Raw genomic sequence first — 246,625 nt, 5'->3', positions numbered from 1 at the left:
GCTGCCGGTTCGATTCCCACATGGGCCAGTGGGCTCTGAACCACAAGGTTGCCAGTTCAATTCCTCGAGTCTCGCAAGGGATGGTGGGCTCCGCCCCCTGCAACTAAGATTGAACACGGCACCTTGAGCTGAGCTGCCTCCCGGATGGCTCAGTTGGTTGGAGCACATCCTCTCAACCACAAGGTTGCCAGTTCGACTCCCGCAAGGGATGATGGGCTGCGCCCCCTGCAACTAGCAACAGCAACTGGACCTGGAGCTGAGCTGCGCCCTCCACAACTAAGACTGAAAGGACAACAACTTGAAGCTGAACAGCACCCTCCACAACTAAGATTGAAAGGACAACAACTTGACTTGGACATCGAGGGGTTGTTCCCCAATAAAGTCCTGTTCCCCTTCATATATATATATACACACACACACACACACACACACATATATATGAATTATTAAAAAAAAAGAAAGAAAGCCCAGCCCAGCCTCGGATAGCCCCTCCCCCTTCCCCATGCCAGTCAAGAGTGTGAGTTAATTAAACTGACTCCCTGCTGCATCCATTCAGTAAGGACAGACAAAGGGTGAGTGAACAACAAGAATTGCTTGCAACAAGCTTTAGGGCAGTGCACAAAGGCGCTCAATTGATGTCAGCTGTGGCCCCTGTAAAGACTGACCTCCGAGAGCTCCCTTCCTTAGAACAGAACAGCTGTCGGCAGACAGCTCCATCCAGGCCCGGGCGGGCTCCATCCAGGCCTGCCTCCCTGCCTGTCCCACACCAGGAGGATTGTGGGGCCAGGCTACCCAGAGCCCACCTGGCTCCCAGGCATGCCCACTGAGATGGCCTCTGGGGAGGTGGGCGCCCTGCTGAAGCACCACTTCCTGGGTAACGAGGAGGGAAGCAGCCCTCAGCAGCTCTGAGAGAAGCATGGGTGTGGGGAGTTAGTGTGCAACGGGTGCAGCGTTTCTGTTGGGGAGGATGAAAAACTTCTAGAGATGATGGTGGTGATGGCTGTACAATAATGTGAATGTGCTTAATGTCACTTTATGTTATGTAGATTTTACCACACATACACACACACAAAAACACACCAAAAAACAAGAAGGAAAAGTCACCTTGGGAGAAAAAATTTAAAAAGAATAGTGTTCGGAGCACTTCCAAGGTCATACTTAGATTTTTGCTTTCTAAGCCAGGAAACATGTAACTCTGCGTTTGATTTATTCTGTTCCCATCTTATCAGCACTTCCAAAGACGTGAACACCGGGAACTGGAGCTCTCACAGTCACTTAGGACAGATTAAAGCGCCCAGCACCCACCCCAGCCTGCCAGCCCACTTCCTGTCAGGCCTGCCCCCGCCTGGTCCACGGACCAGGACACAGCCAGCCCTTCCGGTCACTGATCAGAGCACAAGGGGTTGCAGCCTTCACCCAGGCGTCCCATGGCCTCTCGCCAACTCACGTCAGTTCAGAAGGCAGCCCCCTTGCAAGAGTCTCTCTGCACAGTGCTCCCGAGGCAGATGCCACACGCACTTGCTGAGCCTGCACATCGAGGGGTGGTTGGCAGTGCTGACCCTCGACTGTGATGCTGGCTCCTTCTCCGGGGCATCCAGCCGAGGGGCATGATGTGCATGTGCCCTGCACCCCAGGTGCTGACTAGTGTCCAGCTGGCCTGAGTGACTGCCACCCCCAGGCTCTCACACATGCTTTCTTCCCCACGTGTCCTTCAGGTCCTACAGTGCAGCAGGGGAGAAGGGCTTCTCCTGTGTCCAATGTGGCCGTGCAGTGGTCATATGCTACAGACCTTTCTCTGTTCTGGGATGCCGGAATCTGGCATGCCATGCCAACCAGCAGGAGAATGTACAGGCGGTGTTGTGGCCCAGGGGAGACATGGCGGCGGAGGCTGGATGGGGAGGCTGAGAGGCCCAGCAGAACCCAGAGAACTGTTCAGGAATCAGGATGGTCACATCTTTGCCATGACAATCCACGTCACAGGGATCTGCCCTGTGCAGCCTTCAGAACACTGGATTCTGAAGCCCCCACACTCACAGCCCCAGAGATGCGGTTCTGGGGAAGAGGCCTGCCTGAAACAAGTTGCTAATCTAGGTGGAGTTTCCTAAACCCAGTGCTCCTGCAAGAAAACCAAGCACTAAATAAGTATTTAATTTTCTTTCCGCGGCCCTTTGCAACATCCTGCCATTTGTGACAAACATTTCAGAGAACAAGCAGCTCTAGAGAAAACAGGAAAAATTAACTCTGAGTCTTTACATAAAGACGTATTCTACCAAAATCTAAATTTAATCTATTAACTAGCACAAGACAAATCAAAGGTCACTCTGCCACTACGCACACCAAAAAAACAGTATCTCAGTGCTGTACCAGTGGCTCCTATACAATGCAGAGCTTTGAACTCTTTATAACATAATACAACAGACGTACAATCACTCAGGAACACAGTTATTCTGCCCTTTGAAGCCTCCTGCAGTTCAAGTATTACACAGCAGGAAGTAGAAATCAGTGCTTTGATTTGTTTAAAATAAATTAAACACAACTAGCAACCATATTTCCTCCTGTTCAGAGGAAGGCACAGAAGACCAAAATTACCAGGTGACTCTGAGATGAAGATCCAGTCTCTTTATAAGCAAACCCCCCCAAATACTGGTCCTTCACATACATTTGAAGACCTTGCACTCACAAATTACCGCAGTTCAAAATAACTTGGAAATAACTCTGTGTTTCTTTCAGGTCGAAGAGAATTCAAATAAATTTTAGAATCATTTTAGAACATTTTAGAATTCAGCCTTTTTTTTCCCTTTCAAATTCAAATCTATACTTAGTCTGGTTGAACCATTCCTTTGTCCACTAGAACTTGCTGTTTCAAAACCTGCCCAAGGAGGAAACAAACTGTGTGTGCCTGTGGGTGAGGTTGGGGGGACACCTGTTTCTGATCAGCGGAGAGGCAAGTAGTACGGAATGAGGGCAGGAGGCCCCTCCTGAACCTGGTCTATAAGGCAAAGACGTATTGGTCCATGCTAGCTGCTGGTAGCATGGCAGGGAGGGCTTGAGGCCTGGCCTTGGACCTACCTGTACCAGGTTTGTGGCCTCACCAGATGTATTGAGAAGCAGGCACAACCTGCAAACCCTCCGGGGCTTCCTGAGTCATTACTCTCATCATCCAGAGCCAGAGCAGCACAGTGTGGTGGGGAAGAGGGTGGGCTCGAAACCCAGCATCTGGCTAGCAGTAAGAACTTGGCCTCAGTTCCCTCATCTGTAAAATGGGGATAATATACTTCAGAGAGTTGTAAGGGCCAAGCAATTTCCTATGTATGAAGCATGTAGAATAGATGCTGTCTATATTGCACATGCTCACGTTGTTTCCACAGTTCAGTCCATGCTCACCCACTTCTTTAGCTCTGCGTCACCTACTTCTGCCCTCAGAACTCTAACAGAACTGCTGGCTCCCAGGACACAATGGACTCAACTGATCCTTTTTTCAACCTGGTCCTACTCGTGCTTTTGGGCAGCTCCTTCTCATTACGTAAACGTCTGTGTCTCTCTTGCCTTTGGTTGCTCTGGCGGTCCTGCCACTCTCCAGACTCAAAATGCCATCCCTACATTCTCCTCCATCTTCCCACCAACCTGGGGCAGCTCATGCCTCCCCAGGACTTCCACCTCCATCTCTAACTCAATTGACTCCCCACACTCTCTCTGGGGCCCAGGAGCCCTGAGTTTCAGATCGTCTATCCTTCTAACTTCCCTTTAGATATCCAGCAAGGACTCAAAAAATATTTTTTTTATTAGTTTCAGGTGTACAAAGCAACATAATAGTTAGATATTTACACCCCTCACCAAGTGTCCGGCAAGGACTTTCAATGCAAAACAATCCACTGTGCACTAAACAGGCTTTACATTTTGACAAAAATCAATTGACCACATTTGTGTGGGGCTATTTCTGAATTCTGTTCTGCTCTAGATCTGTCTATCCACCCCTTCTCCAATACTTAATTACTGTAGCTTTGTAGTACGTTTTGAAATCAGACGGTGTGTGTCCTTCAACCACATTCTTCTCCTCTGAAGTTGTCTTGAGTATTCCAGCTCCTTTGCCTTCCCATGCAAGTTTTTGGAATCAGCTTGCCATTTCTACCCAAGACAACAACAAAAAGCCTACTGGGATTTTGATTGGGATTGAGTTTAATTTCTACATCAATTTGGGGGAAACTACATTTTAACAATATTGACTACTCCAATCCATGAGCACAATATAGGTCTCCATTTATTTAGAAATTCTTTGATTTCGTTCATCAGTGTTTTGTAGTTCTCAATAAACAATCCCTGCACATATTTTGTAGGATTTATGCCTATTTCATGGGTTTCGGTGCTATTGTAAATGGAAATGTTTTCAAATTCAATATCCAATGGCTCTTTGCTAATATACAGCTAAATTCACTTGTTAGTCATAACTTTTGTGTCCATGTTATTGGATTTTCCACACAGAAAATCACATCATCTACAAAAGAATCTGTATGCCTTTTATTTCTTTTTCTTGCCTTTTGCACTTGTTAGAACCTCCAGTACAATGGTGAATAGAAGTGGTGAGGTTGTACATCCTGGCCTTTTCCTGATTTTAGCGGAAAAGCATTCCGTTCTTCACCCTTAAACATGAGGCTAGCTAGCTGAAAGAGCTTCGTAGATGTTTTTGTCAGGTTAAGGAAAATCTCTTTAAATCCTGGCTTGCTTAGGTTTTTAGTTTTGGGTTTTTTTATCACAAATGGGTGTTAAATTTTGTTAAATGCTGTTTCTGGATCTATTGAGATGATCACAATATTTTCCTCCTTGAGTCTGTTCATGTGAAGAGTTATGTTGACTGACTTTCAAATGTGAACCACCCTTTTATACCCAGGATAAACTCTATTGACCATGATATACTATCCTTTTTCTACGTGGTTGAATTAGATTTGGTAACATCGTGTTGAGGATTTTCACATCTGTGTTCACGAAGGACATTGGTCTATATATAGTCTATTTAGGCAGGCATTTACATTACTTACAGATTAGTTTATCCTTTCAAGGATTTTTTTTTTAAAGCTGTGTTGGGGAGGGTCTAATGTACCCATTCTAGGGCTCGTTTACCCCACTACTACTAAGGTGGGATACTTTGGGGATCTCTACAACATGCCCAGGGGTCAGCAAGAGCTGCCCATCATCGCTGAGCTCTTGGGATTGGCACCTTTGCAGCTCCCTGGCAGTTGTTCTTGGCCTGTCTCCACAGCGTTGCACATTGCACATGCACAGCTCAGTAACCCACAAACGCTCAGGGCACACCTGTGGATTTCTGGAGCTCCATCTCTGCAGAGATCCCTTCCTTCCAGGATTTTGCCCTACAAATTCCATCTCCACTCCTCAATGCAGCAAAGCCACTAGACTCTACTTGGGTCCTGTTCCCCAAGAGAAGTGCCCCGCCCCCGCCAGAAATCTAGGGCAGCTGTAGCACTTACCTTTCTTGTTTCCCTTTTCTCAGGGACCACAGCTCTGTGCTGCCTATTGTTCAATGTCTAAAAATAGTTAATGCATATATTTTGTCAAGTCTCCAGTTGCTTAGGGCAGCAGGGTACGTGCAATACACTTATCCTATCCTGTTCACTTGACCTTGGTATGATCCACACCAGAATAGTCCAGCCAAGCAATGGTGTTTGACCAGGCTCATGGCAAACACCACTGCAGAGAGACATGTGTCCAGGTTTGAGAGTGGCCCTCACTAAGGGGCTTATTCCAAAATGCCACAGCCAGGGTACTTCTTGCTGGTGGCCCTAAAAGGTTGATACAAGAGGGTTGAAGGAGGATTGCAACACCCAGTCTAAAATTCTGACTTGGAAAAGTTGCGAAGGATAAATTCTGAAAAATTATTTTCATTATACAAAATAGATCTCAGAAAAATAGATCTCAGTAGAATCATTTCAGAATCATTTCACGATTGAATCTGGGGCTCATGTTAATTATAGTTTTAACAATTTAAACCCAAACCTATATTTTTTTTACAAACTGCATAAAACCAAAAATAGCTAAAATAAAATAAAATGTACAATGGTGAAAAATTGGGGAAAATTAAATGCCAATTACAGAGGAATGTCTAAATAAATTATGCTATATTAACCTGACAGTTTATCATGTGGCTATTAAAAATAAATAACGCGACGTGTAAAAGATGCTTATGAGCTAAGCTGAGCAGAAAGAACCTAAACTGCCCATATACGATGATTAAAACAATGTAAAATATGCATCAGCATTATTAAAGACCAGCAGAAAGCCTGGGGAATGAAAGCAGCTATTATGCTAGGATGGTGGGAATATGAGTAAAATGTTCTCCTCATTCTTTCCAATGTTTGTGTAATAAACCTTTAATAATTAAAAAGGTTGTAGAAAAACTGCCTAACGCCCAGTCATCAGCACTATTCAAACTTAACAAACAATAATAATAGGAAAGAACCAGGAAGTGACCCACCAACTCCCATGAGGGCCAGAGCAGAGCCCTTCTTAGCAGCCTTCCTGTGCACCCAGCAGGGCAAAGCCTGTGTGGTTCATGGCCTCAGGGCAGCTGGAAAGGGCAGTAGACACACTGGGATTGAAGAACTGCAAAAACGCCCAGCAGACCTCCCACACACACCGCAACCCACACATTTTCTCTTTATGACTATCAATTTTTTAAAAAGTAAAAATCTATACTGCTATAGACTTGGAAGTTGACCATTTGAGGGCTTCCTACATCATATGAACAGGCCACAAATCGTCGCTTTGGACAACCCTATAGGGACAGCAATGGTGATCAGGAGACGGCTCCTGACAACCATGGAGCATTCACATTGGTTCAGACTCTGTTCCAAGGGATTTGAGAGACTCTGCACACCCTGTGACTACAGGAACCAAATGGCTGAAAACAATCCTGAAGAACGCCAGGTGTCCGAACCCCAGGCTCAGGTCACTGTCAGGGACACTGAAGCACCATCACAGGCCTGCTCTCACCGGTAAGGCGATTCCACCAGTCTGCCCTCTCCAGACACACAGAGAGAAGCAATGAGCCCTGCTGCCTGCTGTGCTTCCTAAAGCACATGTGAAAAGAGAAGGGCAGGAGCGAGGACTACTCCCAAACCCTGGCAACGCCATCACAGGATGTATGAGCTAGAGGACTCACGCGGCCTCTGTGAACCTCCCCTTCCTGTTCCTTAAGATAACGGGATGAGCTGTCAATCCCCTGCGTCGTTACGTGGCCCCTTCCACGACACTCACACCTCCCATCTGTTCCCTGTGCACATAGGTCTGTGCACATCTCCAGGGGCTCATATGACTCAGCACTGGCTTTGGGCCACTGGCCCACTGTGCTGCTTGTCTACTACAAGCCCAGGAGAGCCAGCTGAGGGGTGTGGACTGCCATGTTCGCAGACTTCAGACGTAATGATCTCCAGTAACGGTGACAACAATGATGACACCAGGTAGCACTTAGTACAGCATTCACATTTGCCAGGCCCTTGCCAAGTCATTTATATACATTACCTCATTTAAACTTCACAACCACCCTAAGAATAATATCATTACCTGCATTTTAGAGATGAGGAAACTGAGGCACAGAGAGCTTACGTTGCCCAAAATTGTTGTCCACTACATCAGAGATTTTGGAGAAATCGAAACCTTCATGCACTGTTAGTAGGAATCTAAAATAATTCAGCTACTGTGGAAAACAGTTAGGTGGTTCCTCAGGAAGTGAAACAGAATTACCATATGACCCAACAATTCCACTCATAGGTGTATACTCAAAAGAACTGAAAGGACTGGTACAGACTCTCATACGCCAATGTTCACAGTGACATTATTCACAGTGGCCAAAAAACGGAAATAACCAGTGTCCATACAAAATGTGGTCTATTATTCAGCCATAAAAAGGAAAAAAATTCTGACACATTATATAACATGGAAGTGAAACTTGCTAAGCCAAGTAAGCCAGTCACAAAAGGACAAATGCTATATGATTCCACTTATATGAGGTACCTAAAATAGGCAAATTCACAGAGGCAGAAAGTAGAATACAGGTTACCTGGAGCTTGGGAGAAGGGGAATTGGAGACTAACTGCTTAATGGGTACAGAGTTTCAGCTGGGATGATGGAAAAGTTCTGGGATATATATATACATATACAAACACACACATACACATACTCACAGGAGTTCTGACAATTAAGTTTGTAAGTTTGTTGCAACAATGTTGCTAAATTTTTGATATCAGAGGGATTATTCATTATGAATTTGTACCAACTGGACAGTTAACCAAGTTTACTATTTGGAAGTGCTGAAAAAGTTGTGTGAAAAAGTTAGATGACCTGAACTTTTCACCAACAATTCATGGCTCTTGCATCATGACAACGCACCAGCGCACACGGCACTGTCTGTGGGGGAGATTTTAGCCAGTAAACAAATAACTGTATTGGAACACCCTCCCTACTCACCTGATCTGGCCCCCAGTGACTTCTTTCTTTACCCAAAGATAAAGGAAATATTGAAAGGAAGACATTTTGATGACATTCAGGATATCAAGGGTAATATGACAACAGTTCTGATGGCCATTCCAGAAAAAGTTCCAAAATTGCTTTGAAGGGTGGACTAGACTTTGGCATCGGTGCATAGCTTCCCAAGGGGAGGACTTCAAAGGTGACTGTAGTGATATTTAGCAATGAGGTATGTAGCACTTTTTCTAGGATGAGTTTGCGAACTTAATTGTCCGATCTCCTCTCTCTCTCTCTCTCTCTTTCTGTGTGTACACACACACACACACACACACACACACACACACACACACACACACCTACATAACGGGGGGTGCCAAAAAAATGTATACACATGATTTGTATTTATCTTTTGTTACCAGTGTATATTGAGTATTACAATTTTAATACAGTTTTTTCCTTTCTTAAAACGTATATACATTTTTTGACACCCTCTGTATATATATGTATGTATATGTACATGCATATGTATATGTATATTCTGCTTCAGTAATTCTCATTTTAGTAAGATCATATCAGTAAGATCCTTTGAGTGAGATCATTCCGGTTTGAAGATGAGAATGGATTGGTGGGAGGCAAAACTAAAGAAAAATTAGTTTCTGCAGTAATGGAGGTGAGAAGTGATGAAAAGGTGCTTAAAATAGTCGCTGAAGAGATCGATTTGAGATACATTAGGAGATTAAAATGGACAAGACTTGGTGGTTATTGGATTTGGAAAGAGGTAGAAGGAGGAACCAAAAGTAATCCTCAGGTTTCTGGCTTGGTCCACTGGATAGTTGGCTGCTCTGCTCAGTAAGGTTTAATCATTCAGGAGCTTAGAAGCGCTCATTCATCACTTTTCTGGGAATTAACAGATAATGAGGAATAACACTACAGCAATCAAAAGGAATAAATGTCTGCTTTATGCAACAACATTGATAAATCTGAAAAATATTGTATTGAGCAAAATCTATCAGACAAGAAATAATATATATTGAATGACACCATTTATGTGAAACTCTAGAAAATAAATCAAATCCCTGGTGACAGAAATATGATCAGTGTTGGCCTTGGTGGCACTGAGGAAACTGAGGGAAATTGGGGCACAGGGAAATTTCCTGGGGTGAGGGAAATGTTCTCTGTTTTGAGGGAGATGGTGGTTACATTGACTAGCTCACTTTAAATGAATGTACTTTATTGTATGTAAATTTTACTTCAATAAATCTGATTTTAAAAAGCCAAAAAAATCAGAACTTTAGATAAATTTATTCTCTTCTTCTGAAGGAGGGATTATCCTAGAGAAGTTTGTGGGATTGAACTACGGTAATAACAAATCTTTGCAGTCACATGGATTTCTACTTTATTTCTACTTTATAACTTAAAATAATGAGTTCAAGGTTTAAAAAATACATGTATCTAGTTCTGAATCTATGAACTTTTCTTTACAACTCATTCACTAAAATAAGTTCAATTTTATTTTTGAAGTCATCAGCATTTCATTTCTTGGAAAATTTTTTTTTTTAGATCATACCAGTTGCCTGTACACCAGAATTACTGCATTACAGTCTTGACATAAGGGGACAAATGCAGCATCTGGCTTTGGGAGGTACATAGTCTCTGCTTATGTAAACATCCTTATGTTTAACCCTCATCTTCAAATGAATTGGATTTTGCTGTGACATGGATGTGTTTAGGAAAGTATATATAATTATTGCTGATATTCAATATTATTCAACTTCAGCCTCAGGTGTATAGCGTAGTGGTCATTGCCTAATTCTTAATGAAGTGCTGTCTTCTGATTTTTGAATTACCACTTCTTTATATAGTCTGCATAAAAGTCCTTTGTCACATATAGTTTTTGGCTTATTTTTCCTCTTCTTCAGGGTGCTTTTAAAAGAAGTTTCGAATTTTGATAAAGTTCAATTACTCAATTTTTCTCTTTTATGCTTTATGTTTGTGTCTTAAGAAAACTTTGCTAAATTGGCAAATATTTTCTTCTTCAGGTTGTATGGTTTTAGCTTTTATGTTTAGTTTTATGATCCATTTCAAGTTAATTTTTGTATATTGTATCAGGTAAGGCTTGAGATTCATTTCTTCCCTTGAGGATATCCAGTAGTCCAAGCAACACATGAGTATGTTGAAAAGACTATCCTTACACCATTGAACTCCTTTGTCACCTTTATCAAAATTAATTGATTACATATCTTTGGGTTTATTTCAGGGCTCTCTATTCTGTTCCATTGATCTGTATGTTTACCTTTATGCCGGTACCACGCTGACTTGATTACTATAGCTTTGTAATAAGTTTTGAAATCAGGTAAAGTCTTCCAACTTTTTCATTTTCACGATTGTTTTGACTTTTTTTTAACTTTGCTTCAGTCCTTTGTGTTTCCACATACATTTTAGAATCAACTTGCCATTTTTTATATAAAGGCTGCAATTTGGGACGGCACTGAATCTACAAATCAATTTGGGGGGAATTGAAATTTTGACAATATTGAGTTTTCTGACTCATGAACTCGGTATATCTTTCAATTTATTTAGGTCTTCCTTAATTTCTCTCAGGAATGTTTTATAGTTTTTAGTGTACCTCTCTTGCATATATTTTGTTATATTTGTACCTAAGTATTTTGTGTTTTTTGATGGTATTGTATATGGCATTTTTAAAAATTTCAATTTCCAATTGCTTATTACCAGTATTTGAAAACGCGTTTGAGTCTTGAATATTAACTCTGAATCCCATGGCCTTGCTAAATTCACTAAGTTTCAATAGCTGTTTTTTAAGAGTCCTTGCAGTTTTCATTATACATGATCATGTCCTATCTATAATGGATATGTCATCTGTGAATGAAGACAGTTTCTTTCCAGTTTGTATGACTTACTTTTTCTTGCCTTATTCCTCTAGCTAGGATTGCTATTAAGATATTGAATAAAAATGGTAAGAGCAGACATCCTTGCCTTGTTATTGACCTCGGGTGGGAAGTGTTCATTTAGTCTTTCATCTTTAAGTATGATATTAGTTCTAGGTTTTTAGTATTTGCCCTATATGAGGTCATGGAAATTCTCTTCCCTTCTAGGTTTGCTGAGAGTTTTTTGCTTTTTGTTTTTCAAATCAAGAATAGGTGTTAAATTTTTCAGTGTTGTTCGTTTTTGGGTTTTTTTTTGCATCTATTGATATGACCATGTTTTTTCTTTTTTATTCTGTTAATATGGTGAATTACATTGATTTTTGAATGTTAAATCAATTACTGGGATAAATTCCACTTATTCATGGTTTATCATCCTTTTTCATATATTGCTGGATTCAATTGAGTAATATTTTGAAAGAATTTTTACATCTATCTTCATCAGAGATACTGGCTTGAAGGTTTCTTTTCTTATAATATTTTTGTCAGGTTTTGGTGTTGGGGTAGTGCTGGCTCATAGAATGAGTTGAGAAGTATTCCCTCCTTCTCTGTTTTCTGAAAGATGTTGTGCACAACTGGCATCATTTCTTTCATAAATGTTGGGTAGAACTCAACACTGAAGCCACATGGGCTTGGAGTTTTCTTTGTGGGAAGGTTTCTAAATACAAATTCAATTTCTTTAGTACATATAGGGCTACTCAGATTTTTCTCTTTCTTCTTGAGTCCATTTTGGTAATTTGACTATTTCAGATTATTTCATCCAAGTTGTGGGACTTATTGGCATAAAGTTGTTCATAATGTTCCCCTATTTTCCTTTTAATGTTTGTGGAGTCGGTTCTGTTGTTTCTTACACTAATGCCCTTGTTGGTAATTTGAGAGATCTTTTTCTTAATCAGTTTAACTTGAGGTTTATCAAGTATATTAATATTTTCGAAGAATTGGCTGTTGGTTTAATTGATTTTTACTTATTGTTTGTTTCCTATTTTATTGATTTCAGTTCTTAATTATTTTCTTGCATCATTCATGTAATAATCCACATTTTGTAATGTGGCATAAAACAATTTGTATATAACTGCAAAACAAAAATCTGTGTCTTCCTACCCTACTGGAACATTAGCATTCCTCAAATTATGGATATTCGTGATTTTGACCATACTTTCTTAAAAATACGTGGCAACAACTCTACAGTAAGTGAATAGTTAACAGATCAAGGTACCTCTCCTTCTGTTTCAAAACAGTGACAGGAAATGGGAAAAGGGAAAACACCTCAGCGCTTGCAAGCTGGTGATGGTCCCCTGACCAGAACAGGAAGGAAATGACCATGGGGACACCTGTGCAGTGGCCAGAGCCAGGCTCGCCTCTTTTGGATGTCATGCAAACAGTACACTACTCACTTGGGGTGGGTAACTGACAGCACGCCAGGCACCATCCTGCCTGGGTTGGCAGAACATGCGCTCTGGCATTTCATCTCTCCCACAGCCTTTCTTTCCAGAAACCTCATTTTGGATATAAACTAAAATACTTACAGATGACATGATATGATATCTGGGGTTTGTTTCTAATTAATCCAGGGGTAGGAACGGGGCGAGGGCTAGATGAAACAGGATAGGCATAAATTGGGACCTGCTGGGACTGGGTCATGGGCCAAGTCATTATACTATTCTATATTTGTATTTTTCTTCAGTAAAATTACTTTTAAAAAAGAACGTTGCTTCCTCCTCTTTTCCTCTTTGGTATTTTCTAAACATCCAGATGGTGATAGTGCTCTCTAAACAAAAACATGAGAGATCGTCTCAGCAGAACTGACTCAACCCTACTCTAGCTGAACTAAGCCAGAGAAAGTCTTACACATGAACTCTATACTTTTGCTCACTCAACATCTTTTTATTGGGAAACTACGCTACACCAGGTCCTCTTCTGTAACCACGGAGCAGTCTAGAGCAGGTGTCCTATAGGGTGAGACAAGAGCACAAAGTGTGGGCAGAGCAGGAACATAGCCAAGCGAGGGCGGGTGTCAGGGGCTGAGGGCTCTATGAGACCGCAGTGTGGCTAGGCAAGGCTGGGCTGGGCAGGAGGCCTGGAAGGTCCTGGACAGACTGCGGCTTGCCTCCAGGAGACGTGGATACCTGCCTTCACACAGGCCTGAGAAACTAATAACCACATCCTAACCACACTTTGCTATTTATTTTGCCAAGGGATTAAGAGGGACCCCACCCAAATGGGGTTACGGGACTCCAACTGGAGGACGGGAAGAACTCAATTCAGGCCCTCTCCATAGCCTGGCAGGCAATAGGCACCAAGTGACCAGCCCAAGGAAGGCAGCAGCATGGGCTGTCCTTGGGGTGCAGAGCTGAGCTCCGAGGAGGCGGAGAGAAAGGAACTAAGCCTCCAGTCCCTTGCACAGGGCTTATCCCCTCCAAAAGGCTCCAGCAGGCAGAGGCCAACTCCCAGGGCCTCTGTTCTCCCAAACTCCAGCAGTATTAGAACTCTCAGGTACGTGAAGGAGCCAAACAGTCCTCTTGGTGACAGAAACCTGAGGCCCAATGAGACCAGCAACTCTTCACTGGAGCCCTGACTTTTCACACTCACACTAGAGACGTTCACTTCTTCCAGCAGATACTTCCTGGGGTGCCTACCACCACCAGGCCTTGTGCCCCAAGCTTAGAAAGCAGCATGTGAGTAAACCTGAGGGAACTGAGTCGGGGATGAGGCCCATTCTAGATAATAGGAAGAGCCCAAGCAAAGGCCCCGAGGCAGGAGCGCGCCTGGTCTGCTGGGGATAAAGGCAGCTAGAGGGAGTGAGAGAGCAGCAGGTCACACAGGCCATGGCAACCATGGGGCCTTTGTCACTGAGTGAATGGGACCAGAGCAGAGCATGGTCCCTATGGTCATGTCTTATCTTGCAAACAATTGAAGAGAAGGTCTTTGGGAGACTTTGCTCATATTTCCCACAAGGCTTCCCTAGCACAGCACCTGACATGACAACTGAAGGAATCAGGGTTTTCAGTACATTCTGGGGCCGATGGCCAAAACTAAGGTGATTAGGGACTTCCAGGCACATTCAACTAATTTCTTCAAAGTATTAAGAAGAAAGTGCCTGGATTAAAATAGTTCACCCTAAGAAGTGAATGAATGGAAACAAATGTCAAAACCTCCAGAAAAGCGTAAGAAGATGCTTCTGCATCCCGCGCTGGTGAAATTTCCAGCAGGATAAATGTAAAGCTATGTGTCACATCACAGAAGGAGGGTGTCTAGGGTCCAGCACAAACACGGAAAGAAGAGCCCAAGGTCCAGGTTTCTCCGGATTACAGGATCCAGAGATGCCACGAGCTCCCATCCTTGACCACTGCTGTCCCCTGCCCGGTTCCCATCTGATCCAGACCGGTGCCCTGGGGTGGTGGTGACTCATCGGGTCTTGCCTGCTCGGTGTCTTCCCCCAGAGACCTGGCCCTTGGACTCAGCCCTGGGATCGCAGCTCACGGGCCCACCAGGCAGGACTAAGTCAGCTATTACCAGCCCAGAACTCACAGTTTGGGTGTTCAGCATCCTGGCCTCCACTCACAACTTTAAACACAAGTGGACACAAATAGTTTGATTCCACTGATACAAAATGGCCAGGCAAATTGATAGAGACCGAAAGTAGATCAGTGGTTGCAGGGGCTGGGGGGAGTAGGGAGAAATGAGAGTAATTGCTTAATGGATACAGGGCTTCTCTTTGGAGCGATGAACGTGTTCTAAATTTGATTGTAGTGACGGTTGCACAACTGTGTGAATATACTAAAAACCATCTAATTGTGTGCTTTAGATAAGTGAAAGGTATGATATGTGAATTATATCTTGATAAAGCTGCTACACAAACGAAACAAATTGTGAAAGAAGAGGGAGATAGGCTGTCACCCCCAAGATCCAAGGCCAGACCCATCTGTGCACATCCTGGGAACCAGCTACGGAGGACAGAGGCAGGCAGGCCACAGCAAGACTGAGGGGCAACTGGGTACACGCAAAGGCAGCCTGGACACTGCCTAGGGCCAGGGCCCTGTCGGGCTTACAGCCTGGACTGTGGGGTGTTTGGCAGGATCATGGGGTCAGAAACCAGTTCGCCAAGATTCTGGTGATGTCCTGGGCCCCAGACACCCCCTTCCTAACAAAACCCAAAGGGAAGTCACAGTCAGGAAAACCACTCCCATTCCTGGTCTCCTCACTATAAAACCAACAAGCACAGCACATCATACTAAGAACCTTCTAGGAATGACTCACTCCTCCCTGAAACCGTCATGCTTCACAAACTGCATCTGATATGAATAAATCCCCAGGGACCCATAACATCGAGAACTGGAAGAGCCCACACATTCCCGAGAACTGTAGTTTCCATTTTCAAAGCGTCACTCTTTTCCCCCACTGGTTGCCTGGAAAACTGAACTATTAATGGGGGCAGGGGCGAGGCTCACAACAGCAATTTAAAGGGGTTCTAAGATGTTCTCCAGTGACAGCCCAGTGAAGTCTGACCCAGGAGGCCTTCTGGGCCTGACACCCATCGTTGCCTTGTCCAAAACTATTGCAGAAGCAGAGACCAGAGCTCTATCTTCAGCATGAAGCCCTGGGCAGGTTGCTCACCCGGTGGGAACACTGCAAGGGATGCTTTGTAGCATGGCCCCAATCTTAAGGGGACAAGAGCAGAGTTGTCAAGATGTTTTAGAGGAAAACAAGCAGAGTCTGGAGATGACTGACATGAGGCAGTTGGCATGACACAGAAGAAGGAGAATGTTTCAGACCGCTGTCTAAAGTTGCGAGCAACATTAGACTTAAGAAGCTACTAACAATTAATATCCATATCATATAAAAAAAACTGTTATAACCCCATAAAGAAAAAAGGAAAGCAACCCAAAGAAAAATGAGTAAAAGATACAACTTTCTCATGAAAGCTGACAATAGCCATTTTAAAAGACGCTTAAATTTGCAAGTAATTGATGGACTGTAAATTAAAGTGTCAATAAGACAAGACTTTTTCACCCAACCGATTAGGAAAAAACTAAGAACATGCTGGTGGAAGTGAGGGGAAATAGGCCTTCTTGGGGCAATCAGCCAATACCTGTTAAAACTCTGAGATGTGCACACTTTTTGACCCAGTGATTCCACTTGGAGGATTCCAGCCTACAAAAAGTATTCACAAATGAAGACACGCACTCAAGCACATGCCCTGCAGCTCTCTTTATAATAGCAGGAAATCTACAGACAACCTAATGTCCTCCAACAGAGGAAAATTAAATAACTAATGATGGATCCATGTAAGATACTATACAGGTTTAGGAGAAACAGTCCAAGGAATATGTTAATGGTGATGCCATCTGCAGGATGGGCTTTTGGGAGGAGACTTTCATTATAACTTTGTGTTGTTATAATATAGAAAAACCAGGAAAAAAACTTCCAAGGACACAAGTTGCTGAGGTGATGGTATGGACCCATTAAGGTAAAACATAAAGCCATGTAGATATACACATATGTATACACGTATAACTACAGAAAAGGGTCTGAAAGGGTATGTATCCGTATGTACTTGCTGTGATTTAACATTTTTACAACGAGCATGTTTAAGCAAAACTTATTTAATTTTAAAAAGGAAAAAACCCAAGCTGGGCTGGAGTGCATGCCAGAGTGAGCCATTGTTGCCCTGTCCCAGTTTCCCCCTGGCTGGGACCTCTCTCAGAGCAGCTCTTCCAGCTCTCACCATCACCTTACCTGTGAGGAGTCCCCCAGCTCCTTTCTGCACCCAGATCCCTGCTCTGAGCTCCCACTCCATGCAACCAAACACCTTGGCCACATCTCCCTCTAACTCCACCTAATCAAACACAGGATTTGTCCGCCACGCCACACCCTCCCTTTTGGTGTTCCATCTTAGCACATGGACCCCCACCACTGCACGCTGACCCTGCCTCTCCCGGACCCATATCCAGACCATCACCAAGTCCTAAATCTCTCTCAGACACACCTTGTTCCCACCTCCACCTACCCCCTGGGCCCATTCATCTTCTACCTTGCAAAAATGGCCGCCTGAGAAGGGGAAGTCGATTCACAATCACTTCCCGCTTCAGCACTTCACTGGCTGTTCAGCAATCCCAGGATCAAGGGCAATTCCTTCAGGACTGGACACCCCCAGACCACCCCTCAGGCACCCATCCCTCCCTCTGGGCTCCATCACCCTGACCTGCCGTAGGTCCCAGGCACTAAATGGGCGAGTCCCACCTTCTGGAACTCTCTTTTGCCTCTCTCCCCTGCCCCACGGCACCCAGTTAATTCCTAGACATGCTTCAGCCCTCAGCTCAGTCCTCTATCTTTCCGTGAAACTCATACTGACCCTCCCCTAACAGCTTCCGCTGTTCAAGGTTTTCCTTTCTGTTTGAAATTCAGTATTTGAGTAATAGTAGATTAATGTTTGTCCCACCCCAGCACTGAGTGCCATGAAAGTAGAGAATGGTCACTGCTCCCAAACGCCCAGCACAGCCGGGGTGCAGGGAGTGTTGCTTGGATCAAACATTTAACAAATGTTTCAATACTATACATATTTTTAAACTTTTTATTTTGCAATTTTCAAATATATACTAAAGCAGAGAGAAGGGTATAAGGAACCCCCATGTGGCCATCAGCCAGCTTTGATAACTATCAACATGATGCCATTTTTCTATCCACCCCCATACCTTTTTTCTTGTTTTTTTTTTTGTTCTACTCACAAAAACTTCAGTATGTGCATAGATACACTTTTACCCACATAAGCGCATCACCTTACGTGTATCACCTCAGAGGAACACGTACAATGAGTGATCACCACGCAGGGCACTGTGAGCACCATCAGAGCCGTGTGCTTCCTACATGCTTGGGTTCTCAGGCAGCAGCCCCTCGGAATGGCCGCTTCGAACCTCAGGTGGTAAAGTTATTTGGCTGTGCGCCGAGTCTCTCCCAGAGTGCTGTCACACCCTTCCCGACACAAACAAACACAAAGAGATGTGTCCCACCGAGTCACCTACTTGGCTGAACTGTGCACCTGGTCACCCTCTGGGAAGCTTCCTTCACGGGTATTTTTCTCCCCTACACAAAGCATGCCTATGAAATAAATCAAGAATGACAAAAACAGGAAAGCCCAATCTTGCAGAGAGTGAGAAGCCAAAGCCTGCCCAAAAATGGGGCCCAAACTCATAACCCAGATCCCAAAGAAAACAAACGATGCCATGGTTTCTATGTCCACCTCTAAACTAAGAAATACAGTAGGGAGAGTAAATCACAGCTACAAAGGGGCACTGCGAGCACTTGCTGATCATACAATGAAAAGGAGCAAATATGTTTATCCTTAAGAGTCACAAATAATTTCACAGCTGTTGGTTTTGGCAAGCCACTACTTTGGAGGCGGGAGGACTCATGGCACATGTCTTCATCGTCAATCACCTCAGACAAAAATCCCACATGCCAAAGGCACATCTTTGTCTGAAGGAAGATAGGTTTACGTAATAAGATTTTTTAATAGTCAACATTTAAAAGCACATGAAAGGTTTTTTTAAAACTCAGTAATAAATTAAGAGACTTATTAGTGCCAATGCCTTATCCACTGACCCATCCAAATCACATGACCTCTTCCACACAACTCAGGCAGATATAGTGAGCAGGACTGCATAGAACACTGCTGCGGAGAAACCCGATTGGTCAGTCTGTCCCTCTCCTGTTGCCCACACCGAACCAGTTACCCCAGCCCTCCCTCTCCCCCAGCTCCCTCCTCCCACTGATGCTCCAAATCCCTAATCACTGCCCCAGCTCCATCTCTACTGACATTACACCTGAGAGTATCGAAGGCTAACCCTGGGAAGATGTAGGCGCTCAGTAAGAGCAGGTAACAGAAGACAGGTGGACCTCAGACTTCCCAGATTAAGCCAGTATCTGAAAGACTCAGAGGTGTTCCAGTCACTGTATCTCATTTTTCAGAAAAAAAACTGAATTTAGGAAAGTTACCTTCTGTGTACGCACCAAGTCACTCTCTGCCAAGTGGTGAGTTTTCACTCCAACACCATTCCCTGAACTGAGCAGCCCTGCTGCCTACCTGGGGATGCCATCTCAGTTCCCCTCCCCAGAGCAGAGGCCAATGCTATATACGGCCTCGGTGTAGGCAGGCCAAGGCTATACAATGTGCATGGGCTCTCAACTGCTCCAGCAAATTCCCATTTCAGCTATATCGAGGAGAAAAGCTGCCTCTTATTTAGCTTAAACAAGAAGGGTAAGAGAAGGCTCGCAACCCTTTAAGGGTGTCAACCCTTAAAAGTTAATTTTGGCTATTACCACTATTCCTAGTAAAATCTCAAAGACAAATAAAATAAGGGGCGATGTCCCTCGTGGTCAAGAGCTGAGGTTCTGGGCCTAATATACTGAATTCAAAATCAGGTTCTACCTCTTCTACCTCTCACTAACCAAATGACCTCAGACCAGTTACTTCACCTCACTCCAATCTCACCCCAACCTCACCCCAATCTCACTCCACCTCACCCCAACCTTACTCCACCTCCCTCCAACCTTACTCTACCCCACTTCCAGATACTGTGGAGCCTCTGGCAAGGCACCTAATATGATCATACCTTAATCTTTTCAACTATAAAATGAGATCACAATTAGCCTACTCTGAAGAATGATGAGAAATTATAAGTTTCTGTTCCACTCTTACGCACCTAACAAGTACATGACACTTTGAAAACATACATAGTGTGTGGAAAGAAGGCAGGCTCCGGGCAGAGCTCCACAGGCCTAGGGTCTTCCCAAGGGACCCCTAGGATCTTGGATCCCTGTAGCTAAACTCAGAGTCAGCTATCTGTACACACAGAAATGGAAGTATACAGGTGATCACCAGAAGTTCTAACACCAGAGAAGAGCTTAGAGATTGTCCAGTCCCAAACCATAATGTTAAACCTGGCCTTGCCAAGGCCATTCAGACACACAACAGTGCTTGGTTCCCTGATGGCCAGCACCCTATTACCAGGCAGCTTACTCTCCAACTAGGGGATTCTCATTCACTTAGTGCTCATCTGCCTCTTTTCTGAGGCTTTAATGTGGATGATAGCCAAATCTGCATCTCTAATTGGGCCCTCTATTTTTAGCTTAATATGTATTTCCTGTGTATTTTACATAGCTGTAGTCCAGCTGAATTCCTGGCACCTAGAACACTGGAAGGTGCTAAGTAAATATTTGTGGAGTGAATCACTCCAACTTTATGAGGTAGGTACTGCCCCCCCCCCATCCCATTTTGCACAGGAGGAGACAAAGCTCACCAAGGTTAAGAGAACTTAGGTATCTCCACTGGGAGGTCCCCAGGGCCCCATGCACCTCATCCTCCACTTCCCCCCAACTTTCTCCACACCACTCTTCTTCCCACACTCCGCATGCCCATGCCAGCCCTGCTCCTGCCATCACTGTCAAGGTTCAGCTCTGCCCCCCATTCTCTCTCATGAGCACTCCCTGCTACTGCCTCTCTCTACAACTTCTCCCCTTTACAACTGCTCTCCATGTTGCACCCAGGATAAGCAGTCCCAAGTCAAATCTGAACAAGCATTCCTCTGAGTAATGTCCTGCGATGGCTCCCCATCCCCTAGAGAACAAAACTCAAGTTCCAGCTCCATTTCACACTAGAACATCTAGTTCTACTAGTTTATCTACTCTCCAGCATCTGCTTCTAGTGCGTTAAGCAGATCACGAATGGGCTGGCCTTCCTGCTCAAACACCTCGGATGCCCACATTGCCTAGAAACTCCCATTTCCCTGAAGCTCAGGCGTCCCTCCCCTAGGAAGCCCTCTGTGCCCTCACCCCCATCTCAGGCTTAGGTAGGGACACCTGTAATGCTCTAGAGCACATGGATAAAGGTATAATCATCTAGGTATGTGTCCATCTCCTCCATTCAACTACAAACACCTTGAGGGCAGAGACGAGGTCTTTTTTTATCTTCAGATGCTGAGTGCCTGGCACAAGGTCTGTCTGTACTTGATAGAAAATCAAATGTCTTAATGACTCATTCCCCCCGGAGTTTTCCAGACCCAAGAGTCATCCTAGACTCAGCTGTGATGGGGAGCCAATGAAGCCTGTTAATTATTATCTCTAAAATCTCTCTGAAATCCTGCTTCCATCCCCATGTCCACTGTACTCCCAGGCTCCAGCCCTCCTTACTCCTGGGACTATGAGATTAACTTCCTTCCTCCAACATCCCCTTTGCACAATTACATTTCCTGTCTAGTTCCTGCCAGAGTTACTTCACTGCAACACACATCTGATGTAGTTCCATGCCTAAAGACCCTCTGCAGCTTTTCACTGCCTGTAGGGACTTTCAAGATTCTCCACATGCCCCCCGACAACTCACACCCCCAGCCCCGACCAAGCCTATCTATTGCCTCCCCACATTAGTCTGACCAGCCATTCCCAGAACTCTCCAGACACATCAATGGCCCGGGCAGGCTTTCAGGCATCATCACTGCCAGGAGCACTCCACTTCCATCTCCTTCCAGGTCTAGTTGAGAGGTCATCTCTTGGGTGACAATTGGACTGACTTCCCCTCTTCCCATGCAGATCAGGTCTGGCCTCCATTCTGTCCTCTACTGCACTATCAACACTACTCATTTCACCCAGAGGTCCGAGGGCAGCGGCCTGGCTACCAGTCCCTCGCTGGATTCCTGCAAGGGAGCCAGCCTCAGGCTCGGCGGGCTGCCACACCCAATGCAAGCGCGTGCAAGACTTAGTCAAGCGGCTACCCCGTTTCCTTCAATTTAATCATTTGTAGCGTTGAAGACTTATGCACCCTCCTCATTTTAACAATGGGAATAAAGAGCTCCAGGAATCTGACGTGCCTGGCCCAAAGCCATGGACGAGTGTAGGGCACAGCTGGGACTTAGACCATCCATCCGATTAGAAATCTTATTCGCCAACGTTAAACACCTCCACTGCCCCATTCGGAAGGTGCAGGTGGGCGGTAAGAAAGGCAGAGGGCTTAAGACTGGGCACAGCTGTCCTGCACCTGGGCCCCTGAGCGCTCGCGGACTCAAGTCCGTCCATTTGCAGCTCCCAGTCCGCGGAGCCGCGTTCGGTTCCTTCCACACTCGACTGACCCACGGAAACTCTTCTTTCCTTTTCGCGGCCCATAGGAGAACTTGGAGGGGTGGGGGGAGAAGGTGCCGCTTAGCCCGCCGCCACCCCCGCCCCCGGGACCTCCCGCCCCGCCCGCGCCACGCAGTCCACGCGCAGGCGCAGCGCTCGCTCTGGCACGCGCCCCGGGCGGGCAGTGGCGGCGGCCCCGCGGGGCGGGGGGCGGTGTGGGTGGGCGCGAGTGCCGGGCTGATGGCGGCCGGTGAGAGGGCTGCACAGGGGAGGTCGCCCGGTGCCTTGAGGATCGGACGTGCCGGGCTCCCCTTGCACCTCGCGGTCAAACGGTGTGTGGGGCGCTCAGGCCAGAGATGGCCAGGGGACATTTGTACCTTCTCCTTGCTCCGGACCACTGACTTCCTTATTCGTTCTTGTAAGTTGCAACCAGACAGGCGGCGGAAACAAAGACTTCGTGGGTAGTTTTCGCCTGGCAGTGTCCACTCGATGGAGCCAGACCCCTTAGTGCGGGTTGCACCTCTGTGGCTCACTAGGCCTGAGCACTCTGGCGGTGTACCTCAGGCCCTGTGCCTCAGTTTCCTCAGCTGGGAGAAGGGATTCGTGGTGCACTTCACAGGGAGTGTTGTGAAGATGAAATGAGTTAATATTAATAGAGAATGAGATTGGCCTGGCAAGCGCTATATGAGCATTTTGGTGTTATTATTACTGTTTTTATGAGAGCTGTGTGTAACAGGATGTTTAATGGGCCTTTTCCTGTTACCCTGGAATTTATGAGTCAGGGCACAAAGATGACCCAGAGGCATTTAGTGACCCACCCAGTAAAGAGAATCCCTGACATAAGTACCCAGAGCTTATTAAAGGGCTGAAGAACCAGACCTGCCAGAAGAGAGTATGGGGGAATTTGGGGAGGGTGATGGGAATATTCCCTATTTTGATTATAATGGTAGAACTCTACACCTAAAAAGTGTGAATGTTGTTTATGTAAATTATACCTCAGTAAACCTGAAGAAAATTAATTTTTAAAGAGACCCCATGAAGAAAACGAGGGGTTGGCCGGTTAGCTCAGTTGGTTAGAACATGGGGCTAATAACACAAAGGTCGCCAGTTCGATCCCCTCACGGGCCACTGTGAGCTGCACCCTCCTTGAAAAAAAAAAAAAGAAAAGAAAATGAAAGGCAAGCCACAAACTGGGAGGAAATCAAAACACATATCTGATAAAAGACTTCTATCCGGAATACATAAAGAACTCACTCAACCCTGTAATAAAACTACAAACAGAGAGCAGATACTTCACCAAAGAAGATGTACAGATGACAAATAAGTACATGCAGGGTGCTCAACTGTCATCTGTCAATAGAGAAACACAACGCCACAGTGAAACGCCAGTAAACCAGGACACATCTCAAATAACCAAAAGTAAAAAGACTGACAATAGCAAGAGTTGATGAGGACGCAGAACTACTGAAACCGTCATAATCTGCGGGTAAGAGTGCAGAACGATACAAGCAATTTGGAAGCATTTTGTAGTTTCTTAGAAAGTTCTCATACACTCACCATCCAAACCAGCAGTCTCACCCCTAGTTACTTACCCAACAGAAATGAAAACATGTCCTCACTAGACTTGTACTAAAATGTTCATAGAAGCGTTATTCATAAGAGTCAAAAAACTAGAAACAACCTCAACATCAATCAGTTAGTAAATAGGTAAACAAATCGTGCTAGATCCATACAATGGAATACTACTGAAAAATAGGAACAAACTACTGATGCATGCAACAACATAGATGAATCTGTAATTGGTTAAACTAGGTGGAAGAAGTCAGAAACAAAAGGCTATATACTGTAAAATTCCAATGGTAATAAAATTCTAAAAAGGCAGAACTATTGTGACAGAAAGCAGATCCTTTGCTAGGAGGTGGGAGTCAGGGGAGATGACGGACTGCAAGGGAGCACGAAGCGAACTCGGTGGTGGGAATGTTCTGTGTCATAATTGTGTTTACAGGGCTGCACATTTGTCAAAACTCATCGAACTGTACACTTAAAATTGGTGAGCTTTGTTGTAAATAAAAGCATACCTCACTTTTTAAAAAAGCCAGTTAGTGTTGGCCTGAGAGGAAACTACAAGCAGTGGCCTTTTAGGCAGAGACGTTTTTGCTCTTCCCTAATTCATCCTCCATGACCCAAGATCAGAGAGGTGAGATCCTAACAAGAGGATGGGAGATTATAGATTCAGAGGCAGCCACATCCCACCTTTTCTCTTAAGTGTCCTATACTGTAAACCCAGCTGGTGACAGGAGTGGGCAAAGTTTTACTTTGCATTTGAGTTTGAACTGGCTGGACTTTGAATAACTGCTAGGCATTGGAAAGTTATGAGATCTGCCCAAAATATGCTTAAGGGGAAGTGTGGGAAATTTGACAGAGAATGATAGAAGGCAGCAATTAGAGAAAGCAGTTTATACCTCTTGGGATGGGATAGTTCAATCATTTGAATGCATTTGTCATTAAATTGGTATAATAAATCACCTGCATCACTCATATATAATACTGTATTTTTCAAATGTGTATAGGTGCTGTTGCAGTTAATAAAATACAGAATCACTTAAAATATTACTGATTTCATAATATACCTTTGTCATTATGTATTTTCTTTTTAAAAAAAAAAAAGATTTTATTGGGGAAGGGGAACAGGACTTTATTGGGGAACAGTGTGTACTTCCAGGACTTTTTTCCAAGTCAAGTTGTTGTCCTTTCAGTCTTAGTTGTGGAGGGCGCAGCTCAGCTCCAGGTCCAGTTGCCATTGCTAGTTGCAGGGGGCACAGCCCACCATCCCTTGCGGGACTCGAGGAATTGAACTGACAACCTTGTGGTTGAGAGCCCACTGGCCCATGTGGGAATCGAACCGGCAGCCTTCGGAGTTAGAAGCATGGAGCTCTAACCGCCTGAGCCACCGGGCCGGCCCATTATGTATTTTCTTGATCAGAAGACACTGAAAGTATAACTGCTATGTTTGTGGGTCCCCAGTTTTTTGTCTGAAAAAAGGAGCCCTTGATGTTCAAGGGAGCATTCCTGCAGGAGAGCCATCATAGTCCTTTGGGAATGAGAATGAAAGTGGATCCTGCTGGGAGCTGAGACACCAAGTAGGAAAGAAGATGGAGGATAGTGCCATGTGGTGGACAAAGGAGCTTTTCAAGAAATAGGGAATTTGAGAGCCTGGCACTAATTCTGAGCAGAGCCAGACCTGCTGGCCTACCTATGGGTCCCAGATGGGCTGACCAGTCATTGAGGCAATTCAGCTGTATCCCCTGCACCTAGAGCACTGGAAGGTGTTCAGTAAATATTTGCAGGGTGAATTACTCCAGTGTCATGATGTGGGTACTACCATCCCCACTTTGCATATAAGGAGACAAGCTCACCAAGGTAAAGAGAATTGCGCTTAGCTAGATGGAATGAAAGTTATAATCTTAAATGAGACCTCACCCTGGATGACCTGGGAAGGCACAATGGAATCACATGAGCCCGTAGAAGTAGCAACAGGACGAAGAGTCAGAGATGAATTGGGAGGGAAGAGACAGAGTGGCAAAGAGAGCCCAAGCATGAGAACTCAACCTGCCATTGCAGGCGTTGAGGGGTCCATGAGCCAGGGAATATAGCCGCCTCTGGAGACTGAAAGTGACCTCTAGTTGACAGCCAGCAAGGACACAGGAACCTCAGTCCTGCAACTGTGTGGAACTGAATTTTGCCAACAAACTGAAGGAGTGTACAAGTGATTCATCCTTAGAGCTTCCAGAAAAGAATGTGGCCCTGCCAACACCCTGATTTCTGCCTTGTGAAATCCAAAGCCCAAAACAAGCTGTGCCTTTTTAAGTGTCCATGCTTTTTCCAAATGTCTCGTGTCTTCCTTTGGACCCCCAATTATTATGATATGAAGATTATAGTTGGTCATACTGATGCAAGTACTTGTCACCATTTGTTTTATTGTGGCTCCTGAGGACATGTTGATATCTTTTTATTAATTTCACTCGTATCACTGCAGTTATAATAACAGTCTGTTTTATGTGCTGGAGGTTTATGGGCACTGTTTTTCATTCTTTGGTCCAGCAAACCCTGGGATGAAATGTCTGATGCTTTGCGGGACCCTGCAGCTATAGTGATGACCAGTCCCATTCTCCTAGACTAACGGAGGGGCAGGATGGCAATTGGCCAAGAGTGAAGGACTGGTTAGATCCTGACTCTGCCACTCCCTAGCCCCAAAATGTGCCACCGTGTCCTCTGCCCTGTAGATGTACTGATGGCTGAGACTGAGGGTTACAATCTGTGATCTTGTGTTTTATAATAAGAAATACATATTTGATTTTCCTGCCTGTTCCTGGCTCCTATAACCCTTGGAATTTCCTAAGTAAGGAGAGCACTGAAAATGTCTTTTGTTATGTTAATGAGATGACTTTTGCAATGCACCTAAGGATGAGGGATGGTTACCAGAATCACCAACAGCCAATGATCATGGCCAGTCAATGGCCAATCAATCATGCCTATGTAATGAGGCCTCCATAAAAATCCGAAAGAATGGGTTTGGAGAGCTTCTGGGTTTGTAAATACATAGAGATTCAGGGAGAGTGGTGTATTCAGAGAGCATGGAAGCTCTGCACATTTTCCCTGTAGCTTCCCCTATGTATTTCTTCTATCGGGCTGTTCTTGAGTTATATCCTTTTATAATAAACTGATAATCTAGTACGAAACGTGTTTCTCAGTTCTATGAGCTACTCTAGCATATTAATCAAAGCCAAGGAGCAAGTGGTGGGAACTTCTGATTTATGGCCAGTCAGTCAGAAGCATAGGCGACAACCTGGACTTGCGACTGGCATCTGAAGTGGGGAGAGTCTTGCAGGACTGAGCCCTCAACCTGTGGAATCTGATGCTATGTCCAGGCAGATAATGTCAGGTTAGAGTTAAATTGTAGGACACCAGCTGGTGTCACAGAATTGCTTGGTGATGGGCAAAAAACCCACACATCAGAATTGGAGAGTTGAATATGTCCATCACTGAATAGTGCCGGACACAATTATACACTTAAACTTGGTGAGCTTTGTTGTAAAAGCATACCTCACTTTTTAAAAAAGCCTATTAGTGTTGGCCTGAGAGGTGAGTAGTCTGGCTGCTGCTGTCATCATTACGTCACTGACTGGTCAGCTCAGATGGGTTTTGTCACTGTGCTGATGACACGCATTTGGAAGGTAGGTGAAAAAGCTAAAGGTGGGAGATACCAACCCACACCTGGCAGAGAATCGAAGAAGAACAGAGCTGGTTCTTACTATTCCCAGAGCCAGGGGTGAAAGCAGAAGAACTTACACTAACAAAGGGGTGAATTAAAAAAAAAAAATCATAGCATTTGCTTGTGGACAGGGAGCCGGCAGGGCCCTCCAGGTGGGGTCATGTCTGATGTTACCTGTAGGGTTCCCCTGCCTCCCAGGGCTCATTTCAGGATGCCCAGATAGCAAGAGACAACGTTGGCCTGAGTAGCAGGTATGTCACTGCACCTTCCTGCACGTTAAAGGAAAGCAGGGATGTTCTTCCACCTTCCTACATCCAACGTTTATACAGTGCCAGGCCCACATGTGCTGTTTGTTCTGAGAAGCCTTCCTGCTATAGTGGTCCTCGTGGCACTGTGAGAAACCCCCAACCACTAAGTCCCCAAGTCCTTCGCTCAGTTCATCTGAGCAGTGTTACCCTAGCTAAGGTATCAGAAAGCTGGGGTCTCAGAGCCCCATCTCCTGCTGGTCCCTTCCTCCCCATCTGTGCCCTGATGTTGATTCTGGGCTCCATGGACAAGAAGAGTTTTATGACTTTTCTGTTTGGAGGCACTTCTTATGTTAGCACAGGATGTTTGGGAAGGGAGAAACACCTTCGTGGAAAAAGACAATGAGTATCTGGCATTTGCTTTGGACCGGAGGGCTTTGGGCTGCACAGTCCAGATAACCTTCACCCCAAAAAACAACCTTGCAGAGCAGGAGGACTGGAGGGGAGCCACATCCCTCCACTGTCCAGAGGCACAGCTGTCATCACCCATCCTCCCCTAGGAGCAGCCATCCCCTCTTGGCTCCCCAGCACATCCTGTCAGGAGGCCCCCTGCACAGACCTCTGAAACAGTTGGCTGGTGAATCCATGGTGTAAGCTAAGCCAACTGCCCACAGCTGGCTTCCAAGCAAGGTTTGGAAAAGGTATACCCCATGTCTTGATTTCTCAACTGTAGACAGTTTCTTTTGGCTCTGTTCTATGAAAAATGTGAAATGAGCACATTTACATGACCTCTCTTCCTCTCAGCCTCCCAACTGGTTTGTTATTAGTTTTAGTTCTTCAAAGCCAGTGTTTCCAAAGAGGGCTCTCTGCATACCTACGTCAAATGCAAATCCTGGGGCCCCTGGCAAAATTATCAGAATTTGTGGTGGGACCTAGGAATATGTATTTATACTCATAATCATCACTTTTAGTTAATTCTTATGTACACTGCAGTTTGAGAACCAACATCTTAATGTCTCACTTTATAACTAAATAAATCTTATCAGTTGGTATGTTTTTGTCCACTCTATCAGAAACCAAACTAAGGAGTGATGTCAGCAAAAAATGAAGAAGTTAGGAATTCCACATTTCACCCCTCCATTAAAGCAATGAAAACATGAGGAAAAATGTCAGAATCACTTTTTTTTTTTCAAACTCTGGAAATTAACCAAAGGCTTGCAGCAACCTGGAGAAAATTTATTTAAGAAGAATGACTGAGTCTCCGTAAGAAATAAAGGCTGAAATCTCCCCAAATTTGATGAATTTTAGTCAGTATTTAAACATTTCTAATGCAGAAAAGCCCAGCACCAGATGGTTTTACTGGTGAATTCTACCAAATGTTTAAAAAATTAACACCAATCCTTCTCAAACTCTTCTAAAAAATAGAACAGGAGGGAACACTTCCTAATTCTTTCCACAAAACCAGTGTTACCCTAATACCAAAGACAGACATCACAAGAAAAATACAGGTCTATCTCCCCTATGAATGTAGATGCAAGAATTCTCAAAAAAAAAAAAATGCCAGAAAACCGAATTCAGCAGCATATTAAAAGGGATTATACACCATAACCAAGTGAGATTTACCCCAGGAATTTAAGGTTGGTTTAACATACAAAAATCAATCAACATAATACTCATATACCATGTTAATAGAATAAAGAGGGGAAAACACATGATCATCTCAATAGACACAGAAAAAGCATTTGACAAATTCAGACACCCTTTCATGATAAAAACAAACTTGGAAAAGAAGGGAATTTTCTCCACCTGATAAAGGGCATCTATGAAAATCCCTCAATTGACATTATATTTAATGGGGAAAGACTGAACACTTCCCCCTAAAATCAAGAGTAAGACAAGGATGTCCATTATCACTGCTTCTATTTAACATTGTACTTGGGGTTCTAGGCAGGGCATTTAGACAAGAAAAAGAAATAAAGGCATCCAGATTGGAAAGGAAGAAGTAAAACCATCTCTACTTGCAGATTACATGAATCTATAAAACAAACAAACAAAAAACTATTAAAGCTAATAAATGAGTTCAGTAAAGTTGCAGGATACAAGATCAATATACAAAACAATTGCACTGCAGTACACTAGCAATAAACAATCTAAAAATGAAATTAAGAAAACAACACCATTTACAATGGCATCAAAAAGAATAAAATACTTAGGAAAGAAGTTAACCAAATAAGTGCAAGTCTTGTATACTGAAAACTACCAAATATAATTGAAAGAAAATGGAAAGATTCTGTGTTGATGGACTAGAAGACTTAATATCAATATGTCAATGCTTCCCAAATTGATCTTCAGATTCAGTACACTCCCTATCCAAATTCTACCTTTAAAAAAAATTGACAAGCTGATTCTAAAGATCAGATGGAATTGCAAGGAATAAAAAAGAGCCACAACAGTCTTGAATAAGAACAATGTTAGAGGATTCATACTTTCCAATTTCAAAACTTAATACAAAACTACAGAATCAAGATTGTGTGATACTGTCATAGGATCGACATTTAGACCAATGGAATAGAATTTAAAGTTCAAAAATAACTTCATACATTTACAGGCAATTGATTTTGATAAGGCTTCCAAGACTATTCAATGGGGAAAGAATAGTCTTTTCAAGAAATGGTGCTGCAACAACTGGATATCCACATATTAAAGAACAAACTTGGGTCCCTACCACGTATCATATATGAAAATTAATTCAAAATGGACTAACTAATTTAATGTAAGAACTAAAACTATAGTACTCTTAGAAGAAAAAATAAGTGAAAATCTTCATGATGTTAGATTAGGTAACATTTCCTTACATATGACACCAAAACCACAAACAACCAAAGAAAAAAATAGATAAATTGGGCTTTACCAAAATTAAAAAGTTTTGTTCATCAAAGGACATCATGAATAAAATAAAAGACAACTCAAGAATGGGATATATTTGCAAATAATGTATCTGATAAGGGTTGATATACAGAATATGTAAAGAATTTTTACAACTCGGCAATAAAAAGACAACTCAACTCAATTTAAAAATGTGTGAAATATTTGAATAGACAGTTCTCCAAAAAAAATATTCAAATGGCCAATGAGTGCATGAAAAGATGATCAACATTATTTGTCACTAGGAAAATGCAAATAAAAGCCACAATGAGCTACAACTTCACACCCACCAGGGTGGGTATAATTTTTAAAATTGACAATAACAAGTGTTGACGAGGATGTGGAAAAATTGGAACCTGCATACATGCTGGTGGAAATGTAAGATGGTGTAGCAATTGTGGAAAAATTTAGCAGTTCCTCAAAAAGTTCCTAAACATAGAGTTACCATATGACTCAGCAATTCCATATCTAGGTACTCAAGAGAAATGAAAATATATGTCCACATAAAAACTTTTACACAAATGTTCATAGCAGCTTTAGTCATAATGACCAAAAAGTGGATACAACCCAAATGTCCATCAGCTGATGAACAGAGAAACAAAATATGGTGTAGTCCATACAACAGAATGTTATTCAGCCATAAAAATGAATGAAATACTGACACAGGCTACAACTTGAATCAAACTAGAAAACATCATGCTAAGTGAAAGAAGCCAGACGCAAAAGGCCAAACATCATATGTGAAATGAAATGTCCAGAACAGGCAAACTTATAGAGACAGAAAGTAGGTTAGTAGTTGTGGCTAGGGGTGGGGTGGAGCTTCTGTTATTCTACTGTTGTGTCCCCTCCCTTACCCTCAATCCTCTGGCGCTGCTACAGCTCTTGCCCCACCCCACTCCTAGCCACTGGATGATGCTTGGAAGAGAGCTCACAGGAACAAAGCTGAGATCCCAGGTTGCTAAGAAGTTGATGTTTCCCAGAAGCCACCATTCCACAGTAGTCACCTTCGCCTTGATGAACTTACACTCATTCCTCTAAACCCACGGTAGGGGTGGCTCCTCTCCACAACCCCCCAGCCTCCCAGGTAGGTGATGGTTTCCTATTTTCCAGCCCTTCTCCACCCTGTCATTCAGGCTGTGGGATCTGGAATGAGAGCAGAAAGTAGTCTGAGGCAGCGCCCTTGCTTTTGTAAATGTTCGTGCAGCCGGCATTTGCAGTAGGAGTCCGGAACAGCTAAAGCCAGTCACAAGTGGGGCTTCCCTGGCTCTACCTCTTTGGTGAAAGTGTGAAGAGAAGGGGGTGTCTCTAGGGGGTGAACAAGGGGAGCTGAGGGGTGAGTGTGTATACTCCAGGCCCTGCCAGTCTCCCTGGGCAAGCAGGAGGGCTGGAAGGTGCCATATCGTCTTTATCCTGAGAAGGACTGAGGGCCCGGACAGCATCCCCACGTCCTTGGCATGGACAGCCTGGCCCTGAATGTCCAGCTCTGACTCACTCCTTGTTTGGGCAAACGTTGGCCTGGGTGCCAAGTCTCCAGGGCTTGACAAAGGCAGAGCAAGCAAAGATAGGATCTTAGGACCTGCTCCTGGGAACAGTGTGGGTACCCAGCCTGTGTTTACAGCTGCTTCCTGCTCCTGGCTTTCCGTCTGGTGAGCTGGGTGCGGCCACCGTCTGAGGAGGGAACGGAGGGAGGATCCTCTTCAGTGAATTCTATGCACTAGTCCTGAGTGCACCTAGTGCACAATCATGGGGCACTAGGGACAATAGCATAGGAGCCAGCAGCAGGTGACAGGGTTCAAACATTGTAAAGTTTTAATGTTTGAGGGGAGGAAGGCAAATATATTAATGATAGAGGTTATTATCTTTAGAAGGTGACCACTGAAATAGGCACAAAAGGTATCAATTCCAAACAGGTAAAAGGGGGGAAAAGACCAGCTAAAAGGGAATGAGAAAAGACCAAAAATAATAATCCAAAAGAAGACAGGAAAGAGGAGTGGGCAGTGGGGTGTTTGGACATAAGCTATTACAAATAAATCCAAATGTATTTGTAATCATGAAAAATATAAAGGGCCCAAATGCTCCAGATACAGGAAAAGATTGTCTAGGAAAAAATCCAGCTTTCTGCAATTATAGAAGACCCTCCTACAACTTAAAGAAACACAATATTCAAGGTCAAGGGAGAGAAAGATACACCATGCAAAGATTAACCAAGAGTGAACTTGAGAGCTGTGTTAATAATAGCAGATGAAGCACAATTTAAGACAGCAAAGCCCAAAATTGACTTGTTGGAAACACAAATATAAAATCAAGCTTCTGGTAAAATTCATACAAAAAAGGAGAGAGACAAATAAAATTACTAGGAAAGCAAAGGAGATTTAACCATAGAAGTGTCAGTGAATGAACAGAAATATAAGAGTCTCTGAGTCACTTTTATGCCAGATAAACCGGATAATTCCTTAGAAAACTCAGTTTTCCAAAATGAAATCCAAAAGAAATTTAAAAATCTGAGTTATCTTACAGTAAAAGAATTGTATTCAGTAATTTCAAATCTACCCCTCCCCCCATGCTCAAATAGCTTTGTAAGCAAATTCTTGGAACAGATTGTTCCCATATTTCAGGGAATAGAAAAATAGGAAACACTCTCACCTCATTTTTACAAGGCTGATATAACCTCGATATGGAAATTGAACAAGAACAGGACAAGAAATAAAATTACTGGTAAATCTCATTCATGAACATTGGTGCAAACTAAATTCAATAATGTATCAGAAAGATAAAGCATTATGGTCACGTTGGGTTTGTTCCCAGAATGCAAGGTTGATGTAACATTATAAAATTATATAGCATGAATCACCATATTAACAGAATAAATAAGGAAAACCACAGTAATATTTCAGTAGATGGAGAAAAAACTATCCAATGAAATTCTATTCATTCATAACAAAAAAAAAGAACAAAAATAGGAATAGAAATAATAGAATAAAAGGCAGCTACTGAGAAACTACAGCAGACAATACAACAATGAGCTATCCTGGCCAGGTCAAGACTTCTAGATAATGTGTTCCACTGGACAGCCTAGCCAGTGCAGTAAAACAAGAAAAGGAAATACATGGTACACGATTTAGAAAGAAAAACACAAAACTCTCATTGTTTGCAGATGGTTATCTATGTGGAAAACCCAAAGTCATCTACAAATAAATTGTTAGAATTAATTAAGGGTGCTAGATGTAAAGTGAAATTCATTGGCATTTCTATACATTAGTAAAAATCAGACGATTGCGATTTTTAAAAGATACAATTTAAAATAGCAACAAAAATATAAAGAATCCCAGAATAAATCTAATAAAAGAAGTGTAAGCCTATCATATAGCAAAAGTTATATCTGTGGCACTTATGTACCATTACTACTCTAAGCACTTGAATCCGTTTTACCTTCTTTGTTTGCATATTAGCGCTACCTCTTTGTTCTGTTTTTGTGATTGCTTTACTGTTTTTAGAATAGATTTTTGACTTACTGTGCCATTAAATTTCTTTTAAATTTGTTGAGGGATTTGTTTTTTGCATGATTAAGATAGACTATTAGTCCACTCTTAATCTTTTTTAAAAACAGCTTTTTTGAGATATAATTTATATGCCATACAATTCACCCATTTAAAGTATACAATTAAGTAGCTTTTAGCCTATTCACTGTTGTGCCGCAATTTTAGAACATTTTTATCACCCCAGAAAGAAACTCAGTATTCATTAGCACTCACTTTCTAGTCACTCCCTGTTTCCCTTCCTTTCCCCTCCAAGTCCTGGGCTAGCCATTAAATTATACTTTCCTTTTACACAGATTAGCTCTTCTGCACATTTCATATAAATAATATAAAAAATAAGTGTGTCTTTGTGCCTAACTTTTCAATATTTTCTAGGTTCATCTGTGTTGCAGACTGTATCAGTGTTTCATTCTTTTTCATGGTTAAATAATATTCTTTATGTGGACATACCATGTTTGTTTGTCCATTCATCAGTTGATGGATATTTGGTTTGTTTCCACTTTTTGGCTATTATGAATAATCCTGTTATGAACATTCATGTGGACATGTATTTTCATTTCTCTTGAGTACATACCAATAGTGGCATTGCTGGGTTATATGGTAACTTCATGTTGTTTAACTTTTTGAGGAACTGCCAGAATGTTATCCAAAGTGGCTTCATCATTTTATATTCCCACCAGCAATGTATTAGGGTTCCAATTTTTTCACATTTTCATTAATGCTTATTGTTTTCTGTGCTTTTTTATAACACTCATCCTAACGGGTATGAAGTTGTATCACACTGTGGTTTTGATTTGCATTTCCCTAATGACTAATGATGTTGAGCATCTTTTCGTGTGTTTATTGGCCATTTGTGTATATTGTTTGGAGAACTATCTGTTTAGATAATTTTGATCTATTCAGATCAACTATCTGTTGACCATTTTTAAAATTGGGTTATCTGTTTTTAAATATTGAACTACAAGAGTTTTTCATATATTCCAGACACAAGTTCCTTATCATTTGTATGTTGCATATATTTGTCCTATTACGTGGCTTGTCTTTACATTTTCTTGATGTTGTCGGGTTAAGCACAGAAGTTTTAAGTTTTGATTAAATCCAAATTCAATGTGTGTGTTTTTTCTTTTGACTCTAGGTGCTTTATCTAATTCAAGGACACAAATATTTACTTCTATGTTTTCTTCTAAGAATTAGGTACATGATCCATTTGCAGTTAAATTTTGTGTATGGTGTCAGAAAGAGGTCCGACTTCATTTGTATGTGGACATCTAATTTTCTTAGCATTTTTTTGTTGAAAAGTTATTTTCCATGTTGAATTTTTTTGGTACCCTTACCAAAAACCAATTGACCATAAATGTGAGTGTTTTTTTGCTGGACTCTTAATTCAAAATCATCACACCGCTTACTACACAGTAAAACTGTTAACAACTTACATGGAATGGAGCTGTGGTCTGAAGAGAAAAGGAGACTACACATGCAGACGAAGTCAGTGGGAGGGAGCTCTTTGCTGAGTCACTATGGTATGAATCACACCCCCGTACATACTACATGAGGCTGAGTCCCTTGGTACAATCACATATACATACAGACAATCCAGTGACCCTGAACATTCCCAGGAAAAACAGAAAACAAAACAAACAAACAAATAACAAAACAGAAGAACAGAGGAGAGAAAGGATGGAGCTCGAGGCAGATCACAGAATACCAGAGAGCTTCTAGTCCACATCCTTAGTTTTACAGAGGGGTACACTGTTTTGATTACTGTAACTTTGTAGTAAGTTTTGGAATCAGTTTTGAGTCCTCCGCTTTGTTCTTTTCCAAGATAATTTTGATTATTTTGGATCCTTTGAGTTTCAATATGACTTTTAAGGTCACCATGTAAATTTCTGCCAAAAAACCAACTGGGATTTTGATAGGGATCTTGCTGAATCTGTAGATCAATCTGGGGAGTATTGCCACCTTAACAATGTAAGTGTTCTGATCAATCAACAGGAGATATCTTTTCACTTATTTAAGTCTTATTTAACTCTTATTTAACTCCTTTCAACAATATTTATAGTTTCAACTTATTTATTTTGTTAAAATTCCTAAGTATTTTATTCTTTTAAGTATCTTGTTTTTTCAATACTATTGTAAATGTAATTGTTTTCTTAATTTTATTTTCACATTGTTCATTGCTAGTGTATAGAAACATAATTGTTTCTGTATATTAATCTTGTACCCTGTATCTTTGATAAACTTGTTTGTTAATTCTACTAAAATTTTGGTGGGTTCTTTAGGATTTCTTATATACAATATCATTTCATCAAATAGTGATAGTTTCACTTCTTCCTTTTCAATTTTGGCTTGGCTTTCTAATTCTTTTCTTGCCTGATTGCCTTGTTTAAAACTCGCAATAGTGCAATAGTGGCAGCCAGATGGCTCAGCTGGTTAGAGCACGAGCTCTGAACAATAGGGTTGCTGGTTCAATTCCCGTGTGGGATGGTGAGCTGTGTCCCCCGCAACTAAGATTGAAAATGGCAACTGGACTTGGAGCTGGGCTGCGACCTCTACAACTAGATTCAAGGACAACGACTTGGAGCTGATGGGCCCTGGAGAAGCACACTGTTCCCTAACATTCTCACCCCCCAAAAAAATTTTTAAAAAACAAAAAGCTCGCAATACAATTAAATAGAAGTAGCGAGAGCAGACATCCTTGTCTTGTTCTTGATCTTAGGGAGAAAGTGTTCAGTCTTTCATCATTAATATGATGTTAGCTGTGGGTTTCTTGTAGAAGCTCTTTATTAGATAGAAGAAGAGCCCTTCTATTCCTAGTTTGCTGTGTGCTTTTATCAAGAAAGGATGCTGGATTTGTCAGATGTTTTTTCTGTCTATTGAGATGATTATATTGTGTTTGTTCTTGATTCTGTTGGTATAGTGTACTACATTAGTTGGTTTTTAGATGTTAAAACAATGTTGCATTCCTGGAATAAATCCCATTTGGTCATGTTTTGCAATCTTTTTTTATATGTTGTTGGACTCAGTTTGCTTTATTATATTAGTATTTTTGTTTCTCTATTCATAAGTGTTATTGGTTGTAGTTTTCTTGTGATGTCTGTCTGATTTTGGATCAGGGCATTTCTGGCCTGAGTTAGGAAGTATTCCCCCTTCTTTTAATTTTTGGTAAGAGTTTACAATTGATTGGTGTTACTTTTAACAGTTTGTAGACTCTACTAGTGAAGCCATCTGGTCCTGGGCTTTTCTTTTTTGGAAGTTTTTTAAATGACTAACTCAATCTCTTATTACAGATCTATTCAAATTTTCTGTTTCTTCTTGAGTCAGGTTTGGTTGTTTGTGTTTCTAGGAATTTGTCCATTTCATCTAGGTTAGCTACTTTGTTGCATACGATTGTTCACAGTATTCGCTTATAATCACTTTTATTATTAGTGACATATCATTAGCGATATTTCATCTTTCATTTCTGATTTCAGCAATTTGTCTTCTCCCTTTTTTAAGAAAGTCAATTTAGCTAAAGTTTTGTTAATTTTGTTGACTTTTTAAAGAACTGACTTTTGCTTTCATTGATTTTAAGGTTTGTTTGTGGCTGAAGATATGATCTGTCATAGCATAGGTTGTCTGGGCACTTGAATGTGTATTCTGCTGTTGTTGGGTAGTGTTATACGAGTAAATGTTGATTAGATCCTGTTGTTTAATGGTGTTGAGTTCTTCTATCTTCTCGCTGATTTTTTGTCTAGTTGTTCTATCAGTTGTTGAGAGAGAAATGTTGAAGCTTCAACTACGGTTGTCTATTTGTATATTTTCCAGTTTTTGCTTCACATATTTTCCAGCTCTGTTGTTTGGTGCACACACATTTAGGATTACTCTGTCTTCTTGGTGGGTTGACCCTTTTATCATTATGAAACGTCTTTCTTTGTCCCTGGTAATTTTCTGAATGAAGTCTACTTTATCTGATATCAATATAGCAACTCTTGCATTTATTTGATTAATGTTTGCATAGTATATCTTTTCCTATCCTTTTGCTTTCAACCTACACATGTCATTGTATTTGAAGAGTTTCTTTTTTTCTTCTTCTTTTTTTTTTTTTAAGATTTTATTGGGGAAGGGAAACAGGACTTTATTGGGGGACAGTGTGTACTTCCAGGCCTTTTTTCCAAGTCAAGTTGTTGTCCTTTCAATCTTAGTTGTGGAGGGTGCCCTTCAGCTTCAATTGTTTGCCGTTGCTAGTTGCAGGGGGCGGAGCCCAGCATCCCTTGTTTCTTTCTTCCCCCCTATTGGTGAGGTGCCCTTTTTTCTCTGGTTCCTTTCAGTTCTTTGTCTTTAGTTTTCAGAAGTTTAATTATGATGTGTCTTGGTGTCGATTTCTTTGGGTTAATCCTGTTTGGGGTTTGGACACCAGCTTAAATCTGTAGGTTTGTTTCCTTTCTTTTCACTAAGTTTTGGAAATTTCCAGATATTATTTCTTTGAGTACTTTTTTTTATGCCAACCCTCATTTTCTCCTTTGGGAACTCTAATGACATGCATGTTATTAGATCTTTTATTATGTTCCCACATTTCTTGAGGCTCTTCTTTTTTCAGTCCACATTCTCTCATTTGTTTAGATGTAATAATCCTATTGTTCTATCTTCAAATTTACTGCTTATTTCCTCTGTCCCTCCCCCACCCCCACTGCCCCATATTGATGTTGAACAAAACTCTAATCTGCTGTTAGTTCCATCCATCTTGATCAGAATCGGAAGCTCTCTTTGGCATGAAGAGAGGCAGAAGAAAATTATAAGAAAATATAATAATTTGTGTCTTCTGGATATAGAAGAATTTTTTGATGGTTAAAAATAAAGATAGCAATCACACGGGGAATATCTTAATAGATTTAAATACTCAAAAATTAAACTTCTATTTAAAAATGCTGAAAAAAATCACTAATAGATTCAGTAGGAAATGGCAAAATGGTGTGCCACATATATGATAGCAAATAATGTTTCTAACATATAAAGTGAGAAAAACATCAGTGCTCTATGTGGGTACATAGACAATTCACCAAAGAGCAAATAAAGGTGAGCAATATAAATTGAAAAAGAAACTTTAACTTCATTATTGATCAAAGAAATGCAAATTAAAGTAAGATACTGTTTTCTACCTAACAAATTAGTAAACTTTTCAAACCGTGAATACCCAGTGCCAGTGGCAGGCAGTGGAAATTCATACTAAGATAAGGGGTCTGTGTGATATAGCCTGGGGGTGAGCCAGAAATTTTACTTTGAGGAATTTTTCCTGAGAAAATCATGCAAAATACTAAGGCTTATGAATAATGACATTCATAGCAGCGTTATTTATAACACAAAAATTCTCTTTATAAAACTGTATCTTGAGAGACAGTTGCATAATCAGAGCCGTCATCATCGTTAACTTTAATCCAGCATCCACCTTGAGCCAAGAAGTGTTGTCCACAAAGCGCCTTGACAACCCTCTGATGTGGCGCCCATTATCGTTCCCATTTTAGAGAACTTCAGAACAGATTGCACTGGTCACTCCCCACCCCTCCCTGGGAGTGGCGGAGACAGACAATTCCATCCTGGCTCTATCCAAGTCCCAAGGCCATCTTCCGGGCAGTTAGAAACAATGATAATCAAAAGGATGTTTTAACAAAGCAGGGACATGTTTATAATATGATGCTAAATAAAAAAAGAATCCAGAATCACTCTATGATTTTAAATGGAAAGAGTATAAAATTATTGCAAAATGCAGTGAAAGAAGGAATCTGAGAATGAAGAGGCAACAGAGGCAGTGTAGGCACCAGGGAGAAGGGTGCAGTAATGCTATTTCACAGAACCCTGACTGGCTTTCCCCAGGTTCCTGGGGAGGTGGGACTGGATCACACAGAGACCACCCTCTGGTGCAGTCTATGGAAGAACAGGGGTCTCTACAGGACCCTGGGGCTCTGTCATCAAGCGCTCCCTATCACTCACCTGCCTATTTACTGGGGAAGGTAAAGCCTCAGTGCCCTCCAATTCTGACAAACAGCCAATGGCTTCCACTCCCAGGGACAGGGCTGACGTCAGAAAAGCTGTGAAGGTCAAGGGAACCGGAAAGGATGTCTCAGAAACTGGAGGGTGCTCAGGAATGGCAAAAGAGGACCCAGGACCGGTGACGGCCTCTCCTCCAATCTTGCAGCCTCCACCACTGAGGACTTCATAATTAATGGTGAAACTAAGGCAAGGAGAGGCCACCTCACTAGTATGAATTGTGAATTCACTGGCTGTTTGCGAAAGGATGCTCTGCACATCAGCACAGGTGGTACCCCTCCCACACAGGGTGCCCCCAGAGCAGGGCCAGGTGACACTGGGGACCAAGCTACCTCTTGGAGCACTAGCTGTTCCAAGAAACATCTGCCTCATGGGAGGAAAATATCCTTAACTGTTTCAAAGCCGTAAGATAGAAGGAACGTTTTTCACTTCCCCTGAAATGAAATCCCTTAAGTAGGAGCTTCCCAAACCTCAGTCCCGGGAACCTGGGGCCTAAATTTAGATTTTCCTGGGAAGGTCACGGGATCACCCTGGCTCGGGGTCAGCCGGCAGCTGCTCAAGATAATTTTGCTTTTCTGCTGACTCAGGCTTTTCCCTCACACAATGAGATCCTGCTGCACTTCCCTTGGGAAAGAGAACAATGGCTGTAGATGAGCAGGTGGCCTTGGCCAGCACACTGGCCTGCAAGACCTTTTCCACAGATCAGAGATTGATGGTGCTGAACAGCCCTGGACCCCCTCTAAACTTGGCTTGCAGTCCCAGGCCCAAGGTGTGTCCCCAGTCACATCAGCCTCAACCTGTTTTTCAGGTGCTGTGCCCCTTCCTGTCTGGGTTCTTGCTTGAAATTCCGTGGATCTTGGCTGAACTGCCAGCTCCTCTGAGACGCCATCACTCTGTGCCACACTGCTCTCTTTCCCCCAGGCCACAGGTATACCTGAAAGGGCTGCCCTGAGGAAAACAGCCAGAGTGGGGCAAGGGTTGGGCAAAGGTGGGGCTCAGATGGCCTGAGGAGGCCATGGCAGTTGTCCTGGGAAGACAGCAGTGTGGAGTGTGGTGGTGGGGACTCTGGGCAAGGTCCCTGGACTTGACTGGGCAAGTCCAGGTGGAGGGTGGAGTGGGTGGTAAGGTGGGGCCTCCTGGAGTGGATGGGGAGGGGACATCCAAGACAGTGTGCAGGGTGGAGGGGGAGTGGCCCACAGGTCTGCAGCCAGTGAGGGGGTGGCTGGGAGAAGCCAGTGGTCCTCAGTGCAGGGAGGTGAGGTAGGGGCAAGGAAGGGGGTGAAACTTCCCTCCCTCACAGGGCCCAGCCAACTTGGGCACCTTCCTATGCTGGAGGAACAGGCTACTGAACTTATCTCAGAGCCACCTGAGAAGGGAGAAGGAACCAACGCCCAGGAAGGACAGATTGGTCAAAGCTCCCAGATTGTGGCTGCCCTCAGCATCAGGCCTTCTCTGTGGACGGCCTGGTCTAGCAGGGCCAAGCACCTGGGATCAGAGGAAAGCATGGGAGTCCCAGTGGCTTCAGGCCAGGACAGGGCAGACTGCTGAAAACAAAGGGGCTGACAGGGAGTGTGGGGGTGGTGGTGGGGTGGGGGGTGGTGGGGGTGGTGCCAGAAAGGGGCTGGTGCCCCTGTGGGGTTGTGGGCTGCAGGCCCTAGTGCCCCCATCTGAGCCTCAGGGGGGTCCAGTGTCCATCCAGTGAGCCTTTCGAGAAACGGCTGAGCCATTGTGCAGAAGAATGCCCGGAAATCCCGCGCCTTCCTCCTCCAGCGAGGATGGGGGCTCTTCCTCCTGGCCAGGAAACTCCAAGTTGGCTTCCGGAGGGCGGCCTGGGGGCTGGGGTGCCAGGGGTACCACTGCCACTTATGGGAAAGAGCACAGCCCCTTCTTTATCTTCATGTTTCTCCTGTCTGAGGGCCAGAGTAGGCCTCCAGCCTGGGGCCACGGGCTACTACCGGGAATACAGCCTGTGTACTGGATCATTGGGGAGCACTGGGGACTTTCTGAAGTGGTGTCGCCCGAGCTGGGCCTCGCAGGATGGGGGATGGGCAGCATCTCAGGGCGAGGAATGGTTTGTGCGAAGGTTGGGAGGTCTGGGAAATCCCAAGGCAGGGGTAGAATGGGGAGTACCCGGAGGCCGGTGCGGAAAGGTCCCTGTGCTGCCTGCTTCATGCTGCGGCCTCACGCCCCAGGGAGGTAGTGATCAGATGGAAGGTGGCGCTGGGCAGGACTTTAAAGGAGGGTGGAGGCCAGTCTGACCTGCACAATCCTGCCTGGTCTCTCGGCCTGTGGGACAGGCACCCGCACAGTAAGTGTTCTGAGAAGGGGCCAGGTCGGGTTTGGACTCCAGGGCGAACTTCCTGGAGGAATAGAACGAGCTGCGATTGGCTCGTTCACAGGAGAAGAGGCAGCAAGAGTCCCCCACGATGGTATCTGAGACGTGGTGATGGTGGGGGCTCCCGCAGACCATGGCCAGGGAAGCATGCAGCTGGCCTGGGGGGTAGGGACCATCAGGCTCATACGGGGAAGTGGCGGAGGAAGTTGAGGGTCATGCAGCTCCTGAAATGGCGAGGCAGGAACACTCATGAGATGGAACGCGCTCGGCTGCAATTAGGACAACAGGGGGTGGAGGCTTGGGGGCGGTGGCTGCGCGGGAAGCGGTGCCAGCGCTCTCCGCTACTCCCAGGCGTAGTTGTTTCCCAAAGAGCACGCTGCCGGGGGTCGCCATGATTGGCTGTGGGCCGATGGTCCGCGCGCCGATTGGCTGCTCGGGGCCGGAGGGCCGGGTCCGAGGGACAGAGTCCGGCCTCCAACCTTCAAATGGGAAGCCCCTGCGGAGGGGCTGGCAGATCTGAGGCTGTGCGGCGGGCCGTGGGGCGAACAGACGGAGGGCGGTGAGCGGGCGCGGGGGCGCAAAGGCACCAGGGTCCGTGCAGGGCGCCGACCCGCTTGGCCGAGGCACCGCCGCCTCCACGCCCCCACCCCGAGGTCCCCGGGCCTTTGGGCGCGCGCCTCACCTCCAGCCATGGGATCCGCGGCGCTAGAGATCCTCGGCCTGGTGTTGTGCCTGGTCGGCTGGGTGGGCCTGATCTTGGCGTGCGCGCTGCCTATGTGGCAGGTGACCGCCTTCCTGGATCACAACATCGTGACGGCGCAGACCACTTGGAGGGGGCTGTGGATGTCGTGTGTAGTGCAGAGCACCGGGCACATGCAATGCAAGGTGTACGACTCGGTGCTGGCGCTGACGACCGAGGTGCAGGCGGCGCGGGCGCTCACGGTGAGCGCCGTCCTGCTGGCGCTCGTCGCACTCTTCGTGACCCTGGCGGGCGCGCAGTGCACCACCTGCGTAGCGCCGGGTCCTGGTAAGGCGCGTGTGGCCCTCACGGGCGGCGCACTCTACGCGCTGTGCGGACTGCTGGCGCTGGTGCCGCTCTGCTGGTTCGCCAACATCGTAGTTCGCGAGTTCTACGACCCGAGCGTGCCCATGTCGCAGAAGTACGAGCTGGGCGCGGCGCTGTACATCGGTTGGGCGGCCTCCGCGCTGCTCATGTGCGGCGGCGGCCTCGTGTGCTGCGGCGCCTGGGTCTGCGCCGGCCGCCCCGACCTCAGCTTTCCGGTCAAATACTCCGCGCCTCGGCGGCCCGCGGCCGGCGGCAACTATGACAAGAAGAACTACGTCTGAGGGTGCTGGGCACGGCGTGGCCCCTCGCGCCAGCTGCACCGGCGAGCTGGATTGGCCAGAGCCCCGCAAGGATGGAGGCCTCCGTTGGGCCGCGCTGCGCACAGGCTCCGCGGAACGCCCAGCTCTGCGCCGGGATGCGCGCCACCGACGGGATCCTGCCCGCACCCGCAGCGGGTCCACTCTGACTGCCACTCGCCCAGCCCTGCCCTAAACGTGCAACGCGCACTTGAGAGGACTTGTTTCTTTTTCCGTGCGCAGTGCTGGCTCCAACGTGGGTGGGTCGCGGGCTTTGTGGGCACTGGACTGAAGATTCCACTTCTCTCCCTGTCCCTTGGGGTCTTGGATGCCGCTAGTACTTTCCAGCGGCTCCTGCAAATTCAGAGGGGCAGACGGAGGACCCAGGGCCCCAACTTGAGCTGCCTGAAGGATGTGTGCAGCTGACTTTTACCCCATCAGCGGGGCCTGAGCCCAGACAGACCAAGAGACTTGGCCTGGACCTCTCTCACCCCAGCAGTTCCCCAGAGGAGGCGTATGGGCACCAGATCCTGAGTGTGGGGCTAGGGCCCTGCCCCCCTTCGCAGCTTGGGGGAGGGTAAGAATTTGCTTAGTAAATGGTTTGCATACCCTCCCGCCTGTGTTGTGCTCTGTCCAGTCGCCTATGCCCAGCAGCCCCCATGCATCCACCTACCCACGGACTCCTCCCGGAAAGACTCCTATGAGGTCCTCCCACAGCTGGCTTCTGGGGGCTGTGAGATCCCACAGCCTTTTCTAGGGTCCTCCCTGCCACCTGATCACTTTCCTGCTGGGTAGGAAACAACCACAGCCCACTACAACCCAGGAAGGTAAGAAGTGTGGTCAGAAGAGCCTCTGCTAAGTCATGGGGCCTGGAGGGAGGAGACCCCGGCAGAGGATGCAGGTTGGACCCTCCCCCTCCCGAGACAGTGTTGTGTGTATGTGTGGAGGGGGTACTTGGGATGCACTAAGTGCTGAGGGTGGGCTGCCAGGCTGCTGGATATTTTCCACCTGCTCTTTCAGGGCTCACCTATCTCTCTGGGTCACATCAAATGGCCAGACATCTGTACATCACCAACTGGGCCCTTTCTGCCAACAGTGCAGTGGGAATAAGGGTGAATCCAGAATGTGTGCTGGGATCCAGCAGAGCTAGGCGGTCGACAAGCTCCCATGGGGAGGAGGCCCCACAGCCAGCTGCCTGGAGAGTGCCCCAGCTCAGCTCCAACCGTCTGTCCTGGCTCTTCTGCCAGACTTAGGCGTGGCTCTGTGCAGGTCCTGTGCCCACCCTGTGGGACTGGCAGCCGTCCCAGACTTGTGCCGACCTTCAGCACCTGTGACTTTCTGGGAGTACCCTGTGTGACCTTCCTCCTGTGGGTGGGACCTGTTGGCCCTGGCCAGACACCTCAGGGTGGGGGTGCCAGAGCAAACCAGAGCTGTTACAGCCATCGAAGAGCTCTTTGCTTCCAGCCCTGTTCTAGGCACTTTGAATGAATGCATTTTTACCTTCTGTCAAAGGCCAGGGCAGAAGAGAACAACAGTAGGTGGGAGTGGGGGGTAGAGGGGAGTGGTGGGAGGGGAGGCTGTGGGTTGGCGCTTCAAGACTGGCTGGCCAGCAGGAAGACTTGGCATCTGCTCCCAATCCTGGCCTCAGGGGCCCTGTCCAGAAATGCCTGGGTCATATCCAGTGGCAAGGAGTCTCCCAGGCTTGGCCAGTCTCCTTGGAGGGCGGGGGGATGGGCTCAGGGTGGCCATAGCAGAACCAGTTGAGCAGGACTTCCAGGGAGGCTGAAACATCTGGTGGCCTGAGCTCCCAGCAATGGGTGAGCTGCAGCAGGACGGGCCCCGTAGCACTGAGGTCCTTAGCAGCCCCCACAGCAGCCCCACTCTGAGAACTTGAGATGCTGCCAAAGCCAGGCAGACAGGAGGAAGTGGTGGGAGGGTGGACAGAGCCAGGTCCTGACTGGCACCGCTGGGCAGTGGTCAGTGCAGGTGCCGTGTGCAGGCCCAGGTGCTCAGGGGCCGGGCCTCTCTGCCCATTGCTGTCTTCACCCCCACCCCCACTCCAGGATGCTGATTTCCTCCTGGGCCTTGAGGGTGCCCAGGCCATAGGATCAAGGCTACTCTGGACCTACAGAAGGCTCAGGGCACAACCAAGTGCTGGCCCTATGATCGGAGTAAAGATTGGGGCACCGAACCTACAAGAACCATTTTTATTTCATTAAAAACCACTGTCCCAGTATCTAAAACTATGCCCATAACTTACAACCTAAATAAAAGCGAGTTAGTATAAATAAAGAGAAGGTCATTTCTGAAGAAATCAAACTCTGGAAAAGAAAAAAAGAAAAAAGAAATTTCAAACAATTCTGATGTCTCCCCAGAGTAAACACACTATCTTGGCCTTCCCTCTGACATGCTGGGCTACTGATGCTGAGTAGTTTCCACCACTCATATTATGGGGTGAAGACCACCCCAGAACCACTGAGGCACCTGCTGTCCTTCACTGCGTCCCCCTGGCCAGGTCCAGGCTCTCATCCGCTTGAGAACCCCCAAAGACCTCAAGTCTGCCAGCACTTTCTCACCTTGTGGACCCCCCCTGGTGGTTTGTCCAGTCTCAGTCCCATGGTGACGCTCCCTTGTCTGGAGCGGCTCCCCCTGACCCCCCAGCACGCTGCTCTTCACCTTTCTGGCTGGCCCACCCTATACCCTGTCTCAGTGGAAAGATACATGGTAGTGCTGGCATCATCACTGAGCAGGATGCAGGGGAGAGGCTGCCTCAAATGCCAGTCCCACTGTCTGACAGTGCCATTTGTCACCTTTGATTTGGGTCATAAACTTACTCCTCTGCCCCCATCTTAAGGCCCTGTGCTGAGGCTTGGCACCAAGGGATGTCAGGCCCATTTCGAATGTGGAAACAGGTGCAGCCTAGTGAGGTACATGACAGACCTGACTGAAGACTCTACGAGTCTGATCCCAGAGCCCCTCCCCAATGGGGCAGAGCGTCCCAGCCCAACCTGAGAGAGGGTCTGTGGGGTCACTGAAAACCCCTATGCCTTTCTCAGCAGAGCCTACTGGTCCTCAACAAGGGAAGGGAGCCTGCCCCCATAGCTTCCAGCTCACCATGGACGGGGGAGAGAGGGCCCTGGGCCGGCATGAGGGGCGCCCCTACCTCAGAGCCTTGACAGGACTGTCTGCCACAGCAGTGGTCCTAGCCGTGGCTCAGGGAGATGCAGGGGTGGGCGTGGGCACCCACTGTGTGGGGGTCACGTGCTGAGAAGTGGTCACTAGCCACAGAGCAGTCCCTGACCTGGTCAACTATGACCTGTTTCCTGAGGGGCCCTCAAGGTGCCATAGGGGGCAGTGGGGAAAGCCCTGGCTAGAGAAGTATCTAGTGTCACAGGACTTCAGTTATAGTCATATGCTGGTGCAGGCTCAAGTAGAGCCGACATTTTATAATTCTCAGCTGAGTGGCTGCCAACAGCTTTGCTTTCTCAAAAATCAAGCACACAAGAGCCTGAATAGATGCCCCTGTGGGCTCCAGCCCAGGGCCTGATATGAGGCTGAGAGGGGCAGTAAGGCTCCAGGTGGCCCCCTAGGGGCGCCCTCCTTACTGGCAGGGCCATGAAGCCTGTCCCTCACTGATGCCTAGTCCACGGTGTGGCTGGGAAGGAGAGGGCAAATGCTAGACGTTTTTGAAGGGTTCCCAGGAGCTTAATGTAATTAGCTCCCTCAAAAATGCCCCACTGTGGCACTGCTGCCAGGCCAGGGACAGACATCCTTGGGAAAAATGTGTTGGCCCCAAATCTCCTCAGAAGCCCCACTCTGATTTGAGGCCCAAGTAAAAGCCTGGCTTGAGGAAGAAAAAAGCTGGGAACCCACAGCAGGGAATCAGAGGGGCCTTCAGCAGCATTGGTTTTGTGGCAGGGCCACCCCTACCCTGCCCCACTCACCCTCAGGACAGGAGAGCAACAAGTGCGTCCAGAAACTTGCTCCGATCCTCCGCTTTCAGTTCAATTACTGCAGTAATGAAAGAAAAACATCTTGTGAGATGGGAGGAATAGGGACAGGAGTGAGGGAGAAGTGAAAAAAACAAGTCAGGGCACATTAACTCCCTCTTCCCAACCACCCAGGACTGGAACTCTCCAACACATTCCAAAATGAACTTGGCTCCTTGATGGCCTGGAATCTTCTGGACTATGAGGTTATGCTTCTCCATCCCTTTGTATTTAATCCTCAGAAACTTCCAACAGTCCTGTTGGTGAGGCTAGAGCTACAGTCTGTGGGAAGGACCCTCCAGGCAGCCAGGGGACCAGCAGTGACAGGCAATGGAAGGGACACAGGGGATGTGAGGAATCAGAACACTACAGTCCTGGGCAGAGATAGGCCTTCCCACCCCGCCCGACACAGAGCGCTACCCTTTAGTGGGTTGTGGGAGGCCCTGAGGTTAGGCAGGAAGCCAGCCTTTGTCCTGCTCTGGCCAGTCCCTCAGCTTCAGTGCCCTCTTCCGTAAAGGGACACAATGCAAACTGCCCCCATCTCTGGGGGCCACCAGACTCAGACAAACACATGGGCCCTCATTAGATGGCAAAACCAAGCTGGCCTGGTCCTGCAAGCGTCTGTGCCATGGGTCACAGCTCCAGAGCCCCAGGCTCAGCTCACCCAGGCAATGCTGGCCATGGCCCCCTCTGCCTCCTGCCCATGTTCTCCACCTGTGCAGCTCGCGGCCCACAAACCCTCCCCGTGTGGAGGGGCTGGGACACCCTGCAGGCCAGCCAGCACCAACCTCTCTGCACCTCAGGCACGAAACAAGAATCGGGGGCTACTGCTGGAGGTGAACCTACCCAACACAGAGCCACAGCCTGAGTCGGCCCAGCATGAAGAAGCCGGCTCTAGACACTGAGGCAATGGGGTCTCTGAATGCAGTAATCGTCGTTAAGCAATCAGGTGGTGATGTAAGAAAATGTCCTCTCTGAGAGATGGGTGTTATAGGTGAAGTATATCCTCCCAGAACTCATATGTTGAAGGCTTAACCTCCAGCACCTGAGAATATGACTGTATTTGGAGATGGGGCTTTTAACAAGGTGATTGGGCTAAATGAGGCAGTTACGGTGGGCCCTAATCCAATCTGATGGAAGAGATTTGGACACAGAGGGACAACCATGTAAAGACACAGGATGATTATCTACAAACCAAGGAGAGAGGCTTCAGAAGAAACTGACCCTATGGACACTTTGATCTCAGACTTACAGCCTCCAGAATGGTGAGAAATCATTGTCTGTTGTTTAAACCCCTCAGTCTGTGGTATTTTGTTATGGCAGCCCGAGCAGACAATAAAAGGGTGAAATGTCAACATGTCTGTTTTACTTAAAATCTGTCAGCAAGAATGAAAAGCAAATATGACCAAATGGAAGCCATGTTCCATGCTGGCGTCTAGAGAAGCTGCGGGGTGATGTGGGGGCCATTGGAGGATCTGTAGGTGTGGTTCCCCCAAAGCCACCACTTGGGCAAAGCTCTTCCATTCTGTGGGCTCGTGCAACACGTGGGTGAGGCCAGTGCTTGAGCCATCACACAGGACTATATGGCATTTTCAGGCAGGACCTCTACACCAACACAGACAAGAGCTGCTGGCCTGCACGGCTGGCTAGCACAGCCATGGAGGGGGCACTGCTGGGTCACCGCAGGCCCTGCTGCTTCTACACCTCACTGAAGGGGCAGGTGAGCCCGATAGGTGAGAGTGGGCCCTGGAGGCCCTAGCGGTCAGTCCTCCCGGCTGTTTGGTGAACTGGTCTCAAGGGCTGGATTGTAAGGCCAGAGCCAGGCCTGTCTCCCTGGGCAATACTTGCTACCTCAGGGCCCAGATGAGGATGCGGGGCTCACAGCGTGCCCGAGTTCCCTGAGCTACCTAGAACAGCCGGGCCCAGGGCTGGTTCCAGGAAGACAAGAGGTCTGCTGGCAAGGTACCCAGCTTCCCTGGTTCCAAGGCCAGAGCGGACCTTGAAGGGGTCCCGATGCAGCGGACTCTTACCTGAGAGGTCGAAATAGTTGTGCAGTGTCCGGGAGTTGGTGCCTTCTGCTGCCTTCTCAAATGCCCGCCCAAAAAAGCTGTGGACATGTAAGAGGCTCACTGGGGGCCTGGACACTGCAGTGGACCCATGCCCCCAGGACAGACTCTGAAGTTGGCCTAGACCCCTCCCCAGCCAACAGTTCCGCCCATCAGCACTTGTGCCTCTTCCCGGGCTGCTGCCCTCTGAAGCCTTACTCCCACTCACTGCCTGTCACTGTGGCTCCTCACCTGCACCCAGCTGAGCCCTTCTCAACCCTCAGGGTGTGAATGTCCCTCTCTACCCCCCGGGGCTGCATGCACAGAGTCCTGCCTGCAGCCTCCCTCATGCCTGCACCACACTGGCAGCTGCAGCAGGTGAGAGACAGAGGCTTAGCGGGAGCTGTGCTGGGATGGGGGTCTCAGATGAGGCCAGGTCACACACAGCAGGGTAGGATTGGGAGCAGACTGCAGGCATAGGCTGCGGCATATGACTGCAACTAGGCCTAGCAAGGGCAGGAGACAGGAACACCCAGAGCTGCTGAGAGCGCAGGGCAGCAGGGAGATAGCCTGGAGACGGGCCAACCCCCCTGGGGGATCAGCGCTGAGGCAGGTAAGGGCAGCAGAGGGTATGAGTTGTGGGGCAGGGGCTCTTGGTCCACCATGGAATACGGGCAGGGGAGGGGCATGTACTTCAAGGCTCCATGGCAACTCTCACACAAGACTATGTGCACTGGTCAGAGCTAACACTAACCACATGGTTACACGTACGACGTACAATGACAAACTGACGTGGAGTGGGGACACAAGTGGCTGTGATGACCATGGGGGAAGTGCTCACTGGTCGCCTTAGGAACCCAGGATAGGAGCCCCTGGCAAGCTCCAACCTGCGTGACCATGAACTGGAGACCCAGAGTGGAGCTTTGGAGATCAGCCCAGCAACACAGAAGCACTTGTCTTAAAAAGGTCCATTGTCTCCTAACTGTCTACTAAATGGCCTTTGCAGACATGAAAGGAAGTCAAAGGTCACAACAGTGGAGCTAGGATTATCTGGATCTAGGACCAGTGTCCTCCAAGGCAGAGGCTAACAAAGGCTCACTGGGGAAAATGAGGGGTACAGTACACTGAACAGTCCTCAGCCCCTCAAGCTGCCCCACCAGGAAGTTGAGTGGCAGTATCCTGCCACTGTCACTCGGCTTCTGTCCAAGGTCATCTTATGGGACCTGCTGGGGAGCACTGGACCCACTGTACTGATTGGTCCTGGGAGGCAAAGATACCTAAGGATGGTGACAGACAGCCCCTGGGATTAGTCACCAGGTTCTCCGGCTGTACGGAGCATGGAGGGGCAGCAGGGAGAACCAGGGAGCCCCTCGGCCCTGCCGGCTGGCCGACGCCAGGTCTGGAAGGAGTGTACAGGAGGAAACCCCACCCTGCTGCAGGAGGAGGGCAAGAGCAGAGCTGATGAGGCAGCGAAAGGGCAGGAAAGACGTGTAGAAGACGGTGGGAGAAGCTTCTCAGAAGTGCAAGAAGATAAGCTTGTGCATTCTCAAATACACTGGCACGTTATTAATAATAACAAAGAGCTGGAAATAACCCGAATGTCCAACAGGAGAGTGGCTAACCTGCCGCCCATGGATTGAAGCCCTCACAGCCCTGCCTCGTGAAGGAAAAGGCTGTCCTTCGTATGGCCTTGAGGGTAAACCTCACCCAACTCCACAGGGCCCATGAGCCAATGATACCCTGCACCCTCCAAGCTCCCGGGACACGTAAAACCCCGCTCACTTCTTTCTGTCCGAGCTGTCGGTCTCTGGGGGTATGCCCACCACGGTCACTGTGCCCTGCTCCACATTCAGCGGGGCAGCCATCACCAAAGGCAGCAGCTTGCAGCGCCGGTTCTTTGTCTATGGAGGCAAAATGCACCCTGTCACGGCCCCACAAGGTAAGTGTAGCACTCAGCAACCAGAACCTTGACAGTAGGAACTGCTCCCTCCTCCAAAGCCTCCATTTCACCAGAAGAGAGGTTTAAACCCCGACAAGCCACCACAGGGCTTTTGTGCGGCGGGTCATGGCCCCACTGCCCCTTAGCTGTTCCCTCTCTCACCTCCTTTTGGTCCTGACATAGTTATCACTTCCTCCAGGAGGCCCTCCCCAACCAAGCCTTTCGCCCTTATCTGGCTTCATCTTCTCTATGGCATGTACCATACCCGACACTGCATGTACTCATTCCTCGTCTGTTCCCCTTGCTAGCAGGTATGCTTACTCAACATGGAGACTGGAGTGTTTTCTTCACTGCTTTGCCCACGGTACCCACACCCAATGAAGGTGACCAACTGTCATGGTCTGTCCAGGACCGAAGGACATCAGTGCCCAGCAGATAATGGATGCTTAATAAACGTCTGACAAATGAATGGACCTATGAAGTAGGTATTTGCTCACCCATTCTACAGATGCAGAAACTGAGGCTCAGGGGTCAAATAATTGACCTCACATCAAACAAGTGGTAAATGAGGAGGCTGAGATTGAAACCCAGCTTAGAGGACTTTAGAATTCATGTTTTGCCTGTTATAACTTTTGTCATTACTTGACTGTCTTCACATAACACTCCAATAATCATAATATTAGTCACTTTAGTAGTATGAGATAACATCAACCTCCTATTCGATATTTTGTTTAATTTAGCCCCCATGTAAACCTTCATCCTGGAAGCAAAGTAAGACTTTGCTGAAATGTGTGGGATCATCCTTTCCTCAACCATACCTGGGGAGGAGCCAACATTATTGGGGTAGGGACCCTGCCTGAATGCCAGGTGAGTTGGCAGGGAGGAGGTTAGGGGGGTGTCCTGCACCAAAGCAAATAAGGTTGTTAGGCCATAGGGAAGATGGAACCACACACAGAAAAGGGAAAGTCAGCCCAGAAAACAAACTTTTGCTGAGAAGCAAGTATGTACTCCAAGCAACCTCATCTTCCCCTGATCTGCAACAGTGGAACCCAAGTCCCAGCCCCACATACTCCGTGAGGCCCCTCCCTCCTCATCTGAGTGATCAGTACAATGAGTGAAAAAAATCAGAGCTTGTGGGGATTGGGAGGTTTCTAGGAGTCAGCTGAGGAAAACCCAGCTCAAAGAAAAGGTAGGAGTCTGCCCAGACGCTGTAGCTGGTGAATAACCACCAGCACCCCAAGTCAGCTTGTGCCCAGTCTGAGTGCTGCTCTGACCTCCTGCCTGCCAGCAACCACCCACCCAGCTCCTCACCGAACACACAAAGGACTTGAGCAGGTGTCTGCTGAGCAGGCTCAGGGACGCTGGCTTGGAGAATAGCATGACATCTGGAGTGCCCTGAGAGAAGAAAACAGATGGTCAGAGGGGGCCGCCAGCATGTGTGGCCCCGTGCCTGCCTGTAGTCCTAGGAAGCCTGACCTCCATGAGGGAGCAGTAGAGGAAAGGCCCCTGGGAGATGACAAGGTTGGTGCAGAGGCAGCTGGCAATGATCTGCTGGGTAGCTCGCAGCTGCTTCTTGGCAAGCTCCAGGCCGAGGTACAGCTTGTCCAGGTTACTCCTGCAACACGGCAGATACACAGCTTCAGCACAGAGACAAATAGAACACTTGGTTCCTGGGTCAGGAGGGAGAGTGGGGATGACAGTTTATTCCTTGACCTCCTGAGTTCCCTTTCATGTGAAAAGGAATAATAAAAAATGTATAAACCCAAAGTGATGGACATGAGAGGTGAGAAGGGGTGCTAGTGTCAGAAGGCAGGAGACTAAAAGCCAACAGAGGTGAGAAGACTCTGCTCAGCAGGCCCCGGAAGGTGCTCTGACAGAGAATGAGGCCTAGGCAACGGCTGTGGGGAGGACCAGGGACCCCAACACTCGATAGATGGATTTTTACCCTACCCTTACAAAAAAGAGGGTTCCCTTCTAAGTACGTTAAAGTGAACCCTCATGGAGAAGTGAGATCCTCAAGCAAAGTCTCTGCACCTAGAAGTTAAGGGTCCCCAAGTGTCACAATGGACCCACATCCATCAAGATGAAGCAATGGCTTCTGGATAGCAGGCTGTGCCCAGAGACCCAGGGTTCCACAGCCTCCCTCTTGAATGCAAAGAACCACTAGACATTTGAGAAACACCTGGGGCCTGAAAACATGACCCTAGAGGATATAGAGATAATTTGGAGAACAAAAGAAAACTTAAAATGAACTCCTCTATCTTCAAAGAGATATGGGGCAACCACTACATTTGTAAACAAAGAACAGGATGTGATGAAAAAGGAACCATCAGAAACTAGGAAGTGTTTGTGGAAAGTAAAATGATTGCAAAAAAAAAAAAAAATTCTGGGGCGGCCAGATGGCCCAAATTGGTTAGAGCACAAGCTCTGAACAACAGGGTTGCTGGTTCGATTCCCACATGGGCCAGTGAGCTGAGCCCTCCACAACTAGATTGAAGATAACAAGCTGCCACTGAGCTTCCCGAGGGGTGGCTGGATGGGTAAGTCAGTTAGAGTGCGAGCTCTATTGAACTGGGTTGCCGGTTCAATTCCTGCATGGGATGGTGGGCTGGGCCCCTGCAACTAAAGATTGAAAATGGCGACTGGACTTGGAGCTGAACTGCACCCTCCACAAATAGATTAAAGAACAACCACTTGGAGCTGATGGGCCCTGGAGAAACACACCATTCCCCAATATTCCCCAATAAAACTTAAAAAAAAAAAGAAAGTTTAAAAATAAATAAATAAAAAATTCACTTTCAAAGGAAAGAGGATAAAATCAATAAAAACTTCCTTAACATCAATCACAAGACAAAGACATGGAAATATTAGGTTCATGCAAAAGTAATTGTGGTTTTTGCAACTATTTTTAAACTTTTAAACGGCAGTTACTTTTGCACCAACCTAATATAAGGTAAAAATAAGAGACAGAGCATTGTTCCAGAAAGTCTGGGAAGAAAATAAAACACTGATGTAAGTGTGTGTGTGTGTGTGTGTGTGTGTGTGTGTGTGTAGGGGGGTAGTAAAGAAACAGCACAAAAGCATTCTCAATCTTAAAGACAGAGCCTAGGATTGAAAAGGCTCACCCAAGAACCTAGTATAATACATGAAACAAGACCCACTCTAGACATATCACTATGAAATGGAAAACCATCCCACGTTCATGGATTTAAAGTCTTAATATTATTAAGATAGCAATACTCCCCAAATTGAGCTATAAATTCAACACATTCTGACTTCTTTGCAGAAATGACAAACTGATCCTAAAATTTATGGAAATCCAAGGAACCGAGAATAGCCAAAACTTGCTACAAAGCTACAGTACCCAAAACAGTGTGGTACTGTCATAAGTATAGGCATATTGATTGGTAGACTAGAATTGAATTAGGAATAAATTTCCATATTTACAGTCAACTGATTTTCAACATGGATGACAAAATAATTCAATGGGGGAAAGAAGTCTTTTCCACAAATTATGCTACAACAATTGCATGTCACACACAAAAAAATTCGTTGGACCCGTTCTTCACACCAGATACTAATATTTGCAAATCATTCTGACAGTGGATTTGTATTTTGAATATATAAAACGATTTTTACAACTCAATAACAAAGACAACCCAATTTAAAAATGGGCAAAGGACTTAAACAGACAATTCTCAAAACAAGATATACAAATGGTTAATAAGCACATGAAAAGCTGCTCAGCATCATTAGCCATCAAGGAAATGCTATGATGAGATACCACTTCATACTTGCTAGGATGGGACTAATCAAACAGACAAGAACAAGTGTTGGCAAGGATGTTGAGAAATTCAAATTCTCATACACTGCTGGTGAGAATGTAAAATGGTGCAGCTGCTTTAGAAAAGTCTGGCAGTTCCTCAAAAGTTTAAACATATAGTTAACATATGACCCATCAAGTCCATTCCTAGGCATACACCAAAGAGAAATGAAAGCATGTTTATGGCAGTATTATTCATAATAGTCAAAAGGCAGAAACTACCCAAATGCCCACCAACTGATGAATGGATTAATAAAATCTTTATCTCTGTAATAGAATATTGTTTGCAATAAAAAGGAATGAAATTCTGACACATGCTATGAAATGGATGAACCTTGAAAAACATTATTCTAAGTGAAAGAAACCAGCACCTAAAGGACCACATATTGTCTGATTCCATTGACATGAAATGTCCAGAATAACAAACCTATGGAGACAGAAAGTAGGTTAGTGGTTGCCCAGGGCTATGAGATGGGGGATTTGGGAGGTGATGGCTAAGGACAGCAGGGTTTCTTTTGGGGGTAATGAAAATATTCTAAAATTAGATAGTGATGATGTTTGCACAACCTTGTGAATATACTAAAAGCCACTGAACTGTATGCTTTAAATGGGTGAATTATACGATATGTGAATTATAGTTCACTAAAGCTGTTTTTAAAAGGTGTGCTAGGATATAGGACCAGGAAATCCCAGAAAGTGGGTCCCTATATTTTTCTTTTTTTAACACTACACAAAAGCAACAGAGTGACAGCTCTCTGAAGTTAGAAAAGCTGTCTGAATCATGCCTCCTCCTAAAAAATCAAGGTAATTCACCAAAAAATGAGCAACAATGAGGATCAAGGTCAAATCCTCTCAAAATTACTACAGAATAAGAAGCAGAATAATATCCCTATCGACAATGAAAGTATTCTATAAAGACATGCCCCCCAAATGGTCAAAACTGTAAGGTCTTATTTCAAATCAGGCTAAAAGACATTAAAAAATAATATGACACCTCAGGTGAGATAATAAAAAACTTAGAAATAAAAGAAAAATGAAAATGAGAAATGACTAAACTAGAAAAAACATGCAAATGAATAAACACCACAAATAATGCCTTAGAGGTGAAAAAAAAGAAAAGAAATGAAAGGGATTCAAGAGAAAGTGACATATAGTAAGATGAGCAGGAAATGTGTCTCATGCACCTCCCACCTGCCTGGCTCTGGTGCACCCTGATTTCAATTCTAACTCAGCAGCTTTTGCAAGATGCAGTCACCCCAACCTTGAAGGTCCCCGAGACCCGTCTCCCTGGCCAATGTGAGGTTGAGGGCCGGAGGTGGCCCGACGGGCTGGTGGCCACGGTCATGGCCGCTACCTGGAGAGACTGTCCAGAGCCTGGATGAAGTTATCTGTCCCTGAGCTGTCCTTCTCGGGGTTCTCCATCAGTGACATGGTGGCAAACACAACATCACTGGCCAGGAACTTATGCTTGAAGCCAAAATGAATGCTGAAAGTCTGTATGCGCATGTCCTTCATCCTGCAACCAGAGGAGGCAATGTGACTGTCTCTCTGCGTGTATGTGTGAGTGTCCTCAAGTTGTAGGTGAACTCTCACTGCTAGGCCAGGCAAGCAGATGTGCTGCTGTCCCCCTCCCACCAATGTCTCAGTACAGCCGTTCTGGTCAGAAAATGGAGGGGGTCAGAAGGCCTGACATACCAGCCCTGTAACCCAGGGCACTGAGTGCCTCATCCACAGCTGCTCAGCTGGTTGGGGGCAGAGTAGTAGTTGTCGGGCTGGGGTGTGTATGCGGGGAGCAGCACAACCATAGGATGTCAGGAGCAGCCAGACACAGGTCCTCCAGCGGTGCTAGAAAACCTGGTTGGACAGAACTTGCCTGAACCTGGCCCCAGGGGGCTCTTCCCGGGCCCGTTTCCTGTGCCTACTGAGGGACAGGCTAGGTCGACCTCAAACGTCTGCACCTCAGCCCTAGGATTTAAGGATTCTAGACCTTTTGGGCACTTCACGAAGTCTTAAAACTTCAGGACAAGCTAGACAGGTCATGCTCATTTATGCATTCTGGTTTTCTGCATGGTTTTAGGAATGTGGTTAAAGTTGAAGCCTTAACGAAGCTTAATGCAGAAAAACATGTGTTTACCCAAATTTATTTGCAGACTCTTCAATCATCTCCCGCAAATTTTCCTTTAAAGAGATGTCCATGGACTGAAACTTCTGCTTCACCTGTTTCAGGGGGAGACTGGAAAGACAGCAAGCACTAGTCAAACGAGTAATCTGACTTCAAATCGAAATTGCCGAAACACCAATGGGAGGGAGAATATCCCGCAAGGGGTCCGTGTTTGCAAGCAAGAGACAACCTAGTGTGGGCCTACACAGGACATTCTGGAAACTCAGAGCGAGGAACTCAATGACAGAAAGAGGCAGCAGGTGAATACTAAGACCAAATCCATCACAAGGCAAGGGGGGCTTCTACCTTGAGGGCTGCATGGTGGGGGGCTCCGGGCCTGGGCGGTCACTCACCCCATGTCTGCAAGGAACTCCTGGAGCCTCTTCTGCCCATGCACAGACCACAGCTTGAACCTGGCTGCAGTGTAGCACGTGTTGCACAGGCTGTCATGGAGGGACCAGTGCTGGTAGAGCGCCAGATGGAGGCTGGGCCTGCAGTCAAGGAGGCTGCGGCTGCACGGTGACCGGGCCCCACCCTGTGAGGGCCCACCTGCGACTCCAGCAGACGGCCTGCTCCACTCACTGGGCCACACCGATTACTACATGAATAAACTGGAGCTCTTTGACCTTCTTAATTTGATCCACATAGAAGACTGTGAGGAGGGCAGACGGGAACTAAAGAGGTTCTGAGAGCCTGTGTACTGTGGTCCTAAGAGAGCCCTTGTGGCCACACAGGACTCAGGCCTGATGGGACATCACCAGCCTAGGCTGCCATCCCATCCACTCCGTGTCCTGCACCTGACTCTGCTCTCCCTTCGAGCCATCCCCGTGCCAGGATGCCCTCCGCGAAGGTCCCATGCTCATTCCTTCTTGAACACACCCCTCACTGCTCACGGGGCCAAGAGTGAGGCTGTGTGCGAGATGTCCTTAAACCCCACTGGCCTCTCCTCCCACACCAGAGGGTCTCGGAAAGGACACCGTGCTGGTCCTGCCTGCATCCACATGCCACTGCTCCTGCCAACAAACCCGCCCCCCCGGGCTGACCTCTGGGCATGTGGCAGGTTCTGTCCTCATCACTGCCCCCCTGGAGGGCTCAGCTCCAGGGCCACCATCCTCTCTGCACACACCCCAGGCAAGCTCTGCTCCTTGGATGTCACATATCAGGACCTGGCTCCTGGTGGGCTCCTGCAGTGGCCTCTCTCCCAGGAGTCCAGCCTCCTGCATCCAGCACCTTTCCAGACTTCTCGTGGACACCTGTCACATAACCTCTCCCAAACCCATGTTTACTTATCCCCAGCCATCCCAGCACAGGGACAGGGTGACACTGTCCCTGCCATTACTCTAACCACTGTCTACGCAGCAACCCATCATGCCTGGCACTCGCTGCTATAGTCTGGCTCAAACTACTGTTCTGTCTGCTTGCCTCTAATCAGCAAACCAGGGACCTTTCAAACACCAAGAATGGAACTCTGTCACTGCTACGGGCTCACAGGGTCACCCGCTGAGTCCTCTCTGACCTGTGAAGTCTGCACATCTCTCCAGCCCCTTCCTGAGCTCACCTCAGAGCTTTTGCATGGCCACAGCCTCTGCCCAGACTGCTTTCCCTGTCATGGAGAACAGCTGAATCTCAGCCTGAGGTGTGGCCTCTCCCAAGACTTTCCGGAGCACTGTGGTCCCTTGGTCCCCTGGTTACTCCGTCAGCACCCTACACTCTCCTCACAAAACGCCACACTCCGTAATCACGTGCTGGCTCACTTGTTTCCTAACTGACTTGACAGGAGTCTGCAAAGGTCACTAAACTGCCCGCACCGCACAGGCAGTCCTACATGCCCTCACTTGTACGCACCTTGTGTCAGGCCTACAATGAGCTCTCAATAGATAAGCCGTGCTTCTAAAAATAGCTGTGGCGTCTAGCCAAAGCCAGAGATGAGCTGGGGCAGAACCTGCTTCCCCAGTCCCAGTGCTCTGCCCAGCCCAGGAGCACATGGGGGCCCTCTTCTGAAAGCCTCTCGTCCTGTCTGCTGCCTGTCGTGGAGACGTGGCAGCCACAGCTGCATAACCTACAGCTCTGCGGCCAGAAAGCACGCCACCCACGGGGACGTGGGCTGGGGCCTGCAGAGGTGACAAACAGCGCGCCACTGAGCAGTGTCTGAGGGCAGGGGCGCTGCCTGCACCAAGGGCCTGAACCGCAAGGATACTCGTACTCGAAGGAGATGCGCATGCAGTCCACAGAGAGGGCGTTCTCCTCGTCCTCATCCCGGTGGTTGTGCCGGGACACATGGCGCTGTAGGACACCGACGTCAGTCACATACTTCATCCTGGGGAGGAAGCACTGCTGGCCGGGGTGGGCTCCCTCCTCTCCTCACGTACAGCCTGCCAAGGCCTCCCCCATCCCTCAGGGCTTCCCCTTATAGGCCCAGGGGGACAGCCCACCATGCAGGTTGCTCCTTCCAGGACTAAGGAACCTCTACCACTTCTGCGTGGAAACCAAGCTTGGTGGAATGGGTGACAGGGCTGGGCAGCTGGGGAAGGTGAGTGGACAGAGCTGAGAGGTGGGCTCTGACCTCACCCACCTTCCCCTGGGCATCAACTGCCCTATCATTACTTATTTGAGGCCTTCTGAGAGTTGGTGCTGAGAGAGGCCACGGCCCTGCCTGACAGCCATGGTCAAGTGGACAGTGACCCACAGCAGGGGGCATGGACCCAGCAGAGGGAGTGCTCTCAAGCACAGTGGGAAAGGGCAGACCCCCGTCCAGGTCCACTTACAGGTGGCCAACGAGCAGGATGGTGACAGTGGGGCCTCACCTGAAGGGAGGGCCACAGGCCAGGGATGGTGCCTGGCACAGCACACAGCCCACGCTACTTTAACAGGAAAGGACAGGCCCACCCTGCTGGGCCAAGGTGACAAACCCAGGAAGTGCCCCGGGTCTGAGACTCAGGATCCTCCTGCCTCCTGGGTTACACTGTAGGACTTGGGTGCACGGGGTGGGGGAGACAGGACATAGGGGGCACGGAGACCTTCGCAAACTGTACAAGGAGGCTGGGCTTGGGCAGTGCCAGGTGAGAGGCTCGGGTCCCCTGGGAAAGCGTTAGTGTCCTGGGGCCAAGGTCCCTGTCAGTTCCCTTGGATTCCCCACCTGACAGCCCCAGAGGAGTGGGAATAAGAGAAGGCACTGGCACTCTGCTCCTCCCTGGCATCTCCATTCTGGGGTAACCCTCCAGCTCGTCTGTGTGACTCCAATGGCAAGCACCAAAGCCTGCCCAGCAAGGGGCAAAAAAGGATTCACTCCATGCCAGCCCAGCCCTTCCTGCAACCTTCTGCAGCCTTCCCCTTAGCCTGGAGATCGCACGCACCCCCCGGCAGGACTCTGGGGGCTCTCACCTCTTCCTTCTGCCCGTGTCCGTTAGGCACAGGCTACATCTGGGCTTAGCCCTGCCCACAGCATGGGGAGCAAACGGCACCCAGAGCAGGGAGTCTGTGCTCCTTCCTCTCATCACTGGCCCTACCTGCTGGCTCCCTGAGGGTGCACAAAATGTCCACACAAGGCTACATGCTACTGTGCCAGAGTTCCCAATAACAAGCCGTTCCTCAGTGACAGGGACCCAGGCCCAACAGCAGCCCTTCCTCAGTGGGGCTCTATGGTGACGCTGCCACCCTTCTCCCTGCTGCAAACTCTGGCTGCAGCCGGGCCGTGCACACTGTCACAGCACAGGGGACCTCGCACAGCCCGAGGGAGCATGTCCTTACTGAGTGATCTTGTCTTGCACCCACTGGTCTGTTAGTCCGACGATGGCCCACCTGGAAGGAGAGAGGGCGAAAAAGCAGTGAATGGGGTGGGCAGGTGGCGCTCAGAGGAACATCCTGCTATCATGACCAGACCCAGGTGAACCCTTGGACAGGCAGTCCCCACGCTGGAGATGGAGAAGTGACAGGGGGCGACTCCGGGCTATTGGTGCAATGTGACCACTGCAGGAGCTTTGGGTACATGAAGGAGACCAAAGACAGGGACAGCAGGACCTGGCCTGCCACTCTCCAGCCTCGTCGTGCCAGTGCAGGCCTGCAGCAGACACCCGTGCGTAGGCACTGGGGGCCCCTGGTGCCTTGCTCTACCTCTCTGAGGCCCTCACACCACACCCTTCTCTGTGATACGCCTGCAGGACAGCAGACCCTTGGTAGGTCCCTGTCCTTCCAGTGTAAAACGGTGGGACGGAGAGTAACGCGTTTAGGCCCCTTAATAACCTCCCAAGTTTCCATCTCCACGCTCATCTTTTGTAAATGAGCTAACAGATCCACGGGGTCACAGAAGACCCACAGCAAAATGGAACAGGACCCCAGGGGTACCCTCTGCTAGTCCCAGGCAGTTCTTCAAGGCACTCCTCCAGGCCCAGAGCCAAGAACAGCTGAGGACGCTGAGCAGTGACGTGGGAGAGGTCCTGAGCACGGAGGTGACGGGCACCTGAGCACCCACATCTCCCAGGGCAGCGTGCTGCTGCCTGAGGGACCTCTTCAGAAAACGTCACGCAGGGTATCATCTCTGACTGACGCCACCTCCTTCTGACTTTTCCACCCACGGGCCAACAGCTCCTGCTTAAAGCAAACTCAGAGGTGGGCAGTACGATTTTTCCTGCATCTGATTTCTCCACGAGCTAGGGTTACAAAGATATCTAGCAAGGGCTGCCTCATTCAAATCTCACGCTCCTTCTGTTACCCAAATTTCCTGGGCAGCAAGCGTGAGTGGTAGAGTGGGAAGGCAGGAGCTGTGCATGGGCCCCACCCTCTGACCCTTGACCTTGCTATGCTCCCTCCACACCTGGGAGTTTGTGTGCTGTCCCGAGAGCCTCACAGTAGGAAGAAACAAACCAGGGCCATGCACTTTCCCAGAAAGGGGCCACATCCAGTATTCCCAGGGGGGACAATAAAGGCTCACATCGTGATGTCTTCCTTCAGACCCCCTCCTCACTGTGGGAGGACAGAGCTGCTAGAACAAAGGAGCTATATGTGGCATTGAGCTTGACTGGGGACTACATACCACAGCATGTCATTCAGATCCTTGGACATCATCCATGCCAGGTCAAACATCACCATGGCTGACTGTAAGAAAGAGAAGCCTGAGGCCAGAAGCAGCTGTGTTCACGCAAGGGGCATACACTGGGGCCAGGCCCCACACCCAGGCCCGACCTGAGCTGCCTGGGGCCCAGCTGAAACTCTGCAGACTGAGGGTGTGTCCAGCCAGGGTGTGTGGGTGGATCCCAGGCTAAGCCGAGGGAGGAAGACAGAGGAACTCAAGTGACCTGAACTGTCTCCTCTGCTAACTAAAGTCATTACTGTGCATGCACTTCATCATGCAGCAAGGGAGGACAGCCGATACAGCGCTATACAGGGGCCTCTACACGTCTCATTGGGTCCCTTGGTGATGCCCAAGGGAGGCACTGAAGTTGGGAGGTCAGGGACCCTGTCGTCTGCACAACCCTGATCCACCATGCTCTTCCTGGCTGGCTGGTGGCCTCGCACACATTCCCAGGAAGGTCAGATGAGAAAGGGCCGTGCTTCCAAATACTTGACCATTAAAGAGAGAAGCCTCAGGACCCCCTGTGAGGAAGGTCTTTCTAACAGGACTGTCCATGGACGGAAGCACCTAGCTCCCTGTGAGCAGAGGATCTAGGGCAGGGGTGCCTAAACTTTTTTCAACGTTTTTTACCAAGGGCCATATGCGGTAAAATACACAAACAGCCGGGCCACTCACATCAAGGTGAAGTACTATTGCCTCATCTGGTTTATTTAAGTAAACCAAACATAATTTTGGAATTTGCTGCAGGCCAATAAAAAATGGGTTGCGGGCCGCAGTTTGGACACCCCTGGTCTGGGGTTTGGTAGGAGATGATGAAGGAGGATCAGTGTTTGACCAGAAGACGCTAGTCTCCTTAGCTGTGAGATAACGGGGCTTCCTTTCAGGGAGAAGATTTCTAAGGGAACCACCTATGTATCTGGAGGGAGCCAGGATCCACTGCCCTGGCCACACCTTCTCAGAGTGACCATCATGCACCCACTCACTGCTCAGAATCTTCCATTGGCCGGGGCCAAGCAGAGAGCACAGGGGTGATCCTTCAAAGGACAAGAGGACCTTGACATAAAAGAGACACTGGAAATACGGTGTTTAGAGTTCAAGGCCCCAGGGCCAAACACTAGAACCAAATGGCGTATCTTACTGGAAACTTATTTTCTAGGGCTCCTTAAGGGCCTGAGCTCTGCTCAGCGCTACTGGAGTCAACACAGGTTTTCTATGTGAAATTCTGTTCCGCAACACACACACACTGATGGGCCTTTATAAGGCTACAGTTTCATCTTCTTGCACAGAGACTAACACAGAACTGTTCTGTTATTTTTGATGATGAACAAAAATAATCGCTGCTGTTCTTTGAGCACATACTGGGAGGCACACACATAACTGCCTCTGAAATGAAGATTGTTCTCTTCCTTTAATGGAGGAGGAGTTTAAGGCTCAGACAGGCTGTACCACCTGATCACGGTCACACAACGGGAAGTTGTGGGGCTGCAGATTCAAACCAGGCTTTTGTCGCTCTAAAACCTACGCTCGTTCCTCCTTATGGTTCAGGACACTGATTCCTGAGTCAGAACTTTGTGGCGAATTCCATCCAGCCATACTTACGGACGTCCCATGATATTCATACTGCTCATAGTCGAAGAGGATGTCTCTTCTGTAACGACACAAAACGTGGGTCTTCCACGAGAAGCAGTTCAGGAAGCCAAACATTTGGGAAAATGCTAAAACTTGACAGTACTCAAAGAAATGCAAATGTAGTCGTGGTAGTATTTGTTTACATTATGAACTCTTTCTCCAGAGTGTATGTGTACAAGGCTGGGAAGGGAGGGACATTGACACAAACTGCTTGTGGCAATGGAAAACGTACAGAGGCACAGTCCCAGAACCCCACTTCTGAGAAATTATCCCAAGACATCAATGCAAAGGAACAAGCAAGACCAGACTTGCTATGTGCACAAGGTTGTTCACTGCAGCCTTGTTTGTCACAGCAAAGCACTGAATAACCTATAGTTCAAAAACAAGGGGCATGGCCAATGAAGTACTATGTGCTTATAAAACCTACTTGTAACTATCTAAAAGTTACATTAAGTGGAAAAATGCAAAATTAGGTGAGTATTATGATTACGTAAAATATAGGCAAGTATGGATAACCCAGGAAGATCAATCCAAAGCCAGAATCTCTTCCCATTGGTGAAAATAGATCATATTTACTTTTCTTTCCTTACATTTCCCAGAATGATTTTACATTGTTCTTCCATGAGGGGGCGGCCGAGTACACGCCATCCACCAGAACAGCAGGGGACAGCAGCGGGAACTTTAAGAACTGGATCCAGCAAGGAATTGCCAGCTCAGGGGCATTGCTGCATGTTCACCTCAAGTTAGAACCTTTCCAATACTTTTATTTTGGAGCACTTCAATTTTTAAATTTGCAATATGAAGAATTATGGATAACCTAGTTTCCTTTTCATACATTTTTTTCTATGAAAAGTTTTACACAATTGGCATCTATCTCATTTGTAAGAATTTATATATAAAAGTATCTACATCTGGAAAACTATAAAAGTAAAGAACCAAGGGCTGTCACCCTTAACAGATGGTATATATTTGGGAGACCCGTGGGCCTGGTCCTGTCACTCATGAAACCAGGACAACTAGGAAAACGACCCGGAGTTCTCTAATGCAGGGACCGCATGCTCACATGTTGAGCCACTGGCCCAGAGGTTCTAAACTAAATAAATTGTCCTCAAACAGAAAAAAAATGCATGCAGCTCCCAGGGAAAAAACAGGTGTCTCCCTGATCCACAGGGAGAGTGGGTGCTGCTTGAACTACACACTCACCTCCGGGCCTCCCACTCTCTTCGCTCCCTCCTCTTCATGGTTTGCTCCACAATCTCCTGATACGGGGACAAAGAAAACAAAAGGCTGAGCAAACAAATCAGGAATTTATCCCCTTAGCTTAATTTGGTAGAAGCCAAAGGTTCTGATTCGGCAGAAGGCAATGGGCTCATAACCCTGCAGGAAAAAACATGGGTCATTTCTGTGCCTCAAGCAGTCTACTCCTGCAGAAGGCGAGGAACTAAGGCAGAGGATGGCTGGGGACCCCACTGGGCCCTCAGCACTGAGGACACTGTAGACGAGAGCGGATGCTTCCCCAGCTCCTGCTCAGGCTACACTCTGTCTGTCTGCCCCAGATTTCCATCGCCCCTCCCCCCGACACACACGTGATCTGGAATAAGCCCACCGTTACCTCACACTGGCTTCCCCACCAGATTAATACGAGCTAATGTGTCTTACGTTCTACCATGTGTCAGGGACTATTCTAATTTTACATGTACAATCTCATTCAGTTCTCACAACAATGGCATGAGGTAGTGTGGCAGTTTAAAAAATCCTTGGTCCTGAGACTTCTCCTTCTGCAAAGATGTGATAAATACATTTATCCCTATGCGTCTACTGACTTTACCTAAAAACCCTGACATTATGTGTAAAACAAACAAAATAAGACTCTGAGAGGTGGAGAGGAAGGCCGACCAGCTAAGGACCCAAGGACCTGAGCAATGACACAGTGATAAAAGTTCCCTCGTTTTACTTTTGGCTCATATATCCCAGACTTAGAGCTGAAGAAGCTGGCAACCTGAATACCAACAGGTTCAGACAAAAAAATAATCCCCAACAAAAGCCAAAGGGCCAGAAAGGAGCAGCCTAGAAAGACAAAAAACTTTTAGACAGTAACTTCTCTACTCCGGCCAACACCATCAAAAACACCATGGCCTAACCCCTGTCCATCCCAGCAAAGGCTGAGTGAGAGCCTAGATACCCACACTTCCAATACCTCCCTTCCACCTGTAATACCTCCACCTTCTTCTACCTGTAACATTTCCCAACACCCCCACTGGGCGGTGTCATAGGAGGCCAAATAAAGAGCCTAAACTTTCTTTGCCCAGTAGTAACGCGGGAGCCACTCCCGTCAGGGGTTAATGGAGGTCAAGCAGGGAATCTAAATTTCTACTTCCACCTGGCTGTAAAAAGGTCACACCATCCACTTCCTCCTTTGCCAGAATGGTGTCAGAAAAAGTAGATAAAACAGAAGGTCTCAACAAGACAACAAGACCCAGTCTCATAATGTACTACAAAAATGTCTAAGCTTCATGTGAAAAATCACTTATATGAAGAACCAGGAAATCCCAAACTAAATACCAAAAAAACACACACACAAAAAAACCATAGGTGCCAACAAGATGACAGATGTTAGAATTATCTGACAGAGATTTTAGAGCAGCCATCATAAAAATGCTTCAGCAAGCAATTACAAACACACTTGAAACAAATGAAAAAAATAGAAAGCCTCAGCAAGAAAGATAAATTATAAAGAAGAAACAAATAGAAATTTACAACTGAAAAATACAACAGCTGAAAAATAAACTCAGTGAATGGGCTGAAGAGCAGAATGGAGGGACAGAGAAAAGAACCAGCAGTGAATTAGCAGACACCAAGATCAAAATTACACAGTCTGAGCAACAGAGAAATTAGACTGGGGATTGGAGGAAAAGAGTCTCAGGGACATGTGGGACTACAACAAAAGACCTAGCATTCATGTCATTGGTGGTGTAGAAGGAGGGGAAAAAGTGGGGGGCTGAAAATGTACTTGAAGACATAATGGCTGAAAATGAAGAAATAATGGCTGAAAATTTGGCAAGAGACATAAACCTACAGATTCCAGGAGCTGACTAAAGCCTCAATAGGATAAACCCAAAGAAATCCACACCAATACACATTGTAGTAAAACCTCTGTACATAAAGTAAAAAAACAAACAAAAAAACTAAAACAAACACAAACAAAAAAACCAGAAGAAAAATGACGCCTTCCCTCTAGGGGAAAAACAATTCGAATGGCAGATTTCTGACAGAAACCATGGAGGCCAGAGGAAGTGGCACATCATTTTTCAAGAGCTGAGTGAAAAGAACCATTAACCCTGAATCCTACACCCAGTGAAAATATCTTTCAGGAATGAAGGGAAAAATCAAGAAATTCTCAGAAAAAGGAAAACTAAGAGAATTTATCATTAGCAGATCTCTAAAAAAACTAAAGGAGGTTCTGTAAATAGGAATGATAAAAAGAAATGACAAAAGAAGAAGCTTTGAAACATCAAGGAAGAAAGAACCTAATAAGCAAAGATTAGGTAAATACAATAGGCTTTCCTTATCCTCTTGAGTTATAATTGTGTTTGATAGTTAAAGCAAAAATCATGACTGGATGACTAACTGTATGCAGAGGAAATATTTAAGAGAATTCTATTATAAGTAGGGAAGAATAAGGGACATAAACAAAAGTGAAGTTTTTACATTTAACTCAACAGTTTGATGATGATGATACCAGTAGACTATGATGAATTGTGGACATATAATACCTGGAGCAACCATTAAAAAAACTATTTAAGCAGGTACACTCACAAACACTACAGATAAATCGAAACAGAATCCTAAAAAAGAGAAAAAGAAACAGAATCCTAAACAAGAGAAAAAGAAAACACAAATAAAAAACAGAACAAACAGAAAATGTCAGACTTAAGCTCTAACATATCGATAATTAAAATAAATGTAAATGGTCTAAATACAACAATTAAAAAACCTGATTAAAAACATGACCCAACTCTATGCTGTTTAAAGAAACTCAGAATCAATGTAACTATATAGGCAGGGTGAATAGCTAAACAAACTGTGGGAAGTCCATGCCATGGAATTCTACTTAGTAATAAAAGGGAACCAATAATTGATACACCAAAAAAACCTCCAGGGAATTATGCTGAGTGATAAAAGCCAATTCCCAAAAACCACATAGTGTATTATTCAACCTATATAACATTCTTGAAATGATAAAATTATAGAAATAGAAAAGAGATTGGTGGTTGCCAGTGGATGTGGGGTTGGCTATAAAAGAGGCCTGGCAGGGATCCTTGTGGTGATGGAAATGTCCTGTATTTTGACACGTCAATGGCAATAATCTCATTGTGATATTGTACCACAGTTTTGCAATGTTACCATTGTGGGAAACTGGGCAAAGTATGTAAGTGACTTCTCCATCTTCTTACATGTGAATCTACAAGGATCTCAAAATAAAAAGTTTACTTAAAAACAAAAACAAACAAACAAAAACTAAGGCATGGTCCCAATGAAGGAACTTTTGGGCGGCAATAGAACTATTATGTTCTCTATTTTGGGGGGTGATGTTCTCTATTATGATGTGGTGGTGGTCACATGACTTTTTACAGTTGTCAAATTTCATTGAATTGTACATCTGGTGAATTTTATTGTGTAGAAACTGTGTCTCAATAAAGTTGATTAACAAAACTCCAGGACCCAAGAATTCTTTGACCCTCCCTACAGTGCGCAATGGAATCCTATCCCTCTCCTCGCGGCTGTGAGACTCTGTGGTATCACCGGTATGAGGCAAGTCAGAAGGGCCGTGCAGTAGCTGCACTGTGAGCTGGAATATTTGTGCTGGGAGCTGGAGCCATCATGTTGTGAGGGAGACACGTGCAATGGAGGAGCCCTGGCAGGCATCTGTGTTGGGAGTACTGGCTTGTTGCCATCCCGACAGCCCAGATGCTGACATTAGAGCCCACAAACTTTCCTAGGATTCCAGCCCTAGAGAAATTTGTCTCTGCCAGGCTCTGCCCAAATTCCTGACCCAGGGAATCCGCAAGCATAAGAAAATGATTCTTTTAAGCTTTAAGTTTTGGGGTCTTTTGTTAAACACCAGTAGTGACTGCAACAGACAAGTATGATTATTACCCTCATTTTACAGAGGCACAGAGAGGTTCAGTCACTTGCCTAAGATCATACAGCTAGTAATGGCAGGTCTGAATTTTGAACCCAGGTGACTAAGCCAAGACACAATATCACCTGTACATTAAGTGCAATTGTGTTCATTTGATAGAGGAATCTCATCTTTGCAGGGCCTACCATTAAAAGCCAAACGAAAAATTTTCTTGACCCCGTATCTCCTTCTCTGATGTTTTTACAGTAAAACTCTTTTAAAAAGTTATTTATAGTCTGTTGTCTCCAAAACTCTTTGGGTGTGCACCTTATTAATAAAAACATTTCTGAGAACATACCTTTAATACATGCACGTTTATTTATAAACCACACAGATATTAATTACATATGATGTATTTTCAAAAATGCTAAATCTTATTTAAATCAAGTCTCTACATCTAACTTACAGATTATAGAAAATGCAGGGATAGAGGAGCAAGTTAAATTACTCCATGAAGAAACAAGTGATAAAAAACTAAAGTGGCCTCCAACGTTATTCAAAACAGAACAAGGAAAAAAAAGAAAAGAAAAGAAAGAGAGAAGGAGAACTGACTCTGGGTGGTAAACACACAAAGGGATTTATAGATGATGTAATACAGAATTGTACACCTGAAATCTATGAAAATTTACTAACAATTGTCACCCCAATAAATTAAAAAAAAAAGTCAATTAAAAAAAAAAAGAAAGAAGGGGGGGTAATATTCTAGGTTAAAAGACAATAAAGAGGGTGGCTGGTTTGCTCAGTGGTTAGAGCACAGTGCTCCTAACACCAAGGTCGCCGGCTTGATTTCCACATGGGCCAGTGAGCTATGCCCTCCACAACTAGATTAAAGACAATGACTTGATCTGGAGCTGAGCTGAGCCGCCCCCACAACTAGATTGGGAAAAAAAACCCAAGAAAAGCACAGTTCCCCAATTAAAAAAAAAAAAGTTAAAAAAAAGACAATAAAGAGAAATAGCTAAATGAAAATGTGCCAACCTTGACTGGATGGTTTAGAAACCAAAATAGCTGCAAAATTTGGGGGACAATTAAAGAAATCTGAATATGAGCTGAATATTAGATGATTTAGGACACTGTTAATTTCTTACACATGATAATGGTGTTTGTGGGGAAGAATGTCTTTATTCTTAGGAGATGCATATGGAAGAATTTATGGGGGAGTCTGCAATTCATGGTGTCTACAATTTATTCTCAAGTGGGCTAGCACAAAAAAAAGCATATAGAGAGAAAGCAAATGTTGCAACATGTGGACAATTGTTGAATCTAGATGGAAAGCATATGGATATTCATTGCAGTATCCTTTCAACCATTGTACACGTTTGAAAAAATTTCAAAAGAAAAAGTCAGTGGGAAGTTATACCTATTATATATTATATTATATGAAGCATTCACAAACCCAGATTCTAATAGATGTGGTAAGCATGTAAACAGAAGCTCTAACATGGTTGGTCCGACATCTCTTCAAGACTACCGATTTTCTCCTGTTGCCAGACCGCAGACTGGTTCTTATCTGCCTGTGTCCCCCATGCTGCTGGCTGCGCCCCCTTGAAACCATCCTCCTCTCTCAGAGCCCTGGTGTCTGTAGATGCTCTGCTCTGAATGAGTCTTTCTGGCTCCTTCCCTCATTCAGGTCTCTGGTCAAGTGTCTGGTAGCCACTTTCATAAACCAGCAAGCCATTCCCTGTCTAGCCCCTTACCTTGCGGTATTTTTCCTCATAATATGTACCTCACCCTGAAACCATCCTCTAACATGCTCATGTACACATTCCTTACGTCTCCCCCACTGGAAGGAAGTTTCATAAAGGCAGGATTTTGTTCTCCCATTGGTGCCCCAGAGCCTGACTGGTGACTAGTCAGTGAAAAATTACTTACTAGTCATAATAAAGAATTCTAAGACTCTCATCTGCAGAATATGAATGTTTCCAGGGAAAAATCCTACCAGATACCCTATAAAAAGCAGCTCATCAACAGATAAAAAAATGCTATAAAAAAGCATTCAGAGAATTAAAAAGAGCTCTCAGAAATCAAAAATTAGAAGATAAAGACCAGAAGTCTGCCAGAAAGTAGAACTAACACATAAAGAGCTGGACGAGAGGAAAGAAAATCTGAATGGGTCTGAGAGGTCCCCGTCAGAACACCTGAAACTCTACAGAAACAAGTGGGCAAAGGGGAGGAAGACAAGAAAGACGTTCCTAACTTTGCAGGACACGCCCCTGAGATGGACAGTGTCCCAAATATGGTTCAAGGGGGCTCTGCTCAGTATTGGGAGATGTCAGGCCAAGGATGAAGGGATGCCCCTAAGACATTCCAGAGGCACATTTCAGCCTGCACATCAAGGATCAGGAGCCAGAGGGCATCAGCTTCTTCTACACTGAACACTAGAATAAAACACGGCCCTCGTGTTAGAGGAACAGCCGCCTCCCACCTGGAGTTCTACATCTCACAGAAGCCACCAGCACTGGCCAGGCCCCAGAGCTCGTAAATGGGTCAGACCCAAGACTCGTAAGGCAATTGTTTGCTCATAGATGTTTCCTCTGGAGTGACCATCCGGGACTGAGCTTGCCCAAGGGCTGCAGACCCACATTGCTCCTCCATGGTGACCTGCACAGAAAGCGACTCTGGAGGGAAGTGGGAAAGGGAATGACTTTTATGCTAGTTATTGTTTCTCCATATTGCTTTTTATAAATGTTTGCTGTCTAGGAATAGCGCTGAGCCCTCCTAACGGGATTCTCCTAATGGGATTCTACTGTACAGATAAGGACACTGTAGCTCAGAGAAGTCCAGCGATCTGCCTGAGGCCACACGGCCAGGAGATAGCAGAGCCCAGGCTCATCACCCACACCTGCTTCCTCCCAGCCACCTGGGCCCATCAGGCTCTGGACTGACCTCTGACCTCTGGAAGTTACAAGTTCCTTCAGACTGTGGTGAGGCGCAAACCCACCTCTTCTAAACGTGTGCGCTTCTCAGAAGGCTCTGACTCATCCCTTTCATTTCCTGAATGTTCTTCATCCTCCTCTTCGTCCCTAAAGATGTCATCATAGGCAGGAATTTCAAGGTCATCATCTTGTTTAATGAGTAATTTGATCTAAAAGTAAAACAGGGCAATCAAGTCTTTTCTCTCTGACAGAAAACTATCCATCAGATGTTTTTCTTAAAGAATCTTATTTCCTAATTGGCTCCCTCATAAGTTTTCTATACATACACACAGCCATCTGTTGGAGAATTTCAGACTTCTCAGGCATTTAAAAAAATTTTCATATCCCTTCAATGAGGTGCTGGAGTTGCACCACACCATATGCAGAGATTAACAAAATTTGAAAACTATCTGTAGTCACTTAAGTCTGGGGAAAAACTCCCTCTTATGCCATATACCAAGCCAACAAAATGAACATCCCACAACTTGCCCTGAAGTGAGTAAAACTCCTGTCTCTCAAAGCAGTTCCGGGAGGGCTTATTTCTCCTGGAGAAGCCTTTCACATAATTTCGGGCCTGACACTCTGTTAATGTGGATGGAGATGAACTCAAAGGAAGCTTAGGTGGCTCCTCTGAGCCAGGCTCTGTGCCCGCCGCTCAGGGCTTTGAACATAAGTGCAATAGAGCCATTTTTGGCTAACAGTGGCCTCTCACACCACCATCTTGCTCGTCCTCACACCACCCATCAGATGAACTCAGATGGCTCTGAGGTCCCTTGATATTCAGTGAGGCCAGGCGGGGTCTGAGCTGAGGGCAAACTGGGTGTAGGGTTCTGGTCCCTGGACGTCCCAGATCAAGCAAATCCACAAATGCAGTCTGAACACCTCCAAGGGTTAGGTGCCATGTTTCTCATCAAATATGGACAAGATCAAGTTCTTGTCCTCAGGCTGCTCCAACTCCTGCAGAGGAGGTGGATACAAGCCTTATTAAGGACACCAGGTGCAATGTCCGTGGCATTAAAGGCACAGACAGATCATTGGGAGAATTCAAGGGAGGCATGGGCTCCAAAGGCCTAGTTACCTGGGTATCATTGTACACATTCACGACATTGACTGGCCTATGGGTGTCACACACAAAAAATACGGCATCTTCATCGGGTTGAAGGATATCCAATAGGTCTATGTTCGCTCCGCAGTTTATGAGGATAAAATAATGGAACTGAAAAAGGAAGAGAGATATTGTGAAGTAAGTGCATCAAGGAGGCCCCTTTACTTTCCGCACACTAGACCTGTGTCCTGGTGAGATCAAACCCGATACTTGGCAAGGCCCTGAGGGTAGGGGCTCCAAATATGGCCATAAATGGCCTGTGCTTAGTGTTTTAACATACTCCATATACTACTTCATTTCCATGACAACACCATGAGGTAGGTCCGGTGGCTGTCCTTACTTCACTGAGGAGCACGCAGGGGCTCAGAACGTGAGAGTCTCATGTACAGGATCAAGAAGCTGATGAGGAGCAGACCAAGACTTCAAATGAATAACTGGGCCTCTCCAGACATCAATCACACTACTGTGACGAACTATCTCTCCATGCTAATAACATTCCACAGTTTTAAAATTTTAGCAAATCTTGGATAGCCCATACGTAATGGACACCTAAATATTAAGTCTTTTATTACATTCCATCACTATAGAAAACAATTTCCTTATAAATACAGAACTGGAAGAGGTCCCTCCCATGATAACAGGAGCTCCAGTTAAGGGTTTACCTCTGCTAGACAGTCCTAGATGTGGCCAGACTCCAGGGACCCTCTTCCATACTCCAGCTCCTCAATCTATCACATTATATCAGGTACTGACTTTATTCTACTTTCCTCATCCTCTTCTCATCACCCAACAAGAGTGGCCAGAACATCTTTCCTTTTCTTATTCAGAATAATTTTGTCTATATGTAGGCCTTTTGGGGTTTGAGATTCTTCCTCAAGTGGGCTTGTCAAAAAACTTCTTAGCAAACCTAATTCTTGAACAGGATTTTGTGAAAACAGTTTTTTCTAACTGGTTACTTTTTTAGGTTCTTATAACTTGATATATTCTTTCTTTATCTTAGTACCACCCAGGAGAACTCAATGTAAAAGAACAAAGTTACTGAAACAGAATAGAGGTGAGACCCAGAAACAAGATTACCTAGAAAAAAGTAACTGAAACAATAATTCATATTTTAAATGCTTTATGATTTTTAAAATGCTTTTCGCCCTATGTGTAGTAGAATGAACACTACTCAGAGAGGATAGCGTGTGTGTGTGTGTGTGTGTGTGTGTGTGTGTGTGTATAGAAATGAGATGGTATGTGGGGTCTAAGATGTACCAACTCTCATGGCCCCATGTAGAGGTGGGAGGAATCCTGGCAACCACTGTTTAAAATTACAAAGGGAGAAAATATTTTCCTGGATTCCAAGTTGGAAACTGGGATTCGTTTTCTTGGAGAAATAACGTAAAATCGTAGTCTAATCTAAAATAATTTTAACTAAGCCATATCTAAAACTGCTAAATTCCAAGCACCTTACAATGAAATGTCTGCCCCACAAGTTCAAGGTTAGAGGCTGTCCATATTCACTATCTTTTTTTTTGTTTACTTCAGGGTAAGTCCAGACATACAGCTCATTTTTCCCTTTGGTATTGCCTACTATAGTTGGTACTTAGATAAGATATTGCAATTGAGTAAGAAAAGCCTAATTGTTCAAGAATACATCTCACATACTTGTTCTTTATGTTCAAGAAATGAAGTTTCAAGTTCTTGCCACCCAGAAACTGGAACCAGCGTATACTGCACGTGGTCACACTGGAACAGGGCCTGGAGAGAGATTATTTTCAACGCCTATCATATTTAGAATGTCTAATTTACTTTGAAATGCACTATAAAAAAATAAGATGGGTTATGAAACAAATGACAGATAATAAACTAAGGTTAGTAAAATATTAATGGGAGGAACAGGTGATGGGGGTGTGAGTATTCACTGTACTATTATGTAAACTTTGTCGAATTTTTGAAAATACTAAAGAAAACCAGGGAGAAAAGCTGATCTGATTTCTAGGTCTTCTGAGAAGTAATTCCAGAACCAAGGGTGTAACCAAAGCTCATGTAACCATCCATCACACCATACTCAAAACCGATCCAATGATCTTCTGTAATAGACTACGGAATCCAGCATTGCTTATGGCACCACTATGCCGTTTTCACAGATTCCCCTATCTCAAATCCCACATTTGGGAAGCCAGTACAAGTCTATCGGTCTCTCTAATGCAGCCACCTTTTTGCCTAGGTTATTGCAAAATTACTAACCAGTATCCTTGACGGTGCCTCGTCCTTCTCTAACCCACCCAATACTGTACTGCCAGAAAGGCTACCTCTCAAGAGTCTTCCCCAGCTTTCAGTTGTTGTTGCTCCAGACCTCACCCAGCCTGAGCTCTCACCCAGGAAGGGGTTCCTTATCCTGCTTCTCACCTGCCGCACAGTTCCCTACCCGACCCTGTGCCCTCCGGACCCTGGACGTCCCACCTCCCGCCCAGGTCTACCCTGCACCCTCACCTCTCGCCAGGCCCCACCCTGCCAGAGTCCTCAGTGCTCACCTGAAGGATCTTGCAAGCGCACAGAGAGTCCACGTCCGAAGCCACGAAGAGAAGGACCCTCTGTCGGGGGAAGACAGGGCGAACTGAGCTCAGCGCCTCGAACCCGGGCCCCTCCCGCCCTCCCACGGCCGCTCCCCCTCATCCCTTCCCCGTGACAAGGGCTCGAGGTCCAAGAAATGGGGTCACCTGGTTCTGGACCACCTCGTAGAACTCCTTGCGGAAATCGGACACAAACATGACCACGGCGGCCAAACACCCAGAGCTCGCGCTGAGACACCAAGAGCCCAGGCGGAGCTCAAGACTCCCGCCAAATCAGGGCTCTTCCGATTGGCCCACGAGCAATCAACAGGTTAGTTCCCAGCCTTTCCTCTTTTATGATTGGTTCATGTTGCGGCGACAGTAGCCCTCCGCCATTCACCGCTGGAAAATTCTGGCCCGGCCCAAAAGAGCGTCATCACCAGGCAGGACGGAAACAAGTTTGCACAATACAACGCTAACTCCCATTTACCCAGAAACCCCAGGCTCGGTGGACATCTTTAGTTTGGGCAAAGAAGCCTATTACCCCCGACTGGAACCCCAGGAAAAAGAAACCTCCTCACCTTAAATTAAACTTATTTATGCATCAAACGAAAGCGTCGGTTCATGATTTCAATAGGCTCTCAGTCTAGTTCGAAGGCAGATATATGGCTTACTTCCGCCCGAGTCCTCGATGGCTGACGCAAAGGCCGGAAGATCTGCGTGCATTCTGGGTAGTGTAGTCAGTAAGGAGAATGGGCCCAACTAAATTCATCTAGAGGAGGGTACTGTCAAAACGTAATTTAAAATAATTTTTTAAATTACTCCAGAGTGGACAACAATTTGGAAAAGGTACTTTATGGTTTATTTCTGGGAAACTTTAAGCCCTGGCGCCTTTGCCTGGCTTTGTCTCTTTTGCAGCCGAGCCCTGTCCTCGGCACCTCCCCCCCGGTCTAAAGTCCGGCACTTCCGGTGAGTCTCCCTGGGCATCCGAGCGAAGGCGGCGGCGGCAGCTGTGAGAAGAGCAAGTCGGCGGGCTCCGGTCGTAACGTTCCCTAGACGAGGCAGCATCGGGGAGGCTCAGGTGCCATCATGGTGAGCGCGGCCGGACAGGGGCTGGGCACTGAGGCTGGGGTCGGGGGCCGGGATTGGGGTCCAGCGGGCGGACTTGACGGCTGTGGAGATGCCGAGTCACCCCGGCCTGAGTCCGGCCCATCTGCCGGTCCCGGGCGCGGCGGACAAGACCCAGACCCTTGACTTCGAAGAGCCTGTACTCTTCTCCCTAGTTGGGGACTTGGTTCGCATTTCCTCTCAGTTGGACTTGAGCTCCTTCCATGTTTGAGTGTTTGAGTCCACCGAGGGGTCTCGCAAGTATTAGACACATAACAGGTTTCCATAAACAGCAAATTAATTGAAAGGTTAATGCAGAATCGGGCTTTCTAGGAAGAATGCATGGGGGGACATCCAGTACCTCCTGGTCATGCATGGACGGTGAGCATGCCTTCCGCTATCTAAGCGATTCAGTAAAGATAAATCGCAGCTAGTATTTGCTGGCGCTTTTTCTGTTACACAGTTTTGCATTAACACCTACAGTCCCTCGTTACACTTAATCCCGTTTAATCCCTACCGTGCCCTTGGAGGCAAGGATGATTCTTATTGTTGTAACCATGAGAAAACTATGATTTAAAGAGGTAGCTAGTTTGTGAAAGTTTGAAGCCAGATCTGGCTGCAGAGGTCAGTCTCATGACCACTGTAATCATTGCCTGCGTTACCTGTTTATTTTAGTAAAAACAAGGAATGATTATTGGATTTTATCCTGTGTGTTAGTTTGGAATCATATTTCTGTTCTCAGCTTTATCCACTTAACAGATTTGAAGACCTGATATGTGGTAGGCAATATGCTGGGCATTGGGATTATAAAAGTAAAGTAGGAGGAGGGTAAGGAAAGTAAAAGGGGGGGGAACAGTAGGCAGGGGCAGAAAGGTTCAGGATGTTTTGAAGGCAGATTGGTGTAGGTGTTAAATACTTTGCACATTTTTCTTTCATGTTGCAAACAGGAGTGGCTTAGATGGGGGGTGGGTAGTGAGAGGCCCTTAGGGGAGGCGGGACTCCTCTCCTGTCTTTCATCCAGAAACACTTTCATTTGTTATACTTCTGGCCAAGATTTTGTTGAGGAGTTCTGCTGGTTAAAAGAAGAGAGACAAGGGATTGAAAGCTACAATAGAACACAGGAAGTGAAGAACCATTTGGGATTTTAAGCAGGAGCATGCTGTATTTGCATTTTCGGAAGAAGGCTGACTCTGCTTGTTAATTGTGGAATTGCTAGTAAACTACCTTATCAGTAGATGGCTTTCCCTCTACTTAATGTCTATTTGGAATCGAGTCAAGAAATATTTGTCTATTGTGAGAGTTTTAAAAAACTTGTGGTGCAAAACACATAATATAAATTTATTATCTTAACCATTTTTAAGTTCACATTATTGTATAATGGGTCTCCAGAACTTTTTCATCTAACAAAACTGAAACTGTACCCATTAAGCGTCTGGCAACCAACATTCTACATTTTGTCTCTTGAATTTGACTGCTCTAGGGACCTCATATAAGTGGAATCCAATAGTTTTTGTCTTTTTGCGATTGGCTTATTTCACTTAGCGTAGTCTTCTCAAGCTTCAAGACGTGTCAGAATTTCCTTTTCAGGGCTAAACTATTCTTTTGTATGTATACACCACATTTTCTTTATTCCATCAGTGGATATTTGGATTGTTGCCACCTCTTGGCTATTGTGAATAGCACTGCTGTGAACATGAGTGTACAAATATTGAGCCCTGCTTTCAATTCTTTTGGAATATACCCTATTGTGCGATTTTATATATATTTTTTTGAAACATCATAATAATTGCAATACTTTGACCCCAGATTGCTGGGTAACATGTTTTCTTTTTTTTTTTTTTTTTAATTAATTAATTTATTTATTAGTTTCAGGTGTACAAAACAAGGTAATACTTAGACGTTCATCATTTATATCCCTCATACTGTGAACCCCCCTCCCCCCATCCACTATCCCTCCGACCTCACACTGAACCATCACATTATACATATAAAATTATAGTTGGCATTCATTAATGTTTAGCTTCTGGTGTACTATGCCATGATCAGGTATCCACAGTATCCCTGAGGTGGTCTCCCAAATAGAACGCATGTCCATCGGATACCCAACAAAATCTTTACAACATTATAGAATACCTTCCCCAAATTAATTTTCAAAAAAACCCTGAGGCCATCTTGTGGTTACCAGCTGCTTCCAAATCCCTTCACCTTTCCCCTTATCCCCAACCCCCTCCCACACACCCATCTAACCACTCTCGGTTTTTTCTCTGCGTCCCTAAAACTGTCTCTGATTAGTTCATTCACATAGTCTTTTCTTTAGATTCCATATATAAGTGAGATCATAAGGGTAACATGTTTTCTAAGCCTCATTGTTATCCAGTTTAAGAGCTAGCATCTTACCTTTTTGATGGCACGATGTTTTGGCTTTTATTTATCAATGGGAGTGTGGAGTTCCACCGAGTGGCACACCGTGAGAGCACATTGCAGGGGTACCATCCCTGACCCTGAGCAGAGCAGCAAAGGTTCCTGGAGAAAGGATAGTCATAGAAGCCAGAAAAAGGGGTGCAAACACCGGTGCCTGCTCTTCCCACTACCTGGAACGCTGTTCCCTGTTTTCTACTTGGCTCCCGATCGTGGCATTCAGGTCTCTGCAGAGAGTCCCTTCCTGACCACCCACTTAAACTAGAATTCCCAGGCGCTCTCTGTCCCTTAACCTTTGTCCTCAGAACGTTTATCACTGCTTCACATGCGTCGTTTGTTTGTTTCTTTTTGTCTTGGGAATGGCAGAATATGAACTCTGCCAGGGCTGAGGTTGTACTTGTTTTGTTAGTGAACAGACATCACTGGAGTGGTGTTTCCCTAGTTCTTAGATCAGAGACTGGCAGATAGAAGTTTTTTTAATTAAGAGGAGGAAGAGGAAAAGTGTACCAGGCAGAGGAACCAGCTCAGGGTTGGGGGAGGTTGGCATGTGTAGGATGTTGTGGGGCCGTCAGTAACCACTCCCTGAGGTATGTGAGGTCTGGCCTGGATTACAGGGGTGGGAGGCAGGACACTAAAAAAGGTTAAGAACAGGCTTGACTTCTAGTTATTTCAGTAAGATTGCACCACCTAAAAATGGAGACTAGATCAGGCTTGGCAGAAAGAATGGAAACAGCTTTGAGATTTACCGTGATACGGGGAAGTGCTTCAGGCAGACCACTCTGGTCCTTCAGGATTTCCGTGCATCTTGTTCTTTGAGGGTGTTTAAAAGCATTTACTACCCTGACTTGTTTTGGCTTTTGATGAGAAGAAATGTACCTTTATTCTGTTCTAACTCTGGCATCTCTTTCCTCCTTCTAGTTCTCTTTCAACATGTTTGACCACCCAATTCCTCGGGTCTTCCAGAACCGCTTCTCTACGCAGTACCGCTGCTTCTCCGTGTCCATGCTCGCAGGGCCTAATGACAGGTCAGATGTGGAGAAAGGCGGGAAGAGTATGTGCTTGTTTTTATTTTGAATAGTAACCTTTCCTGCCCTCAGCCTGCAGTGCTTATAGTCTTAAACAGTCCTAATTTTACATGTATAACAGAAGCTACTTAGAGTGAAAATGTTGCTTGCCCCAGATATGCGGGGTTCAAATTATGATTAGATTTATGGCTAGTAGCCATTCAGTTCCCCAAAATAAATTACAGCAAAGAAAGTTCTTTATGAGAGATTTTTACGAAATTCTGGCTTCCGTACAAGTATTGTTTAATACTTTATAGAGATAGAACAGAAACTGCATTTTGGCTTTTGTTCTGTCCTTTTAATTTTTATATTCTTAGTATTTCTTAAATATTTTTTCCACAGTAATTATGCCACCCTCAGCCCTCGATCAACTCAGTAAGTATTTTCTTTCTACATGACTTGAGAACTGAGGTAATGTCAATATGGACGCCACGTCTGGTCGGGAATTGTCCCTGGAGGATGTCTGCTGGGTTGGGAGAACGGGGGCCACATCTGCCCTGCTGAGGTCGTGGCCTGTGGCGGCCAGCTGTCCAGGCTCGGGGCCAGTGAGTATTCAACTCCAGGTCTCTCCTCTGTGAAGGGGATCTCCCCTGAAGACCCATCCCACTCCCTCCACTCCCATCTCGGATCCTGCAGGACTAAAGGAAGGTTCAAGCACCAGTGCTTATCACACTGCCGTGGCAGCTGACGCCGTTGGCTGGGTTCACTCGGCTTTCTCCTAGACGGCGGTGGTCAGCTCCCAAAAGGATGCTGCTAATATCTCCTCCCCAGGCTCTTGCCTCAGCTCCAGGCCTGCATTTCCACCTACTCTGCCCCAGTGCATCTGCAGCACGGCAAAACTGAGTCTTCTGCCCCAGACACTGCTCCTTTTACTGGCTCCTGCCTCTTACCAGGAGTGAGAAAGGCCCATTGGTCGTGAGAGCGGCCACGCTTTCCCTCTTTTTCCCCAACCCCTCCTCTCATGAGAGCAACTTAGAGACCTCATGGCCCGGCCCCATTCCACCTGGACACGGAAAACCCTGAGCACAGACTCAGTCATTGCCCTTTTGAGATGCAGTGGTGTTTCTGAGTTCCTCCCATCTGAGGCAGGAGACATGGAAGCCACCATCAGGAGGGGCCACGCTTGGCATCCAGTACACTTGAGCAGCACAATGGAGAAGGAATGCCAGCTCTGGTGTCGCTCTGGCTTGGGCTTTGCACCTTGCCTGGCCTGGTTCTAGAGTGGACTTGGCCTCTCTGAGCTTCATGACCTCATCTTTAAATGGGGACATAGCGCTTGCCTATCAGCTATTGTGTGGCAGGAGTACCTCCTCCTGAGTGGTGCCTTGTGGTGTGTTCATAAATAGCCCAAACCTGTGTGACACCAGTGAGAAGGCACGAGGTGGCCTTTGGCCAGCAGGGCTTCACTGATGCCAACAGCAACAATGGCCATACCCAGTGGAGGCCTTTAATTTTGGCCTCAGCTCAGCCAGTGGGTGGTTACAGTCATGGGGTTCATATCCCTAAGGCAGGTCCCTGTCATCACAGAAGAGGTCAGGGACCCCTGCCTTTCCATTTGGGCTGACCCAAGTGCAGAGCACCAAGTATGACCCTTGGCACAAGCGTCTGAGAAGAGAGTCAGATTGGCATAGTGGGGTTTAGATGAGTGTTGTTCAAACCTTTGAAGTAGTGGGACAAACTGTCCAAATGTAATCTTATGGGTGGTCCTAATTTATAAAAAGGGTCGCTGCTCAGTTTGGAGGAAGTGAGGGGGTGCGGAGGGCTTGGGAACTCTATGGTACTTCTTTAAATCACAAAAAAAGTACAGTTTGAAAACCAACAGACTGAGGGACACAGGTTTCTTCCAACTGCAAGAATCTTGGACCCTTGGCTGGAACCTGAGCCAATTCACCGTGACTGACTTCAGTTCTGCTCCACAGCCCTAGAGCTGGGAGGCTCCCTGGGGCCGGAAGCCTGGCTTTTGGGCACTTGGCCACACACTACCAGCATTCAAGCCACCCTTTGTGATGGGGGGACACCCATGCTCACCACTGCCTCTGTGGTGAAACTCTGCTTCCGGAGGCTTTCCTCCCCTACCTGTGGCTTCATGCCCAAGATTGTTACTGGATCTGCTTCACCAGAAATCTTAGGGAGACCCCAAATGAAGTTTTCCACACCTCCTGCTCCTGAGTGGAACTTGTTGTGCCATGTTTGCCTGAACCAACAGGATAAATTGGGCCTCAGTGGTTACATCCCAGACCTGGGCCAGCAGCCTGGTTTAAATCCTGGCATTGCCACTTCTGGGCCTTGTGATCTTGGGCATGTGGCTGAATCCGTGTGCCTTAGTTTCCCGTAGATCAAAGGGGTAATGATAGTACGTCACTGTTCTGGGAAGACTTAGTGAGGGCCTGGTATGCGACAGACACCACCACTATGTCACTCTGTCCCGGTGTCCAACTCTCCTGGGTTCTGCTTCATGTCACCAGCCCCCACTTTCTGTGCCCCCTGCACTCCTGGGTCAGCATGCCAGCAGTCCTGTTTGCCTGCCTCTGGACCTCCATGCGGCCTCAAACTCAGAGGGGACGTACTGTGCTGTGACACTGATAAGAGCCCACACTGCTGACTGGTCTCACCCTGTGTAATATTCAGCCCTGCCTCCCTTCCAGACCCCTCTCACACCCTGTCCGCGTGCCCCAGTCTCACCTAATTACCAGCCATTCCTGAGCTGTCTGGGCTCCCCTTCCCTCCATGATTTAGCTCAGGCTGCTTCCTCTGCCTGGAATTCCCTCCCTGGCCTGTCCATCATGACTCGCATGGAGGGCGTCCTGTAGGAGCCCTGCCTCCTTCCACCCCACCCTTCCCGCTACACCACCGCATCTGGGTGCACTTGTTTTCTTTCTCACTTCTCTAACTAGAAACCTTTGTGGGGATTTTGTGCAGGTTGGCCCTTAAATATTTATGAATGAACAAATAAATGAGTGAACGTGCCACTTTTTAAAATTGAAATTTCAGAAAATCACAAGTGTTAAACCGCTGCTGTGTACTTGAATCACCAAATATTCCTGAGTTCTAGGCCAAGTGCTATGCTCTCGCAGGGCGTGGGGTAGTCCTGTGGGTGGGCTGACACGAGAGGCAAAGCACCACACTGGTCCAGGTTCCTGCTCTCAAGGGCAAGGATGTATGGAGCCATGGTAGGTGCTAGGGAGGCTGCTTTCCAGGGGAGCACGTTGGGGGAACAGGGTTTCTCTCCCTTGCAGGAGCCTTACCTCATAGCCTCTCTTGATTTTAGGCCGACTCAACATTACCTACCCCATGCTATTCAAACTGACCAATAAGAACTCGGACCGCATGACGCACTGTGGTGTGCTGGAATTTGTCGCTGACGAGGGTATCTGCTACCTCCCACATTGGGTGAGTTGTGCTGCCCTGGTTTCTGGAGAGTCTGGGCCTGCCTTGAGGGAATCCTACCCCCAGATCAAAGTGAAGGAGGGCATTCAGAACAGTGTGCCGCACGCTGGGGTTGGCCTTTTCTTTGGTCGTTGCTTATTCGGTAGCCTAGACACTGCAGCGATGCTATCCACCTGTGATCTCCTGTATTAGGCTTTTTAAAGATAATGACGTAGGAGTATTTTTCAAATGGTGTAAGTACAGAATTTAGATTTTTATACATTTTCGCCTTATTTTTCATAGTTTCTCCACCAATTCTGTTGCAACGGATGTGTGTTTACACACTTGCCTATAACTGAGTCTTTCTAAAGCACTCAACTTCATTGCCACAAAAGTAGAGCCTCTCTAGAGCACTAAGGCTTTCCACAGAGACCCCTCTGTGGCCCCTCTCCAGAGGTGAGAGAGGAGGTAGTGATACTGGGATACACTGTACCTCAAAGATTCTCTCTCCAACCCACAGGCTGGGAATTTGGGTGGCCCCTTGTCCAGGTTCTCAGACCACTTTAGACCAGAAACGAATTGAATCCCTTTTGCTGAGAAACATCACATCCCCTGGGTTGCCTCTTTCAATAACATGGAGTTGCCAGCCCAACTCTTCCTGGGATGGCCTTCCAGCTCTTGGAAAGAGTAGGTGGTTGCCTGGGGTTTCCTCGCTGCTGCCACTGAGTTGCCTCTCAGCAGGTGTGTAAGCACATGCACCCTGTTGGCTGATTAGCAGGCTCCCTCTCACCCAGGGCTCCTGGGCTGCTTCAGGGTGAGTCAGCCTGGAACAGGCTCCCCTGGAGCAGGGTCCCCAGGAAGAGGCCATCTGAACGTCAGACTTTGTCCTGCTGGGGTGTAGTCGGTGGCGGTCTTGCTGGCCGCTTGATTTCCAAGAGCCTCATGTAGCTTTTCTTCCTTTAGATGATGCAGAATTTGCTGTTGGAAGAAGGTGGCCTAGTTCAGGTAGAGAGTGTCAACCTTCAAGTGGCCACATACTCCAAATTTCAGCCTCAGAGTCCTGACTTCCTGGACATTACCAACCCCAAAGCAGTGTATCCTTTTGAAATAAGAAGGGTTCTTCAGGACAAAAGCGGAGTATGCTTGCAGGTAAACAGTAGTGCTTTGTTTAATGTGTGCCTACTTTGGGAGTGCAAATTTATTGTGATTGGAGAATAATGGCGTTTAGCCAGCACATGTGCCATGGCGCCTGGACAAGTGTGCTGGGCACTCCATGGACATCTTCTGGACACTTCCTTGTGGGCAGAGTGGAGCCCTTCCTTCAGGTGGACTGTGACACCTAGCACAAAGCCCAGTGTGTGCTGGTAGAAGGGGGCCAGCTGGTTTGCCTCTCAGACTCCAACCCTTTGTGGACCACTGGTGCCACTCAACCTCCCCTTTTACCCGGGTTTAAGGGCTTTTCACTCCAAACCAATGGGGAGCATTGAATTAGTATGTTTTCTTTCTCTCAGCAAAAGGAATGTGAAGGTTTCAGGTTCTGGTGATTTTTTTCATATGTTCCCCTCTGAACGTAAGCCAGATATGCTTATAATTTAAGGAGTGACTAGTGTGGATGAGGGGTGTGCTGTGTGTGCTCTCTCTAGCTTGGAGGCCCCAGTTTGCTTTGTTGAGATCATGGTATGCAGTGGTCACTCTATCACCTATTTATTTTTTGAAATGCGTGCTTGAAAAAAGCATAGATGAGTAGACGGTAAAAGAAACGGTGCCTCCACCTGTCCTACTTCTACACTCTCTCTGGGTGTGAGCTTAGGAGCAAGCTGCTGCGGCCATGGTCTGGACTTGGAGGGCCATGCTGAGCCCTGCACTGACTGTCTGTGGACCAGCATGTTGAGTCCCCTGTGGCCAGGTCCTGGACACGTGGGGGTATTGGGCTCTCTGCTTGTGGCAGTCGGTGGTGGGGCTTCCCATCCTACAGGCAGGACAACGTCTTGTGGCAAAATCTGCTTACCTTGGCCTTCAGAGCTCTGCTTGGAGGTGCTCGTCTAGCTGTCAGTGCCCAGGAGAGGGGCCTGCCTCTGTTGCCGTAGTTCCTCGTGATTTTTCTCTGGATTTTTACATGCAGACTTACTGTATCTATTGGCAGAGTTAACTTGTTAGTATACAGAGAAAGGACATTACTTTCATCAGCTGAGAGTCCACCCGATGCTCCCTGGTCTGGATGACAGTCTTAGCATAGAGCAGAGAATGTGGGGGGCACACAGAGCAGTGATGCGGGAGCCTTTTCCACCCTCAGAGGCTGAGTGGATTGAGTCTGACAGCTCAGCGGTCCCCAGGAGAAGTCGAGGGCAGGGCACCCCTGTAGCGTGGAGTTTCACATGAGGAGTGAAGATAGCATCCCACATAAGGCCCTTTTCACAAAGCTGCTGTCATTTTGCAAGGTTGTGTGACCAAGAAAAGTGAACCTAGACAGCTTGGGTCTTTCTCCCTCAGACTCTGAGGTCCTCTCTGGGATGTGCCATGTCATAGTGGTAGATTCTGGAGCCATGGTTTGTGTTTGTGCCTTGACAATGTGTGTCTGCAGATTAGAAAACGCATTGAGAAACTTTGCCTGTCTGACCACGGGGGATGTGATTGCCATCAACTACAACGAGAAGGTGAGTGTCTCAGGCACGGGGCCAGTGGGATCTGGAGCCCAACTCAGTGTAGATCACACCTAACAAGGCCCTGCAATGCCATTCTGGCGTTTGAATGGGAGTTCTTTGTGAACACTGTATGCGTGGCTTTTGTCAACTGATTGCTGCCTACTGTTGCTTTTTAGAGCCCTCTACTAATTATTCAGCAACTGTTTTGATGGTTGATTGTATTTATAGATGAATCAGCTTAGCATTGTTATACTTACTAATCACATGTCTGTGTACCACAGTGGTGAGCCTGCCGATTGTGCCTCAGTTAGAAAGGTCTGCATTTCCCCTATAATCTGACCTAAGCCCTTTGCTGGGCTGTGGGGACACAGAAAGGAGCCAGTCCGGGTCCTCGTCCTTGCGATTCCCTCCCTTGGAAGCAGGCCTTGCTAGAGTGGGCCCTGTGGTATGCTCCAAGTGCTCCAGTGGGGCATCTGGAAGCAGAGCCTGGCTCCACCTGGTAATATTGCTATCTGAGGTCACTTCTCTTCATGGGAGCCCACATCCTCTTCCTCCTGTTGCCCTTAGCTTTGGTTTTCCCATAGCTCTTCTGGGCTCGTCTGTCTTGACAGTGTCTTTCGGGTCTGAACATCACTTATGTTCATTCATGATTCCATGCTTCTTAGCTGTCTGGATGTAGAGAATTTAACTGTATAGTGAAATACCATATCTCGTCCTCCATTTCTCATTTGTTTCATGTGTAGTGACAGATGAGTTCCCACAAAATTCAAGACAGTGTCCACTTCCTCATTATCCGTGGCAACACATCTGAGGGAAAATGTAATAGTAGCCACTCCTGTTGCTAGGCCATCCTAACACAGGCATGGAGCACAGTGATGTGGGTGCCCCGTGTCCCCTGTGACGGTAACCATGATTTACCATCACACGGTTGACCGCCTAGTGCTCAGGAGTGACCAAAGCCCTGGCTTGGCTTTCCCTGACGCTAGCTCTTAGCTCCTTCACACACTCTCCTGTCCCCTCAGGGATTGGGGCCCTCATAGCCATGAACCAGAAGTTTGTGGTTCGGCCAGTCCTTCCCTCCAGGATCAGGAGGACAGTTACTCCTTCAGTGTCAGTGTAGGGATCCAGCATGTTCTCCAGTAATTGCTTTCTCTCTGAGCCATCTGATGCTGAGAGTCCTTACTTTTCCATTTTTGGGATTTTGAATCTATAAAATTAAGAAATCATCTTGTTGACCTTAGCTTTGTGGGGAACATTTTAGGTATTGTCTACCTTAACTGAATACTTCAAGATTTCATAATTAATTATAGGTAGCCTTAATATTATTGTTCTTAATATTAAGATAGTAATGCTAAATGTAACTCAAATTGATGATATTTTTGCACTGAAAGGGAACGAGTTACATAGAGCATACAAAGAATTGAAACACATGTTTAGACTCCTGTTTTTGTTAAGTATGGGAGACTGAGTACTCTAAAGAGCCCTTCTGATAAAAGCCAATTAAATCAGGATAAGGATAAAACCTAGGTTATTAATGCATTGGTGGGCTTGCAAGAGATATAGGAAGTTTTTCAAGAGTCTTTCAGCAGGGTTTTCTTGAGGGCAAATGGCCATATGGGTGCTACAGTAGGAGATCTGAATTGGAGATTTTCAGATTAAACTGGAACTCTTATTAAAAAAAGGCCAAAATAGACTCAGAGGTGGCTGTTTTCCTCATCCCAGGAGAAAGAACCTAAATTCTGTCTGGGGAAAGCTCCCCCAGTTTCGTTTAGCCCTTGGGATTGCTATACCGTGTTTCCCCGAAAATAAGACCTAACCAGAAAATAAGCTTTAGTATGATTTTTCAGGATGACATCCCCTGAGCATAAGCCCTAATGCATCTTTTAGAGCAAAAATTAATATAAGACCCGGTCTTATTTTCTGGGAAACAAGGTAGATTGAAAAGTAAACAGAAACTTGTAATACAACCACCACACATACAAAGCAGAGATAACAAAAGCAGATTTAGACCCTTAAGAAAATCGATATTGGGATTTTCAGGTGCAAATATAAAATAGTTATGTATAAAATGTTCAAAGAAATTAAAAAATGGAATAATAAAATTTAGCAAACAACAAAAGACTGTTAAAAAACAGGAAGGTTTGAAAAACTGTCAAAGAGTTAAACAACAGTTGATAAAGAATTAGTGAAACAAAAATTAAATCTGGAGAAATGACTTAGAAATCTTCACTGAGAGGCAAGGTGATGCAATGTGTGAAAGATTGAGGTATTGGAGATACTAAGAGAGTCAAACGTGCTCTGTGAAAATCCCAGCAGGAGAGATGGGAGGAGTAGCGATATTGTGAAGAGATAATAAGTAAAATTGTTTTTCAAATGGCCATCAACCCATAGCTACAGAAAGTATAATGTATACCAAACAGGCTGAGTTAAAGGATACAGAGAAGTAGCAGAGAGAAAATACAATATTCTAGAAGAACAGCAAATAGACGGCCTTTGAATAGCAACCATGATAGCCCAAAATAGCAGAATATCTTTAGAGGCTGAGAGGAATTAACTGTCATCAAACCTTCTTTAAAGAATGAGGGTGGCGCCCGATGGCTCAGTTGGTTAGAGCACAAGGCGTTGCCCGGTTCAATTCCCACATGGGCCAGTGAGCTGTGCCCTCCACAACCAGATTGAAGATAACCAGCTGCCAGAGGGGCGGCCAGATGGCTCAGCTGATTAGAGCGCTGGCTCTCAACAACAAGGTTGCGGGTTCAATTCCCGCATGGGATTGTGGGCTGCAGCCCCTGCAACTAAGATTGAAAATGGCAACTGGACTTGGAGCTGAGCTGCGCCCTCCACAACTAGATTGAAGGACAATGACTTGGCCCTGATGGGCCCTGGAGAAGCACACTGTTCTCCAATATTCCCCCAAAAAATAAAAAAAATGAGGGCAAAATAAAAATATTTTTAGATAAACAAAATCTGAGAGTTTATTTACTAGTGAAATTTCAAAAGCATGTACTTTAGGAATGAGCATTATCCTAGAAGGAAAGACCAGGGGGCCACAAGGAACAATGAAGAAGTAAACAGGCACATGTGAAGTAAATTATGGTAAATATTTCCATGTAAAGCAGTAATATTTAATATGTGACGCTCTGGAAAAAAATAAGTCTAGAGACTTAATTTAGAATTAAAGTGTTCTCTATAATTCCATAAGTTAAATCAATAAAAATAACCGAAAATTGCATACATATTGAATATTTCAAAACAGTTTAAAATTACTCTTTTAGATGCAGCATGACAATACATAAAACTAAAAAATACCACAAAAGTATTTATCTTTACTACACAAAACATATTTTTATATTTCCATTGTACTATCTTCCAATGTTTTTCCCTTCTAGTTCTGGTTGCAACACAGTTGGTTTTATGACCCACCAATTAGTTGTGACCTGCAGTTTGAAAACACGACTGTAGAGAAACGTGGACACGTGCCCCCAGGGACATGTATCTGAATGTTCATCGCAGCGTTGTTAGTGAAAGCAGAACTACTGGAGATAGCCCTGATGTTGCATGGAGAAATTGTGGCACATTCACATAGTGACATACAGATTTTTTTTTTTTAATCTATTAAATAATGAGGAAACTTTTAAAAATTGACTGGGCACATTGAGCCTTCTCACCTTACTTTGGTGACCTTCCTTCTAATACGTAAGTTTTTTAAATGGTGGGACTCTCTATTAGTAAAACAAGACATACTCTAGGTAAAAATAAAGAACCTAAAGTGGAAAAAGTAGATTCAGCCATTTATAGTTCCTATCCTCTGGGCGTTTTTACATACATGAGATCAACCTAGACACACAGCAACATTAATGATTTTTAACTTTTCTTATTGGTTGTATTGTATTCCATTGGTGACTATATGAATATGAGTATCATTCATTTAACCAAACTATTGGTAAGCATTTGGGGGCTATACTATTAGCAATGTTGGAGTGAGCATTCTTAGAATTTTCTCTTTGAGCATTTAGCTAATAATTTACTTAGAATAAATTCCTAGAAGTGTCCTTTCTGGGGTCTTTCTGGGGTCACTATGAGTGCCTTTTACAATTTGATCCTTAACTGCCTTGTGTGATTGGAATCACTTTTGAGGAACAGCCTCGATTTTGGGGCAGGTATCAAGGAGGTTCACCCCTCGTCGCCGCACTGTCACAGCAAGAGGTGTGGCTGTGGAGGGTGTCCTGGAGGTGGGGATGTGTCTGCGGGAGCAGGGTAGGGAGCCATGGTAACATGAACAGTTACAGCTACCTATGCTGCCACGCAACCAAGCATCTGTTCTTCCCACAGATCTATGAACTGCGGGTGATGGAGACGAAGCCTGACAAGGCTGTGTCCATCATCGAGTGTGACATGAACGTGAGTGGTGTCGCTGCTTACAGTGCGTTCGGGTCTGGGGGTGACGGGCATTCAGTGGCCCCTGTAGGCCATTGTCTCAGGAGGATGTCACTGTCACACGGCCCCTGGGACTTTTTGAGAGAGAGAAGGAAAATGCTGCCAGAACATAATGAGGAGCCGACCTTGGGATCAGGGCCAGTGGAGGTGGCAGAGTTGCCGCCAGTTCTGAGATGGCTGAATCCATCGGCACCTCAGGCCTGCCAAGGAGTGAAACTTCTTAAAAACCAAGGAAGCTCAATTAAGAAACAAACAAAAAACCCACTAAGGAAGTCTGCTCAGCTCCTGAGTAGGAAGGAACTATTAAGATGCACAACAGCCTGGTGGCTTTCCAGAGAGTGATGCTGAGCCAAGGGGCCAGTCCCGAAAGGTTCTACACTGTCAGGTTCCGTTTTTATAACATTCTTGAAATGACAAAACTTTAGAAAGCGAGGACAGAAGAGTGTTTGCCAGGGGCTATGGGTGGTGGAGAGGCCCCAGAAGAGAGGTGGGTGTGGATGGGGACGGATGACATGAGGGATCCTGTGCTTTTGGAACTGCTCAGCATCCTGACCGTGGGCATGGGTGCACAGACCTACACTGGTGAGGAAATTGTGTTAACTTACAAGTGAGCTTGTGGTTCATGTGAGACAGGGATTCTGACAGGTATAGATGTCGATTTCCTGGTGGTGATACTGTACTAGAATTTTGTAAATGTCACCATTAGGAAAACACAGGGCATCTTTCTGTGTTATTTCTTACAACTGCATGAGAATCTACAGTTGTTTCACTTAAAAACAGAAGAGTTATGGGAACCTAGGTGCCACCATGTCTCACAATTTGACCTTTCGTCTTGGGGACTCAGGTGGACTTTGATGCCCCGCTGGGCTACAAGGAACCCGAGAGACAAGTCCAGCATGAGGAGTCAACTGTAAGTAGTGTCTCCAGCGTCGCTCCCCTCCCTGTGTGCAGTTTTGCCCTCTTTGTTAATGGTCTCTGGGAGTGTGTCCTGGGTCTGTCCTGACAGCTGCCCCGCCCCGTGTTTGGCCTCTGCTGGTGCAGACGTAACCACGTTCTCTGCTGCTCATCCAGTCTTACTTCGGGAGACGGTGTATCCAGCTGTTTGGGTGCAGAGACAGCGATAGAAATGAGGGACCCAGGGGAAAAGTTGGGGTGTCCCTGCTGAGAAGCTCATCTCCTGTTTTTCTGTCTCCCTGTCAGGAAGGCGAAGCTGATCATAGTGGCTATGCTGGAGAGCTGGGCTTTCGTGTGAGTACCAGGCCACACGTTTTACTTCCTGTTTTCCTGCCGCGCCATCTGCTCCTGCCAGCCACTCTCTGTAGCACTCCATGGACCTCAGCAGGCATCGGGCTTCTGGGTGTCTGTGCACACACATATCTGCCACTTCGTTGGTTACATGGCACTTTATATCCATTTTGTCCTGGAATCCTAACAACTCTTTAAGGCGGCCACAACTTTTTTTTCTTTTTAAAATTCTAACCTACCAAAAAGTTAAAATAGTGCAATGGACACACATATACTCTTCACTTGAATTCACCAAATGTGACGATGTTTGCTTTATCTCTAAGACGATGTCCTTTTTTTCTTTGCTTGTTCTGTTTGAAAATAAATTCCAACGTAACCCTTCATCATTGCCACCAGCAAGGCTCCCTGGGAAAAACGTGGAAATGGCTAGTGTGAGGGCACTGGGGCACCGGGAGACAGTAGAGAGGCAGGACTGGAAAGCTGAGCTGTGGGGCAGTTGTAACAGAGGCCTTAGCCCATCCACAGGGCCCCAAACTAGGTGGCCCAGCAGAAGCCAGGGCCGGACCTTTCAACCTGTCATTGGTTACTGGCTGCCCCTGGGGGTGGCTACCGTTGGGCCAGGAAGCTCCCTTCAACTCACAGAGGTCCTGAGGGGCTGGGCGGAGAGTTGTCGGCTGCCCATACTTCACCGGGGAGTGAGGGTTCATTCCTGAGGGGGATTTGGTGGTGCCCACCAGCACATATCCTTGCAGTGGTGTCCGCAAAGGGCATGCATATGCTCACTCCGCTCCTGGGGCTAAGTGCACACGCACTCTCCTGTTTGCCTACGTAGGCCTTCTCCGGCTCTGGGAATAGACTGGATGGGAAGAAGAAAGGTGTGGAGCCGAGCCCCTCCCCAATCAAGCCTGGAGACATTAAAAGGTGAGTCTGCCCTGGCTCTATTCCAGCCCGATGCTTTATCCTTGTCCAGGGAAGGTCTGCTCTAGACCTCTGGTGTGGCAGCCTCACTCTACTCTAGCTCTGGAGATAAAGCCTGGGTCAAGGAGGTTGGGGGGTGGACGAATGCCTCCACTCCCTGCTCTCCGTGGGGAACTGGAGCGTGATGTGGAGTTCGGTGTTTCCCAGCGGAAGTGTAGCAGTGTCTTCTCCGCATCCGGGACCACTGCAGTCCAGCCTCCTGCCCCCACGTGGCACCTGATCAGATCTCTGTCCTACTCTAAACCTTTCTGGTTCCTATCTAGTAACCTGTGTATTTTCCTGTTTTGTGACTTAATTAAGTAACAATATCTCAGCTCCCCTCAGACAGGAGACCCAAGCTGCCTCGCTGAGATGTGTTTCTATTGTTTGGTTCAGGGATACAGAGCAGATTCCGTGCTCTGGTGGCTGTGGTGGTAGCGATGAGCTACGTCGCCCGGCTACTCTGTGTTAGAGCAGAAGGAGAATGCTGGATGTGGCGTTTTTACAAAACCACTCTGAAGGAGTGAAATGAGTTTAATACAAGTGTAGTACTTCCAGGGTAATCCGTGAGGCTGGAGGGCAGAGATGGAGAGGGCCTCCCAAGCCTCCAGACGACCCCTCACCGCAGAACAGGCTTCAGGTCTGCAGGCCTTTTCCCCAGTTGCCTTCTGGTTCCCTGCTGGAGGGATGCTGGGGAGCCCCAAAGGGCTGGCCCAAGGCCCGTGGGGGGGTACAGCCACATACCCCAGAATGAGAGTCGCCAAGAGGATACTTGTCATCTCTGGCTTGCCTTCCTCTTGACTGTAAAAGTGAATTTTAGTCCTTTTCTCCTAGAATTAATATTTCTCCTCTTCTGTGTTCTTTGCAGAGGAATTCCCAATTATGAATTTAAACTTGGTAAGATTACGTTCATCAGAAATTCACGTCCACTGGTCAAAAAAGTTGAAGAGGTGAGTGTATTTCATGGGTAATGAGAAGTTTTATTTCTAGTGATAACTGGTAGAATTCTTTCCATTCTGAATCAGGGTGCTCCTGTCATATTTTGCTCCATTCTTGGGGCTCTCCTTGCACTGGTGGCCTGATTGTCCTGTTGCGGCTGCATTGGAGGTGTGCAGGCCGCAGCACTGGCTTCACCTGGTGATGGAGATTGCACATCACCGGCTCACAGAGCCCTTGCCACGTGTCCGGCCCCGTACTGAGTGCTTCATATTTAGTTATTTAATCCCCAGGACCGTCCCATTAGACGGCTGCTGTGAGCGTGAAGGGGCATGGAGGTCAGGGTGCCCGGGGCCCAGGGCTAGATCTCCTGACAGCTGCATGGCCACCTCAGTGCCACCACACTCCAAAAACGGTCTCCACTGAGACCTGAGGAGAGCGGCCGCCCTCGGCCCTTCCCATGTGACAGGAAGGGAAGGGTGCAGGTGGGGGCAGGAGGTATTGGCAAAGAGGAGGTTCTACCTCCTGGGCACGTCTTCCAGGTGCTGGAAAGTGGTTCAGAAAACCCATCACGCCCTACTGTAGATTGCTCACCCCACCAGCAGCCGTGGCTGTGTGTGCTGTGTATTTCTAAAACACCCAGCACTTCAGACCCTCCACTTTCCTCGTTCCTTTTTGCACAGGCTTAGTCTCTTGGGGCCAGAGAACAGATATGCTGTGAGCATGTGTAGGGTGGGCTGCCAGATGGGACCCGTCACTGGCCAGTTTCTGGCTACAAAAACTCACAGGCCCCTTCTGACCACTGAACTCCTCCCCTGTAGCCTTTGGGTGGTTGGGAATAGAGACCACTGTGCTGTCTGCACATCCTGACCCCACTCACAGCGCCTCCTAGCCTTAATGTTCTCGACACAGTGTTGGGGACCTTCCAGGGTCTAAGGTACAAATGTGGTCCCGGGTCAGACCTCACCCACTGAGTCTTCCTTGAAGCCCTTTCCAGGCCTTTGCCAGCGCTAGGCCGGTCTTGCTGACTCAGGCCTAGAGGCCTCAGCACAGGTGCCCTCCAGGCTGACTCATGACCCAACTGTTGGAGATACAGGAAAGGGAAGGTGAGGCTGACAGACACAGCTGGAGTTGTTTTATCCATAAATATTTAAGAAGAAATGTTTGACTGAAGATGGGATTGAAGGCACATACTTGGCTCTACTTCATCCTGAAACCCCACCAAAGCTGTGGTACTAGATAATAAAGACAATGAAGAGGAGAGGTGGCAACTGCAACAAAACTTTGGAAACCCTCAAGCAGCAGGACAAGTAGTAACTGACCTAATAGATCAGGGAAAGCTGCATCCTGAGCTTGCTGCTGGGAAGCCCAGAGGCAGCTTGTTTTAGGTAATAGAGCTCTCAAGGGGTACCTCTTGAGATGGAGGGTTAAGGAGAGTATGTGTTACAAAGGAGTTAGAACTGCAACACCACCTTCCCCTTACCCTGCTGGGGCTACGCCTCCCCCACACCAGGAAAAGACCTCAGGGAAGGTCCTTAGATTGGGGTCATCAGCACAGTGAATAGCAGGACAAAAGTAAAAGACAGAACGAGTGGCATTTGGCATCCTGAATGTTGCCACACTTGGTGTCCTTCCCCTGCTTAGACGCCCAGACACTGGCTGCTGGATTTGCCCGTTGCAGTCGGAGGATCTTTTTCTGGACAGTCTCACGAGCTCCAGGGAAGGTCCCAGCTAGCTCACCCCAGAGTGAAGACTGCCATCAGAAAGTTTCCAATGCTGACATCCAAATCATAAGAGTTCTGAAAAGAGATTAGAGAAACCAAAGAGGCAGAAGCCATCAGGAAAATGATTGCTCCAAACTCCTGGGCACAAATTTGCAGGTTGGAAGGCCCACTGAGTGTCCCGCACGGTGAATGAAAATAGCCCCACGCTGAGGCAAAGAAAAGATCCTAAAGTTTCTAGAAGGAAGAAGGAGGTTCTACTACGGATCAAGAATGGAATCATCTTAGCAGGACACAAGTAGCTAGGAGATAATGCAGCCATGTCTTCAAAATTCTGAGAAGAAACTTTCAAAAATTCTATACCCAACTTTTACAGGCTAAATTGTGTCTCTCTCTCCCAATTCCTGTGTTGAAGCCCTAACTCCTAGGACCTCAGAATGTGACATTTTTGGAAATAAGGCTTTTACAGAGGTGACTAAGTGAAAGTGAGGCCATCAGAGTGGCCCCTGATCCAATCTGACTGGTGCCCTTATAGAATAGGAAATTTAGGTACATACTGGACAGACCACGTGAGGATACAGTAAGAAGGTGGCCATCTGCAAGCCAAGGAGAGAGGCCTCAGGAGAAACCAAACCTGTCAGCACCTTGATTTAGGACATACAGCCTCCAGAACAAAGATAAAATACATCTTGTTAAAGCCCGCCAGTCTGTGGTACTTTGTTAGGGCAGCCCGAGCAGCCTGACACCAACCACCCTATCAGTGAAACGAGAGTGTAGAAACAAGGTACTTTTGGATATGTGGGATCTCACAAAAACATAGTCCTCATGCACCTTTATTTTTTTAAATTTATTGGGGTGACAATTGTTAGTGAAATTACATAGATTTCAGGTGTACAATTCTGTATTACATCATCTATAAATCCCATTGTGTGTTCACCACCCAGAGTCAGTTCTCCTTCCATCACCATATATTTGATCCCCCTTACCCTCATCTCCCACCCCCCCACCCTCCATGCACCTTTTCTTAGGAAGCTGCTGGAGGATATATCCCACTAAAATTAAAGAATACGGTAGAAATAAGAAAGCCTTAGATCTGGGAAACAGAAGTCCCCACGGCCATGTGCAACACAGAGAGAATGGCCAGTCCAGGAATGGCAGCTTGAAGCCTCCAAGACTCACACCTTCCTCATGCCGACAAAATTGGTGAGATGCCGGCTATGATGAAACTGTTATGGACAGCAGGACAAACAGAAGGCTCTACAGGAAAGGACAACTGGATGGCTCAGCTGTGACTGGCATTTACATGGTCACCACCACGTAAACCCTGTACAGGCCCCACCAGAGGTACCAGCTGTATTAGGTGAGGGGGGCTACTAAAATAAGACCTAGCCAGACAATCAGCTCTAATGCATCTTTTGGAGCAAAAATTAATATAAGACCAGGTATTATATTGTATTATATATCACATTACATTAATTATATTATACCCAGTTTTATAATAAAATAAGACCGGGTCTTATATTTTTGCTCCAAAAGACTCATTAGATTGTCCGGCTAGGTCTTATTTTCGGGGAAACATGGTAGGTACCCGAGTGTGTGGTGGGGAACTCAGAATCGTCTTCTATAGATAACATCTTCAACTGATTAGCAGTACAAGCACGTGAAAGATACCTGCTGTTTTTGAGAGTTATAAAAAACAAGCTGTCTTTTCTGCTGGTAGGAGTATAGCTTGGTAGAACGTTTCTGAGAGCTAGGGCGTCACCATATGTTAAAAGCCTCAAAAATATATGCATCCTTTTACTGAGGAATTCAATTTCTAGGAAAAATCAGGCTGTGTGTAAACACATTAAGTTGCTTACCACAGCAATTTAAAATACTGCAAACCTGGAAGTAATATCCCATGGTAGAAGACTATCTCTCACATGTGATGGAATTCTCTGTAGCCTTTAGATTGTACTAGATAGATAAGAAATTCATTGACTTGAGATGGGGGAATTACGTACAAAAATAGTTTATGTAACCTTATACAGAAAAGTGACTGGACGTCTTATTTTTGGGGTGGTGGAGTTATAGGTGATTTTTCTTTTGGGGGTGTATTTTACATTTTTTACATTGAAAATACGATGCTTCTGCAAAAGCATATACCTTCAACCTGAGAATAAAGGCTGTAGTAGATGCATAGTTGTGATTGTGTCTTCAATTCAATGGATTGTGATTTGTATCTGTATTTCAAAGACATTTCTTATGAATAACATGGAAGTAAGGAAAATGGTGGATGGTAATGAATCAATAGAATAAAGCTTTTTTAGTAAACCTCCAAGAAGTTTCTGAAATAGTATTTTATCTTCACACCTAGGATGAAGCTGGAGGCAGATTCGTCGCTTTCTCTGGAGAAGGACAGTCATTGCGTAAAAAGGGAAGAAAGCCATAAGTTGGGACGGTTGGCTGATTGGAAAATAAAATGATCAATTGCAACGTAATGACTTTGAGTTACTGGCTTGGACGGGATGAGACTTTTGCAGAGGATGCTCTGTCACTTTATGTTTGTTTAGAGTTTCCTAAGAATTGCCAAGTTTGACCTGGAAGTGGAGCAGCAGGACTTTATGGTTGTGTACTTTTGGGGAGAGAGAAAGCTGTTTGTTTTGAGGTCCAGTAGGCTGCCTTTTTGCCACTTCTCGCTTTCATCCCTTGGGGCACGCACTCCCACTGCCTCAGCGGAAGCAGATTTCCCCAGTTCGTGATAAAGACCAATGGAAGGGATTGAATTGCCCTAACTTGTATTCTTTCTCTTTTTACAATTATCCCTTCTTTTTGCGAGTCTATAGCTTAGATATTGCCTTTGGTCTAGAAAAACTGGTTTAAATAGATATGTGCTCTATAAATAGTGGTTATTACGTTACTCTGGCTGCAAGTAGTTGAGGACGAGTGTTTCTATTTTTATTTTACATGTTGATTTTTTTCACAAAAGAACCATTCCTCAGAAGGAAGCCCTGATCTGAAAGCATTTCACTTTTATTTTGATTTTATTTGGAAATAACTGGCTCCTTAATCAATCTGGTCTATGGTTGAATAACTTCATGGTGAAGTACAAATGTGAACATTAAATAAAAGCTCAAGATATGTTCTTCTTTATCCTTCCCTACCCCCCACTCTCCGTTTCATGTATTAAGTTATCCAAGGTTCTGCTGGCCTATTTTTTATTAGTCTCAGATGTTCACTTTCTACAGCATGAGATCTTTCGACATGTTAATCCAATTCTTTTAATCTCTTGTTCCTTAAAATAATTCTAAATCAAGAATTTCAAATAAAAACAGGGAATGACTAAAACCTGGATTGCTTCTAAATGTTCGATTAAATGCCAACATGGATTGATGGTTGGGCCAGGAGTGCGGGAAAGCCTGCTTGCAAGTGCTCCTCATTCCATCCTGCTGTTAGAAAAGAGCTCTGGGAGGCTTCTCCTGGAGAATGTGGGGAGAAACGAGGCTCTCTGTCCCCTGGGGTGGGGATGGTCAGGCCCAGCAGGGTCTCTTATACTAGGTCTGTCATGCACGGTGGCATGCGGGGTCTCTGGTCCTGCTCTCCACATAAGAACTCAGGACATGGTGAGGTCAAAAAGGAACACCAACAGACCATAAATAAGGGAGTCATATCATTGTAGTCTCCCTGGCGGCTGGGTTGGAGACACGGGAAGCAGGATCCACACTACCTGCAACCTGCTGTCTACTTCTCTGCAATCCGCAACCCATACTCCGCCGTGCTAACTGCAGTCCGCGCTTGCTAGCTCAGCCACCATCTTCTTGCTAGCCCCCATTTTCTGCTAGCGTAGCCACAGCAGTTACATTAGTGGCCAATGGCTAACTGGTTACAGCTGATGGCCAACTAGCCAGCTGATGGCCATCCAATCACAGTTGATGGCCATTTACTACCCGAGTGAGCACCTTTCCACGTGAGGGCGAGAGCCTGGAAACCACTCCTGGCTCTGTCCCCACAAGGTCTCCTGGTTGTAGGCAGATGGGTCCTTCTCTGGAAGGGGAAGGGCTCCTCCCAGCACTGAGAAGAGAAGAGGATGGACTCCAAGGAATCATCCCCAGGGTCCACCCATGTCCTCAAAGAATGAGCATTGAAGATTGTCATGATGACCAGGGCTGGACCCTGTGACTCAGAACGACACCGCTGGTGATGGATATGGTTTCAAAAGGCATGAAGCACTCCTGTAATCTACCCGAGCCTCCACTTATGGGGTCTCAGTTTCACTAGTAGAGGTAGGAGCCCTCTGTGGGTAGACAGCCTCCATTGGCAGGACCACGTTGGCTGACACATTTTATGCAAAATAATGTTACAGTAGGAAGCTGGCCCTGGGTTTTTGTCTTCCCTCAGCAACATCTACTGTATATACAATGAAACCACTCCTGGTCCTTTGCTGAAGGCACTTTCCCATGCCTAGGCCAGGGGTGTACTGTGTTGGTGGGTCTTCTGGTGACACAGTGGGGTCATCTGAAGCAAAAGTCCTGGTCATTACTGCTGTAGCCTGGCCTGCAGCCTTACTGTCACAGAATATCTTCCCCAAGCTTTGGTCTGTGAACCAACTTGGCAGGACCGGACCCCTGATAAAATTGCTGCCTTCTGGCTCACCTGCAGAGAGTCTGACCCAGTCACATTAATACAGTGGGCCCAGCAACTGCCTCATTTCTACAGGGGCCCCCCAGCACATGATTAGGTTTGCAGAAATTGGAGAACCATTGCATTGGGATTGCAGGGCTTTCTGCCTCGGAGTAAGGCTTTCACTCTTAACCAGACGTACAAGCCGCCTCTGGGCTTGTAACCCACGCCACTCATGGCCTCCATGCCTTTGACCACGCCGCCGCTGTACTCAGAACTCCCTTTTCGCCTCCACTTCCAGCCTGGGTTCCCTTGGGAGGTCATCCCGCGCCCTAGACACCCCAACCCCAACATACTTCACTCCCAGCCAACCCGGTTATTTTGTGAGTTCACCTCCGCCCTTGAGTGTCCACTGTACTATACTTGGCAGCTTCGCTGTACAGTTACTGCATTATGTGCTTACAATGAATCCGATCTGAGATTTATGAAAATAAATTAGTTTCAGAAACAGCTAACTACACGTAGCTGTATAGCCCGGGACACCGACCGGGGACCGTGCGGACGGCCTGTCAGCATTGTGGCAGCGCTGCCCCGGCGTGGAGCTCCCTTACCCTCGGGGGTCGCGCCCTCGCACGCCGCCCACGGCCCTCCTGTGCTCCGCCCCTCCGCGCGCGCCACCGCCCGGGCGGTCACTGGCGCGTCCCCCGGAGTTGAGCGAAGATTTAAATCGTCATGTCTCTGCGTTCATTGGTTTTTCACGCGGTGCCGGCTTACCCGTCATTGGCTAGCGGGCGGAGGAGGAGGGGTTCGGCAGTCCTCCCCTGACATGGCCGAGCGCCCCAGCTGGCGGGTAAGTGTGGTGGGCGCCAGGGACCTGCGGGGGCGTCGTCGGACCGTGTGACCCGCTTAACCGAGCCCTCCCCCGGGAAGGGGGCGGGACGGGGCTCCGGGGCGGGTGGCGCCGCGGCCCCTGGCTCAGGCGCGCCTCTCGCCGCAGCCGCCCCGCCCTTGCGAGGCCTACCGCGCGGAGTGGAACCTCTGCCGCAGCGCTCGGCACTTCCTGCACAACTACTACGTCCACGGCGAGCGGCCGACCTGCGAGCAGTGGCGGCGCGACCTGGACAGCTGCCGCGAGTGGGAGGAGCGCCGGAGCCCCGAGGCCCAGGTGCGCTGGGGAGGCCGGGGGTGGTGCTGGGCCGCTGGAGTGCATCACCAGGGCATCCGAATGCACGGGCCACCCCTCCCCACATTCCGAGTCCCGGCACTCTCGAGAGGAGCACTGCCAGGGACCCTCCTCCTTTCATGCTTCCTTTCTTTCCAGAAATACCTCAAATTAGTATCTCAGCGGGGCTTTCAAGCACTGAAATGCAAAGCAAGGAAGGAGGGTAGAGTGATTTGCAAAGAAAGGAGGGGTCCCCTAACAATGTTATGGTGGTGAATTGCAGAGGAGGTGATATTGCTGAGTGCAGAAAGACCAGGAACCAGCCTCAGCAGCCTTCACCCAGCCGCAGGGGGTCACGAGTAAGAAACAGTCCAGGTGCTGGGAGCGGAAGGGTGGTGTTAAGGATTAGGGAGGGCATGAGGCTGGAGAGGTCCCAGGGACCTGGTGGGCCTCTAAAGAGGGTTTAGATTCTAGCCTAAACAGGTGCTAGGAAGCATGATTTGATTTATACCTTTAGAAGGTCAGTCTGGCTGCCTGAGTGGGAGAGTACATGTCGGAGGGGGCGCACAGAGACCAGTAAGGAGGTGATTGTCGTTGATTCATTCAGCAGATATTTATCATGTTGGGCACTCTTGGGGATACAGGAGTGATGAGAACAGAACCTGAGCCCTCCTAGCAGCTACATTCTAGTCCAGAGTACAGTGTGGCTGTGGAGCTGTTGTGGGTGGGGAGATGGAGAGCAGCTGTGGGGGTGCAGTGCTCATAGGGAGTGCCTGGGGAAGGGGAGCCTGCAGGACTGGTGGCTGCTTCAATGTTGTTATTATCGAAACACGAATTGATGTGGAAACCAAGCTGCTGTATAAAACAAAATGATGACAAGTTTATAATAAGTGGAAGTCCAAAAAAATGGGAAAGATTGCTTGCAACCTATATGGCAAGAGATTAATAGCCTTTATGCATGAACTCATATATCAGTAAGAAAAATGGGGATGATTTAAGAATAGAAAAGTATGCAAAAGACACAAAGAAGGTATTCATTCAAAAAGAAAACCACATGGCCTTGTGTACAAGTTAAAATGACAATAAGAGGTTTCTGCCTAGTGGAATGTCAGAAGTGTCGCTAGGGGTTTTAGACAGTCCAAGGTCCTTGTGCAGTGTTTGTGGAGTGTCAGGTATTCTGATTGTCTTAGTGTCAAATGCATACCTTCTGACCCCAGTTTTACTCTGGAAGTTTATCCTAAGGAAGTAATTGGGTAACAGAATACAGCTAAAAGTTCAAAATGTCCATTGTGTCATTGTTTGTGATAGTGCAAAAACTAAAAGTGTTTTAAATTCCACTGATAAGACATTTGACCAAATAACTTATTCCACACACTGGTGTACTAACTACGCATCCATTACAAAGAATAGATAATAATGTATCCCGGGATGGAAAGGTGCCTACAGTATATTCCTTAGTGAAAAAATCAGGAAGTATACACTAGCCAGTAGACTATTCTGTGTTTAGGGAAACATGTGATGGCCCTAAAATTTGGGCCTAAAATTGTGTTGGGGCAGCTGTTAACTACACCTTAGGAATGGAGGTCTGGGAGTCTTTCATATTCTACTTCGCATTTCTGATCACTTTTTAAACCCAAACAAAAACATCTATTTGCGACAATAGAGTGTAAGTGAAGACAAATAGACAGAGAAGCTGAAATTAATGTGTAGAGACCAGCATAGCACCTGGCACTTACCAAGTGCCCCTGTCATGGTTGTGATGTACTGTCCGGTGTTTATCTTGGGGAGAAAGTGACAGAACAAAGCCCATAGGTTGAGTGGAATGTGTTGTTTGTTGTCTGGACTCTTCCTCATCCGTCCAGGGCTCTCTGGGCATGTGTCTCCTGCCTCATCTTCCTCCCTCTGGCCACTCTTTCAGACTCATGTCTCTCCTTCCAGCTCAGCCCCCAGCTGGTCTTAGGTGAATCTGATTAGGTCACCAAAGGCATCAAGCCGTGAGGCCCAGGAGAAGACATTTTTCAAATTTCCTCAAATTATGGTGGTCTACACGACACAGTTGACCCTTGAACAACATAGGTTTGAACTGCGTGGGTCCACTTATTGCGGATTATTAAGTGGATCTGTGCAGTTCAAACCTGTGTTGTTCAAGGGTCAACTGTATTTTCCATCTGCAATTGGGAATCTGCATATGCCGAGGGCTGACGTAAATTATATGCAGATTTTCAACTGTGCGGCAGGTTGTTGCCCCTAACTTCTACAGTGGCCAAGGGTCAGCTGTAGTTTTTCAGTCGCTTGGGAGAATGATCTAGGTCTGTGTGTGCTAATATAGAACAATTGCCAAGGTGTATTAGGGGGAAGCAGAGTTTCAGAGTGTGTGAACCAAACGTACCATTTGTCTGTCTGTGTTTGGGAAGGTGCTGAGGAGGAGGGAGATGTAAGGGTCATGTGAGGCGGTAAGTGACCGGGGTCTCCTTTGCACAGCGGTCCCTCTGTGAGAGTGAGCGTGCGAGAGTCCAGACTGCACGAAAGCATGCCGTGGTGTGGACCCTGAGGCAGAGCCCCCCTGCAGACTGGCATCTCCCTCTGCCGCAGGAGGAGAAAGACGAGTGACAAGCACCCCTGCACACTTTCCTCCGGTCTGTTTCAAGTGGGGCTGGTGCACAACCCTAAGGACGGTGACTGGTCCACACATTCCAGTGAGTACGTGGGAGCTTCTGCTTGGCTTGGAACATGGAGCCCAACGTATCCAGCCCTACTTGCCCACCCCTCACCTATGTTCAGGGTGCCCCACTGCTTCTACGCTCTGGAAGACAATTTTGCCCGATGCACAGCATCCAGGAAGCCAGACACCATTGCAAATTGCTGTGAGCAGCCAGGTTGGGCTGGCTCATGTTCCACCCTGGCAATAACAGCACAGGAGATAGCTGTCCTGAGGTTTAGAATTCTCAGGTAAACAAGAGTTTACCTGAGAATTCTATGTGTCCACACCAGTCAGTAGCCCGTGAGGGGTCAGAATGAGGTAGCTAAATGGAGGTGCTGCCATGAACACTTTATCCGGCCCTGGCTTGGCGATGACCATGCATTGCCAGCCACTGGTGCTCACACTTGGCTATGGCCCACTCACTCAGTTCCTCTGTAGACAGAGGTGGGGCATTACCTCTGGACCAGTATGTTGCACCTCCTAGGCTCACAGGAGGTGAGATTCTGCTTTTTAAGAAATGCACACAGCTGCAGAACACACCACCTTGCATACAAAGGGTTCATGGACTCTTGGCTTAAGAAACCCAAGACTCATGGAATTTTGGCCTGCTAACCTTAAAAATTTCCCCTGGCCATTTTTTGAAAATGTGGAATATGTCAAAAACCATTTTACATATTAGAGTCCAAAGAGAAGCTGAAAATTAAATCCACAATTTAATTGTTGAAATTGTTAGATTTTGGATCTGACGTTGTGCTTGGATAGTTACAATTTTTTATGCACATATTCCTGTAGATGTTTTAAATATGTATGTATGAACCAACAAGAACTCTAGTTTTTGAAGAGGTTTCATTATTACTCACAAAATGATTTAGCATCTTGTAGCTTCATAGCAGGCCCCACTGTATGGTGCTCAGTCAGGTCAGCCCACTGGGTCTTTGTACCTCCTTCATGATAGGGCCCCAACCTGGCCACAAGTGGTAGGTCAGGCATCTTGTAACTCATTCTTTGGGGTAACATAATGTATGACTTGAGGGCATACATTAAATGATAAAAGGTCCCCTTCTGTGCATTTTCTCCTGTGTACCCCAAGAGTCCCTGTGATTGCATGTGTACCTGTGAGTGGTAGGGGGTGCATGTAGGACCCCAGGAGCAGAAGCAAGTACAAGGAGCCAGAAACCCCCATCCCAGGGGGTAGCTTTGCTGTGTCTGAACCAGCCAGAGCATCTCCCTTGTGGCTGTAGCTGCAGCTGCTTTCATGGGCAAGTCTGATTTTTGGCCAAGGAGGAAAGAGGGAAAGCTGCTATATTTACAATCATTCTCCTTCCTCACTCTGAAATACATGGAAGGGACATTTGAATTTTGTGATTTGCATGTGATGCCTGAAATTGCAGCAGCTTCCTTGGGGCTCCTGGGGTGGGCAGGAAAAGCCTGGGAGCAGCAACCAACACAGCAGTCCTGAGGTGTGCACCTTGGGAGCCACACTCCCTATTGTCTACTTGCTTAGGATTCCCTGCAGCTGAATGCTGTTTTAGGAGGTTCGTATCCTTCTTGGCTACATAGAGTCCCACATTGAAATAATCACCACTAGGGACAGAATGTTCCTGTATCTGTTCCTGTGTCTACCCCTTCACATCTAAGCCCCTGCTATATGCGGGGTGGGGTTTGAGACTCTGGGATCACAGCCTTGCAATGGACAAGTTGCCTTCAAATAATTGCAGTTGTACGAGTAGTTTAGGGGACCGACATAAACATTTAAACGTTAAATGAGGGTCTAAAATGATGGTAGGTGCCGTGAAGGAACTGGTCAGTGATAAGACAGAACAGTGTCTTTCAAACTTTTTGGACAAAACTTATAGCAACAAGTATGTTATAATCTGGTACATACTGTTATAGCATATGTTTTTCTTGTTTTAAATCTAAGCAGTCATCTTGTTTTAGATGGGTACAAAAAAAGTCAATAACTTTAACAAATAAAAACGACAGAAAAATATGACTTTGGTTATTTCAAAAGCAAAAGGCTGTATGTAATAAACAAGCTTCACAAAATGATCCTTGTGTATACTGATACATAGACATGGTCAGGTCTGTACCGTTGAAAATAAACTGCTGTATAGGCAGCAAATTGGATGAACTCAAGGAAAATATGCTGTTTAAAAAAAGAATCTTAAAAGGATACATATGGCATGAGCCCATTGATCTAACATAGGAGACTGGTTCCTGGTGAGGGTGTGGCTATAAAGGGGTGATGATGGTATCTTGACTGTGGTGGTAACATAGGGCCACATGTGTGATGCAATTGTGTAGTGCTAGACACACACTGATGAGGGCAGGTTTAACAGGAAATCGGAATACATTGGGTTGTACTAGTGTCAGTCTCTGGGTACTGACACGACTATGGGATGTAACACGTGAAGACTGGGAAATACATACAGCACCTCCCTGCATGTTTATTTGGAACGTCCTATGAATCTGTAACTACTTCAAAATAAAGTTAAAACTGCTGACCATGACCCACTGAATTGATTGTAAAACCTATTGTTTTAAAAGCATTACTACCAAGCACCTGCAGTGGGCGGGGAGGTGGGGAAGGCTCAGCATGTGAGCCCAGAACTGGAAGGAGGCTCAAGCCCTGCAAAGCACAGCAAAGGGCCCCACAAGCCATATGCTGGAACAAGTGCCATGTGCTGACGGGGGCTATGAGATAAGGGGTCTGGATACAGTTCTTGGGGTGGTGGTTTGCCAAAGCCTGACCTGACTTGCATCTTACAGACCCTCTGGCTGCTGCGCAAGAAGGATCTGGGGTGGGATCATTGTGGACAGATCATTTGGCGGCTGGCAAACCAGTAGTGGAACAGGCAAAAGGCAACAAATGTTTGGACCTTGGAGATAACACTGAGATCATGGAATCTGGTTGGGTTCAGCATTCATCTCATAGATGGAGCCAAAGGACTTAGAATCCTTAGGTAATGTTTTTATGCAGTGAAAATGTTTACCTGGTAAGTTTTTAAACCATACGTGAACCACACGTTATGAAACCAGACAATCTGAAGTCTTATTCAAAAGAAATGTTTCCCTGGTTTATCTTCACTAAGGTAGTGAAGAACCCAAATCCTTTCTGGGGTAATAATGCGAATCACTAGGAGAAAGGGCTCTTCTTACACCGGACCTTTGTTGTCATGGGCTGAATTGAAGCTCTATGCCCCGTCCATCTGTATGCCTGACTGTATTTGGAGATAGGGTCTTTAGAGATAATTAAATTAAAATGAGGTCATTTAGGTAGGCGATAATCTGACTGCTGTCCTTATGAGGACACAGGCACGGAAGGATGACCATGTGAGGACACAGTGAAAAGGTAGCCATCTGCAGGCCAAGGAGAGGCCGTCAGAGAAACCAACCTTGCTGGTACTTTGATCTTGGGAGTTCTAGCTTCCAGAACAACTGTGAGAAATAAATGTTTCAGCCCTGCAGTCTGTGGCATATTGTTCTGGCAGCCCCAGCACACTAATACAGTCGCCATTCTAGACTAACACCACTCGAATAAGAGTCCTCGGCCCCAGGTGTCACACACCCTCCGAGGGGACATAGCAACTTTGATAACCAGTGTGTGTCTGGCTTGCTCTACTCTCCTCAGCCTCCCTTCCCAGCTTCAAATGCAAAGCTGGCCCTGCTGATGATGTGAAAGCTCTGTGCTCCATCTGCCCCACCTGGGAAGGCCGTTCCCTCTCCTCAGCCCACCTGTGCAGACAGCACACAGCACACGGCCTGCACATCCATCACCTCTGCTTCTTGGGGTCACTTTGTGCCTCTTGCTGGTGGCATCTGCCCCACACAATTGGAATCTTTCTGTTTTACTGGGGGGCAATGGTCAATGTCTTGGTCATCCTCTCCCCAGCGCCTGACAAGAAAGGGCAACATCTCCCACTCCTGCCCATCCTCAGGTGAATTAATTTAGACTACAGTAAGGCAAAGAGACACTTGATTAAATTTACATTTATTCACAGCATGCCTAATTGTGTGACAAGCAGGCTTGAGCCCTGGTTCTTGCTCACAAGGACAGCATGTTCAGACAGCTCCCTGCAGCTCTACCTCTTGAATTCCACCTGTGTGTACACCTTAGTGATGTCGTGGTACCTGCCTTCAGGGGGCTGGTAGTTGGAGACAGGTGGTGTGTAATTTGGACCTTCTCTCTCGAAGGGAAACAGACTTGGGTCTCGCTTGATGGCCTCCGCATGGAGCTCCGGGGATGTGAGTTGCAGCTCCTGCAGAGCTTCCTGCTGGGCCTCAAGCATGGACCTGATGGCATTTCTCTCCATCTCATGCTCTTGCTGCTTGTACAGGGACCATTTCTTCAGAAGCAAAGCTCTCCGCTCACTCTCCTCAAAGGAGAGCTCGACCTGAGGCCGCTGTCTAGGAACACACAAATCCAAAGGTGTGAAGGTGGGGAGCACTGACCTTGCTGACCGGGAAGTCTGGGTGACTGAATATGGCCCAAGCCTCCTCACTGCCAGACATAGATGGAACGTAGGAAAGAAAGTGGAAGTTTGCGACAAATTAAGGAATGGAATGTTGAATGTGGCAGCGGCTGCAATTGACAGAGAACCAGTGCTATTTGCTTTAACATGAAGATAAGCAAGTGATGCTCTGAGGAGCCTATCGTAGCACTTCCTCTCCCCCAGGCAGAGACTGCCTTTGGTGAGAGGTGACTCTGGAGAAAAGTGAAATGGTATAAAGAAAATGGACACAAAAATCCCAGGGAGTCAAGAGCCTGGATCAGGCCTGAAGTACCAAAAAAGTACCTGCTGTGTCCCACTTGTATGGCAAGGAGCTACTTTAAAAATGGCACACACTTTACCAGAAGACAGCAACCCTGCCAACCCTGCATACAACACATCCCAAGTATGAGCATTTGCACCATAAAGCAACAGGCTAAGGGTTTTCTACAATCAAAATGGGGAAGGCCTAAGTCATCAATAACAGTTACAACTTCTCTTGTAAAAAAAGCAACAAATACGAACTTTTGAGCAGTGCTGATAGAACTCACTCAAGCATCTGGCCTGGTTTTCACAATCATTCTGAGTTTCTTTCCTACATTCAACCATTCACGAGCATCACCCAGGCATGCTTTCTCCAACTCCCACAAGACATATACAAGGAGAAAAAGTTTCAGATCAGGGCCAAGTCAGCCCAAGCCTACTGACCCCTTCCCATCACTGGTGTGCACTGCAAGTAGAACTACCTGAAGGTGATGGAACTCCTTTGCCCTCAAGACCTCAACCCTAGAGGACTCTCACCTCACTTTATCCAGGAACCTCACAGGTGTAATAAAATCTTCAATGGGAATTAGCTCCTGGCTAGCCTTTTCCAGTCGTCGAATCCTCTTTTTCAAACGGTCCCTTACAGCTTGGTCTTTTTTAGGATCTATCTTCTTCTTCTTTCGCAGAGGTTCTGCTCTAATGGATAAAGCAAACATTAAACATTTTTCCTCTTCAGTCTCACAAACATGCTGAGAGACATGCCACTAGATGAAGTCCCCCAAACTTGTACTGAGCTGTTCACTGGGGAAGGAATTATGCATGGTCCTGACCTTATAAGGTGAGTGTGGCAAGAAGATGGCCTCCACCCCAGGGTCCTTGTGAGAACTCTGTGGGCAGTTAACCCAGGAAGGGGTGGAAAAGCTGCTCGGGGTATAAATTAAGGGGAAGTGCTCCTCTTTAATGCTGGAGATCACGTGTGTCTTGAGATTGCACTGAAGTGGAAATACCAAACTGATGAATTAGAAGCTCATTACTCACATCTTAAATGGACTTGTGATTTATAAAAATGATTTGAGTAAGCCTAAGAGAGACACCTTAATAAAAGTGAGACTGGCATGCTTCTACTTTTGGGGATTTCTTAACAAATTTCCCCATCCTAGAGCATTAACAAAAACCTGGTTGATTCTCAGGAACACATCTCTTAGGGTGACAATCTACTATTAAGAATAATCCAATCCTTTAGCACCAAGACAGTTTCTTGAATCAAGTACCTAGAAAGCATCCAGAGTCACAGGTGGAAAAAAACTGGTCCTCACACCTTCCCTAACTTCTCCAGGGGGTCAAAAATGGAAGGCCCCTGGAGACACAGAGAAGTTTATGCTTTGCCCTTTACAAAACAAGAATCCATTCAAAGCTAATTAGGAATTATTTAAATTACTTTTACATTTAATTTGTTTTCTGATTACAGACACATCAGTATTCCATAAAGGGGATGTTGCAAAGGCAGAAAAACAACGGCCTACATTTAACTGAGAAACTTTGTCCGCTATTTTGCAAACCAAACGCCGCCTACTCCCGCTTCGTTCTGTTCGTGTGCACACGTGTCTCCCGCTGACACCACAAAGCGATCAGACCCACAGGTGAGTTTACCTCATGGGAATGAGGTCCCAGAAAGAGAACAAGGAAGCTCGCTGGTGGGCGTCTCTAATCTGTGTCTGCCAAGTTCTCAGAAGCCTGAAAGAGAGAAGAGCGTGTATAAATATCTGATTCTCCTCACTACACAGGAAGAGAAAAAAATTTACAACGCCCTCAACACCTGAGGCACTTGTAACTGCTAGATGTGACACCAAGGTCACTGTGGGAGACCGTTCAAAATCCCCCATTCACACCAGAAAGCACTCGGGCAGGGTCCCTTGTCGCCAGGGTCCTCGCATTTTCACCGCATGAAGAGGCGAGATCAGCTGGCTTACTCCTTTGATATCCGTGGATAAGGATAAGGGTGGATGGGGGGGTAGCGCAGGCGAGGGCCCGGCCTGCCGGCGCGGAGTTCCCCGCGCGCTCCTCGGGCACCTCGCGACCCGTCTGAAGTCCGCACTCACCAGCACCGCGAGCGCAAAGCGCGCGCAGTAGCTCCTAACACCGCGGCGGCCATGGCCCCTAAGGTAGCCGACCGGCTGCTTCCGGACGTGCACCGTGGCTGTCCGGCTCGCGGTGCCACGCACAACCGCCCGGCTGTCTCAACGCTCCGCACTCCCGGGTTCCGACCTCGGATCGCGGGATCATGCCTGGGCCCGCCCCGACGTAGCTCCGCCCCGCACGTCCTGGCGGCGCGTGGGCACGCTCCGAGCTCCGGCCGGGGTCTCCTCTTCCGCCTCTGCCTGGTGCGGCGATCCTTTCCCGCAGCCCGCACGTAGCCGCCAGTCGCTCCCGTATCTAGTCAGCCTGCGCCCCTGCGAGGGCTAGGATCCCACAGTGCAGCCCGAGTGGCCAAAGAGGCGTCCCTCTACTCCAGGTCTAAGTCCACGTCTGTGAAAACGGCCCCGATCTTCCAATGAACGCTCCCGCCTCGGCCTCCCCAATTACCCTCCCCGGGACTGGCTCATCCCCCTGCATTCGTAGAGTCTGGGACTAGGGCCGCCCGCCGGTGGCCGCACCCCGGCGCCCGCACGTGGCCTGGCTCTCGCTAGATGCCCAATAGACGCGTGTTGATGAATGACGGAAGCTAGTTAATTAGTCGGACTCGGAACCAGCAAGGTAGAGCTGGAGAGGCCATCCACGCCACCCAGACCCTGCTGCCTCCGCCGAACTGGGCTGCAACTCGAGGCCCCGCTCGCCCGCCGCGGTCCGGGCCGGTCCTCCTTTCCTCGGCGGCTGCCCCCGAACCGGAGTCGAAGCCGAGCCGCCCTGTGCAGCCCACCCCCCCCCCCCCGCGGAGGAGCGCGGGCGGCCCCATCCGCGCGGGGAGCGGTTTCCCGCCGGGGCGATTTGGCAGGTGCGCGCCGTGACTTCCGGCGTTGCCCGGGAGCCGCCGGAGGAGGAGCGGCGCAGGGGATGCGGCTGTGGCGGCGGCGGTGGCGGCCGAGCGCTGGGGGCGGCAGTGGCGGCGGCCTGGGGCACCGGACCGCTATGGCGCGGCGGCACTGAGGGCACGGGGCGGGCGGCAGCCGGAGGGCGGGCGGCGCGGGAGGACGCGGCGGCGGTGGCTCAATGGCCCGGGCGCGCTGAAGAACGCGGCTCTCGCCTCAGCCCGGCGGCGGCGGCGGCGGCCGAACAATGAAGCTCCTGAAGCCGACCTGGGTCAACCACAATGGTGAGTGAGCGCAGGGGTTGCGGGAGGCCGAGCCCGGAGGCAGGTCCGGGCCCGGAGTCTGGTCGGAGCTGCGCGCAGGCCCTGCCCGCCTCGCTCCCGGTGCCCGGTGCCAGAGCCGCGGGGTCGGAGGGGACGGACTTTGCACTCGGCGCGGGGAGACCGGCGAGTCCGGGCACGTGCTTCGCCTGGCCGCGGCGAAGTCCGCCTCCGCCCCCAGCACTTGCGCTGAGCGCTCGGCCGCCCACCCGTGGTCTGTGGAGGCGCCGCGGCCTGGCTCCGGGGAGCGGCCCTTGGGCGTCAGCCAGCTCCTGCTGCTCGTCGGCATCGGTCGGATGTGCTCAGATGATACTGTGTGAAACCGGGGCTCAGTCCCCCTTGTGGCCTTTCAGTGGCGGGGTGAAGACCTGAAATCTCTGTCGCTGAGCGGCTGTTACTGCCCTTGCTGAGGCCTGGATCTGGTGACAGTGTCCCCAGTTGGGGGACTGTGGCTGGGGGCTGAGGTCCCCCCGTAGATGGAACCACGTTTACGCTGAGCTGGGGCATCAGGTGACTTAGGTTGGGGCCCACAGGACCCAGATGTGTTCCAGGAAGGGGGCTTCCTTAGCTCTGTGGCAGTGGCCCCAAAGCACAACCAGGGGGAACAAGATTCTTCCAGTCCTTGGTTGACAACTGACGGAGGAGCCTGTGGTAACCAACGGTTTTGTCATACTCTACCTTGTTGGTACAATTGCGGCAGGAATTGGTCTTTGCTCCCCAGGCGGGTGACGGGAGAGAGCCCCCATTCCCTTGCTGACAGCACTGAGACCCAGGGAGCGCTGCTCCAGCATAAGGCCTGTGGGCCTGATGCCAGCCTGCCTCTGACTACTACTGAGAGGCAGAGTCACCCTGATTCTGTCTCGTGCCTCATTTCTGCTGTGCAGTGAACTGGAAGGAGCTACAGTTTTCTTTTACAGCAAGTAGAGTAGATACTTTTGCCTTTTTTCATACATGTGGCGTTTAAGTTTTGAATTTGATCCCAGGTTGCTCTCTGTTACTGCAACTGAACTGAACAGCTGTCTATGTTCTTTCAGTCTGAAGTCCTCTCCCGTTCCACCTTCTTGTGTGACATCTTTCTTATTTTTTCAGAGCCCAGGTGAGGTTACCTTTTCCTTTTGTTACCATTCCTCCTGAGTTACTCCACTGGATGTGCTCTGTCTCTGTGGGTGTACTTCCCATATGTCCCCAGGGTGGGGACTGCCTCATTTTCTTCTGTATTCCCTGCCACACTCAGCAATGTCTTCCACATAAAAGGTGTATGATAAATGTTGGCTAAAATAGGTAAGAAAAATGAGGTTTCCATAATTTATGACAACACAGCTAGGTTTACTATGCATGAAAGCAAACGCTGTGAACTTTAGTTTCATTTCTCCTGTGTTGATCTCCAAGAGCGTTTCCTGATGTGCGGTGTGCTGATCTGTCACTGGAGAACTGGGCAAATGTTCAGTAATTATAAATGATGGTGCTTGTGAATCAGGAAAGGGAAAATTTCATCATGAACTAGTTTGTGTAAGTGGCGATCTGAAGGAATTTTTATTTTAAAATAAAAATTTTGCCTAGATCAGTTTGTGTGTCTGGTCAGTCCACCCTTCTGCAGTCTCTCTGTCTTTTGCCATATAATTTCTAACTTTGTGATAAGCCCCTATATAAGACACAAGTATTATGCTGTGTTAACATAAGTAAGTTAAGATGCTTAAGCGATTATCTAGGTACAAACGAGTGAGATGCCTACAACCAGGCCAGCAGCCAAATGTCCCAATCTGGCGGAGTGGGCAGAGCAGTAGGCCCGGGCCTCTGTTGCTGCCGCCTCTTTGCAGTCCTGGGATGGAACATGATGATATCTGCTCTGCCTTCTTCATAATACAATTGTGATGTTTGGTTGGGAAGGTAGACACAGAAGTGTTTCCCAGACTATAAAGTGCTTTCGAAATCTAAGAGATAATAAAAGAATTGAGCCTCTGGCTGGATTTAACTTATTTTAAACTTGTTCTTTGTTAACTTTCCTTTCTTGAAAAAAATCTCCTGAAATCAACCTTTGTCTCATCAAGTATTCAGAAGAACTGTCAGGGTAAATTACCACTATCCTACAGGACATGATTATGGTCTGGACCACTACTGAGCAGTTCTTTAAAAAGTGGTGACTAGTGGGAGCTGCAGGGGGTGGGCATTGCTGAGCCAGAAGCCGGAGTGGTAGGTAGTGACCAGTAAAATCGTGCTTGCTTTGCTTGACAAACCAGAGACCATGGTGCGTTAAAGAGTGCATCATTACACTTTCTGGCTTCCTGACAGTATTCATGTCTCTGACTTGTTATGTGGCTTACATGCTTTTTCTGAGAGTCCAAAGAGGGAAGGAGCAGAGAGCTCAGCATTTTCCCCCTGGTGGCGGGATCCGTTCAGACAGTGTGGAAAAGGCAGCCAGATAGGACAGGTTTAAGACAAAGCGAGAAGTGTATGTTGGGGTGTGTATGTACTTTCGGTCTTCATTTTCCTGGCTGATGGAAAGGACCTTTTTCTAAGGTAAGGTTTCTCAGCCTCAGCACTGTTGACATTGGGGCCATATAATTGTTGTAGGGACTGTCCTGTGTGTGGTCGGAAGTTAGCATCGCTGGCCTCCACCCATCAGATGTCAGTAGCCCTCTACCCCCTCCCACACATACCCAGTTGTGACAACCAGAAATGTCTCCTGAAATTGCCAAGGTCCCCTGGTGGCCAGAATCACCCCCAGTTTAGAATCACTGCTCTATGATGATCAGTAAGTTAACAGATCTTGACATTGTCATGTTACAGAAATCACACTGGGATCAAGGTGCTGTCATTTTTTAGCTATAAATTCTTGGGCTTGTGACTCCACTTTTGGGCCTTGGTAAAGTCGAATAAATATAAAGACCCCTATCATTACACCCTGTACCCAAATATAAAAGACTGTTTTAAATTAAGGGATATAATAAATATTTATAACTTATATAGAAGTTATGTGCCAGGCCCTATTCACACACACGTTTTACTCTGTATTCTTAGATACACCTTATATTTTTTGTTGTATTTTAGGCTTGGTGAAAAGAAGGTTCATGTCTAAGTTAGGTTATGACCATATATTGGTTAGAAAGTGAAAGCAATTGGGTTCTTGGTTGTGGAAAAACATTAATTTATGCTTGTATGTTTAGAAAATTTTATTGAGATTTATGCATGGTCTTCCCATCCCGGGCCTTTGTTCTTAAGAGTTGTTTCTGGAATTCTCACAACTGGGCTGACAGTGTTCATGCTCAGCTTCTCAGTGAAGCCCATTCTAACCAGAAGGAGCAGGACTGAAAGAATTCTCATCTGCCTTTGGCCTCTGGCTCACACTTGGATGGCAGTGTTGTAAAAAGGTGTTTGGCAAATTTTCCATAATGGGATAATTTGTCAGTTAATCACGTTGCTTTATGGTGTGTGTTCTCTCTCCTGTCCTGTGATTGCGTTATTGTTCCCCCCTACCCTGTCTTGCTCCAGGAAGGATTTTAAGACATCCTACTGAGACATATACTACATCTAGGTGAAAATAAATAAGTCAGATTGAAGGGGAAATGCGGGCAGGATGGTATGAAAATGAAGTCAGGATTGGGTGTGGAAAGGCCCTGAGCAGCTGCTGGAGGGGCACTGCAGACCTGTCTCTGAGAATTGGCTGGGAGGGATCCTAATGGTGATACTTTATGATCACGGTGGCTGTTACGGTAAACTTTGTAGTTGCTCTAGATCAGGGATTTTCAAACAGACCAATATCTGGAGACATTTTTGGTTTTTACCACTGAGGCGGGTGGGAGCTACTGGTATCTAGTGGGCAGAGGACAGGACTGCTGCTGGACACCCTACAGCATATGTCACGTACCCCACAACAAAGAATCTTCTGGCCCAAAATGTCAGTAGTGCCGAGGTTGAGAAACCTGTTCTAGATAAGAGCATCTTTATTGTTACTTGCCTTTTCATGTGTTTGTTTCATCATTCCAATTAGATTGTAAGCTTCTTGAGGAAATAAAATTTTGCCTTTTATTTCGGAGTCAGTTCTGTTCTTGAGTCTCCATGCTCTGCTGCTCACCAAATATGTGTCGTGGAAGGTTCTTTTCATCTCTTTTCCTGATCTGTTAAACAAAGCCAATAACACCTGCCTTGCGTGCTACCTGTGAAGGCTCAGGAAATGTGAGCTTTTCCACTGGTATTTCACTGATTTAGGCCTGAAGACAGTAGGTCTATTTAAGAAAATAACCAGAATACATCTCAAGAGGATTCAGAATAAAATGGGTGGGATTTTGCCTTGGATAATACACATGTAGATTTTTCACTGATTTGTGCACCAAACATTGAACCCTTCCGGAGAGAAGTTCTGTGGGGATCAGAGGTACATAAGGCTATCCCTGTGTGTGGAAAACTGAAGTCAGTGGGAGAGCGGGACCTGAGAAACCAGAGCTACACAGAGTGGGCTGCCATGGCCCCAGGGTGGGTGGCCTGGCAGAGGGTGTGCCCTTGGGCTGAGCCTTGACCACAGGGGGATTGTTATCAGGAGCAAAGGCCCAGGGAGGATTGACAGAGCATGTTAGGGCATGACTGAGCAGGTGAAGGAATAAAGCCTTGAGCACCTTGCTAGAAGTTTAGACGAGGGAGTTAGGGGAGGGGCACACTGGTTTCTGAGGAGGCTGGATGTAATTGACATCCTTCCTATATCTCCAGAAGGCCCTGGAGGACTGAAGAGGCAGTTCCCTGGGTCTTGGTGAGAGAGGATGAAGGCGACAAGGGGTCCCTGGTGGTGGGTGTAAGTAGGTGTGGCTAGGCACTGAAAGCAGGGCAGAGGCAGGTGAGTGTAGATTTGTATCACTCTGAGTTTATTTCTTTGTGTGCTAGAGAAAGAATAAGGGCTAGGAAATGGGGTTTTCTTGAACATTTGTTTTTATTTAAGAAGTGGCTGAAAAGATGTTTTCCTTTCATGAGCACAATCATACTTTTACCGCTGGGCAGCCTCTGGCTTTGGCCCCGGAGGGAACCTGTTGCCATTGCACTGATCTTGGGTTCTGTCAGTGATCAGGGAGAGGGGGCTCTGTGTGCCTTGACCCCTCCTTTCCTCAAGAGGTTGTTAGGCTATCCTTCGAGGGCTTACTTTCGGTGACCAAAAATTGGTGCAAGCATGTTTTATCATCCTGCCAAGGAAGCGAGAGCAGCACCCGGAGAGGTGAGGGGGTCATCAGCAATGTCCACATTATTAAAGAGCAGAATGGGGTGTCACAGATACTGTGGGTTCCCTGCCTCCTGTTCCTTTCCAGCAGAATCCCAATTTTTTTCAGATGTCTGCCCTCTTCTGCAGGCCAAGCTGCAAGGAGCAAGCCTTTTTTTTTTAAATTGAATTTATTGGGGTGACAATGGTTAGTAAAATTGCATACGTTTCAAGTGTATAATTCTATAATTTATCATTTATATATTACATTGTGTGTTTACTACTTGGGGTCAGTTCTCCTATCACCAGATATATTTGACCTCCTTTACCCTCTTCTACCATCCCCATTCCCCCTGCCAGGGGCAAGTCTCGATAGCCCTAAGCTGGTGTGGGGTGAGTACCAGGGATTTGTTGGGGAACAGCCATTGAATGCCATTGTAGCCAGTAAGCCTGGGAGGGGATGTGTGCGTGAGGCTTCTACGGAATTGGGAAGAAGAGATGCGTGAGAGGCCTTTCTCCTGCTGGATGTGGCAGCCAGCCTGTGACCGCGAGGACAGAGCTCACACGGAGGATGACAGGAGGGGGAGATGGAAGGATGTGGCTCCTTAAGCTGCTAAATTAATGCGCCCTGAAGCTGACCCATCGCAGGACCTGTTGTGTATAGATTACTCTTGAAGTTAGTAGATTACCCTTGAAATGCCCTGTGACTTGCAGCAGAAAGAAAACATCCCTAGCCGTGCAATTAGCAGATGGAAACTGAGTCTGAGTGCGATGAGGTGACAACCCCAGGATTATAGTGGACGTAAAGGGGATGACACCCAGACTGCAGCCAGAGCCCAGGCTTACTCTTTCTAACACACTGGGCTAATGGCCACCCCAAGCTTACCCTTTCCAATTACCAAGTTGGTCTCCATGCTGGGCACCTTTGTCCTGAAGAGCTTGAGCACCTTTTTCCTCCCTGGAAAGAGCTTTCAGAAACCAGCTTTCAGAAACCTGGTACAGCTGTACCAGGAATCCCCTTATGCTGGGATATTGTCCAATGGCTGCTGCTGTAGCACTCAGAGGGTCTTGGGGCTTCTCAGCTGGCAGATTCCCCTTGAGGTGTACTTGGCAAGCCTTCTCTGACATTTAGTTTGGTCATGGGCTATCATGGGCTATCAACAGAATGCTTTCCGGGCGGAGGAGTGAGGGGCCTGGGCTCCAGCCCTGGAGTTTGAGTCTTCCCCATGGGCCTGACTGGGCCAGCTAGGACACGTGCCTTCTTATACCAGTCACCATTGCCTGCTGGCTTATGTAGGGGAGGGGTAGATACCTGACTCAAATTGGGGTTCTGCTGGAGTCCTTCCCACTGAAAGTAAGCTCTCAAAGGGCAGAGGCTCTGTCTTTGCTCATGCGCAATTGCCAGGATCCCAGGGATTCCAGTGATGAGGGAAAGCATTCTTCCCAAGTGCTTACCCAAGAAGCCTCTTTATAGAATTGTGTCTTAGAGCTTTACATTTTAGGAAGTGGGGGAGTAGATGAAACAGAACAGATAGCAAATAGTTTAGACCATCACTGGCAAAAAGAAAACCCATTCAAAATTTGTTGCTTTTAAAAGAAATCCCTGCCTTGACATATTAACCAACGTAGGACAGGCCAGCTCACAGGGAAGCTCTCCTGGCCAGAGCTGCTGTTGTGAGGGGTAGACAGAAGAGGGAGCAGCCTCATTTGAGGGCCAGGAGTAGACTTTTGTAGGAGCAGACTCCTAGTCGGTTGCGTCCTCCAGCAGAAGGGGCCACACAGAGAGGCACTCAATAAATTCATCCATTCAGCCAGTAACGAGTGCCAGTTGTGTCCTGGGGCTCAGTGTTATGAACCAGCAGCATGCTGGGATCTGTTGAAGAGCAAGCAGCATGTGATGCATTCTAGGCAGTGAGACTGGGAGGAGTGTCTGCTGGGGCTTCTGTACAAGCAGAAAAGGAGACATGGGAGGGGAACTCACTGGAGGGACAGCAGACATCATAAACACGAGCAGTTGCCTAGAGTGCTAGACTAGTGTGTATGGGGAGGAACAGCAGGGATGGGGAGTGCTGGGGGGGGATTTTAAATAGGGTGCTCTGGGAAAGCCTGAGTGAGAAGGTAATGTGTGAGCAAAGAACTTATTATCCAAGGAAGCCTACTCTGAGCTGGAGAGTTGTGCATATAGGAGGATTATTGGGGGAGTGCTTTTGTTATCCCCACCTGCAAGGGAGTGAGGGAAGCCAGACTGGTCAGGGAGAAGTTAAGCTGTGCAAGTGCAACAAAAGCTGCAGCCAACCCTATGGGGGGCTCTCGAGCTAGGATAGCCCTTCAGAGTTGTGTTGAATTGGGGTGAGGGGCCCAGGTCTTTATGCTGCCATGTCCACAATTATTAGTCACAGGCTGTCCTGGGAAGAGGGACTGACCTTGGTCAAAACAGTTCTGAGGCAGGTCCCACTGGAGAAGGACTCAGCTGGGAGATTTCACAGGTTGCCAGCACGCCCATAGCTGGGGGAGTGTGCTTCAATCCTGGAGGGAGGGGACCTGGACAGAGTACCATGGCATCTACCTACACAGACCTGATGGAGGTGAGAAAGGCTGCCATCTGAGGGAGGAGCATTCCAGGCAGAGAGAACAGCAAGAGCTGGCCTGGCAGGTGTAAGGAGTAGCAAGGATGTCTTGTGATTGGAGTCAGCCTGGAGCAGCATGAGGGCAAGAGCACCATGAGGCGAGGCTGCAGGGAGAACGGTGGACTGATGGGGAGGGCCTGGGGGGCTGTGAGGAGGCTTTGGTTCTCAGTGTGGGGGGAGCAGAGCGATACATGGTCTGACTTGGGTGTTAGAGAGCTTCCTGCTCTGCCTGGGGACTAGGCTGGGGTGGCGCCAAGGCAGACCCGTTAGAGGTGATCCAGGCGGGAGTAACCATGTTTGTACCAGGGCGGTGATGGTGCTAGTGAGAAACAGTTGGATTCTGAGAGAGAGAGAAGTACACACACATACTTTACTTTTTAGGTACAGCTTACATAGTGAAATGCAGGCCTAAAGTTTACAATTTGATGAATTTTGACAAATATACTTCGTAACTTATTCCCCACTTAAGGTACGGAATATTTGCACCTCCTCAGAAAGTTTTGATAAGAGAATTGCCAGGGTAGAATGTGTATGTGAGATAAGGGAGGACTGAAGGGTAACTTCCATGCAAAAGGCAGAGTTGCTGTCCACTGAGCTCAGTAAGACTGAAAGGGGCAGATGAGAGCCTGGATTCAATTAGACGGGTGGGCCAAGGCAGGCCACCACACAGGACTGGCCCCCAAGCACCTGTTTGAGGACGGGCTTCTCTGCCTTCTCCCGATGAAAACACTAGAGCTCCATTCTAGAGCTATTCTGGAACAGGACAAACACCTTTATTTTTGGCTAGTGACAATTGCCATATATAGTTATACTAGGATACTTCTTATGGTGTTTGTATGGATATGGATAATGGAGCATTTTGTGATTTGATATTTTTAATTTATAAAATGTAAAATAATTTTTCTTATAAAAGTAGTACCTATTCAATTTAAGAAAAATTAGACAATGCTAACAGGAAAACACATTGTTCAAACTTGTGTTTCAGATCATTTGGAAAAAAATAGCTGGGTGACTTGGTGCTTTTTTGAAAAGCACATTTTATTTAGTGTATATACCACATTATAAAAGCATCTGAACTTTTCAAGACCTTAGCCCAATCCCTGATACCATAGCAAACCCAATGTTTTTATTGTGTAGCACATGTAACTGGAATAGCTAAGATGTTGCTGTACATTTTCCATTTACTATCTTAGTTTATTTTCGTTTTCTTTTTTTTTAAATTGATGTATTGTTGAAATACAACATTATATTAGTTTCAGGTGTATAACACAATGATTCAATATTTGTATATATTGTAAAATGATCACCACAGTGTCTAGTTAACATCCATCACCAAACATAGTTACAGAACTTTTTTTCTCACAATGAGAATGTTTAAGGTTTACTCTCTAAGCAACTTTCAAATATGCAACACAGTATTATTAACTATAGTGTTATTTCTTAACTGTGGTTATTGTTAAGCTAACAGATCCCCCCCCCCCACACACACACACGGGAATGCTGTTCTTACCTGCTCTTAATTTTCTAATGGAACTGGATGGAACAGACGATTGATTATATTTCTAGAAATCCATTTTGCAGATAACTTTTAAGGAATATTTATGTTCTTTAAAATTAGAGGAGAAGAGTATGAAGAAACAGATAGTGATTGCCTCCCAAACTTTCTTGATTATGTGTTGGCAAATGCTGCAGAAGTGATTCAGGTCTATGAATGATATACCTGTCACTTTCTTCTCTTTGAGTGTGTGTGTGGTGGGAGGGGCGTGGGGAAACAGTTGCATGATTGCTACAGCTTCCTTCCTGTGTGGTTTTGAATCTCTCAGCCAACTGACACCTATTAGATGTTGGTGTGGTATTGCTTACTTAAGGCTGGAGAAGTTTTTGTGGTTGAAAGCAGTAGAGGTAATAGCACAGATGGCTCTGTGAGGTGGTTGGTGACATCTGTGTCCTCACCTCAGGGATGCTAGTGACTGTGAAAGTATGTTTGAATTTTGGGCCTCTGCCGTGGGCTTTCTGCAGCCATTAATAACAGCAGGTATTTATTGAGTGCCTACTGTGTGCCAAGCCATAGCTGGGAATGACTCTATGACTAAAATAGACAAATATTTTGTTTCCATTCTGGTGGTCAAGGTGGACAGATATACAGTAAAGGAAATTGTATGATATGTAAGAAATTGCTAAGAAAAAATAGGTCAATATTAAAGGGACTGGTTGTGCCAGGTTGGGGAAATAATACTTTAAAGTATGATGGTTAGGGTAGGCCTCAGTGAGAGGGCGACATTGGGCAAAGACTAGAAAGAGGCAAGGAAGAAGCATGGTCTGTATACCTGGGAGAAGAGCTTCAGGCTGAGGAAAGAGCCAGTGCAGTGACTGGGTGGGAGTGCTCCTGGTGCATTCTAGGCAGAGGGAGGCCAGGGCACTGGACCAGTGCTTGCGGGGAAGGGGACCCAGAGATGAGGCCAGAAAAAGTCTTGGGTGGAGTGGCTGTTGTGCCCGGCCTGTCGGCTTCTTCTGTCCAACCCATGGTCTTCCCTGTGATGGGCTGGCAGAGCAGGCAGGGCATGAAGATCAGGAGTTCTGCTGTAGAGGAGTTAAGGATGAGATACCTGGTAGGCAGTAGGATGGAGGCGTGGCCTGCACATTCGAGTGCTCAGGTGCAAGAGAGTCTCCGGAGAGAGTGCTGGTTGTCGAGTATGCACATTACACCTGCAAAGAAAACAATTATGATGACAACCACTGGTGTTTTGCTATTTACTTTTATTACCTTTATGTTATTATATACAGATACGTACATAGTTTTTTAAAAAATAGATCGTATGTATATGTGTGTTTTTTATTGAGATAATTGTAGATTTGTATGCAGTTATATGAAATAATGAGAGCTGGAGAGATCCTTTGTACGTTTTGCCCATTTTCGCCCGGTGGTAACATTTTGCAAAACTATAATATAGGGCCGGCCCGGTGACTCAGGTAGTTAGAGCTCCATGCTCCTAACTCCGAAGGCTGCCGGATCGATTCCCACATGGGCCAGTGGGCTCTCAACCGCAAGGTTGCCAGTTCAATCCTCGAGTCCTGCAAGGGATGGTGGGCTCCGCCCCCTGCAACTAAGATTGAACACGGCACCTTGAGCTGAACTGCCGCTGAACTCCCAGATGGCTCAGTTGGTTGGAGCACGTCCTCTCAACCACAACTCCTGGTTCAACTCCCGCGAGGGATGGTGGGCTGCAACCCCTGCAACTAGAAAATGGCAACTGGACCTGAAGCTGAGCTGTGCCCTCCACAACTAAGATTGAAAAGACAACAACTTGAAGCTGAACGGCACCCTCCACAACTAAGATTGAAAGGACAACAACTTGACTTGGAAAAAAATCCTGGAAGTACACACTGTTCCCTAATAAAGTCCTGTTCCCCTCCCCAATAAAATCTTTAAATAAAAAAAAAAAAAAGAAGCTTGCCTCATGTTAATCCCCTTCAGACCCTTTAAAAAAAAACGAACTATAATATCACATTGACATTGACACAATTCACATATCTTACACAGATTTCCCCACTTTTATTTGTCCTCATTTGTGTGTGGAAGGTATTTCTATGCAGTTTTCTACCCGTGTAAGTTTGTGTACCCACCACCGCAGTCAAGGCACTGAGCAGTTCCAACACCTGTTATAACCACACCCACCTCCCTTTCATGCCCTCTGCCTTACAGATATATTTTTAATTTGGTTTGGTTTGGTTTTGATTAGCATTTTTTGCAGTTGTAAAGTACACAATACATAAAATTTACCAACTTAACCATTTTTCAAGTGTATAATTCAGTACTACGTATATTCACGTTGTTGTGCAACATGTCTCTAGAACTTTTTCATCTTGCAAAACTGAAACTATAACCATTAAGCAACAACTCCCCATATCCCCATTCCCCCGACCGCTGGCGACCACCATTCTACTTTCTGCCTGTATGAATTTTACTGCTCTAGGGACCTTATATAAGTGGAATCATACAGTATTTTGTGCTTTGGTGACTGGCTTGGCATAAAATCTGGTTCACCCATATTAGGGCATGTGTCAGAATTTATTTTCCTTTTTAAGGTTGAATAATATTACATTGCATAGATATAACACAGCTTGCTCATCCATTCATCCATCAGTGGACACTTGGGTTGCTTCCAACACTTAGTTATTGATAATAATGTTGCTATGAACATGCGTGTACAAATATCTCTTCGAGACCCTGCTTTCAATTCTTTCTGGATATATACCCAGAAGTAGAATTGCTGGATAATTGTATTCTTAATTTTTTGAGGACCCACCATACTGTTTTCTGTAGTGGCTGCACCATTTAACATGCCCACTAGCAATGGACAAGAATTCCAATTTCTCTACATCCCAACCAGTACTTGTTTTTTGTTTGTTTGTTTGTTTTGTTTTGTTTTGTTTTGTTTTGATAGTACCCATCCTAATGGGTGTGAGGTGGTATCTCATTCCGGTTTTGATTTGCGTTTCCTTGATAGTTAATGATGTTGAGCATCTTTTCATATGTTGTTGGCCATTTATATCTTCTTTAGAGAAATGTCTATTCAAATCCTTGGCTCATTTTTTAATTGGATTTTTTGAGTTTTAGGAGTTCTGTATATATTGTCGACATATTAATCTATTATCAGATAATGTGATTTGCAAATATTTTCTCCCATTCTGTGGATTGCCTTTTCTGTTTTAGTATCCTTCACTGGACAAAAGTTTTTAATTTTTAAGAAGTCTAGTTTGTCCATTGTTTTCTCTTAAAGCCTGTGCTTTTTTTTTTTTTTTTATCATATCCAAAGAATCATTGCCTAATCCAGTGTCGTGAAGCTTTTCCTGTGTTTTCTTCTAAGAGTTTTGTAGTGTTAGGTTTTTCATTTGGGTCTTTGATCCATTTTGAGTTAATTTTTGTACATGGTGTTAGGTAAGGATCCCTCTCTATTTGTTTGCAAGTGGATATTGTTTTCCCAGCACCATTTGTTGAAGAAACAGTCCCTTTCCCATTGAATGTTCTTGTTACCCTTGTCGATAGTCACTTGATCACATATGCAAGGGTTTATTTCTGGGCCCTGTATTCTTTTGAATTGGTCTGCATGTCTGTCTTCATGATAGCAGCACACTGTTTTTTGTATGTGTGCTGCCGAAGTGAGCACAGTAACACACTTGATTACCGTAGCTTTGTAGGAAATTTTGAAATCAGGAAGTGTGAGGCTCCTAATTTTGTTATTTTTCAATATTATTTTGGCTATTTAGGGTCCCTTTGGATTCCATATGAATTTTAGGGTGGGTTTTTCTATTTCTGCAATAAATAGCATTGCAATTTTGATAGGGATTGTATTAAATTTGTAGAGCTTTGGATATTAGTAACATCATAACTATATTAAGTGTTGCAATTCATGAACACAGGATCTCTCCACTTATTCGTGTCTTTAATTTATTTCAGCAGTGTTTTCAGTTTTCAGTGTAGAAGTCTTTGGCCTCCTTGGTTCAGTTTATTTCTAAGTAATTTTTCTTTTTAGTTCTATTTTAAATGGAATTGTTTTCTGAAATTTTTGGATTATTCGCTGTTAACATAGAAAAGCAGTTGATGTTTGTTGCTTATCTATCCTTCAACTTTACTAAATTTGTTTATTCTGTGGGATTTTTAGGGTTTTCTACATAAAAGATCATGTCTTTTGGACCACTTTATACTTTAACATTGTTTTATGCCTTTTTTTTCCACTTAATAAATATTTCAAACATTTTCCCATGTTTCATTTTTAATTACAAATTTACCAGAATTTTGTCAATACCAGGTATTATTGGGCTGCCCAGAAGAAATGTCCCAGGAGCAACATGCAGTGGCGAAGGCCTCAACTTCCCCAAGCTTCTGTTCCAGCGGGATGTGCTCACTGATGTTCGAGTCAGATCTGCCCAGTGAGCTATTGAGTGTAAAGGCCCAAACCAAAGTCCTCAGGCCATTGAGAGGGCCGGCTACTCTTGCTTGTACCCTCCCTGCTTCTCTCTGGCCTGCGCTCTCTGCTCCCAGTTTAAATTCCACATTTGGACCTCCGGGAGTCTTTCCCTGATGTGAGGGAGGAGGATTCTGCCTGACCACTCCCAATCAAAACCCAGCTTCCATAACTTACTCTATTCCTGCCAGATGGAGAGCATTCGTGCTGTAGTCAGACCAGCAAGCCCCTAACAGGAGACAGTGGCCAGCTATTGTGGCTCTGTGGAGAGAAGTGACAGATGTAGAGAGAGTGACAGTGGGGTACTATGTGTAGACTAAGGACGGGTCCAGGAAGGTGACCTGGAGGTAGAGCCTTGAGAATGGGCTGTGGTGGGTGTGCAGGGATAGTGTGCTGGCCTTGCAGAGGATATGACATTGCTTGGTGACTCTAGGGGACAGGGAGTGTCAGTTTATCTTTTGTCTGTGTCTCTATACAAAGAAAGGCCACACGCTGGAGGCTGTTGGGAGCTCCTCTTTGTCATTATGCTGTGCCACAGGAAAAGTTCTGTAATTAGCCAAGCCATAAGACCTTTTTCCTCAGCTCCATCTCAGAGAGCCCTTTAGAAAAAGAGGTCTGTTCCCAGTGAGGGCATGTGAGCCACTGTTCTCCTTGGGACTGAAAGGTCGAGTGCTGTAAGGAGGTAGGGCCCAGCCACCGTGCTGGTGGCTTTGTGTGGGTCCACCACCAGATGTCGTCTAATCTATGGCACATCACTGTGACAGTTACACGGTGGCAGTTACACTTGTCACATCTTTTACCAAGGTGTATCCTGATCTCAGAAATGTTCACGTGTGAAATGGATCCATCTTAGAAGCTGTGTGACACAGCGTCTTAGTCTGTCTCGTAAGGTGCTCAGCGAGGCGAATGTATCCTCCCGTTTTACAGATTAGGAAACGGGGGTTGAGAGAGATTCAGTAATTTACTCAAGGCTGTGTAGCTGGTGAGCAGCAGGGCTGAGGATTCAACAACCAAGCAGCGTTTAATGCTAAAACCCAGGCCTGTTCCGACCCTCATCTCTGCCTTCCCCTGGAGCCTGGAGGCCCCCTTCAGCTTAACGATTCCCTTCCAGTCTTAGCAGCTAGAGCCCATGCTCCACAGCGCTGTGTAGAGTCACAACGGGAATCTGGCCTTGGCATGGCCCTGCTTTGGAGGTAGCTGAAGGGGAAGGGCTGCACTGCCTAGTGGTGCCTTGCGCGGCCCTGCCCATTTCTTAAGCCTTCCCTCGCCCCACTCTCTACCTTCGCCCTACCCTACAGCAGCATTCTGGGCTTATTCTTGAGTCCATGTCTTGTCCCCTCTGCCTGAAATTCTCCTCCCCCACCTTTCTGGCTGACTTCTCCTCTGCAGGAAGCTGCAGGCTGCGTTAGGTGGTTTTCTACCTGTGCAGATAACCTTCCCCACACACCAGTGAGGTTCATATGCCTGTCTGCATTCTGGAGCTTCCTGAGGGCAGGGCTGAGCCTTCTAGCTTTACTTTCTCACTGCTTAGCCCAATAGCAGGCTCCCAGGAGACATCCACAAAGGTGGATGAATGAGAAAATGTCCCATGGCTGCTGTGGGTGGGTGTGGTGGCAAAGACTTGGGCTTCAGTTGGTACCTGTGCAGTTGAGCCCCTCTGCCCTGCCTGGCGTGGCTGTGTGTGCTCTTGGGGAGTCAGGCTGGCCTGTGACTTGCAGGTAAGTGATTTTGACGTGCTTCTCGAGGGGACATGTAATACAATGTCTCACAGACTTACGGAACCGAAATGAAACGCACTCCGAGGGCTGGGTGAATACTCCTTCTTCATGGCCTTTTCAAGACTGATGCTGAGTCAGCTAGAACGTTTTGGGTTAAAATGACAAATGCCCAGCTCAGGTTGGTTTAAGCAGAAGAGTGAATGAATTGGCATTTTGGGTTATCTCTTATAACAAGCTACGCCAAAACTTGCTGGCTTAAAACAACAACTGTTTTATTATTTGTTTGTGATTCTGCTACTTGGCAGGGCTCAGTGGGGACCGCTCATCTCATTTCCACACGGAATCTGCTGGGATGGCTTGAGCAGCTTGGGGCTAGAACAGCTTACCTTGGGTCCTTGTCAGGGCCTTGATTCTCACTGTTATCCCGGTATTTTGATCCTTTCCAGGGGGCCAGCTTGGGCGTCCTTGCAGCATGGTGGTCACAGGGTAGTTGGACTTGTTACATGGCAACTGGCTTTCTCCAGAGGCCCATGTTGAACTGCTGGACCTTTTTCAGGCTTCAGTCTGAAACTGGAGCAGTATCGCTCCTGTCACATTGCGTTAGAACGGGTCGCAGGGCCAGCCCAAATTCAAGAGGAGGGAAGCACACGGGAGGCCCGTGGGACTGAGGTGCTCAGGGCCGTGCTCAGCATAGCAAGTCCCAGGGCCAAACCAGGTCAGCAGGACGCAGCGCACATGTGCGCACTTGCACCCTCTCTGGCTCTTGCTCCCTTACGTGCCTTCCACCTGTGGGCTTTGCGTCAATTCTCTCCGGGCAGTGTCATCCTGACCCTCAGAGCAGCTGCAGGCACACCCCTCCCAGCTTAGCCTGGAGGGGCAACTCACCACAGTATTTAACGCGTAGGGCTCTGGAGCCAGGTACCTGGACTCTACCAGGCAGCAGTGTGGCCTCTGGCAACTTTTCCTAAATTCTCTGTGTGCCTCAGTTTCCTCTTTGTGGTAAAATGAGGCTGTCGAAGTACTCATCTCGGGGCCATGTGAGGTTTAGAGAATACCCAGGCTGTGCTGCCTGCAGGGTTTGAGAGCCATGGCAGATGCTGGGGAGGAGAAGTCGGCCTGGGAAAGCAGGGCTCCATAGGACGTACCCCAGCATGGCTCCGGCTCTCCTGGAGGGAGCGGCTGGCTAGCACTTGGGGCTGGCCTGCTGAGCTTGCCCTGGAGGCCCCACGTGGAGATGACAGCCTTGATGGGGCCATGGCTCCCCCACCGCTGTCCTCATCATACAGGAGATATCTACTCGTCTGAATTTCGCAATATTCCTGATGTGCTAACTGGTCACTGTCCTGTGCTGTCTGGCAGGACTCCAAGCGTCGGCCTTAGCACTAAGTGCCATGGTCTCACCATTTCTGACAGCCAATGGAGCAGTGGCATTTGCACAGCTGGAGGCTGGGCCCACAGCCCCAGTGGTCCTTTCTTGTTTCTCGAGGCTTTCCTGTGAGGCACTTCTCACGGCCAGATGGGCAAGAAACCCACCTTTTCGCAACTGCTCCCTCCCAGGCCCTCAGCCTGTGGGAAAGGGTGGCACATTCAGCAGTAGCATGTGGGACTCTAGCCTGTCACACATGGCAGCCACCAGGCCCAGGGAGGATTGGGCGTCCATCATAGACCCAAGTGCACAGGCAGGGCAGCACCAGTTTGAGTACTTCCAGCCCTTCTCACCTGTGTTCTCAGCACCTGCCTTCCTGTAGCCCACTCAGTGTAGTTTTCTGGATTCCTCTTGAAGGTTAAGATGACAGTGACTAGGGTCTGCCCTGTCCGAGCCATTGGAGAAGAAGACCTTGCGGGCTTTCTCCTCAGGCCTCTGAGTCCGGTTCCGTGCTGGCTCTGGCTCCTTCAGAGCTCTGTGGAGTGCCGAGCTGTGTCGAGGCTTCTCTTACAGCCCCTGGAATGAAAGCTCTGAGCAGACCAGAACTTCCTGGCGTCTGGGACAGCTTTGAGCACCCTACAGGGCTCCAGGAAGGCAGTCAACAGCTCCTTGACTGAACTTGACCTGTCACATAGAACTCTGTCTCCTGGGTGTGGGCCTGAGGTGACTGGGGTGCAGATACCCGGCTGGAGCTGCCAGCATGATGGTGGTCTGCTGTGGTGGCCTTTGTTGTTCTGGAATTCAGCCAGTACTGGAGATGAAATAACCTGTGGTGTGAGTTCCATACTTTCCAAGGTTTCTATTTGCTCCCTGAGACATTTGTTCACATTTGGATACCTGCTCACTAGGGGCCTTGCACAGCTGTTCCCCCCATTACCATGTAATGGACAATAAGGGGGGCCATGTTTCCCCTTGTCTTGTGGCAGCTCATGCTTCATTTGACTGTAAGGCTGTGGCTCTCCAGAAGAAGGTGAGGGGAGCTGGGTGTCACCTGAGGCCCATTCTGGCCATTGCCTTTTGGGTACCAGCTTTTGATTTTCCACACTTGGATAGGAGCCCTGGCAGGACTTTCAGCTCTTAGGCAGCCACTGCCCCTCCCACCCCCCACCTTGCCTTGCCCGCACTTGCTGCCATATGATTCTAGAGCTTGTAAGTCTCGTATCTGTGCCACCTCTCCTTGGGTGACAGAGACAGAACATCCTTGACTAAGAGACTACTTGGCAACAGCCCCTTGTCTGTATCAGCAATTGCTGATGCTCAGTTCATTGTCATGCATCTAATTTGTCACTGAACAAGTCTTACTGAGCTGCCATTCACCAGGCCCATGTTAGAAGCTGAGGATGGGAGAAACTCGAGAGCAGTTGACGTGAGCTGGACAAGTGCCCCTGGCACAGGCCCCAGGATTGCTTCCACAGGGCGCTGGATTTTGAGTGCTTATGGTGCCTGTGCCAGTCTGGTCCACCCTGCTAGCCATCCAGCTTCGTGGGCTCCTGGTGTGGGCTGGGGCCTCTACTAGGCCCTGTGGGGACGCCAAGAGCTAGTAGCCACAGCCTTTTCCCCTGGAGGGACCGAATATCCAGTGGAACATCGGGCACATATGGAGGAGGAGGGTCCGCAAAAGGAAATGTCGAAAAGGCTGATTCTCGCTGGACTTTGATGTAGGACAAACATGTGGGGGACTTCTGGAAGCAAAGGTGTGATGAGGGAAGCAGTGTGTTGCAGCCAGCCACTGGCCCTACCCATCTCCCCGAGAGCCAGGAAGAAAAGCCAGGGCATGTTCCTCATAGCCAGGCTGCCGGCCAAGTGTGGGTCCGTGGGGTGGGGAGGTGGCTGGAGCTGCAAGCCCTGGACTCAGAGCTGTTGCCATGAAGAGCTCACAGCCCTCACAAACATGCATCCCCAGGAGGTGCTGGACTCTTGTCCAGGGGACTGCTCTGTGAATACCCAGGTGGTTTGTGGGCTCAGTCATTTTAGTGACGGAATGCTTTGTCCCATTTTTAGACTTTTCAGTTATTTAATGTCGCTTGGAGAGTCTTCCAACAGTTTAAACTTTAAACGTTAGATCACTCCACCCTTACTCACAGGTAATTTATTGGTAGCGTATTATTTTTTCCTAGGATCAGTGATTAGGGATGTCACTTGAATAACCAGTATTTTAAGTTTAAGTCTGTTGTTCTTCTTCAGTGAATAAAAGCCAAGGCAGATGTTGTGTGTTTTCTTTCCTTGTTTCCAGGCAAGCCGATTTTTTCAGTTGATATTCACCCTGACGGGACCAAGTTCGCAACTGGAGGACAAGGTATGTTCATTGGGTACCAGAAGGAATGCTCACAGCCCTGTCACCTTGCTCGGCTTCTCCTGCTTGTGCATTGAGCTGTAGAGAGAATACTTGCTCTTTTTCAGTATGGATGCAACTCAGTTTAAGTCTGAACAGGCCATATTAAAATCCCTTTTTGTCTCTCGTATACATGTGTTACTAGCAGGTTTACCATTTTAAGTCCAGTTTTTGGGTTAATATTAAAATCAATTTGCATACCCAAGCTCAAGCTTATTGAGCACGGAGAGTGGCAGGCGGTCCCCTGGACAAAGGCAGCATTTTCTCAACTGAAAGAGGGAAGGAGATGGTTAACCTATGGAGTCAGTCATGTAGTTATTAGACCCATTTTTCTGGGCTCAAAGGAATTCACCTGGGTTAGAGGGCAAGTACAGATCTGTGCACCATTTGAAAATACGGTCCGCAGTATTGTCAGTGTGCTTCATCCAGTGTCTGCTGCAATATTGTAGCCACACAACTCGGGAAAGACAAAGAAAGTCATTTTTTGAGGCCAGACACCAAGATATAAATATTGTCACACAAAGTAGCACTCCCGCAGAGCCCAGTTCCCTGCAGTGTCACGCCAGAGCAGGGTCTCTCTCTGGCTGAGGCCTCCCTGGACAGCACCTGGAGGTCCCTCTGTGAGTTCTGGGTTCTCAGGCCAGGTGCTGCAGGGCGGGTTGTCTGCAGACATCCTGTGCAAGTGCATGCTGGGAAGCCTTGATATCCTTCTGGCATGCTTCCGGCTGCACCAGAGAGCTGCCCACAGGCATCAACTAGGACTGGACTCAACTGGGGGACAGGGTTTTCTCCTCCTCCACAAGAAGGGGCACAAATTCCTGACCTACTTGGCGTAGGAAGCTCTACGTAAGAGAGCTGATTAGGAAATATTTTTACATGCTGGCCAAGAGGCCATTGCAAGCATACCTTACAGTAATTGTGACATGACCATTTCCAGGCATTTATTGGTTTTTGCCCCTCTATAACAGAAAGTTAAATGAGGGGCTGGACTTTGGTTAGTTATCAGTAATGGAAATCTTAGAAAGAGAAATCATTACTAAAGTGCCTACATATATATATTTTTTTTAGCCCAGTGTTACATCAACTTATGATCACAAAACCCTAAATGCCCTCTTTCGGTTGATGTCCCATCTGTAGATGATGGCAAAGGGCATGGTAATAAGCCCTTTTTCCTGTGTTCAAGGCACATTTCAGACTTGGGTCTCAAAGCATCCCATCAGTAGTGGATTCCAGGCAGCACCTAGAAAGGGGAGGGAAGTCCCGCCAGGGACTGTGCTATACTTCTTGGTTGCTAGTGTGCCCGTGCACAGACCTGAAGGGGTGCTGGGACGTGGGCTTTTCCAGCCTCTTCATTTATGAATGAGGAGTCTGGATCACGTGCAGGAATGAGGAACTTTTGGGGGCCCCTGGTGGATCTGTATTAGAGGCCAGACCAGAGTGTGGCCCCCTCCTGATCCTAGTCCAGAGTTTTTTTCATAAAGGCAGGTTGGTCTCAGCATACTACTAAGTCCACGCTCGTTTTGCTCCCTATCAGTACTTGTTTTTCTCCGTCTTCTCTGTAACTTACATTAATAATTCAAATTCAGTCTCTTCTGATCTAGTCAGTTATGGTTTATGAAAGTTAAACTTATGGTTTATAAGGGCTGTGTCTCATATTTAACAATCTACTCCTTGCACATTGAGTTATTTCTGCTCCTTCCTTCCAGGACAGGATTCTGGGAAGGTTGTGATCTGGAATATGTCTCCAGTCCTCCAGGAGGATGACGAGAAGGATGAAAATATTCCCAAGATGCTTTGCCAGATGGACAATCACTTAGGTATTACAGAGTGGCCCTTTGCAGGCTTTGCGTGTTGGCAGAGTGCCCAAGGTTAGCACATGTGTTTGTAATTAGAAAGATAAGGCCCCGTGCGGCGGTAACTCCCCTCGGCCTGCTGTCTGAAGGCACAGATGTTGGCTGCACACCTGGGTGAGTTATTCGGCAGAAGACTCGGCCCGCCCACAGAACCATCTTTGGACAGTCTGCAGGTACCTCTGGTGATTTCCTGCTCATGAGTCGTTACTGCCTGATTCCATGGGGCTTTGGGGCCAGCGACCTGGAAACAGTAGAGTTCTGGGGAAGGGTGTATAAAAGACAACTCACCAAATGTCTCAGATTGCCACTGTGTCACTTGGAGGCCCTCTGCCAGGACCCTTTTGGCCACTGGACAGTGTTATGGTTTACTTTCCTGCGTTAGTGCCTCAGTTTCCCCGCCCTGAGCATCAGGGTGACTGTACGGGCTCTGGTTTCCAACCCAGCTGCCTCTTCTGAGATGCTCCATTAACAGTTATGCCCCCTTCCTTTGCTCTGTGTGTTCTTGCACCCCCGACATGCCTTTCAGCATCCTCCAGCCTGGAGCACAAGTCACTCACAGGCCGTACATGGGCCACAACTTGGACAGTATCCCTCATTGCAGGGCTCCCAACGGCTGAACTGTATGTTCTCAGAGGCTCCAGCCCATCGGGGGCCGGGTGGGGGGATTTCTTTTGGTCTCAGTTTATGAATGCAGGATCGATCAACCTGCAATACTGATAAGTCTGGAAAATCTGCATTTAAAAGGGCTGACAGGTGGGGTGAAGTAAGAGTCTTATGCTCTACCAAGCTGCTCCCCTGAAAGTTCTGGAAAAGGCATCTCGGCCTTTTTAGCACATGTCTTCATTTCAAGAATTATCCCTACTCAGAAATGCATCTCATCGTTAGATAGCCCGTTTGAAATAATGAGATTTAGGTATTTATCAGTTTTCATGGAAATAAGCCTCCTCCTACTGATATTTCATCCAGCACTAACACTTCTCAGGTTCTGTAGTCTTTCCCCCTCCAGACTCTGTTCTGGTAATTTGTTATTATAGCACAAGTAGGTTGGTATTTAAACTGAATTGTTCTTCTGGGGCTTTCACACAGTAGATGCCTTGAATAGATTAGATAGATTGGATTTTATAAACTCTTTGCATCTTGCCAAACTCTGCATAAAACAAATGGGCATGACTATTGGATTTTCATCACCCTATTTTTTTTTTCTTCCCAGCATGTGTGAACTGTGTGCGGTGGTCAAACAGTGGGATGTATTTAGCTTCTGGGGGAGATGACAAACTGATTATGGTGTGGAAGCGGGCTACGTAAGCATCATTTTCCTTTCTTCACATTTGATTTTTAGAAGCTTCTTTGCTGCTCTTTATCATAGTCACTTTCCCCAGCCTGGCACTGAAGTCCCCAGAGTCCTGACTTCATAAGGAGCAGGAAGTATAAGTAGGTCAGGAGCAGCTGGGGCCTGACCAGGGAATCGAGAGGCTACTCACCTGCCTGGTAACCTGCTCAGCCTACCCCCCCAAGACTGCAGGTTTTCCACCGGAAAAGGAAGGGAGAATCCCTCCCGGTGCCGACATTGGTGGCTTGGTTTGTTTTGTTCTTCAAATGAAATTTCCCAACATACAAAGTGGTTAAAAGCCAGGCTGCTCTGCTGGCATCTGGGGCAGGGGATCCTGAGCCCACCCTCTTTGCCATGTACTTCGTCCTGTGTCTGCCTCCCCTTGAAAGCCCAGCCCCTGTTCTGCACCAACAGTGAACTAACCATCACCTGGAAAACACTTTTTCTTACACCTAGGCAGAGTCTCAGGGTGGGTGCTAGGACTCTTCCACAACCAGCTTCCCAGGTGACTGGGGCCAGGCAAGCTGGGGACTCAGACCTCCACCCCCGCTCAGCCAGATTGGCCCTGTGGCCTTGGCTTCAAGAGCAGAGCACGCTGTCCCACTCAGCTGCTTCAGCAAGCTCCTTCTGTGGGTTCGTGAAGACTTCTGGAGTGGAGGCTGTTAACCGGGGCCTGTGCATCACTGGTGTCCGCGCCACCTCCACGTGACTGAGCGGCAGGAGTAGTACCTCAGCTTCCAGTGCTTTCTCTGCCTCAGGTGTTAAAGCAGAGTGTTAGTTCATTACCAGGGGGCTTTCAAAATACTGTTGATTTTGCTGCTTTAGCCAACATGAATATTTAGTATATACTTTGGAAAACTGAAAAAAATGTAAAAGAAATAAATTACAATCCTACCACCTAAGAAAGCCATGGTTAATATTTTGGTATTTTCATGTATGTCCTTCTGATCCATTTTCCATGCATAGATGATATCCGTGTTACATGTAATTTTTTCATTACATAGTACTATCAGATTTTGAATGCCGTCCTGTGGTCTGCTGCTTTCACTTAATTATATAGTGGGAACATTTTCCTATGTGGTAGATAATCTTTTACCACAAGCTTTATGATGGCTATGTACGGTAGCATTTCATCACGTGCATGGATCATAATTGACCCAGTCAGCTCCTATTCAGCAGTGCGGTGCTTTCCAGCCATTGTCTGTTTTGGCTTTGTTCTGCTGCCATGATAAGCTGTGCTGCAGTGAGCGTCTCTGTGCGTGCCCGGAGCATTCCTGGAGCGCTTTGCTGACTCCTCTTTCACACAGGTACATCGGCCCCAGCACTGTGTTTGGCTCCAGTGGTAAGCTTGCCAATGTGGAGCAGTGGCGATGTGTCTCCATCCTCCGGAGTCACTCAGGCGGTGAGTGGGGCTGCCTGTTGGGGTGGGGGCCCCCGCAGCTGTCGGCCCCTGTGGACTATTTTGGTCCTTAAAGCAGCCCGATGTCGGGCTCGTCCCTCCCCATCACCGTTGGTCACACCCTGCCTGTCCCTCAAGGTCTGTGCAGTCACCATCCCACTGCCTGCCCCCAGCCGCATTCAGTGCCCCCACTCCTGCCCTCATGGGCCATATGTTTATATCTTTAATGTAGAACCCCCCACGTTCTGCTGTTTATCCTGCTGAACTGAATCACTCCCTTCGTCACTGGATCACTAAGTCCGTAAGCACACTTTATTTATTCCGCAGAAACCAGCACACACGGGCCCAATGAAAAGTGTTTTACTTGACCTTGAATATGTTTGTAAAATGTTGTAAATAGACTTGGAATAGAAAGAGACACATTTTACAGATTTGGAATAAAGAGGAGGAAGGTCAGTCAGTCGATAGCAGTCTAAAGCCATGTGCTGTACACTTGTTTTGGTGCCAGGGATACCAGAGAAAAGCCTGTAGTCATTGAATTGGCCTCATCTAAGAAATTTTTTAAATTTTTTTATTTAATTTTTTATTTTTCACTAGTAATAGCCTATTAGAATATCTAATGATAAAAGGAGAACTCTTATACCTTAGGAACACAAATTATAAATACTTAGGAATAATCTTGCTAAGAAATGCATGAGCTCTCTTAAAACATAAAACACTGACCTTTTTTGAGAGAGAAAAAATGACCACTTCATTAATGGAAAGACTAAAATAAAGACTTTTCCCCCCCAAATTAATATTTATTATTCATCAAACAAATATTTATTGAGCACCGTGTGTGTTCCAGGTGTAGGTCTTCCCTCCAGGAGTTCATATTCTTGTAAGAGACAGATAATAAACTAGTCATGTAAGAAACTAGAAGGTAAGTGTCAGGGAACAAAACGAGATGGGGTGCCATTTCACCCAGGGTTCTTAAGGAGGGCCTCACTGAGAAGGTGACATCCAAGAGGAGACCAGATGGAGGTGAGGGGACAACTGTGTGGTTTTTCCAAAGAGCTTTTCCAGTCCGAGGGAACTGCCAAGGCAGCAGCCCTGGGGCGTAGACATGTGCTTGGTGTGTTCCCGGAGGCACAAGGCGAGGGCAGAGGGTGTGAGGGGAGGTGAGCAGGGGAGGGCTCTTCCCTGAGAGATGGGAAGCTCGGCAGGATTTTGAGCAGAGGGGTGGCCTGTGGCAGCTGTATGGAGTCCAGATTTTAGGGGACTAAGGGACAGCACTGGGGAGACCAGTGAGGAGGCTGGTGAGAGACAGTCGAGGTGAGAGACAATGGCAGTTGAGACCAGGGTCGTAGCAGTGGAAGTCAGGAGTCAGATGCACATTTTTTGGTGGATGGGATACGGGGTGTGAGATAAGCAGAGGCATTAGGACAGGACTAGACTGTGGCCTGAACAATGGAAAGGATGCAGTTGCCATCGCTTGAGTTGAGAGGTGTGTGGGTGGAACAGAAATGTTGGCTGGGGGAAATGTTTAGGAGCTGGGTTTTGAGAGTGTTACATTCGCATTGCCCAGCAGCAGTGGAAGTGGACCTGCTGTGTCGGCATTTGGCTCTGGGAGTCTTGAGCACAGGGCAGAAGTGTAGGTGGGGATAGGGTCCAAGGATGGAGCCTGGGGTTTGGAGAGACGAAGACCCAGCAAAAGCGGCTGAGGTGGGGAGGCCAGTTAGATAGTGGAGAGAACATTTGAAGGCAAAGGGAGTGAGCAGCGAGCGTGATGTCACACGTTGCCTAAGGTCAGGCGAGGACTGAGGATTGGCCATTGGACTTGACAGCATGGAGGCCCTAGTGGGTGGAAGCCTAATTGGAAGGTATTCAGGAAAGACCAAGGGGAAGGTGGAGCTGGACTGAAGCGGGCTGGGATTTGTCAGGCCTCTGTGAAGACACAGGGGAAGAGCGGGCGGGGGGGGTGGTGAGGGAGGGGGTGGAGCCAATGGATGGTGGACTTTAAGGAGACAGACAGTGGAAAGCCTGTAGCATGAATGGGTCGTAGCACCTAAAAGAACCATTAGGGTTGAGAAGCACCCAATTGATGGTAGGAGCGTGGGAGGGTTGAAATTAAATCCAGGGAGGGTCTCTGGGCATGACCATGGGAATGAATGGCTGAGGTGGTGGAAGTCATGGTCATTGGAGGAAGGGGAAGAATTTAAGGACCCAAGAGCCTTGGCTATCAGAAAAATCATCCTCTTGGAACCACTCCAATGATGATAGAGGACTGTTGGTAGGAATGACAGTGACCAGAAACTTAAATATTCCGGTGCAGGGAAGGTCTCAGGTATGTGCAGAGATCTGCAATGAGAAGGAAAGTGGATGGTATAGTTTGAAGACAGAAGCTGCAAAATGGGTTTATGTAGAAAATTATGTCACATGTGGATTACTGCAGAACTTAGCATTAACTCAAAAGGGCATCTGGAAAGATAAGTAACTTTATGAAAGAAATCACTCAAAGTTGCAGTGTTTGTCACATCACGAGTTTCTGGGCAAGACTAACAGCATTGAAGTAGGCTCCAGTGTACCTAAAAGTTTGGTGTATCGTGAGGTTGGCATCGCTTACCAATAATGGAGAGGAAGGATTATTCCCCATTGAACTAGAGTAACCATTAGCAGTTCATGGGTGAGAGGAAAATAATTTAGAGCCTCACTAATACAGCATACATCAAAGTAAATCTGAGGTATTAAAGAGAGAAACATTCTAAATAATTAAAGTAGGAGAAAACAATTGAATATTTATTAAACCTCTAGCAGAGGGAATATTTTTGAAGGTTAATAGGCAATAAAAGATGTCACAAAGGAGAATAACAGACTTTACTACGTAAATCTACACTCTAAGAAAGTAAACTGGTGGTGTCAATAGTCCATGAAAATTGCTAAGAACATTACGTCTGCTTTCTGGATTCCCAGCTGACCACTTCCATGCTCTAGGATTTAGGTACCTCAGTGAAACCCTAAGGTTCACATGTTGGTTCTCATGTTTGGTAGACCCGCTACACAGGAGAGCTCCTGAGAAAAAGAGGAGCAGAGTCATCCAAGGACAAGACAACTCTAGACAAATGCAAAAAATCTTCACTTTACTAATCAAAGTAAAATGTAAAGTTTAATAATGTACTGAGTAAGTTAGAAGGGAAAAGATCATAATCCTCAAGTTAATAGGGGAGTTTTGAAATGGACATTCTGCTTGTAGAAGTGTGAAGTCATACAGTACTTTGAAAAGCAGTCTACAGTGTTAAAAGACTCCAGACTTGCATGAAAATATTCAGGTCTTCTGCCCAGATTCCCACTTTGGGATGTCAGTCTCAAAGAAAAAAGCCTAAGGAGTAGAGGTGACATAGGCGCATGTGCTCATCAGCATGGAAAACTGGAACCTAGTTAAAGTTCATTGTTAAATTCAGTCTGTTTATGGTAGCAAATGCTCTCAACAACATAGAATGTGGAACAAATCAAAAGAAGTTCTGAAGATCACACAGGCTATTAGAATACTAAATGCAGCACACCAGTGCATATGCAGCGTGAAATACAAAGGCCAGTACAACGTGGAAAAAATTCATCAAGCTGTCACTGAAGATGTTTTTCAAATTAGAAGGAAAAAGAAACCAGTAGAGATTTTGAATATTTTGCTTGCCCCTCTTTTTAAAAATCCTGTGAGGAAAGGACTAGATTGTTGTTGACTTACTGTTGTGTTTCTGGTTTTTCATCTCACCGGCCATTCATTCTTCTGTACACCGAGCACTGCATCAGGCAGTGAGGTTAGAAAAATCAGTAAGACTGCACACGTCACACCTGCATGGCAATGGGCATTGTCACTGTCACGGTTGACCTTTCTCGATGCCTTGTTGTGCCTGGCACCATCCTCCGGCAATTTCTCACATGCAATCCTCACAGTACCCCTCTGAGGATAGGTTGTTTTTTTAAATCCTCATTTGATAGATGTGAAAATTAAGTCACAAAGCAATGAGCATGATTGTGTTTGGGGGCTACGTAGGGAAGGGGTGCTCCTGTTGGTCTTGGAGATGAGGTCCAGTTTATGAAGAAAAGGGCCTGAAGATGACTATGCATTCATTCAGTTAGTCAGCAGCTACTGAGCTTTGTGTGCCAGGCACTCTAAGTGCTGGACCTACAGTGCTCAAAGGGCTGTGTGAGGAAAGCCCCATTAGGATGGGAGAAGCAAGCTTAGGGCAGTCGAGTGAGCCCCAGGACACAGGCTCAGTGGGTGTCAGAGCCAGGGTTCTAGTATGTGAGTGTAATGCCACAAGGCGCCAGGCTTTCAGCTGTGTCCTTAGTTGTTTCGTCTGTAAAAGGAGTGGGGCGGGGTCAATTTGATGCTTCAAATTTTATGACCAATAAAAACCTAAGTGGGTAAGTTTTTCAGATTGGTTTTTAAAAAAAGTAGTTATGACACTATGCCAGGTCAAGTGTCCTCAGACATGACACCAGGGACGGCTGGCCCAGCTGGCAGACAGGTGGTACTGAGTACCCCCCTTGCCAAGTCTGCATGCCAGGTAAGAGACTCACCGCTGGCCCTCTGTCTTCCAGATGTGATGGATGTAGCCTGGTCTCCCCATGATGCCTGGCTGGCCTCGTGCAGCGTGGATAACACTGTCGTCATCTGGAACGCCGTCAAGTTCCCAGGTCTGGGCCTCCTCTGTCCTGGGATGGCAGAAACGGGCCACTCCTCCGCAGTGCTGCTTGTTGGTGTCTGGAGCGGGCTGGGCTCTGTCTCCTTCGGCTGGTGGCAGCATGTGTCTCACAGTGGACAGGGATTTGTGTGTCTTACTTATAACTCAGTTCTTTTTTCTTTCATCAATTATATTTGTTTAAGGTTTTCAAAGAGGTTTATGTTAAAGAAAAATAGTAACTGAGTGCCAACATGAATGTGCCACAGATCATGAGGGCGTACATTGGAGACCTTGCCCAGCTTGCGCTCAGCTCGCCCCAGTGCCCCCACCTGTGCTGTGTCTTCACATGCACCCTGGCACCCCCACACATGTGCCCTCAAGGGCAGCCCTCCCACTGTTGGGCTGTGGTTTCAGTTGCTGTCTCCTCTGTGACACCCTTGAGCAGATGCAGCCTAACAAATCCGGTTTTGCAAAAGATTAGTTTTTCTTATTAATGTGTTCAAAGTCATGACAGATGGCATCACCTAGAATAGCACTGCTGTTATAAGTACTAAGATACGTCTCTCGTGTTTATAACTACTAAGGTACTTCCTGCTCAGTATCTGGAGTATGTTTTCCTCATGGGCTAAAAAGGACCGTCCACGGGCTGATCCAAGTCATTTTCTTTCCGTAAGCCACCAGCATGTGTGGGGCACTCAGCTGGCCACAGAGTAGCAGACTTAGAGGCTGGGGTGACATTTAGATTATGGGTCTCTAGGAGGTACTGTCTCGCGTACGTTTGTCCTCAGTGATGGCTTACAGAGGACTCTGTTCCTGGTCCCCTGAGCTGCTGGGGAGGGTCACATCAGAAGTGCCAATGTCATAGCACAGGTGGATGTGGGCTTCTGTCCAGAGAGGCAAACCATGGGCAAGACCACTGGTTGCAGACAAGACAAGGGGGCAGAATTTGGCTCTGGGCCCCTGGGTGCCTGTCCGTTCGGGGCCACATGCAGCCTCAACCCACAAGTACTAGCTGTGAATGAAGGGAAATTGTGGTGCCTGCCTCCTGGGTGCAGTAATTTCTTCAGGTTGCTTTTCCCTTGGTGGAGATCAGATAGAGGGCTTCTTCTGCTTGTGCCCAGGAGCAGGGGCTGGCCAAGGTGGACTCCTGAAGTCCCTTCTCTTGGCTAGCTATTCTGTGGCCCATGGATTGTAGCTCATGTTTCTGTATGTAGCCGTCATTTCTCCCTAGGTAACACCTTCTCAATCTTTTCTTTTCCCTCACAGAAATTTTAGCTACTCTAAGAGGTCATTCCGGCTTGGTAAAGGGGTTGACTTGGGACCCTGTTGGTAAATACATTGCTTCTCAAGCTGATGACCGCAGCCTGAAGGTGTGGAGGACTCTGGACTGGCAGTTGGAGACCAGCATCACCAAGCCTTTTGACGAGGTAAGGAGACGGCCCAGAGAGCTCAGCGCAGCAGCCTTCCTCACCTCTGTGCACAGAGGAGGAGCTGGCTGGAGTCTGGACTTGGTGGGTGCTGAGCAGACTGGGGCAGGCACTCTGGCTCGGAGTTAGATGATGAAAATCTTTCATTTCTCAAATGCTATCAAATCTCCAACTTTGAAGTGAAAAGGCTATATAGAAGGTTTAAAACTGAAGAGAGCCTTAGAGATGCCCCCAGTAACCTTGTGCCACCCAGCTGGCTGCCACAGACACGAGGGAGCTGTTTCTCACCACGTGGCATGTACGTCGCACTGCCCCACGGGGTGTGTGGTAGGACATGGGCATGGAGGCGCTTCTCTCTCGTGTTTTTCCTGACTGTGCTGTGGCTTTGCTCACTGACTTGTGCTCTGCAGGCTAGCTGACCTTGGGTAGAATTACCAGTAGTATGGTTTGCAAAACGTCTGGAGGTCAGACTGCAGTGACTTGTGTAGTATTTTACTGTCTCTTTTATTTGAGTTCTCATGTTATATGGGATCAGAGCTCACGGTTGCCGTTACTCATTAGATGTTTCTTAAGTGCCTGTTATGTGTAAGGCAGTACTGGGTATAGGAAATCAAAGTGGATCGAGATAGAGTGTCTCCCTTGAAGCTTGGAGTCCGGTGAGAAAGAGAGACATTTGAGTACGTTGTGAGCATGTGATGGCGTTGTCCAGAGTGTGCAGAAGCAGCCCAGGTGTGGGGTGTGATCTCATCAGGGAAGGCTTCTCGGGGGAAAGCACGCGAGGGCACTTCTGCAGGAAGACTAGATGTTGGCCCACTGGTCAGGACTAGCTGTGGGAGGACAGTGGAAATGTGTCTTCAGTTCTCCCCAAACCAGCAGTGGTTCTTGGCACATCAGCACCAGCATTCACCTTACTTCATTCTGCCCTCCTTGGCTACAGCCTTATACCCGGGACATGGTCCCTCACACCTTTTCGAGCTCCTTGGGGCTCCAACTGCCATGCAGCAAGGAGGGTCCCAGGGGTTGGTCTCCTGGGGCAGCTGTGGGAGATGGAGCAGGAGTGTGGAATCCCAGTGGGAACTGGCAGCTCACCCTCTGGAGTGGGCCTAGCTGGAAGTGGAGGCATGTGTGTTCCTGTACTCGGGCCCTGCCTTGTCCTGCCCTCCTCTGGGGCTATAAGGCCACGATCTTAATCCTTAAGCCTCTAGGGCTGGACTGACCTTGAGCTTCAGAGGGCTGGCTTTTGGTCCATGTCATCTCACTTTGCAGGAGGAACACTGAAGGGACGTCCTGCCTCAGCCCTCAGTCCAGGCCAGGAGAACAGTGCCTTTCTGCTGGGCATTTTGTGGTTTATTCAGACTTTATGAACCTCTCCTCCTTTGCTAATAGCATCACCAGGCTTCGGGTGAGGAAATAGGCTCAAGAGAGCAGCTAGTGGTTCCTGGTCACCAGCTGCATCGAGAGACAGGCTCCTGAGGGTCAGCAGGGCTCTTTCTCTGCCGCAGTGAATGCTCTACAGACCTCACGCAGGTGCCGGGCAGCAGGCAGGGCTCAGTGGCCAGGTCGATTTGGCCCACACAGAATTGCCGGGTAAAAGAGATGGCCGCCCTGCGATCCCCTCAGGGCCTCCACTGTGCTGTCTTTACTTCTGTGGGAGAGCGCAGGATACATCCGGTCTCATCTGACAGAGCCTTTTTCTGTTGGATCATCTGGAGAGACTAGAGTTATAGCTGTTGGTGTGGCCAGAAGCATGGTGCACATTCCACCATCATTCGTTTGTAAATGAGAATTCAGCTTCATTCTTGAGGCCAGAGATTTGGTCACCAGGTTGGCCTTGAGCTCCTTTCAAGCACAGATGTTTCCTTCAGTGTGGAGGGACGACCCATGTGTTGCGCCTCAGCTGGTCACCTGATGGGCATTACCTGGTGTCTGCCCACGCCATGAACAACTCTGGCCCCACTGCGCAGATCATTGAACGGGAGGGTTGGAAGACCAACATGGACTTCGTCGGGCACCGCAAAGCCGTAACCGTTGTGGTGAGTGTCCTCAGCTGTGGCTGGCTGGCCGCTGGCCCTGCCCGAGTGGTACCCTCAGAGCCTGGGCAGTGCCAAGGCTGGGGCATGTGTGGGAGTGAGGTGGTGGGCTCCGAGATCCAGCACGTGTCACCTATTTGTTTCATTTTAAATACTTCTGTTTTGATGTTTAAAAACCGAATTTACAAAAGAGAATACATACTTGTGTTTTCTGGGCGAACTTGAACATGATGCTACCGCCAAAATCAGCCTTTGGTTAGAAACACTATAGCTCTGCTCTAGCCTTTTTACATATTGGGGTTTGCAAATGGGTGCTCATGCATGGTGGTCCTGACAAATGCTCCACTTACCAAGCTCTGGAGGACACAGGAGCAGTTTGTGCGTGCAGCGAGCACGTGTGCTTGTCCCGGCGCCCCCGCAGTGGCCGCTGTAGCTGCGAGGCCATGCTGTGGATCACTGGAGCGCTGTGAGTCTGGAGCTGCCTGCCCAGTCTCGATGTGGAGGGGAAGGAGTGCCAGAAGATGGGGCTGCTGTTCCTCAGGCTTGAGAGAGTACTCTCGCTCCTTCTGTGACTTCCATTGAGAAGTGTCTTTAGAGCGCCCAAGGCAGACAGCCTGAGGAGCAGGATTTCCCCAGCACTGGGCAGCCACGACAAGGTCAACAGAGTGGTGGGCTAAGGCTGATGAAAGTAAAGGATCGCCTCGGCCCCTGTTCTCAGTCTTTTTATTTATCAAAATGGGCTCATCCTTCCCGTCGTTTAAATTGATAATGAATGTCATATATTGTGACTTAAATTTAGACAAATAAAATACTGCTTCTTTAATTTTTTTTGTATTGAAGTCCATGTAAGATTTTGTTTGGACCCAGGATCATGTTGCTAAAATGTTTGCAAGTCACTGCTGCATAGTTAGCACAGTGCTTCCACATGACTCTCTCGAATGAGCCCCCCAGCCGCTGTAAGAGCGGCTCTGGGAGATGGTGGCACCGGGGGCTTGCTGCCAGCTCGGTTGGTTCTGGAGACTCAAGCCCAGGGCACATGCCTCCGTTTTCCGTGGTTTCCAGTCTCTGTTGCACCCCTGGCCACTCCTGCATGCCCTCTGGGATTAGAAACCCTCTGGGCCACCTGACACCCTTCCTCCTCAGTTCTCCTGGCTTGGGATTTCAACTCTTGAGTCTAGAGTTCCCAACCCTTTTCAGTTTAGAAAAGCAGCAAGGAATTCAGCATGTGCTTCCAGCCCGTCCAACAGTGATGCCCAGGTTACACAGAGGCAGCCCCTGGGCTGACCTTAGCCTGATGTAGCCATCATCCCTATTCGTGAGGTCACACAGAAGTGATTAGTCTCTACGAGACAGTTTTGATTTGTGAGCAAGAAATACAGTGAGGGGAAAGTGATACTGGAGCAGCCCTTCCTCGGGACCTTGTCCCTAAAGCCCAAGTCCTAGAGCTTGCCATGCCCAGGCCGGGAGGGATTCAGAAGGCCAGTTCTGGTAGCTCTCCCACCGTCGACCTGGCTGTAGGCCCAGAACTGGAGAGTTGGTAGAGCCAGTTTGAAATCCTCTTCTCACCACTTACTCATTTGGTGACTCAGCATGTTTTCTGGCCTCTGACTCCCCATTGCATCCTCGGCAAAATGTCTCCTGGGTAGTCGTGAAGATGAAATAACACTTGCTGAATGCCTAGGGCTGGGAGAATGTTGTGAGGCTCCAAAGGCAAGCTGGGATTGTGGTATGTTTATAATACTCGGCATGAGGTACGTGCTTGATGCTTGATCAATTATTTTAGCATTTTTTATTTGGCTTTAGAAATTCAACCCAAAAATCTTCAAAAAGAAGCAGAAGAATGGGAGTTCTGCGAAACCCAGCTGCCCATACTGCTGCTGTGCTGTTGGCAGCAAGGATCGTTCTCTCTCTGTCTGGGTGAGCCCCCCCCCCCCATCATAAGTTTTTGCTGCTCCTGCAGGGGGACAGGAGATGGGGCTGGTGAAGGAGGTGGTGACTGGAGGCCTGGAAGAGGAGGGACCCCTGCTTTTGGTGTGCCCAGTGTATGCTTTCACCCTGCACCTGCACCTGCACCTGGGGTCAGGCCCTCCCATTAGCATGGAAAGAAGCACTGAAGACTGGGCCTGGACCCAGCCAGGAGAGACCACCCTGACCCCCAGCCAGAACAGCTTGTGTCCAAACTCAGGGGTGGGCAGTGCCATAGTTGGCATGTTGTGTTTGCTTCATTTTTAAAACCCTGTATCGACATACAACCTACATAAAGTGTATTCACCTGAAGCGTACAGCTCAGGGAGTCGTCATTCCTATTTACGTGGTAACCACCGCCCTGGAGTGCTCCCTGTCTCTGCCCATTTAAGAGCCCACTCCCCAAATTCCCCTCAGCCAAGGCAACTATTCCAACGATGCCTGTCACATTGGTGAGTTTCGCCTGTCCTTAAACTTCATATAAATGGAGCTGTGCAGCGTTTAACGTTTTTGTGTCTTACGTTGCTTTTACTTGGCATAATGTTGAGATTCGTTTATGTTTTATGTTTAACAATAGTTTGTTCCTTATTATTAATTTCCCCATAAGCAGCGTGGATTTGAAGTTGTAGGTTTGAAGGCTATCCTCTGGCTCCATTTATTACTGTTATTATTTTTTTATTAAATTTTATTGGTGTTACAGTGGTCAACAAAACCACAAAGGTTTCAAGCGTACAATTCTATAATACATCATCTGTATAGTGCACTATGTGTCACCAACCAGAGTCAGCTATCCTTCCATCACCATATGTTTGGCCCCCTTTACCCTCTTTTATGATCCCCCTTCCCCCTTTACCCTCTGGTAACAACCTAGCTATTGTCTGTGTCTATGAGTTTTTGTGTGTTTGTCTTACAGTTTTATATCCCATGTATCAGGGAAATCATATGGTTCTCGATTATTTTCTATCTGACTTATTTTGCTTAGTATAATAATCTCAAGATCCATCCATGTTGTCACAAATTGCACTATTTCATCTTTTCTTATGGCAGAGTAGTATTCCATTGTGTTTATATGTGTGTGTGTGTGTGTACATATATATATATATACACACACACACATATATATATATATATATATATATATATATACATATACATATATATACCATATCTTCTTTATCCAGTCATCTATCGAAGGACACTTGGGTTGTTTAATACTGTTATTAGTCACAGAGAAATCGATGCTGAGTACATCATGAATTTTTCATGGACATCATGTACCATCCATTTCAGAACCTGAACCCTAGTGCCATCATAGGTAGTTCCAGGCATGCTCTTCTTGGGCTCCTCCTGGCCCGGGGCTTCATTCATAGTACTTTGACCAAAACATCACTGATCATATGCTCATGTTTCTTAGAATGCTGAGGTCAGGTGCTCACACAAAATCCAGATTTCTGAAGGGTTTCTAAATACATTTTTGGGAGGAGGCATACAGCTGGTTTTTTGTTGTTGGTTTTTTCTTTTTTCTGAAAGTGGAATTAAGGTAGCGGCAAGATTCTTCTCGTAGATTCCAGGTAGCTCAGACTCCAGGCCTTTCCTGCCACCTAGGATGGCCACAGTAATTTCTTTCCCTGCAAGAGCAGTCCCAGCTTCCCGGAAGCTTCCACAGCACCTGGTGGGAGCCCAGCAGAAGAGTGCTCCCACCCAGCCCAATGCCCTGTGACCCCAGGACCTGTGAGCAGGGAGGTCAGACACTAGTGTATGAGAGGTGGATGTTGCTGTAACTGGGGAAACATGGAAATAGTACAGGGCTCAACATTAAAGTGACTCGATATGAATATGCACATGGTAAATGTGATGCAGTCGTCAGTAACAGGTGTGCACAGGATATTTAATGATATGCTCATTATGTATCAGATGAAAGAGCAGGCACAACCGTGTGCCTTAAAGAATGAAATATTTGCACAAAATAGACCAGAAGACAATAACTCATCAAAGCCTTAGTACTGTTTGGGTGGGGATTAGAGCAGTGTAAACTGTTTCTGTGTGTTTCTGACGTATCCATACTGTAGAATGAGCCTGTGTGACAGCCTCATATGTAGCCGGTTACACTGAATCTTGCGTAAATGTGTACCAGAATATATTGGTCCTAGAGAAGATGTGCGGGGTTCTCTTTGAGGCTGTTTTCCTGTCTTGGAAGCTACCTTTTCTGCCTCATCGCCTGCCCAGGCCTTGGTACGCCATCCCCTGCATGTAGACCTCTGCTCAGGTCATGGCCTTTCCAGAGTCCCCTTCTCCATTGTCTGTGTAAAGCCATCCTCCCTGCCAGACCACAACGAGCCCTTCAGGCAGGGGCCACGCTAGCTTGCACACTTTTGACAGGCTTTACATTCCCCAATTTGGCATCTTGGTTGCTGTTTAAAGACTTGAATATGCCCTTTATGTCAGCAAAATTTGACCAAGGCTTGCTGCTTGGAGTGGTAGTATTAACTGAGCTGAGTGGACAAAGAGTGGTTTTCATTCTTTTCATTAACCTTTGCTGCTTGTTTCCTTCCAGCTCACGTGTCTGAAAAGGCCTCTGGTTGTCATCCATGAGCTGTTTGACAAATCCATCATGGATATTTCCTGGTAAGATGGATTCTTGTAACGACGCACAGACTGGGAAAGCCACATGCTGGAATCTGAGGCCCCTGGATATGATGAGGGCCAGGGAGCCAGGGACCTGCTGAGGAGTCGCTGCCTGAGCAGACCCCCAGGGTGCTGTTTGCACATGATTCAGGAAAGGGCAGATGGTCCTGCTGTTGGGGGAGTGTCTGCTGCTGTGCTCCTTGCTCCTTTGGGATTTGTCCCTGGAAAATGTCTTCTCAGACAAACTGGTATTTGGGAAAAGAAGAGTTCTATGACTCTGTCATTTCCACTTCACTCTCTGTCATTTCATGAACCAGATTAAATAGGTGTAGAGACACACTCTGCTTCTTGGTCACCTCATTTAGTTATATACTCCCTCACATTTTTAAAAAAGTGTTTTCAAAAATAAATAAAAGTGAAATTCTTACAAACCACATACACGGTAAAAGATACTTTGTACATGTGCTTAGAATTAAAGGGCATCAGAACCCTCTGGGCTGCAGTTGTCTCTCCCATCCCCACCCCCACCAGGCCACAGAAGGGAACCAGGGGTTCCAGGCATCTACCTAGAGCCCTGCCCTGCCATCCTCCCGGGCCCACAGGCATGGGTGAGTATCGTAGGACTTGTTCCCAGGCGCTGACGGCCGTCTCTTTCAGGACTCTGAACGGGCTGGGCATCCTGGTGTGCTCCATGGATGGCTCTGTGGCGTTCCTAGATTTCTCCCAGGATGAGCTCGGAGACCCCCTGAGCGAGGAGGAGAAGGTAGGACAACACCACCAGTGGCCTGTATTCTGCACGTGCTCTGGAGCCATGGAAATGGCCCTGATAGCTCTGAGAGGCCCCTTTAATTGGACCTTCTTCTTATGACATCCACAGACACATTGTTTCTTAATGAATTGTTGGGTGTTTGTCTTCTATACGTTTTAATCTTTGTCTTCTTTACAAAATAGATTCATTTAGAAATGAGTCTCTGTTCATGTCAGAAATCAGTGTGGAATTAAGAATAAAACAACTGTGGGCATCTCTTCCTGAGCTAATAATTAGCTACACACTGGGAGGTCACCCTGGTAGAAAGCGGCAGTGCTCCCAAGGGTCCCTGCTCACATCACTTCCTCGTTGTCTTGTCCTGGCACAGTTGCCACAGAGCAGCAACTTAATAATAATATTGGTCATTTTTCAGCACTTACTGTATGCCAGACTCGGGGCCGAGGGTCTGCATATATTACATTTAAATTATACAAAACCCCTTAAGGCAGGGCTTAACTGTGTCATCAATGAGGTAACTAAGCCTCGGAAAATAGTATGGCCTTTTGCCAAGACCATACATGGCCGTTAGGAATAAGAACGAAGCTGACCCAGGAGATAGTGCGCCCTGTGTACACGTCCTCAAGGGCTCCAGGAAAGGTTGTGCTCTACCTACTGTAGACAAAACCAGCATTTCTAACATTGTGCCTTTGCCAGCACTTAGTGGAATGTGTTCATTTGTCCGAAAGGAGCCCTATGAAAGCTCAGAGCACGTGGGCAGCTCTCCCCTTAGTGATTCAATTGATGGTGGAAGTTCCCTCTTAAGCTACTGTGTGAACCCCCTCACTATAATATAAACCCCTCAGGACTGCCTTGTTTTTGGCACCTAGAATAGGGCCTGGCACCCTGGCAGTTTCTTCTCAATAAAAGGATGAATGCTTCAATGGCCTCAGGTCTTCTTTCCACCTTGTCGCTGTCATCAGGTCACCTGACATCACTGTGCACTCCCCTCCCCCTTGGACAGTCACAGTGGGAGCCCACACAGTAACCTGCCTCGCTTATTATTTCCCAGATGATAGGCAGGGACCTTGTTTTGAGGAGCACTAGAGAAACTGGCCTAACTGAATTCTGCGTTGATTCCAAGGGAAAGGGGACATGAGTCAAGGTGGCAAGGCCACATGCAGGCATAGCAGGCCCTTCAGGAGCAGGTCCCCAGGCACCGCTTCCCCCACCCAGCATCCTTTGCCGTGAGGCTGATGTCCTGCTGGACCTCCAGGTGGGCCGTAGCACATCCTTAATCCAATCTGTTCCTCATCACGCCAGCCTGTCCAGTGTGCCCTCTTGGGGCCTGTCTGGCTTGTTGTGGCATGGGATTAATGAGACCTGGGCAGGTGGAAGGAGGGGCCCTGCTCAGAAGGATCAGGACGTGTGGGAGACAGCGGGGACAGAGAAGGATTTCTCCAGGTCTGCTGTGCCAGGCCTTTTCTTGTTCCCAGACACACTGTTGGCAGCCCCATGGCTACCTCCAACCACATGGGGCTGACGGCTGTTCACAAGAGTAGCAGACAGATTCTGGTTTGTGTCTGATTCCCAAAGAGCTGTTGGGGCCCTTGGAGTGATTTAGAGCCTTTTGTTAGCAATTTGAGTGTCCTAACTTCAGTTCAACAAACACTTGCCATTTGTTCTGCATCAGAAATGTGGGAGGTATTTTCTTGTTGGTTACTCATTCACTGTTGTCCCCAGCTATAGATACACAGGAGGCTATAAACATCTAGGGAAGGTACAGCAGTGTTCCAGAGTCATCTCACCGACAGGCCAAACAGGGTGGGAGGCATGGAGAGCAGGCATGTGGCACTCTGAGACCCCTGCCAAGGGCCATTCTGCCATGAGCCAGGAGAGCCAACACACAACTCACCCACTGGTACGCAGTACTACCTCACGGCTGCTCACAGCTGGTTTGTTATACTTTTCTGTTTCCTCTAGAGCCGCATTCACCAATCCACCTATGGCAAGAGCTTGGCTATCATGACTGAGGCCCAGCTCTCCACAGCTGTCATTGAGAATCCTGAGATGCTCAAGTACCAGCGGAGGCAGCAACAGCAGCAGCTGGACCAGAAGAATGCCGCAGCCAGAGAGATGGGACCAGCTGCCTCAGTCGCCGGCGTTGTCAATGGGGAGAGTCTGGAAGACATCAGGAAGGTGAGGCTCGGCCCAGTGACTCTGAAAACTTGGGTACATGCTCATGGACAGGGCACAGACCTGAGTGGTGGGGAAGTGGGTGTGTGGGACCCAGGGGTAAACCAGCTTGGACCCACATGGCCCAATACCCTCAGCTGCATGAAGTAGTAATGGGGCCTAAGGCACCTTTATCAAAGGCCTTTTTGCCCCAAGTGCTCTAGAGGAGGTCATCTCATAGGAACTAGGCGTTTTAGGGAATTCTGTAAGCAGCAGGTCCTTGAATAACATCATTTCGTTCAATGTCGTTTTTTTGTTACAACATTGATGAGGAGGAAAAAAAAACAAACCTATTCCTGGCTGGAGCCACTGTCTGTATGGATTTTGCATATTCCCCCCATGTCTACATGGGTTTTCTCTGAGTACTCCGGTTTCCTCCTACATCCCAGAGATATGCACATTAGGTTTCCTATCCATGGTAGGTGAGTTCCGGTGGGTTCCTGCCTTGTACCCTGAGCTGCTAGGATAGGCTCCAGCTGCCCACGACTCTGAACTGGAATAAATGGGTTGGAAAATAATCATCCTACTTGTTTTTATTAATCTTTCTTAAATGTATGTGTCGCTCACCTTTATTTCAATGTTTAATATTAAAAGTACTTTGGGTCTTTATTTAGAAGTTTGTGTGACCAGAAATATACCATAGGAACTTAACTCTTGTTTATATCAATTAGCCTGTGGTAAAATTGGTTTCCTTATATGTTATTCCATTTAAAGTTGCGGTTTCTAAGAGCCTATCAGTGATATTAAGTGAGGACTTACTGTACTAAGAACATTGGGTTTCAGGCTCTACCCTTAGGTGACATCCGTGGGCTCCCCATTCTTCTTCTGGAAGTCCACATCTCATGGGACTGCAACAGGCAGGAAATGGTGAGATTACCTGGGGACCTTAACCGGCTCCAGGAGGTTGTGCAGGGTGATGAACCTCCACAGCCTATTCAGACCCAGTGTGTGACGGGAGCTCTTGGTTATGACCCTTCAGTGGAAGAGAGTTTGCAAACCACCACTTAGAGACAAGAGTATAGCTCGAGTTCCCTCGCTGAGCCCCACGGCTGCTCCCTGCCTTGGAAACCTGGGCAGGCCTGCAGTACTGGGGATAGAGAGGAAAGTGCTGGAGCTGGTTCAGCTGCGAGCTTTCAGTCCTTTCTGCTTTACTGTGCAGGAAGTGGAGCGCACAGCCTGATCACAACGTTTGTTCTTGGATTAGGTGGCTAAGTTTAGTTTGGTCAAAAGGGCTGTAGAATGGGAAGTTAGAATATATTTCCTTAGAAGCCTTATTTTTTTATATTTAGAGATAGTTGGCAGAAACTTTTCCATTCATTTGTGTCCTTCTACTTTGCCAGAATCTTTTGAAGAAACAAGTTGAGACTCGGACGGCAGACGGTCGGAGAAGAATCACGCCTCTCTGCATAGCACAGCTGGACACTGGGTACTCGTTCATTCACCGAGCTTTCTGTGGCCTTATCTGGGAGGTCTTCCTCTCGCCTTTCGCCAGTTAGCTCTTTCATAATCAGGGTCTTCACAGACTCCTGGGCCGATCTGACCCATAGAATCTGGAAGTGAGGGAGTTGAGCCCAGCTTCCCACCAGCCTCAGAGTCTAGTGCTCCCACAGAGCCCTTACGCACACTTGACTCGTGTTGAAGGTGGGCTGGGAGGAGCCTGCGACAGGCCAGCAGGCGAGGGCGCCTTCTCAGGGCCAGCACGTCCACGCAGCCAGCCCTGCTTCATTGTTGGCCGGGCATTGGAAGACACCAGGGAGAGAAGTCGGACTGATGTTTTTGTTTCTTTTTTCCGTTTTATAGCCTTCTTTTTATGATTGTGAAAGGAATATATATACACCTTGTTGAAAATAGTAGAAGCCAAAAAAAGGACATAAACATTACCCATAATCCAGTCTCTCAGATGTAATCACTGTTAACATTTTGGTATCTGTATCTCCAGTCTTTTTTCCCGCTACTTGTTCCTGTATCTTGACTTTGCATCCATTTTAATAAATAGTCCTCTGAAGCATTGGCTTGCTGATTGTCCAGGTTCCCAGCCTGTGAATGTACCATGATTTACTTAACCAGGCCCTTAACTGTGAACTTGTAGTTTGTTTCCACTGTTTTGTGATTGTAAATGAATCTCTGAGAACACCTGTAACTGTTCCCTCAGGTTACTTCCCAAAAGTGGAATTGCTGGGCGAAGACTGGGACTCTGAGGCACATTTCCCTGACGGGGCAGAGGAGGGCAGTGGACTCAGCCACCATTTGCTGTTGTCTCACTGTCTATAGTCAGCCTTGCTTTTGTATGAGTCATTTTCCCCAGAACAATGTATGTTTATTCAAAGGATGATGAGGACCTGTGTGAACGAAATAGATTCCTACTGTCGAGGTGATTCATTCACTCTAGGTTTTATACTCAATTCAGCTGATCTGCTCAGGGCATCACACAGAGTAGTCCTCTGCACTTTGCAGTTGTTCATCCATGAGCTGTTCCACATCTTCCTAGACATCTAAAGAGACCTTCAGTCGTGATATGCTCATCTGCCTCCTCCTGTTAGGTATTCAGGTGCTGAGGCCCTGGAGGAGTGGAGCTAGAACCAGTTGCCTGACTCCTCCCAGAGAGTGGTTTTCCCTTGATCGAGCCTTTTAACAACCATTGTGAACCTATAAGGGGTAATGCCACCTGCCTATCTTTTATTAGGACCAAGTGAGCCCAAGTGTGCGACTGTGCTTTGAACACTACTGGGCTTGTGGGAGTGAGGGTTGTGGAAGTGGTGGAGGCTGTGGTGTGGGGATGGTGGCAGTTTGTTTTGTGGATCCCTCCAGGCCTCACCTAGTGAGGTGGCAATGATAGTAGATGGCTTCCTGCCTGGCCTTGGCAGCTTTTTGCCATAGGGCACATATTTCTGGCACCAGAACTTGATTCTTTGGATCTTAAAGGCTTTTTTGTGCCCTCATGATACCCATGTTAAAACAAGTAGCAACAGAATAGGTAATTATTGGCTTGGCTAATCAAAAAAGAAAAGAAAAGGCACACATATTTAAAGTAGAAATAAGTGGGAAATAATCACAAATAAAGAATAAGTCAAAAGGATGAAAGACTGCTTTACTGAACTTTGTGTAAATAAATTGGAAAGTGGATGGTTTTTGAGGAAAATAAAATTACCAAAGTGAAGAAAATCCACACAGATGAATTATAGAAGAAATAGAGGACACTGTCAAAGAGTCAATCTGCCAAAAGCCATCAGACTAAGAAGGCTTCACGGGACATTCTAACAGACTTTTAAGGAACAAGTCATTCTAATACTATTGAAAATATTCTAGTGCATAGAATAAGAAGGAAAGCTTACAATTCTTTTTTTTTTTTTATGAACACAGTATTTATATCAAAATGTGACAGAGACAGAACATAATAAATTCCTGATCAATCTCATTTCTGAATGTCAATGCAGAATCCTAAATAAAATAGTAACAAACGGAACCTGACCGTATGTTAAAATGCTAATGCACTATGACCAAGTAAGGTTTATTTCAGGAAAGCAACGGGGTTCCAATTTTGGGAAACTCCTACATGTAATTTACTCCTACATGTCAATAGAGCCAAAAAAGAAAAATTATATGATCATCTCTGTAGCTACTTAAAAGGCATTTTGATTAAATTCAACTTCATTCTGATTTAAAATTCATTTAAATGGATTAGATGGATGCTTGATAAACTCTTATTTCAAATTAAATTAAAAAACTAAGCAAATGTCTACTCTTATGACTATAATTTAACATTGTTCTAGAGGTCCTAGCTCATACAGTTAGTCAAAAGAAAGAATAAATTGGAAAGGAGGTGGTAAAATGTATTATTTAAAGATGATGTGATCCAAAAGAGAATTGACTGGAAAAACTGCAATACACAATAAAAGAAGACAATAAGGTGACTGGATACAACCAACATAATGAGATCTAGTAGCACCAACTACTTTTAGAAGATATAAAGGAAGAAATCAATTTCACAAATGCAGTACTCAGAATGTCACAAGAAATTTAGATCTTTATGAAGAAAAAAATTTAAGCCCTACTGAGAGACCTAAAAGGAAATTCAAAGAAATTACAGGAAATTCATACTGTTTATTAGCTAGGATGTCTTAACATCATAAAGATGGCAGATCTCTCTCTACTTATAAATGTAACATAAGCCAATATAAATAACCACAAAAGTTTTCACAATCAGACGAGCTGATTCTGAAGTTATATATAAAAATAAATAGGAATAGCTGAAATATTTCTGAAAAAGAAGATTCATCAGGGAAGACTAGCCCTACTAGAAATTAAAACTTACAAGCTCTAATAATTAAAACTGAGTTACTGACATGAATATACAAAACATTGGGATATAATACAAAACCCAGAAATAGGCTCAAATGTTTATGAGAATTATAAAGAATGTTTTGCATCCATGATGAATCATTCAATAAATGGCAGTCAGGTCTATCTGATACTCTAGAAACAAAATTGGAGCCCTACCTCACAACTTAAAATTGAGATTTTTTTTTAAAAATGTGTAACATTTTTGTTTAAAATTTTAGAAGTTCCAGAGAAGAATATTTCATAATCTCAGAAGTAAAAAAATGTCTTTTCTATAAATGACACAAAATTTAAACCACACAAAAATAAGTATTTTTGGCAAGGAAAATTACACAATAAAGAGTCAAAACACAACATCCTAAGGAAGATATTTTCTTCTCATATAATGAAGTCTTTTAATATGTAAATAGTCTTAAAATCAATAATATAGACCAATAACCAAATAGAATAGTAAAGGATATGAACAAACATTTCACAGAAAAGGAAATTGATGTTTCTATATGAAACAATTTCAACTTTACATCAAAATAATTGCAAATTAAAACTAGTAAAGTATCATTTCTCATTTATCAGATTGTCAAGTGTCAAAAAATTTGATGAAATTGTTGGTGTGAGTGTCGGTTAACAGACACATACACACGTAATTTAAACCTCTAAGGAGGGCACTGTAGAACTTTTATCAAAAATCATCAACGAACATTTCATCTGCAATTCCACTTCTAGGAATGTATCCCATGTAATATGTGAAACATATAATGACAATTACAATAATGGGCATCTTTGAGCAGCTGCTATGTTCTAAGTGTGCTACACTAACAATGTTAGTTCTGACAGCGTCCTCATGGGGAAGGTCGTGTTGCTTTCTGTTCTGCAGATAGGAACCTGAAGTACAGAGTGGTTGAAGTACCCAAGGCCCAGAGCTGTGCATTACAGAGGAGTGACTGGTTTGGCCCAGGGCATTCAGCCGTAACACTGCAGTATCTTGCCTCCTGTTCCATCAGTGTCTATTACTGAAGAGGCTGGGAGACAGCCCAGCTTGGGTGTTTCTCCGCAGAGGCTGGTTAGATAAATTATGGTACATCCATATGGCCCATAATGAAAGGGAGGCCCACTCTATGCTGCATTTTATTAGTTCTGAGACACATGTTTGCACATTTTAACACCTCTAAGATCAGGTACATCGTATAACCAATGGCATCTGACAATTACATTTGGTAACAATTTCTTTTTTCGTGGTGCATGAAGTACCAGTTCACCTTAGATTCAATTAAACATGGTGTATGCAGTGATTTTAGTTTTCTTTTTACTTTTCTGTAACTCCGCAAATTTTCTTCAATGACAATACATTACCTTTGGACCTAGAAAACTTATGTAGAATGTATAGAGCATTTGATGTGGTATCCGATTTCTGAGGCTGACTTTATTCTCTTTGACCACAGGGACTTCTCCACGGCGTTTTTTAACAGCATCCCGCTCTCAGGCTCCCTGGCGGGCACCATGCTCTCCTCTCACAGCAGTCCGCAGCTACTGCCGCTGGACGTCAGCACCCCCAACTCCTTTGGCGCCTCGAAGCCCTCCTCAGAGCCCGCAGCAGCAGCCGGCACCCGGCCTGCGGGTGATTCTGTCAATAAGGACAGGTGAGTGGTCACCAAGGCTTGCTCCTGTCTAGGGAAAGTTCAGGTTTGGACACAGTTCTAGGGACGTTTCATGGACCCTTCAATAAAAAAAGAATGAAAGAAAAAAAAGATACTGGATTTCAGACGAGGGCCTGATTGGAAGGGAGGCCTTGTTCAGGTGAGTCTGGGACGTACAGGCCTGTGAGGACTTCACGTCCTGTGGGAAGATGCAGTCCCAGGTTTGGGCTACTCAGGGTAGGAACCAGCTAGAGACACGTCACCTGCCGCAGGGTGAGCCCCACCTTCCGGCAGGTCGACACTGGAGGTGGCTCAGGCCTCTATTGTCCTGTCAGGAGCATTGCCACACCAGTCATCTCAATCAGGTGCTCGTGTGCTGGGCCATACACCCCCCTCACACCCTCAGAGTTAATTGCTCAGGGGACCTACGTCTTTACCAACTGCTACCTGGAAACCAAATCAGAAGGCAAAAAGAATCAGAGGAGCATGAATAAGAGTTAGGAGCCATTACTCAGCAAACATTTGCCCAGCAACTTCTCTGGGTTACGCACTATGCTAGGGCCCAGACGTCCGCAGGGGGTTGACTGGTGGTTCCTTGTCCCCAGGGAGTGTATAGGCCAGTCAGGGAAGAGGCAGACATGGGTACAGGGATAGCTCCTGGGGCCCCCTGGGTAGAAATAGCTAGCCATCCAAGTGAGGTTGGTGAGCAGGTCTCAGGAAGGCTTCTCAGAGGACGACTTACCCAGGGCCCATATAGGCCAACCAGGGGAAGGGGATGGGGACAGCAGCAAGAGCAGAACCCCAAGCCCCTGATGAAGAGTGGCAGTAAAGGGGACGAAATCTGGGCTTCTGTGCTGAATCAGGTACCCTGTGCTTCTCCCTAGAGTGGAGACACAGAAGGCTCTGGACTTGTTGCTTAGGAAGATCACTCCAGCAGGCATTGGTGCCCAGATGTAGCTGCCACCCTAGCACACCACTCGTACTATTAGAATGATTCTGCATTGGCGGGGATGGGGTCTTTTGCTATTGCAGCCTTCTATTTCTCTGGGCTTTGGTGTCATAGCCGTGATAGCACGCACAAAGCATTAAGTGTCACGTGTCTTAGGGAAGTGCAAGGGTGGATGAGAAGAGCAGATGGAGCAGCTAGAACAGTTAAGAAGCAAAGCGTCTGGGGAGGGAGGACGGGATGCTCCAGATCTGTGAAACGTTTCAACAGTTGGTCCTGCCATGTCCCTGGAGACAAGTGGAAACTATCCAGGATGCCTGCCAGGCATCTGGTGTGGGGTCCAGGCAGGTGGATGTGATCAGGAGGAGGCCCAGTGGCTTTGGGACTCAGTGTGTGGGATGCACTTGGACACGCGGGAACGTTGTTAGGCTCATGCCTGGGCTGTCCTTTATCTGTGGAGTAGAAGGCAAGGGCTATAGGGTGAGCACTTGGAGGAGAGTGTGAAGAATGTGTAATTGTCACAGTGAGGTGGGAGTGGCCACCAGGGCGGAGGATGAAGGCCAGGAACAGACAGTGGCTTCAGGACCCCGGCAGGGGCGTGGGGGGCGGGTTCTTAGTAGACCCATTGTTGAAGTGGGAAATGCTGATGGTTGGAGTGATTGGGATGCTGTATTCGGGTTGTGGAGATAGGGTCATATGGTGAGAAAAAGGGTTGTAGGAACCACTTTATAGGCCTCATGCTACCCCTAGAAGCTCTCAGAATGTGAGTGAATTTGCTCATAACCTCAGATAGCTAAACTTCCAGAATTTTAACACATTAAAATATTAAAGAAGTAGTCAGGAGTAGTAGATTATTACATCTTGAAGTTGTGTTGATAGAAGTTTGACATTTGTGCCCCTTCCACTTGGCTCCAGGTAATGCAAATCCTGGACTCCGAAATCCGTGGTGCGTTGTACTTGACATGCTCTGCCATCTTCTTCCCTCCCCCAGCGTGAACGCTACCTCGACTCCTGCTGCGTTGTCCCCCTCCGTGTTAACAACCCCATCCAAGATCGAACCCATGAAAGCGTTTGACTCCCGCTTCACGGAGCGGTCCAAAGCTACGCCTGGCGCTCCTGCCTTGACCAGTGTGACTCCGACGGCCGTGGAAAGGTAGGTGGCAGCTGCGTGGAGCTCAGACCGGGAGGTTGCAATCTCGGGCTAGCAGTGCAGCGTCCACTCTGCCATCGAGCAGCATGCCCTCCCTGGAGAAGCAGACTCTGGTCTCTCTGTACTTGGGAGCCCCCGGCTCCAAGGATAAAGGATCGGCTGCTTCAAGTGGGAAGGTGTCTGGAAGGTGCTGTGGAGGAGGACCGAGCTGGCACAGGGAGGACCGAGCTGGCACAAGGACTACAAGGCAACAGTATGACGTCTGGTCAGCGCAGGGGTGTCCTGAGAATAATGTTGTTCAAATGGAGCCCAGTTTGCCCAGAATAGCAGGAGGGTGGTTGGAGCGATGGAAGGCTCTGAGACTGTGGCTGAGCTCTTGCAGGCCCTCTGCTACTTGCCCATTCCCCGTACCTCCCTTAGCGCACAGCAGCCGAGTCACGTTGGATGTTCTTCATTTCTTGGAGTTGCGGGAGTCCTCCTCAGGTTGCCATTAGCACCGAGCTTCTCTGCCTCCTGGGGCAGCCCGCCACAGCACGGAGCTCACTGCACAGTCCAGTGAGGTGCGGGCTGGGAAAATTAGAATTGGATTGGGCCACTGTCCTCCACAGGGTCCAGGAGCTTAAGTGCTGTCCTCTCAGGGTTGCCTCTCACCTTGAGGTGACTAGCGCTTAGCAGCCCTGGGCAGACACACCCTAGCCTGTGCCACCATCAGCCAATTGTGGGGATGTTGGTCACAGACTCTTGCAGTAGCTACATAGTCAGCAGGTGCTCAGTGTAGGGAGCATTTGTAATAAGACCTCTCCTTGCAGTAGACGATGTCTTGGTGCTAAAGCCGAAGTGTGCTGTCCCCAGGGCTTCAGTCATGTGATCTTGAAACTGCTTGCCTGATCAGGATTCGTTCTCCTTGGAGAACAGGCTCTAGCACAGGAAGACTCTCCCTCCGAGTCAGCTTCCGTATCTCTGACCTTGGTGTGGGCCTTGTATTCTACTCTGTAGTGTACAGATATTAGAATATAGATATTCAATGTGTCTGTTTATCTAGCAGTAGGGAGGATCTGAAAACCTTCCTGCTGCTAAACACTTTGAAATGCTGGATGAACTGCAACGTACATCCCTAAAACACATGACTAGTTTACAAGATAATAAGGGAAGTCCCCAGGAGCCAAAATCTAAGAGTGAACAAACCACCAGAGCAGTGCGCAGGACCACACTGTGGGGGTTGGGCTGGGCTGGGCTGGGCTGAGCTGACATGGTGACCAAGGACCTTGAGTTTTAATGGCCACATGGATTAAAGAGAGGACCTTGGGCCTGAGCCATGCAGGGGGTTGGAACTAAGACACTAGTGTCAAGTCAAACTGCTTGAGAAAGTACACCTCCAGTGAAGGGGCACTGAAAAAAATCTGACAGGTAGCATGAGAACATGGCTGAGAAATTGCCATGTCTCAGCCTGTTCTCTGGGTTAGGAAAACAGTCTTCCCCTGAGACTACAGGGATAGCGTCACAGGCCTGCCCCCATGTGGATCGGGGATCAGTTTAACATAGCCTGTGTCCTAAAAATCACCAACCCAAGAAACGAACACAAAAGGAGATTCTGGTCTAATTAACACCCAGAGGCATTTGGGCAAAGCAAATGCAAATCAGCCCTCCCAGGGACATTTTCCTGACTCCAGAGGGTGTAGCTTTCCCACCTATGGAGCACTGCCTGAGATGGACTCAATCCAAAGTAACAAAACAAGTGAGCAAACAATGCGTTATGCACAAATGTCAGGAGACACTGGACACAAGGTTTAAACCTCTATAAACCTCTGGTCATAAAATTGTCAGATGAAGACTATCAAATAAATATATTTAAAATAATCAATGACATGAAAGATAAAACAATGTGAGGAAAGATTAATATACTTTCCCATATACAAAATTAACTCAAAATGGGTCAAAGAACTGAATGTAAGAGCTAAAACTTGAAAGTTCTTAGAAGAAACATACATACGATGCAAATCTCTGTGAGCTTGGATTAGGCCACTGTTTCTAGATATGACACCTAAAGCACAAGCAACTAAAGAAAAAATAGATTAGACTTCAAAATTTCAAACTTTTACTCTTCAAAGAGCACCTTCGGGGCAACCAGTTTGCTCGGTGGTTAGAACGCAGTGCTCATAATACCCAGGCCGCTGGTTCAATTTCCACACGGGCCAGTGAGCTGCGCCCTCCCCAACTAGATTGAAAAAAACAACAACTTGACTGGGAGCTAATGGGTCCTGGAAAAACACACTGTTCCCCATTATTCCCCAATAAAAATTTAAGAAAGAAAGAAAGAAAGAAAGAAAAGCACTGTCGACAGAATGAAAAGACAACGTACAAAATGCAGGAAAATATTTGCAAATCATATCTGATTAAAAAATTTGGTCCAAAAAATATAAAGAACTCTTACAACTCAGCAGTAAAAAGACTAATAACCCAACTTAAAAATGGGCAAAGGATTTGCATAGAAATTTCTCCAAAGAAGATATGCAATGACCAATAAGCACATAAAAAGATACTCAACATCATTAGTTATCAGGAAAATGCAAATCAAACCCACAATGACATACCCACTAAGATGGCTAAATTCAAGAAGTCAGATAATAAAAAGTGTTGATAAGGATAGGGCGATATCAGAACCCTCACAGATGGCTGGTGGAATTGTAAAATGATTCCACTTTTATAGAAGACAATCTTAGCAGTTCCTCATCTGGTTAAACATCGAATTACCGTATGACCCAGCAACTCCACACCTAAGTATATAACAAAGAGAATTGAAAACATGTTCATGCAAAAATCTGTATACAAATGTTCGTATCAGTATTACATGTAGTAGCCAAAAAGTGAGAACAATCCAAATGTTCAAGTAATGAATGGATTTTTAGAAGGTGGTATGTCCATTCAATATAATATTATTTGGCAATAAAAGGGAATGGAATGCTTATATGTGCTACAACAGAGATAAACCTTGAAAACATTACGCTAAGTGAAAGAAGCCAATCACAAAGGACCACATATTGTATGATTCCATTTACAGAGGGTGCCAAAAAATGTATACACATTTTAAGAAAGGAAAACTGTATTAAAATTGTAATACTCAATATACACCGATAACAAAAAAATGAATGCAAGTCATGTTTGACTTCTGCAATTACAAGAGGTGCTCAAGGTAGTTACCATCAACATCCAGACACTTCTGATTACGGCGAACTACTGCTTGAGCAATGTTGACTAAAGTGTCCACTTGTATACATTTATTTGGCACCCCTCTGGTGTCTTAAATGTCTGAAATAGGCAAATCCATAGAGACAGAAAGTAGATTAGTTGTTGCCCTGGACTGAGAGGAAGGGAGGATGGGATGACTGCTGATTGGTGCATTTTATCTTTGGGATTGTGAAAATGCTCTGGTGTTAGATAATGGTGAGGATTGCTTATGGATATACTAAAACCAACTAAATTCTGTAATTTAAAGTGGTGACTTTTATGGTACAAGCGTACCTTGGTTTATTGCACTTCGCAGATACTGCATTTTTTTACAAATTGAAGGCAAAACCCTTTTCTACCAGCAAAAAGATTATGACTCACTGAAGGCTCAAATGATGGTTAGCATTTTTTAGCAATAAAGTATTTTTAAATTAAGGTATATATGTTTTTGTAGACATAATGAGATTGCACAATTAATAGACTACAATATTGTGTAAACATAACTTTTATGTACAGTGAGAAACCAAAAATTCAGGTGACTCACTTTCTTGTGATATTTGCTTTGCTTTAGTGCTCTGGAAATGAATCCGCAGTATCTCGAAAGTATGCCTGTATGTGAATTATAGCCCAATAAAAAATAAAAGGAATAAGGCCAGGTATATCTGGAAATGAACCAAAAGGAGGAGAGGCTAGAGATAGGCAGGCAGAGGAAGGGGTCTGTGTACACCTGGCAGGAGTTCCCCAAAGAGTGTACATTATGGGGCAGTTGTTGAGCGAATAGCTGATGTTTCATAGGCTTAATCAGAGTGTTGAAACCTCCGTTTTGGAAATGGTGTGAGTTCTAAACAGTAAAGAAAACTAAATCTCCACCTTAGAGGAAACCATAGAGCACCCTAGACAGAAATTCCTTCTGTTCACTGAGGAAGCTACCTGTTTGCCGTGCGGGTTTTCATGGCCCTTGTTATATCATTTCCTGTCTCTTGGGGAGTGCACACCCTGATTTGAAAAAGCACACAGGATACCCCTTGAATCGGGTTGTGAGAAGACAAAGTCTTACCTGCATGACCTGGACCCTGATGCCACCAGGGTTCGCCCCTCATGAGCCATGTCTTCAAGGTCTTACAGGGCCTTTCAGACATACATAGAGCTCCAGCAAGACCTGTAAAATAAGGGCCATCAAGTTTGCCATTCTCAGTTTTTCACTTGAAAGTGGCAGTAAGTGAGCATTGTCTTAGGGCTGAGCTTCCTGCTTCAAGGCAGCAGGATGTGTGGTGAGAGTCCAATAGACTGGGGCTAGATTCTAAGAGGAAATTACGGTTGGATCCTCATATGAGGAAAGTGAAATAAAACAAAGCATAGATAGCATCTTTAATAAAGGCTTTATACAGAAAATGCAGTTTTCTAGATACGGTTGTTTCTTGCATCGATTCTCAGTAAAAGCCGGGATGGACCCTTTAAAACACCCATCATTGGAGGTTTTCCATTGGGGCACAGTGTCACGTGGTTAGGAACAGCACTTTGAGCCATATACCCTGTAGTTAGTACCAGCTCCCCACTTCGAGGTGGGGTGATCTTGAGCAAGACGTGTAGTCTTTCCGAACCCATCTCCCAGGCAGAATGGCTCTCTGGAGCACCTGCCTCAGGAGATATGTCTTGAGGACTGAAGAGGGGGCACATGTCCTGGTCCTGTGCTCACAGTGAGCAGCACATGTCAGCTGCTGCTGTCTCTTCTTCATTGTACCTCGTGACGGCGGGGCAGTGAGGTCCCTGCAACCTGACTGGTACTTCTTAGCCAAGAGCCTCAGGTGAGGCTGAGGAACAAATGCTAGCCTCCCAGGTGCAGGAAGGCAGTCCTGGGTGAACCTGTGGGTCTTCCTCTCCACCCTGCCCTAAGGCTGGGTGTCAGTGAGAAGCACAGAGAGGTCCAAGTTGGCCTAATCAGACGTTTGGAACCTGGGATGGAGCCCGTTTGCAAGGAGGGCAGCTGCTGCAGATCCACAGCCCAGTGCCCCTAGCAGGTACTGGAGACCCTGGTACAGGTGCACAAAGGCTGGAAGGTGCAATTCTCAATGGGCTCCTGGGCTCGGGGCCCCTGAACAGGGTGTCAGGCAGGAGGTGGGGAGACTACCGCGGGCTCTTACAGAGGTCCCAGCCCTAGAGAGTGGGCAGCGTGAGCTGGGGCAGTTGTCAAGCAAAGTGAGGTTCATGGGCCAATGTTGTGGTGAGTTCAGAAAGTGGTCAAATAATTTAGAAACTTATACGACAGTTTGACATTGCTATGACAGTCTTACTGTATTTTATACAACCATTGTTACACAAAAGTCTGAAAATTTTAGAAAAGATTTTTAAAAGGATTTTGGGAAGCACTGACTTATAGTTTCCAGAACATAAAACTACACCCAGAAGTGGATGGTTTGACCTATTATAGGACATCAGAAATGGGGAGCAGGCTCTTTGGTTTCATGGAGCAAAGTCAGGGGTTCCTGGGCTTTCCCAGTGTTTACATGGGTACAAATGGGTAGAATTCAGGATTGTCTACACTGGCACGCCTATCCCTATTTCTGTGACCTGGGCTGCGAGTAGGAAGAACAGCAGAAGACAGTGCCCAGGGGAGGGGCTACCAGGTCTCGGGCCCTTGCTCACACCTGCTAGTTACCAGGCAGAAGGCAGGCAGTGGTAAGGGCTCTCAGGCTCCAGACGGGAGTGCAATTCACAGTGAACTCCTGAGGAAAGGAGTTCAGTGATAGTGTCTTTGACCCAGGGATTTTGTCACGTCCAGGGATGTTTATTACAGTATTATAATAGAGAACATTTACCCAACATCCTTGAAAGACAAGTGTTGAGGAAATAAGCTATTGGTTATTTAGCTTCTCATTAATATTTATGAAGACTGAAGAACTATGGAAAAATAATTCAGGTGGAGTGTTATTAATACAAAATCTTCACAAACTCTTCCAAGAAATAAAAGAGGAGAGAACATTTCCCAATTCATTCTATCAGGCCAGTATCATCAGGATACCAAAAGCAGACAAAGATATCACAAGAAAAGGAAACTACAAACCAATATCTCTTATGAATATGGACACAAAAATCTTCAAAAACACATAGCAATATATAAAACGAAGCATGACTGGGCAGCCGGATGGCTCAGCTGGTTAGAGCGCGAGCTCTCCAACAAGGTTGCTGGTTCAATTCCCACATGAGATGGTGGCCTGTGTCCCCTGCAACTAAAAACTGAAAATGGCAACTGGACTTGGAGCTGAGCTGCGACCTCCACAACTAGATTGAAGGACAATGACTTGGCGCTGATGGGCCCTGGAGAAACACACTGTTCCCCAATATTCCCCAATAAAAATTAAAAAAAAAAAAAAAAGCATGACCAGGTAGGATTGATCTCAGAAATGCAAAGTTTGTTCAACATATGAAAATCAATTCATGTAATACACTATCACTAGGGGAAAAAAGCAAACACCACATGATCAAACTCCAGCACCTATTCATGATGTAAATTAAAAAAAACAAAACTTGCAAACCAGAAGATAGAAGGGAACTTCCCAATGATAAAGGGAATTTTTGAAACACCCATTACTGATATTATGCTTTATGGTAAAAGAGTGGGTGCTTTTCCTTTAAGATCAGGAACAAGACAAGGATGTCAGTTGTTGCCACTTCTGTTCAACACTGTTTCTGTTCAACTAGAGTTTCTAGACTAAATCATTAAAGCAGGGTTGCAAGATATAAGGTCAATATACAAAAATCAGTTGTATTTCTATAATATACACTTCCAAAGAACAATCATAAAATGAAATGAAGACAATTCTATTTACAACAGCATAAAAAAAGAATAAAATGCTTAGGAATAAATTTAACAGAAGAATTAAAGTGTAAGTATAAAACTTATACTCTGGAAACTACAACACGTTGTTGACAGAAATTAAGGAAGACCTAAATAAATGGAAAGACAATCCATGTTCGTAGAATAGAAGACTTAATATTGTTAAGATGGTAGTACTCCCCAAATTGACCTACAGATTTAACACAGTCCTTTCAGAATTTCAGCTTGCTTTTTTTTTAAAGAAATTGAAAAGCTCATCCCAAAATTCTTGTGGAAACTCAAGGGCCCCAAAATATCCAAACAGTCTTGGAAAAAAAAGAGCAAAGTTGGAGGACTCACACTTCCTGATTTCAAACCTAACTACAAAGCAATAATAATCAAGACAGTGTGGTACTAGCAGAAGAGTAGAAATAAGATCAAAAGAACAGAAGTGAGAGTCCAGAAATAAACCCACATGTGTTATGGGTTTTTTGTTGCTATTCTTTATCAAGTTGAGGAAGTTCTACTCTATTCCTAGTTTGCCAAGAGTTTTTTATCTTGTCTGGATGTTTGGTTTTTGTCATATGCTTTTTCTGCATCTATTAATATGATTTTAAGATTTTTCTTCTTTAGCCTTGTTAGATATGATGGATTATATTAATCAATTTTGAATTTTGAACCAGCAATGAATTTTATTTGGTCATTTTGTATAATTCTTTTTGTACATTGTTGGATTCAACTTGCTAATATTTTGTTGAGGATTTTGTATTTATGTTCATGAGAGATATTGGTCCATATTTTTTCTTTCTTGTAATGTCTTTATTTGGTTTTGGTATTGGGGTAATGCTGGCCTCATAGGAGTTAGGACTTATTTCCTCTGCTTCTATTTTCTGGAACAGATTGTAGGGAATTTGTTTATTTTCTAACTTAAATGTTCAGTAGAATTCACCAGTAAAAATTGCCTGGGCTTGGTGCTTTCTTTCTCGGAAGGTTATAAATTGTTGGTTCAATTCCTTTAATAGATATAGGCCTATTTAGATTAGTTATTTTTCCTTGTTTAGGTGGATTTTAGTTTTTCAAGGAACTGGTCCATTTTGTCCAAATTATCAAATCTGTGGGTATAGACTTGTTTGTAATATTCCTTTATGATCCTTTTATTGTCTATGGGATCAGTAGTGAGGGTCCCCTTTCATCTTTGATATTAGTAATTTGTGTCTTCTTTTTTCTTGGTTAGCCTGTCTATAAGTTTTATCAATTTTATTGATCCCTTTAAAGAACCAGTTTTTTATTTTATTGAAAAAACTGTTGTTTTTTTATTTGTTCTTGTCTGAGAAAGTCTTCATTTTTCTTTTACTTTTGAAGTACAATTTCACTGAATAGAGAATTCAAGGTTAGTGATATTTCTTTTATAAAACACTTTAAATATTTCATTTCACTTGTTTTTTGCTTGAATGCTTTCTTAAGAGAAGTCTGATGTACTTCTTTTTCTTGGCCTTCTATGCCTTTTTCTTGGCGTAGGTAAGGTGTTCTTTCTCCTTGGGCTTCTTTCAAGATTATTTTTTTGTCTTTGGTATGTTGCAGTTGGTATATGTTATGTGTAGGTGTAGAGTTTTGGGTACTTATCCTGGTTGGTGTTCTTTGAGCAACTCAGATCTGTGGTTTGGTATCTTTCATTAATTTTGAAAAATGCTCAGCTATTATTAGAATATTATTATTATCCTCAGCTATTATCACTCTTATTAAATTTTCTCAGCTTATAGGACCCATTTGTTCTTGTATGTTGTCTGGCTTTTTCCATAAATGCCCTTAGCACATAGTTATTTAAAACTTAGCCTAGTAATTCCAGAATCTCTACCACCTCCAACTCTGTTTCTGATGCTTGCGTCATCTCTTAAGACTGTGTTTCATTTGTTTATTTTGTTTGTTTGATTTTGTTTTTCCTTTTTTCATGCTTTGTAAGTTTTTTGTTTAAAAGTGGACATAATGTACTGCGTTACAGGAACTAAGGTAAAAAGGCTTTTGGTACGAGGTTTTGTTTATCTGGGTAAGAATTAGGCTTGGTTTACTGCTTCCTGTAGTTGTAGGGGTCAGAAGCTTCAATTTCCTCCAGTGTCCTTGTTTTTGTTCTTTCCAGTGTCCTTGTTTTTGTTCTTTGTTGTCTTTGATTTTCCCTAGAAACTCCTTGTTAAATAGAGTTGATATCTTGCAGCTCTCTTAGTTGTAATCTGCTGTTTATCATACTGGAGCCCACTTGATTTCGTGGTGAAGTACTGGAGAGGAGAAGCATTCTATAATCTCTTATTATTTTGTTGGACCAGAGTCCCTAGGCAGTGACCTTCAGAGGAGTTCCTTTCTTCTTTTTTTTTCTTTCTTTTTTCTTTCTCTCTCTTTCTTTCTCTTTCTTTCTTCCTTCCTTCCTTCCTTCCTTCCTTCCTTCCTTCCTTCCTTCCTTCCTTCCTTCCTTCCTTCCTTCCTTTCTTTTTTTTAACTTTTAGAAACTGTTTATTTTCTGTCAGCCTCATTTCTATTTTGCTTAAGAGTTTGTGGAAGAACAGCTTAGGACGCTCAGTGGTTGTTCCTACCCGTTCCGCGGCCTGAGCAGTAGGGGCTGCAGACCAGTCCCAGTGGCAGCTGACACTCCAGTCTTCGGTAGGAAACTGCTGAGTAGACACAGAGAGCACTGCTCACTTTCAGACCAGTCTGCGTCCTCAGGTTGAGCAGCAGTGAACTTGGGAGCTGGAGCCGTCTGTTCACCCTGAAATTCCTCCTTGGTCACAGCCACTTCAGCAGCAGCCTGCTCTTCCTTTTCAATCTCCTAAGGGTCTCTGGAGAAGTAGAAATCAGGCTTGACCTCCATAGGTGCTCGCAGGAGATGGTGCCACGCATGTGCAGAACTTCCCGGGCGGGCGTCGACCACGTCAGACCCACGGAGTGAGCGCCCTTGTTGCTGCGAGGGATGGCCCTGTCCACATAGCGCAGAGGAGAGTGTTACACAGAGCAGTGGTCGGCAGGTTGACCTGATGCCTCTGTGAGAGGCCGGTGGTCAGCCCGGGGATGGGTAACCACCCGGAGTCTCGGCTCCCAGGATCTGGTTAGTGAAGGTCCCAGGAGTGAAGCGGCCAGCAACAGGAGTGGCTCCGGTGGCAGCAGCAAACTTCAGCACAGCTCGCTGGCCAGTATTCTTGGACGATACGACACTGACATCAGCCGGGTTTTCAGTGTCAGCAATGGCACGAGCTGCCAGCAGAAGCTTCTCCCAGGTTCTCTTCAGATTTATGCATATGTCATGCAGGGTACCATGCAGGGTCTCAGCTCCCGCTCCCTGCATAAGAACGCAGGACATGGTGAGGCCAAACAGGAACACCAGCGGAGCCATAGATAGGGGAGTCATACCACATTCTCGCTAGCAGCTGGGCTGGAAGAACAGGAAGCAGGAGCCACACGATCCGCAACCTGCCGTCCACTTCTCTGCCAACCAACCAACAACCAACCCCCTAGCGTAGCCACGGCAGTTATATTAGTGGCCAATGGCTAACCGGTTATAGCTGATGGCCAACTAGCCACAGCTGATGGCCTTCTATTACCCAAGCCAGCACCTTTCCACAGGAGGCCGAGAGCCTGGAACTGCTCTCTGGGACTCTTGTCCCCACAGCGTATGAGCTAGATGCCATGACGTTTCCATTTGTAGATGTATTGCTCCATTTGGAAGTCAAGGTTGGTGCCACCTAAGAGGGTTCCAGCTGCAAGGAATTTGAGGACATCCTCTTCCTTCACTTACAGGACATCAGGGCTCTGGACATTGTGAAAGATTCCCCTTAAGTTACATGGGAAGCGAGAACAGCAAGAACAGCGCGGTGTGGGTCCCTCTCTGGGTAGTGCGGAAAGCCAGAAGCATTTCTTAGCGCATGTGCATGGGTACGGCTAGGCTGGAGTTAGTTAATTGCCCTCACTGCGGGTCCCACATGGCTCTAGTAAAGTAGTTTCCCTGAGGGCATGCTTTCATTAAGGAGAACAGAACTCTGGGTATGTTTCAAAATGATTAATTCCCCCCATCCTTCAACCCAGAGCGCACAAGGGAAGTACTCCATCCCTCATCTTCACCCATAAGAACCTGGTGGCACGCCTGGAGGTAACACCACCAAAAGTATGGGTGCTCTTCTACCACTAGGCCTCCAGGAGTTTCAACTCGCCCGCCACAGCCCAAACTTGGCCTCCAACAATGTATCAGTTACCTTTTAAGTCTTCCTGCTGGTTAGGATTCCAGGAGCTCTGCTCCCAGTGAGCTGGTTTGTTGGTTTGGTTTTGTGTGCCTGTCTCTCCAGTTTTCAGGGTAGTGGTTTGCCCTATGATCTCACTTCTCTGATGGATCTAAGAAGACTTGTTGATTTTCAGTTTTTCAGCTTTCCTCTTACTTTGAGAATGAGAATGATGACTTCCAAAGGCCTTTGTATGTTAGAGCAGAAACCATAAATCCTCTCCTGCTTTTTAAATATATGAACTTTTTGGGATAAGTATGGATTTTACGAATTATTATAAATGAATAGTCATATTGAAAAAGCCGTGGGTCTGTGTTTGTGCAGGTTGAAAGAGCAGAACCTTGTTGTGAAAGACCTGAGGCCCCGGGATCTCCTGGAGAGCAGCAGTGACAGTGATGAGAAGGTCCCTGTGGCCAAGCCCTCCTCACTCTCCAAGCGAAAACTGGACCTCGAGGTGGAGACAGTGGAAAAGAAGAAGAAAGGGAGGCCTCGGAAGGACTCTCGGCTCATGCCCATGTCTCTGTCTGTCCAGGTGAGGCCAGCCGGCCTTGCTGCCTCCCCCAGTCCACCTGTTGGGCTAGCGCAGTGCTCGAGTCTGCATGTGCCCAAGTGGAAGAAGGGAGAAGGGTGGCATTGGGCCTTATCAGTGTAGGAACAGCTGCTTAGGCATGCATTCCCCTGGCGGTGGCATGGAGGCCTGCCTGAACGTCCCCCTGGCGTCGGCCACCTCACCTGTAAGGTGGGATCACTGGACTGTTCATCTGCACGGTTGTCCTTGCAGAGTGGGTGGGAGGGCCTGGGGAGCAGGCCCACCTCACCTGAGGTGACTCGCCTTTACCTGACACTGCCCTACAGTGCTGGGAAGGGGCTCAGGGACATTTCTGCTCTTGCAGTCCCCAGCTGCCCTGACCACAGAGAAGGACACCGTGTGTTTGTCTGTACCAGCCCCTGCACTGAAGCTGCCCATGCCTGGCCCCCAGAGAGCATTCACCCTCCAGGTAAGCAGGCTTCCTGCCTCTCCCTCACCCCCCGCCCCCTCCTCTTCTCCTTCTCTCTCTCTCCTTTCTCCCCCAGTATAAACCCTGAAATGTCATAGACAGGGCTACTTTCCAGTGGCCCTCCATCACCTTCTGCCGGAAGTTGTAGTTGATCAGGGAAACCACCAGTCTTATCAGCAAGATCACTAGGTTCTTCTCCAGGAGCCCCCTTGTTCCTCCCACCCCTTACCCCAATTTTCTCCTGTGTGGCTTTTCCTGTCATAGTCCTTGCTGCCATCTTCTGGATGGCCAGCTCCTTCAAGACTTGTCTCACGTGTCCCTCATCCTGGAAGCTTCCTTGCGCTCCATACTCGGCCCTGGGCAGCCTCAGGCTCGCTGCCCATTGGACTGTGTGGTAGTGGCCTGTCTCCCGACCAGCCCACTGGCCCTGTTCACTTCCCAGAGCCCAGCATGGAGTTGTCATCACAGCTATTTGAGCGCTCAGAGTGGAAGCTTGTAACCATGTGCTTGTTCAAAACCCAGTTTTATTATTATTTTAGAGCAAATAATCCTTTATACCCAGAGGCTCAGTAGTCACTCAGTCCAGCACCTGTGCAAGACCTTTGCACATGCTGTCACCTCACACCCTTTGTACCTCAGCTCAGGTTGTACATCAGTGGGAAACTTTTTAGGACCTCATATGCAGGTCACTTCCCACTGGCCGCACACTGTAATCCAGCTTGGTCCTCATGCGGTGCTGGAGAGCACGTGTTTGCCCTTCCTGCCACAGAGCCTGCTGGGCCTAAGGGCAGGGACCCACGTGGATTGTTTTTGTTGATGTGAGCAGAGGCAGGGCGCACAACCCCTGCTCCCAAACTCCTCCACCTTCTCCTGGGGCTTCACCACTGAGTGCTGCGTGGGGCCGTACTTGGTTTCTGGAGGCCTGTGAAGGGAGCCTGGTTCCCGGCCATATATGGCCCTCTGCCCCCACCCACCCACTTGCGTGGCCACGTGAGTGCACACTGTTAAACCATTCTGCCTGGTTTTCCGTACAGAATATCTGTTAGTCATCTCCTTGGACATGAAAGATGGGGCTGAGCCGATGTGGAGCCAGGCACTAAACTAAGCACTTCTACACGTGCTCTTCCGGGGACACTCCCGTGAGGTTGGGCTCTGATAAGCAGACCGGGGCTCACTACCAGAGGAACTAGAGAGGACTCTGGGTTTTCTAGGCTTTTCCTTCAGGCACTGGCACAGACTGTTATTGCCAAGCACTGCAATCTTTGAAGACAATCAAGTAGGAGGCAAGAGACCCATGTCTCACTCCCAGCTCTGTCCCCAGCTGGCTGTGGTCCCTTGGAGTGTGCTCGTGGACAAGTCATGTGCCTTTTCTGCATCCTCCCTTGTGAGAGGAGGTGGTGGTTTAGAAGGCTCTGGGAACTTTAGCTCTGACACCACTACTCTGTTCTGTTGTATGGATGACAGGCACAAACCAGCTCCCAGCATTCTTTCTGCCCTGATGGGCCATACATCCAGCCCTCCTGCCCTCCGTCTTGTTACTGCCCCCACCACTACCCTTCTGTTGGCCAGCCAGCTCTGTCTGTCTCTTGTGTCTTCCCCCGGCCTCAGGCCCAGGCCGCGGGCCTCTAAGCATCTCCCCTGTTCTTCACCCAAATCTGGTGGGCTCACTATTGCCTGAAAAGACTGTTGTTTGCTTTCCTCCGTTCAGGTGAGCTCCGACCCCTCCATGTACATTGAGGTGGAGAATGAAGTGACAGCTGTGGGAGGAGTGAAGCTGAGCCGCTTGAAGTGTAACCGGGAAGGGAAGGAGTGGGAGACGGTGCTCACCAGCCGGATCCTCACTGCCGCTGGTAGCTGGTAAGGGTGAGGGTCTTCGCCTGGCCCAGCTTTTCATGTGAAGTAAGCACTGTGCAGCGCTGTGTAGTGCTGTTGCTGCCTGGGGGATTCGCTGCCCCCACGTGCTGGCTCCCATGCGGGCCTGCACTAGGTCTTCTCCAGCCTGAGTGTATGCGGCTTCCATCTCAGTCCCCGTAACACCCAGTGAAGTTGGCGTCATCCCCATGGAACAGGTGGGGAAACAGCTTGGGTCCTAGAGGCTCACCCAAGCTGGGATTTCCACCCAGGTGTTCTGATTCCCTTGTCTGGCCAGATTCCTGAAGTCTCAGGTTCTAGGCTGAGTCTCTGACTTGGGCTGGTTCTTTCTCTGAACCGTGGATTTTAATCCAAGGAGGTCAGGATAGATTTCTGACTGTCCCCTGAGTCCCCAGCTCAGTCCTTCTGAGGTTCTGCACGTAGCGGGAAGACCTTAATTCAGTGTTAGACATCCAGTGTCTCCCGGGCTGTGATCCTTCGAAGCTGTCCCTGCACGATCCTCTCATACCTCAGGTGGAAAGGCCTTCTGAGCACACAGCTGGCTGTCCCCATGGAGACGCACTCCATCATTCCCACACTTCTCCTGGCCTGTCTTGGCAGTGGCCTCCTCAGGACTAGTCTGGCTAGTTGTAGCCAGGAGACTGTCAAGTGGGTGCTGTGTGGCCTCACGTGAGGAGTAAGGTGTGCTTTCTGGGCCTCCGTCAGTGCAGAGATCCCCTGAAGCACCTACCCCATGGTCAGCATTAGGGCGAGCTCAGAAAAGCTTGAGCAGCATCGGTGGGGAGGAAAACTGTCTCTAAAGAGGGGTCTCACGTTCCGCCAGCCCTGCTGCTGCGCCCTGCCCCAGTCTTCATGGCAGGCCCTGTCCCTGCCTCTCCTGCTGCTGCCCACGCGCAGGCGCAGGTGCAGGCAGAGGGAAGGCTCTGCATCTTGGGGCTGCTGCCTCTGCCACAGCACCTGACCTTCCTGACATCTGTCCCCTCTCTGCCTTCTCAGTGACGTGGTGTGTGTCGCCTGTGAAAAGAGGATGCTGTCAGTGTTCTCTACCTGTGGTCGCCGCCTCCTCCCTCCCATCCTCCTGCCATCCCCAATCTCCACGTTGCACTGCACGGGCTCCTATGTCATGGCACTCACTGCTGCAGCCACACTGTCTGTCTGGTAAGACACAGGCCTGGGCTGAGGTTGGCTCCAGGCAGGGCAGGAGGAGGCTGTGCAGGTTCCCCTTTGCTGCAGGGACAAGGAAGGCAGTGGAGGAGGCCACTTAGTAGACGTGCCCTTCGGCCCTGCTGGCATGGAGGTCTTGCCAGCCAAAGAGACCCTGAGCAGTCGAAAATTGCTTGTGATGGCCACCCTGTATGTGGGGGGGCGGGGGGTAGGGGTGGGGGCGGGAAGTGGGATGCAAGTGGAAGTGGGGCAGGCTGCCCACCCCTGCCGCCATTCATATAGGAGCAAACCACATGATAGATCACAATGCCTAATTGCATGTGCCAGGGTCCTTATGTGGGGTTAATTAGAAATGGGATCTTAGCTGCACAGCATGGCCATACATCTTCCAAAGTTGGCGTGGCATTCGTGGCGAGCCCCACAGCTCTGTTGCCTAAGCCCTCTACTATAGACTTGTGTGGAGGGAGTAGAGTGGCACATGGGAGCAGAAGCCACTTTTAGGCCAGAGCCCCTCTCGGGAGGCCGGGCTGGTGTGCACCAGGGATCGTGGAGCAGGAGTCTGAGCACCGAGGTGCGCTCTGATGCATTTACACAGACTGGAGAGTAAACTGTTCCTATCTCATCCTAGGGATGTTCACAGACAGGTGGTTGTGGTAAAAGAAGAGTCTCTACACTCCATCTTGGCAGGTAACCGGCAGTGGGCCGCCCATGGTCCCCTGTGGGTGGACAGGGGGTAGGGCAGGGCAGCTCAAGTCCCAGGTCTGACATGCAAGGGCCCCCTCAGCCTAGACAGAGAACCATAGCCAGGCTCTGGGCCCAGCCCAGCGTATTCATTGTGGCAGGGGGTTGCAGTTACGTTGCAAGGAGCTATAGTCTCTCTGGGGCATATCTGAATGGGTCCTTGCAAGGTGACAAAAAGACAGAAAGAACCTGGTGGGTGGCAGTGAGAATAGCAGTTGCAGAGCAGGGCAGAGACTCCTTCGTTGCTGAGTCAGTATTACGGTGCCTATTCCTGGGCCTGTGGGAGCTATGGCTCAGATTTCTCCTTTGGTGCATGTGCAACCACTTGGTGATCAGAACACACTCGGAACCCATTCTCTTGACATCTCCCCAGGAAGTGATATGACGGTGTCACAGATCTTGCTGACGCAGCACGGAATCCCAGTGATGAACCTGTCCGATGGGAAGGCATATTGCTTTAATCCATCACTTTCTACATGGTAAGCAAGTCAGCCCCTGGCCCAGCCCCCCGGGAGAGTGTCCGTCTGAGCTAGAGCCCAGAACAGCAAGCAGAGGCTGTCCTGGTGGTCAGGCCTGCCTGTCTCGGCTTCTCCTGAGAGTGGGCTCTGTCTGCTGGAGGGGACAGAGCTCAAACCTATACAGGTCCCACTGTCCCCTTGAGAGGCTGGTGGCCCACAGCCTCTCTGCCCTCAGAACCCATGCACAGGGGTACTTTCCTTTGTCTGAATTGTTCTCTGGGGTCACTTTGGGATAAGCATTTGAAGATTTTTATGGTTGTAAATATATATTTTCAGCCTGGCCCCATTAGGTGTCATCAGTGTAGGGGAGTCACAATAGCTTTTTCAGCACTGGTCAATTTTATAGCTTATGAGGTGTCCAATAGCACTTGCAGCTGCGTTTGTGAATTAGTAAGGTTGCACGGTCACCACGTATGATGGTCTGTTCCTTTCCCTGTCCGTTTTGGAATTTGGAGCCCTTTTCTCTATTTGTAAAATCTCTTTATACATCAGAGATCTTAACCCAGACATGTAAACTGCATACAGTGTGTACCAGCCACTCCGAAAAACTCTCCTTCTGCCTGTGTCTTTGGTCCTTCAGACCCAAGCTGGCCGCCTTCCAGCACTTCTGTTCCGAGTTGCCAGGCACAAGTTTATCCCACACTAAGATCTCTTTTTTGAGTTAAAAAACAAAACAATCCAAAAACTCCCCACCACCTGCTCCTCCAAATTGCCAAATGTTGTGTATTATGTGTGATTACTGTAAAAATGGAAACAAGCCAGCTATTTAAGAAGGGAAATGTTGACCCTTTGCATTTTGTACACATTTACAAAGGCATCTGGCTGTTTGAAAAGTATGTGAAGAATGTTTTCTTTATAAAGATGTGAAGGGTCTGGAGAGGACAAAGAGCTGACTGGCTGGCAGGCTGTGCCAGGCACAAGAATGCTGGAGCCCTGGCATTCCTCCCAGCTTCCAAGGGCTGGGCCATATGGGCCCCTGGGCAGGCGGGCATTTCCAGGACACTTCACAAATAGGCAACCCCGTCCCCAGGAACCAAGCCCGCAGGGCTGATGTGTGCACGGCAAGAGCCCTGTCAGTGGCCTGCGCTGGCATTCATGTTCCTTTGTTAGGAAACCTGTTCATGAAGGGCCTGTCGTGAGAATACAGTGACACTCAGCCCTCACTGGTGTTCTGGCAACAGGTCACATGGCACTGGCTCCTCGGCGGCCTTGCCGCCAGCCTCTTCTGGGGGACCTCCTCGTTTCCTGAGCTCAGTTCTTGCCTTTGCCTCCCCAGGAACCTGGTTTCTGACAAGCAGGACTCCCTGGCCCAGTGTGCGGACTTCAGGAGCAGCCTGCCTCCCCAGGACGCCATGCTGTGCTCGGGACCCTTAGCCATAGTCCAGGGCCGTGCCTCCACGTAGGTGACCCGAGTGCTGGGAGAGGTAGTGGGGTCATGCAAATCCAGTCCCACCCAGGCCAGCCCTCTTGATTGCTGTGTCCTGTGCCCATCTGATGCTCAGCATAGGCAGGCTGTGGGTGCCAACAGTTGTAGGCCCACGTTGGGTAGTGTCTCAGGGTGCTGGAATGCAAGCCCGTTACTTCAGGGCCCAGATGGCAGTCTGAGATACTATGGGTCATGGATACCCACATTGGGCAGTAGTTTGGTTGGGGATCTGGGCCTTCGGCCTGTCACCTCAGGCCTAAATGGCAGGTGCAGGGTGGGTACACCTGGGATGCCAGAGCATGTAGGAGGTCCACAGCTGGGATGTGGGGATGGGTGGGCCAGCCTGGAGTCTCTCTGCACCCTGCTGGCTCCTTGCTGGTGCCCTGGGCGCATGGTGGGAGCCGCCTGCTCAGTGCAGTGCCCACTGCTTCATGATGTGTACCCTGCCGGTCTCTGCAGTTCTGGGAGGCAGGCAGCCCGGCTCTTCTCCGTGCCTCACGTGGTACAGCAGGAGACCACCCTGGCCTACCTGGAAAACCAGGTCGCAGCAGCACTCACCCTGCAGTCCAGCCATGAGTACCGCCATTGGCTCCTCCTCTATGCACGGTACCTTGTGAATGAAGGTGAGGTTCCTGGTGGCCCCTCCACCCCCCTGGGCCCAGCTCAATCCCTGTCCCAACACAACCCTTCTGAAAGCCCGTGAATCAGGGCAGAGGTGCAGTGGCCTAGGGCTCTCTGCACTCCTTTTCCTCCTGGTCTCCCATGGTCATCCCAGAGGTCCCATGATCAGGGCAGCTCAGCAGGCGTCCAGTCCCATTACAGGCCCTGAGTATTCCCCAAGGGCCAGCAGGATTGGCAGTGGGAGGGGGTGGGTGCAGAGGACTCCTGGGAAGACATACAAATGCGATGCTCAGACCTCTGCCCTCCCTTACGCCCTGGTAGCATCTGTGGTGAGCAGGCTGGTCACCCCAAGGGAGGGTGTCTGCTTGCAGTGTCCAGTGTGCCTGTATTCCTCTTCCTTTTCTGAGCCCCCTCCTGCCCTGGAAGGGCCAGCCTGCTGTCCAGCACCTCCTGTGTCCCTCTAGCCCACCTGTCCCTGCCAGGGCTCCCTCAGCACCTGTGGCCACTCCACAGTGTATACCCCTGTTGGTCAGCAGAAAGCAAGGTGTGCTACAAGAGTTGGCCGTCCTGTTTTGGGGTAACCTCCAAAGCCTCTCATCTTTCTGCTAGGCAAGCATGGAGTCTACCTTACCAGCCTTCCTCCTGCTTGAGCTTGGCCTTCAGGACTGTGGCCTGGGGAGTGGCCCTCCCACAGTTCTCCCTGTGTCACTACCGTGTTTCCCCAAAAATAAGACCTAGCCGGACCATGAGCTCTAATGTGTTTTTTGGAGCAAAAATTAATGTAAGACCCAGTCTTATTTTACTATAAGACCCCGTCTTATATTAATTTTTGCTCCAAAAGACGCATTAGAGCTGATGGTCCAGCTAAGGCTTATTTTTGGGGATACACGGTATGCAGGTTACAGAGCAGTCTCCCCCACAGCCTTTCCTGGCTGTGCTTAGCTTTTGACATCACCCTCCTCATTTTGTTTATGATTTAGAGAAAAATAAATTAAGTATAGAGAAGATAAAAAGTCATGCCAAATCCCTACAAATGTAACTCTTAGCACACATCATGTTGCCTCTGATGCAACTTCATGCATATATACACCTTGCAATATATAATTATGAGTATAAATCTACCGCTGATGACAACAGACATGGCTGACCAACTCAAAGCCCCTTGCCCCTCCCCAGCTGACTCCAGTGATGAGTTTGATGCTCACCCTTCCCACCGGTCTGTGTGGTTGCCCAGCATGTGTGGTCTATTCTAATACTCAATTTCCCAAGCTCTCACCCCTTTGCTGGGATGATCCAGTGACACCTGGGCCTCATACCCCACTCCCCTGAGAAAAATCCCTCCTCTGGTTCCTCTCTGCTTTGCTTCATCCTTGGTGCTGATCAGGACTCACCCTGATGGCCTGCATAAAATCGCTGCCTCCTCTGGCAATCCATCCCCCATTTGTGGGATCACTTCTGCTGCTTGCTTCTCTTTTTCCATCTTCCACATGTCTGTTCCAGTATCCACAAATCACCCCCTCTCTCCCTTGCTTCCTCAACCGTAAAAGGAAAACCCAAGTTTTAAAGGGAGACCCCACACATTTCTGAAATTCCTCAGATTCCAGCTTCATCCTCTTATTCTCTACCCTCATCTTCGGGTGATTTCATATATTCCCTATGGCTTCAGCTGCCCCCAGTGCTGACAGACCCCCCAGACCTGCCTTCAGCATTTTTGGCAATCCACCTGGCTATGCCCATAACCCTTGAGTTGACAGGCCCTAGCCTTCTTTTGCCATCTCTGCCCAGTCACCACCTACTCAGTCTAAACTCATACCCTTGCCATCTCTTACCTCCTGAAGGCTGCCTGCTGACCCTGCTGATCTCTCACACTGGCTGCCAAAATGTCTTCTCTCAAACAAATCTGACTAGCCCTCTCCCCTCCTACAATTTCCCATTTTTTTTCCCATCACCTTAGGGAGTTCATCCCGGAGCTGGCCATGTCTTATTTTTCCCATGAGCCCAGCACACACAGGGGCGTCTGCATACATTGTCAAGGGAGTGGGTGAATGAGTGAGAATCTGTCATTATGGGTCTCAGAGCCCCAAACTGAGAGAGATGCAAGAGGTATTTTGCCCGTCGAAGGCAACAAAATAAGCATTTGTTCATTCTGTTTTGAGGTACACAACAACTTAGCATATTCTTGATTTTTTATTTCTTTTTGTAATGTGTTCCTATTTCTGTTTTGTTTTGTTTTGTTTTTGTTCTTTTGTTTTTTTCTGTAATTAGGGTTTGAATACCGACTCCGAGAAATATGCAAGGACTTACTGGGTCCGGTTCACTACTCCACTGGAAGCCAGTGGGAGTCAACGGTAGTGGTAGGTGCTGCTTTCATTCTTGCTGCAAGAATTCTCTCTTGAAAAGTGAAGGTGGAGATTTAAAAAGGAAGCCAAAGTGCTTTAAAATTCTTCCCCATCAGACGTCTCCAGCACACTGCCTTGGATCCCAGCATCAGTGAGCTGGTGAGATGCCAACACTGCACGGTCTAGCAGGAGCTGGGCCCTTGACGGCAGGCCTAGGAAGCGTCAGCCACGCACCTGTGCTGAGGAAAGCTGCCTGCCCGAGGCTGCGGGTTTGTTCAGTAGTGAAGATGAAAAACCCTTCCCTGCCTTTCTGGAGCTCACAGTCTGGTAGGGAGGCAGACGTAAGCAAGTAAGCAATTTAGTCAACAAGATAGATTTAGACAAGCTAGATGGCTTATGCTAAGAAGGAAGTAAGCAGCGCGGTAGGACAAGGGTGCCTAGGAAAGGGTTGCCAGGGACGACCTCGGAAGAGGGCTTTGAGGAGGAAACCCGAGGTTAAGAATGAGCCAGCTCTGCACGCCCTGGGGAGCATTTCCTACCAGGTGGTAATAGGTGCAAGGGGGGCTTGGTGCCGGGAGGCCGCTGTGGCGGGGACACAGGCACAAAAGAGGGTGAAAGGAGGCAAAGGAAGTGAGCAGGACGTAGACTACGGCAAGCTTGTGAGGAGCTGGATTTCTAGTCTAGGCAGTGGGAGCCGTTGAAGGTGATGTGAACCAGCACATACAGGTCCGTGGAGGGGGCGTGACCTTGCAGAGACCGGTCCGTGGAGGGGGCGTGACCCGACAGAGACCGGTCCGCGGAGGGGGCGTGACCCGACAGAGAAAACCGGTCAGGGCTTGTGTTTTGCCAGTCCCAGCAGTAGATGACGGTGATTTGGATCCATTTGACGCCTATGAAGGGGGAAAGGAGATTCAAGGTGTATTTTGGAGGCAGAACCAACAAGACTTGGTGTGTGGGTGGTTGGATGAGAAGTAGGTAAGGAAGAGAATAATGAACATGCAGTCACCTCCAGCTACTTCTGGCTTGCACAGGTGGGTGCTAGTGCATTGATTGAATTGCAAAAGGAGCAGGGTGATGAGGGATGGGAGACGTTGTGGGTCTAAGAGGTTGCTCCACTGCTTCATTCAGTCGCGGAGCAAATACTGATAGAGCGCCTTCTCTGGCCAGGCGTGGTCTAGGGATAGGGCAGGCAACAGTGACAGAGGCCAACGGGCCCGCCTTCATGGATGTTCATGCTTGTGGAGAAGGCAGATTCCAAACAAATGAACAAGTCTATATAATGTGTTGTGTGGGAATGGGTACTACGGGAGAAAAATGGAGGGCAGGGGGATATGGAGTACTGGCAGGATGCTATTTTAAACTGGGTAATCAAGGAAGACCTAATGACTAACTGAGCAGAGACCAGAAAAGGTGAGGGATAAAGCCCCACAGATATTTGGGAGAATATACAGGCAAAGGGAACTGCAAGTACAAAGGCCCTAAGGCATGAGTGGTGGTGGTGGGGGTGGGAGTGTCTTGCAACATAAAAGGAACAGCTGAGCAGAATGGCAAAGGGAGAGTGAAAGATTGGAGGGCCAGTTTCACAAGGCTCTTAACATCCTGGTGTGTACTTGGCCTCTATTATTCCATTTTTATTTTGTTGCAATAGATCTAATTTGGTTGGCTTATAAAGTCTTAGGTTCAAAATCAGTTCCCCTTAGAGCTTTGAAATGTATTGTGCCGCAGAATTTTAGCATCCACTGTTGTTGCTAAAAACTCTGCCACAAATCTGATTTCCATTGCTTTGTAAGTTCTTTTGGGATCCTCTCTTGGTGTTTTGCAGTTGCACAAAACTCCAAGTCTGTCTTTCATTCATTCTGTGGATTTTCCTAGATTCTCTTTGATTATATTCCCTCCCATTTTCCCATCATCATAGAGATGTGAAGTCCTCTCTTTTTGGAATCTGCTGTATTTTTTTTTATAGTTTTAAATTTTCAATTTAGTCTTTTATCTGTTTGAGCATAGTTCTAATATCAGGAGCCCTTGTGGATCTATTTCTAGTTCATAGAAATGTTTCTGCTGATTCTCATTCATATTGTCTTATCTCCTTATAGTACTAGTTATTTTAAACTGTCTGCTGGACTTGGTATTTGAAAATTATTTGTAGAAATGCTTTGAGGCCTCAGTGACGTTACCTTCTCAGCAGAGCAGTTTGATTGGCTGCTGCCAGTTCTGGGCCCCAGCCCTGCAAGGGCCCCTAAACCTAGGTCAGGGATTAAGGTCTCCGCACTGCCTGGGGACTCAAAGCTGGGTACTAGTTGGTGCAGGGACTGATTGACTACCAGTCTGCCCTTATTCTAAAGTGCATTTAGGGGTGCCCCTACAAAGGAGGGGTGATTTACCAGGAACCCCGCTTTTCATGGCCCCTATGCCCCTGCTTTGGTTCCCCTAGGCCCTCGAGTCTGGTAGAAGCTCTGCTCAGCTTCGTCATCTGTAATGCTGCCAAGGCAAAGGTGTCCCTCTGGATTTCTACCCTCCCTACTCCCCAGCTCAATCCTTCATCACTAGCACATTAGCTCTGTGCGGTCTGTTTCTATTTGTCCAGCTTTATCCCCATTCTCAATGGGAAGGGTTTTTCTGAATTACCTGCTAGCGTAGAGCTGTTTTCCTAGCACACCTCACCTCTAGGGCAGCCTGGTGCGCCATCCGCTTGGGTAGGAGACAGGTAGGCATGTGGCCAACTAACCCCTCCCGCAGGCCAGGTTGTAAGGCTTTATTCTGTGACCCAGCTGTCACTCTGGGACCTTAGCCTGAGATGTCAGCAAAAAAAAGCTCTACCTAGCAGTTCTCTGTCTCAGTCTAAAGGTAAGTATTCTAGGCCAGTGTGGTGCAGGGGGAAAGGGGCACAGACAGGCCACCAATTCATGGCCCTGTACTCTTTTCTCACTCACTCCTGTTGTTTGTTTTTGCCATCTCTAAGCGGGACACTTCATTTGGCGATTTGCCCAGAAGAGTCTGTGGCTTCCCTCCCAGGGGTATCGTCAGTTTGGTCCCACCTGCTTTCCACCTCCTGTGAACTGCCTAAAATAGCGAGTCTGCTCATGGTCCATGAGCAAATCCATGACAAAATTCCTACAGAGTAGTTTGTAGGAATTCTTTGTATATTGGGGAAATTGCTTTGTGATAGGAGCTGCCAGTGCACCTTAGGGGACCCCAGAAATTCAGCTTTCCCTCAAGGATCATGGCTCAGTGTGCATAGGAGGAAGACAGGAAGCAGAGGGTTGAGGCACTAAGCTGCCATCTTTGAAAGAATGGAGGACTGTTAATTCTTCTTTATGTAAATGTTTGATAAAATTCACCAGTGAAGCCATCTGGTCAATCCTAGGCTTTTTTGTTAGGAGGTTTTCGATTACTGATTCAATCTCCTTGCTAGTTATAGGTCTGTTTGGATTTTCTATTTTTTCATGATTCAGTCTTGGTAGGTTGTGTGTTTTTAGGAATTTGTCCATTTTATGTAGGTTATCCAATTTGTTTGTGTAAAATTGTCCGTAATATTCTCTTACTTATAATCCCTTTTGTTTTTGTGGCAAGAGTTTAAACGTCCCTATTTCATTTCTAATTGTCGTTATTTAGTCTTCTAGTTTTTTTTCTTAGTCCATCTAGCTAAAAGGTTGTCAACTTTGATGATCTTTTCAAATAATTAATTTTTGGTTTAATTTTCTCTTTTTTCTATTCTCCATTTATTTTTTCTCTATATATGGTTTTCTTTTTTTTTTTTTTTTTTTTTTTTTTATTAGCAAATTTTGATTTTTATTGCTCTGCTAAGGCAAGACAGAAATATGATACTTTAAAACTTCAATTTCCTCTGAACTATTTTATGGTAAAAAATTATTTGGTACTAAGTATTCTTATGCTTAATTCTTAAAGTAATTTTTAGTCCTAACTAAACTTGGTACTCCAAGATATAAAAAAAAAATTAAATGATATTTACATAATAAATACAATTTTAATCACTAAGTTCCTCCTCATCACTGAAATATGCGCTTTTCTTTATCCTTGGTCGTCTAGAATCATCTGATGTTGAGGGACCCCCTGAACTGGGTTTCCATTTTTTTTGTTCTTCTTCAATTTTGGCTTGCTGGAAAGCTATGGCCTGACTGAGGCTGTCAAGAGCAGGATCTTCCCCTTCATCTTCACTTTCTTCTACTTCTTCAATTTCTTCTTCTGGTTCAGGGATTTTCTTTTTTTTCTTTTTCTCTTTCTTCTTTGGAGGTTCACGTTCTCCAAGCATATTTTTAGGACAGGCATAACTTAAGTGTCCACTTTCCCCACATTCATAACACTTAGATTTATCAAAGTAGTTTCGTCTTCGGATGAACTCAGCTGCTCTTCCATTGTCAATAGCAATGCTTGCTTTTATCACTCTACCAAATAACTGTTTGTTGTTTATTGCCCTGGTACAGTTTTGTGCAGAGTCTTTATCCAAAAATAAAATAAATGCAACCCCTTTACTCTTCCTGGTATCTTTATCTTTCATTATAGTAACCTTTACAACTTTGCCATACTTGGAAAATATCCGATATAAGTCATTGTTGGTCAGGGAAAAGGGCAAGTTGGACACATACACGGTGCTTTTGCTCGGGGCCAATCCACCACTCATGTCTTGAGGTGGGCCAGGCCCAGGAGGTCAGAAAAGCGCGAACCCTCGGCTCATGGGGTGCTCAGGCACGACTATTCCTCACCCCCGGCAGCGGCCGTGGCATCACGAGCACCGGGAGGGGGGGTCAGGCGCCGCTGACGAGACACTAGCGGCAGCCTATATATGGTTTTCTTGCTTCTGCTTGCTTTGGGCTTAGTTTACTTTTATTTTTCTAGTTTGTTAAGATGGAAGTTTGTATTATTGACTTGAGATCTTTCTTCTTTGTAGATTCTTATAGCTATAAATTTCTCTCTAACCAGTGCTTTTGCCACATCCCATTATTTTTGGTATGTTGTGTTTTTATTTTCATTTGTCTCAGGATATTTTCTCATTTCCCTTGTGATTTCTTCTTTGAATCATTGTTTTTTAACAGTGTGTTGTTTAATTTCCACATATTTGTGGATTTTCCAGTTTTCCTCTGCTGTTGATTTCTAGTTTCATTCTATTGTGATTGTAAAATATACTTTTATGATTTCAGTTTTTCCAAACTTAATGAGATTTGTTTTATGTCTTAACATATGGGCTGTCCTGGAGCATGTTCCACGTGCACTTGAGTAAAATGTGAATTCTGCTGTTGTTGGGCGGTGTTTTCTATAAATGTTTGTTAGGTCCAATGGATCTATACTGTTTTTCAGATCCTCAGTTTCCTTATTGACCTTTTGTCTGTCTGTTCTACCCACTATGGAAAATGGGATATTTTAGAGCTGTCTATTTCTCCTTTCAAGTCAGACAATGTTTGCTTCATATATTTAGAGGCTCTGAAGTGTGGTGCATATATGAGATCTGAGAATTAAGTTCGTGAACTCATCCTAGAAAAAGTGCTACATACTTCATTGCTGAATATCACTACGGTCCCCTTTAAAAGTACTCCCCTTGGGAAGCTATGCACCGATGCTAGTGCCTTGTCTACTCTTCAAAGCAGTTTTGGAACTCTTCTTCTGGAATGGCCATCAGAGCTGTCGTTGTATTATGCTTGATGTCTCGAATGTCATCAAAATGTCTTCCTTTCAATATTTCCTTTATTTTCTGGTAAAGAAAGAAGTCACTGGGGAACACATCAGGTGAGTAGGGAGGGTGTTCCAATACAGTTAATTGTTTACTGGCTAAAAACTCACAGACAGTGCTGTGTGAGCTGGTACATTGCCGTGATGCAAGAGCCATGAACTGTTGGCGAAAAGTTCACGTCATCTAACTTTTTCACGCAGCTATTTCTTTATTTTCTATTTGGATGATCTATCCATAGCTGTCAATGATTTCTTTGGGTCCCCTACTATAATTGTGTTTTGGTCAATTTCTCCTTTTAGTTCTGTTAGTAGTTGCTTGGTATATTTCGGTGCTCCCTGACTGGGGGGCACAAGTATTGATGACTGTTTTGTCTTCTTGTTCTGTAGTCACCATTATCATTATGAAATGTCCATCTTTTTCTCTTGTTACCTTTTTTATCCTGAAGTCTGTTTCATATGAGATCAGTATGGCTACACATGATTTTCTCTGGATACTATTTGCTTGGAGTGTCAAGTACCACCCTTTCCCTTTGAGTCTATGTTTGTCCTTGTATTTGAGATGTGTCTCTTGGAGGCAGCATATGGTTGGGTTTAGTTTTTTGATCCAATCTGCTACTCTGTGCCTTTTTATTGGTGAGTTCAGTCCATTTACATTTAGGGTGATTATTGATACGTGAGGATTTCCTGTCATTCTATCTTTAGTTTTCTGGTGAGGCTGTGTCTCCATTGTTTCTTTGCCTTTTTGTTGTTGTCTATTATTTCTGTGTGGTGGTATTCTATGATGTTTCCCTCTGTTTCTTCTTTTATTACAGTATATATTTCAGTTCTGGATTTTTTTTGTGTGGTTACCCTTAAGATTATGTAAAAGAAAGTTTGATATTTAGAGTATTCCATTTTCTTCAGTACGCTTACTTTCTCCATTCCCATATTCCAGTTCAGGCCTTTATTCTCCCCCTTTTTATGTTTCGGTTGCCACAAATGGTCCCTGTCGATGGTGGTTGAATAGCCTCCTTTAGTATTTCTTGTAGTGCAGGTCGTGTATTAGAAAATTCCCTCAGCTTCTGTATGTCTGCAAAGGTTTTTATTCCTCCTTCATATCCAAAGGATATCTTTGCTGGATATATTATTCTTGGCTCATAATTTCTCTCTTTCAATAGTTTGAATATTTGATTCCACTCCCTTCTGGCTTGTAGAGTTTCTGCTGAAAAATCTGATGATAATCTAATGGGCTTTCCTTTGTGGGTTACCATCTTCTTTTCCCTGGCTGCCTTGAGAATTCTTTCTTTGTCATTAATTTTTGACATCTTCAATACAGTGTGCCTTGGAGAAGGCATGTTTAGGTTGAGGTAATTAGGTGTTGTATTTGCTTCTTAGATTCGAGGATCCAGTTCTTTCCACAAGTTTGCAAAGTTCTCATCGACTGTTTGAATATACTCTGTTCCCTTTTCTCTCTCTTCTCCATCTGGTATACCCATTATTCTTATATTGCTCTTTCTGATGGAGTCAGAAAGTTCTTGTAGAGTTCTTTCATTTTTTTTAAGTCTTAAGTATCTTTCTTCTTCCATCCGTGTCATTTCCAGATTTCTATCTTCGATGTCACTGATTCTTTCCTCCATCTTGTAAACTCTTTACCTAAGCTGGCTATTTTATTCTTCATTTCTTTTATTGAGTTTTTAGTCTCCAGGAATTCTATTTGGTTCTTTAAAATTTCAATCTCTTTGGACATTTGGTAAAACGTTCATGTTGTTCTTTGATTGTATTTCTGAATTCATTATGCTGCCTTTCTCTGTTTTCTTGCATCTCGTTGAGTTTTTTCAGAACTGCAACCTTGAATTCTGTGTCATTTCAGTCAAATATTTCCATATCTTTAAGTTCATTTTCTGGAGACTTTTCACTTTCTTTCTGAGCTGTCTTGTTGCCTTGGTTATTCATGGCAATTAATGATTATTATTTCTCTTTCTACACATCTACAGGAGTGGGTTCTGCAACAGGTTGATAGAGGTCTTTCTTTTGTTTTCCAGTAGGTATTAGTAGACTGTTTTATTTTCTCTCTGACTGCAGCGTTTTATTCTTTCTCACACTATAGTGTTATATTTTTTCTGCATTATTCCTGCTTCTCACACAATGGGGGGATTCCCTGGAAGGTGGGCTTCTCCTCTGTGAACAATTCGCCTAGGTCATAGGATGCCGTCTCCGTTGGGGGATGTGGAGAGCTTCTGAAGTTCCAAAGCTCTTCCTGCACCATATTCATAGCCGTTGTGTTTCAGCAGCTCTGTTTACTCCTGCAGGGATCCGCCCAGATAGGTGGAGACGGGCTGGGTGGGTTGAGAGGTGGCTCAGAGCAATGGCGACAACTACCTCCACAGCCAGTCCTGCTTCCATGGCTCCCTCCCCTTTGCTGGAACTAGTTGGACTGCAAGACCGTATCTGCGGACCACAGTTCTCAGAACTGCAAATATTCTGTTCTTTTGATCTGCAACTGCTACTGTTCCACTTCTAACACTGGGCAGGTGGGGGTGGGGCGAGCTCTGGGAGGGTAGGGAGGGGGCGGCTAGTCTCAGTGCCTAAGGCTTCTGTTTTCTGCTCGGCAGTGAGGGCTTAAACCACCATTTTCAGTCTTTGCTCCGAGGTCTCTGCTGTGGGCGTTGTGTTCAGCCATGTTATATGCTGTCCCCTCAGCCCTGTGGGCCATAAACGGAGCCCTAGCAGTCCGAGTTCTTCCCTCTCCTGGAGCTGTAGTAGTTCCGGAGTGCAGCGATCTCGGAGCACCGAGCTAGGTCTGCGTCCTGCACCTGCAAGGTCCTGTCTCTGCACTTCTCCTTTCTCTCCTCCCCCACTCACACAATTTGCCCACCTTTAGATGATTTCAGTAGTGCACCTCCTAGTCTTGCCTGTCTGCTGCACAGGGAGTCCTTTGTGGAATTATAGTTGTTCAATTTGTTGTAAATTCCAGGGGAGAGTTCAAGAGGCTCACCTCATGCCACCATTTTTATGACGTCCTTAGTTGATTTTTTTAGTGATATGTTTTGATTCTCTTCTCATTTCTTTTTGTGTGTATCCTAGATATTTTCTTTTTGATAACCATGGAAATAACAAAAACATTAGTTTCAATTGCATACAAAAAACTTGCATGTCCTTTACAGCTTCACTGCCCATTTATGTTATTGAAGTCACAAATTATATCTTTATATATTGTGTAACCATTATCATAGATTTTTAATTTCTTATCCGTTTGTTTTTAAATCCTATAAAAGATTTTAAAATGGAGTTACCAAACAAAATTACACAATATGGGTTTTTATTTTGTCCATATATTTACCTTTACCAGAGAGCTTTATATTTTATTGTTTAGTATCATTTCAACTTGAAGGACACTCTTTTGCAGTTCTTGTAGGGCAGGTCTAATGGTAATAAACTGTCAGTTTTTATTTATCTGGGAATGTCTTAATTTCTCCCTCATTTCTGAAAGACAGTTTTGCTGGATATAGTATTCTCAGATATCACTTTTTCTTTCAACATTTTGAATATGTCATTCCACTGCCTTCTGACCTTCAGTGTTTCTGCTGAGAAAACCATTTATTCTCTTATTGAGGATCCCTTTTACATGACTAGTCACTTTACTGCTTTGAAGATTCTTTTCTCCCCCTCCCCTTCCTTCTGCCCCCCCTCCGCCCCCACACTCCGATTCAAGCCGCTGTTTCTCAGGTTAGTTGTGTAGGACACAGCTCCTTGGCCCATGCCGGTATTATAAGCCTTGCGCTCCCCCCAGCTGCGGCCGTCAGTCACCAGTCGTCGGTCGGCAGCTCACGGCAGCGAAAGCTGCCGGCAGCTCTCGCTGGCTGCCAGCCGCTCACGCTGGCTTCCAGCCACTCACGCAGGCCACTAGCCACTCATGGCAGCACACAGCAGCCCATGGCAGCACACAGCAGCTCACGCTGGCTGCTGGCCACTCACACTGGCCACCGGCCACTCATGGCAGCACACAGCAGCCCACAGCAGCACACAGTAGCCCGCGGCAGCTCACGCTAACCTGTGGCTGCTCACAGCAGCCCAGCTCCAGGGAGAGCTGTTGTTCACAATCTTAGCTGTAGAGGGCGCAGCTCACTGGCCCAAGTGGGAATTGTACTGGTGACCTAGGCATTAGGAGCACTGGGCTCCAACCACCTGAGCTACTGGGCTGGCCCTGAAGATTCTCTTTGTCTTTGACTTTCCACAGTTTGACTATAAGGTGTCACAGAACAGGTTCTTATGAGTCTGTCCTACACGGAGTGTTCGTTGAGCTTCTTGGATATGGAGATCTATATCTTTCCTCACACGTGAGAAGTTTGCAGTCATTATTTATCCAAATAAACTCTTTCTCTCTCTCTTTGGACTTGCATATTACTGGTCTGCTTGATGGTACCCTCTAAGTCCCTTTGGTTATTTTTACTTCATTCTATTTGCAGTTTGCTTTTCACACTCAATTTCAAATAATCTCATTTAATTCACTGATTCTTACTTTTGTCTGTTTATTGAACCCCTCTAGTGGATTTTTCTATTCAATTTTTGTGTTTTTAAACTCCAAAATTTCAGCTTGGTTCTTTATAATTTGTCTTTTTGTTGATAATCTCATTTTGTTTACATACAGCTTTCCTGATTTCATTTAGGTGTCTATCCATATTCTTTTAGCATATTTAAGGTAGTTATTTTAAAGTCTTAGTCACATAAGTTGAAGGCCTGTGTTTCTTTAGGGTCAGTTTCTGGAGATTTAGTTGTTCCTTTCAATGGGCCATTTTTCCCTGTTTCTTTGTATGCCTTATGACCTTTTGTTGAATATTGGGCACCTGGGAGAAAAAAAGAAAAAACAGCTATCTTTACCAATCTTTGCAGACTGGCTCCACTACTCAGCCCATCATGAAAGCTAAAGCCTTTTCTGGGGATGGTCTTCTCCAGGCTTTTCCATGTGCTTTTTTCCGATTCCCCATATATATTGCTGCCTTTAAAGTTCTCATTTCCCTCAAAGTGTCATTCCTGCTTCTTTCCACAACCTTATATGTTCTCTTGTATTCTACCATAATCTGTTGCCTCCAAGCACCCATGGGTCTGCAGTTCCCCTGCAGCTCTCACATATCACAGTGTCTACCACTGCCTTTTGCAGCCTCTGTCTTGAAAACTAGTCCATTTTCTCTTCTTGCCACTGTTCCAATCAGCACTCTTCGTTAATTTAGGTTTTCCTTAATGCCTTTCAGTAAAATTTAAAAATTTTCAATACATAGGCTATGCACATCTTTTGTTAGATTTACTCTTATAAAGTTTACAATTGTGGCTATTCTGATATATTGTTTTACTTATGTTTTCTAATTATTCATAGCTGCTGTTTATAAATTAATTTGACTTTGTTTTTTTATTTATCTGTCTGTCAACAGTTCTGATTTCTATGTGGAGTAAACAATCAAGTCATCTGAAATAATCATTTTATTTCCTATTTTTCAAGGCTCATGCCTTTTGTTCATAATATTAAAACCTATTAATATTATAAATTATCAGTTTTCTAATACTAAGTTCTCCTTGCTTTCCTGGATAAATTCAACTTGGTCAAAGTTATCATTTTTTTCTTATTTGTTATTAGAATCGATTGCTAATCATTTATAGAGGATTTGTACATCTGATTTCACGAGGTGAAATTAGCCTGGGATATTCCATTCTCATACTGTCCTTCTCTGGTTTTAGAATCAAGGTTTACGTGCCTCATAGAATGTGTTGGGAGTAGTTCCGCTGAATCTGCAGATTTTTGTTCTCTCAGTTTGTATAAGATTGGAAAAATCTGTTCCTTGGAAGTTTCTTAGACATAAGTTTAAAAATCTAGTATACCTGATGGTTTCTTTGTGGTAAGACTTAACTCCTATTTTGTATTCCTTTGAGGCAGTTTAGATAAATTTTATTTTTCAAGAATTAGTCTATTTTCTCTAAATATTCAAATTTGTTGGCATAAAGTTAATAGTACTCTATCTTTTTTTATCTCTTCTATGTCTACGGTTGTATCTCTATTTCTAACATCTTTTGAGCTTTCTTTCTGTTTCTTGATTAATCTTGCTAGAGGTATGTCTTTTTTAGTCTTTTCCCAAAAATGATTGTTTTCTTTATTCATCTGTTCTATTGAAGGATTGTTTTCAATTCTTTATCATCATCTTCCTTCTACTTTTTAAAAGTGTTTTTTCTGATGTCTTCTTTTGTTCCCCCTTGTAACTTAGATTAGACTTTGTGTCACTGGTTGTCAATATTTCATGTTCTATAATATAAGCTGTCTTATATTTGTAAGTGTCCCATTATAAGTCCCACTTTTGATGCATCCTAGCAGTTTTGCAGTATTTAATGTTTTATTTCCATTCATATGTAAGTCATTTTTAATTTCAATTAACTAATATTAATTCAATTAATTAATTTGATCCATGAGTTTTATTCAATAGTATTTTACTCAGAAAATATGATCTATATCGGGGCAGGAGTAGGCAATGCCCCACCTCAGGGGTTGGCAAACTTTTACTATAATGGACAAGAGACTAAACATTTCAGGTTTTGCAAACCCATATGATCTCTGTTGCAACTACCCAACTCTGCTGTTGTAGCACGTTATATAAACAAATAGGTAGGTGTGGCTGCATTTTGATAAAATTAGTCACAAAAATAGTGGTAGGATAGATTTGACTCATGTCAACCCACAATCTACACAAAACCTGTTATTTTGTTGAGGTTTGTTTTTAGAGTAATTTTTAATTTTTCCATGTGTGCTAAAGAAGAATGTATGTTCTCTAGTTGTGGCCTCATTCTGTATATGTCTATTAGGTCATGTTTGCTAAATATTCAGTTTGAATTACCTGAAACCTGCAGATTTCTGCCTTTCTGACCCATCACTAATTGAATGTGTATTAAAATCTCCCTGTGAGGGTGATTTTGTCCCTCTCACTTTACTTTCTCTTTCTCCAATGGTGTTTTTGTCTCAGAGTCTACTTTATCTGATAATTGTAAATCACAAGCTTTGTTTTTTTTATTCACTAACATACCTTTTGCCATCTTTAACTTTCAACATTTCTGTATCCATGTTTGTGTTTCTTGCCAACATCATATGGCTGGCTTTTGTTTATTCTGACAAACTGTTTTTTCATTACAAGTTCAAACCATTTACATTTTTTGTTTCCTTGCTGTGTTTTTTTAAGACCAACATGAACTTCAGCCAAAGAGTTGATCAGATTGCTTTCCATACCTTTTAGCATCATCTCTATTTATTTCTTCTTACTTTGAATATTCCCTCCAGAACATTTTTAGCATGGATCTTACCTGTGGCAAACATTCTGAGGCCTTACAAGCCTTAGAATATATATACATATATTTTTTAATTTTATTGGGGAACAGTGTGTTTCTCCAGGGCCCATCAGCTCCAAGTCCAGTCTACGTTTTCAGTCTTTAGTTGCAGGGGACGCAGCCCACCATTCCATGCGGGAAGTGAACCAGCAACCTTGTAATAGACAGCTCGCACTCTAACCAACTGAGCCATCTGGCCGCCCCTCTAGGAGCTCAGCAGCAGCTCGTCTTCAATCTAGTTGTGGAGGGCGCAGTTCACTGGCCCATGTGGGAATCAAACCGGCAACACTGTTGTTCAGAGCTTGTGCTCTAATTGAGCTATCCGCCCTCCCCCCCCAAGAATAGTTTTTTATTATACCCTCTTATATGAATAACTGTTTGGCTGAATAAAGAAAAAAATAGATTATGAAATTTTTTTCCAATATATTAAAAATACTCTTTATTGTTTTGGTATCTCTTCTGTAGGTGACATGCTCTTATTCAGAATTTTTCTGTCTTTGATATCCACACATTCTGCATATTTCATTCTTAATGTTTCCAAATACCAGTTTTTCCATATCTTCATCAGCATTCAATGGAGCCTTTCAAGCTAAGACATTAATTTTTCTTTAATTATGCGAAATGTACCCCTATTATTTCTTCGAATATTTCCTTCTCTCCTGGGGGACTCGTTATATAGATGTTGGGCCCATTTGCCACCCTCCATCTGCCTTTATTTTTCCTATGCAGTCTCTCCTCTTATAGTTTCCCCTCTGCATGCCTCCCTGCTTGAGCACGGGCTGCTCCTCCATCTGACCCCTTTGATTTGGTCTCCTGCTAATTCCTGCTCCTTCAACCACTGTGTTGCTTGGATTTAATATTCACACTTTGTTATTTTCTATAATTCCTTGTCTTGTTACCATACTTATTTTAACATCTTGGGCCTTCTCTTCCATTGGTCAACGTTGTTGGTTGGTTGTTTTCCCTTTGCAGAAGATGTGCTCCTCAGGGTTCTGTGCATTGGAGACCCTGCCTAGCAATGCATGTTACAGAAGGGCCCAGGCATACTTTGGTGCCAGGCACCCACGTGTGGAGGAGGCGTGGACAAGAGCCAAGGGCAGAGGCCCCAGGACTATAAAATCAAAGCCAGTCATTTCCCCCCAGGTTCCTCCTCGTCCCTGGGCTTGACCTCAGGCCCTCGAGAGCATTCGCATGAGGGGGCAGCCCCTCCCAGGTAGCCATCCACCTGTCTTTCTGCCTGAATATCCTACCTTCAGCCTGCTCTGGAAAGCCAAGCTTTTGTGGCCACTGATCCGTGCAGTTGAAGGCCTGTGGTGACTATGCCAGCAGACTTAGGGGACACGGAGTAGCAGAACCTACCCTGGTTTTCTCTGCTGTATCCTTGTAGCGTGTCCCTCCGCTGCCCCTGCCACTTCACCCCTTGTGCCCCAGCTTAGCCTTTCAGCTCTCCCAGGGCTTCCTAGCATGCAGAGAAAATGTTCTCACCTATCTGTGGTTTGTCCAGGGAGCGCCTGGGGGTCAGATGGGCAGACACACAGGGTCTGTGCCAGGCCAGGAAACTCCCCCAGTCTAGACCTCCTTGCTGACACTCGCACTCAGCTGTCACTCGTGTGTCCACAGGGTCTGCGGAAGCGGGAGCTGCTCAAGGAGTTGCTGCCGGTCATCGGGCAGAACCTCCGCTTCCAGCGCCTCTTCACCGAGTGTCAGGAACAGCTCGACATCCTGAGGGACAAGTAGCCTACTCTTACCTGCCCCGCCTACAGCATGGGCAGGGCCACACTCACGCCGCTGAGGACACGCAGGGCCACCTCTCACCTCGTCGGGCTACAGGAGGACGAGGAGACACTGGCAGGAGGTGGGCTGTCCTGTACCAGCACCAGCCCAGGCCCCTGGGTAGACATCCCCTGTGTCCTGGGCCTGTTGCTGCTCCCTTGGAAGGGGTCTGCTCTGCCCACAACTCGTCCCTCTCTCCAGCACCCCTGTGTGGAGCAGGGGCTGGGGGTCTACCCTGCTGCCCTGGGCTCAGTGAGGCACTCCCAGGCCTGCCGTCTCCAGCACGGTCCCAAGGTGGACACTAGCCCCTGCCACTGCAGGTGCCGTGCTGCTTCAGCTATGACGAATGAGCCATTTGTGAAAGAGAGGACCCTAAAATGTTAGTGTATTATGCAGTCAGTAGACTGAACCGAGACCTATGTAAAAGGAAAAGCTATTCCAACACACGGACTATTTTTGTACTAGAATTTGCTAACTTGTAATATGGAATTTTCCTTTTGGCCAATAATCAGGATGTCCCTATAAGTCACTTGGACATTGGTTACTTGTAGGAAATTTAAACTCTAATTATGACAGCTACATTGAAAAATAATTGTACTGAAATTAACTTGTCTATCTTCATTTGGTTTTAATTTTTAAATGTTTGTAAAAAGAGACTTTTTGGGGGGATGGGGCAGAGGGTGGGCGATTTCTTTTGTAAGTGTAAAATAAATGAAAACGCATTGGATACCAAATCATCCTGACTTCTCCTGCCTTTTTCCTTCTAACTTCCACCTTCCTCCCCACACTGCGGATCCCTCTCCTGAAATGGGCAATGGTGGAACATCGGAGACAGAAGGGATCTTTGATGTCATCTAATCCCTCCTGGCCCCTCCCTGCAGAAATTCATTTCACAACGTGGAGGTCACTTCCCTGGTCGTGCAGCATCTCAGGCAGATCTGGGGCTGGCAGGCAGACCACCTCGCATGTGTCTTCTCCCAAACCAGGCATTGAGGTCCTTGGATCTGGCTGTGCTGTGCCCCAGGTCCATAACCATGCTGGGCACCAGGGGCTGCAGCTGGCTTGCTGATGTCATGGAAAGAAATCAGTACAGATTCGCATTTTCTGAAGAATTATCTGGAAACTGGGATTTTTCTTAGAAAGTGTCCAGATGCTGACCCACAGGATGGAAAATAACTAGAATCATAGAATCTTCAAGCATGGTGAGGGCTGAACACCTTCACCCCTGGGTCCTGGACCTCATCATCACCTCGCTGCCAGCTGTGTGTGGTCCTCAGACAGGGGAAGGAGGCCTGGGCGACTGACCACTGACATCTCCTCTCTGGCTGTTTCCCTGCCTAGTGGCCATCCCACTGCCTGTCTCACTCAGGCGTCAGGTGGCTGGATAAGACCCAGGCACACAGGCATGCCTAACAAAGACAGCACACAGACTGCGTGTGGGCATGGACACCTCCAAAGCCAGGCTGCAAGTGTGAGCTTTTCTTTAAGGACTGAGGATCCAGAGATGCTCTGTGGGTCAGGCAATGCCCCTAGCAACTCTGCAGCGAGGCATCGAGAACTTTGGAGCCATAGGATGTCCACAGCCGCAGGACTGACATGCCTGTCTGGGGTCCAAATCAGCAAAAATCCAGGCCTTGCTTTTTACTGTCAAATGGAGATGAGGTTAAGAAAACCTGCATGGTTGTGAGAACTACCTGGGATCATGTAGGCAAAGTCCTGGCACTTAACAAATGCTCCATTGAAGAAAACTTTGCAATCAGTGTTTTTACACCATTATTTGGAAAGGAAAGGAAAACAAGCAGCAGAAAGTTGGAGACTTCCAAACTTTCCAAAATGACCCTCCTGTGTGAAACAGCCAAAGGAACCAGTCAAAGTACATGAAACAATGATCTCAAGACATTGGATATCAGAAAACAAAGGACAGTGATTCCTGGGAGATGGAAAACAACCAAGATAAACCCTATCACTATCCCAGCTTACTACCTGGAGAGTTTCCAGGGTGCAGCAAAGGTAGGGGAAGCAGAGATAGACCCCAGCCGACTACTTCAGTTGAAGAAGTGAAGCTGAGAGCCCAAGGATACGAAGGCAGCTTGAGTTCACAGAACAGAGTAGAATACGAGAGAGCAGAAAGTTCACAGAGAGAGAATCCTGGAGCTTGGTGGATGGAGCACCTTTGTGTATTCATCTGGGTGCTGATCAGTGCATGTACATGAAGAAATGGCCAAGACCAGACAAAGAACTTTCTGAAAGGATTAGAGTGAAAATTGCCTGGTTATCTCCGGGCTGGAAACTATTCCTACCAACCAAACTAGGAAAACTCGTAACTCACAGGGTTGGGGTAGAGTACTCAGGAAGTCTTGCCTGTTGGAGAATAATAGGCAAGTAGTGCTCTAATTATTCTCCAATACTATTCTCCAATAGTACTCTTCCAATAGTATTGGAGAATAATCAGAGCACTACTCCAGATCCATCTAACAAAAAAATAAAACCAAGACCTGAACGGATCAACTGTTTCCAAGTAATTCTATTACAAAGCAAAGTTCAAGAGGATTTATAAGAATACAAAAGTATGCAACATCCAACAAGGTAAACAGGTAAAGTTCACAATGTCTGGCCTCCAAACAAAGATGACCAGGCATACAAAGAAGCAGGAATACATTCCAAAAGGAGGAGAATAATCATTCTGACTAATAGATTGAAACTGACTCAGAATTTACACAGATATTAGCATTAGCAGAAGACATTAAAACAGTTATTATAACACTATTCCTTATGTCAAAAAGTTAACTGGAGACATAGAAGATCATAACAAGAAAGTCAGAGTCAAACTTGTAGAGATAAAAACTATAACATGGAGATGAAAAAAATGCATGGGACAGGATTAATGGCAGATTAGACACTGCAAAAAAAAGATTAGTGAACTTGAAGGCATAGCAATAAAAATGCTCCAAAACAGAGAAAAAATCTAAAAGAGGAAGAGAAAATAGCACCAGTAAGTCGTGGAAACATGTAAAGTAGCTAACTATACAAGTAATTGAAGTCCACAAAGGAGGAGAGAAGGGGGTGACACAAAAATATGTTGGAAGAAATAATGAGCCAAAACACCCCACCCTTTCCCTCTGTCCTTGATGCCATTGTCCGTTTTCCCCTCACTCCTACTCTTAATGACTGCTGACCTCCCTACCCCTGTCCACTGATTCCCCACACCTTCCCACTATCTCTGCTTGTTTGCAAGCAGACTACTGCGTGCCTATATCTTCCTAGGTTGGGACTCTGTGCCTCTCTCCTCAAAGTTCCAACCTGATCACCTTGGGCACCTACCAACTTCAGCTTCTGATTACATGTGAGGAGTCAGAGCCCTTTACAAATTAAGTTGGTGCAGTGGGAAGTTGTATATACACACAGTATGCACACTCGAGAAAGAGCAAAATCCGTCATCTCTTCCATTATCCCTGTCCTCTCACATACTTGGCAAATATTTTCTCCAGACTGTTCTTCATCCTTAAATTTTATTTGTGTGTTTCTAATTTTTTTGAAGTTTAATTTTTGTTCTTTTGTTATTTATTTTAAGCGTAGGACACTTCGTCATAGGTACATGGATGGCAAATAAAATAAGTACATGAAGAGAAGTCCAATGTCATTAGTTATTCAGAAAATGGAAATTAAAACCACAATGATATAACAACACATATTACCTATTAGAATAGCATATTCAATACTGAATTTTAATGAGGATGTGGAGCAGCTGGAACTCTCAGACATTGCTACCAGGAATGCAAAATAGTATAGTCACTGATTAACAGTTTGAAGTATTCCCTCCTTTTTATTTCTTTGACGAATTTGAAGAATTGGTATTAAATTTTTTTTCATGTTTGATAGAATTTAGCAGTAAAGCCATCTGGGCCTGTACTTTTTTTGTAGGTAGAATTTTTTTTATTACTAATTACTTTTTACTTGTTACAGGTCTATTTGAATTGTCTGTTTTTAGTTGAGTCAGTTACAACAGTTTGTCTTTCTAGAAATTTGTTCATTTCATCTAAGTTGTCTAATTGATCGGCATACAGTTATTCATACAATTCCTTTATAACCTTTTTTCCCCCTGTGTGATTAGAGATGTCCTCTCATTTCTGATTCCAGCAAACAGTTTTCTCTTTTGTTTTCTCGATCAGTACAGGTAAAGATTTGTTGATTTTGTTGATTTTTGTAAAGAACCAGTTTTTGGTTTTCTTTATTTCCTCTACATTTTTCTATTCTTTACTTCATAAATTTATGCTCTAGTTATTATGATTTTCTTCCTTGTGCTTAGATTTAGTTTACTCCTCTTTTTCCAGTGTGTTAAGTTAGAAGGTAATGTGATTAAAGCTATAAAATTTCCCTCTAAGCACTGCCTGAGTGGCATATATGTTTCGGTATGGTGTATCCTCATTTTCATTCATCTCAAATTATTTTCTAATTTACCTTTTGATTTCTTCTTTGACTCATTGGTCAATTAGAGAATGTTGTTTAGTTTCTACATAATTGTGTTTCCCAATTTTATTTCTATCATTGATATAATTTCCTTTTATTGTGGTAAAAAAAACAAAAACATGCTTTATATTATTTCTATCCTTTAAATTATTGAGGTTTGTTTTATGGTTTACCCCAAAGAATGTTCCGTATACACTTGAGAACATATATTCTATTGTTGTTAAGTGTAGTCATGTTGCTCTTTTATAGCCACACCACTTCCCTTTCACCCTATCATCTCCTTAACCCATTAGCAACCACTAATCTTTTCTCCATTTCTTCAATTTTGTCATTTCAAGTATGTAAAATAAATGGAATCAAACAGTATGTAATCTATGGAGATTGTTTTTTTCCCCACTCAGGATAATTGGAGATTAATTCAAGTTGTTTTATGTATCAATATTTCATTGCTTTCTATATGCTATTTCATGGCTTTGCTAGACCCATTATTTAACCATTCACCTATTGAAGGACATCAGGGCTAATTCCAGGTTTTGGTTAAAGCTGCTATTAAAGTTTTTGTATAAACCTAAGTATTTTTCTGAGATAACTGCCTAGGAGGACAGTTGCTGGGTCTTATGGTATATGCACAGGTAGTTTGTTTGTTTTTCCAATAAAGTGACAGAGGCAATCCAGTGAAGAAGGAATCATGTTTTCAACAATTGGTGCTGGAAGCACTGGACATCCACATGCAAAAAGAAAATGAATCTAGACTTTAGAAATACTGCTCTAAGAAAGTCAATGTTAGAGAATGAAAAGACAAGCCCCAGACATGGAGAAAATGTTTGCAAATAACTTATCTGATAAAGGATTTGTATGCAGTCATACATTCTCTTTAAAGAACTCTTAAAAATCAACAATAGGAAAACAAGAAACAATTTTAAAATGGACAAAAGATCTGAACTGACACCTCAGAAAAGAAGATTTGCAGATGGCTATAAGAATATGAAAAGATGTCCAATATCATATGTCATGGGGAATTAAAAATGTAAAAAACAATGAGATACCACTAAATACCTATTAGATTGGCTAAAATAAAAAAATTAAAAATTGACAATACTAAATGCTGTCAAGGATGTGGAACAAGAACCCTCATTGCTGGTGGGTATATAAAATGGTAGTCACTTTGGAAGACAGTTGTGGAAGTTTCTTAAAAGCTAAATATAGCCTTACACAGGATCCAACAATTACACTCCTAAACATTTACTGAAATGAGTTGGAAACATATCCATACCAAAACCTGCTCACAAATGTTTTAGTAGCTCATTCATAGCTGCTAAAGAATGAAAGCAAAAAAAAGTACCCTTCAATAGAATGAACAAACTATTGTACAGATATGCATTGGAATATTATTCATCAATAAAAAGAAATGAACTATGAAGCCATGAAAACAATGTGAAGAGACCTTAAATGGAATATTGCTAAGTGAAAGCAGCCAATTTGAAAAGGCTACATACTGTATGGTTCCATCTAAATGACATTTTGTAAAAGGCAAAACCAAAGACAGTGAAAAGATCTGTAGTTGCCAGAGATTCTGTGGCTGGGAGTGAGAGGGCTGAACAGAAGGGAATGGATGAATAGGTGAAGCATGGGATTTTTACAGGGTGAAGCTGTTGTGTATGATTCTGTAATGGTGGATACATGAATATACATTTGTGAAAATTCATAGACTGTGCAACAAAGAGGAAACCCTAATGTAAATTACAGACTTCAGTATTTAGTTAATAATGATGTATTAATATTAGTTCATAAATTGTAACAAAAGTACCACACCAATGCAAGATGTTAATAACGGGAAATGGTGTACTAACTACTCAATTTTTGTATGTGTGTGTCCTATAATTGTGTGTTAATGTTTGAAAATCTATTGGAAGTATTTGTATGAGACATATTTTTCTGGATTTTCTACTCTGTTCCTTTGATTTGTGTACCTGTCTGTCAATATCGCATTCTCTTTTTTACTGTAGCTTTATAAAAAGCCTTAACATTGGGTAGAGTGATTTTTTTCCAACTTTGTTTTTCTGTTTCAGAACATTTTAGCTATTGTAGGACCTGTGTCTTTCCATATAAATTGTAGTATAGGCTTGTCTGCATCTACCAAAGTACTTGGGTTTTTATCATAATTGTGTTAAAACTGTATAGCATTTTGGGGAAATTTAATGTCCTTACTATGTTGAGTCTTCCAATCGATGAACATGGTATGTCTCTCCATTTATTTGACTTCTTTCATTATCATTGTGTAGTTTTCATCACATAAGTCCTGTAACTATATTTTGAGATATACACCAAAGATTTTTGTAAGCAGTTACAAATAGTGTTGTATTTTAATTTCAGTGTCCACATGTTCATTGCTTGTGCATAGAAAAACAATCGATTTTTATATGTTGCTCTTATATCCTGCAAACTTGTTGAATTCAATAATTAGTTCCAAGACTTTTCTGTAGATTCCTTGGACTATCCACATAGACGATGTCATCTGAAAGTAGGGACAATTTTATTTCTTCCTTTGTGATTGATATACCTTTTATTTCCTTCATCTTATTGCACTGGTTAGAACTTCCAGTATTTTTTTGAATGTTTTGTGGGGGGTTTTCTCTTCTCTTTTTTTTTTTTATTTCAACCACTTTATTTGAATATCCAGTTAGTGATTTAACAATATAGTTCTTTTCTTGCGCTGGTAACTGATGGGGCCTTAAGTTGCCACAAAGCCTGCTAAAGCAACCACAGCAGCCACTGTTTTCAAAGCAACATATCCTACAGTCCCATACCCTTTAGTCTGCAACATCTCTAAACGAAGAGCTATCTGATAACAGGAGGATAGGTCCCTGATCTTAGGGGCAAAGCATTCAGTCTTTCACTATTAAGTATAATGTTAGCTGCAGGTTTTTTAGAGATGTTCCTTATCAAGTGGAGGAATCCCTCTCTATTACCAGCTTTCTGAGAGTTTTTAATCATTGGACTTTGTCAAGTGCTTTTTCTGCATCAATTCAACTGATAAGATAATGTGATTTTGCTTAGCCAGTTAGTATGGTGGATTATATTGATTGATGTTTGAACATTAAACAAGACTTACATGCCTGGAATAAACCCCACTTGTTCATGGTCGATAGTTCTTTTTTGAAAAGTATTTTTAAATTATAATTGACATATTATTTTCAGTTGTACAACATAGTAATTAGGCATTTATACACCTTATTAAGTCATCACCCCAATAGGTTACTAGTACCTGTCTGACACCGTGATGTACTTCTTTTTAATATGTTGCTTAATTCCATCTGATAATATCATCTTAAGAATTTTTGCATGTGTATTCATACCTGTCTGCAGCTTGGAGTTTGTTGTGGATTTTTTTTTTCTACTATTTGTAGTTGGCCTGTAGTTTCTTTTTTTGTACTATTTGTCTGGCTTTCATATTAGGATAATACTACTTCATAAAATGTTCCCTCCTGTTTTCTGGAAAAGATTGTATAGAATTGATGGTGATTCTTTAAACAAATTAGTAGAATTCTTCATGAAACCATCTGACAATGGAGATTTTTATTTTAAGAATTCTTTAACTACAAATGCAATGTCTTTAATAGCTATATGACTATTAAGATTATCTATTTTATATCAGGTTGGTGTGGCAGTTTTTGTTTTTTAAGAAATTGATTCATTTCTTTAAGCTGTTAAATTTATGTTTGTGGAATTGTACCTACCATTTTGTTATCCTTTTGATGTCTTCAGTGTTTATAGTGATAACCTGTATTTTATCCCCTATTTGGTACCACAGTACCACAACATTGGTAATTTGTGGTTTCAATCTTTTTTTTCTTTTTTGATCTTGCTAGAGATTTGCCAATTTTATTGATCTTTCAGAACTTTTAGTTTAATTGATTTTCTCTATTTTTCTGCTTTCAATTTTATTATTCATGTTCTTATATTTATTTCCTTACTTCTGCTTGCTTTGGTTTTATTGTGCTTTTCCTTTTCTAGGTTTGTAAGGTAGGAGCTTATAATAGATTATGATTTGAGACAATTCTTTTTTCCAGCGATATTGAGATATAATTGACATAAAACATTGTGTAAGTTTATGGCGTACAATTATGGTGATGATTGGATACACTTATGTATTGCAAAGTGATTACCACATGGTTAGTTAACACCTCGATCGCCTCACATAATTACCATTTATTTTTTGTGGTGAGAACATTAAAGATCTACTCTCTCTTGGCAACTTTAAAGTTAGGTTGTTTATTTGAGATTTTGTTTTTCTTAGTGTATCCATTTATCATTATAAATTTCCCTGTTAGAATTCCTTTTGCTGTATTCCATTAGTTTGGGTATATTGTGTTTCCATCTTTGTTTGTCAAAGATGTTTGTCATCTTTGTTTGTCAAAATGTTTTAAATTTCCTTTTTTATTTCTTCTTTGACCTACTAGTTGTTCAGTAGTGTGTTAATTTCCCCATATCTTTGAATTTTCTAGCTTTCTACTATTGATTTCTAGTTTCATACCATTGTAATAAAAAAAAGATACTTGGTATGATTTCAATCTTCTTAAATTCGGTAAGGCTTGTTTTGTGACCTATCATATGATCTAACCTGGAGAATGTTGTGTGTATACTTGAGAAAAATGTGTGTTCTGCTGCTATTTGATGGAATGTTCTGTATAGGTCTGTTTAATTTAAACTGTATTTTAAGTTCAACATTTCTTTATTTATTTTCTATCTGGATGATCTATCCATTGTTGAAAGTAGGGTGTTAAAGTCCCGTACTGTTATTGTATTATTGTCTATTTCTCCCTTCAAATCTATTTGTATTTGCTTAATATAGTAGGTGCTTCATTGCTGGGTTCATATCTATTTATGATTGTTATATTCTCTTAATGAATTGACTCCCTTATTATTATACAATGACCTTTTTTCTTTCTTGTTAAAGTTTTTGACTTAAGGTATGTTTTCTCTGATATGAGTATACCTACCCCTGCTCTCTTTTGGTTTCTATTTGCATGGGATGTCTTTTCCCATCCCTTCACTTTTAGCCTATGTGTGCCCTTGAAGCTGAAGTGAGTCTCTTGTGGGCAGCACATACCTGAGTCTTTTTTGTTTTTTTAAACCATCTGGCCATTCTATGCCTTTTGATTGGAGAATTTAATCCATTTACATTCAGAGTAATTATTGATAGGTAAGGACTTGTAGGTAATAGGAGTTCTTAGGTAATTATAAATAATGCCATCTTATTGATTCTTTTCTGGCTGTTTTGTAGTTCCCTTGTTCCTTTCTCCCTTTCTTGTACCCTTCCTTTGTGAATTATTTTTCTTAGTGACATGCTTTGATTTCCTTCTCTTTATATTTTGAGAATCTACTATAGGTTTTTCCATTGTGGAGGCTTACATAAAACATTTATAGATACATTTTTTGTGAATCTACTCTAGGTTTTCTGTTGTGGTTACCATGAGGCTTACATAAACACTTTATAGATATAACAGTCTATTTTGATGCTGATAAAAAGTTATCTTTGATATCATACAGAAACTCTATGCTTTTATTGCCCTCCTTTTATATTTTTATGTAATAATTTACTTCTTTTTATGTTGTGTATTATAAAATTATTTTAGTTATAGTTATTTTAAATACTCTTGTCCTTTAACTTATGTACTAGAGTTAACTGGTTAATAAACCAGTTTACAGTATTATAGTATTAGAGTGTTCTGAATTTGACTATATTACAGTATTAGAATGTTCTGAATTTGACTATATACTTACTTTTACCAGTGTGTTGTATATTTTCAATGTCTTCATGTTATTTAATGTCTTTTCATTTCATCTTGAAGAATTCCTTTTAGCATTTCTTGTAAGGAAGGTCTAGTGATAATGAATTCACTCAGGAATATCTTTATCTTTCCATCATTTCTGAAGAACAACTTTGCCAGATATACCATTTCCCTGAAAATAAAACCTAGCCAGACAATCAGCTCTAATGCATCTTTTGGAGCAAAAATTAATATAAGACCCAGTCTTATATTATATTATATTAGATCCAGCCTTATAGTAAAATAAGAATTTTTGCTCCAAAAGACACATTAGATGTGATTGTCTGGCTAGGTCTTATTTTCAGGGAAACACAGTAGCACTCTTGGATGACACTTTTCTCTTTTAGCACTTTGAATATATTATCTGACTCTCTCCTGGCCTGTAAGGTTTCTTCTGATAAATTCTCTGATCACCTTAGGGGGTTCTCTTGTAAGTTATAAACTTTTCTCTTGCTGCTTTTAAGATTTTCTATTTGTCTTTGATTTTTGGAAGTTTTATTATAATGTGTCTTGGAGAAGATCTCTTTAACTTGAGTTTGTTTAACGACCTATGAATTTCATCAATGTGGATATCTAACTCTCTCCCCAGATTTGGGATGTTCTTAGCCATTATTCCTTTAAATAAACTTTCTTCCCCCTTCTCCCATTCTTCTCTTTCTAAGATTCCAATAATTCACAGATTGTTTCTTTTGATGGTAAACTATAGTTCATGTAGGCTTTCTTCACTCTTTTTCATTCTTTATTCTTTGTTCTCCTCTGACAGGATAATTTCAAAGTTTATGTCTTGTAATTCACAGAATCTTTCTTCTGCTTGATCTATTCTGCTGTTGATGCTTTCTATTTCATCTTACATTTCATTCATTCTATTCTTCAGATCCAGTATTTCTGTTTGGTTACTTTTTATGATTTCTATCTCTTTGTTAAACTTCTCATTTTACTTGTGTATTGTTTTCCTGATTTTAATGAATTGTCTTTCTGTGTTTTCTTGTACCTCATTGAACTTCCTTAAAATAGCTATTTTTAATTCTTTATTGATTAAATCTCAGATCTCCACGACTTTGGGACAGCTTACTTGTTAATTATTGTGTTTCTTTGGTAATGTCATGTTCCTTGAAGTTTTGCATTGATGTCTGCATTTGACATAGTAGTCACCTCCTCTAATTTTCACTAACTGCCGTCAGGAGAGAAATATTAATAACTTCTGTCAGCCCTGCTAGAGATTCTGAGGCTTTCTCAAACATTCTATTGGTACCCTAGCTCCACACTTCTTGTTCCCTCTTAAGGAAGAATTCTTAAACTTGTATGCCTTCTCTCAATCCTGCAACACACGAGGGTGGGTGGTGAAAGTCTCTCTTGCTTTCCCAAGGGTAGAGGCAAGAGCCATGTTTGTTGTCTCTCACTGGACTGCAGATTCAGATTCTGTGCACGCTCACTATCTTCTGCTGAAGCTTGCTCTCACCACTGCCACTGGGAGCAAGCTCACACAAGGAGATGGCCACAGCGGTGTGTGGGGGGTGGGGAGTTGAGTGTAGGTGAGGCACATGGAGCACTGGGGTTGCCATGGGCCAGTTGGGGGCATCTGTGCATGAGGCATCACTGGTAGTTCATGGGAAGGCTTCTTAATGGAGTCTGATGCTGTTAATAGGATCTATACCCCTTTAATGCTCTCAGAGTGCTGTCTACCACTCTCCTGGGCTCCTGCTCCTCAGTCATGCAGCTCATGATTCAGTACTCTGGATAGGGAAAGGGGGGAGAAGGGCCTTTTTGACAGCAACCTGCCTGCACAGCTGGGGAAGCCAGGTGCTCACTCAACACTCTCAATTTTCCCTGCAGGAGAAATCATGGGCCTAGAAGATCTCTCTTGGTCCTCCACTGTACCACCTTAGGGAAGGGATGATTCAGGTAAGTCAAACTATTTCTCTTACCCTCTCCAATGTGTCCAAACTTGTAATTTTTTGTTGCTGTTGTTGTTCCAGTGATGTGCTGGAACTTCTCTACTAAAAACCTGGACTTCTCTTGTTTATAAGTGATTATCTAAGACAGTATTCTCCAGGGGCTCCTGAGCCATGGCCAAAAAAGGCTGTAGCCAGTTCTTGGGCCACTGCAGGGTCTATAGCCAAAACTGAGGTCTGTAATCTTATTACATGATGCATGGGTGGGCAGTAGTCCTCCTGGGTTTGTTGGCTTATAGTGCTGAATCCCATGTTCCCACAAAGTCTCATTTGTCCATAAATAAATGTCAAATTGTTATTGTGGGTGAGGGTACAAATTAGCACTATTTTATTCAGCCAAGTTGCTGGCATCACTCTCTTTTCTAATATAAGAATTTACTGCTATAAATTTCCCTCTTAATGCTGCTTTGGCTGCATCCCATAAATTTATGTTTTGTTTCCATTTCTGGTCCCTTGAATATATTTTTTAAGTTTTCCCTGAGCCTTTGTCTTTCACCCATGGATTATTAAGGAGTGTGTTGTTTAGTTTCCAAGCATTTGGAGATGTCCCTGTTATCTTTCTAGTATTGATTTTCAGTTTGCTCAATAAATTTTAAATTTATTAATGTTGTTTTATAACCCAGTATATGGTCCTCTTGGTTTATTTTTTATACATGCTTGAAAAGAATGTGTGTTTTGCTTTACTGAGTGGAGTATTCTATACAATTTTATGACAGCCTTTTGGTTTCTCTTTACTTCTCTTAGCTAATTTTAAAAATGTATAAAACAATATGAATATGAATATTATGTATTACTGGGTATGTAACTTATAGAAATGTAAAATACTTACAATAACAACACAAGTGAGTGGAAAAAGGTGTACTGGGCTAAGGAAATTACTCCAGATGTTAATTCAAATACATACGAGTATATTGCATTATCTGTTAACCACCCAGAGTCAGTTATCCTTCTATCACCATTTATTTGACCCCCTTTACCTTTTTCTACCATTTCTCCTCCCCCCTTACACTCTGGTAACCACTATAGTGTTGTCTGTGTCTATGAGTTTTTTGTTTCTTTATTTGCTTGTCTTGTTTCTTTGTTGCCTTCAGTTTTATATCCCACATATGAATGAAATCATATGGTTCTCAATTTTTTCTGTCTGAATTATTTCACTTAGCATAATAATCTCAAGATCCATCTTTGTTGTCACAAATGGCCATATTCTATCTTTTCTTGTGGCAGAGTAGTATTCCATTGTGTATATATACCATATCTTCTTTATTGAAGGACACTTTGGTTGTTTCCATGTCTTGGCCACTGTAAATAATGCTGCAATGAACATCGGAGTATAATATTTTCAGATTTTGGATAAATATTTTCAGATTTTTTTGGGTAGATATCCAGTAGAGGGATTGCGGGGTCATATGTTAATTCTATTCTTAATTTTTTGAGGAAACTCCATACTGTTTTCCATAGCAGCTGTAAAAATTTGCATTCCCACCAATAGTTTATGAGGGTTCCTTTTTCTCCACAGCTTCACCAACACTTGTTATTACTTGTCTTGTTGATGATAGCCATTCTAACAGGTGTGAGGTGATGTATCATTGTGGTTTTGATTTGCATTTCCCTAATACCCTGTTTCCCCAAAAATAAGACCTAGCTGGACAATCAGCGTTAGTGTCTTTTGGAGCAAAAATTAATATATGACCCGGTATTATATCATATCATATCATATATCATATCATATCATATCGTAGCAGACCAGGTCTTATAGTAAAATAAGACAGGGTCTTATATTAATTTTTTCTCCAAAAGACGCATTAGAGTTGATTGTCTGGCTAGGTCTTATTTTCAGGGAAATACGTTGTGAAGTTGACCATTTTCTCATATATCTGTTGGCCGTTTGTATGTCTTGTTGGGACAAGTTTCTGTGCATGTCCTGTGCCCATTTTTCAACTGGATTGTTTGTATTTTTGTTGTTGAGTTGTATGAATTCCTTATATATTTTGGATATTAGCCCCTTATCGGAGGCATTGTTTGCAAATATTTCTCCCATTTGGTTGGTTGCCTCTTTATTTTGTCAATGGTTTCTTTTGCTGTGCAGAAGCTTTTTAGTTTGATATAGTCCCAATTCATTTATTTTAGCTTTTACTTCCCTTGATTTTGAGGTAAAATTCATAAAGTCCTCTTTGAATCCAAAGTCCAAAACTTTAGTACCTATGTTTTCTTCTATGCAGTTTATTGTTTCAGGTCTTAGGTTTAGGTCTTGATCCATCTTGAGTTAATTTTGGTACATGGTGACAGATAGCAGTCTAGTTTCATTCTTTTGCATGTGGCTTTCCAATTTTCCCGCCATCATTTATTGAAGAGGTTTTCTTTTCTCCATTGTATTTTTTTGGCTCCTTTATCGAAAATTATCTCTCCATATTTATGTTGGTTTATTTCTGGGTTTTCAATTCTAGTGCATTAGTCTGTGTCTGTTTTTTTGCCAATACATGCTGTTTTGATTATTGTTACTCCGTGGTACAAGCTGAAGTCAGGAAGTGTGATACCTCCAGCATTGTTCTTTTTTCTTAGGATTGCTTTGGCTGTTCGGGGTCTTTTGTGATTCCATACAAATATGATTATTTTTTTGTTATTTCTTTTAAAAATGCCATTGGGATTTTGATGGGTATTTCATTAAATTTGTATTTTGCTTTGGGTAATATGGCTATTTTAACTATTTTGATTCTTCCAATCCATGGACATGGAATGTCTTTCCATTTTTGTGTGTCTTCTTCAATTTCTTTAAAAAATGTCTTAGATAGTTTTCAGTGTATACCACCTTCACATCCTTTGTTAAGTTTATTCCTAGGTATTTTATTCTTTTTGTTGCAATTGCAAAAGGATTTTTTTATTGTTTCTTTTTCTGAGATTTCATTGTTAGTATATAGGAATGCAATGCTTTTTGTACATTGATTTTGTAGCCAGCAACTTTACTGTATTCGTCTATTGTTTCTAATAGCTTTTTGGTGGCGTCTTAGGGTTTTCTATATAAAGAATCATGTCATCTGCAAAAAGCCACAATTTAACTTCTCCATTCCCAATTCATATGCCTTTTATTTCTTTCTCTTGCCTGATTGCTCTGGCTAGGGTTTCCAATACTGTTGAATAGCAGTGTTGATAGGGGACAACCCTGTCTATTCCTGAACGTAGAGCAAAGGGTTTGTAATATGTAGTCTTTATTATGATAAGGTATTTTCTTTCTATACACATTTTATTAAATGTTTTAGTCATAAATGGATGTTGTATCTTGTCAGATTCTTTTTCTGTATCTGTTGATATAATCATGATTTTTGTTCTTTATTTTGTTGATGTGGTGTTTATCACATTGATCAATTTGCATGTGTGCCCCTTGGATATACCCCACTTGATCATGAGGTGTGGTCTTTTTAATGCATAGTTGTATTCGATTTGCTAGAATTTTGTTTAGGATTTTTGCATCTGTATTCATCAGAGACATTGGTCTGTAGTTTTATTTTTTGTGTGTTATCCTTATTAGATTTTAGTATCAGGGTAATGTTGGCCTCATAAAATGAGTTAGGAAGTATTGCCTCTTCTTCAATTTTCTGAAAGTGTTGAGGAGGACAGGTGTTAGATCCTCTTTGAATGTTTGGTAGAATTCACTAGTGAAGACTTCTGGTCCTGGACTTTTGCTTTTGGAAAGTTTTGGATGACTGATTTAGTTTCCTTACTGTTGATATGTCTATTTAGATTTTCCGGTTCTTCATGATTCAGTCTGAGAAGGCTACATGTTTCTATGAACTTCTCCATTTCCTATAGGTTATTGAATTTGGTAGCATATAGACCTTCACAGTATTCTTGCATGATCCTGACAAAGGTTTCTTAATGATAACATCAAAAGCCTGAAATATGAAGACAAATTTAAAATATACATAATCAAAATTAAAACACTGGCATGACATCAAAGAAGATAGAAGAGCAGGAAGCACCAGAATCTGTCTCTCCACCTAAATTAAAATTGTACTGGCAGAAACTGTCATAATGTTATAAGTATTTTGGAACTTTGGAACTCTACAGAGTCTGTTTGAGTGGTTGCAACTTCCTGGGAAAAGCTTGCCTGATAAATTGCATCTAATTTTGATTATTTTCAGTTTTTAGCACAGAATTGCCTACCTATTTTCCACCCAACAGGGCTAAGGCAAACAGCCATGTCCATGTCCCTGATGTGGAAAATAAAAACCTGTCCACCAAATATTGGCATTTGTTTTTCTGATTGCTGACTGCTGCTTTTCATCACTGAGGTGCAGGCATAGAGGCTGGCTTCCATTGTTTTAAACTCCACCAGCTAAAATAGCTTCCTAGGATTTAAAAATTGCCCCTGGGGTACTTTTCTTTTTTCCTGTTTCCCCTTTCCCTCTTTTGAGAGTTAGGTATTTAAGGATTAGGACACACAAAATCAAATGTGCATAGAGGGAAATCTAGAAAGCCACCATGCATGCCCAGGGAAACATAAAGACTCAGAAAAGATCTGAGAAGATCTCGAGCTTTCATTTGAGGCTGATCTCCACTACAGAGACACCCTGTAACAATTTTTTTTTTAATGACCAAATTCCAAGTGGGAATAATCTTATATCCAGAGATACAACATTATGTAATTCAAATGTCCAGTTTTCAACAACAACAACAACAACAAATCACAAGCATATAAAGAAACAGGGAGGTTTGGCCCATTAAAGGAACAAAATGAATTGCTATGAATTGTCCCTGAGGAACCCCAGACATCACACTAGCAGACAAAACTTTATAAGCAACTTTATTAAAGGTACTCAAAAAACTAAACAATGGCAGAGAAATCATATGTGAACAAAATGAGAATACCAATAAAAAGATATAAAATAGGGACCAAAAAAACAAATTCTGGAACTGAAAAGTATAACTGAAGTGAAAAATTCATGAGATATTCAACAGCAGATTTGAGCAGGCAGAAGAATCTGAATTTTAAAACATGACCACTGAAATTATCAAGTCTGAGGACCACAAAGAAAAAGAATGGAGAAAAATGAATAGAGCCTTAGTGACCTACCAGACACTAATGAACAGTCCAACATATATACTTTGGGAATCACATAAGGAGAAGGGTGAGAAAGGAGGAGAAAGAATATATGAGAAAATAATGACAGAGAACTTCCCAAATCTGATGTATAACATAAATCTATAAATCCAAAAAGCTCAACAAATTCCAACTAGAATAAACTAACACACACACACACACACACACACACACACACACACACAGCAAGACACATTATAGTCAAACTATGAAAATCCAAAGAATCTTGAAAGCATAAAGAAGGAGGCAGCTTATCACAAGAAGGGATCCTCAATTGTTGGGGGATTTCTGGTGAAGATAATGCAGTAGGTAAACTCTGCTCACCTTTTCCCATAATCACATCAAAATTCCAACTAAAATATACAACAATCATCATTGAGAATCATTTGAAGACTACCTGAACAGAATTCCTATAACTAAGCATATAAAGAAGCCACGTTGAGACTGCAGGTTGACCCATGCCTGACATAACTGGTAGCAGGATTAAGCTTGCAACATAGCTTTCCCCAAGCATCTCCATGCCTAACACAAGCAGCAACCAACTGCAGATCACTTTGTAGCTCCTATCAAGTGGCCACAAAGCCTGCCACAAATGGTAGCTGACTTTGGCCAGTATTGGAGCCCATCCCAAGGAGCTCCAAGCCCAACACAACCAGTGGCTAGTTTCAGACCATACCAGAGCACAACCCAACCAGCTCCACAAATGACATACCCAAAGGGTGGACTCAGTGGGGACCAGAGCCCCACTAAAGTGACTACCATGCTATGGGATAAGCCCTTGTACAGCAGGTTGTCAACTGTAGTTATGGCAAACCTCAACAGCCTGAGGGTCAAGACCACCCAATGACGTGCCAGCAGCGATTGAGGCCCAACTACAACAGAAGGACACACACCACCCACACAGGAGACAACCCTGAAGTACCCTGCTTAGGTGACTAGGGAGTCTATACCACTGGGCCCCTCAGTATACCTTCTACATAAGGCCACTTTGTCAAGACCAAGAGACATAGCAAATCTATCTAATGCATAGAAACAAACACAGGTAGTCAGGCTTAATGAGGAGACAGAGAAACATGTCCTAAATGAAAGAACAGGACAAAATTAAACAAAAGGGAGATGATCAATCTACTAGATACAGAGTTCAAAACACTGGTTATAAGGATGCTCAATGAACTTAGGGCAAGAGTAAATGAACTCAGTGAGAACTTCAACAAAGAGACAGAACACTTGAAAAGGAGATAGAAAATATGAAAAAAAGAATCAGTCAGAAATGAAGACTACAATAACTGAAATGAAGAATATAGCAGAGGGACTCAACAGCAGATTAGATGACGCAGAGGATTGAATCAGTTATCTGGAATTCCAGGTAGCTCAAAATACTCAAAGGAATGGCAAAAATAAAAAAAATAAATTTAAAAATGAGGAGACTTTAAGGGACCTGTGGGACAACATCAACTTGCACTATAGGGATACCAGAAGGAGAAGAGAGAGAGAAAGAGATTGAAAACCTATTTGAAGAAATAAAGATGAAAAGCTTCCCTAATCTGGTGAAGGAAAGACCTCCAAGTCCAAAAAGTGCAGACAAGTCCCAAACAAGATGAACCCAAATCGGCCCACACCAAAACACATCATAATTAAAATGCCAAAGGTTAAAGAAAAAGAGAGAATCTTAAAAATAGCAAGAGAAATGCAGTTAGTTATATTCAGGAAGCTCCTATAAGACTATCAGCTGATTTTTCAACAGAAGCTTTACAGGCCAGAAGAGAATGGCATGAAATATACAAAGTGATAAAAGGCAAAAACCTACAACCAAGATTACTTTACCCAGCAAAGTTATCATTTAGAATTAAAGGAGAGATAAAGGGTTTCCCAAAGAAGAAACAGGAATTCATCACCACTAAAGCAGTATTAGAAGAAATGTTAAAGGGACTTCTTTAAGTAGAAAAGAACGGATAAGAAATAAGAAAAGATAGGAAGGGAAATATTTTCACTGACAAAGGCAAACAGTAAAGCAATGGATCAACCAACTATAAAGCTAATACAAATGTTAAAAGACAAAAATAGGAAGATCATGTGTAATTATAGTAAATTAAGGTATATACACAAATACAAATACAAAAAATAAAAATAATGACAAAAATATAAACATGGAGGGGGTGAGTAATAATGGTAGTCATTTTAGAATGTGTTCAAACTTAAGTGGCCACCAACTTAATATAGACTCCTATAAACAAGCTTGGTATACCGGGGGTGCCAAAAAAATGTACACAAGTGGAAACTTTGGTCAATGTTGCCCAAGTAGTAGTTCGCCATAATCAAAAGTGTTTGGATGCTGATGGTAACCACTTTGAGCATCTTCTGTAATTGCAGAAGTCAAATGTGACTTATATTCATCTTTTGTTATGGTATATATTGAGTATTACAATTTCAATACAGTTTTCCTTTCTTAATACGTGTATACATTTTTTGCACCCTTTTTATATGAAGCACATGGTAACCACAAACCAAAAATCCATAAATGATATACAAGAAATGAAAGGAACCCAAACATAACACTGTAGTATAGAAAGTCATCAATGTAGAAGAGCAAGAGAATAAGAAAGAAACAGAGAACTACAAAACAATCAGAAAGCAATTAATAAAACAGCAATAACTACATATCTATCAATAATTACTTTAAATGTAAATGGACTAAACATTCCAATCAAAAGACATAAGGGTGGCTGAATGGATGAAAAAACAAGACCCATGCATATGCTGCCTACAAGAAACCCACTCAGATCTAAAGACACACAGAGACTGAAAATAAAGGGATGGAAAAAGATTTCATGCAAATGGAAATGAAAAGAAGGCTGGGGTAGTGATACTTATATCAGACAAAATAGACTTTAAAACAAAGGCTGTAACAAGAAACAAAGAATGAATTTCATGGGGTAAGGGGATCAATACAAGCAGATATAACCCTTGTAAACATTTATACACCCAACTTAGGAGCACCTAAATATATAAAGCAAATATTGGCAGACATAACGGGAGAGATAGATAGTAGTACAATAATAGAAGGGCCTTGAACACCCCATTGACATCAATCCAAACATATAATCAACAAGGAAACTGGCGCCTTAAGTGAAACATTAGACCAATGAACTTAACTTAACAGATACTTATAGAACATTTCACCAAAAAAAAAAAAACACAGCAAAATATACATTCTTTTCAAGTACCTATGGAACATTCTACAGGATAGACCACAAGTTAGGCCACAAAACAAGTCTCAATAAATTTAAGTAGACTGAAGTTATATCAAGCATCTTCTGTGATCACAATGGTATGAAACTAGAAATCAATTACAAGAAGAAAACTGAAAAACATGCAAACACATGGAGGCTAAATGACATATTAGAAACAATAAATTGGGTTAACAATTTATTGTTAATCTCAAAGGATACTTTGAGATAAAAATGAAAACACAATGACCCCAAATCTATAGGATATAGGCAAAGCAGTTCTAAGAAGGAAATTGATAGCAATAAAGTCCTACTTTAAGAAACAAGAAAAATCTCAAATATACAATCTAACCTTTCACCTATAGGAACTAGAAAAAAGAACAAAATCCAAAGTGAGAAGAAGGAAGGAAATAATAAAGATCAAAGTGGAAATAAATGAAATAGAGTGTGAAAAAAACAATAGAGAAGATCAAGAAAACAAAGAGCTGGTTCTTTGAAATGATAAATGAAATTGGTAAACCTTTACCCAGACTTTTTGAAGAAAAAAGAGAAAGGGCACAAACAAATAAAATCAGAAATGAAGGAGGAGGAGTGACAACCAACACCACAGATATACAAAGAATATTTTTTTAAATACTATGAACAATTATATGCCAACAAATTGGACAACCTGGTAGAAATAGATAAATTCCTAGAAATATACAATCTTCCAAGACTGAATGAGGAAGAAACAGGAAATCTGAACAGACCAATAGCTACTAACAAAATCGAACCAGTAATCAAAAACCTCCCAGCAAATAAAAGTCCTGAACCAGATGGCTTCACACGTGAATTCTACCAAACATTTAGAGATTTATTACCTATCCTTCTAAAACTATTTCAAAAAATTGAAAAGGAGGGAAGGCTCCCAAATTCATTTTATGAGGCCAGTACCATACTGATACCCAAACCAGACAAAGACACTACAAAAAAAGAAAACTATAGGCCAATATGCCTAATGAACATAGATGAAAAAATCCTCAAAAAAATATTAGCAAGTCGAGTTCAGCAATACATTAAAAAGATCATACACCAAGATCAAGTGGGATATCTTCCAGGGATTTCTTCCCTTCCTCTTTTCTCTGTCTATTGGTGCCCATTTTCTATCTCCTTGTTAATCTCCTCCAATCATATTGTTCTCCAATATGGGAACATTGGAGGAATGATCATGGTTAGACCACCACCATTTGCAATCCATCAATGAATCGATTAACCAATCCATCCAAACCCAAGGAGCACCTGTCCTTGGGTTTGGGGTTGTGCTGGGCTCTGTGGGAGACAGTGACAACCAACTCAATATAACAAGTGACTGTCCTGTGCCTATGGTTACCTTAATTATTTGGGAGATATTTTCACAACAATCTCATAAGTTCCCTAACCACTAAGGGAGAATAAACATGAAATTAGAGGTAAAGTAAATGGTTCAAATTATCTTAGTCTGTGAGTGAAGCCATGGGGATTCTACAGTAAGTGTGGTCACATAAAAATACACAGTAGCTGCCAGGGCTGGCGTCGCGCCTTGGAAGGACTTGGAGGGTGGGACCACTGGGCAGGCCTGTGAAAAGGTCACAGAGTAGACATGACCGGGGTGTTGGGAGCAGGGGCAGCACTGTGTGGGGGAGCAGTGGCTCCTGAGTGTAGCAGTGACCCCCTGGCCCTACTGCCTGGAGCCTCTGTCCTGGGCCTGCTTGATCTCAAGAGACCAGGTGAGTGGGACAGAGAGCAAGTGTGGGAAACAGGCCCCCTCACAGGTGCTCTAGAATTCCTGCCAGCCATGGAGAGTCTCGGGAGGCAGCTGGACACGGGGCTCTCTCAGGTGGAAGCAAGTGCAGGTTTTATTCCTAGTCCCAGGATTTGAGATTTGGATGAGGAGTGAAGGTAAGAAATGTGCTCCAGGATGTGCTTCCCACCTTGCCTCTCTAGAAAGATCCAGAAGCATGTGCAGGAAGCTGAGAGGAAACATTCTCTCTATTACCAACCCCGGAGTGCCCTTTACACCAGGAGCAAACATGAGCACAGAACATGAAGCTGCTGCTACCAGACCTGAAAGTGCAGAGGGAGAGGCTCGACTTCCCATGTACCACCTGGCTCATGCTCTAGAAGAACTTTATTTCTAGGTTCACAGGCCGGTGAAAGTTAGGTCCCACCAGATTCCCTCCATCAGAGCTCAACAGCAAAACCCAACCCAATAATTCTCATGCTCAATTCCCAAGACAGGCTAACCAAACATAACCAAAGCCTTTGAACTGGTCTTCTGGAAATGATTACCTTAAATAACAAAGCAAAAGAAGATCATTACAAACACAGCACATTTAAAGCCCCTAGACAGAATACCTCTTACTATTATGTCACTAAAATATGGAAAAAAGGAACAGAGAAAAACAAATCTCCATATTTCCTTTTTCATTCTGATTTCATACCGCACCTCCTCAGTCTGCAAAGCAGCAGTTGTGGCCTGACTGTTCCCAGTAACCCTCTCCCATCGGATCTAATCTTGAATGTTGTCAGTTACTGGAGCCTACATCCTCACTGTTCCAGTCATCTCTGCTCTTCTCCACACAATCTTTAGGGACATAAACATGAGAAAAAAGCTGTTAGAGAAAGGGCTCATCCTCCCTTCTACTCCACGTGAGGCCCATGCTGGTTCACATAGTGTCACCTGCTCTTTCTCCTGGTTCTCAGACCCTCCCTGGGCTCTGTGGAATCACAGACCTTGATCACAGGTATAACCTTCAAATGAGAGACAGTACCCCCTTCATCACCTCCCTTCCCCATCCCACCAGATCACTACAGCTGTAGCCTCAATGTGATAAGCATGAAACTGCCACTGTGAGGCTCCTGCTTTAAATTAGAGGAGGGCAGTGAACAGACCAGGGGCTAGGATCAGAGCAGCTGCCCAAGAGAAGGTCCTGTGAGGACGGAGACGTTCTCCGTTGCTGAATGCAGTGGCCACTGGCACCTCACTGTAGGGCCCTTGATAAGTGGTTAGTGCAACTGAGAAGTTGGATGTTTGATTTTAACTTATTCTAACTCATTGAATTAATTAATGATTGAGTTAAATTAATTAACATCAGGCACATGTGGGTAGTGACTGCCACACCCTGGAACGCAAAGATGCAGAACACGTACCCTTCCTCCCCTGCTTGTTCTGCAGAGTATTTTGCTGCCTCATCCGGTCGTTCACCTGCAGGTCCATCCTGGGCACATGCACCCCTGTGAGGCACAGCATGGGGTCCTGGGGACCCTCAAATAGTAAGGTCAACACCAGGTCCTAGTGGCTTCCCAGCAAGGAGCCCACCTGTAAGCAGAGGTAAAGAGCAGGCTGGCACACCTGTGCCATCAGCATAGTGGGGAGAAAGAGCAGGGAAACACTTCACTGTGCTCGGGAGCCCGCCCTTCTCACCCCTGACCAGCTTAGTGTGGGGCCCAAGAGACAAGCTGAGGGGGAACTTTTCCAACCCTGACTAGACCCCAGCCCAGAAATGTGCACATCAGACATTTATTGGGGCCTAAGAGGGGCTGCCAGGGGAGAGCACTGGGGTCAGAAGGGAGGAGGAAGACACAGTCGGTGCCCTTGTAGTGATCCCCCATGGCCAAGCTTCCTGTCCCCACAACTGTGAGGACACAGATAGAGTTTGGGCCTGAGAATTCTGAGGTCATTTCACAGAAACTTTCCAGTTGATGTCTTCTCGGTCATATAGGAAAACAACAAGGACCACCTCGACTCTGGGGTCAGCCCCATGTCTTTCCTGAGCTCATCCTGCATTGGAGCCTCTGCCCCTCCCACCTCCTCTGCAGCCAGAATGTTCTACAGCCGTCCTGGCCATGTTCTGTCAACCTCCCTTCAGAAAAAGGTTATCTCTGGGCCAGACAACACTTGGTTAATACTGTCTAAAAATGGAGTGTCTGTCAGCAACTTCTAGCAGCAGGTGAAAGGTAAAAACGGGGGAGAACAAGTCTCGGAGCCTCTTATCTCCAGCCGGACCCTGCAGTCCATTCCCGCTGGCCACGTCACACCTGACTCCTGTCCTATGCCTCTCACCAACTTCCATGAAGAGAAGTGGCTGGTATGTCACAGTAGATTGACAGGACAGCGGACCGGAAAGGGATCTCCTCTCTGCAGACAGTTAGGAACATGGCCATGCACTTCTGCCTCCAGTCATGTGCTTGTATCTGGCCTCATTCCCACTGTGAAGGAGCACAGATACCTTCCAGATGGCCGGGGCTGGGCTTGCACGATGATGCTGTCCTGATTCTCCTGATCTTAACATCGTGGAACCCATCACCCTGCTGCCCTCACATGGCCTGGGTGCTCTTTGTGTCTTCCTGTGCCCCTTTCTATCTTTTCCCTCTTAAGGTCCAGCCTAAGTCTCTGGACCCTGCTTTCTCCCATGGAACCCACCTATGTGGCTGTCTCTGGATTCCTAGGGCCCTTGTTCTTAGAATTATTCATTTAACGTTTAATCACACACAGCCAGGGTCCCCTCAAGTACCCCTGGGAAACTGATCTAGAGATTAAGGATTTCTATGACAATGTTATCACAAGTAGAGAGTCTAGGGGAAAACAAGTGACGATGTTCAATGGACCAGTCTCCTCGTTTTGTTTTATAGGGGAAAAGATTGACACCTCCAGGACAATCAAATTCTGTTAAAGACGATTGATTTCACACAAGATTCATGATCCAAAAGGCAACTCAAACCACAGTTTGTCTATTTTATATTTATATTGAATGAACTCCCTTAACTGGATTCCCTGCAAAGACCTTCAGAAGAAACCAACACCCGATTTCATCTGGAAGGTGAGACAGGGGCATGAGGGGCAATGCCCCAGTCACACTGCCAAGCTTATCTTTCCTCACCTTGCAGCACAGATCTCCCGTTCGTCCTCCTACAAAGGGAGCCCAGTGCCTCCCAGGTGCTCAGTCCTGAGGATGACATCTTGGCTTCCTTCTCATTGTGCAAAGTATTTCTTGCCCAGCACGTGGACCATGGCTACACAGGTGATGCGAGACAGCTTCCCACCTGATAAGAGCATTTCCTATTCTTGGTAACGTTTTCTGAAGCAAAATATTAGACCTTACTTGGTGAACGTCGGACTGAATTTCCCCCAGCTCTGCCTGGCGGCTGTTTCCTCAAATTCCTCCAGAACTGGGTGTGACATGTGACTACACCAGGGGCCACGTGTAAAGGATGGAGCCCTGCCCAGCACTCAGCTAAGACGGGGGAGGATTCACCTTGAGGCCTCTTGGAATCCAAAGGGTTTGGGAATGAGGGAAGGGGCAGAGTGAAGTACCTTCGGGGGAAATACCCCTTTAATGCTAATATGTCTGAGGGAGCAGGACTGGGATTACTGCCGTCTCAGGCCTGGCAAGCACCCCACACAAGGAGGGTTGGGAACAAGGATGACATCATGATTGATGCCAAAACACAGGAAAAGAATATAGTGTCTTCCAGGAAGTAGAGAAAGTGCATAGGGTTTGGCATGAAAAGGTTACCCCACAGGGCCTGGTCCTCCATTGCTGGTGTGCAATGCTACACAATTCAACCACCTTTTCTAGCCTTCTTTCTTCATAACTCAAATACAGTTATGAATTCTTTTCTTGTATATGACCAATCAAAATGCCATGAGGGGAATGAAAGGGCCTACACAGAATTGAGATTTATTACTAAATAAGGTGGTTACCGACCCAGTAATAGGGATTATGAAACACAGTTTGGTTCATTTAGAACTCTGTGAACCTATTCCTCGATGGGGATGCTCTTTTTTCCTGACTTATTGAGGTGTACTTAGCAACTACTACACTGCACATTTTTAAAGTTTTCAATTTGATAAATTCTGACAAACATGCAGTAATATAACAAAGATTACACCTGGCTGTGTCCCTGATTCCTGGTACAGAGCTTTGAAAATCTGTGGTTCTTCCTGAGGGGTAAGATTACCTTTGTTATTCCATGAGGTGGCTCATTGAGAGCCCTAGATAACTACAGGATGGGAGCTAAAGACCAGCTGCGTGATCCGATGGTTGTAATTTTGAGCCTAACTGACCTCCAGGCAGGGCAGGGCTGGAGATCGTCTCCAGCCACGTGGGCAGTGACTTACTTATCTGTGGCTACATAATGACATGCAATAAAAACTCTGGACACCAGTGCTCAGTGGACCTTTCAGATGGATGAACACAAGTACGTGCCAGGTGGGTGACGACAAGCTAGGGTCCCCAGGGAGAGGGCACGGAAGCTCTGCATTCAGAACCCTCTTAGGTCTCATCTATGGGTCCCCTTTATGACAAAGGGAGTTGTAAAAATAGTGCTTCCCTTACTCCTCTGAAGTGAGTCTGTGGAATCATTGACACTGAGAGGTTGTAGGAACCCCTGAATACACAGCCCAGATGTCAGCAGTGTGGGTGGATGTGAGGACTGGCCCTGACTTGGGGGCTCTGATGCTAACACTGGGTGGTATCAGTCCTACTGTGGTTCGCCCAGTTCGGAGGAAATGGAATGTCTGGTGTCAGAAATGTGAGATTCACTAGACAGACCCTGACTCACTGACACATCTACTTTGGGAAGAGATAGGATGAAAGGGTGGGGCACAAAGACCTTTTGATTCCTGGGTGGCCACAGGGTCACCCATGGTAAGAAACAGCAGCTCTGCTGCATTATTTACTCAAACTTATCAACAAAATTCAGACACGATGCCCCCAACTCCTGTGGAGCTGACTCACTAGATTCAGATGGAGCTGTGAAATCACAAGAAAAGAGTAAGGTATGTAATCTCTTGGGTATTGTTATCTGTAATATCTACAGTGAAATTAAAAGAGAACACTGGGTCAGATCTGGACACTAAATTTAGACTTTGGTGGGTCTGAGTTGTGACCACGAGCTTCAATGCTTCCTCAACTGAAAGAAATTATGTTTGTCCAAAAGGGATTACCTCTAAGGCCTCTGGTCCCCAAAAAGATAGTCCAGGTCAGGGGGATGGCAAAACCAAGAAATTACTGAAACCAAGAGGTACAATGTGAAGGAGTTGTCCCATTGTGTGGATTGGTATCCTCAACTTCCTGAGAACCTTTCCTAAAACGTATTGTGAGAGAGACTAATTGGGGTCTGTGTCTTTGGTTTTTAATGCTGGTGAGTGGAAGAGCACGTGTGGATGGATGGACACAGGTCCCATGTCTCACTGTGGATCAATGACAGATGGCCATGCATGATCCAGACACACCACAAGCTATTCCCGAGGGAGCAGCTAGCCTGGTGCACTGGATAAAACGGCACTGGAAAGTTTGTTAACCCTGAGAATGGGGACTGTCTTAAACCCCCTAGAGATGCCAAGTCTCAGAGGAAGCAGCTGATGTGCTTTGCATACAAGCCATGCTGGACTGGCTTTATGATGATCAGGATATTAGTCCACCTAACACCCCTTACCCAGGGCCTGGAAAGTGCTGTGATTAAAGGGCTGCCCTTTTGCATGGCTGCAGCGTGAAACCTTATAGCTGCAAAATCGAGCACACAGTCCAAAAAAGTCTTACTGGATTTTTCTATCTCAGTTTCCTCTTATAGTCTTATGGGTCCTAACAAAATATACATTAATTCAACCTAAAATTGAGGGAAGGGAAAGCCAAGAGATCCCAACGGAATAGAAATCTTTACATGGTTTTTAAAGAATGGGCTGAATACAGCAGACACTAACAGGGTTGAAACAAAGATCTTGATGGAGCTCACCAAGGGGTGAGTGGAACAATGGGACCTCGTTGGGATCCCCCAACATGAAAGGTCCCCAAACAAGTCTGTCCACTCGATTTAACCCAGTCTGGAGGAATTTTAAAAGCCAGAGGCAAAGATTGCAATGAGAAATCCAACCTGGAATCAATGGGACAATATTCAAGCAGATTTATCCCAAAAAAAAGGTTGACAAATGGGACAGTGTCTGTTGGGTTGACCCCCCGTTAGGGGGGCCTTATGTACACGAGGGCCTTATGTACATGCGTGGGTGGAATGATCAGGGAGTGAATAAAAGAAGTTTCTCAGACTCCTGGACAAGGGAACCTGAAGAACTGCTGTGGTACCAGAACCTGTTGGAGACCCTAATGAGCTTACAAGTGAGAAAATATACAAATGGAGGAGTGAGAGGATAAAGGTAAAAAGTTTGCATGAAAGTTGGAATGTTTATGCTGGCTTCATGTGAAGGGGCTGTGTCTGTTTTGCCTGAACATATTATGGGATGAATATTGTGTCTGACTGGAGAATGTTTCCCCACCTGACATTATAAAACAGAAGGCACGTGAATCTGGCCCTCAAGCAATATTCACTAACTTGCTAAATGGCAGTTAATAGGAACGCCAGAGCCCACACAGCATAAAATGGAAGCTGGAGTGTTGGTGTAGACTAGTTCTCGGAACAACAGCCCGGAGTGGAGTATAGACTAGGGCTTAAGGCAAAATCCTGTGAGCTCCTCCCAACGAGACGACACTGCTGGGACCACGGACTAGAGAGTTTCTGTCTGAGGAGCAATTACTAGCTTGCTGTCGGATTTGAATTGACTACCCCTACAACAGAAGCACGTCAAATAATCTTGAAACCTGAAATACCCCAAATATCTTGGTGATATCGGAGAAACACCCTAATAGGGAGGGCAGCGCCCAGAAGAGTTCCGTAATAAAATGAATGGTTGCGCCTGAGCATGCTACAAGGAGAATGCCCTGTGACTCAGCGTGCTCGCGAGCAGGCACACTGTCACACGGGACTGTCATGGAACCACATGAGGAGCTTCCTGAATCGACGGCCACGTGGACAGTGCCTGCAAACAGCTCCTGCTGGACCAATACAGAGCTGCCTGGCTTTCAGATGGCCCTTCTAAGGTGAACAAATAGTTTCCTGCTTTGAAGTCCACTACTCTGATCAAAGCAGGTAAAAATAAATCAGTGCTATGGGCTAAAGTGCATGGGGCTTGACCCAATGTTTGGGTTTGTACTGGCTCATGGCGGGGTGACCAGGAGCCTGGCCATGTGGTCAGGCAGAAAGGCCATGGGAGCTGGCCTATTAGAAGGATGCCCAAATGGGGCATAGCCCTATGGAAATCACTGTGAAAATCTGAAGCGTGCATTAAAGCAGGACGTCTCAATGCCCCTCAGAAGAACCCTTTGCAGACGGCCACAGTGACTGCAATGCATGAGTGCATGCACCAGTGTGCTTGCTTGAGGGGGCCTCCTTGGTCGATGGGCTGCAGTGAGGCAGAGATGGGCTAAATCTACACGTCTTCCTCTTGCACCCTCCAAGGCACAAAATGCCAGTAAGAACCATCCTGTCTTACCACAAGGGAGACGGAGCCTGCACGTGGCTATGAGGCAGATTCCCCAGGGGAAAAGCTGGCAAGTGGATAATACCGGATCAATGTTGGAGCCCCAGAGGTCTATACACGGGTCCTGGCAGGAAGAGACACTGACTCTGGACTGTATGTATCAGACGCTATGTGCAAATGCTCAGAGCACAACAAGAGAACCAGAAAAGAAGATCCTGCCCCAATTTAGACTGCTGAGTTACATTTTCTTAGACCAAGCAACACACTCTCTTACTCAAAGGAATGGTTTGACAACTGGAACGCGCAGTTAAAGCACTGGTCTGAAACAGTGGGAGACACAGGCCTGACAGGATTGCTTTCATGCCGTCATGAGTGTTTGCTCATAAGCAGGAGGGGCGATGAAGGTGTGTCCCTGCCAGATAGACCCCTCTGCTCCTCTGGTGGATCTGGGGGTGACAGGGTGGTACAGGGGGCTGGTGTGACTCTGCCATTCTTCCCATTAGGGGAAGATGATGATGTGACGATCTGTTTTCCGTTCTTCCCTCATCACTACAACTCTCTTTTTCCTACCTGAGGCAGTAGTCCCGGGACTGGGCTGCAGCTACCATGGTCAGAAGCAGGCCCGATTCCTAGGCAAGGAACTGGAACTATGACACTTTTCTGTCAGAATTCCTAAGGCCGTGATTGAGTGGGTTGTGCGTTCACTTCATCTGGCAAAAAAATGGGGCTGGCAATGAATGCTCCCATATTTTCTAGTGGCAGAAATCATCCATTAGTCCTGTACAAAGGGGGAGAAGGAGAAATAACAGCTGAGGGTAAAGGAATGAATCCATGGGTTATGCAATGAGAGAAATCCAGTATTCAAAAAAGGCTCTCAGCTCTACCATGCCAGATGCTTGGGAGAGAGAAACCATATATAGCTGGGCCCATTCCTTCCTTTGGAACCTGACAACCTCACACAGAAGTTTGTAAGCCTGTGTGGCACTGTCCTAGGAGACACGTCATATGATATGATGACGGACTGGACTAACTATTCATGACTGAAAGGACATCTGGGAATGTGCCAGTACCTTCTGACTTATTTTTCAGGTTACACCTATCATGTTGCAATATGGTCTAATACTGGCATTGTTGGTAAAATTAGAATACCGATATTGATAGTTAAACGTACTGGGAAATACATTCAAGCTAAAAACCTACCGTCTGTATCCCACCCTCGCTTCCAAATATTAGGTATATTCACGTCAGTACCATTGTGGGACCTGTTATAAAATGCGACACCCAATGTAGATGCTCAGACACGTATGATTATTTGGCTATCAGGTCACTGTGGTCAAAGACCAGGAGGGGGCGGGCAGACAGAGACTGACTTCAGTCATCTGGCCAATGCTCTCATCAATTGCAACTGTAGACTGAAACCCCCATAAAAATTATGGACCCCGAGACTCGGTGGCGTTTTGTGTTTGGCGAGCACACAGATGTGCTGGGTGGGTGAGATGCCCTGACTCCACCGGAAGAGTGCATGGAAGCTCTGCTTTCAGGGCCCTCCCAGATCTCGCTCTGTGTGTGTCCTTTATCATAAACCTATAATAACAAGGATAGAGCTTCCCTGAGTTCTGTGAGTTCTTTATAGAGAATTATTGTTGGATACTCTGATTGTATAGCCAGTCTTTCAAAACTGTGGGTGGTTTAGGGATCCCCAACGTGTGGCTGGTATCTGGAGAAAGGGCAGTTTTGTAAAGGACTTTGTCCCTATCCAATGCAGTGTGACAGTAACTCTGGGTGGTTATTGCCAGAATGTCAGTGCAGGACACCCGATAGGTGGGAAGAGGACACACCTACACCTATGAAGTAAGGGTGATAGGATTTTTTTATTGAGCAAGTTGACAGTTGTAGTTTTGCTGTGTAAGGTGAACAGAACTCTAGGGGAAAGACACACACGCATGCATACAATTACACCACACTAATTCACACACAGCACACCCCACCCCACATGACAACAACCTGCACCATCTAAAAGGAATACAACTGCTGGGAGAAACATGGCCATAGTTCTTTACCTAGAAAATCATTTGCTTTCACTGCACCATTAATCTGCACTCCCATCAGAAGATGGAATCAGGGTGCTTCTCTAGACAAAAGTCAGCGAGGAAGACTCACCGTTCTTATCATCTGGATTTTTTCCTCAGCAACTGACCGACCTAGAATATGCACAATATTTTTCTTTCTCTGGAAGCCACCTGCAGTTACAGAAAAGAAAGCACTATGAGGACCAGGTCACGTTTGCACATATCTTTTGTTCTCCTGTTGACTTTAGAAAACCATATGGAAAACACTGGTCAAGACAAGAGAGACGATAGGCAAGAGCAGAGGATACTTACACACGCCAGAAGGCATGAACTTTTCCTGGAGGATGTGTCTGTCAAGTCGATGTTGATTGGCAACTACAAAATTCTTAATCAAAGAGGAAAATTCACTGCTGAAGAAGAAGTCCCCTCCCACAGTTTATACCCAGCGCTACCATATCTGAGTGCCTCTTGAACCAAGCATCAGTTGGCAAAAGATCACCCTGCCAGCCCCTCCAAGGAAACTGTAACTAACCTCTATAATGCACATCATCAGGTTTTCATATCTGAACTAGACTGATTAAGAAAAAAACCAAGAAAGCAACATTTCTATCTCAGATGAAGACAATTTTCATATGGCATTAGATGGGGCTGCCTCGTCTGCCCTACCAGCTGGTCCTCCGGGGGCACTAGGAGGTTGCTGATGAACTGTTAGTCCATTGCACTGCTCATGCGTTCCTCTAACCCAGCTTTGCAAGAGAGTTACAAAAAGGGGGTTAGACACCAGGCTAATAACCAATTGGAACTTTGAGTTTTTATTTGCCACTGTCCCTGAGTTGTGTATCTCCCAGGATGTGAGCATTTCTAGGGCTTGTGGTGATAATGTTGTCATATACCACTAAAATATCTCAATCCTGACTTGTTTTGGGTCAGATGCTAAGGAAAACCCCAGCAATGACAGGTTAACCAGGTTGCCCTTCTATTGTCAGCACACTCTAAGAATCTGTGAGCTGACCAGAAGCACCTGAACTTCCCATGTGCTTTTTACACCCTCTCCCTCCCCAGAATGGCTAAAATGAAAAAGTCAGAAAATAACAATTGTGGGTGAGGCTGGGGAACAATCAAACTATCTTCCACAGCAGGTGTGAGCATCAGATGTGCATTCCATTTGGAAAACTCTTGGTCAGTTTCCAGAAAGGTGAATATCAGCATCCCCTAAGTCCTAGTGATTCCTCCGGTAGAGAAATCCCCAACAGAAATGCATGCAGATGCTCCCCAGAAGACATTTACAAGAGTGTACACAGCAGCATTATTCTTAACTGCCCAGGGCTGTCAACTACCCAAACCCTCATAACAGTGGGATGTATAAACAAATTCTAGCCTATTTCAACAGCTGCGTGCTATACCTTCGGAGGAAAGAATGGTCCTTAAAAATATACAACAATATGGGTGAATCTCACTATAGAGTACATGAAGCCAGACACAAAAGGAATCATGATTTCCCTTATTTGCAAGTGGCTGGCAGAGGTCTGATGGGACTTTTCGGGATGCTGGATTCCAGTAATGTATTTTGTTTTTTGTCATTTTTAATCTAGGGGAAAATTGCAGTTTGTGAACATTCACTGAGGTGTACAATCATGATATGAAAAATTTTTCAGTACATACATAACACTTCAATTAAAAGTAAAAAATAAGAGAACTGATTCTGGGTGGTGAACACACAATGGGATTTATAGATGATGTGATACAGAATTGTACACCTGAAATCTATGTCATTTTACTAACAAATGTCACCCAATAAATTTTAAAAAAAGAAAAACTTTAAAAAAAAGTAAAAAATAAAAAAGCAAACAGTATGTTCCAAACAAATTATAAAAATCTCAGCAGTCATGCAGAGTGGAGTAATCTATCACAAACACAAACTCACATCTTTTACCCAAGCACAGCAACTACAGTAGGACTTTTAGAGTAACTATTTCGTCGCACCAAAAAGCCCTAGGTTGCTGCAGGAGCCTCCTAATATTCACACCCACTGAACCTCATAGCCAGGACTACCAAGGCAGCATTGTCTAGCACTCACTCTGAATACTTAGATACAGACAGAAGAATCTCGTAAGCACATGCAAGCATAACTCTTGTGGCATCAACAAAAATCTACATTGGATTTTGTTTCTTTGTCAACTCTTTTATCCACTTATTAGACTTTGATTCTCCATAATTTCATCTATATTTATTGAGCATATTGGATGCATGCATACTGCCTTTTCAGGAATCCCCACACATACAGAAAACGAGGACTCTACAGTATAGTAGTGGAGTTTGTACCAGTTGCTTACTCCTTCTTCCATCTCCCTTTCTTCCTTAATAAGAGGATCCTAATTTTCTTTCAGGGCAGACATGTGCTCCTCTAGAATGAGTGCTGATCCCTAAGTTCATTAAGACCTATGGTTAATTTAGTTACTAATGGTGTCAAGAGCAAATGATTAGTTTGCTTTTTCCTTCCATAGAAACAAGTCCAAATATGAGTGGACACGTGCTTTTACAAAACGTACATTTGTAATTCATCCTATTTTATAATGCAACAGTAATAGGAGGAAGAAAACGAGGTTTGGAATCACTAAATATAAGATTCAGATAACTGAAGGGGACAAGAACACATGGGTGTTCCAATAATTAGAAAGTCACCAATATTCTTCTGTCACAATAGATATCCAAGAACTTGAAATTTTATCATTGTCAGATCATAAGTATCTTCTAAACACTGAAAACACTAAACATAAAGTCAAAAATATAGTCAAAGAATTACAGATGACCAAAAATGTCCAGATTTTTTAACTGACAGATTATAAAAGGAATCTGTTAGAATTACTAGAAATGAAAAATATGGAAATTAAAATAAAAAACTCAATGAATTATACCAGATTGGAGATAGGTGAAAACAGAAACATAGAAATGGAATTTAGATCAGACATATTTTCCCAGCTCAGATATACAAAAAAATGGAGTATTCAAATAAAGCAGTTAAATAACATGAAACACAGCATTAGAATGTTTGATAACCTAATTCCATTTCAAGGAGAAAATGGAGATTGACGGAGAGAAAATGTATTAAATCATAACATCAAGCACTTCTTATATTTCATCAAATATATGATTTCTCAGCTTTAGGAGACAAGATGAAAACCATGGAGTATGAATACATAAAAAATCTACGTACAGATCTACTGAGTTACAATCAAGAAAAACAAAGGGAAATATAAGAAAAACCTGTTGCGTAGAATTATGTATTTAGTCAAACTTTTATTCAAATAACAGTGAAAATAAAGATGATTTTTCAGAGACAAATGGAAGAGAATGATCTCAGGATGAAAGTTGGAGATGTCAGAATATTCAGCAATTATTGGTAAATGTACAACTAGGCAGATATGAAATAGTCACCAAGTAAAATTTTTTTTAAAAGAAGAAAAGTACTTGGCAAAAGTCACATGTAGGGTGAGCAGGATGGTGATGAGATTTGAAATGTTCTTGTTTCAGACGAAGGTAAGCATGTTGACTACTCTGCCTTTTAAGTTAATATTGCATATTCAAATTTTAAGAGTCGTTTAAAAAATGATAGAGTGTTTGAATTCCATAATAGTACAATGGTAAGAATTACAAAACTAATAATTACAATGAGTCCATCTACAAGAAGAAAAGGAGAATGGAAGCATAAAACTATCTGGACAAATAGCAATAAAAATATAATAAACAAATAGTTATATCAGTACTCATACTAAATTTAAATGAACTTAACATGAGACTTCAAAAGCTTTATCCAGATTGGATAATCTATAAAAGACATACCTAAATATAAGGACACATAATTGTTTCTCATTAAAATGTTGGGAAGATATACTAGGCAAGCACTAGTGACATAGATTATTGAAGCTACAAAATAAAAAGCAAAGTAAACATGCTTGGAGATAAAAAACATTATTTTGTCTTCAGAAGGTCAATACCTAACATTAAATTTTCTGATTCTCAGCTCCAACACCGACTAGCTGTGTGACCCTGGACAAATCACTTTCCCTCTCTGGACTTCATTTTCCAAATATGTCCCTTGGGGATAATAGCACCATTAGCTCGGTTTTGAGAAGTAAGGGACGTGGTCCACATAGTAAGTCTCCCATAAACACGCTTCTGTGATTTAGGGTGAGCTCTTTGAGGGAGGGATGTCTCCCACTTCTTCCTCCCCACCCCTCGGGCCTCACCCAGAGCCAGGCATGTTAGGTGCTCAGATTGCCCAAGAAACTGAATCTCATTTCTGGGGCTATTAAGCTCCAGGCCCAGAGAGCCAGCAGAAGCTCCCACAACAACCTCCCTCCAACCCCAGACCCACTCCCATGTGTTTCTCCATCTCATTGCCCGACTAGGTGGAGACAGAGCAGCAGCCCTGTCACTGCCTGTTTGTGCTGGGCCTGGTGGAGTGGGGTGGCAGCTGCCCCTTGCAGGGAGCACCTCCCAGTGGAGGCTGGAAAGGAGGTGGGGGGAGTGGAGCCCCTCCAAAGTTAGCCCTGCACTCCAAAGGGACCAAGCTACTCAGACAAGAAGGAGAGTGGGGTTCAAGTCAAGAACCACTACTGGCTGAGTGACTGTGAAAACGTCAGCCCACTTCTCTGTGCCTCACTTCCTGTACATTGGGGCTGTAGATGACACTGGAAGCCTCCAAGAGTTGTTGGGAAGCAGGTTAAGTGTGGACCATACAGCCAGTGCCCCATAAATGGACTCGGCACTGCTGTTACTCAGTTTTTACAGTACAACTCCTATCTTGCACAGATGGGTAAATTGAGGCCCAGAGGGGCCAGTGACTTGTCCAAGGTCGTAGAGCCTATACTGTGCTGATTCCAGCTGTGATCTTAGTGGTTCTCCCTACTCAACCCCAAAATAACCACCAGGGCTGAGCTTCTAGTAGAACAGGCAGGGTTCTCCCTCAGACTGAGAAACTGCGGTGGGTGGGGTGGTGGAGAACACCAGCAGTTACAGCTACCTTTGCTGTGGGCCTTTCTTGCTTTGCTTTCTCATTAAATCCCACAAAAAACTATGAAAGTGGTATGATTGTCATCCCCATTTTACACATGAGGAAACTGAAGCTCAGAGGTGAAGTCACATGCTCAAAGCACACCTTGGTGGGAAGAAGGCTCTGGACCCACCCCAGTTCTGTTTGTTGAATGAACGAAGAGACCGTGGACAAGCCAGGGACACACAGTGAGCACCGTGGTTTGGGGAGCTCCGTCTGTCTTCCCTCACGCGGAAACGGCGAGGAGGGGCAATGCCAGCATCTTACGGGCTTGGGGGTCTTGACAAGCTCTCAAAGTCCCAGAAGGAGGCAAACCCAATCTCACCCCACCTCCCCACCCCCATCTCTGGTGGGCAGATGCCTCCCCTAAACACCTTCACGGGCAGCAGATGGGCATGAGGGTGACATTGAGTCTCAGAGGGCGGGTTGGTGGGTGCTGCCTCCCTTCCCGCGGCCCCGCCCCCGGGGCACCGGCTCTGTGCAGCCAGGCAGCGCATCGAGGCTCACCTTTCTCCCTGGGACACATCTGGAATGCTCCAGCCGTCCAGTCAGGACCCTGGCACCTTGGCAGCCGGTGCGGTTGGTCGTGGAGTGTGCTCTCTTCCCACCTCCCTGGGCCTCCTGCAGCACCCTCCCCGGCTCCCGGCTTCTCGTACCACGGTCCTGCGTGCTCTGCGCTTGCCTGCGGTTCTCCAGGTGCGCCGTCTCCAGTGCGCCCTCCAGGGGACACGCTCAGGCGTTTCAGCCTCCCGTTACTCCGGTGAAGACTGGCCAATCCCAAGGTCCGACTAGAAGTACGCAGAACCACCCCTAAACTGGAACCACAGAACCGGGGACAGTTATTTTCAGGGGACAGCATTCTGAGGGCTGCTGCTGCCCACTTGCCCTCTAATTTCCCGTGAGCTCCTTGCCCTTTGGGATCCTCCATTTCCTTAACTCTGCGGTAAGTAATTAGGCTTTGATCTTCCACCTCTAAAACTCACTAACAAGACGTCCTCTTTCCGTGGGAGAAGGGCTCCACCCTTGGGATTATAATTACAGTTCCTAGTCCATACATCTCTCTCTGGTGCCAAGGAAATGGAGTTACAGAGCTCCTACTGTGTGCTCCTGCCTTACAATGTCTACTTCTCACAGTAACCCCATTTTATTCATGGGAAAACTAAGGTCATAAGTGAGTGGATAATAGTTGCAGAAATGGAACTTGGACTCCCCTGCCCGTATCTTATCAATAATTGTCCCTGTGTCACGGGGAGGCTGTGCACATTAGAAGGGGCTTCACTGCCTGGTGTAGTGGAGAGAGACTGAGTGTTGGCTCTGTGGCCTCCCGCAAGCCTCCCTCTCCTCCTCTGTAAAATGGGAGGATAAGGTCTTTGTACCAGTTATTTGTTGCTTGTAGCAAACCATCCCAAAGTGTAGTGCCTTAGAGCAACATCTATTTGGTTCACCCTTCTGGGTGCTGGGCTTGACTGTGGGTCAGTTGGAAGGTCGGCTCATGGGCTAGGATGGCCTCCTTCGCGTATCTAGGCATTGGCAGCTGCTGGCTGCGGTAATGGGGTGTGACTGGGCCATGGGACTCTCATTTTCCAGTAGGCTAGCCTGGGCTTGTTCACATGGCAGCTGGGATCTGAGTGCAGCAAGAGAGAGCAAGCTCCACGCACACGAACTTTTCACACTCTCAAGCATACTTTGCTACATGTTTCATGTTTACTAACATGCCAGTAGCCAATGCAAATCACATGTCAAGGCTGAAGTTGGTGTGGGAGGACAACACCACAGGGCATAGCTAGATGGAGGAAACTAATTTGCAGCCAGTTTTGCAATCTACCACGAGGTTCCTGGCAGAGATATTGGGAAGAGCGAATGGAAGGTGACTAAGGAGTTTCTAAGTAGTAATAAAAATAATAGCAAACAATTATTTGCACAGAGTAGAGAATCAAAACATGTCAACTGAACAATTCTCATTTTTATACATGAGGTTCAAAGGAGTTAAATAACTTCACCAGGGGCACACAGCCAATTAGTGGAAGAGCTAGAACTTGCACCTAGGGCTGTCTGCTTCCCAAGTTCATGTTCGCAGCCACTGACCTCTGGAGGCTTGCAGCATATCCCTTCATCATGAATAGGGACGAACAGAAGATTTACTCTGCGTTGCAAGTCCTGTCCTGTTTCTCCATTCTGACATTTTCCCTCATTGTTATCAGACAATGAAACTGTCTGGCCTCATTTTAAGAAGCCAGCTCACTTCTTCTCATCTGTATCACAGGGTTGGGGCAGTCAAGCCCAGCACAAAGTAGAAACCCTATGTAATCTATTTAAATAAATCATCCACCCACACCAGCAAAGACATACTGGAGAGTCTGTACTTCCAGCCTCGCTAGGCTGTAGTGAGGCACCCCAAGCCCCTTCTACTGGGGGTGGGAGGTGGGCAGTTAGCGCTAGTGTCATACAAGGCTCAGTAGGGAGCCAGGACTTTCATCCCTGCTGGATACTGAGGAAGTCAGTCCTCCACTCGCTGGTGTCAGTATAGACTGGGGAGAGCTTGGATTTCTACCCCCCTCCACGCAGTAGTTAAGAGGAGGCCCATCCTCTCCCCCAGGGGGCGCTGTCAGAAGAGGCATTCTCCAGCACCCAGTGGCAGTGAGGCTGCTCTCCCTACCCTTGGTGTCAGTAAGGTTACATGGGAGCTCTAAGGAGACACTCAGAATGGCCCCCACCACTCAGGGGTCACTGGAGCCCTGGTGGGGAGCTGGAACTCTACCCCCACTCCCAGCAGTAAGGAGAACCTCACCCCTCAGGGGTTAATGGAGGCCAAGTGGGGAACCTTTATGTCCACACTCACCTGGCAGGAATGAGGCAGGACCCCCACCCTTGAGTGTCAGAAATCCAGCTAAAACAGAACATTTCCATAAGACCCAGAGTCTTAAACATAATACTCACATGTCCAGGTTTCAATCCATGCCCCTCCTTCCTGGCCCTGAGTGTCAGGTAGAGGAGGCTGAGGATGGAGGGGTATCACCTGGCTAAATAGCCAGGACTTGGGTGGCACTGGTCTCTCAGGCGCCAGGGGAATGTCCTGTGGTATGTGACAATGATGTGAACGAGGATGGACAAAGATTAGTACACAGGACAGGTACATGCCTTTTTGACAAATCCAGAATGTCCTTATATTTGTTTCGGTTATACCTGGAAGTTACATTGAAGCCTGATGAATTTTCATACACACAGGAAAACATCACTGCATACAGTATTGAATTTTTCATGATCGTTTGTTACTTTGCCTCCAGGTTGAGTTGATCTGCATTTACGTCTACTATATTATATATAGTTTAGGATTAGATTCAGAGTCGACACATAGCCTTTTAAAAACAATGTTGAATTCTTTTCAGTTTTGTTAAGTCATCTGTCACTTCTGGACTCCACTCCAACCACAAGGATTAAAGTCACTCCAAGTCCTATGAAATGGAATCATCAGAAGTTCTGAGTTTTAAAACTGGGAATCTAGAAGATTTCATTCTACATGGTTGGAAAGTATTTATTCTTAATATATTGTTTTTTTCGCAAACTGCTGCTTTCAAAAGAAATTATCAGTTGGGCTGCTTTACTTTTTTATGTCATTTTGAGGGAGGAAGCAAAAAAATTTAGGTCTGATTTCATATTCAGAGTGTAGATCCATGTGATCAAAACTCTTACAGTTATAGTACATTTAAACAATCTAACATTTAAACAATCATTTAAAGAAACATTTAAACTATAGTACATTTAAACAATCTAGTTCCTTACACATAGAGGAACTAGAAGAAGGAGAACAAAGAAAGTTCAAAGTGAGCAGAAGGAAGGAAATACTAAAGATCAGAGCAGAAATAAATGAAATAAGAGTCTTAAAAAACAGTTTTAAAAGATCAATGAAACCAAGAGCTGGTTCTTTGAAAACATAGACTAAATTGATAAACCTTTAGCTAGACTCATCAAGAAATAAAAAAACAGGGCCCAAATAAATAATACCAGAAATGAAAGGGGGAAGTGACAACTGATACCACAGAATTACAAAGGTTTAGAAAATACTACAAACAATTATAGACCAACAGATTGGACAACCTGGAAGAAATGAATTTTTTCCAAGAAACATACAATCTTCCAAGGCTGAATCAGGAACAAACAGAAAATCTGAACACACCAGTAATTACTAAGGAAATTGAATTATTAATTAAAAAAACTCCCAACAAACAAAAGCCCTGGACCAAATGGCTTAACAGGTGAATTTAGCAAGCATTCAAAGAAGAATTAATACCTATCCTTCTCAAACTATTCCAAAAGAAAAAATTGAGGCGGACGAAAGGCTCCCAAATTCATTTTATGAGGCCAGCATTACCCTGATAACAAAACCAGACAAAGACACTACGAAACAAGAAAATTATACGCCAATATCCCCAATGAACAAAATAATAAAAATCTTCAACAAAATATCAGCAAATTGAATTCAGCAATACATTAAAAAGATCATACACCATGATCAAGTGACCAAGTGGGATTTAGTCCTGGCATGCAAGGCTGGTTCAGTATCCACGAATCAACTTATATGGTACACCACATAACAAAAAAATAAGGGATAAAAATCACACGAGCATATCAATAGATACAATAAAAGCATTTCACAAAATCCAACATTTATGATAAAAACTCTCAGCAAAGTGGGAATAGACATAATAAAGGACATAGATGACAAGCCCACAGCTAACATCATACTAAACAGTGAAAAACTGAAAGTTTTTTAAGATCAGGAACAAAAGAACAATGTCCATTGTCATCACTTCTATTCAACATGGTATTGGAAGTCCTAGCCACAGCAATGATACATGAAAAAGAAATAAAAGACATCCAAATTGGAAAAGAAATAAAACTGTCATTATTTGCAGATGACCCCTTCATATTCCACAAAAAAAACTATTAAACAAATAAATTGACTAAAGTAGCAGGATACAAAATTAATATTCAGAAATCAGTTGCATTTTTATACACCAATATCAGAAAGAGAAATTAAGACAACAATCCCATTTACAATTGCATAAAAACAAAGAAACTTAGGCTCTTGGGTCGTCGCTCCTAAGATGACCAAGAAAAGAAAGAACAATGGTCATGCCAAAAAGGACAGTGGCCATGTGCAGCCCATTCATTGCACTAACTGTGCCCGATGCGTGCCCAAGGACAAGGCCATTAAGAAGTTTGTCATTTGAGGGCGGACAGGTGGCTCAGTTGGTTAGAGCGTGAGCTCTGGGCAATGGGGCTGCCAGTTCCATTCCCACACGGGACAGTGAGCTGCGCCCTCCGCAACTAAGATTGAAAGGACAACAACTTAACTTGGATGGAGCTGATGAGTCCTGGGAAAAACACACTATACTGTTCCTAAATAAAAAGTCCTGGAAAGGGTGGGGCGTGGGTGATGAGGGTAAAGGGGATCAAATATATGGTGATGGAAGGAGAACTGACTCTGGGTGGTGATCACACAATGGGATTTATAGACAATGTAATACAGAATTGTACACCTGAAATCTATGTAAATTTACTAACAATTGTCACCCCAATAAAATTAATAATAAAAAAAAAAGTCCTGGAAATACACACTGTTCCCCTTCCCCAATAAAATCTTAAAAAAAAAAAAAAAAGTTTGTCATTTGAAACATAGTAGAGGCTGCAGCCATTAGGGTCATTTCTGAAGCGAGTGTCTTCCATGCCTATGTGCTTCCCAAGCTGTATGTGCAACTACATTACTGTGTGAGTTGTGCCATTCACAGCAAAACTTAAAATGCAAGACGTGGAACCATAAAACCCTTAGAAGAAAACATAAGCAGTAAACTCTTTTGCATAGCTTTTAGCAATGTTTTTATGGCTATGTCTCCTCAGGCAAGGGAATCAAAAGAAAAAAACTAAACAAATGGGACTATATCAAACTAAAAAGTTTTTGCACTGTGAAAGAAACCATCAACAAAATGAAAAGACAACGTATTGAATGGGAGAAGATATTCGCCACTGATACATCCAATAAGGGATTAATATCCAAAAAATACAAGGAAGTCATATGACTTAACACCAAAAAAACCCAAACAAACAAAAAAAAAAACACCCAAATAATTCTATTTAAAAATGGGCAGAGGGCCTGAATAGACATTTCTCCAAAGAGGACATACAGATGGCCAACAGACATATGAAAAGATGCTCAACATCACTAATCATCAGGGAAATGCAAAGTTAAAACCACAATGAAATCACCTTACTCCTGTCAGAATGGTTATCATCAATAAATCAACAAACAACAAATGTTGGCTAGAATGTGGAGAAAAGGAAATCCTTGCGCACTGTTGGTGGGATTGTAAATTGGTGTAGCCACTATGGAAAACAGTATTCAGATTCCTCAAAAAATTTAAAATAGAACTACCATATGACCCAGCAATTCCACTGGGTGTATTCGTTGCAGCATTATTTACAATAGCCAACATATGGAAGCAACCTAAGTGTCCATCAATAGATGACTGGATAAAGAAGATGTGGTACATTTATACAATGGAATATTACTCAGCCATAAAAAAGAATGAAATCTTACCATTTACGACAACATGGATAAACCTAGAGGTTATTATGTTAAGTCAGACAGAGATGGACAAATATCATATGATTTTACTTATATGTGGAATCTAAAAAACAAAATAAATGAATGAACAAAACAGAAGTAAACTCATACATACAGAGAACAAGCTGATGGTTTCCAGATGGAAGGGGGGTTGGGAGAAAAAGGTGAAGAGATTAAGAAATACAACTGCCAGTTATAAAAATAGCCATAGGACTGTAAATTACAGCATAGGGAATATAGTCAATAATATTGTAATAACTACGTATGGTGTCAGATGGGTACTGGACTTGTTCGGGTGATCACTTACTAAGGTATATAAATGTCTAATAATTATGTTGTACACCTGAAACTAACACAATATTGTATGTCAACTGTAATTGAAAAATAAATTTTTAAAAATGAAAAAAAGAATTACTAGTTATGTTTTTGGACACACAAAGTATAAAGATGTAATTTTGTGACATCAACAACTGAAAGTGGTGGGGATGGGGATGTAGAGGACCAGAGCTTTTGTATGTTTTTGATGTTAAGCTGGTATAAATTCAAATTAAACGGTTACAGGCTTACCTCAGAGATGTTGCATGATCAGCTCCAGATCACTGCAAGAAAGCAAACATCACAATAAGGCGAGTCACAAAATTTTTGGTTTCCCAGCGCATGTAAAAGTTATGTTTACACTATACTATAGTCTATTAAGTGTGCAATAGCATTGTCTAAAAAGGTGTAAATATCTCTAAAATACTTTATTGCTGAAAAATGCTAACCATCATTTGAGCCTTCAGTGAGTCATAATCTTTTTTTTTTTATTACTATTACTTGAAATATTGTGAGAATTACCATAATGTGACACAGTGACACAAAGTAAGCAAATGCTGTTGGAAAAATGGCACTTATTGACTTGCTCAATGCTGGATTGCTACAAACCTTCAATTTGTAAAAAACACAACTAAACACAGGAGAAGATAGTGAAACAGGAAACGAGAGACAAAAAATCTAAAGGTACGGTGGTACCTTGGTTTTCGAATATAATGCACGAGTTCTGAAATGTTTGAAAACAGCCAACAGCGAGGCCTCAGGATCTTGCACTCAGCGGAAGTCACATGACATGTTCGACTTCTGAGTCGTGTTCAAAAACCGAAGCATTTACCTCCGGGTTTAGGGCATTCATAAACCAAAATGTTCATCAAAGGAGACGTTCGAAAAATGAGGTACCACTGTATATAGTAAACAAATAGTAAAATTACAGATATCCTTCCTTCTCAGTAATACATTAAATGTAAATAGGTTAAACTCTCCAATCAAAAGACGGAAACTGAGGCCAGCCTAGTGGTTCAGGCGGTTAGAGCTCCGTGCTCCTAATGCCACAGGCTGCTGGTTTGATTCCTACATGGGCCCGTGGGCTCTCAACCACAAGGTTGCCAGTTCGACTCCTCAACTGTGGGCTCTGCCCCCTGCAACTAACAACGGCAGCTGGACCTGGAGCTGAACTGCGCCCATCACAACCACGATTGAAAGGACAACAACTTGACTTGACTTGGAAAAAGTCCTGGAAGTACACACTGTTCCCCAATAAAGTCCTGTTTAAAAAAAAAAAAAGATTCTGGAAGAATGGATATAAAAACATGATCAAACTATACGCTGTCTGCAAGAGACTCACATTAGATCCAAAAACACGAATAGGTTGTAACTGAAAGGATGGAAAAAGATATTCCATGCAGATACTAACCAAAAGGAAGCAGGGATGGTTAACATCAGGTAAAACAAACTTTAAATCAAAATAATTCACAAGAGACAAAGAAGGACATTGTCCTAAGAGAAAGAATGCAGTCATAAAAAGACAGACTATGATTCCACTCAGATTAGGTGCCTAAGAGTAGTCAAAATCATAAAGACAGAAAGTAGATTAGAGGTTGCCAGGTACTGGAGAGAGGAAGGAATGGGGGAGTTATTGTTTAATGAGTAGAGAGTTTCATTTTTGTAAGAGGAAAAGAGGAGATGGATGAATAGAAGTACTACAGAGAACTACAGTGTAGAACCAATAATTCAATATACTACAAATCTAAGCTTTTTGTTGTACCTTTTCTTAGATGATACTTGGATTTTTATTTTAGAATACCTTAAATCCATTTATTCCACTACTGATTCACATACTATAGTTTTCATATATTTTAATTCTGGTATGTTTTTAATGCCAGAAGGCATTATTATTATTTTGTGTTATACAGTCAAATTTCATTTAGATTTACCAATATGCTCTCCTTGTTGAATTTTATTCTTCCTACATCTCTCATCCTCCATTTGAGATCATTTTATTTTTGCTGAAGAAAATCCATTAGTTTCCTTTGGTTCAAGTCTACCAATAATGAATTTCCTCAGATCTCTCTCTGTCTGCAAATGACATCAATCCCCTTTCATTCCTAAAAGGTGTGTGTGTGTGTGTGTGTGTGTGTGTGTGTGTGTGTGTGTGTGTAAAATCTAGAATCTGTGATTCTTCTTTGTTCTGGCTTCTTGTTGTTTGAGAAATCAGTTCTCAGCCTAATTATTTCTCTTTATGTAGGGTAGATGTTGAGGAAAATTTGCCTTCATTGGTTGATGTGAGCTTTTGTTTATTAGCTTTTACCCGTTCCTACATGTGAGGTGATTTCTGTGCTGTGATTAGGGGTTGAGTAAATTCCCCCTTTGGTTTCATTCTCCCGAGCAGAGGAGATGAGAGATGATGTTGCTGTCTGGGTCTCATTCCGAACAGGGGAGATATAGGATGAGGTTGCTTTTCTGTCCTCCTTTGGTCTCATTCTCCTGAGCAGGGGACACATGAGATGAGGTTTTCTGTTTGGTCTCATTCTCTCGAGGGCAGATATGAGATGATGTTTGTTGTTCTGTCTGTGTTGTGAGGTGATGGTTAGCTTAGGGTTAAAGAAATTCTTGACCAGGGGTTGAGAGAAGTCCCTCTGTTCTGTTGGTTTCACCCACATCACATGAAGTGAAGAAGTAGCTAAGTTACATCAGGACAACGTGACAGGCACATTGCAAGGCCTTGGAAGACCTTGGGCTGATGATCCCAAGCAAGAACAGTAGACATTGCTTGTCTGGATGAACTAGCTCTTCAGCCGGATAAGTAATATATTTTCTTTTTTTATCATTGACTGCTGGACACTCCCAGAATTGGCTATTCCCAGAGGGGGAGGCAGGAACAAAGAGCGTGGCTCTAAGGTACATCTGAGAAAATATATAAGACAGACCTCAGTTGACAGTGTAATTATTACTTCATCATTTGGTCATTTGTCGTTGGTGATTTTTCATCATTCTAACATTTTGAAGACTTCTAGCAACATGCAGCTTACAACACCAGGGGATGTCCTGATTTTCAGCCGCGAACCTGGTGAGGTCTGGCTGATTCTGGCCTCTCCAGTGTTGTTCCTCATAGTTAGCCTTCTTAAGAATTTGTCAGCATCTTGAAAACTTGTATGCAGCTTACAGCTTACAGCATCAGAAGACGTCTTGACTTCTAACAACAATGACAACAATAACAACATTCTTGAGATTGTTGACACCTTGAAAACTTATATGCAGCTTACAGCTTACAGCATCAGATGACACCTTGACTTTTTAACAACAACAACAACAACGGCAAAAGCAGCAGTTGTCTTGGGAACTAACAAGCAGCAGTGTGGGAGATGCCTGAGTTTCTCTCAGCTACAGACTTGGCAAGGTTTTGATTTATGACTTTTCCACTGCCGTTCTCCCCCGGTTTGGTGAACTTTTTACATCTACTGTAACAGTTACTATCCTATAGAGCTTATTACTGTTTTTGGATACTCCTTTTTGATGTTATTTGTATATTTAGCCAAGTGATTTTTGATCAATAGTAAACATATGTTGGGATCTCTTAAACTTATATGTATGTATACTCCTTTGATGTGACATCAGTATCAATGTATATAGTTTGGTCTTCACCACCTTTACTTTCTGACATCAACATATTCTATTAATTGCCTTTGACTTTTACCATTGTACACTGCTAACTGGATTGAGTGAAGATTGCTAAATAAATTGATTAGATATTGCTAAATAAATAATCAATTAGCCCCTCTCTAGTGTGTGCTCCTCCTCCTCCTTCTCCCTGCTCGTCATTACACCTTAGAAAGTAATCTGTCTTTTCCATCTGACAGCTTCTAAGATTTTGATTTTTTTAGTTTTCATCAGTTTTGCTATGATATGCCCAAATGTGGTTTGTTTTTTATGAATTCTGATTGAAGTAATACTTCTTGAACCTGAGGCTTGATCTATTTCATCAATTTTCAAAACACTCTAAGCGAGGGGTGTCTAAACTGCGGCCTGCGGGCCAATTGCGGCCCATGATCCGTTGTTAATTGGCCCACAGCAAATTCCAAAAATATATTTAGTTTACTTAAATAAACCAGGTGAGGCAATAAGTACTTCACCTCGAGTGAGTGGCCTGGCTGTTTGTGTATTTTACCGCATATGGCCTTTGGTGAAAAACATTGATAAAAGTTTGGACACTCCTGCTCTAAGCCATTATCTCTTCAGACATTGCGTCTGTCTCATCCTCTCCACGTCTAGGACTTCATTTACATGTATGTTAGACCTTACTGTAGCCTCTATATTTATCTATATTTTGTACTTTCTATACTTTCCTCTCTGTGCTTTAATTTCGATATATTCTTCTGACCTAACTCCAACTTCATTAGTTTCCTCCTTTAGCTGTATATAACCTAACAAACACTATCCATTGAATTTTAATTATAGTCTTCAATTCTAGAATTTCCATTTGGTTCCTTTTTTATTTGTTATTTATTTTTATTTTTATTTATTTATTTTTAAGGAGGGCACAGCTCACAGTGGCCCATGTGGGGATCAAACGGGTAACCTTGGTGTTATTAGCACCACGCTCTAACCAACTGAGCTAACTAGCCACCCTCTTTTTCAAAAGTTTAATCAAGTTCTCAGTCGCATCTTTTATCCTCTTAGCCATAGTAAGCATAGTCCTTTCAAAGTCTTTGGGAAAACTCCGTTATCTGAATCCTCTGTAGATCTATTTGTTTCTTCTCTTGATTTACAATTATGTGTCCTATCTTCTTGGATTCCTACTTATTTCTGATTGAGTGCTGATCATTGCATATGACATAATTTGAGGCCTATCATGACGTTGTCTCTCTCCCTAGAGAATTTATGTTTGCTGCTGGCAAGGACTGACATGATTTGAATGGAGTCCCAAACAATTTGTGTTCCAAAAGCAAAACATAAGGATCTTTCCTGGGTGATCCACAGACTTCAAACTTTGTCTTCCTATGTCTATGAGTGTGTTAAAAGTGCTGCCCAGAACCCGAATTTCTCTGACACTCCTCTGGAATTGGCAGATATCCCTCAGGAAAAAGCATCCCAAATGCCAGGCCAACCGCTCTCATTTCTTCTTTTCTCTTGGATATTGGCCCCATAATTATTTCTGCCTTGTTAGTTCTCTGATGTTTTCTGGAAATAGAAGCCATCCATGGACTTTTTAAATTCACGTATTGGAAAGCTCCATGAGAATTGGAATTTAGCTATAACGTGTTTCCTATGCCGGTTTTTAAGTTTTGTCTTTCAGTTCTATTTTCCTTTCCCAATCTATAAACTGCTTTATGGTGCTGGCACTAAGACTCTTTAAACTATATTTCTGCACTGGCAGAAACTCCCTGTCCATAGGGACGCTGGAGGGAGCAGGGTCTGCTCCTGTGGACGTCACCCCAGCTATCCTCTTCAACAAGTCAGAGCAGGTTCTTCCCACAGAAGGAGCTGACTCCAGTCTGAAATTTTTTTGAGACTTGCATAACCAGCCTCAATGCACGTCCCCCTCAGAGGTCTGGGTCCTGGCTCCACAGCCCCTCAGCAGCAGTGTGCAGCTAAGTCTCTTAGGGACACTTCTCAGAGGTCTATGTCCCAGCCCCATGGAACCCCTCCTCTAGGCTTAGAGACTCTTCCCAGAGGCCTGAGTTCCAGCGCTGTAGTGCCCTTCCTCTAAATTAAAATATTTCCTATTTCATCCCATTCATCCCTGAGCTCTAGGGATGGTAGCTACTTTCTATACTTGTACATACATGATAACTTGGGGTTCTCATTTTACCCTCCCAGCTGCCTAGTTATCAACTTTATGTTAACTATTGTTTATACTCCAGTCCCTCTGTTCAAATAATTGGTATGGTTTCTGTCTCCTGCCTGGATTCTTATTGATGTAGTTCCCATCTTTGTCCTTCCTCTATTCTCATTTTATTTATCTCACAACATGATTAGATATTTTGGTCCCACTTAGTATGTGATAACCAAGCTTTACAGTACTTTATTACATTTGCATTTCTAGAATTTCTATTTGGTTCATTTTTAAATCTGCTTGGTCATTCTTTATAGTTTCAGGTTTCCTGCATGTATTTGTTCCCCAGCATGTATTTTTAAGCTTGCCATTTAGCTCTTTAAACATATTAAATACAGTAATTTATGGTAGTTACAAAATAGTCATGAGGATGCAAAGTACAGCATAGAGAATATAGTCAATAATGTTGC

The 246,625-nt window shown here is 45.3% G+C and overlaps 7 protein-coding genes and 1 pseudogene across 15 annotated transcripts; 4 read left to right on the top strand and 4 right to left on the bottom strand.

Moving 5' to 3' along the window:
• Window positions 1–42,831: 42,831 nt before the first annotated feature.
• On the top strand, window positions 42,832–46,497 carry CLDN5 (claudin 5). The gene has a single exon (XM_081036687.1). It carries the CDS (start codon window positions 43,548–43,550, stop codon window positions 44,202–44,204), a length of 657 nt encoding a protein of 218 aa, XP_080892813.1. The 5' UTR covers window positions 42,832–43,547; the 3' UTR covers window positions 44,205–46,497.
• CDC45 (cell division cycle 45) lies at window positions 46,414–77,057 on the bottom strand. The gene is made up of 19 exons (XM_081036686.1): window positions 76,781–77,057; window positions 76,595–76,654; window positions 75,726–75,818; window positions 74,049–74,186; window positions 72,997–73,140; window positions 66,077–66,132; window positions 64,844–64,892; window positions 63,206–63,267; window positions 61,924–61,974; window positions 60,374–60,493; window positions 58,530–58,661; window positions 58,150–58,248; window positions 57,370–57,531; window positions 53,669–53,807; window positions 53,504–53,587; window positions 52,036–52,154; window positions 50,239–50,315; window positions 48,164–48,230; window positions 46,414–46,540 (listed from the first exon to the last, which is right to left on the bottom strand). Exons 1-18 carry the CDS (start codon window positions 76,829–76,831, stop codon window positions 48,166–48,168), a joined length of 1,701 nt encoding a protein of 566 aa, XP_080892812.1. The 5' UTR covers window positions 76,832–77,057; the 3' UTR covers window positions 46,414–46,540; window positions 48,164–48,165.
• Window positions 77,058–77,309: 252 nt separating this feature from the next.
• UFD1 (ubiquitin recognition factor in ER associated degradation 1) lies at window positions 77,310–98,980 on the top strand. Of its 2 annotated transcripts, none has more exons than XM_081036684.1 (12): window positions 77,310–77,704; window positions 81,056–81,188; window positions 81,544–81,576; window positions 84,470–84,591; window positions 85,531–85,661; window positions 87,149–87,221; window positions 91,542–91,610; window positions 92,491–92,556; window positions 92,847–92,894; window positions 93,724–93,812; window positions 94,717–94,798; window positions 98,862–98,980. In XM_081036684.1, the coding sequence occupies exons 1-12, from the start codon at window positions 77,702–77,704 to the stop codon at window positions 98,934–98,936; spliced, it is 924 nt and encodes a 307-aa protein (XP_080892810.1). In that variant the 5' UTR covers window positions 77,310–77,701; the 3' UTR covers window positions 98,937–98,980. The 2 variants fall into 2 exon arrangements, with proteins under 2 accessions (XP_080892810.1, XP_080892811.1); XM_081036685.1 differs by having other exon boundaries at window positions 77,346–77,704; window positions 81,056–81,162.
• A 2,923-nt stretch (window positions 98,981–101,903) lies between these two features.
• On the top strand, window positions 101,904–107,477 carry LOC308492713 (synaptic plasticity regulator PANTS). The gene is made up of 3 exons (XM_081037975.1): window positions 101,904–101,954; window positions 102,102–102,269; window positions 104,748–107,477. The coding sequence occupies exons 1-3, from the start codon at window positions 101,931–101,933 to the stop codon at window positions 104,874–104,876; spliced, it is 321 nt and encodes a 106-aa protein (XP_080894101.1). The 5' UTR covers window positions 101,904–101,930; the 3' UTR covers window positions 104,877–107,477.
• On the bottom strand, window positions 107,463–112,650 carry MRPL40 (mitochondrial ribosomal protein L40). Of its 3 annotated transcripts, none has more exons than XM_081037972.1 (4): window positions 111,821–112,650; window positions 111,372–111,455; window positions 110,259–110,417; window positions 107,463–109,374 (listed from the first exon to the last, which is right to left on the bottom strand). In XM_081037972.1, exons 1-4 carry the CDS (start codon window positions 111,871–111,873, stop codon window positions 109,050–109,052), a joined length of 621 nt encoding a protein of 206 aa, XP_080894098.1. In that variant the 5' UTR covers window positions 111,874–112,650; the 3' UTR covers window positions 107,463–109,049. The 3 variants fall into 3 exon arrangements, with proteins under 3 accessions (XP_080894098.1, XP_080894099.1, XP_080894100.1); XM_081037973.1 differs by having other exon boundaries at window positions 111,987–112,387; XM_081037974.1 differs by having other exon boundaries at window positions 111,538–111,903.
• A 219-nt stretch (window positions 112,651–112,869) lies between these two features.
• Window positions 112,870–197,159, top strand: HIRA (histone cell cycle regulator). Of its 5 annotated transcripts, XM_081037873.1 has the most exons (25): window positions 112,870–113,031; window positions 132,217–132,279; window positions 134,022–134,132; window positions 135,379–135,469; window positions 136,806–136,900; window positions 141,479–141,574; window positions 142,828–142,988; window positions 144,854–145,021; window positions 146,822–146,935; window positions 149,538–149,608; window positions 150,266–150,371; window positions 152,337–152,552; window positions 153,929–154,014; window positions 158,366–158,563; window positions 160,498–160,659; window positions 172,276–172,483; window positions 172,845–172,949; window positions 174,658–174,806; window positions 175,818–175,979; window positions 176,614–176,672; window positions 177,100–177,205; window positions 178,521–178,643; window positions 179,130–179,293; window positions 181,557–181,645; window positions 196,271–197,159. In XM_081037873.1, exons 1-25 carry the CDS (start codon window positions 112,995–112,997, stop codon window positions 196,385–196,387), a joined length of 3,057 nt encoding a protein of 1,018 aa, XP_080893999.1. In that variant the 5' UTR covers window positions 112,870–112,994; the 3' UTR covers window positions 196,388–197,159. The 5 variants fall into 5 exon arrangements, with proteins under 5 accessions (XP_080893999.1, XP_080893997.1, XP_080894001.1 ...); XM_081037871.1 differs by lacking the exon at window positions 181,557–181,645; XM_081037875.1 differs by lacking the exons at window positions 112,870–113,031; window positions 132,217–132,279; window positions 134,022–134,132 and adding an exon at window positions 134,196–134,341.
• On the bottom strand, window positions 160,682–171,038 carry LOC308492605 (small ribosomal subunit protein uS2-like; annotated as a pseudogene). Its single transcript has 2 exons — window positions 170,278–171,038; window positions 160,682–160,846 (listed from the first exon to the last, which is right to left on the bottom strand). The product of its transcript is annotated as a small ribosomal subunit protein uS2-like (transcript).
• LOC308492681 (zinc finger CCHC-type and RNA-binding motif-containing protein 1) lies at window positions 185,411–186,384 on the bottom strand. Its single transcript, XM_081037876.1, has one exon. The coding sequence runs from the start codon at window positions 186,267–186,269 to the stop codon at window positions 185,616–185,618; it is 654 nt and encodes a 217-aa protein (XP_080894002.1). The 5' UTR covers window positions 186,270–186,384; the 3' UTR covers window positions 185,411–185,615.
• Window positions 197,160–246,625: the final 49,466 nt, after the last annotated feature.

This window comes from Rhinolophus hipposideros, assembly GCF_964194185.1.
Source record: "Rhinolophus hipposideros genome assembly, chromosome: 24".
NCBI classification, from domain to species: Eukaryota; Metazoa; Chordata; class Mammalia; order Chiroptera; family Rhinolophidae; genus Rhinolophus; species Rhinolophus hipposideros.
This window is presented reverse-complemented; position numbering and strand designations above follow the sequence as displayed.

Excerpts from the sequence above, each read along its gene's own strand:
- CLDN5 (XM_081036687.1), top strand. The coding sequence starts at position 43,548 with ATGGGATCCGCGGCGCTAGAGATCCTCGGCCTGGTGTTGTGCCTGGTC.
- CDC45 (XM_081036686.1), bottom strand. The coding sequence starts at position 76,831 with ATGTTTGTGTCCGATTTCCGCAAGGAGTTCTACGAGGTGGTCCAGAAC. Across the intron at positions 58,662-60,373 it reads CGCATCTCCTTCGAGTACGA|CCTCCATCTGGCGCTCTACC; the intron begins GTATCCTTGCGG and ends CTGCAGGCCCAG. Across the intron at positions 58,249-58,529 it reads GAGTTCCTTGCAGACATGGG|TCTCCCCCTGAAACAGGTGA; the intron begins GTGAGTGACCGC and ends CTGTCTTTCCAG.
- UFD1 (XM_081036684.1), top strand. Across the intron at positions 85,662-87,148 it reads ATTACCAACCCCAAAGCAGT|ATTAGAAAACGCATTGAGAA; the intron begins GTATCCTTTTGA and ends GTGTGTCTGCAG. Across the intron at positions 87,222-91,541 it reads CCATCAACTACAACGAGAAG|ATCTATGAACTGCGGGTGAT; the intron begins GTGAGTGTCTCA and ends TTCTTCCCACAG.
- LOC308492713 (XM_081037975.1), top strand. The coding sequence starts at position 101,931 with ATGGCCGAGCGCCCCAGCTGGCGG. Across the intron at positions 101,955-102,101 it reads CCGAGCGCCCCAGCTGGCGG|CCGCCCCGCCCTTGCGAGGC; the intron begins GTAAGTGTGGTG and ends CTCTCGCCGCAG. Across the intron at positions 102,270-104,747 it reads GCCGGAGCCCCGAGGCCCAG|CGGTCCCTCTGTGAGAGTGA; the intron begins GTGCGCTGGGGA and ends TCCTTTGCACAG.
- MRPL40 (XM_081037972.1), bottom strand. The coding sequence starts at position 111,873 with ATGGCCGCCGCGGTGTTAGGAGCTACTGCGCGCGCTTTGCGCTCGCGG. Across the intron at positions 111,456-111,820 it reads GCTTTGCGCTCGCGGTGCTG|GCTTCTGAGAACTTGGCAGA; the intron begins GTGAGTGCGGAC and ends TCTCTCTTTCAG. Across the intron at positions 110,418-111,371 it reads TGGGACCTCATTCCCATGAG|AGCAGAACCTCTGCGAAAGA; the intron begins GTAAACTCACCT and ends TTTATCCATTAG.
- HIRA (XM_081037871.1), top strand. The coding sequence starts at position 112,995 with ATGAAGCTCCTGAAGCCGACCTGGGTCAACCACAATG. Across the intron at positions 113,032-132,216 it reads GACCTGGGTCAACCACAATG|GCAAGCCGATTTTTTCAGTT; the intron begins GTGAGTGAGCGC and ends CCTTGTTTCCAG. Across the intron at positions 174,807-175,817 it reads CTCACTGCCGCTGGTAGCTG|TGACGTGGTGTGTGTCGCCT; the intron begins GTAAGGGTGAGG and ends CTGCCTTCTCAG.
- LOC308492681 (XM_081037876.1), bottom strand. The coding sequence starts at position 186,269 with ATGAGTGGTGGATTGGCCCCGAGCAAAAGCACCGTGTATGTGTCCAAC.